Raw genomic sequence first — 277,931 nt, 5'->3', positions numbered from 1 at the left:
GTGATTACACCTTTGATCCTGTGCTGCCTGGGTTTTTGTGGTTTTCTTGCTCTTCCTTATACGTGATCATTCTATTACAGCTCATTGGTGAGTGAGGGTTTTCCAGGTACTACTACACTTATTCTCAGTGCAGTTTGTCATCCCCATTGCTGAGTGCCATAAGGTCCCTCAAAAACATTCTACTTTACACCTCTTTACATAGACACACCTGGACAGCTTTGCATTATCACTGCTCCTGCCTCACATTTTGATTTAGAATCTTAGGGTGAATATTTACACTGATTTAGAAAAAGCAGAAATAAGTATTTATTTATTTTTTTTTACCCAGAAGTGCACAGCTTCATCTATCACTGTGACACTGGCTTCTGCCTATTACCCATTCTGCATTCCCATTTTACCATCTGCCCAATGCTAAAGCTGGGCTAGCTATGTCTAATCTGTGCATCATCACCCCTCTCTCAGCTGAAAAATATAAAAGATTCACTTGAATTCACTCAATTAGGAGCTGCACCACTGAGGGAGCTGTACCAAAAATAACTTGATTTATGAGCTGGCAGTTTAAGTAGCCCCTTAGCAGCACTTAACAACTCCTGCTGATGTAAAAGATGTCTCTGTTGATTTAGGGCCATCCAGGTTTGAAGTGAGTCAGGTAGCTCCAGCTCACATGCATCAGAGCTGGCAGGTCACGTTTGGAGGAATAAATTTGAGACATATTTTTATGGGAAAAATCCAGTTCAGAGATCTAGCAAAAATTTACTGTGAAATCACTGTCTGGAAAAAACCAAACAACCCCACATCCACAGTTCTATTAGCATTTTTGCCTTAAATGCCAAGCAAGTATTGAAAAGTAAATATCCTTGCTCTGTACACATTTTACTTACTTCTTCCTGTTAATATATTCAATTATGAGACAGATGGAATATATTGTCTCTACTTCATTGTTTTAAACACAGCTTAGTCAGTTGGTAGCTGTTTTAAGGACAACCCAATGCAGTGGATGAAAGAAAGTCAGAAACAGTTTCAGATAATGCACATTCAACATGATTCTTTTTTATGATGGAAAACAAAAGGGACACATGAAAGTTGCCAGGTAGTGACTCAAAGAGCACAGAAGCAAACCCCACTTTCACTCTGGTGATCCCTTGACCAGTCTGTCAGGGTAACACTTAACCAAAGCACACCAGGAAAAGTCAAGCACTGCATCCTCATGTTCCCATACCTTTGTCTTCTGCACATCCTTCCCAATGCACATCACTATTTTCCATTTTGAACTCAGGCACTGATTGTTGCAGGTACAGATCAAAGCCTGAAATCAAAGCCTCACCACCCGTGGTCTGGGAGCAGAGGCAGAAGCAGGGTCTCTGGAGGAGTTACTAACATAAGAAGGGAATGGGCAACTATGGAAAGATTTCTTTTCATACCTGCAGAGGCTCAAGGCTGGGGGAGAAACCTTCTGCCAGTGCCATCCCTCTGAGCAGAGGTGGGAAGAAGCCAGTAATAGAAAGTACATTGTAACTGTTTACTCAGGAAAAAGCCGAGATTCCAACAGCTCCAGCACAAACCTGGAAGGACATAAGCCATTCTAAATGAATTCTGAAAAGTCTAAAAAAAAAAAAAAAACAACCTGTAATGAAACATTTACAGGCAAGATATACCCTATACAATGTCTGAAAATAGAAAGGCTTACATAAATTTTGGGATGGGGACTATTACCCTTGTAAAAGCAGGAACAATACCACCCCTATGCCCGATGGGCAATAAAACACATTATGGAGCAAGGCACCAAGAGGCTAGAGTGATTTGGCTGATCAGGGGATAAAAGAGATGAATGAAAAGGTCACTAGATATGAATAGAAACATCTGAGCACTCTGAGGACTTTATAATTTGTTAACCAAACAGAGATTCTGGAAGAATGGATCCTAGAGAAAACAGGAGTAGAGAAGAGTAGAAGAAAGGAAATGGGATACAGTGACTGAGTAATCTCCTTGCAAATAAAAGACTCTGGAGGCAGGGGAAGGGGGGAGTTGTATAGCTTTAAACTCACATAGTGGTAAGCATCAGCCTTGTGCAGCTACTCCAAAAACAAACACATCTGAGCGGGGACGGGCCCACGTGACTGGGACAGGCACGTGTGGTGTGCTGAAGGAGATGTCATGTAGATCACAAATAATTCATCTGATGTGGCATTTGCTCGGGTAACCATGCAATTTTCTGTGAACAGCAAACCAAGGAACCGTGCAAAATCTCTAGTTCATTGCTCTCTTCTTCCCTGAGGTTGAATCAACTTTCCTATTTTTTTTTAATGCAGTATTTAGCTGTTCGATCCATTCATATTTCTCCCTCTCTTTATTCAGCTAGTCTCCCATTTATGAATTTTTACTGTATATGGATGCTCACTGCAATTCATTCATACATTCTGCATTCATAGGGATGCAGAAAAGACAGACACGTTTATGGACAACACAGATCCAACACTGTGTCAGAGACAAACACAGCCTTAAGTCTCTTCAAAGGAATGCAGAGGCAGTCTTACAGAAAAACTTCCTGGGGGCTGCCATCCCATAAATCACCAAGGAATGCATCATAGACAGAGTCCACTGTTCCAGTCTAACCAGTTATCCAGTCTCAGTCCCTGGTTTTGAGCATGAAACTCATGTTCCCTGGCTGATCCCTTGTGTCTCACATATTGCCTGTGCTGTGTTGCATGTGCTCTGCCCATCACTCTCTTTGGGACTCCCCGTGTTAGACACAGGTTTTCAGCTGTGCTTCAGGGCACAGATGGGTGGTAGTTTTTTGGGGTTTGTTCCTGTGAACATTCTGTAATTCAGTGAGTGACTCAAGACCAAAAAAATTTATGGATTCATAACAGTGTGGTGATACCTTTCCATTTCTTTTCACATCACAGCATACTCTTATGGTTTCAAGTGCAAAAAACATACAGTGTCAGACTAACACCACAGCTGGATTTATGAAGTTTTCCTGACTTGAATGTCACTTTGTTTCTTATTTAAATATATACATACAGAGACCTATGTAGCTTTTAAAGGTTATTATCTATGACCACACACATACAGAGATGCTTAATTTAATGTTTTTTTAAAAGCTCGCTTACCAGGTGGTCTGATTTTCTCTCTCTCAAGAAACAAGGCACACGTGCATAAAAAATTCTCTCACATTATTTATAGTGAGGTTGGTTGTTGTGGTTTTTTTTTTTTTTTTTAATTTAAGTAATTAGGTAAAGGTGTGCACATGTCAAAGATTTTCAAGGCTAGTATCCTATAGGAAAACATTGCATCTGGAAAGCCGCAGGAAACAGATAGGACCAGACATCTGTTTGTTTTGCTCCTTTTTTTTTTTCCAGTTATGCATTTGGCTAAATTACTAATTCCAGCAGTTATGCATTTGGCTAAATTACTCACAAAACAACAGTTCTGCATCTTTACAGTAATTCACTGAATTCTAACTCCTTATCAGGGAAGGGTTGAATGTAATGGTATTCATGAAACCAGTGATCTACTGTTTTGAACCTTACCTGTGCATTGGGCACCACACAGTCTCATCATGCTCAAGATTTAGGGGTTCCTGTGAGAAAAGCAGCTCCACACATTGAGTCACACAAAACAGGAGCTCATTTCTTTGCCAGCACATTGGGTGATGGATTTAGTCTTTCACTAGGGAGCTAAACCCAAAGGAAGCCCATTCCACCCTACAGCTACAGTGTGCTGCACCTTCCCTGCCATTCCCAAATCTCAACACATCAGGTACCAGGAGCTGAGGATGCACTGCCATGAGACCACAAAAATAGTAAGGTGCCATTGCTTTAGTGAAAGAACAGGATATAAATGCACAAGAACCACAAAGCTGATAAGGGGACTGGAGCACCTCCCCTGTGAAGACAGTCAGAGAGAGTTGGGGCTGTTCAGCCTGGAGAAGAGAAGGTTGTGTGGACACCCCACAGCAACCTTCCAGGATCCGAAGGGGCCTACAAGGAAGCCAGAGAGGGACTCTTCATCAGGAGCTGTAGTGACAGAACAAGGGGCAGTGGGTTCAAACTGAAAGAGGGGAAATTTAGGTTAGACATACGAAATAAATCCTTCCCTGAGAAGGTGGTAAGGCCCCGGCACAGGTGGGCAGAGAAGCGCGATAGTTTTCACTCTAGGCCTTCCTGGAGACCAGCCTGTAACCAGGAAGGAACTAGGAAGGTGACCACGGAAGTATTCCATGCTATTCCTTGAGGTAACTTGAGGTATAAATAAAGCCAACGGGAGGGACCTCGCTCTCTTCCTTTCCGGCGAGGTTGGAGAACGGTGGGTCCCTGTCTCGGTCTGGCTTATCTGGAGCTGAGGCCTGCAGTGACTGCTGTGTCTGCCACGCGTGAGGGGAGAGCGCTGGGCCGTGTCCAGCCGTCCTGCTTGTTCAAAGGGAAGTGGTGAGATTTTGCCAGTTCTTCAGTTTGCTGCTTACCGAGTTTTTAGATTGTGTAGACTGGTTTTGGTTTTGTCCCTTTTTGTCCTATTTTGTCCTTTTTCCCTTCTCCCTTCCCCTCTTCCCTTTAGGAAGCCATTTAGGGTTTCTGGGGTTATAGGTATATAACATTCTCGCTGTATATATCTGTTTCATATGTAAAATATATATTTTTGCTATAGCTTTGGCTGCTTGGTTTTTTTCTTCCCTCTCTGGGAAGCAGACCCTGTTGTCAAGTTTCGGAAACTTGGCGAGAAGCCAGCTCAAAACTTGCACAAGAAGCTGTGGATGCCCCATCCCTGGCAGTGTTCAAGGCCAAGTGGGATGAAGCTTGGAACAACCTGGTCTAGTGAAAGGTGTCCTGGCCTATGGCAAGGGTTTGGAACTGGATGATCTTTAAGGTCTCTTCCAACCCAAACCATCCTATGATTCTAAGTGATCAGGAGCATTATTGTGAAGCAGTTTAAAACAATGGCCAGTGATGTCCACTGAACAATTCTGAACAAAGCTGCATGTAAAACCTTATACAAGACCTACATAACCACACAATCTGAATTCTGGTCAGTGTTTCATACACAGCAAAACTTGCTGAAATTTCACTTGCAGTGAAGTAACTCCACAGACTTCTACTCGTTCTAGGCCCTGTATTACCCAAGTAGCACTGGAAAACATTTTCCCTGCCTTGCTGCAATGTCAAGCCCTGATGGTGATAACACCAGGACATGCATTATGTGTGAAATCCCTATTGAAATCAAGCGGATCACAACTAGGCAAAGTCAGATCTCTCACAAAGTACCTCTACTCTTATCCACAAGGGCAAAGCCATTATTTGCAGAAGGAAGACAAAATTTCATTTGAAAACGTGAATGGTTTGTCTGCCAACAAGGAATCAGAATTTTCCAGCCACAATGATGCAATAAAAAGCAAACTTATGCCTTTTAGCAGAAGAATAGATCCTCAAGCATAAATAGGCCTCTGCAGTTACAAAAACTTCCTGTCTCTAGAACTTGATTTTGTTTGCTCTCATTTCCTAGCTACTGACTGGATGCCTTGACAACACAACAAATCTTTATTTCATTCTGAAAGTTTAGCATGTCATATAACAATAACCAGATCACTCCCCCTAACACACACAGAAAAGCTCAGAAAAATAAAATTGCTTGGAAGAAAAGTCCTATTTGTGCTCATGTTGTTTGGCACCAATTATTCATCATGTGAATTACTCTCAAAAGCCTTTAAGCTCATAAACCAGAATATTCATCAGTATCTGTGAAATTATTCCACATATATCAATTAGTTGTCTTGAGATACAAGTCTAACTAGTGATTTCCTCCCTCAGCAAAGGCCAGAAACTTTTTGTCATGAAATGTAACCTACACTTATAATGGAATGAAAGACAGGAAAACAAGGCAGACAACATGAAATTAGGCCATCAAGTTCAGTAGGGACAGAAGAGGAGGAGCATGGTATGCAAGAAGTTGAGCTACTGTAATCAGGTGATGATCCTGAAATTAGGGAGCTTCAGCTGTATACCTTTCCTGTGAAACAGGAATTTTGGCTGGATAAGCCACTTTCACAGGTTTTGCCCAAACCATCCCCACCGTGACATGTTTTTTTTTTCTTTTTTAAATTCTAAGTTTTCCCTGTCTGTGCTTGGAAGGGGCACCCTGATAGTCCTGTACTTACTGGTGGTCTGCCCACAGCTTCTCTTTCACTGGACTCAACAGTGGGCTTCAAAAATGCCACCCAGATCTGCCTGAAGATGAGGTTCCTCCTGCTTTTAAAAGCCTGCAGAATTAAATTTGATTGAAAATCTCAAGATTGTTATTAGGTGAAGAGTAACAGCTACTACAACTGTTTTAAACATGGAACCCAGCAGAAAGATGGACCTTTTCCATACACAGTCAAATAAGCAGAAGGTTAGATGCTATACAAGCTACAGCTTTGAAAAAAAAAAAAATTACCTCCTTTCTGGGACCTTTACAAAATAGAGCTAAATTCAATTTAACTACAATTATTTCTGTTACTGCAAGGTAGCCCTCTCCCATATAAATTGAAGGTCATAATTTTTTTCTTATTTAAGCATTTGAGAAAACACTAACCTTGCAAACTGTTCTTTTCCACTGCATATAGACGTGTGCACAACAAAAGGGATGAAACTCCTAAGGTTCCACTTCAATAGAATCATGCCAGCAGATACCAGCTTCTGTTGGGAATTCCCTCTAGAAGCAGTAGGGAAATGCATGAACATAAAAGCTCCAGCTGGGTAAAGTTTATTAAAGGACTGGGATCCTGAGCTGACCACGGATTGTTGCTGTACCCATTAATATTCTGCTTGCAATGTGTAGTATCAAACGATTCACAGATGTTTTAGTAATTGGCTTATAAGCCTATATAACAAACTATGTTTCCATAAACATCTAGAAAATACTGGACAACCACCTTTAACTGTTTTATAAATGAAAGCTTAGCAACAACTTTGACCTTTAATTTTTACCTACTAATAATAAACTACTAAAACTATGATAAATGCAGAAGCCTTTACAGTAGGTAAATGCTACAGAACCCATGATTTCGTATAAAACCCAAAGACAGAACTTCGGGGTTTGAGTTTCTATTTCCCAAATGCTAAGAATGAATTCTTTTCCATGTTGTCTGAAACAAGCAGATTTTTCCTGCCTTCAAACAAGACGGTTTGGGGGCTCAGAGGGGAAGAGATGGATTAAATGTTGACTGAAACACTCAAAGGCCTTCAGGAAGAAATACAAATGCCAGGTGCTGACCTAAGGTTCCAGAGGCCTGTAAGCAGTATACAATAAAATTGAAGTATTTCAAATAGTCTCCTACTCTGACAGATGTTGCAATGATGTTGTTTCATTTTTCTGTTTTCAACACTCACATACTTGTCCTTTGGACATTCCTCATATTAAGCTCATGCTTCTATCTGTTGTTTGCAACAAGTCTCTAAGGCAACCATGGGGTTGGGCAAATAGTTTCACTTTGTACAAGATAATAGGTAATTCAAAACATCCATTTTTTCAAAGCAAACTTAAGGCATCTCCACATCAAACGTTGCAGTTGATTAAGAGTCCAAGAAAAACCAATCAATGTGTCCAGCTAGACAATAACAACTCAATCCCAAAGTGCTGTAACTCCCACTAACTTACAGGGGTCAGGGCTGAAATGGAGGGGCGTGTAAAACACAGCCTGCTGCCAAACATCCACCCACTGGAACCACAGGGGGAGGAAAGGGCTGATTAACTGTGGGGTTTATTGCCAGAGAATACACATATCACGTAGTTTCACCCAAAGTGAAATTCCCTTCAGTCCAAAGAGTATTTCTGGCACCTACATACACAGCAGGTGCATCTCACTGAGACTCCAAGAGGGTCTGATCCAGAGCTGGAGCCAGTGGAGAGACCACTCAAATAAAGCACATGATAACAAACAACTATCATCCCCGCTGGTCTCAAGTGAAGCTCTATTTTCCCCTCATCAGAAAGCAAGGGCTTGATCCTGCTAAGACATGGGCACTTCTGAAGTGCCCAAGAGACATGGATGAGACGTGACAGGACATGCCAAGCCCCGAGCCTTACAGGATGGGGCTATTTCACCAACATGCAAAACAGATCTGTCTGCTGCCCTTTTGATGCAAGGAAACAGAGTTAATGACACTGATAAAACTAATCTTTGTGCACCCTTGTTTGTCATGAGAAGATGCAGTTCTTCTCCAATATTTCCAGTTGCTCTACAATTGCCAAAAGATCAGAGCAGAATTAGACTACAGGTCTAAGGACAGTAACAAATCAACCTTTTTAGGGTTTTTGCATTTGGGGCCCTGCAGACAGACCTGAAATAAGCAACATTGACCTGGGCCAGGCTCAGGTGGTTGAAAGCAGGAGTGTTCTATCAGGGCTGAGCTGTGGCCAACACCCATCTCCTCATACAGCCCCTCGAGGAGAGCAAAGGGGAGCTCATCACACCACACTGCCCAGGGCATCTACCAGGAGATTCCAGGGCTGTGGCAGAACCAGCCACGGGGTTTAGATCCATAGTCCTAACAAAGCTTCCTACTTACTACCTCCACTGTTCCCCAAACTTCAGTGAACATGTTGCTTCATGCCATGGCTTGTGCACTGTGTAGCCATAATGTCTCCAGCCAACGCTGCTGCTCTGAACTCCTGCATAGAAGGCTACGTGAAGAAAAGGGATTGTTTTATTTTCAAAAATGTTTAAACTGATTGACATGTTTTGCTTGGACAAAGGGGATGTTTGCTCTGCCTCACACACCGTAGGCCTAGGTACTCACCCCAAGTGCTGCAGGTAGTTTTATCCTTGTAATACACACTCCCATTGGAGCCTGGAGTACAATCACACAACATGTTGCTACCCTGGAACAGAACAGCCTGAAACAGTGCCCCTTCAAAGCTTTGCACATGCTCTTGGACAGCTCAGGACTTGATCCTGTAAGCACCTCTCTCGCCAAACAAGACCCCCATTGAAACTGGCTTACATCCTAGACTAAGAAGGATTGGGGCCTTGACATTTTCTTCCATTTCATGGTTTCCCTGCCTTCTGTGTACTCAGGTGTTACCAATTTCTAACTCAGCTGGTGACTATGCTTAATGCTAAGACAGTGATCCCAGAAATATCTGAGAAATAGGATAACAGCAGCTTTGCAAGCCAGTAGCAACAATCTCAGTAAATCCTATGGACCCCATAAAAGATACTATTGTCTCTGAACTCCAATACTCTGAAATCAAAATATGCATGATGCCCAAAGTGTTTGCAGAGTAAAGAAAGGTCACTTAGCTTAACACTGAGGAACCAGTCAGCATAGATCTCACCCCTGATGTTTGTCACTCTCAGAGGGGAAGTCCAAAATGTTGAAAATTCTTGTCCATTGTGTGGCAAATTCTGTCTCCGCCTCCCATGAAAGAGGCATCAAGGGTGCAAAATGACTCTTCCAGAAGTCCTTTAATTGAACTTCACAGTGCCCAGAAGTCCAAGAACAGAGTCAGGTTTTGGGTTCCACAGCAAAAACTTCTCCAACTGTCACCATTTACAACAAGGTAACTTGTTCCTCCTTCAGTGAGACATCAACACAGACCCCAAAGTTCCCCTCAGCATGAGGGGAACCTTGCACAGTTAAATGCAGATGGAGATGCAATAATCTAGATGTATTATCTGACACAGCAGCTCAGGTTGCTTAATTCCACAGAGCAGCTCAACACACCAGTCTACACATCTGATATCAGTCCTTCCCAGAAGTGCACCAAGAACACCATCTAAGCCTGATGGAGGGAGTTTCCCAAGTCGCCAAGAACATGAAGCTTCCAAACTATTTGGACAGTGTCCAGTGACAGTAGCCATAGTTTCAGTGGCTGCATACCAGAACTTGCTGAGGAACTGTACTTCAGTTGCATTAAACAAAAGACCAAAGTATTTTCACAGAAATACTCAAGAGCTTCAACAATGAACAAGCTTTCCAGTTGGTACCCCATAATGTTCTGAATGACATGGTCACAAAAGCCAGCTCCATTTTAGACACCAGCAGTGTTGAGGTGCCATATCCCGTGGCATCATTTAGTGCCACAAAGACCACCAGGTTGTCCTTATGCTAACTGATTAACAAGACTTTGGAAAACAATAATCAGGCTAAGTCCAAGCTCTACTACTTACAGATCCTGAAGTCTGAAAAGCAGGTGGATTAGTCAGCTTAGAAAAGACCAGATTGTTACAGTCACAGCTGATAGTACCATAGTACCACTTTAGATAATGGCTGTAATGGGAATAAACCATTGTTAATGATTATTTTTTTTTGGTTCCCATTTTAAGAAAAGAAAAATCGTGCAATTGCCTCACACCACAGAACACTTTCACACCACAGAACACGTATTAGCTCATTGCAGATTCCTGAGGACATTTCTAAACTGTGGTTTCAGCAAGGTGGTTCCTATTGCTCAGGTCTGTGCAAATTCTTACTGACTTTTGGAGAGTCAAGGTCCAAGTATGCATTATTTCCTCCCCACATAGAGGTTTCTTTTGGGAGGATGTCTGGTGAATGAACAGAGAAGAAGCTGTAAGAGGTGAGAGAAGTGTCTTCTCAGCTTAGACACCACTTAAGACATGAACAGGTGAGAACACAAATTCAGCTTATTTAGTTTCGTAGTGCTAACTACCTGCATCTGTGCAGATGGACATCTATGTGGTAATAATTTTGCTCTCTGATAAGTGTCAGCTGTGTCCTTGTAAAAGTATATGCATTTCCTGCAAGCTCAGAGTTAAAAAACAGTCCTGAGGATATGTGACACAAAGTTGTCCCTGTATCTTCAGTCAGACATACATGTATAAATTTAAGCATATATGTGCTTGCATGTTTATAATCTCCTCCTGTGGAATCTCTCTCTGAAATGAAGCAAAATAGCCAGTTTTAAGGATAACATCTTTAAAAAGCAGAGAGAATGGAATCAGACTCATCCAAAGCATGGAAAAAGAAGGTAGTTGGGTATAAATAGTAAAATTTCTTCTTATGTGAAGGAGAACAGGTAATGTTTCCAAGTCAGATCTGGCATGGGCTTCTCAAACATTCCACATTAAACATACTGCCTTTGGAAAGAGACTACTATACAGGGAGCAGAGAGAAGAGAAAGAAAGGATGAGTGGCCACTCCTCACCAGGGAAGTGAGAAGTAAAATACATTATTCTGTGTCCTCCTGAGGACCAACACCTGACAGCAGAGGCAATGCTTTCAGTACTGCCCTCAAGTTATCCAACTCATTCATCAGACTAGTAAGAGCTCTGTCCCTAGAAGAGTCCTCCTCCATCTTCAACTCTCTTTCTTCCTTTATAACCCTTCCCTTACAGCTCTAGATGTTATCAGGGGAGTATTTTAGGTGACAAAACTCATGTGTCTCTTGAAATTCCAGACACTGTAGCATGACCCACCTGGTTTTCAGTCATTGCTACAGAAGGAGCAGGGTTTCCCATAGGACATACACCATCTCTGTGCAAACACCCTATGGCTTAGAATGCACACCAAATGTCAATATTTAGGTGGGTGGTTGCTCTCCAGATGACTGCTATGGCCACACTTGGAGTCATCATTCATTGCAGCTCTTTTTGCAAATACTTGCCTTTTCTCTAGACACTGCACCAGCACAAACAGGAATATGAGACCCTTTTCTTCCAGCAGAGAACTAGTGTCCAAACTGCTGGGTAGCCTGGGAGGTGGTACATAGTGACTGTAAGGGTTTGGTTGAGGTTCTCTTCTGATCTTGCAAGAGCCTTGGTGGGATTGCTACCAGATACGTTGTATTGAGCCTTACAGCATAAATTTTTGGGTGCAGTTTAGTAACTAACCAGAGTGACTGCCTCTTACAGATGCTTCCTTTTCTGAGACAAGAGGGATGTCCTGTGACTAAGGTTATGACAACCTTTGCACAATTAATACAGTTTAAGTCGGGTGGACTTACACACACCCTACTAGTCACTAGGATATACAGTGCCTCATTCTCTGTGCCCCTCTCTTTTTCTGGAACAACTGAAATTTAGAAAACAAAACAAAACATAAGTTTAAGGATGCAACAAACAGCAGCAGCAGATGAGAGACTCTCCAGCTTGTTTTCAAGAGTGCTGGGGTCAAACTCAATAAAGGTCACGGATCCTGAACAGAAGCACGGGGAGACAAGGGACGTCACCATTCAGGAGACTACAATGCCTCTGCAGTTGGGGTTTCTGCACACCTACACTGACTTCTACTTCAATAACTACTTTTCTTGAAAAGTCTCTTTTGTGCATCTGAATAATGGAATTATTGGCATGCCCTGTTAGAATGTAACAGAGGTACCATTGTCACGGAGCCGCCTTAAAAAAAAATTCCTAGACTGAAAGAAAAATAACTGGAGTCACAGTTGGATCAAAAGCAAATGAAGCTCTTGGGCTTACATCCATTAGCTGGAGGTGAATTGAAATAAACTCCCCATTCCACAGAGCTTTGGCAATCTCCTGGGAACTATACTCACCTCCAACGCTATAAATAAATAAATAAATAAAAGCAGCAAGCCCAGACCTCCCACACCATCCTATCTGACATAACAGTGCACACTTGGGTGGTCCAATTTGTAAACCAGCCTCTCTTTTATGACAGTGGAAAGCACTAAAACATACTCGTGAAAACTGAGTGTAGTTCCCAAAAAGATAGGAAAAAGAAACAGAACATCAGCAAGTGAAGTACTCAAGAAGGAGGGGGCTGAATGAAAGAAGACATTTAAATTTAAACTTGCTTTGGGCAAGTGGGGCAATCCCTTTGCATTTTGATTCTGTTTGAAATATCCAAACCTACGATAATATTGGCCAGGACAGTCTCCTGTTCCCCACTAGAGAACCTCAATTGCTCCAGGTTTGCAAGTGTCAAACACCTGGTATACTCTGTAAAAGAAAAACAGAATTCCAAGAGACCCCTTCTTTCTCCTGCTGACACATGTTCCAGAAAAATGACTGTTGCTGAGGGGAAATGACAAAAGCTGCAGTGATCCCATTCTTTTACCTCACGCTCAGGCTGCAGGTTGTGCTTTCACATTTCCCCACCATCGTTACTTGAACAAGGGTTTGTAATTCTCTCTGGAATAACCCACACCTGCAATAGGACAGCACAAAGTCAGAGCATCCCTAAATCACATAAGAACAAACATTCACACCCTAAGAGCTTTGCCTAGGATTGCACATAATTCTTTTTGGAAGCTATACCACATCCTGTTCCCAAAGCCTAGAACATAACCAGAGTCTTAAATCCTCAGTTCTCCGCTGATGCCTCACCTATAACTGGCAATATATTCAAAAATAAACAGATCAGGAACAAAATTGGTAACATTCTTCTTTTAGTTCTCACTGGAGCATATTCACCTCTGTAGGGCTGGAGGCTCACCTCCCACTACCAGAGTGCACAGCTAAAAACTGTAACATCATAAAACAAACCCAAATCTCAGTGCTTTGCAGAAGAGGGATTAAGTTACTCAGATAAATCAGGAACAACAGATTTAATGTTCAGAGCCTGACTTGCAAATTTAGTCGGATTTTTAAGAGCAGCCCTCAGAGTTACATACAACTTATCTCTTACATTAACTCACCTGAGACAAAATGCCATGAGAACTGACAATTACACCTTTTCACCTGTGCCACTGGTCTGGAAGCAACCTTGCCTATTCATCATTACTATTTCTTTCAGATGCTTAATCTTATTATCTACCAGAGATAATTCTGGTGGACCTCACTTCCACATCCCCTTTGGCAGGTGCACTTCCATGCCTTCCACACCCCCACTGTCCTCAGAAGATCCTTGTTTTTGAGAGATGCTGGCCTGTCCAAAGGCCTCATTTCAGATCAAGTCTCAGGTGCCTATGAAAAAGCCTTTCTTCCACACAAATTCCCAAAAATATCTGGTTACAAGCATATCAGCTACAATTAATAAAATTTCATCGTTCAACAGCTTACATAAAACATCACCGATGAAGCTGAAGGAAATTTGGTCATTGGGACCCCTGTTCACATAAAGTTTACTACGGAAAGATCAGGACTTTCATTTCATGCTCTTTGATTTGGAGTTCATCTGCTCTCAATTAAGAAAAAAATAATCATATACATCAAACTTTTGGTACTCCCATCAGAAGAATAAGCACTTTCTATCCAAGACATCTCATTAAATTAAAAGCATTAATCTTGCTCCTTCTCATAGAACAAGGGCTTTACACTTTGGCACTGAAAACAGAGAAATCAGGGAAAACATGGACTCTAACCAGTAAGCATTACACCTAGGATGGAGTTGAGCAGCCTGACACAGAAATGCATCTTGTAGCTCTGCTAAAGCAACTAAGCAGACAGATGAAGAAAGAAAAACTTCATTAAATGAGGTTTTCATGCAAGAGACTTCACAACAAATTAGGCAGCTGTAGACCATCAATTCTGAAAACACCATTTTACACTGTTGCCTTTAATTTTATCATATTTAGGAACAGACCTGTCCCAACAGCACCAGCAGCATATAAGACATCTACACTAAACCACAGTCTTTAAAAAAAACAAAACAAAAAATTTAAAAACACCCAAACAAACAAAAAAACCGAACCAAAACCAATTCAACAACCAAAAAAGGCAAAGCAAACCAAACCCAAACCAAACCACATCAAAGAAGCCTCAAACCCATAATAAGGAATATGAAAAAAAGTCGAACATGCCAGATTTGTTTTTCCTTTGTAGCACAGCTGACTCTCCTACAGTGTGCAGTTTTTAACTGTACTTTTTTAATTTCTCATTGATTTGTCCTAATTTATCCATTTTATGACATACTTAGGATCCCATCAACCAAAAAGCTGAAACGACACCAATAAGCACAGTATATACATTGTGTATAGATAATAAATACATGTTTAGTATTATATGTGAATAAATACAGAATATATAGAATATCCTGTTCTCCAGTCTATCAACTATCTTATATTACACAATGAAGCTTAAGAGACCTGTACTCAACTTTATTTGTTAGCAGTTTTAAGGATTTGTGCTTGTTTTGGAAATCCCAATAGCATCCTACAGCACATCTGATAACCACTTTAAACAGTGAATAATATAATTTCCTTGGGGGATGATAAAACCCATCTACCTGAAAACACGCTCCTCAGTTTAGCTCTTGACTTCAAAGACATTGAAGTGACAGGTAACTACACCCAGTCTCATATTTTGTCCTTTTCATGTAGAATCCTGTACTAGGCCTTCATATTTTACCTATGACACAATGAGCAGTTAGAGCCTGATGTTTGCTGTAGGGTCAGGTGCACAAAAGATGAGTTAGCTGTATGAATTGTCTGTAGGCACGATTACTTTGCCTACATGTGCAAAACCCACTTACCCCTGACTCCAGAAATTTCTTTGAACCACACTAAAATAGGGAGAGAATCAGTTGAAAGGGCATAATAATTTTTGTTGAATACTCAATCTTTTAAATATGTGCACTGGACAAGTAGCCAAGGAGAAGGTAGTAAATGGAACGGCAAGTTGAGCTGTTTGAGGATATTCTGTAAGGAATTTCCATTAAGGACATGAAGTCTGACACTCTGTACCAACTCTGTGATCAGGTAGATATGCCATGAACACAAACACACCACCTGGCACGCACACAAGGTAAGCAGAACACGTTACTAATGTAGTTCTGCCAAGCACCAAACTCCTGGGTACAATGAAGACTGAAGCTCTATTTTGCAAACCAGCGAATCTTGAAATGGGAGGGGGAAAAAATAACCCAACATTTTCGCAACAGAACTTGGGCTCCAACACCAACAGAGACACCAAACCCCTGGTAACAGCTGAGCTCTCAGAAGTGGTTCTTAGCATCACTGACCCCTCAGAACACAAATCAGAAGGCAGCAAGCAGTAAGGCTGGGTTTGGTACTCAAACCAACTCACATAAGGACAGAAAACGAAACCTGGGGCCTTCTGATCTGCAGCTCGGGCACTGAGCATTGTACCACCTTGTAGGAACCTAGACACAAGAAAAGTCAAGTGTGCTGCTTGCATATAGGCTTTCAGTGCAAACAATAAGACAAGTGCCATTTGGAGGGAAAAAGGGAGGGACAATGATCACAGAACAGCATGTTAAAGTGTAGTTCTGTGCTAGCTCTTTTGCAATCTGGATTCAAATCTTATTTGACCTTTCTGTTTGGTCCTGTAATACAAGCAGACACAATTTCCAATGTCTCATATTTTATTGCTATGTTATAAGCAGGAGCAGTCTGCTGGTCATTACTTAATGTACCCTTACTCATGCATTAGATCCTGCTCTCTCTCATTCACATACACACTTCAGGCTAGGACTAGTTAATCTATCACCACCACAGGGTTGGAAAACAAAGCCTGCACTCAAAAAAAAAAAAAACCTTACAGAATTTTTTCCTTTCACGTAATCATCTCAAAGGCAGCTGCCTGATAAAACAGTATTAACACAGTGAATACTTTGTTAATTTAGAAATACTAGTACAGCTAACTCAAGCATCAGTCCTAGACATGCTGTACTCTCTGCTGCTAAAACAGGACTTTCCGATAACTTGTGTTTACTGAAAGACTCGCTTAATGCATCAGTCCCTGTATTTCTCATGGAACCTTGCTAATAATAGTGGACAGGTCCAGAAGACAGGAGTCATTTGGGGTCGTTTATCTAAGAGTGTTAAACAGACCAGGAATGTAGCAAAATGACCAATCATGCCAGAACCCAAAAGTTCATACAAAGGTAACCAAGAGTCCCCTGACCAGCAGGACAAACGAGATGCAGAATGAGGTATTATCAGCAGAACAGGCCGCCTTTAATGTGGTTTGTGGGCACTTTTTCTCCCTCAGTGATGATGAAGGGGAATTTCTTCAGTGATGAAGAAATCAGAAAGATTTCTTCAGGCTCTAGCCCTTTTCTGTTTCCTCCCTTAAATGTAAAAATGTCCTTTTTTTTTTAAAGAATTTACTGCATTAAGACTCACAGACATGAAATAGTGTATGATGAACTGTAAGTTGACTTTACAGTGGGAAAACAAGACTTTGTCTGTACAGAAGTTTTACCATTATGACACAACAAGTTGAACTCACCTACCAATGTAAGCACAAAGGCATCTCTATCCCAGTCACTTTCCAGCCTGGTGTGATGTCCTTTCTCACATACATCTGGCTGAAGAAAAGCCCTGGTGCCACTGTAGAAAAGTGACTACATGGAATTCACGTCTTTCATCAGTGTAAAATTCTGGCAAAATTCACTCTTTCAAATCCAGAGGCATCACTAGCAAAAGAGGTCCATCTTCAGAGACTACTGTTCCAACAAAATTCACCACAGAGCACTCAGATTACACGTTAATTCTCTTAGGTAGGACTAGGTTAACTTGAACAGTTAAGATAGTTTATATCATGTAACACAGAAAATACACCTTATATGTCTGTTTGAAAAACATATAAGTTTCTCTAGTCACTCCTTGATAAAACTCATTTCAAACAATAAACAAAAACTACCCTCTTCCTTGTGGAAGACTTAGATAAAATGGATTTTCCTTCATCAAAACATTTTAGACAACTAGAGGGGGAAAAGCTGTGTATGCCAATCAATAAAGATAAAAATTATCTGATGTAGACCATTTGAACAATATCAAAGTGTTGGGTCTCAATTTATTTTTGAAATAGATTTCTGAAGCAAATCGTGCATCAACACACAAAACCCCACATCACACTCTATTTCAACACCTCTAACTTTGTGTGGCTACTTTTCAGTAACACTTTTTAAAAGCAGTAGGGACCCTTTCTGATTATTAGAGTGTAAAACGTGTTGGAACAGAACAGCTGCTTCAAAACAGGTTTTAATATCCACTGTTAATCAGCAGAATTAAAGTTTCGAGCAGTTAGGGATATAAAGGAAGTTGTAAGCAGCATATTCCTTCACTCCTCCCCATCCTCATTCTTTTTTCATAATGCTGACCTCGGGACCAAATCTTCCTATCAACTTTGGCAAACGTCATGCTTAGGTGAGGTGTCCCTATGATTGCCAAACCAGGAAAAGGTAAGAAACCACTGCCAGTGAGTTTACTAAACTGTGCAGAAACAGAACACACAGGTCTGCTGCCTCCAAATCCTTTGTGGTCACTGGTGTCTTGGGAGGCTGTGGCACAGCTGCCCCAAAGAGGAAAGGAGTCTGAGATGGATAACCACAGTAGCAGTGAAACACATGGAAAAATGTGCAGTAGATGTTGGAATTATGACCTCCTATGAAGAAGAAACTGCCAGACTCCAATGGAGGGTGTATATTAAATGTTTTTACTCTATTCCATCACCAACCCAGATTTGTCCTGAAAAGCCTCCAGACAGGGACGATGCTTTTAACTTATGCACCTTTTATGCTTTTTCCCTGTGAACCATTTGCTCCTTTCCTGTGGGTGCCCCTTTTCTGTGAAAAAAACCCAGTACAGCTTCTTTTGTGGTATGACAGCAAAAAAGCCCCCAAACTGAAGCCAACTGATCTTCCAAGGAGGAAGGAGGAAGAAAGTGCACACAAGAACAGAAGGACATGTTGACTTTTGGATTTATACTTTTAAAATATACAATCAATCAAAACACACATCATCTCTACCACTGACAGCTAAAACTTTGTTCCTTGTTATAAAAGAAACTGATGAAGTGCAGATGGCAGCTTGTGTATTGAGTTGGCTGCTTCATAAACTGTAATTATGGTGGATGCAAAATGGATCACCTCATCCATCTGGAATAAAAATGGGATTATCACTTGGCAATTTTTTTGCTATACAGGACTGCAAAATATCTTACCCATCGCTACTCTTTGGCATGACTGGAGTTTAACAATGAAATATAAAAGAACGCAGAGTCCAGATTATCTTTTATTTACAGAAGTGATAAATTAACCACTGGAAAGATAAAACCTGCCCAATAAATCATTTCTCCTCACTGACCTCATGCTTAGGCACTGCTTGGAATGAAATCAGCTTTGGAAAAAGTTATCCCTAATTGAAAACAAATGGTGACTATGCACAAAAAAGATACACCAATAACTGACTTGTAATTTCAAGACAGCTTGCTAAGCTCCATGAAAGCCTGAACCTTTCCTAAATATGCAGCCAGAATTTAGTGACATATTCGCCACCACTTGCCAAACTGTCATGTGTACATCACACATCAACCAGGGGATTTATTAAAAGAAAAAAGTAATAGGAATAATGTGCTCCTTTTAGCTGTGCAAATTGTAACAAAACAGATCTCACCATAAAGTCCACAGTACATCATACAAAACATATGAAGGACCAGGGAAACATACATTATAATGACTCAAATCACCCCCTACATGAGAACACATTTGGCTTTATGAGACACATGCAAGCAATGACTTAGTTACTCAGCATTTACTTGTGTACTCCCATGGGAAGTAGTTCAGGGATAAACAAGAAGCAGCTACCTGAGTTATAAAACTAGTGTTTTAAAACCTAAAGATTATTTGGTGATGCCACTGCTGCTCAGGGCAGGGAGGGGAACCACGTGGAAAGTAAATGCCCCTATATGCTTTGGCAAAGATGCTGACTGGACAGTTTGCGGAAACAGCAAAAACAACTTGCACCATGGATTACAACTGAAAGACAATCTGATTTCTTCTGCAACTTCTGATGAGCACCTTGCTAATACAAAACAACCTGGATCATCAGAAAGCAGCTTTCTTTGCACAAACAAACACGGCCAAAAATAAAAATAAAAAATTGAATCACTGGGGAAAAAAATCCTCCCAAGCATTTCAATCCAATTTTCAACTGTGACTCATTTATTCCCATTATTATTTCTAGGTTCATAATCATCCGTTTCCTTTCACATCATGGCAGGACAAGTAAATAAATTCTATACTTCTGCTTTGGCAGTGTTTTGCACCCATTTTGGACGACTACCGAGCTGAACAGCAACACTGAATTTGGCTCAACAAATCCTTACACAGCTGAGACGTTTGCCAAAAAAACTCCGCAAACTCACGTTTACTCACCATCAAATCAGGAACTGGATCTGTAGGCAGAGAAAGGATGCTGTGTAAGAAACCTCCACCTTACCACCTTCTCCCTGCAAGTCCTTGCCTTAGAGATTTGAGTCTAGATCAAGGGATCACCTTTGCATCAGACCTACCTGCCATTAATCTATTTTCAGCCATCATCATTGAGTTTATAAACTGGAGAGTATATCCCAAGTGTGCACGAGGTACCCATCTACACCCAAACTGCAAAGAGCCCATGACTATAAATGTGGGTACATCAGAAGCCTGACAGTGACATTACCAGAATCCCTAGAGAGCCACAGAGAGGGTGAGAAGGTGGTCACTTCCCAGGTAACTACTGAATGAAGGAATGAGAACACCAGCCAAAGATCTGATATGAGACAAGGCTCGGGGTCTACAGTTCCTGGGCTGAGTGTGGGGCACAGCTCATCCACTGCCGTTTTCTTCCTCATCCAGCCATGCAAGACAGCTTTGAGATGTCAGCTTAAATCTCAGGCTTTAAGCATGAGCAGGAGAGATTCTGTATTTATGTCACAGAAATACAGAACAGCTAAGGTTGGAAAAGAGCTAGAAGATCACCAAGTCTATTAACCCAGCAGTGCCTTGTTCACCACGAAACCATGTCCCCATGTCCCCACATCCACACGTTTTTGGAACACTCCTAAGGATGGAGACTCACCCACTGCCCTGGGCATCTCAACAGCTCTGTTTTTACTGCACTATCTTGCACTACACGTGCACTGATGCAAACTAATTCCCTTTCTTACTGGGAACAGAATCATGTCTCATCCTCTTTGATTTACTGAAGGATAAAGGTTATGCAGGTGGTTACTACAAAACAGGAGATGTACAGCAAAGTTCTGGGGCACCAAAAGCCAGTAGACACCTCACACCATTGAAGAAATACAGTAGAAAGCAAAGCAACTAACATTATCTTTTGGAAAAAGGGTTTTCTTCAGAGAAGTTTTACAAATACCAGCAGAGGAGGTTTGGTACACCTTGCTGCCATCAGTTCAGTGCTGCTGCTCGACAATTCTGAGGGCAAATGCAGCTCTGAATTTAGGAAGTTTGCTTTAATCTTGCCTTGTGTGTGGCTACTCATTTTATAAACAAAAGTTTCACTGTCCTCTGAAAGGACTCATGGGATAGAAAAGAAAGCATGGTCCTTATTCTAGCAGCATATTTAGTTAATCTCCTAAAGTGAACAGTAAACTGAAAGGGTTTGCAATTCATAGGAACTTAAAAGTTCTTTGGTTTGGGTTAGTTTGTTTTTAAACCATCCTGAAACTGCCTGGTTTTTTACTTGGGGAAGGGAAAAAAAACACCAACACCAATAATTTGATTACCTAAACAATTAAATTTTATATGCAACTTACTTGGACCAAAAAATACAAAATTCCATAAACAAACTTCCTGTCATGCCCCTCTAGGAAAATGATCAGGTGGTCAAAAGTGTAATCTTGGGCATCACTGGCAAAGAAGAGGTAATTACAGAAGTGACCAGGCACCGTAATTACCCAGCCACATTTTACAAAATTTCATAATGTTCAACCTTTTCTGTAGTGGGATAACAAAACACTTCAAAGTATTTTTCCTCTCAGTAGTCAGTTTTATTAAAAGATGAGGCAGTTTCTATACTCCTCTGCAATACCTGAGGGATACAGACCAACCAGAGCTGTTAAAATGTTAATACTTTAATCCATCTTGTATCAACAAAGGCAACAAACTGCACATAAGGAGGCTGGTTTAGACAAGCAACTTAACACCTTAAGTAATATCACTACTGAGCAATACCTTAGATTTCTGCAGTCATAATGTGGTAGATTGCTGCCACCTTTTGGTTACAGATTGTTATGGAATTAAATTTGATCCTAAAACACACACAATGGAAATGTACCGTGACGTGTGGGATTGGAGCATCTTGGAGGACAATGGGGTGGGACAGGAACATCATCTGTACTTTCTGTAAACTGCACAGTGTGTGGCTGCATGTCTTGATATTTACTTACCATCTTCCAGCTTAAAATACCTTCATATCCTCTACTGCTGAAATCAGCTCCCAGTGGAATGCATGCAATGGTTACTCAATGAGGCAATACCTTCCAAGATTAAAATTTACAAATATATTAGCCAAGGAAAAAAAAAAAAAAGTAAGAGAAGTCCAAGGTGATAGATACACCAGTAGCTACTATGAGCAGTTTGTACAGCTTGCAGCAGATTACCCAGATGAGGCATTAGCCAAGCCAAAACTTTCGTTTGCACCTTTCCGCCACAATAATTCACTTCTGAACAACAAGAAATGCAGCTTAAGACAGAGGCCACCTTTTACCTCAAAACCAGCTCTTGGAAATTCCTTCCAGCATAAATTCAACATTTATCCTAATCTGTCCATTTCAAAAGCTATTAATAACTAGTCAGTGAGAAGTAAAACATGCAAAGAACTGTCACCACAGATGTGACCAATGCAGCCTATGTTACACCTTGAGAGACTGTGTGTGTAATGTGTCAGCAAGCAAATCCATACAGTTCTACCCCTGAGGAAGCTACGTCCAGACCCTCAGCTCTGACTGTAACAGAAACCTTCAGCCTTCAAATCACAGGCAAACTCTCAACAACTGCAGAGGGAACAGCTACAACAAAACTAACAGATAAGCACAAGATTATTAAAATATTAAAATAAATCCCTACGATCCTCCTTCCTTAAAGCCATACAACCCAACCAGATGTTACTGGAACGAGGCAGCACAGGTATCAGGTCAGTGAGGACACAAAATTCAGGGATGACTGCACAGCACGATGAAATGGCAGCACCACCATGTGATGGCTCCAAGTAGGGAGGCAGAGCAAGATTTTTAATAAATAATTACACATGAACTTACTCTCTGTCAGCAGAATGTCTCCTGACATCCTTTTATGTTTCCCCACCTCCCCACTTATTTAAAAAGAAAGAATCCAGCTGCAGGCAACTGCTAATTAAATACTTGGGCTTTCAGCTACAGTTGCTGTATGCACACATCTGCTCTGCAATAAACAGTTTTAAGTGTAATTGACTTATTTTCCATGCTCTAGGAGAGAATATTTATGACATGAAGAAAGAAAAAGTAAGCAGGGTCCAAGCCCCTGCCTCATATTCACCATAAAGTAAAAGCTGCAAAGCATTTAGAAGTGTTTAAAATGCCTTTTAGAACTTAAGGGTAGTTTTAATCTCACATTCCAAGGCTTTGCTCCCAAAACAACATATTTACTGATTTTTTGGCCTTGAAATTATGTAAATCCAAACATATATTTCAGTGCCTAAACAAGTTTAAGTGGCTCATGTTGAGCATTTTGGCTTAAATGAATCATGAACAATATCATGTTAGGTTCCCCCTGATTTCACAATCTGGGTTTCAGGCAACAGATTTGAACAGAGGTAGACAAGTCAAAGATCCATAATGGAGTCCTCCTGAAGTCAGACTCCATATGCCTGTACAAATCCTACTGAGAGATGTGACCTTAGACATGACATGAATGAAACCAGCCAAAAAACATGACTGAGCCATGACACTGAGAAAAAGGAGATCTCTGAGTCTGCACAGGGACATTAAACTTCTAATACGTCCTGGTTTTGTCTGGAATAGAGTTAGTTTTCTTCCTAGTAGCTGGTCCAGAGCTGGTTTGGATTTAGGATGACAATCATGCTGATAACACACTGATGTTTTGTTGTAGCTGAGCAGTGCTTACACTAAGTCAAGGACTTAGCTCCTCATGCTGCCAGGCCAGTGAGTGGGCTGGGGGTGCAAGAGATGTTGGGAGGGGACACAGACAGGACAGCTGACCCCAAGTGACCAAAAGGATGTCCCACATCACAGAAAGTCATGCTGACCACCAAAACTGGGGGAACCTGGGCAGGGGGTGGCAGCCCCATTGCTCAAGGACGGGTTGAGCATCGGTCAGTGGGTGGTGATCAGCTTCATTCTTATTTTTTATATTCTTTTACCTTTGTTACAATTTCCCCTCCCTTTTCTGTCCTATTTAACTGCCTTTTTCTCAAAGTCTTCCCTTTGTTGGTCAAAAGGCTACTGCTGTCTCAAATCAGAAGCAGTTCTTCACAGTAAATACAGGAGGGGATATCACATCCTCCCTCCACTGAGACTGCAAACACAGGCAAAATACCAAGAAAAAAAGATATTAAAATTAGACAATAGTTTTGAACAGCATCCAGTAGACAGTACTCAAATCTCCTGTATGCAAGCCAACCCCACGGGATGCTATCAGCAATTATCTCTCATTTGGGATGAATTAAACAGATTTATCATATTACTTAAGAGTATTTGTCACTTAACTACCGTGGAGGATTTTAAAGAGTTCAAAGGGCCATTTTTAGAATTAGTAAAAACAAACACTGTAGCATCAATCACAGCATAATTATCTTCAAGAACAACTGGAAGAGTTGAATATATCCATAGCTGGCTGTCAACTAAAAGCCCACTTTTGGTATAAAATCAACATAATTTTATTCTCTTCACACTTAGAACTACATTTCCTTACTTCACTGTAAGTTGTACTGTGACATCAAAGACATCTTGATTTTAACTCTTCTCTAGAAAAGAATTAGAGACTGAAGTGCACAGACACTCTCATCCCTGAAAAGGACAGTAAGCTGCTAGATACCAGAACTGGTAAATAGTCTTAAATCATTTAATAAATTACAAATAGAACTACTTTGAGGTTGCAACACAAGTTTTCAGGAATTAGGGCATGCAAGAAATGTGGGTACACCTGGAACTTTACTTTGGTCCACACTGACACTTGTATCACTGCATGGTATAACAGAGTGAAAATGGATTAGCACGGAAAGTACTGCACAGTTCACAGGCAAGTTGGCTGAATTTGAAGGATTACAAACCCTTAAGAGGCAACTACAAAAAAATACAAACTCTAATTACTGCACACAGTGCTGCATTCTTTAGTATAAAAATTAAGACACGTGGACACAGCCTGGGAGAATTTTTCACTGTAAAGACAGTTGCTGTAACACAGTAGGAAAATAAATACTCAGAAATGCCACTGCCAGTTAAAAGCCAAAAATACAGTTTGCAATGCTGGTCTAAGCTCATCACCAGCTTCTTATCTGGAAAAAGTAAATTCACAGCTCCTGTCTCCCAGAACCAGTGTTCTGCTTTAAATACAAAACATTAGCATGGTTTTTCTCCCCTCTGGGAGATAACCTGAGATTTGGCAGAAGATATAAATCTGCTTGGTTTTTCTAGTTTGTCAGCTATATTCAGGGAAATGTGACAGACTAGAGGGCTGAAGAATCTTAAATCTTCCAGGACTGAGGTTTTATTTTTGGTCAGATTTAGGATCATCCTTACTTAGGAAAAAAAAAGAAATTACACGAGAGACTACAATAGTGAAGCCCCTTAACACTGTAATAATTCTTCTCATAAATACACTTTTAGAGATTAATGTCTAGTATTTATACCTGATTATAATCACTAGGAGATTACAGTTGTAATATTATCAGAATTCATTTAGTTTCAATTTACATTATATAATTACAAGAACACATAATTTAAAAAAAAAAAAAAGATCCTTGTTAAAAATGTAGGAACAAATGGATATTTCTTGACATTTTACAGTATTTTTTTTTAATGTGTTGTTCAAAACAGTAGTGCTGGTGGGGTTCCCCCCCACTACCACATAATGCAGAAATTTTTACTGAAAGTTGAAGCAAGGGAATTTACCAGAGTATTCTCAGCTTGGAGTAGGCAAACAGTAGGATAACAGATCTTAAGGGTACCTTTACCTGACTGAGAAAATTCATGTGATGTTAAGACCGTCTCTGCTGTTGAAATGTTTTGTTAAGAATATCTTGTTTTAGGGATCAAACTGTCATTTTTCATTCATAGCCATGTGCATATGGGAGCCATTCACAGTGTCTATCTAACAACTTACAGAAAATGACTGAAAGAAGCCACAGATTTGGCTGCTTCTTTAAACTTTCCTGTTATATGATTTTCTTCTTCTGTTTTAGTCATCATACATTAGTGTGACAACAGAAGTACTTACGATAGGTTCATTCACAAGTTTAAAATGTCAAGGCAGGAAAGCATTAAGTGAGAATAAATTATCAATATCAGACTGAAGTACTACATAAGACCAGTTTTCTGGTCATATCAATTCATATGCTGCACTGAAAAGCTGAGAGGAACAGAAGTCCACCACTTGAATTTCTATTATTAAAAACAAAGCAGATTTGAACACAATTAACACATGTGTTCCCAAATGAAGCTAGTCCAGAATTAACATGTAATTTAAATTGGAAACTACTGATATAATTACTTAATGGACTACAGAAGTCAAGAAAAATATAGTGTGATCATTTGTCCAAATTCTGAAAAAAATCCACAGCAACTTGAGAAAATTATATGCAACGTAAGTATTACAAAAGAACTGATCTGTTTCTGCTCTACTAAAGTGTTTTAGTAAACAGAGTAAGATCCACTATCAAACAATCAGCTGTGTGCTGTGCCCAAATGTTAGGAAGTTTTCCCAGACAAGAATTTCCAACCACTTTAGCAAAAGGCAGAGATGGTCTTTGATCCCAAAACAGCACTCCTCATTCAAAAATCCTAATATTCAGCTTTAGAAAACTGTAAAATTCAAGCCAACACATTCCAAAAGGACTGATGATTTTAGAAGCCTGTATCTGTGTGCACTGCAACTCCTGAAAAGCAAGACTTTCAGAGAGCTGATATTTCTCTACAAAGCAAATAAACACTCCAGCTGGGAGGGAATGTAATCTGCAGATACTTGGAAAATCTATTGAAAAAAAAATGTTCTCGAGAAAGACAGGAAGAAAGCCCTGTATGTTACATCCCAAAACAAAGCAGATGGAATTACTTAAAAGGGGAGAGGCCAATTATATCATTAACACCTGCCAAGAGTAACAATGATAAGATCATTTTCAGAACAAAGTGATCAATGCCCCCCAGCACTCTGTGCTAGTTCCATGTACTGGGTATTCCAGCAACAGTGAAATCCTCCAGGGACACACACAAAAACTGCAGCAGAGCTTTCGAGAGACATAACTGTCATTTGAAACAAAACACCACCAGGTAATTCCATAATTTGTAGAACACAGACAACTGACAGGCATAAACAGTTTCAGCAACTCACGTTGGTAACTTCAAGGTGAAAAACAGTCTTAAGTCCACTCACCTTTTCACTGCTGTGGAAAGTTTAATTCCAGTGTATCCATTTCTTCACAGATGGTTTGAATTTAAATTGATTTTTCCTTCCAAACCAGAAACTGTACCATGAGAACACCAGATAACAGTTTTCTCAAACCCAAGAAAAGTCAAAGTTTACATGAACAACACATGACTTGGATCCACGAATTCCCCAATTTGTAAAGGTACATGTGTTACAACTTACAGAGGAAAGAGCGTTGTTTTTATATTTAAACTTCATTGAAATCTTACAATTTTGAAGCTAATGAGGTTTGTTTGTTTTGTTTTATTAGAAAAAATACTCAGGCAAGGTCTACAATCATCTGTCAATTATAAATGACTTACAAGAAACTCATGAAGCAATAAAATTAAAAAAATACAAATACAAACTATATCTGAAACACTTCTATTTGGCAATTTTATAACAAATTCAAAAAAAAGAAACAAAGATTACGGATTACTTTATAGGTACAGAAAAAGCAGTAGGTGAAGTGCTCAAGCAAAAAAATAAAAAACCAAAACACTGCATTTTTTTCAAAAATAAAGTCACATCACTACAGATTTTATGAATAATACCCTTGTTAAACAACCATTCCAGAACATCTTATATTAGTGGTGCTTTTAATCTGCACTTCATATCGTTTGATAAGATTATTTTTTTGTGTATATAAGTAACATTTTTAACCCACTGGAGCTAAGCAAGACTCGTGTCAGTACCAATGCAGAATGCATTTGTATTACATTAGGATATGCTCACTTCTGCAACCAAAGGGTTACTTTAAGTTTTAATCTATTTAATAAAAATTTAGTGTAAAAACTGCTGGTTAATAGTTTCACTGTAGTAAATTCCTCCCCAACAAGGAGGACTAACTCTGCAGTTTGACTGCATATATCCATACAAATTTTACATATTAGTTCCTTCCAACAGCAAGGAAAAAACTAATTTTGTGTTCACTATTAGAAAGGAGCGCCATGAATTAATTATGGGTACTATTCATCCCTCTAAGATTTCTGGGAAGGATGTTCAATGTATTTTTGTTCTTACAACAGATATTAACAGTAGTATATAGTCCCTTAGGTATGTAAAAGAAGGTTTATTTTACTGTTAAGGAAGGTGCTTTTTTTAAACAATTCTTCTGGCAGCACTAGTGAATTACAATATCCTTCAATATTATTTCTACCGTAATATATACATTTTAACTTTCATGCCTCTAGAAAAACATCTACAGTACATTTCATAATATAAAAATATATTACAAATCTGCTGAAATATTTACAAGCAATGTCCTATTATCTATATGCAACATTTTTGTCTCCATACAAAGACTAACAGGTTAGACGCATCTCTATTTGTCAGTTAAAAAAAATCCACGGCTTCTTGCTTATTAAGCAAGAAAATGATTTTACTTTCCTTTTCAAAGCCAACTTTGGTGCATAAAGGATTGAATTTCTAGATTATTTTTTTTTAAAAAATACCATTTTCTTTACATCTAGAAAACATTAGGCCAAATAAAGTATACTTTACAAGTGAATGGGGATCCTAAAGGGTCAGAAAAGCAAAATAAATCACCAGTAACACTATTTGCTTACGTAGAGGTTTCTCAAAACCCGTCCATTGATACGGATCACATAAAAGCAGATCTTATTAACATACTACACTACTCCTGAAAAGGGGGTCAGACATACTGCAACACTCTTAACATCTTTAAACCGTACTATATGTATTCAGAGTTGACTGGAAAAGACAAGCATTCCATCAACATTTGTTTAAACATCATAATCCAACATATTTTAGGGATCTGCAAAAGGACACAAGGTTACAAATGACAAATGATTACTATCCACCATACTCAGAGGGCAAGAGGATAATCCCTTGGTAGCTGTTCTATTGTCTGGCACGTGTTATATTCAGTTAACATGGACAAGAAGCCCAGTAGCCTGTTATCAGTTCTCCTGGGAATTGTGAGTAAATGGTGATGGTTACTTTTTCTTTTCATCAATATAGACTACTGTATCCACTAAAGAAAAAAGCAGCTTAAAGAAGCAAGCATGCAAAGCCTTTTAGTTGTTCCACTAAGTTGCCAGAAGAGTGTTTGCTCAGTCTCCCACTGTACCATTCCATGAAAATGTGGATATACAGTAATATATTAATATATATTCCACGGAAGCATCAACTTCATTCACAGAATGTTTACACTAAGCATAAATATTTATCTAAAAAAAAAAAAAAAAAAAGATGGGATTTGACTAATGTGCAACTTTATCTCTAAATCCATTGTCAGTGACTAAGACTGCAGGTGTCCCCACTTGCTTGGTTTTTACCTCTTCAATCTCTTCTGGGGCATTGTTCTGTAAAAGAAGATGGTATAGATTTACATTAAAACCCTGAGATGTGAATTTCAGCCAGCTAGAATATACTATGAAATCATGACTATATAAAATCTACTTTCATTTAATTTGATTAATACTGAAAGCCATTTCTGATGATCCCATAGCAGCGTACAATTTCAGGTATTTATTTCAAACTTTCTATTAAAGTCATCATTTTAGCATGATATGACTCTCTGTCACTGAATTCCTTTAACTACCTTTTTCCCTTGCAAAGTTTTGGTCTTCCAATTTTATGTCTTTCATCTCCCTCAGTTGGTCCCAAAATCTCATTTCACTAACACATTGATCCATACTGTTAAAAATCGAGCACAACACTTTGTGTGGGGATCTTAATTTTATGTGGGAGAGGTAGAAAGGTTTAGTCATTTTTCTTCAAGGACTTAATCCCAGAGATTACACTTTTAGTTTAAAAGATTATTTTTTTTCTTTTCAAGGTAAACTAATCTATTAAGTTCTGCAAAGGTAAACAATATAAAATTAACATCTCAATTAGATTATAAGACAGTCACTGTGTTAAGCAGTTTTAAAACAGACAATCCAATTTCCTCATAACATTTTTATGATCTACATCAATAATTCATGTACTAAGGTAAGTATTTTAAATACTTACATTTACAAAAGTAGCAGATACAGTATGATTTATTTTCATATTGTAAACCAAGATTTCATTAATTTGATTAGTGAAATACACTGAATATTAAAGGTGAACTGAAAGGCTTATTGCATTACAAGACCTCAGATTAGTGTTCTATTTACTGCTTTAGACACTCAGTCACTGGATGTTAAGGAAGAAACATCAGAACACTGAACTTCTGTTATGGTAGAAAAAGCTTTTTATTTTTCATGACCCATTTTCATGAACTTTTAACATAAGCCCTTAAATATGTATCTTTGGACATTCAAAATTTAAGAATGAATTAAGCATTTCAGATTACCTTTAAAAACTGTACACACACACAGAACTGTGGGTACTGACAATTATGTGAGTGCACTAATAAAGAGGGGGAGGGAAAAATCAGGAAATTATTAGAAACCAGATGGATTAGAAGCCAATCTGAAGGCCCAAAACCACAAACGTGAAAGTAGCTTAAAGGCAAGTAACATGTACTGTCCCCTTCTGTCCCCATATAAAGAATCTTGTATTAAAAAATAACAGTACTTGAATACAAGTACAGATTTCAAGGTAATACTGCATGTATTACAGTTGAATATAAAATATGGAAAGATAAATTTGGACTTTAAAAAAATTGGTATACAAACCAGTATGTGATCTTAACAGAAGGGATCTTTCAGGATTCCACTGTATGTACCTCCTTTACTAGAATTTCTGTACACCAAGCACAAAAAAGTAAAATACACTTGGTAAATACACACATTCCCCGTTTCTCAGTAACTAGAGTTCAGTTCAAGAAGTAATTCTGAAATAACTTAAGACCTCAGAACTTAACTCCTGGACGTTTACAGTATCAAGGCTCCCTGGTCGGTGTATAGTACATTAGGAATCCTGATTTTCCAACGTCAAAAAGTTAAGTGAGGCTTAAGATTACATCCAAGTAAAGAAAGTTTCAAAATTAAGATGTTACCTGTATATGTTTGGGTCCAGAAGCAAGGCAGTATCTTTTGGTAGTTTTGATAAATGAACTACTTTAGTTTTTAACTGATGTCGTTCACTTTCATTTACCCACACATCAGGCAGACTATGAATAAATAAATAAAATAAAAATATTCAAAAAAGATCAACTGTTTTTCTTACCATAAAATTATGTGGTAAACTAGTACATATGAAGTTTTTTTTAAGTAATCTCCACATTTCCCTGGTTAAAAACCATCTTCACTGGAATAAGGAAACACAGCCAATCTTTACACGTTACACTTCAAAGTTTTTTAAGTTCTCAGTGTGAAACAGAATTTAGATTATTCCAGAAGAATGCTAAACATACACACAATGATAATTCCACTATCTATTCCATTTTAACAACTTAATGTGAAAATGGGTAGCAGGAATAACAACTGCATCTTTGAAAATACTTTATTTTACTGGGCATAAAATTCTTTGATACTGTTAAAAAAAGTAAGTAAAGCACAGAATATAAAGCAGACACTAAGCTTTTCGTTACACTAATTTACTTGCTCCAAGTTCAAAGGTTTCAACCTCAAAATCCTCCAACTTTGTTGATCATTTTACTATCTTCTGAGGAAATCCAGGCAATCACCACAAAATCTTTTGGCTGTGTAACAGTTCTCATTGTGACATGAAATAAAACTTGGTCTTTACACATTAAAATGAACTGTTGCTTCAGTGCCACTTGCAGTGAAACTTGTGACGAGGGCTGGAGATAACACACACAATTATCTCCATTTTGCACTTGAAATACTTGAGACCAAACATGCCTAACTCAGAGTTATTGCATTGCTGCTTTATTAGAGGTACATTGGGCTCTTAAGGCCTTGCTGAGGTTTTCAGGTACATGTTATTAAGAGGAGCACTGGGCTTGCAGAGCTCATCACTGTCTTACTGAAAACCTGCTTTCTGGTCAGGGCTCTGCAGAACAAACAAGGCATCCCTTTTGTTTCCACTACTGGGGGAGGGGGAAACCAGACAAAAAGAAAAGAAAAGAAAAAAAGGCAACTCCCAAAAAAGCACAAAAAACCCACAAACAAAAAAAATCCCCACCCAAACCCCAACAACCCCCTGTGATTCTTTTTAGCCCACAAAGTCATTTGGGGTTTCCGGGGTTTTGTTTCCTTTGGTGTTTTGGTTTTTTGTGTTTGTTTGTTTGGGTTTATTATTTTTTACGTGTCCTAGAAGCCAAAGATTAATTTTAGGTTGGGGGAAAAGTTTACATTTGTAATTAAGATCTTACTCTTTGCAATAAATTTCAGACTGAGAAACCCAACACTTGAAACCAGCTAAATGTAACAGCCCTTTCTCTGACCAAAGATAAATGCAGTTCTACAGACTTTTGCAATTTATTTTCCTGAATCTTCATTTTGCAGCCATGAAAGTGAGCTGTAACTCAAATTCAATTTTCTGGTCAAGCTGTTCAAAACATGAAACGAAACCAAGAAATGGAGGAAATGGAGTTTCTCCAACAAAACTTTTCAGATAAAGGCAGAAGAAAAAAACAGAAAGAAAAAAAGTGGGGGAGGAACAACCCAGGAGGCAATCCATATATCCACTAAGGCTTATGGATCATAAAAGGTGGAAAACCATCATAAGACTTTTTCAAATAATGCCAAAATCAGTTTTTGGACAAACAACATTTGGGAGACGTTTTCAGTAGAAACTAGATGCTGAAGATGCAAAATTACACAAACAGCAAATAAAAAAACTTCTCACACGCAAAGACTACTTCAAATATACATAAAGACAGCAACTCAGTAAGCTAAGAAGTACTGGCACCAAGACTAAATTCCTGCTCTAAAAAAAATAGAAGAAATTAAAAGTTTTTCCCTCTTATATAGGAAACAGATTAAAGACTAGCTTTTATTTTTCCTGAAAAAATACTTAATGTACACGTGACCTTAAGCATTTTAACAGTTGCTCAGAAGAAGTGAAATCATTACTACCAGATCCATCTGAAATTCAGGCTGATGGAAAGTCATCCCCACGAGTGCACTGCACTCCTCTACAGTGTGAGTGCACGGATTGTACAAAAACAGACTGATGGCATGTGCCCAGACACCTTGGCATTTGCTGTTCTTAACTGTAATAATCAAGATGAAATTCAATCTACTGTACACTCAGTAATCCAACACTACACCATTTAGTGATGAAATACACCCTCTCCCTAACCCAACCAAGATGCAAGAAACAGCAATATGAAACAGTATTCCTTTGACCTGACCAACCAAATCTCCATTCTATCAGGGATGGCTTAACATTTCTGAACAACTTGTCTTCTCCAATGCAGAGATTCTTAATACTGAATTCATCTGCGTGAGCAAAAAATTCATCTGACTGTATAAAAATGTAAAACCTGCTATTTTTATTTATTTTTCACGTTCCCAGTGTTACTACACTTTTTAATGATTTTTATCTTAAAATGTCCTTATCTGTAACATTTTAAAAATAATAACTTCAGAATGCTGTTACACATAGTACTGCCAGCTGCCCTAAAGGTAATCAAAAATCTGGTTTTCTACTAGAATATTTTAGTTATCGTCTCCCAAGCTGAACTGAAACTTGCAGTCTACAAGTGCTGCAGGGAGCAGCAAAGATGCAGACACTTCAAAATTCCACCAAGATGTCAACCATTGCTGCAGATAATTTATCAGCAACTCCAGTCCTCTACAAATACAAGTTATAACAGACTCATGCTGCCAAATTCACACCACTGCACGTGACTGATTTGGGACACTACAAAGGTGAGTGATTTAAACCACCAAAGCAAAGGTAAATTTCTGTTATGCCGCAGCTTTATCACTATCCCACTCTATCACCTGAAAGCATCACCAAATCAAAAAGGTCTCTTTGTTCTGGAAGTGTTAAAAGAAAGATGAGAACTCAGCAATTTCAAGGTAGATAAATTATTTCTAGAGGATCTGTACTACTTCATACATCCCAAGACTACCCGAGGGCAGTACTTTCATCCTGCTACTCATTTGGAACAAAGCAAAACTTTGAAAAAAAAAAAAGGGAAAAAAAGCAGTCAAAACATGCTGGAAAAGCATTCCAAGCTTCAGTGGGAGAATCCAAAGAAGCAGCAATATGACAAGGACATCTTAAGGGGCCAGCTGTGGTTATTATACTGCTGAATTGTGGTACCCAGGTAAAGAGTCATGCAGTTCTACTGTGACAATGATAATTGCACATTTTTCAGTACCTGAAAGTATTTTTAGGATCATGAAAAATCAGTGGGTAAAACAAAGTTGCCTCAGTGTTAAGTTTTCTTATGTATATGGTTGCATAGTGCATAGTGACAAAATGCGTTAAAAATATAGACCCAAATTTACCTGAAATCATATTAGAGCCCAAAGACTTGAAAATTTAGTTAATCAGTTAAAAAAAATCAATTAAACATTGCTTATTAATTTTAAATTTTCTAAATTACTTTTTGAAAAGCATTTTAAAAATATTAACTTGAATTTAAATACTCAACAGCACAAGTGACAGGTAGTTCATTTACCCCGCTGTAAATCCTTCCCCATTTAAATCCTGTAGCACATCACTAGCAATATACTCACATGTCCTCAGGTGTCCAATGAAGCAAGAGTTTTATTTTTCCAGAGTCTTCTTTTCTTTTAGCTATTACCTATAATAATTACAAAAATCATAATTAAAACCAAATTCCCTATTTTTTGCTCAAAAACTGTTGTTCTTCATGTTCAACTGCACATTCATAAAAGGGAGACTGTTTTACTTGCTCCAAGTTGTATTAATTGTATATAAAGTGTACATATCACTAGGTCACAGACAAGAAGTAAGAACTCCTTTCTCAGGATTTCTCATACCAGTTCACAGTAGCCCAGTACATAAGGTACTCTCCAGAGAATTAAGTGTTTAAGTGTAGGAGCCTGAGGTTAAACTCCCACCTTTAGCCAGCATAAAACAGAAACACAGTTATGGTGCAAACAAATGCAAAATTGCAAAAATGTTTGCAAGCAAGAAATTAAAAAAATTATTTGCTATTTTGACGCTCGTAATTGGAGATTTATGGTCAAGTCTGCAAAAGTTACAGCAAAATGGGAGTAAAATCGTATGCCTGTAATAAATATGTTCTGAAGACTTGAAATTGTTCTGCAAAGAACTTATGTTCATTTAAATTTTTCACTTCAAACCACAATGCAGCCAGGCAGTGTATGCTCACTGCAGCTTTATTCGAAAACGTTCTCCCTACATTCCACACATTGCATGCACTGTCCCAGAAACAAAATGGAAATTTAAAGGAAATGTGCATCAGAGTTGTCTCAAATTAGAAATGGAGTTCTGCTGACCTCTTCTGGAAAAAGAAAACAATTTCACCCTATAAATTGCTGTGCGTCTCACTCCATTTACTGTGTTACAAAGTCTTAACATTTCAAAACACACGTTTCAATACATCAGTTCACTGGACTGAAATAGGTAAAAAAGCTAAAACCAGAGAACAGTTTAGTATCCAAATATTTTACAGAATTAATTCAAGCCATGTCAAAGGTGGGGGAGGCACAACAGGGTAACATATAAGCTGCGTTTTTTAATCAGTGTAATATCTGGTCTTTAGGTTAAATAGAAATGGTTGACTTTTTCTATCTAAAAATTCAAAGAATTAAAGCACAAAAATTTGACTCCAATTAAAAAAAAACAAGCAGAAAAAAAAATCATAATCAAGTCAAAGGAGAACTCTGGATGGCAAACACATTTCTTGAAAAAGGTTTTATTAATGACCGCTTTCTAAAGCTTTCTATATCTACAAAGAAAAGGATGGGTTAAAATAAGTATATATCAATAAAAGGATGTGCCTTTTCATAGGACATGAAGGGTATCTACAGCAGCTGCTTAGAAATTCTTTATATTATATCTGTCCTGTAAATACTGCATTGCGTTGGCATTATTTTTACGATACATAAAAAAAAAAAAACTTACATCATTCACGTCCCTTTTCAGACAACAACGCAATTTTATCTTCATATTTTTCACCTTTCAAATTAATGCCCATGATAGTTACATATTTCTTCTTCATCTTAAGGTGGGCCACACAAACTTATTATGCTATTTAGCCAGGCACCACTCAAATTTAACGCCCTAATGCCTTTAAGTGATGCAAAATGTGTTTGCACCCGAACTATCATCAGCTCACTGTAACAGTGCACATCCCCAGGACTGCTTCTAGCCTGCCTTTTCTTTTTAAAGCCAGTTTTAGGCTGTGTCTCATCAATAAAGCTGATGCCCAGCACAAGCCCACACAACTGCAGCAGCAAAAGAGGGCTGGGAGCTCGGAGCAGTTCCCCCACTGGTACAACCTCTCCCCAACTGAGGTCTGAGCCATTTCAGATCTAATCAACCTCCCACCATCTCGAGTGACGCACGCACGGATAAGCTAAAAGGATTTTCAGCACTTCCTTCAAGTTCATCTGAGGCAATTTTAGAGCACGTTCCTCCCTCTAATTCCACCTCCTTATGAATTATTCCAAAAGACAGAGCTGAGCTTTCACAACTGAGTAGTCTGTCTGGATAACCTTTCAGACTAAAGCATGCTGTGAATTGGAAGAGAATCTGCCTTTCTCACAGCATTTTAAGATCCACGTTTGCCCAGAACACTAGAATGAGATTTAAATACAGTAACAGCTAAACCACCTGCAAATCTCCACTTGCAGCTGCTGCTCAGTTGCACATCAAGTTCAGGAGTAATCATTTGGAAAAAATTTCTAATACAGGCCACAGATATTTATAACAATCATCAGTCTCGTCGAACAGTATGAAATAAGTTTCGAGCATACAAAATCATCTTTTATTTATGGAAAGAGACAGAGTTCCAGACTTTGAATCATGTTAAGATTAAACTGCAGCTGAGGACATGTCAGTCAGCATTCCTTCCTTGGACTGCAGTTCATCTTGCATTAGTCTGCCAATTCAAAAACTATCCCTTCTCATTTCGTCCCATCTCTTCTTTCCTTCAGCTGAGTCTCTACCTTTTACGTGCCCACATCTCTCAGTTTGGTTAACAAAACCTGAGGTTACACAGCTTTTTGAAATTCTGACCCCTATACTCCAACTCCCTACTTTTTCTCTGGAAAAAGGATGTCTTTCCTATCCGAATACAATTGAAATTCACAAAATAGGATATGGAAACAGGACTAAAGGCCAGTTCCCCACCTGGTACTTGCCTCCTTCTAGCAATTCACTGACATCCTGCTGTAAGTTTATTAAAAGAAAAAAAATGGGTACAAGAAGACATTTATTCAAGATTGTATCCTTTAAACTGGGGAAAAACAAGGAAATAAACACGAATTTCAGATCAGCATCTTTAAATATTCAATTACGGTCAAAATATTCCTTGTGATAAATTAGCACTGTCACTCACAACTAAGGAAATGCCATCTGAACTGCTTTCTTATTTAGAAGGCAGAACCACATTTTCCTGCAACACACACAGCAAGCCTTTCAGTTTGTGAGCTACAACTACCAACACTGCTTTTTAAAAGTTAATTTACTAACAGCAATGGACAAATTAACAATATAAAATACTCACTATTACTTGTTTCTGATTAAATGCCTACAGCAATAAGAGGAAACCAGAAATTTTCTGAAGGGTTAGATTTTTCAGACACATAGGTAAACAAATAGAATGCATAATATGTATACTTACAGTACTATGAAATACAACACTGTGGCCTTTTCCTAAACTTTCTATATGTGCTGAGAGATTAAAGCAGATGGCTCGATGTCTTATAGCATCCAGTGTTTGTGCATCGAAGAAGTCATGAGGTCTTGCTGGAAAAAAAGGAAGAGAGATCCTCAGTGTTCAACACATTCAAAGCACACAAACCAGAATCAAGCATGTAAACAAGTCTGAAGTGTCATTAGTAAATCATTTATCATTATGGCAGCGGCACTACCTTGTCAGAGAGTTGCAAACATCAACTGAGAGGAAGAAATTACTCCAAGAAAAGCACAATTCAGGTTTGGTCAAAACACACTCCCTGTGGATCAAACAGCTGTTTTGAAAAATGTAACTGTACTCGGCTTGTTTCATTTTGGTTTCAATAATGCTGAATAATCAGGTGAAAAACTCCCCACTACTACACATTTCTTTCCATGTACAAAGTGTCATTCCGTGTTCTTTGACAATCAGTAAACATTTTCTAGCCAAGAAGAACCAACTGCATCCCACACCACACTTCAATTTATAATGAGTAAAGCACAATTAACAGCCATACAATATTTTTACAACTAGTCTATAACCAGTAGAAACTAATAAGGACCTTTTCCTTTTAGAAAAGGACTTCTATAGTTAAGTTTGTCTCGAACACTGAAAAGAATTTTGATCTGGAGTGTAAAGAAGGTCTATCAACTCTACACTAAAAGTATTTTAACTAAAAAATAATTGCTACTGGGCACATATTTGCAAAGTGTTAAAAATAATTTGCAAAAAAAAAATTAAAATGTACCATACAATACAGTAATAAAGTTACATTAGTAGCATTCCCATTTTTAAGCCTTGAGACTAGTAGTTGCTAAATAACACACTGAAATTAAAACTACAAAAAGAGGAGTTGATATTACATTATCAAAAATGTATTACCCTGAAATGTGCACAGTGATTCAAAGTTCTGCTGCCTTAATTTAAAACAACTTCTATATTCATCTATCCATTATTTCAAAATGAACTACAAATTCCACTTAAAGCTAGCATTTGCATTAGTCCCACTCGTGGGACTAATTGTTGTTAAGCATTCATCTGTACATTATGTTCTGTCCCTACTCCATCTCAGTTGGATACTGCCAATTAGGCAATCATCTCACTGAAATGTTTTCTCACTCTAAGTGGTAATGTAGAACTGCAGCTCATGCTGCAGGTGGTCAGTGATGCAAGCATATAAATATTTTATAAATAAATATGAGGGAGGAAGGAAGGGAAGATGGAAAGAAGCTAAAAAAATAAAAAACAACCAAATTTTTTCTTTTCGTTTCATACAACAAATTTCTTCAGGATTTACCACATTCAACAGATGCAGAAGAAAGGGCACAATTTTTCCAAGGCACTTGAATAGTTTTATTTACCCCTTATATTGCTCCTTACTGAACGTTAGTGCTGTATCTTATATATATATATCTTTAATCTGAAAATAATTTTGAGGGAACAGATTTAAGTATCTCCCTTCCTGCCAATCCTGCTTGACTTACTTAAGTCAAATAAATTAACATCATCATACCAGGAACCTCCTAAATGAAAATGCAAGCATTATGTAACTAAGGTAGTTTTACTGTAAATTGTATGAACAGTAACTTTCCTTATCTCTCTTATATTCCTCCAGAGAACTGTATTACTCTTTTTATTAACCATAGTGTCACCTTTGCTAATGGAAAAGCAAGTGACAGTCCTGTATTCTTCAAGGTAGCTTCAGAATAGCAACACTGTGACCTATTTTAGATACACACTTTCAATATATTTGGTTCTATACCTCCAAATATCACCAGACAACACAGATCAGGGAACAGGTACAAGGTTATCCAGGTGAGAAAGCAATCTACTGACTGTAATCCTGAATTATTCTAAAAAAAAAATCAAAATTCCTAAGACAAATCACATCTCTACAGCACCACTAATGTATCCAGCTATAAGGGCGTCTCCAGTAAAACATACTTTTATCACAGAAGTGCTAATTTCCAAACTTATAAGAACATGTATTGTTTACAGACAGGACAAAAGAAATGCAAAAGAGTTTAAGAATGGCAAGATGCTAAAAAAAAAAAAAAAGTAAATCAAGTAACAGTAAGAATTCTCTTTATGGAACATATTTTCATCACATATAGCCACAGTAAAGTCTCCTTTTCTATTTATACATTGTCTCACAGAAGAGTGTTAACCTTCATATATAAACCAGAGGAAGCAAATGTATAAATCTGCTGTATTTAAACTATTAAGAATTTAAACATGAGGATGCTTCAATAGCAGCATATACTGGCAACTGATGGCCAATAAATATTTAGATAGCTGCTTACACCTTGTAAAAATCCAGGGTCTAATCAGATCATGAGGAGGTAGAAAGAACACGCTGACAGCATTTCTTCAGGACACAAATTGTTCTGTGGTGAAAAACCGCAATTTTCTCTCAATGATTATCTCCAAGTGATTGTAAAAGACTGTGCACTATCAAATGCACAGTCCTGGCATTAACTTCTTGCAACCCAACCTGCAGAGAACCTGTACTTACGTTAAACACCTCTGCTTTTAGGCACTTAAAAATATCTAAATATAAATCCATGTTCTTAGCTTTATATACTTCAGACTGAAAATACTCAATGCTGTTATTGTGTTACTTTGACTTCTTAGATAAGGGTGTCTGCTTTCCCTCATTCTTCTTGTAGAGACAGAACACACAAACCTGCACACTTCATTCTTGAACTAAAACTAAGAAACAAAAGGACGAGCAAAACTTCATCAGCCCTTTGTCTCATTCACCTCATCAACAATAATCCACACGAAGTTTTAAAGAAAAGCTGCCAATACTTTGCATTTTCAGAAAATGCCATCAACTTTGGATACATTTCTGGGTCACATACCCTCTGGAGAAATACATTACAGCAGTCAGTTCCCAACTGAGTTAGAGATGATTTCTGCCTTAAGGCAAAAGTCTACAGCCAGCATTGCATTTGTCTCCAGAGGCAGGAAGACAAGAAATTGCTCAAGCAGCTGTCATTTTTCTTCCTGTGCAACACTTGATCGAGAAAGCAGATCATTCAAATACTACAGTCCAGTCTTTAACAATCCCTACTAATATTTACTACTTCCATTTTTTGCCATAGATTCATTCAAGAATTCTGCACTAAGTTCTTATTACAACTACAGTATCTTAGCAGGTAATTTGAAGCTTTAATTACAAAGCTCCGATTTGAAACCTGTAAGTCGATAATGTTCATCAAGTACTAATAAAATGCCAACCTGAAAAACTACTTCTGCATATATTGGGGGGGGAAACAGAATTAAGATGCTTTAAATCAGCCACCTAACAAAATCAATACAGAGAAACAAGCCTAGATGCAACTCGAGAACCTCTGAAAGTGAAAATTTTGAAGTGACCAGTCTTAGATGTATATTTGATTTGAGTAACACAGTCAACAAATCACAATATTCCTTTAGGAACCTGTAACTGTCCCAAGTAGAGGTCTCTCTCATTACACATAAGATGTAAAAAGTGAGCCCATAATCCTTCACTGACCAGCCTTCCCTTCTTGAACCTTCTCATTTACACAGATTGTTAGAGTGAAAGGGAAAGCCTTTTAAAAACAGATTCTGAAAAGAACAGAAACAGTTTGTTAATTTCTTTGGATGTTAAATCAAAATTAGAGGAATTCTTGAAGTCTGTGCTTCTGAGATGTGTTTCACAATCCAATTTGCTCATATATATTTTAAGAATACCCAAGCATTCCCCCTTCAAAAAAAAAAGAAATTCAAAAGAGAAGTTAATAGTGACTCAGGAAATAAACTTTTCAGAACTCTAGGTGACACTAACTTTCCAGGACAGGCTTCTCTGCATTTAAGGCAGAAACATGACCACTGCTTCATAAGTTTCAGTTCCTTAAGACACAGGTGAGGTATTAAGATAAGAATAAATCCCAATCATGTGATAAAGAGTATCACTTAAGACCACTAGTATGTGTATCCATTGTTGCAGTACCACTTGAATAACTGGTAACTGTGTTTCTTCCCAGGAAGAGAAAGATGAATACAGTTAAGTGTTCTGCCACAGAAAAGCTCTGGCAAAGTAACACTGTGGACAGCATGAGATTTAACAGGTGCATAAAAAAAGGTATCTTGTGCTACTCTCCAATACTGTAAGATGGACTTTGCACCACAAGTAAAAAGTTTTTTCTTCAGCTGTTGACATAGCAGCAGAAAAAAAATCTAAATGTTTTTTACATCTCTAAGATGCAGGTGTCATAGTAACAGTTCAAAATCAGTTTGGTACTGGAGAGTTGCATCCAAAGCAATTATAAAACAAAGTGAAGTATTTTAACAGTTGCCTAGTCTTTCCTAACCATTCTTATACATTAGAACCTCTATATAAATGTGACATTGTTATTAGTCTAATACTAGGACAACTAAGGAATCAAACATCTAGATCTAAATGGACTAGAAAAGGTACTGGTTAAGTGATTACTACTTGCTATAGGTAACAGTTCTCACTTTAAATGACAAATTACACCACTCAGCACATTGGTTCATATAAAATTAATGAATATCAACTGTGTGGAGACAGATTAAAAAAACATAGCAAGTCAATTCTGCCCAAAATTAGATCTTGGTTATGCTCATAAAACTGTCATTAACATAATGAAATGTTGTGCTCAAAGAAGAGCTTATATAACATGCATTTATCTCTAATTTATATGAATCTGCAATCTCTGTCTGCAATACTGAACTTCAGATCTCATCAACACTAAACAGAACATTTTCCAACAGTAATAGTCAGTAAACAGAGAGTGACTCTGAAATGAAAAGGCTTTTTCAACTGTGAACTCCAACTGTTTCTCACAGGAAACTCTGATCTTTTCTCCTGAACGTGAAGATATTTACCCTGAAAAGGAACACAAACAGAATCTGGAACTGTTTTCTTCTCACCACAAGGAATGCCAATCCTACCACACCCGCATATGCAGAGAAAACACCACACTGGAGAGGAACTTCCAATCCCAGACGACACTTTCAAGAACTTCTGCGAAATACTTACGTAGTGATCGTCGTCTCTTGTTCTTTAATTTCCTTCTTTTATTCATTCCAGCTTTAGATGGAGATTCCTCTTTGGCCTTTGGCTGGCTGGCAACTTTTGAAGAGTTCTGCTGGCTGAAGTGTGTGGGCACGTGACGGGCAAGTCCTCCCTGAGATGCAAAGCTGGCATTGCACCCACCAACTACACACTAGTGAGAAAAAAAAACCAGGAAACTGCATCAGGTGCTTGTGCACAGGAGTTTGACAGATCTCTGTTTGACTTTTCTGGCTCAACTTTCAACATATTAAAGGGAAGATAAATTCTTATTGACCATGCAATTCTTAAAAACAAAAAACAAACATATTCTGAAGCAAATTTGTTTGAAGTTTTTAACTCCCAGTAATTATTCCACGGTATATTTTTCCATGCTATATCATATTCTGAAATATTGTATAGCATAAAACCAATCTCAAACAATGCACTGGCAAACTCTTTGTACAGAAAATAAATGCTTCTGAAGACCTTTGCTTTTCATAAGCCAGCATTCCCCTTATCTTTCAAAATACTACATTTGAACATCCTCCTTTCTTGTGACAAGGCAGAAGTAAAAAAAACCATCCCTACCCACATTAAATTGGAAACAGCTCAATGCTCTTTGTAAATGCTACACGAAGTCAATGAACAGCTGGCTTACACTTCTGTCTAAAACTTAAACTTCAGAGATTTAAAGTAGTACTAACAATTATTTATAAATTTATTTGGGGATTCTACTATTACTTCAGAAGCATTTAAGAAAGTTCTTATTTAAAGAGAATGTCCTCTCTTTCTCAAACAGAAAAATAAGGAAAGATCCACCAATAATTAAGCAAAACCACAGAAACTAGAAGATAGCTGCAACTAAGCTAGTACTGGCTACAGTTATTAATGGTATTTTTGTAAGGATTTAGTTTATATTTACAATTATTTCATTTGCAAAATAAGTATTCAAATTATACCGTTGGAGAGGGAGGGACAAACCTTTTTTTCTTGTGCTCTGAGCTTACAGGGGTAATAGCAAAGTGATTTTAAGATACACATTCCATCACTGGCTGCCATTAATTGTGTATCCATATGACTGATTTTCCTTCTGATCCAAACAACAGCAGTGGGGTAAATGACTTGATCAGCCACTAGCAAAAAACCTATCACCACTCCAAACCATTGGAAAGTTCTCCTCCTTCCACATCTGTTCTGCTCCTCCCCTCCCTTCCCTTCTTTCGCAGCTCTTTCACCTGTGTGTCCCTTCTCTAGCACTTCCCTGCACAGCAAACTGATGAGGCAGCTCCAACGGGAATTTGGGAATAAGTTATGCTGCAAATATGAACATACATAGTGCTAAGTCATCTCTGAAGACTAAGGACAAATCTGCAAGATTACAGTAACCTGCCCCAGTCCTGCACATTTGATTGAGAGACAAGAAAATGGCTGTAAAACTCCACATGTCCCATTTTTTGTCCCTAAAACCCCACTGTGTTGGTTTCCAACAAAATTCTGGCTGCAGAATTGAAAAGTCTTTTCTGCCTCAACCTAGAAAATGGTTCTCCATAATAATCATAAAACACAGTATCCATGAAAAGAAAGAACTGTGCTGTCCCCAGAAACTTAATACTTGCCACAGGACTAAAAATATGAACATAGATTGCAAGACAGTAAAGGACTTTTTTATTTTAAAGGGAAAAATACTTAGAAGGAAAGTTTTCTATACCTTTTTACCTTGCCCTATAATTTCCCATGATCAAACAACACTAATATTGTCTACTTATATTGCAGTGACTTACAATGTAAGAAATCCCAGTACATCCATGAAATTCAGAACACTCTGGAGCCTGATCTCATTTACACTACAGTAACCTCAACACAATTCTCATCACTTCAAAATTAATGCTGAAGATTTAAATTTACACTTATAGAATCATAGGATGGCTTGGGTTGGAAGGGACCCAACCCCTCTACTGTGGGTAAGGACATCATCTACTAGATTTGGTTGCTAAACTCCATCCAACCTGACCTTGAACCTGAACCACTTATTTGTATTAAAGGTGACTGAACTCATAGTCAACAGATACCTGTAAAATGCATGTGTGCATTAGTCTAAGAAATCTTTTGTTCTCTAGTTTTTATGTCCCTGGAATAACTGTTTTGCCCATAAAAGCAGCTTCATGAAACTAAACTCAGCCACTAAATCTAAATTTAGGATTAACTTTCACTAATGTGCTCCTGCCTTCAGATTCCAGGTCTTTCTGATCATACAAACATTTTCAGAAAAAAAAGAAAAATTGGGTCAAAAAAACCCCATACCCTGAAGTTCAGTCACACTGAGATATTAAAATATCAGCTTTACCAATGCCTGCTAGAGGTCAAAAATAACCTAAAGTCTTGGTACAGTGCATGCATTACTATACTCCATGTTTATTAAAGTACAGTATCAAAAGGTAGTACCTTCTGGAAAAAAGCACAAACTTTGTGTCAGGTCCATTTCTAAAACTTTTTAAAACACAACTGAACTTCTTGTCAGATGGGAAACATTGTTTTATGACAAACTGCAGTTTGAGTCATGATGTCACAACTTGCCTTTTTTCTAGTCATGTACAAAGAAAATAATCACAGATACTCTACATGGGTTATCTACAGAAGCTACCACTTACTTTTCTTGCTCTACCCAAATTTTACTTCCAAAATACCCAAACCAACATCCTTAAATCCTCAATATCTGCAACTTGCAACTAGAAATTATCTTTTTCCAGACAGCCTATTAATAGTCTACAACTACAAGACAAATATTTGCAGAAATGATTACATACAGATACTGCGTACTTTGAGACTACCTGACCATGTCATCAAATAATCAACAGCTGACAGATCAAAGATGACACAGAATGCCTTTGCAGTAGACAGGAAATAGTAGAAGAGGAGGAAAAAAAAAAATCTTACCTGCTTTTTTCTTTTTTTTCTCTAAAATAATATATCCAGCAATCCGTTACTAATGGGTAAAGTCTCTTCTCTCCAAAGATAAAGGAGCAGTTCAGGCTGTCACTTCAGGATCTCTGGACGGTAAGTCACACCAAATCAGCTTCCCACCAGATAATTATACAGCTCTAGAGGGCTTCTAATAAACCAAACTCAACTATTATGCACAACTTTAAACCAAATCTTTTCATTTTTCCCCCAAAACCTAAATTTCAAAATTTCACAGTCGATTTGAAATACGACAGATTGGGTCCGGATTGGAGGATATGTTACTTCAAGAGAAAATAAGTAAACACATAAGAAGTTTAATTTCTCCAGTGTACCCATACCCACCATTATTAATGGGCAGTAATGACCAGTGACTTTAACAAACAGGATGTAAAAAAGTCTAGCAATACAGGATTTTGTTCTAAATTCAAAATAACCAAATCTCCTACTTGGACCATTCAATGTGTAATTTTTCTAGTAAATCTAACAGCAATAGTTTAGACATCTGGATAAACTTTCTTATTGTCTCAACATCTGAGTGTTCAGGCAAAATGCCTTTACATTTTATATCTGCATCTGCAATGCTCTAATGGATGGAAGATATTCTGCCAAGAGAGTAACAGACATGAATTTCCAATGAGGACTGAAGATGCTCGGCTGTGTTTTCTACATTTCAGCAACTGTTGCTCTATTAAGTCATATCAAACACAGTCACCCCTTAATGAATTCCAGAAGTTACAGGTGGAAGAATGAGCACCAAACTTCATTTTTATTATTACTTTCTTCCCCCCTTTTAAGCAAAGGATGAAAGCCTCCAATGAAGCTGTGCTCTGCCATTTAATGTCACTGAAAGCAATTACCCCACGTGAGCAAACCTTGCATGACTGCTCTTAAACATGAAGAGCATATCCACTGGAATCCATATGTGAAAGCAGCTGGCAGCTTACCCACATGCAGCCTTGCAGAATCACAAACACATTTAGGTTGGGAAAGACTCTTAAGGTCATCGAGTCCAACCATAATGCTAACCAATATGGAATTATTTTGCATAAAATCTCCACTGTTTTGTGCTCATCTCCCATTTGTCCTTTCACTGTGCCTAACACCTTGTATTCGGTCACCTAGGTTAGGTTTTAAGGCTTTATTTGATGTGTCTTAAAGTAACTTTCAATGCTGAGTAATACTTCCATGAAGTATTTTTCCCCCTGAGTCCCAAAAACCATGCTGGAAAATGCAGGTTGTCACAACTCCTTAACTATTCAAATACTTATTATTTGTAACAGCGAAGTTTAGGACAAATAAGAGAAAATTTCTTCATTCACTGTTTCTCTGTTTGCCAGTCACTGGCATCAGTTTTCCAACTCAGATTATTCCTGTAAATCCACCTGTCTACATGGTCTGAAAGCCTGAAAGTCAAATTGCTGAACCCTCAACAGGACCACATGCTGATGATACTCCACAACATTCCACCAGCTTCTAAAAAGCTGCAAAATATTACGTAATAAGAAGTCTAAAAAAGAATAAGGTTGAGGTTTTCCTCTCTTAACTCTGTTTGTAAATCATAAACAAAAATGAACATACTGGAGGTCTCTGGAGGGAATACTCACATTAAATTAATGTCTATAATGACAAAAAAAATATTTAAGAAAAAAAGAAAAAAAAAAGAAAAAAGCTGGCTAAAATCACACTGTAATAAGCAAAGAGAAAATTTCTTGCAGTACAAGACCAATGAAGTTCAGGTATTTAGAGGAGCAGCATAACTTCAAAAATACTTAACAGTGGCCCAAAGAAGGCTGGTAAGTTCTCAATCAGAAACACATTCTGTGAGACAAGTTTGCTTGTCTGTTGCTCTTAACAAGAAAAACAAATCTAGGAAGTGGTTCTTAAGAAAATTAGGATTAAAAAGCACATGCTTTGTAGAAATCACATTTGACTACATCCTGAGAGCTAACTGCAATGTTAAGTCTCTCTCATTTAATGGACACTTTTTCTTTGGTGGAAGGACTGATGGGTGCCCTAGGAAAAGAACTTTATCAGTAACAAAACTTAGTAATGATGGTCTTAAAAAAATAGGCAAAAAGCCCATCCACTTGTTCTACATGAAACCCAAGACCATCAGCATTAAAAACTTAGAAAAAAATCGGAGGGAACAAACAGAAAAGCAATATGGCAACTAAAGGGGACGTGAGGTCCTAAATTCTGCCTAAAGATCCAGGGTACCTTTATTTTCTTTTCCCTTTAGTTCAGCAGATGACTCAAGAGATGAGCTGGACATACACTACTAGGATATTGCCCCACATAAAAATGGAGCTAGAATAACAAAGGTCTCAAATTTTACCTTTTCTGTGACACAGGTACTGCAAAACTGATGCTGAGGGGGATATACTAAACCACAGAAACAGAAAAAACCAGGATAAATTTCTGAAAATGTGAAACCTTTTGCCTTTGCAATTTAGAAGTGGGTTTATTTCTGTGACAAATGAACTCCACAGTCACCAGGTTTATAGGAATGCGTGGCAAGGGCATGTAAAGCCACAAGGGCATTTTAAGATGAAAGTGCTGCAGCTTGTTTACAGCTGAATGGAGCCAAAGGACAACACCATGTGGATCACAAAATTAGATAATTAAACTCAAAGTGTGCAACTACACAAAATGAGTCCGCTTGCAAGCAAAGGAGTGACAGGACAGGGATATATCCTTCAACAGATTAGGTCTACTGCCAAGGAGAGTGTTATGTCTCAGACAGTCCCCAATTGCTTTTCATCTTAAGAAAAGACTTTTGTCTCTTATTTTCATTAGAAATATAAGAATATATCAACCTGTCATATATTTATTATTCTCTTCTGGTCATTACATGATTATAGCGTACTTTTACCTTTACAAAATTAAATTTTCCATGTTATTAGTTGTCACTTTCCTAGCTAATATTCTGTACTTTTCTTTAAAACATCCTGAACATCAGGTCTTCAGATAAGAGCATCTAACTGTACTATCACCATCACTGCCTTTTACAGCTTTCCTCACAAATCCCAACATTCATTTATTTATTTTTTTAAACCAAACACTGAACAACTAGGTATTTTCTCCAAGTTTTCTAAAATGACACAGTACTTCCTTTTTATGCCAGGACTCAAGTATATTCTAATGAGGCAACTGAAGTTTCATTTGCAATTTAGGTTTTGGGAGATATTTTGTCTGCAATAATCATCAAGAACAAGAGGTCCTCAAACCAACTATTACTTGAAAAAATTTGGCTTCCCCTAAAAAGGTGAGTAATTAAGATTTGTGAGAACAGCTAAATGCAAACGGAAACATTTGCTCCATTTTTGATTGACTGCCACAAAACAATTAATAAAGGCTGTTCTTGGACTGATCAAGATTAATATCCGACACTTTGAGTGTTTTTTTGTATCAGAGAATAGATTTCAAAAGATAGTAAAAGAAAGAAGCAAGTGAGGAAAGGGGGCTTGTTAATTAATAGGTTGCCATCACAGACACTTACGTACTTGGCTACCTCATGTGAGCCCTGAAGCCTGTACTCAGCATAAGTGACAGGGGAACAAAAGATGTTACAAAATTCTACTGAGACCACAATTATCCTCCATTCAAAGCTCCCAGGAACAGATTGAGAAATACAGGGATAAAAAGAGGGACTCAAGACAACAGTAGGAAAAAAACCGCTGAAGTGACACACACTGAGCCACCATGATTAACTGCTGCAAGCCTGTTCTGTTCTCTCCCTTACTATGACCAGAAAGCACAGAAAATCAGCTGGTGAAACAACAGATATTATTAGAAGTAATTACTGTAAATTTTAGGGCTCTAGCTGCAACCAGCCTACCCAAAAACTAGGGTACCAACTTTGCCAGGTAACCTTGACAGAAAAAGTATTCCTGGTGTTTCTGAGCTACGCCCACTTCTTCAACCCAACATCTTTAAAATTGAGTTTCTTTGATCTAGACCAAATAACAATACAAATTAACCTATCAAAAGACTTTCATTCAAGACCAAAGCTTGCCATTACACTTTAAGGTATCTAAAATATTTAATCCCAAAAATGAGAAAACCTGAGGCTTCCCCTGGTAACTGGTGGTTGCTTTTTCTTTTTTTTCATTCCAGGATTAGCACTTAAGATTAGTTCCTGTAACAGCCATATCTGCAAACTTTCAGGGGTCTAAGAGCCTTGTGCTATGCTTCCAAGAGCATGCTAATCTCACTCCTTTGAACAAAGGGTATAACCACCTCAAAACCAATTTTCCTATTGTTATTCACTCTCTGGGTCAGAAATTTTCAGACTCAGCTACGTAGTTCAGCATGGAAAAAAAGTCTGACCTTTGTTAAAAAAAAGAAAACCTTTTTCATGTGCAATGAAATGCACTATTTTCACTTTCTAGGTTTTGAGTTTAGTTTTGTTTTCTGTCATAACTACCGTTAAAAGCTATACAGAACAAGTAACTTCTGGAAGACACCACTGTAACAGAAAAGTATTTTTAGTAATAGAGCTGCCTTAAAATAGAATTTTAAAAAACGCAGAAGATATTACCTGAGAGAAAAGAGAGGAAAGGAAGTGGAGAAACAACGACTAAAAGTTCATGGACTGGGGGTGGGGGAGAAGAAGGCAAAAAAAATGCTATCTAAACTTAAAAAAAACAAACCTAGTTCATTTTCATATCCTACATGGAAGGAGAACTTCAGTCTGAAGTAGTGTGGGTGGGACTTACCATCAAGTGATCCAGGATTGACAGCTATGAACTGCCCCAACTGTATCCATAAGAGGATGAAGCAACTCATTAATAACGGATTGGTGGATATGGGAATGAGAAACACTACTATACCTAGAATTGCAGGTACAGGTTAGGGGGAGAAAGAAAGAGAAAGTTAGAAAATACTATGCAGGAAATACAGTCAGCTCAACGGCCCTGCATTCCTGACTTCCTTCTTATTTTCAGAGAAGTTCACCATAAATAATCACTGACAGCATTTCAACTGAATTTAACAAAACCAGCTCTTACTCAAACACAGAATGGGCACCATCAGCCATGATCCAAAGTTTAATGTGGAAGTATGATACAAAACATCTCAGAGTGTAAGCAGCTCAACTGAAAAATGCACAAACCCCCTGAACTTAAGCACTATTCAGTTTTACACTCCCCTGCCATTTATAGATTAAAAGAAACAGGGATAGAGAAGCAATAACAGCATCTTCACCTGTTTCCAGGAAAGAACGAGACCTTTGGGCACTACTATTGCAAAGAGGAAGGCTCAGCTCATTGGATGCTTTTTAAGAAATCCTCCTGTGATGGTATTTTTCAATGACATATTGCATCAGGAAAATTAAATGGAATTTCTCTTAAAACAAGAGATGTTGTATCTCACAGTGAACCTTACCTTGAAAGGTTTGTCCCCACTGTGTGTCAGCATATGCCTCTGCAACCAGCTTTGACTTGTTGAAGGTGTATTATATACTTTGCAACCTTTCCACAAGCAAACAAACACCTAATAGAGTAAAAACGTGGTAAGTTTAGGAAAGTCAAAGAAAATAGTAAATAAAAAGACAGATTAGCAAAAAAGCCTGTTTTCACCACATTTCACAATACATCAAAGGATTTTGAGCAATAACCATTTCTTTTCAACATACTTCTCATATCTCACCAGAGAAAAATAATTACAACCACAAGTATTCCATAAAAACAGGTCACTGGAATAAAATATCAAAACACAGATGCTCCTGAAGATAAACACAACTGAAGCCACAGGATCTGCTGCGAAGAGTTTGTGTTTGCATTCAGTCTCTGTGTCCACCAGATACTGAGTCAAAACATTTTTAAATGAAAAGTCTACAGTTTTTGGGTAGTAGATACAGAAATAAAATTATTTACTCTTATAAACAACTAATAATTTCATTCTTTAAGCATGAAAACGTAAAAACTCTTAATTGCAATACAGTTCTTTATATACCAGAGTTGAGTTTTGTATTATGGAATAACAGATACCTCTAGTTAGGACCTTATATTCAATTCCTGATGAACAAAGTTACCATTTTTCATAGGATTCAAAATGTATGGGTGTTTTGTGATTCCAATGTACAGAGCAGTCACATGCACAATAGTGCATTAACAGGAGCAGAACTTACTCATGTTGCTTTTCTTTCTCCTCTCATTGTGTTTATCTATAACTGAGGGAATAAAAACGCTCAGTGAACTTGCCTTTTATTAGAATTTCCTCAACAGGTCTGTGTGTGAAGGGAGGTAAAGCCCTAATTTGTCACAGCAAAATACAGTCCCCAGAAACAGCACTGTCCACAATACACGTTTTCAGAACTGCAGGAAACTAATTGGATTTGAGTTTCTTGTTCTCGTTCGGAGAATAAAAACCTTCAATCTTCAAAAGATTGTATTTTCAAAACAAAAGAGCAGCCACAGGAGTGCTACGTACTTGCTGTATAATAGATAGATGGCCCAGCTTTACTAATACAAAGCTGGAAAACTCTGAATGTCTGTATGATTGAGCCAGACCTACTGACACAAGGCCCAGTCCCCTAAAGCTTTGATGGCTGCCACTCCTCAGTTCTGAGATTCCCCCAAAACAACAGAATTGGAATTTCCAAGATCCCTGCCTCTGCAACAGCTCCAGAACTGTCCCAATATTTCCATCAGCAACTGCAGGGCACTTGGCAAAGGTGTGAAGTTAGAGACTGTGGAAATGCAATCCCTCCAAAATACAAGGACTTGGTTTTACAACCACCCACCAGAAGTTCAGACAAGGCTTATTGGAAACTCCTGTCAAAAGGCTGAATCCAGCCCTTTTTTTTTTTTGGGAAAAAAAAAATCTTTTGGAAGTAAAACTATTCTGTCAAAAAGTTTTCATGGATGAACCTAATTTGGACTGGAGTCATTACCTCAGTATTAGCTAGAAAATATACATTTTACCATTCAAGGATGTTTATCACACTCCTTTCTGTTCTCAAATTCCTAATCCCCCCCTTTCTTTAAATTTAGAGTCACTGCAGTTAAGTAATACCTGAAATCCAACCAAAGCCACGAGAATACAATTTCTAACACACTTTAACACCTCACCGGCAGGTGGCAGACAAATCCCTGAAAAGAAACCACCAGGACCCATCCCTCTTCCACAGCACCCAGTTGGAACTTTTCAAAAAATAAACCATCTCCAGTAGGAGGATTAAAAAGTGTGAACTGAATGCAACAGTTATTAGACACTTCCTGCTTCCAACAGCCTCCTCTTTCAAAAAGACAAACACTGGCTAACCTTTTCTGTACCAAATTACCCACAAATCTTGTTACATGGAATGTGACCAGAAACACAATACACCCAAAAAAATCCCTCAAAAAAATCAAACCAAAACCTGCAAAATCTTCTAGTCCCTTTTCAAGAAACGTAAAGGGGTCATGGATGGGAAAACAAAGGTTCCCAGAGATGCAGCTACATGAAAGCCCACAGGATACCAATATATCTCATCCATTTAATGGTTTCATCCAAAATTCACATAAGACTTTTATAAACCTACAAACAGAACTCAGACATCATCTCATGAGTGCCTAAAAAGCCAATTCTGCTTAGAGCTTGAATTGAAAAAAGCCATCAAATATGAAGCTGAAAAGTTCAAACGTATCAAAAATCATTAGCTAAATACAACCAGAGTCCTGGCTGTCAGTGACACTTTTACAAGCAAATTATTTAAAGTAATGCAAATTACCATTTTATTTAAGTTTCTTATTCACTCAAGATAAAGTGGTGTAACAGCCTAACGTTTTCCTTCTGGAGAAGTGACAGGACAAAAAGTCAAAAGACAATGACTATTCTAGTTTAAGAACTAATATTGTCTCCCTCAAAAATTGAAGAGCTGCCACATATGGCACTTAAAGCAGGCAGATTGCTTGTGTTTGATGTAAAGGTAGTTTACATGATATATTCCAGGCATCAAAGGTAATTTGGGAGGTTGGGGAGGGGCAGGTAGTTAAGCACACAGTTGAAATTAAATTACTCTACTGGAAGATGTTTTGAAACATTAAAATTGAGACCAATTATCATTTGACCAGGGATTAGAATGAAACTTAGATGTTTATATATGCACCTCAATTTAAAAAAAAAAAACTAGATGTAATTATACTGAAGGTAAACTTGCCATCAATATTACGCACAGGGCTGTTTTGGTAAGGCTTTGCACTCTTGAGTCAGTCTTATGTCTTCCCTATTATACATTCTGGATGTGTTTTACCTCTAGTGAGACTCCATTTGTAACAGTAATTAAGATGTGACTTCACCTGAGTTCACAGGCAGCAACACGTACACTAATAGTTTTAAGAAAGTATAAGCACTTAAAGACACACCAGCAGCCTCAGGATGCTGAGAAGTTAACACACTATCAAAAACCTGACAGTCTCAAATAATTTATTCAAAAGAACTTACTATATCCTTAAAGTTAGGCATTCAGCTAAAAACATGAATAACAAATCAAGGAGAACAGCTGAATGCCAAATACAAGACTGAACAAGGCCCAGCCTTAGTTGCCACTAGTCAGAAAGTGGTATATTGAAACACAAAATTTGCTACCGTCATTCAAGAGCAAAACACTGGGAAACAAGAAAGAGGGAAAAGAAACACCAACCCCTCCTCGCTGCCCATCCACGTGTATGGAGCGAATGTGATCGGCCAGGTCCGGGCTGGAGCTGAAGCAGGCGTGGCAGTGATCCCAACAACAGTTATAGGCAATGCTTTTGGCAGAGGAGGCAGGAACTCCTTGGCCGTTCATCATCACCGGGGTGGAACGCCCGCTGGAAATTGTGCTGTCCACGTCCATGATAGTGCTGCTTATACTGCAGGACAAAACAAGAGCAAAAGGGAACCCAAGTTGGTATTTGTTGCACGTTAACAGAACAAATAAAAACTGTATCTCTTTTGTTTCGGATATATTTAGACAGGTTGAAAAAAAAAGCTTAAACAAACTTACTATTTATGTACAGTTAGGAAACAGCTACTATCATTTGACAGTGTAACTTCTGTACACTGGGAACAAAAGGGAGGGATGGAAACTTCTCCCCTTCACTGACTCGTCAGAAAATTAGCTCTTAGCTGATTAACAAAGTAATTTTTAAGCTACATCCGTTATATTTATTTCCCAGGAGAGAAGAAAAGGAAAAAGACCAGCATCCCCCACCAGCACTAGACGCTTAAAAAGAAGACAAAACTCAAGTTTTACAGGTTTAAGGTACTCCCACATTGTCCCGGCATAGTGTCTTTCACATGCATTGCCTAAACTAATGCTTTTTGTTTCGAGGTTTTTTTAAACTTTCCAGAGAAGTCAGAGGCAGCAGAGGGAATCCGTGGCCAGCAGGGGTCATTTTCATCAGCCCTCCAGCTCTCTACCTCGGCAGATACAGAGAAAACATCAAGGGATCAGAACAAGGTTGCAGAGAGTGTGCTCTTTCCACATATATAAGAAAAAAAAGCATGGAGACAAAATGTTCTTCCTCATTAAATAGCTACTGGTACACCTTTTTTTTTATCTTGGTAACCTGCTCACTGCCTTTTACTTTTAGGACCTTTATGTTTTGTCTTCTGCAAAGCCACAGCATTACAGAGCAGCTCATCTCTGGCAGGACCTCAAAAGACCAGGTGGTCAAATCTCCTTAAACAGCAGCAAGTGAGATCAGATCGCTTGTGCTCTTGTCCAGCGGAGTTGTTAATGGGTGTTTTCAAAGGCTGGAATTTCTGCTCCCTTTCTGAACAATTTTCTCGATGTCTGACTAACCTTGCTGCGCGGGAGGGAGAAAATTTCCCAGCATCTCATCAGAATTTCCAGTGTTGTAACTTCTGTCTGTGGCCTCTCATCCTTGGCAGCTGCAGGGTTGAGATGACTCTGCCTCCTCCACTGTTAAACCTCCCTACCAGACCACTGAACACAGCAACAACCCTGCCCTCCTTTATCCTAAAACTAAAGAAACCCACTGTCTCAGCCTCTCCATGTATTGCATTTGCTTCAGCATCCAAACCACCTTGGAGACTCTCCAGTATGTGAGTAACTGGGATAAGTCCCAGTAATCCACAGTCTTAATGGTGCCAAGTAGAGTTAAAAATCACTTCTCTTGACTATATACATACACTTTTGCTAATACAGCCCATTATGCAGCAGTAATTTTTGCATAAATATCTTTAAATATTCTTCTGAGCAAAGTGCAAGGAAAAAAAATCTAATTACGTTACTTTAAGAAAAAAGAAAATAGTCATTTCCTCTTCAGATCTACATAATATTTATGATTTTCTATCATTTATCACATCCCTTTTCTTCTCTAACTCTTGTAGATAATTTCTATGTTAAATCATTCTGCTTTTAAGGTGTAGGTGCTGTTCCATATTTTTGACCATCACTGTTTACATATCCAGTATTGTTTTATTACACATTCTGAGAGGGATGAAAGAAAAACTACACCTTTATTAAAAATCAGAAGATATAATTGGCACGTTTGTTCTTTTGCTCTCGGAGTCTCTACTAGTGACTTCTCAAATTATCTGTATCTTTTTTAATCACTACTGTGCTAGCAGCTTTTTTCTGTGATATATTTTGAAATTATAACAGATATTTGCCTTTTTTAGATTTCCCCTTCTCACCCACCATGTGGATTCCACTGCATTTTTCAATTAAAAAAAAATCCCACCTTAGTGAAAACACCAGATTCTCTTTAGCAATGGTTCCCAGTTAAGCTTTAGTTTTAACTACCCTGAGTAATTTGGTTTCATAAGCAAACTCTTATCAGAGGCACCAGCAAGGTACCATTTATGAAAATGCCAAATACCACATCCCAAACACAGACCCCTTAAAAATCTTCTTCCAATCCATTAGTCTCCACCTATTATTAAAACTGACCAATTATTCTTAGGCCTTTATTTTCCAAGTTAAAAAGAAAGCTTTAGAGACCTTTTCAACAGGCTTTTTGCTTTAACAAAGGTATATCAAATACATACTTCCTAAATGCTACACGAACACCACCTGCCTTTTTCTGCCCCCCACCCTCCCAATTTCAAAAAACACCTAACAATTTAGAAGGCACAGCTTCTACCCATGAAAGTCATATGGGCTACTTGCTGTACACATGTGCCCATTATTTTTATTTTCTTTCTTTTTCTACACCCTGAATACACACAGCTTTCCATGATTCCTCCCCCCAGGTAGGTGACTCCCTACCTAGTGCTCTTGATTCCTTTTGTGACATACAATCTTCCAATCTGTGATTAGCAAGTAAAGAAATGGCAGCCAACCAGAGATACAGTTTTGGGTGGTTTTTATATTACTGCCTTTCCCAAATACCTTACTTTATATTCAATGGAAGCTTAAAAAAAAATTCAACTAGCCCTGAGCTGAACCTACCAGCCCCAAGAGCATTAACAGCCACTAACTACAGCTACTGGCAAAAGCATTTTAGGAACCCTGCAGGAAATTGTCAGAAGCTTTAAATACAAAACGTGTTGCAAGCAATCCCAATTTTTCCACCATGCCAGGCTCACAATAACTATGGGACTGACATCTCCTCAGCTGATGCCTAGGCCAAAAATTATCCCCAAAAATAAAATCTGTAAAACTGCACCGCGAAAGCAAAGTTTACCTACAGGATGATAGACAAACTGAATAATTAGTTATTAAATAGTTAATTTTCACACACAGGCACACACCTCTACCCTCAGTTTAAGCTATCCCAATACAGTTCTCTCAAAATCAGCACTTGGAAGTAGGTTTGGGCACACACAAAACAGCACCCAGCCACTTCTGTCACAGACAGTGATGTTCCACGGATCAGTGCTCCCCACAGGAAGCTGCTCAGCCAAGGATGGCAAAGCACTGCAGCAGCACTCCTGCAGCAGCTGCCTCAGACCAGTTCAGGTGGGTGAGTGACCCTGCCTTTCTCACGGCTCAAGGTACCCAAGAACAGCTTCATAAACACTCTTATCAGTAGGAGTTCAAACTTCCAGGCTGTTTATAGTCAGCACGAGTTTCCACATCCACGGACAGCATCAGTACCTTTCCCACACCCCCCCAGACTTCCTACTGAGAGGATGAACAGTGCTGGTGACCACAAGGACAGACTGCAAGGTTTTTCAGCACAGCCCTGGTTTTACAGTCTGGTTTTAAGCAGGGAAGCGGTAAGAGAACGTAACGCTGAACAGGTTCCAGGAAAAAATCTGGGGCTGGGGGGAGAAGGTGTGTGTGGTTTGTGTGTGGTTTCTCCAGTTCACAGGCATGAAATCTGCTTAATTCCTCTGAGATGAAAAAACCTCAAATTGATAAACCCGTGTGAGAGTTTATTTCACATTGCAAATACAATGCAACATATTTTGATGTAAAATCACAGCTCTCTAATTTTACAGCCTAAGAAATGCAAATATTAAGATTTTGGGGTTTCTTTTTTATATTCTGTCCTAGCTGTAGAAAATTCCTCTTGTTTTTGGATAAAAATATGTAAGTCAACTAATAATACTGACCCAGAAAAAGCTATCCTGATAAGTAGGGTTATTAATGACATGAGAAACCAATAACACTTAGAAAGCTGATTTATTTCTAGTAGTTTAAATGTTTGCTGGGTTTGGTTCTAATAGCCTAAGTGTTTGCTGAGGGCTAACAGATTAGAGCTGCATACACAGCATCAAAATTTTGTACCAGAGAAACTGGAATTAAAAAAAGGTTGGTTGTAACACTTAAACCAAGCAGTAGCACGCGGAATTTCTTGGAAATTGAGGATGAAGTGCTACACTGGACTATGATTCTATAACCTATTCAAGATTCTGTCTAAAAAGGGGGGGAAATAGAACTCAAATACAGTTGAGCAGAAACAGTTCAGTATTTTATTTAATACAAAATGCTCTCCTTTCTTCTAGTTTGAAAACCTCTGTGTAGGGCATCAAAAAGCACAGATGAATATTGCTGTAACAGGATCTACTAGAGAAACAGCTAAACTGCTTATGAAACAAAATAGCCAGGAGTCACACCAAAACAGACCACTGTTTTCAGAGGGTTCTCTAGACAGACCCTGCCAAAATGCAAGAAACTCACTGCCCTGGCACATTCCTTCTCTAGAAACAACCCGTTAAATAAAAATATAAAATATATTTTTTGTTTCCTCCTCTGTGCTTCCAGAGCCAGCATATTTCAGGTGATCAGGCACCTCACAGTGCTGAGAACCTAGAATTAATTTCTGTCTGTCTCACTCGGTGAGTTCTGTCCCCCTGAAGAGGCAAAGGCTGCAAAGACAATCTGTGAAACTCGAGTACCTTGCCCAGCTCAAGCGTGTGCAGTTTTCTCTCGTCTCTCATACAGTGAGAAAATACCAGGAAGCTTTTCAGAGAAAAGTTTGCAGTATATATAGCATCAAAGACACTGCCTTGGGAGGTCTCTTGACCTGCCATTTCGAGATGAAGCAGAAAGATAAGTTTTACAGTCAGAGCTGTGGCTGCTGCTGAGTGTCTGAAGACTGAACTGCAACACTGTGTGTGTCAGAGCTGCCGATTCACCCACTTCTTTGTTTCTCCTCATTTCAGAAAGGGTGTGAGGGTAGGACACACGGGGTGTGCACGTACTCCACCATATTAACTAGTCCACTTGAGACTTTCCCTCACTGAAAGCATCGACTCAGCCCAAGAAGGGCTGGACAGAAACAGTGTCTGTATCTTCCTATCTATGAATGGGGCTTTTCAGTCCAATCTTGGGATGATACAACACATGGAAAAATTCCTTTAAAAAGGGAAGGTAGTAATGGAAATTATGTCCTCCTGCTTTCTCATCTGAAATCCACTAAGCCTACAAGTGGGAAAGTAATAATGTGCATCAAAGAGGAGAAAACAAAACACAGTAAGACAAACACAGACATCCCGGCAAACTACTGGCAAATGAAACAAAGACAAAAAAACCCCCCCGAATGCTGGTAATAAAACAAAGAAATAAAACAAACTGAAACAGATTTTTATCTAGGTAAGTTAAAGCAAGTTTTTCTGCCTTTTTCTAAGCCCTTTTCTGGCAGCCAGGAGATCTGTTTAAATCCTGACGGCCGCTATCAAAGCAGAATGACACGAGCAGAACTTAAGCGCTTGTGGCATTCCCCTATTGCCAGTGACAGACAGGTCTGGGTTTGCTCCCAAGCTGTAAGCAGGCTCCAGCTCCATTGTAATGGATCTATAGACCATAGCCTGATGAAGAACATTAGACATTTGAGTTTCAGAGAGTTCAGCTCAGGGGTCATCCCAAACAATAGAGCATCAAAAACAGTCACTGCTGGAGAGAGCCTGCACACACAATAGCAGTTTTTAAGAAGCACCATTCAAAAGACTGACTAATTACTAAAATTTAAAACTGTTACAGCAAGCACAACATAGTCTTCGAGCTTATGTTGTCCCTATTTTCATCCTAATGTGAGCACCTGAATCAACTTGAAGTAAAAATCACAGCTCTAGAGGCAAGAACTGACTGCCTTTCTGAAACACCTTCCTAAACCCACACCTCATTTTACCAAGTCTGCAAACACTGGCAGTGTCTGCCAAACGCAGCAAGGTAGAACTGAAAACACAGAATCTTCTCAGAAGGGTCAGACTTTTTTCCCCTCCTTCTACAAATTTTCCCTCTACCACGAGATCAACAGCTTTGAAACGTTACTGACATTTAAAGTGTGTTCACTAAGCAAAAACATGCAAGCTTTAAAGAGAGGAATCACTACCTCAGAGGCACTCTTTCAGGTCTTATTTTTACCTGTACTTATTTTACCTGCGGCTAGAAATAACACATCTTCATTATCAAGCTGATTAAGATTTTTTTTAGCACCACCTTCATGTTGAAAGACTAGTACCTACACAAAGCTACATGTGCATGTGAAGCGAATGCGTCTAGCCAGCTAAATTTAGTTCGAACTCTATTTAAAAAACAATCCTGAAACAAAAAATAACAGCCAGTCATTTTCACTTTATAGAAAATGTACATTTTTCAAGCACTTTAAATTCTGGATTATTTTTTTTCTTTTCAGAATCTGAACAAAACTAAGCCACTGTTGGAATTGCATAAATATGGATATTTTCTACAAGGAATAAAAGAAAATCGAAATTATTCCAAATTTAAAATGCACAAATTTTAAACTACATAATTTTTGTGTACAGTCAAATATGAATGAAAATATAACGAGCCTGTGACTTAATGCATTAAATAAAATGGTATTTTGCACATCGTTCCTGACACACGCTTGGCTCTCCGAGGAGATCATTTTCCTCACTGCTGCAAGTAATCCCTTCTATTGAATTTAATGAATGGAATCACCAAAATTTTTTCTTTCCCTTTTTATTGTTATCTTTCAGAACAACAGACAGTAAGAGTCTAGAAGGAATATCAACAAAAAACCAAAAGAACAGCAACATGATTTCATTTTTATTTTCCATGAATTCCCATTAGCAACTGTCCAGTTGAAGCAATAGTGGAGCCAGGCACCGAACACATGCACAAAAGCCCAATCAATTTGCTATTATACTTTTAATGTCTGCTAAACATACTCCCTGTAGACCTTAACTGAAGTAACCTTCCCTCAGGCAAAATTCAGCCCTAACAGATGGGCCTTATACCGTGCCCTTGAGGGTCAACAAGCACCACTCCAGTCTGATCAACAGGAGCTCATTTCAGGGTTACAGCACCTCCACCCAGAGTGCCGAGCTCCCAGTCCCCAGATGTTCAGCTCAGGAGGTAACCAAAGGACCCGGCTGAATTCAGCCAACACCAAGGGAAATGATTGTGACACATCCTATAAGGAATAACCTCATCTTACAAAGCATCGAATTAAAAACGAGCAGAAATTTCAGGGAACGCGCCTTGCAGGGTGGCTGAAACCAACGCCCAACCCCGCTGCACACCACACCACTCCGAGCCTGAAGAACCGTTTCTTCTGAAATACACAACGATAATCCAGTCATAAAACATCACATCGGCAGATTGTCCCCGAATCCAAACACTACAAACCTCACTGGAAGTAAGTAAACATCGTAGGGATTGAAAACAGACAAATAAACAAACAAACCAAACAAAAATAAATACCCTGCTAGTTTCTTTCCCTTTTAGTGGTCAGTGACCACATGGAGCTTCAGCTACAGTGATTCAATACACGAGGGAAACTTAGGAGAGAAAACTGAACCGTAACACTCACATAAAACAACCTCAGAATAGCAGGAACACTACAAATGACAGTCACATCTTACAGCAACTTCAAGGGTTTAAGCCTAGAAATCAACAGAAAAGCTTTTTCCACCTGGAAAACTAAATCTCAACTAGGTACTAATCCCAAAAGAAAACAAACAGCACCAAATGCAATCATTCAAATACCAAGTCAGAACAGAAGCACTGAAAGAAAATAATAATAATAGTAATAATAATAATAATTATGATGATGATGACATGCCTCGTGACATCCCCCAGCACTTCATTATTTCATTTCACTAAGAAAATTCTGGAGTGAAAACAAAAACTTCACAAGCTTCCCATTACTCTACTCCTTTCTAAAACAAGGAGTAGAAAAGTGTGGTGTACAGCTCTGGTCAATGTACAAGTTCCACAAAAACAACAGTTCACTTGTGGTTTTACAGCTCTTTGATGCCACCAAATTAAAAAATTTACAATCACTACTTCTAATGCAATCAATGGTCAAGCAAAGATAAAGCTTGAAAATGATCAAATTATCAGCCCTGAGCTCCCATCGTTGACAGGAAGCTCCTCCACCTGTCCTAGGGATTTGATTTCTCTCTCTTATACTGTCTCCATCACTTCTAAACATGGGAGCTACAGACACAACAGATTAGTAACAGAAACTGCTCTACTGGCTCCTAAATGAAAACAGAATGAATTCCTATGTTTTTTGGACTAAGGTTTAACTTCTGCTGCCCTTCAATGAGTATTGAGCAAACTTTAATGCCAATCTCTTCATGAAGTTACTCTCAGAACACCTGCACTGGGGTACCAGGATGCAATGAAATGCAGTGCTCAAGTACACCGGTGTCCAAGCAGATTTAAATTAATATTTGCTTCATGCTCTCCAAATGATCATGCCAATTTAAAAGTGAGATTAAAATAGATCCTAAGGAAAAGAGAGTTAATAAAACATGAGCAACCACCATGAGTCAACAACAGAACAGAAAAGTTTGACATTTGCCCGATCTTATTCTGTTCCTCTGCCCATATTTGGTAAATCTGGTATTTTATCATGCATCTAGACTGGTAACAGATAAACTCCTGCTACTAAATTTCAATGATTTATCAATTTAATTCCCCAAACCAAACATTTTTGTTTCACAAGCAAAATAGTTTGTCTTATTTTAATGGATGTAGTTCTGACTGTGGTATGGAAATGCCATAATGCTTTAAAGCTCTTACTGTTTCTTTTCATCTAACTAGCAACCAACCCAGAGAGAATCTTCAAAGCAGACAGAAAGTAACTTCAACAACCTGTATTTCTAAGGCTTCTTTTTTTATGATTTTGCTGAAAAAAAATTTGCCTTTAATTTAAATAGAAAGCATCCAAAATAATGACTGATAACAATCAGTTTCTGAATTCAGGAAAACCTACAACCAGTAAGAGAAAAAACAGTGTATACAGGTAAACCACCATCAAAACGAACCCAGAACAAAAACAGATTGCAGAACACTAAATGGCTGCCAAGCAGAAAGATAATTCACATGGCAACAAGAAATTAGAATACCTGGATCAAAAGAATAAGCCAGAACTACGTGAAGTGAAAGTCCACCACTGTGTTTTGAAGGCAGTACCTTCTGTTCACATCTGCTCTTGCCCATCACACCCACAAAGACCCCAAAAGCAGACAGACCACACAACTGACTGTGGCTCTTCAGAGGAAAGGGAGGCAAAATAGGACAGGAAAAAACTGACTATGTCAGACAATTTATTTAATGAACACGAGGGAGAATCAACCTCAGAAGGAAGAGACGGAATACTAAAATGTCCAGAGGGATAGAAAAGGAAAACAGCCATGTTTGGTGCTCTAACATTTTCCAGAAGCACCTTTAAGCTTTTGATACCTTTAGGTAAATAAAAGCTACATTAAAGCAACTTTCTACATCAAAAAAAAAGACCATGATTTCCAGGACTGCGTGACTGAAGAAAGCACCCACTCACTTGGAAGCAGTTGTGCTTCTGAATCACTTATGCTTTTTTTTTTTTTTTGAAATCAAACCTATCAAATCTATGCTTTACACATATTAAGTTGTTCATTTTGAGAAGTTTCTGTTAGAATAAGGCTAAAAAAGTATTTATAAATCAATCTTAAAAACAAAACTGCAAAATTCTATTGAATATACATATTGTTATATGACTACTAAGAAATCAACACAGTGGAAAATAAAGCAGTCAAGGGACAGAACTTCATACAGCGTGACAAGTGGTAACATTACAAACTTGTTTTGAAATTCTTTTTGAAGCAGCAACTTATTTTAGAGTAGAGCTATGTGTAGATAAGTATGAATACCTAGAAAAGGGAACAACACTGCACTCAGACTGATAATATTAAACCAAGGAAGATAGGAAGGCTCTTTGAGATAGAGAAATCGAAGGAACTTAAAATAACAAACATGCACAGGAAACAAAACAAGACTGAGAAAGTGTGTTATGATTCACCACCTCTAGAGCTTTTTCCACTCTTCTGGATCGCTTACTTTGATTATTTAGATTGCCAGCCCTAGAATATCTGGGCTCATCACACTTACATAACACAAACTCAGGTTATCACAGAATTTGTGGCACACAGAGGAACAGGCAATGCAATAAAAAAACTTGGAATGCCAAAATACCCACTGAGAAGTGAGAAAATAGAGCAGGTTAAACATACGTGCCTTGTGATATGACAGCACAAAGACTACATGTGAAAAAGGATTACACAAATCAAGAAACCGTAAGCAATTCTGCCTTAAAGATACAAATAAAACTGACTCTCATTTCTGGGAACCACATTACCTTCATCATCTCCCTGAAAAGCCAGGGAACAGCAACAAGTGGTTCATAACTGAAAATGATAAAAGACAATGTTTACTAGCACAGCTTAAGAAAAGGAGAGAAGAAACACATTCACTCAAAGAGCCACCAGAAATAATTTGGTTTTTTAACAGTGCTTCCTTCCCATCCCAAGAACTCTAATCAGTCTGAAGGAGCCTAATCAGCACTGGAAGGTAACAGCCTCCAGGTGTGGGGGAAATTTCCTTGACACTGCTGGAACTATTACCCTCCCATTCTCCCAACCTCAGGATACCTTCCCTTACCCCCAGCACACACAACACAGAAAACTAGCAGAAGATAAAAGAACCACAGAGAAAACACACAGAGGAGACCTAAAAAACCCCTCCAGTGTTAGTCATCACATGTTAGGCTCAATTTAATACAGAATAAAACGACTAGGGTAGCAGCTAGGAAAATACTAGGAAAACAGCTAGGATAGCATTGTATAAAGTAGCAGCTTTGCCTATTTATACCCCAGTGAATAGTTGCTACTTCAAGTATTAACCAGGCATCAAAAGCAGAGAAGCCCACAAAGTAAAACTCCACTAATTGGCTCAATTCATAATAGAAAGGTCATAAATTAAGGTCTGATTCCTGTTCTGCTGGACACTGAATTACCATCCATTTCTATCAATTGTCTTATCTATAACTTAGTATGCAAGTTAGCCTAGGAAAGTCTACTTAAAGACAGGCCAAAAGTAGTTTTACTTCAAAGGAAAACAAAAATTTACATTTCTCTCTTGGCTCTGCATATATCGAAAATATTTTCTTTGCACCTCTAAGATTTTTTTTCATTTGGAATCTAAGTTACAGCACACAATAAACTATAACAACCAAAATAAGGGTTTTACAGCAATTTTATAGGGGAACTAGTAATTTGTATAAGATGCTGCGTGGAACAACATTAATGAAGATTCTTTATATTATTATTTAGGCATATTTAATAAATTATAATACCATGATACATGCCAATAATCTTGGTTTTTTGCAAGTCTCTCAATGCAAACAACTTAGTTGCATTTTTCTTCCTCTGACCCCACATAAGCTATTTGAATTACACCACTCCCCTACAGTGCAGCAGGATGACAACAGGACTTTCTAGATTATACCAAATCTTTTGCTTTTCTGTCACTATCAAATATCTTGGCATACACCTTAAGTAAGCCTCTATTAAAGAAAGTATCCATTAAGCATTAGCAACTGAAGTTCAGCAAAATTTATTTAAGAACTTAAATTCTAGTAGAGAGAAGAAAATTAGGTATGGGAAAAGAAATCCCAGTTCTTTTTTCTTTTGCATGTTACCATCGTTAAGGGAAAAAAGTACATCAGTAATGCAAGTGAGAGGCTTCATATTTTTTCCCCAATTATATGTTGTTTTTTAGCGCTGCAAAACCACAACGTGAGAATTGTAATCACTATCTTAGCATATCACAAAACCAGTGATAAATAGCAAACAGAACATGGAATATTTGTATTTCATTTTCTAATGCAAATTTATTTGAACACGTTCATATTCTAAGTGAACTCTGTATACAATACATATAAAGCTATAAAAAGTAACCAGTTGCACAGATAGGTAACCAAAGAAACCTCTACCTCAAAGAAAAAAAAATCTTACAAAACTACCACTTTTGTGTTTCTGCAGGTTATGCCACTGTATTTTTTTAACAGCAGCTGGAAGAGTGGATAAAACTCACTGTTCACACAAAGAAGTTCCTTACCCTCTTCTGTTCCCTTCTCCTGAACAACTGGAGATTACATTCCCACCTGTTTCAAGGATTCCCTGCAATTACTTGGCTCCTTTACAGGAGGGACCAATTTTTCACTTCCTTTGGGTCAAGTTCTCGTTTTCTCCTCAGGCTATCAGACATATCTCATTCCCTATCACAGCAAAAGTTTTCTGTGTGTACCTCACATCATCCCCTTGCCAGAAACCTCTATTCCCATCTCAACAGCTCCATCTGCTCCCTTCTAATCCATGTACTCACTTTCCCACCCAAACAGCAGACAGCTCTACAACTCCCTCAGTGCAATGGGTCCTACTTCCATACTTCTTCCATGCTGCTCATTCCCCTGCTGTTACTCTCCAAATGGGCAGGGGTTTCCAAAAAATACCTAAATATCTTAAAGGTACTGGAAAGCTGTGGAAAGAGTGGTATGGTAGAACATTTCCACTGCATCATCCAAGAGATTTAGTTTTATCTGTGACCAGCTCCACAAATGCATGATGTCACATCTCTGCCCAAAAGCTGCCCGGGCTGTACGTAACACCCTGTTTAACTCCTCCAAAAAGTAAAAAAGGGAAAAAGAAAAAATACCCAGACAGGTTTTTTCCACTACAGCCTAGGAAATTCCCTGAAAAAGCCCACCAATCAAACCTTGTATTTAGAAGTTACCAGGCTTGATGATGTCACAAACTTACACAAAATGCACACAGACCTGAGTGGATGTACAAACCCAACATAAAAGCAAAACCATTTCTCTCTTCCACTGAATAGGAAAATATTTTTCTCGAATTCTATGAAGTATATTTACATCTTACTACAATAACTATAACAGCTCATTATACCAAGCTCTTTCATCTAGTTCACAAAAAGACCTCATGTTAACCACTCAATTATACCAACCAACAGCTTTAGCAATAAAGATACTCGCCATACAAAATATCTGGGCTGTTTTGTCTTCCCATCAAAAGCTATTTTCTCCAGTGCCAGAAAGGCCTGAACATAACCATTACAGAAACAAGGGGTTTATTTTGCAATTTGAAAGCAAACAACTACAGCAATACATACAGTTAGAAATGCTGAAAATATCATTTTTCAGCAGAATTTTGGAAACTCGGGTGAACTTCTATATGGCTCACTCTGACATGGCAATATTACACACAGTCTAAAAAAAAAAAATCTAACGACTTAACCACCTTGCCACAAGTGCTAATGAATGATTCTTCACTTCCTGGATAGGAACAAGTGAGACTGTGCAGCACAGAGAGGCCTGAAGCACTTTTTAATCTGGTCACATGGATACATGAAGCACACCTATTAGCACCACATGCCTTCCTGATTATATTACGAATTTACTATTCTGCCTTCATATAAACATCACTCATGCAACTCACATGCCACTGCTGAGTCAGTCTCGAAAATTCTTCACTTTTAAGACTTCAAAAGCTAGATAAAGACTGTAATTAAAACTTGAAACAACTAACATTTTAAAATCAGCATACATCTTAAAGGTTGAGAAGGCCTCCATTTTAAACCAGATTAAAAAGATTCAGACCAGATCCTGCATTTTTTACGTCTGGATTTCTTATTTTTCAAGTTGTTAGTTACACACAGCCCCATTTCACTCAGTAAAGTTAACAAACTTGACAATCTGAAGCATAAAAAGGTTTATTACTGAAAAACCTTTCTGAAATGTCTGGTTTCAAAACTATCCTTCTATTAAATAGGAACAGAATAATAACATTTCTAGAAGTATTTTACAAGTCTAATGTGGTTAAGATAACTCTAATTTTCCTTGAGTATTACTGAGTATTCCTTGAGTCAGTCCCCCACAATAAGTGGTTGTGTTGCTGAATAACAAATATTAAAAAAGCCCCCCCCAAAAAAAAAAACCAAAACAAAACCACAAACAAAAAAAGAAAATAAAGCCTTACAAGTTACATGAAAATTGCCCACTCTGTGACAAAGATGGACATTAATTAGTGCTGTATCTGAGGGAAAGATCACTACATAAGATCCAAAGACAACCTGTTACACTTGGCCTACCTAATCAGCACTCAGGTATCAGTCAGGAAAACAGCCGACACCTGCAGCTAAAACGTTCTTTTCCAGTGCTCCTTGCCCAGTCAGAAGAGGAGGGAGCAAAGGATAAACTGCTAAGGAGGGTAAAGACGATGCAAGAACAAAAAACCAGGGACAACTTCCAGGTGAGAGTACAAAGACATAAGACAAACGTACAAGGGTGAACAAAACCCCTTCATAAAGCTTTACTACTTATATTTCTGATCAACAACTTCTTAAAATTGCAAGATCTACCACTGTTCTCTAAATCAAACAAAATCTGATTATATTATTTCAGATTTAAATATACTTCCATAATAAACCTTCCAGGAAACAAGAATTCAATTATTTCAGTAATCTAACACTAAAGTGTTTGTAAGAAAATATCCCAGTTCAGCAATAACACGTCAGTGAGCTGCAGATGCATCTCCACTGCATTCACCTCAGCTGATTTATACCCAAATCCTGCATCTGCTCAGGTCCAGCTTCAGTACCTGTGGCCCAATGCAAAACTCAAGTACCGTGTTTATAAGTTAACTGATCCATTATTTCTTCTTTTAAAAGTCCTATCAAATGTTTCTCAGCATTCCAGCAAGACTAGCAGCTCCAAAGGACCCTGGAGGGACACATCCATCCTTTTCAGCACATGTCTCAAATTAGGCAAAGGCACAAGTAAATGACCAGCATTCACATGCTGATAATAGTCTTTGTTCTAACTGTAAATCCAGAGGATAACTAGACTTGAATGCAGACTATTATTACTCAGCCAGCTTGCTCAGAAAGTCCTACACAAACTTCTGTACGGTAGTGGGAACTTAGCACAATTCCCAGGGAAAAAAAAAGGAATGGCTACAGCTCAACGAGGTACCTACAAGTCCTGGAGTTACTGCACTGAACTCTCCCGCTGAGCTGAAAATCCCACCTGGTTATTTATCCCAGGTATTGCTCTGGGGTTTGCTTTTTTGTTTCTGGGGTTTTTTTGAGAGGGAAGATAAGCATGTTTTTAAAAAGTACAAAGTCTGTGTGCATGGAAATGGAATGTTAAAATTCACTCTAAATTTCAGGGTGTTGTCGTTCACCATTATATTTGTTTTTCATGTTCTTATAAATACTTACAAATTTCCTACAGTAATGCCTCAAAATATTTATTCTATTAGCAGATACTCTTAAAATACATTAAAATGTTAATAATAGAAGTTGCTGAACAGAAGTTAGATTTTGATCATATGCAAGATTTTCCCCTTCAGCTGTTTTATTCGTATTTTCTACTTGATACCACTAAGCCAAAAATCAGAGATAACACATTGTGGAGAATGACAAAGATCATACATAGGGAAATGGGAATTTGATCACTCATGGAATTCAGGCCCTCTTACCACACCCACTTATTCATTCAAATTTTCTAAAGAGGAAACAAGAAAAAAAATCCCAAGCCCAGGGGCATGATCTCAGTGCTACCAAACCTGCCTACAACAGGAGAGTCTTTACCAAGTACACCCTTCCACCAGCTTCCTCCTGCTAAACCCACAGACTGCAAAGTCAAGCCTGTCAGTTCCATCTCTTCCCTCTTCTCTCTCTTCCCTCCTCCAGGTCATCTTACTACACAACACTCTGAGATTCACGACACCAAGTTCCTCGGGACTTCAGAGACACAGGTAGTCAGCAAAGGCAATGAAGTACTGGACAATAAATGATTTCATATAAAACATCACTTAACAGATAGAATATCATTCTCTTAATAGTTACAGAACTTCCATTTTAATGCAGAGGTGACCAAATCAATGAATGATGAATTGTTTCAGGATTTCAATATCTACTATCATAAACCTGTACCTCCAGCTTTGAGACTAAACTGTTCCCAGATCTTCTCTGATATTTCACCATCCCAACTCACTCTTAAGCTCTTCAGCACATCCCTTACCTTTTACAACACTCTGTCTGATCATCTGAAAGGCACAGGATTATGCTGTGGCTGCCTTCCAAGCAGCAGCAATCATTTGGATTACTATGTCAAGCAAGACACTTGCTGGACTACATGTGACAAAAATAATAAAGCATTCTAACACACTGCAGCAAAGAGTGCACACCAAAGGAAATTTTCCATCCCCAGGAATAACAAATGGCACTCTTGGTAGCATTGCTCTTTTCCTAACCAACTTAACAAGCAGGCTTTGAAATTACAGCGCAAAATGCCCTCTCAGCACCCCAAGTTCAAGACAAAACTTTGCAAAGATTAAAAACAAGGCACAGTCCTCATTTAAACCACTAAACACGAGTCCCACTCCTGCAACTGAGTCCCTGTCGATGGGGCAGGGAAGGAGGAACGAAGGGCACACACGTGGATTTAACGGTGTGACTACAGCAAGAGAACCACGAGAACAATGACAGAGAAAGAAAGTAGCACAGCAGCTCTGAGTGCACAAGGCACAGTGACACTACTTCCAGAAAACCCCTGCGAGTTATTTCCGTTATTTCCTCAACCCACAAACTGACACACGGTTGGATAAGATCAGGGTGAGAGCCAGACTTTAATTCCACAAAAAATGAGAAACTACTATCTTAAAATGCCTTTATGTACCTGTTGTTTTTCCAGAAGTCTACATAAAATCTCAGCTTCTGAACAACAAACAAACCCCAACATCCACACCCCCTTTCCATCTTGCACAAGTTTGGAAGAAAGAAAACGTGACTTCAACGAGTCTCAAAAGTCAGATGGAAACCAAAGAACCGAAATTTTTCTGTCTTCTTCACACTTTTAGGTCAATTACACGATTTTGGGGAACTGACTCACACGGGGTTTTGTTTGGTTGGTTTTAAGCCTCGAGGTCAGATCTAGTCATGCCCACTTCTGAAATAGGGGTATTTGTGTAGTTACATAGATTTTGATCTGACATATATTCAAAGTACGTTTCTGGACCAAACCACATAATTCTTCACACTTAACAATGAAATTATCTTAAGAAAGTACAAACAAAACTGTAATTGTTACTTAAATGTTACTCTAGCAGGGAAGTCTGATACTTTTTTTGCTAAACAAACAGAAAAATTGTACAAGTTTCTTAAACTATTTGAAAGGACTAATTAGTAAAGGGATGTACAGCACTGTAAGGCTGTTCTTATGTCTATTTTCCATCCTATTTTCAGCTTTTCAATTAAACTGTTGCATACAGCATCCAAGAAAGCTATTACACAAGCCATGTTCTTTGAAATGCTTGACTTAGGAGGCTGAAACAGACCTGAAAGGTGGAATATCCGACCATGTGTGAGAATTTGGTGGTGTCTTTCCACAGGAACCCAAGCTAAAATCTGGGTAATATGAGACGTGCAGCTTTAACACAAAAAACCCTCAAGAACTAATCTTTACATTTACTATTTCAGAACTCGCCCAAAGACGACTTTGAGCCTCCAAAGCCTCGCTTAGTGCTGTGCGTGACTATTACTTGTGCACACGTAACACAGAAGGGCTGGTCTCCTTTTTATTTTAGCAAACTAGATTTTTTTTTTCCCCCCTTACGCTTTAAGATGTGACCATCGGCTTTCTGCCTCTAGAGCAGAGCCCCTGTTGCGGGCACAGGTAGAACCGCATCCACAGAAAGCATTTCCCATTCCGAAGCCTCTGTACACCCCACCTACGCCAGGACACAGCCCTGAGGAACCCCGAAAGCACCGTCTGAAAAAGACCCGCAGGGAAGAGGCGGCGGGAGGAGGCAGCGCCCGGCGGGGCCGCTCGGGGCTCTCGGGGCCGGGGGAGCGCCCCCTCCTCCCCGGGCAGGGCCGGGCTGTGCCGGGGGGGGCCCGGGGAGCAGGGGCGGGGGCCCGGCACAACTTGGCCGGAGAAACCTGTGGCTGCCGCGACACCCCCGCGGGAGGGGAAGGGCGCCGGGCACTGACCTGTCCTCCGAGTCCATGCGGCTGAGGGGCTCCCCGTCCGAGGACATCTCCAGGCTGCCCCGCCGCCCGCCCGACGTGGCGCTGCCGCAGCTGCTGCCGCCGCCCGTGCCGGGGCCGGTGCCGTACCCCTCGTCGCCGCCGCTGGACACGCTGCTGGAGGAGCTGGAGCCGCCGCCGCCGCGGCCCGGCCCGTCCCCCTGGCTGCCCCGGGGGCCCTTGGGCTCCTCCTTGGCGTCGGCCTCGCTGCCGCCGCCGGGGCTCGGCGAGCGGGTCTCGTCGCTGCAGCAGCCGCTGCTCGTGCTGCTGCTGCTGCTGCCCACCAGGCTGCTCTCCTCCTCCTCGCCGCCCTCCTCCTCCTCCTCCTCCTCCTCCTCTTCCTCCTCCTCCTCCTCGTCCTCGTCCTCCCCGTCCCCGGCCTGGCTGGCGCTCTCCGGGCTGGGCTCCGACATGCTCTCCGCCTCGCCGTTCAGCAGCAGCAGCGGCTCCGGCTCCGCCGCGGCCGACGACGAGGGCGGCGGCGAGGACGAGGACCCAGCCGCGCCGGCGGCGGCGGCGGCCGCAGCCACCTCCACCGGCACCTCCACGGCCGTCTCCGCCTCCTCCTCCCCGGCGCCGGGCGCCGCCTGCCCGGGAAAGCGCCGCGGCGGCTCCGCCATGTCGCTGCAGCGAGCGGCCGCCATGGCGCCTGCGAGTCGCTCCGCGCGCGGCGGGGGCGTGCGCGCGCGAGAGCCCCGTGTGCGCGTGCGCGCGCGAGAGCCCCGTGTGCGCGCCCGCGCGCGGCCCCCGGTGCGCGCTCCCGCGCCCTCCCTCGCGCACCCGCAACGACCGGGGAGGGGCGGGGCGGGGCAGGGAGGGGGCGGGGCCCGGCTCGTGCCGCCGCTGCCGCACGCGCTACGGAGCGCACCCGGGGACAAACAACGCGCGGAGGGCGGAGCGGCGGCCGCCGCCCCCGGCACGGGGAAGGGGGGGGGCAGAGTGGCGGAGGGAACAGACGGGGCTGGAATCCTCAGGGATCCCGGCTGGAATCGCCAGGGATCTCGGCTTGAGTAGCCCAAGGATCCCGGCTGGAATCCCCCGGGGATCCCAGCCTGATACCCCCGGGCATCCCGGCCTGAATCCTCAGGGATCTTGGCTTGAATCCCCTAGGGATCCCAGCCTCAATCTCCGGGGGATCCCGGAGCGAACCCTCAGGGACCCCGGCGACCCGCTGGAATCGCGTCATCCCCATTGACCGCCCCAGGGGGAAGCGGGAATCCCGCGGGACGAGGCGTTCCCGGTCCCACTTCAGGACAAACCCCATAGCGTCCCACAGCAGGGCATGAGCATTCCCGACTGCAGTTCCCGGGAGCTGGGCGGGCTCAGGCTGCCGGAGGGAGGGGGCAGAGGGTCCGGGAGAAGCCCCGTGGAAGTGCCGGCCCCGCCATTGCAGTGAGGGGGGAAAAGGGAACAGGGAGCTCTCCGGAAACCGAGAACCGGAGCTGCAGGCTCACGGTGGGAAACTACTGGGGGAATGGCCACGGGGAATGCGCTGGCTGAGGCACAGAGGAGCCAGGAAAAGGGTTTCCGTGATACTGATGAAAACAGGAATGGGGAGAGCGGCCGCGCTGCGCCGTGAGGGGAGAGAATAAACTCGGACACGCCGGCCGTAAACATCCCCTGGCAGAGCAGGGGCTCGCTGGGTACCGGGCACAGGCTGTGTGACCAAAGGGAAGGCGAAACATCACAGAGTCGTGGAATTCCAGCCGCCCTGCCATGGGCACGGACACCTTCCACTAGACCAGGTCGCTCCAAGCCCCGTTCAACCTGGCCTTGAACACTTCCAGGGATGGGGCATCCACAGCTTCTCTGGGCAACCTGTGCCTCACCACCCTCACAGTAAAGAATTTCTTCTTAATATCCAATCTAAGTGATTGAATTACTTCATTTAAACAAAATTAAAGCCATAGAGTTTAATGTACTAAAGCTGTGGAAATTTGTTAATTTTTTTTCCTCTCGAACCTAAACTCACTTCTGGAGATACTGGGTTAGTTAAGTTGTTGAGTTGGGAATTGTGCCATGTGAAAAGGAAGAAACCATCAGTGTATGTGTAGAAGGGGAAAGGTGAAGGATAGCTCAACAGAATGCCTGTCAGTCACATACAAGGCTTCAGGACAGAGTTTGAAAATTAATTTTAATAATAATAATGTAAAACAGGATAAAGTTTACAAAAGATAGATCATGCCAGACTAATGTGACAGGCCTTTTGACAAGAGCCTTGTGTACCCAGGCATCAAGAAAGCGTTTGATAAAGTGTCATGTGGAAGTGATTAGAAGAAGTTTATAGGATGGGGATTTGCAATAGAACAGGAAGATGAGTAGAATCTGATCACAGAGATAAAATCAAGTAATTTGACAAATTATTGGAGAGACGAAGAGGGCAATTGAAAGCATAAAATGCTATTCCACGTGAATTGTAAATGTCATTCATCTGTCAGTCTTTACCCAACTCTTACAGAGCTTGCTGCATTTAAAACCAAAATCATGAAGCTGTGGTAGTTTAGTTTAAAAACAAACTACAAAACACAGAACCACAACTCAGTCCAGAAAAACATCGTGCCTTCTGCACACTGGGAAGAACATGACCAATTCAAGTTCCAGCAGGCATCTCTGGCTTATCCCCAGAGATCCTAGATTCCAGGAGAAGTTAACCGTGTGGGATTAAGATCTGGAAAAGGTGCTCCTACGACCTGGATTTGCATAGCTGGAGATGGCTCCCAGCCCATCAGCACACGTAGTAGTTGTTTTCAGCAACGAGAACAACCCGTGGTGTAGCAGCATCAAAATAGATGCCACAGCACTCTGAAAGAGCAACAAAGGGACACGATTGGGTTGATCTTCTAAATCAAACCAATGACATCTTTAACCTGCAGAGGAGCATAAACAAACTTTGGAAACCGACAACAGCAAAAAAATGTTAAGTTTCTCAGGTTTCTAGAAGCCACCCTCAACTAGAAAGTGGAAGTGGTAAGAATGCTTTTAAAAAAAAATAGAGGGGAAAAAAAGGGCAAGAACAGCTGTAATGCTGTTTCATCTGTGTAAGATATGGAAAGCAGATCTACTAACTGCACCAAAATAGTCACTAAATCCTGAGCTTCTACATTCTGGCTTGCCTTTCCTCCCGGGAACAGTGTGTGCTGTTCCGCCGAGGAAGGTGCGGGGCTCCCGGAGGGTGTTGCTGTCACTGCTCTAATCGAACACGAAGCGTCACGTTTCGAAAACAAACGACCCCCTTTGATTCAGTCAGAAAACGGCAGTAGCTGAAAAAAATTCCTATGTCTCTTCTACCCACTGATGCCCTTCTGGAGTTCTCTGCTGTAGCGAGGGGCAGAATCAGAGAGGTATCAAGTAATGAGAAACCAAAAATACATAAAGGACTTGGGTAAAAGACGCCTTCCACAAACTGTGAAAGGGGGGGAAGTTATCACAAAGAACTCAATGTACCCTAGTGTAACTTGCCCAGATTCACTGCGCTGTGTGCTCACAAGCCGATCATTGCCCTTTCCCACCCCCCACCGCCCTCCCACGTCTCTCTCGGTTTTTAAGGCGGTGTGAGCTCGCAAAGGCTCCCCGTGTTCGCGGAGCGAGAGGCGAGCAGGGCGATTCGGACCTCCCACTTCCCGCTCTCCTAAGCAGGGCGGTAGGGACGCCAGCTCATTAGGTAATTTGTGTATTCAGAGAGGGTCAGGCAAGGAAACCTCAGGACATTTCCACTGCCTAATGGAAATCCCTTGGCATTTAAGCAAGAGATCAGTACCAAAGGGGTCACTGCTGCAGCAGGCAGTCAGCTAACAAATACTCTATGATAATATCTTGATGTCCTGCTCTCAGGTTTTCAAAATCACAAAATTTTGTGTCCAGGCTTGGTCCTTGAGTGCTGTAAAGTCCTACAAGCAGCAATGATTACTGGTTACTGAGCTTTCTCTGAACAAACCTACCAAAGCTAAACCTTCTTTTTTTTGCCAAGGTTTTTTTTTCACTTTTCAAAACTCTCCTCAAATGAGGAGATCTGTCAGAGAACAGGTGAGTCTAGAACTTGCAAAAGCATCTATATCGTTTGCATTTGAATGATCTGATAAAAGCTCAAAGCAGGAGACCTGCTGTTAGGAAACCCTTTGGAAAAAAACCCCAAACGTCCACCTGAGCTTTGTGGATGAATGTTACTCTGTTGTTCACACAAAGAGTTTCTGATATACTCAGTCTAGCTTGGTATGATCATCTTACAACAGCAACGATGCTTTAAAACTCAGATATTTGTGTTGAGGAATCAACAAAGTACAAAATTAAAAAAAAAGTCAGTAGATAAACCAGAAGAAAACCGTTCACAGGAAAAGATTCCAAACAGAACCACTACCCACCAGTGCAAGAACAACCAACCTGCAGACACAGCAAGCAGGGAGAAGAAATTGAGATTTTATTCTCTTACCTCAGGAACACCAGGGTGCAGGACATTCACACTGACAGCAGAATCAATAACAAACTCCAAGGAAGTAGTTTTGTCTTTTCTTAAGTCACAACAATTTTGCTGTTTTGTGGGGTTTTCTTCAAGGACAGTTAGGTGAGATCACCAGAAGATTTTGTATGTGTAAGGCAGTTTTCTTGAGGTTTTTGCCCTAACTTTGATTGGCACACTACTATGATGTATAGTATGCAAGTAAAACACTTCAAAACAGCAAGAAAGTCCTATAAAGAGAGAAGAAAAAATAAACAGGCCTAAGGTACAGTAGAGGTGACATCCTGTCCTGCACTTGCTTGGATACCAGGGGAGATTCTGTAAAACTAAGCCTTTGGTCACTGAGCTCCCTTCTCCAGCCCCTGCCTCCGCATGCATGTCTTAAGCACTGCAGGAAATTCCTGCTGCCTGAACCTTATGACTCACCTTGCTCACAGTATTCTGCCTGCTCAGCAGCCTCTGTAAACTGCACCCTTCCCTTCTTTCTGCCCCACCCTTCCCCATCCAAATTCGAGGTCTGGAGGAAGAGGCTGCACTCTCTCATTGCTTCAAGTAGGCGCCCAGCGCTGGGTTCTCACCCTTCCCTTCAGACCGGACTGAAACTGCCTCACGCTGCAATTCTGACCCCACCCTCTCCTGGAGCACCCAGTTAATTCCCCCTTTAAACTCAGCTTCCACGCTCTTTTCAAGGCTGCCTTTAATCTTGCCCTATACTGTTTGCTTGGGTACCACGACTGTAAGAAGCCTAAGCCATGCTTAGGTTGGGTCAAACCAAAAGAAGGGAATGAATGTTGGGCTCGGTCCCTCTTCTCTCCCGGTGAGGCGAGGAGCCCTCGCTGGGGCTGTGCACTGGCTTTGCGAAGCACTTAGCAGCAAAGTGAATTCTGGATGCTGCTCGGGACCTTCTTCCCCCTCTGCCCTGCTCCTGCTTTGTTACAGCTCTCACAGTGACACGCTGCCTCTTCTGTTGTGCCAGCACAGCTGTCTCTGAAATTCATGCCATGAGCTAGACCAAGGAACTGCTTTTTATGGTAACTAGGAGGGAAGAGAAATCAAATGGCATTCTGTTGCTGTTAGGTCATGAAACTTCAGGAAACTCCAGACAGCTCAGTTAAATGTCACTGTGCCCACTCTGGGGATGAGGAAAAAAAGAACATAAAAATTAAAAAAATTATTAAGGTGACACAAAGGACCAGGACTTAGTTCAGGAATGCAAACCTCCATGCTGTCATTCTGGAGCTTATCCAAAAGCACATCCTAACATTCATTATGTTTGCATTTGTATTTTGGTAACAACGTGCCAGCCCAGTGGAGATGAGGGCATCTCTGCTTAAAGCCATCTACAAACACAAACGGGGAGAGGAAGCCCATGTTCCATAGATGCTCTGATGTAATTGAAAGGAATCAAATACCTTACAAGTGCATAAAACCTCTTCTCTAAAACGCACGCTAATTGATGTTCAATTTGCTGTCAAATTATATTGAAGGAAAACACGAAAAGCAAAACAAGCATGAAGATCTCTTGTAAGTGGAAGATACAGAGCTGTGAGTTCAAGGCGTGAGAAGGCCTCGTGATATGGCTCATTGATGTGCTCCACAGCTTGTTGCAAAAACTGAAACTTAAGCACAGAATTTCAAGTAGGGACTATTTAGCTGTGATAAGCTATTAGTTATTATGGATACCACTGAGAACAAACTCAGAATTTGCTTCAGAAGCAAAAGCTACTTGCAGTACTTCTGCACTTGTGTATCTGAATATTAATCCTGTCACCCCGTGTCTCTCAATTTTTGTGAGTCCCAGGGACTTGCATAAGTATATGCTAAAAATGGGTTGTGCTTTTCTTTGAAACTATTCAGAAAGTTTTCCAAATGCCACATTGAAAAATTTAAATAATTGATGCAATACATCGTACAAACAGATAATATATGCAGTAGTGTACAAGAAAATAGAGCATATTTTCTGTCATTAATATTCCCAATATTTTATATTATGATTAAAAAACTATATAAATTATCTTTTCCTTGCAAAGTATCCTATACCTCCTTGTGTACATTTTTTATTTGGCAGAGTTTCCTCCTTTTCAATAAAAGGCAGCCAAAATTCCCAAGTCTCAGAAAAATCAGCGTTCTTAAATGGTGTAATTTAGATTAGTTTTAACCAGAGATAATTAACATATTTTCTTCAAGCTTATAGAGTCTTTACATGCTGTTAATTTGGAGAATTTGTATTTTCAACATTCTTGTGCAAAACAGAGCTGGATTCCAGCCTTAAATGAAGGTGTGTGCCCGAGCACATACACAGGGTTGCCTCCAGTATGTCCATATATTTTCTGCAGGTCAGTTGCCACAGAGCCTTACAATAAAACCAGGGGGACGTCATCCCAACGGAGGGAGGGGGGGATTCTGCACAAGCACACTAGGCAGTAAGTCCCTTTTTTTTTTCCTAAAAACGTAGATGTGAAGTCAGGAGCAGAGGCTTTCTTTGCACACATGGAGACTCTTTTCTTAACCATAAAAGTAATCAAGATCTCGCATGTTGCAAAACCGGTGTGTAACCTTTACAACCAAATAGAAATGCATCATTAATTGAATGCTAATTAAATACAAACGACAGCTTGGAAAGAGTACAAGTTTACAACAGCTTTTCCACGTTCTAGGATTACTTTAAAACTCCCCTTCTTCAATTTGTGGTCATAACTAGAATATGAGTTTTCCATAGAACAATTTTAGGTTTTTTAAAAGTAATGTTTCATAAAATGTAAATGAAATTTCCCCTTGAAGAAATCTAGCTATAAAGTTTGTGCTTTTTTTTCACGCCTGCCTTTTTTCTTTTTCTTGAAAGAATCACTTGTCTTTTCCAAGATCAAGCTCTTATGAACACGTGTCCTTCCAACCACAGCTCTCAGCTTCTCAGAACATGCTGTGGTGGACCCAGCAAGGGGCCCTGGAGATAATTAAGGGAGTGGAGCATGTCAGATGAGGAGAGGCTGAGAGAGCTGGGACTGTTCAACCCGGAGAAGTGAAGGCTCAGGGGGATCTTATCAAGGTATAAATACCTGAGAGGGGAAGTGAAGAAGATGGAGCCAAACTCAGTGGTACGTGGTGAAGGGCAACAGTCAATGGACACAAACTGAGACAGAGAAAATTCTATTGAAAAAATTTTAAAAACCCTTTTTCACTCTCAAGCAGTGGAAGAGGTTGCCCAGAGAGGTTGTGGCATCACTATTCCTTAAGATATTCAAAACACACCTGGACGTGGTCCTGGACAGCCTGCTCTAGCTGACGCTGCTTTGAGCAGGGGAGTTGGACTCGATCTCCAGAGGTATCTTCCAACCCCAACTATTCTGTGACTCTGTAGAGTTGAGATATTATTCCCACATTACACAAAGACACAGGCATTGCCGAATCTGCAAAACCAGTCAGCATTTTTCTGGGTTCCCAGATTTAACCATATACCCTGGCTTTGCCCCAGCTCCACATGAGGATAAAAACCATGTTCACACCACTTGTGTCTTGCACCATGATTAGTAAAGATGGGAAGGGAGCCCTGGGTGGAAGCCACAGCACCTCAGCTGAGCTGTGTGACTGGGACCAAGCACTGAGTCACTGCAGGCAGGTTTAGATGCAGCCTGAAAGACTGAGGACTGCATTCAGAAATGCCATGGTAGCCTGTATGACAAATTTAGGGTCCTGCTACATCCTGTGAGGTTAGAAATGACAAGCAAGAGAGATTATATATTTCCCATGATTGCCAGATCTTGGCACGCTACAGACTTAAGGGAGAGAGGTTATCCTTAAGAGAAGCATTTATCACACAGTCTGGCCAGCCTTGGGCAAGATACTGTCATGGAACAGTGTCAAAGTCCAGATTTCCCAAAACCCTAACAGCTGGACAATTCATCTTCTCTCTCCACTGCTCTGCTTAAGTTACAAGAAAAATCCAGGTCATGGGAAGTTTATCAAACAGCTAGAGATATACAGAATTAGTTTATTTAAATGGAAGTTATTATTAGGTAGGCATGAGCACAAGCAAACGTGTGAATTTCATAAAAGTTCAGATTTGCAGCCAAAAACTAGATTTGCATCCAAAAACTTGAATTGCCATTATTAGGGTATTCACTGAACAGCAGAAGTCATGCTCAGAGTAATCAAAACTAATTTAACAATTACAAAACCAGCAGGATAACCTCATTGTCATTTGCCATTAACGAGAAATGTTTATTACAGATAGTGTATTTGTCTTCTGAGCTATTAAAACAGTTTGCCATTCATAACTCTTCAAACCTCTCCCTTAGGATGAAGGATCCATCATGTTCGTGGAAAATAAGCCAAGCTTGTAGAAGTACAGTGCCCCTCCCTATTCTCAATCAATCAAATCAGAGAGAGAGAGAGGGAGACTGATGAGAACAACCTACTTTTCTGTGCCTGGCATTCACTGAATGTGAAAGGGGGTTTCAGCAGGACCGGGAAAGTAGCTGTTGTCATGACAGCACTGGGAAGCCCTGGGACTGAAAAGATCTTCATCAGCTCACTGCAGCAATTCTGTGCCAAAGGAACTGTGCTGCCTGTCTGCATGCTGACAACAGAGCCAGGGGAATGCCTGCTTGTCAAATCTCCGTGGCTTCACTCTGCAAACTTCCCTGCTCTTGCCCTCTGAAGCTGGAATAGTTGCAATCTGGCAAAAATGGATCTCTCCTGACCCCCTCCTCCCCCTTCAATGCTCCGGATACCTTCTGTTTATCCCCTTGGTTTAACAATAACAAGGGCAGCACCCAGCCTTCTTGTACTCTCTCTCTTCTGCAGAGTCACGCAGAAGAAACAGTAACCTATGGAAAACCTAATCAATTAAAAACTAATTTTGCAGTCCAACTCCTTGGATGTAACAACTGCCATTCCTTTGACCTCAGTTACGGGCCAGCGTGTCTGACTGTGATGTTTGGGATGATGGCCCACGCTGTGAAGTTTTCATGGCAGCTTTGGGGCAAGAGGCTGAGAGAATTTCTGTGGCAGCATCAGCTCCTTGGGGTCACACTCTTGACAAAGGTGGGATCTTACCTGTTTATCTCTGGCAATTCCAATCCAAGTAAATGCATCATCCTTCACACTGCAGTCAGGCAACCTGCCATCTGTGCCAACTGCCCCACTGGAATCACCACAAGCACCAGTTCTGGGAGACCTACAAGACTATTCCATTCACAGTGAAGTTTTATTTTACAGAAATGACTGAAAATGATTGCTGCATAGGTGAAATCCTCATGATGTAAACAAGGAAAGGGAAAGCGAGGTCTTTTTGGCTGTGCACATATTGATGGAGTTTCGATGCTGTTTATTTGAGGCAGCTGGAAATATGGACAATTGGAAACTTGCATTATGCTCCCACTGGTTATCACTACTGGAATGAAAACCGTGACTGAGTGCTTTACACCCAATCTCACAACAGCCACCTTTTTTGCAAATTAAATAATCAGATGTGTGCTCTCAGGTGAATTCTACGAGCCTTGTCCGAAAGTTCAGCCTCTCTGGTATTGATTGCAAAATTCACATTGACCTCGGTGGGGCCTGACTGTCAAACTCAGCCTGAGAGCTGGAGAACTAAGGAGTTCTGAGGAACTCAGAGCAAATCCTGAGATCGCTGGCTTATGGTGGATGGCTGCTGGGAGGTGGGGACCTGGCACGTACCACACAGGAGAGTCCAAGTTGCACTGTGACCTCTCCATAATTCAGAATTTAAGTAGTTCAGAGGTTCACTCTCTCAGGAAGCCAAGAATACATTGCAGATCTGGGAGATGTAAAACCTAAATTAGCTTAATGCCCCGATGATGTGCCCTACAGACATACTGCATGTCTTCTAATAGGCAAAGCAGCGATTCCCCTCTCATGAATTCCAGTCCCAGCTCAGTTGCTCCCTGATTCTCTGAACAGCAGACTGGATAGGAGTGAGCAAAGCATTTTATCATGTTGTTCAGCAGCAATTTATCCATGGTCAGGATATGCATAATAGACTCTCTTTCCCAGGATTGCTCTGAGGTAGAGTTATCTTCCAGTGAAAGCTGTTGTAATACATACACATGGAATGTTCTCAATAGAGGTGGGCCTGGCTTTTAGTGACATAATGCTTTTGAGTCTATTCAGTCTTTTAAAACTGCTTTTTTCAGTCAAGATGAACATTAAGTGCTTAATGATTTTTGCCTAGTGACACATGTAAACTGTATTCAAGAAACAAATACTATCCACTAGTTTCTCTAGGCAGTTCACTGCCCCAAAACCACCAACTACAGTATTTAAATTACAGTAGGGAAGTGGGGTACTATATATTCTTAGCAGCAGTTTGCTTTATATTGCATTTAACTGGATAATTTATCAGAACCATCATCTTTACAGCTGAATTTCTGTCTGTGTTTGGCAATGATAAGTATTTGTTTTATCTTGGTGAAAAGTTGGATTCAGCTATTTAAAGCCTGGAAAACATAGGAAACTTTTTACAGCAAGGTCAAAAAGACCTAATTTTAAATGTGGTGAATCTTATAATTCATGCCTATGTATCTTCACATAAAACTGGGGACTCTTTAAGTTGAGAAAAGTATTTGATTTAGGTTGTGCTAGTGCATAAGAGGTACAACAAAGAGGTATGTATTATAGAAGTGTAACTCAGGCACTGAAAAGCATTAAGGTAGCAGCCCAGTAGAGAGAGATGACCTACTTCTGCCTTGTTTCTTCCAAGGAAAATCCTTTGGCACCACTTCAGGCCATGGTTTCTGTTCTCCCTGCTATCTTGAGGACCTGATCTTACACAAAGGTGCCTCAGCCACATTCACATCCCAGTTTCTCAAGCACAAGTTTCACGTAGAGAGATAGCAAAGCAGCCAATTAAAAATGGGACTTTACAGGAAAAAAACCCCCAAACATTCCCCTCACCATCCTTGATAAAACATAAATTAAGGGTAGGACCAATGTCTGTGAACCACTCGTCTTTCAGATTTTTTTATAACAGTGCACATTTTGGAGGCCTTTCGCATACTAATACAGATTTTGGGAGTTTTTTTAATTGTCCTAGGATCTCAGTCCACCACCTGCACTGTACTGTGCTAATTCTTTTGGCATATTGCAGGTATATTCATTTCCATTACATGCAAGATACTCTCATCAGCTTATGCTCTGTAGTAAAAACTCAACAACCCAGTTTACATCATGCTTAACAAAGTATGACAAAATAAATGCTGGTTTAAAAGCTACACAAATATTAAAACATGAAGTACTTGAAAGTTACTCCCCTCCTCCTGTATCTAATTAGACTATTAATAAGCAACACACAGAATTTCAGCTGAGATGTAGTAACCACAAGAGATCAGATTCTTGCACAAATTCTCTCCTGCATCATAATGTTTGCAGGATGAGCATGTTTAACTTTAAATCATTCAATCTGTCCACCTGAAACCAAAAGGGCTGTTCCCATCTGTGCTCAGGTTTGCTGTGTGAACACAAATTCTGTTGCCCTGGTTGTCTGCAACTGTGGATTAGGACAAGAGCATATTTTCTCCGTTTTGCAGTAATTTGTCCTGTAGTTCCAATGTAATATGATTGTCCCCTTTTTATCTTTAATTGCTGCTGTGCACGATTAACTGGCAGTATGATGACGCTTAAAGTCACTTTATGGTTGGTGAAGCAACCTCATTTTATGGGCAAAGGAAGATGTGGTTACAACCTTGCAAAGAAACCTGTTTATGCAAAGTCACATCAAGAACTTCTTTCATTTAGGTTAAAGGATCAAGTCCTTAACATTTGAAAATACACAATAAATACACAACAGTGCATCACTGAATATGAAGGTTAATAAAAATACAGCCTGGCATTTACATTAAAAAGGCTCTAATTTTTTTTCTTCACAGGTAATTAGTTCACACAATGAAATAACCTCCTTTCTTATCCTGGAAACACATGCATAAACCAGCTCAGATAACGTCATTTACATACAGGCTGCTGCATCCGCATGTTAATGTCTGGCAGTGAAAAGTTCAGACAAGTTTGTAATCCCCGATTTCCTGCGCGTGCTCAGCACCCAGATTCCCAGAAAGTCAGAAGAGAAAGGGATACTAAAAATTACTAAGATGACAGGTCAGCTGCAGTTCGGCCACATCCGCACAGCTTGCAAGTTACAGAGTTTCTCAGCCCACAGGACCTTTGACAGCTCTGGACTTTTTTTTAAAACTCGTGTTGCTATTTGTTTCTTTTGTCAGCCCCCCACGGCCATGGCGATCATCCCGAGCCCATTGTGCCGCCACCACTTGCTTTGTCCTCGTTACTCTATCGGGCGGCACTGGGACCGATCTGCATTCCCATTTAAAGCACTATCATGTCACCCATCAGCAATCCTTCGCTTTCATCCCTTAAAAACCGCCACACAATGGCAGCCACGCCGTGAGGACAAAGGCACAGGCAGAGAGGGAAAAGGAGGAAAGCTGCAGTGGGAAGGCAGCAGCAGCAGCTGCAGCCGGGCTAACTTTGTTCTCCCGGGGTCCTTCTGGGTGAGCACTTGAACTTGGACCGATAACATACGTGCCCTTCATCTCCTGCTTCCCCTCCTAACACAACTTATCTCCCCAGTGCAGATACTGGAAGGAAGCTTAGCTTGGTTGCTTCTGCATCAAGGCCAACAGGTAATAACGCTGTTTTTACAGCACAAGCCAGCGAGTCCGTGCCTACCGACAGCTGCAGGAGAAAGGGAGGGCTGTGGGAGGGAAAGCCTCCTCTTGCAGTAATATTGATTGCCAGTAGCACTTTTCAGAACACAAATCCTGCTTGCTGGGCATCCTTAAAATCAACAGCTCCTCAACAGCTGTTGGAGAAGGCCATCTAATCAAATTAATAGAAATCTGTTTTGCTGCATTCAAACATGCAGCTACAGCATCCGAGGGTCTGGGAATTACCCAGGGAGCCTGGAGTGCTTACGTTTTAACTAGGATTCACTCCTGGATACTGTCATCCTCCTAACAGTTCGGAGCCATCAGCTGTAAAGAGATCTTAGACTTCACAGGCTGCCTATGATTAATTGCCTGAAAATGCTGTAAAAGTTAGGGATTCTGTTCAAAGGTGAAATAACTGAAGTGCTGTAGCCTGGAACCAGCCAGCCAGGGAAGGATGTACAGGGTAATTCGTGCAGAGCACTTCTGTGAAACAAGCATGGCTCAAAGCAAGGCTTTAGAGTCCTACCTTTTACAAACATGACCCAGCTGTGCTCCTTGGGGTCCATAAGATTTTAATGAGGCAAAAATGATCAAAATGTCATGACCTCTGTTCTTCCTTGTCCTAAATTCGGGATGCTGGAAATGAAGCAGAGCTTAGCTAGGTTATATTTAACTGATCACACAGAATGGAATAGCTTTAGGAGCACAAAATAAAAGTTTTAAAATAAAACACTGTGAGTTCAGAGTTGTTATCCCCCCAATATTGCAAAGAATCAGCTTATAAAAGCAAATGTGGTTCTCTCAGTGTTGCAATCCATGAGTATTAACCAATTCCTCTTCATTAAGACAATCTCCTAAATGGCTGAGAGGCTGGTTTTCTTTAATTTGTAGCTGCTACCTTGTAAATAGCAATCACATTATCCAGGCACTTTGTCTTTATTCAAAATACTTATTATTTGTAGGCACAATATACTAGAAACAGTAGCTACAAAATATTATAGGTATGTTGGCACAGGCTAAGAAAACAGCCCAGAAATGTTATTCAAAGGTGATTTATGGTTCCAGGCAATTTCCCTGCTCACAAAACGACACCTTCATCTAGTCTTCACTCCTACACAAGCTGGCTTCCGTGCAGTACCAGCCCTTGCATGTGCAAACCCTCTGAGGCAGTCTCCAGGTAGCCAGAAACCAAACACAAAACAGCAGCAGCCACAAACATCAGAAAACATTCATCAGAAAGTTCAGTTGTCTTTTTTCCCCCGCTGTCTGGATGTGACCATTTCAGTGCATAAAAAGAATAAACCCGACAGCCGCTAACAGCTGCTTCCTAGACTGCTGGATGAGCATGAAAATACCAAAAAAAAAAGAAAATAAAAATCATTCATCTTTAAAGCTAAAACATCTGAAACAGCCTCCATGTTCTGGCTGACTTGGGAATTTACCAAGAAAGTTGCACAATACAGAGCAGTCGACTACATGTGTAATCAGTGTCAAGACCCACAAGAACTTCATACTGTAAAGATGTGATTTATGAGTTGAGTTGCTGAATTTTGCAGCTTTTTTTTCTCCTCAATTGCTTTGAAATGTACTCCTGTCAATTAATGACAATTTTATCAAATAAATTCTTATATATTTGTTTGTACTTCCTACCTATTTTTTGATTTCTAGCAACGTGACTAGTACTTGGAAAAAATGTTTTTTTTTTTTTCTAAATAGCAGCTATTGCTGAAAATAAGAGAGATTCACAAGCAAGTTACTAGGAAATGTTGGGTGCCTCACCTGATATGCTTTGAGCTTGATCTTTCAAGATGATAAGCACCTCCAGTTTTTAGCAATTCCAAGCAAGAAACTGATGGCCTGGATTCAGCTGCTTATGTAGGGGACAGACAGCTGTGGTATGGAAAAGGCAATTTTTTCCTCCACGATAAGGAATGCAGAGCATTTTACAAATTGGGCTGAAATGGGTTTAAAGTTGCAGAAGAGAGACCTGCACAGTACCAGTCACTTTACACTGAGACTCAGGAAAGCTACCAGATGACAACTGATGAGGATGTTTTTCTGAAAGTTTTCACTGATCAAATCTCTAGGCCATAAGTAAATCCCACTTGTTCTACACATAAAGTTAAACCTGCAGGCTCTGCTGTTTTTCTTTTTTTTTTTTTGTACTCATTTCACCTTCAAAAGAGCAAGAGCGTGTTTCCATTTTTAGTCTGAAATTCTTTGAAGTATTCCCCGTTCCATAGAACAGGGATCTGGATAGAATTTGACAAAAACAAAAAATTAATTCCTTATTTTAGGTTTGGTTTCAGTAATAAAGAAGTTAATGATATCACATCTGGTTTTGTCCAGATATACTCTTACCTCAGTCCACTGGAAACAGCACCATTTGCTTATGGCTTTTCTTTTATCCCAAACAGAACCTAATCCAGCCTAAGTAAGTGTTCTAAACACATCCATAGCCAGGCTGCCACATGAGCCAATTAGCAACCACTGTGCTGATGTCACTTACCCATAGCTACAATTAAAAGAGTTTCTTGCAGTTTTACCACAGCAGCCAAATAATATTTAGACAGACCTTAAAAACATTTTCTTTGGCATACCACAGAATGTAGAAACAGCACAAAAAAAGAAAATAAAAATACCAAAACCTTAATTCCACAAGTAACATTTGAATGCTGACACATCTGGAACAGCTGGGTAACAAGTTGTGCGTGTCAAGTTCAGAAAGCAGCTGCTTTTAGCCTTCATTTTGGGCCAGGCATTTGTTTTCAGCCACCAGTATATTCCATTTTATTTTGTGGCAGCTTCTTCAGTGTTCCCATATGGACAAGCTAAACAGCTCCTAGGATATAATAGCAAGCATATATAATGTTCTTTAGAAGAAATGAAGGCCAGATGTTGCTTTGTTATCTCCACGTGCATCCTTAAAAAAGTTAAATTAAGTTGTTTCAAATATATTATTAATGCCAGGTATAGGCAATTTGTTTATCAGCCATTTAAATGTCAACTGTCTAAAGGATGGAAAAGAACATTTTAACTGAGGAATCAAAGTGAAATAAGGTAGAATAACTTCAGAAAATAAGTATAGCAAAATCCAGGGATCAAATAGCGTTGTGCAGAAAAGACATGATGACTCACTTCTGAGATCTGAATGAGTACTACTTATGGTTTATTAGAAAAGGAAAAAAAAAAAACCCTCCACCTTATTGTTACAATATAATGAAAAGTTTAAGGTAAGACTTATCCAACAGCACCATTGATTAAAGATCTTTTATTCTGCTGCTTTACTTGACCAGGATAAAACTTAACCCACCAGCCCTAGTTCTAAAGAATTTAGTAGATCTACCACTAACATTGTAATTCATTAATATTTTTCATGTATGTATTCCTGGTACATTTAGTGAATCCAAGAGGGTGGGCAGTAATTCTGTCACAGTCTGTCCAATTACTGCGATTTAGACAGAAACGTTTATTTCCCCCCCCCAATTTCCTGAAAATAGAACCTTATTGGATTAATTTTATTACAGATTATTTATGAGGAAATATGAACTGAAGACTACTTTTTCCCCCCTCAGTAATAACATAAACAGGGTTTGGGTTTCAACTGCCAAGTGAGGTCTTTCTCTTTGAGCCAGCCCACAACATACAAAAACTGCCAAGACACCAACTATAACTGTTGAGTAATGTCACTTTATTAAGGGACTTAAAAGAATCACATTCTCTAGTAGCCTTGGAACAATGCAAATGGTGAACAAAAGACAAAAATAGATGTAATTGGTTCTGAAAAGCATGAACATCTGTAGAGAATGTGTTGCATTATTCCTAAGGACTCCTGCTTTTGAAAAAAAGCACGTTCCATATATACAAGTGTCAGTGCAATAGCCAATAAAGCAATCAGTCAGAAATATAAAAATATCCTAGATACAAACTTAAAATAGATGTTTGAAAGCTGACCATATCAGAATTCTGATATTTCTATATCTCAGGAGTATGATCATTGGGATGAGTTATTCTGATGAGGTAAGAAACAGTAGATGCTCTGTGATAACACAAAGCCATATTTTCTTTTTCTATAAGACAAAAAATAAAGCACCCAATGAAACTCCAAGTCTTTGCTGAAAGTGCCCACAGGAAGTGAAATTGTAGTCTATGAGCATTACTACATTCCTGCATCATTTACCTTTGCTATCTTTGCCAACAATTATACCAGCAAAACTTGCTAATTCTTCCACGCAGCTTCAGTACAAACTGCACATTCTTTGCAGATACACCAAACCTTTAATGCTTTAAACACAGCCAACATCTATAAATGTCCAAAAATCACTTAGTCATTCTTTCCTTTGTTGGTTGCAATTCTTGGCAGCAAGGGCAGAAAGATTGCAAAATTTGACAGCAAACAGATCTCACCAGAAGGGTTAGGGAGAGAACAGGGTGTGTCCTATTTGCTTTGCCTCAGGTGTTCCAGTGATGCCACTGAACTTAAACCTCAGCTGGTTGAGCAAAAGAAAAAAACTATCACATTCCTCTCCTTCACTCTATTTCTTGGAAGGAAGGATGCACTAATTTAGGGCTACTGCTCAAAAAAAAAAAAAGATGGCTATTTGGACAAACTTTCAGATGGATGCTGTCTGCCTGCATCATGATTCATTTTCTTTCCTTTAGCCACCTCTTTCAAAACCTGTGACTTTCCAAGCTCTGCTGCTAAATTCTGATTCCTGTTTTTTCACTTTTCTAAGAAAATGGCAGAAGAACAGGTAGCCAAGCAGTGTACTCTGTGTCTTTGTAGCCAAGAGCCCCAGGAACACAAACTCCTACTTGGGGAGGGGGGGCAACGATAGAGTTATTTCAAACTGTGTATTAATCTCAGGCATTCCTCTATGGAAAAACACAATGAATTATACAGTCTCTAGAACAGCAATATTAACTTGATCAGGATATGATTTGTACGATAAAAAAAGCGCAACAGGAGCTGGCAGTTGTCTTCTTGTGAAACTTGCCTTACCACTTATGGCACACACATGCACCGAAGCACAGAGCAGTTGCCTGAACCTGTGAAAGATTCCTCAGCTTTAATTCCTAGATTCAAAAGCTTTCCTTTAAATCGTTTTGTTTTTCATCACTCTCTTCTAAACCTCTTTTTGTCTCAGGCAAATTCAGACAGCTGTGCAAGGTGGGAAGGCGAAGCTACAATAACATCTGCAGCGTGACAACACCAGACAAATTATTTCAGGTTTTCTTTCAGTTTCTGGAAGATGCCTTGCAGATGCCAAAGCCTCAAGGAATCATCACACTTCTCTCCTTAACCCCAAGTGAACTTGACAATCAACGTTTGCAAATATTGAATTACTGCTCACCACACCCCACTAAGACAGGCTGTTACCTCTCACGTAAACAGGCAGGGAATGGAGGCACAGAATGACTAAGTGATTATTCCAATATCACAATACAAGTCTGGGAGAGTCAGGAGCTGAACCTGTATTTCTTGTGTCTCAGTCTCAGGTTGTCTTTTTTGTTCTGTGTTGCAGCCTTATTCTTTCCCGTTGAGGAAGACTGGGATCTCTTAAGAGTCTGTCACTGCTACTCTGGTTGACAGGTGATGTTGCCAATGAGATAGGAATTGTTGCATTCCCCACATCAAAAGGTGGAACACAGTGTGACATCTGTTTGCTGGAAGAAACACTAACCATACAAGTCCTTAAGAACATCAACATTTATTTAATATGATATAAAAGAAATGGGATATGAACATTCGTATTTTTGAACAATAATAAGTGGCTTCTTATACTTACATCATATGTGCTCATTGTATAATATATACACAATGAACATAATTACATTTGTACACAAACTAAGTACTGGATTGAAAACCTGCTTATTGCTGTACACACCCTAACCCCATGAAGGAAAAGCCCAGTACCTCAAAATACCTACACTCCATTTTATTCAAGAAAAAGTAACCACTAACATTAATGTCTATGTTGACAGAAGTGTGGCAGTAACTGCTGACATTGCAACCTGACCAAGAAATAATTACAGCAGAAACAGGACATATTTTACTAAGCAATAATAAAAATGGCACATTTTAAATATATCTATATGCATATATATATAAAAATTTTACAAATAAAATGTCAAAACAATAAATTGTAATGTTTAAAAAGTGTAAAACAAGTTTTAGTGGTGATATGTAAAATTAACCGAGTTACGCATCTAAAAGAGGCAAAAAAGTAAACTTATATGATCCATAATTAAAAGAACATTAAATTCTGGAGAATAGCAAATAAGGTTCTGACTGTAGGCTGCACATTAAAAAGAGCCTTTGTTTTATGTGCACAGAAATCATAGCAGCAAGCTGGTATCAGGAGAACAATCTGAAGGTTGTTGAGTGTACACGTGGGCCAGTTAAAGCTCTCTTGGAATAAACATTTTCCAGGAAGTGATAAAACGATGCTCTGTGGCCAAAAGCATCAGAACTATGAATTTCATAGATTTAAAATATACTGTACAATATCTTCTCATATTTTCATAGGTCAGGTCCATACATCTCAGGCATGAATTGTTTCAACAGAAGCCGTCAGTGCTGAAAGACAGACGTAGATTAAGTTACTCTATTTTAGCAAGAGAATATTGTATAAAGCAACTCATGGGACTAAACACAGCAAAGAATTTCTGACCTCATCCTAGCAATGTAGGTGCAGAACATAACAAAGTATCTTAGGAATCAGTTGTTTCCAAAATCTGTTTTCCTGATGAATAACAGCGATGCCAAGGTATTTCGACAGCAAGAAGCTTTTTTTTTTTTTTCAAATTTACACAACTTCAAATAAAAGTGTGCTTATTCTTAGAGTTTTATCCTGTAATGCATGGTCATCCCCAAATGTTCTTCATAAAAAACCAGCAATAGTAACAAAGATCCTAATTGCTCTAATAAATGACAGGCACAATTTGAAGAGGGATGCAGAATTATTTAGATGCTACACCGTAATGGCAGCGTAGCTGTAAAGGTGTTCTGAAGTTCAAGTGCTCCACCCACAGCTTGCTTAATATTGATAATTGATGCTAGGACTTCTATAAATACTTTTTAACAGTTCATTACTAAGAATGTTTCTGAGCTTTGAATCCAGGTGCTGTATAAAATGTCATTATCCCTCCACTGTGCAGAGAAAACGTCGTGCTTAAAATCCAACAGTGTTTGTGATAAACATACAGATTTGTCTCTGCAAAGCAAGGACTGTGAAATAGAAAGTAGCCTTGTGTTAACTGGTTTCTCCTTAGTCCTACAGTATCCTTTGCCACCAATTTCCTATGCCAAATTCCCCTGGTAGCAGGCCAAGAGTATTGTTTTACTAATTGACTGTAAAAGCCAAATATAGGTATTACCTCTTTATTCTCTGAAATCTACTATGCATTTTCCAGATGCTGCCTGAAAAATTTGGTTGCGTGTGAACAGGGCTGATCCCGCAGCTTTGAAGTTGCCTTTGGCACCCAGGGCTCCTTTGCATCTGAGAGACACCGAGTTCCTGCACGTTAAAAGAAGTGCGAGGTCTCTCAGCAAAGCACGAAGCACCTGGAATACTGGAACCAGAGCCCCAGGAGGTGAGGGGCAGTAAACACTGCAGGCAAGCACTGTGCTTCATACATCTATGTATGCTAAGCCCAGCTCATGGCATGAATTTGGTTTGGAACTCCTGGGAAACAATCAACAGAGGCATCAAATGCAGCAGCGTGGAATGTATATGCACATAGTTGAAAGCTTTTTTCCCAACTCAAATCAAATACTAAACAGCCACAAAGGATGCATTTGAAGTTCTGGAATGCTTTCTTCATCATGGACAGGCATGTGTAAGCAGAGTGTTAGTTTTCCAAGTGCCATCCCAGATGTACCATTTTGCTGTAACAATTAAGGCCTCTTTGCAGAACTGTCCTTGACACGGAAACGCTGCAGTGCTGGCCACTGGGATACACCTTGCTGAGGGTGCCAAGGCTTGGGCAGTAAGTTACAAGGCAGACCACTAAATGAGGGCTTTGCTTTTGCTCGTCTCATATTTAGCACAAATCCTGAAGAAAATGGATTTGCTGATCTGATCATCTGAGCTGATGACAAGAACTGAAAGCAACTCAATGCAATTGGTGACAAATTTCTGGTTGCTTCCCCTCTCAAGACAGGCGTGCTGTGGCCACCGACAGAATCCAGCAGTGCAGTTTCAGTTTCACCAATGACCCAAAATTGAGTTGCTGGGGGAATGTTTGCCCTATTTAAAAAGGAGATTGATGACAAATGTGTGTCTGTCCATATAGTGAAATTGAAATGCATGAACACAAATCAGCATTTCCAGGAAAAAAGTCCTACTTGTCTTTTTTAAATAGATCTGTAACAAAAAATTGAATAAAAGCACAAAGGTTCAAGCTAAATCTAACCATGACGGGCCACACCCATCAGGAAGGCAGCAACTGTCAGGACTGAATGGGAAGATGGCATTTTCCACTCTCTCAAAAGGAAAAAAGATTAAAATAATTTTCCTTTTGTTTTTTTTTGAAGAGTATAAATAGTTTCCTGTTCTTAGTTCCTATAATAAAGGTGCCCGGGATGACTAATAAGTCTAATATTGTTAAAATGAAAGCTTGGCAATGGAGGTTGGGAGGGTAAATTAAGAATATGCATTTTCAGATCTCCTCACGCTAAATGACTGAAAATGTCTCAGTTTTAAAACTTTCTTGATTTTAAAGCTTTTTTTAAGTTACATTAGCTATGGCATTTGACACTGCCATTGAAACAAAGCTCATTCTTTTAGCAGAAAGCTTATTTAAACAGGTACTTCCTGACAACAAAGAAATGTGGATTGATTTAAACGCTGGTAAAGTGCTGAGGCATTCACACTGGTATCCTACTAATTTCGTTAAACCCTCGTATAAACAGACACACATACTTGGATTTTCATTGCCATTCATTAAGCAGGTAACACTACAGGTAGGAACATGTAAATCTAGCCCAACTCATGCATTCTAACTTGACTCCTGGAAGCAATCACCCACTGTGACAAGGGCTTCCTCTACAGAAAGAAAAAAAAAAAAAGTTTTGTAATTGTTATGCTTCTTTCACCCCCGTTTTTTCCCTTCTGCTTGTCACGTCTCAGTCACCCCTGTCTTAAGCTATAACCTCTCCAGGCTGTTAGACCATTCCCTGCAGCATTGAGAGCCCAAGCTGTAGTTGCCTATTACCAGGACTGAAGCATCAAGATTCATTTGCACCTCTGCAGTGATGCTCATACCTTAACTATCAGCTTTGGAACAGCTCAGGTCTCTCATGTAATTCAAAGGGCCATTATCTTGCCAGTTGTGGAGAACTCAGCTTGATAAACCAATTAGCCCTTTCTCTTTGTACTTGGAGAGAGAATACACTCCTTGCAAGCAAATCAATACATGAATTTGTTTGTTTTCTGGTTAGTTTATATTCAACATCGCAGGTAACTTTGTCTTGCTGAGTACTGCCTACAGATGTTTCTCAGGAAAATAACCAGAGTACATGTACTTAGAAAAATATTAGGAACAGGAGGGGTGGGGGAAAAAAAAGGACGTACTTCTCTGTAACTATACACACATGAAATGTGATCCTTCTGTGAGCTGTGTCTGTGTAGATGGAGCTGGTGACAATGACGATTCTGGTGAAGAAGGCAAACTTTTCACTGCGAGTCATACAGCAAAAGAAATAAGATAAATACAAAAAAATACCAGTTACAGAAGCCACAACAAATACAAGCTTGAAAATCGCCATTTCAAGCCGTTGTAAACATAAGCAGGAGCTTAGTACACAAGCTACACAAGTAAAGACTTAAAATCTGATCAGCACAAAAAGCACAACATCAGGGGAGAGAATACTTGTTCTCAAGAAAGATAATTTATCAGACTTAAAAATAACTAGTAGAACAAACACATGAATGCTGATGTGTTATTTATGTTGCAAAGAGAGAGAGAGAGGAAAAAAAAAAAGTAAAATTTAAGTAGTTGGGATACTTTCCCAAACCCACCCTTATATCCCAACTCAGATTAACTAAGATGTTTTATTCTGCTGAGCGCTACAAAATGTACACACGAGTTCTGGTTTTGATTATCAAGTCACAGAAAGGATTGCTGACTGTACTACAAAGGTCCAGATCACCTCTTATATCCATAAATTGAACCATTTGGCTTATTTAACCATTCCCATCAGCAAATAATCCTAATACTGTCTTAAATTCTATCTTCTTCCTGCCTCCTCCCCCATTCACTCCTCTCTTTCTCCCCCTCTTTGAATACATTTTGCTTTATTCCAGCCTTTTCTTCTTGCAAAGTAGTACACCACCAGTCATTGTACCACTGTTTTCTGTTTCTTCATCTTTTCTTACTCCTCAAAATGTGACCAAACTGGGGTCTTTTACTTGCTAGTTCAAAGTCTGCTAGATATACTGGAAACTCTTGAGGATTCCACAATCTTGGGTGTATCTGAGGCCACTCAGTAGGCAAGGAGCAATGGTAAAAAAATCTATGCATATCCAGATTGAGATGCTGTTCTACAAGATGAATAAGGAAGTGTTTGTTCCAACCAACAACTACAGTATGACTTAATTTCTGGCAACAGTTATTTAAATCCCTAAAATTAAATGCAACTGTAAGATCTACATTAAAACCTCAGAAAAATGGAATTTCTGTAGCTGTCCAGTGGGAAACTATTTTTTTCTACATTATAAAACTCTGCACTTGACATGTAGGCTAGCTCAGCACTATCAATTCACAAGGGTTTCAGAGCATCAAAAGACATAACCAAAATGAAATAAAGTTTTACATATGTACTGTGTAAGCTGTGCTTCAGTCCAAACTCTTTTTCCATACCTGCTGTTGCCTGATTTCCTTTTGAAGACTGTGCTGCTAATTCAAATGAAGACATAATCCCTTCTTGATCTCGAACGCTAACTACTTCACTTTCTTCTGAGCTGGTTTTGGGTTTGTGGTTTGTAACTGTGGTCACACTCTGCAAGCTGGTTAAAAAAAAGCACAGCGTTTAGAACTCGCTCCAACTTAATTTCAGGTGTTAACCACTAAGTACAGGAGTTATCATTTAATTTTCTCCCGTTAACACAGGAAAAAGTTGCAACTTGCAAGTCCGCGTAGAATAAATCGAGCACTCATTTTGAAAGCCTTCTACTTCGTGTAGCTACACTTAAAAAAAAAAAAGGGCACTCGAAATTTAATTCCTCTCCTTACATCCTCCTGCAGTTTTCTACTGCTGAAGGGTCCTGTGAGAAAGTTATGACCTAATGTAAGAACTCATTTAGGACCTGCAGTGCAACTCACACAGAAGTTATGGATCCTTAGAGAGAAATATCCAAGATGTAATATCCCTCTAATTCTGCAATGCTTCAAAATAGTGAAGTAAAAATTAAAGCAGGAGATGTGAAATCAGTTGTTTAGTTTGCTCCTAAATACCAGCAGTAAAGAGCTTGCTATGGAAGCCCTGGCTGAAGTGTTCACAATTAACTGATACAAAGCCTGAACTGATATTATGAAATACATAACAAGGCCAAACAAGGATTATGAACATATTCTGTTTATCACTGGGGCAATACTTGAAAATAAACATTGTTTCACCCACCAACTCATCACCTCTTACTGACCCCCTGCAGCAGTTAAGCTTCTCACCAGATTTCCCTATATGTAAACCACTCAGAAACATATAAATCTACCTTTTCAGTATTTATGGCAGTTGCCTGGTCCGTTCAGCTAATAAATAAAATGTGCAAGTTTAAAATAGCCTCTGAACATCTTGTTTTATTTTTACCTTATATCACCATCATGTGTTTCTTCCAATTTATTTTTCTTTTCTGCTTTCTCTTCATTACTCACTTCTTTTGAGTCAGATGCAACATGTGCATCTGATAAAAGATCATCAGTTTTTGACAGCTATAAAAAAATTGAAATCATGAAACAAAAAGCTGTAACACACACTAAGTGGCAGATAAGAAATACAGTACCAGGAAACAGTTTTATTAACAGACAAATTTTGCCATCATGTATACTTAGTAACTCAGAATTACATAACTTAAGAAATTTTTATCAATACCACTCAGGTTAATAGAGTTATCCTGAAACTTATACCAGAGCCAATGGGCAGGGCTTGACTAAATAACTTCCAGAACTTATCTGAACTCTTTGGATTGCAGCCTGCCTATTTTTCATGCTATGCATCTATTTACAGTGCCAACAGAGATTCCAGATACTGGAATATATTGCTGATAGGGCTGAATGCTGCCCTTAAAGGTCTGATTAGATATAGTCAATATAAGTGTATGACAATTTTCCTTTAAAAGATTTACATGTTTAACAAAGGAACAGACTCTCAAGAGAAAGTGGGTTTGAAGAATAACAACAGAAGTTAGTTATTTGATTTTTACCATTCTCCATCAGAGATATGTTTATAAAAACTAAATATAAAATAGGAAAACGAAAGGAAAAGTGAGTGAGGAAAAGGAAAAGCAAAGGATGATTGAGGAATACAGGTATAGATGAAGAAAAAAACCTCTACACAATATTTTAAAAAATATTAAACTATAAGCAGGATGTGATTATGCAAAAACAACTCCAGTAATCTATTTCTCATAATCAGCCTGGTTTTGCTGAGTGTTTAACACCAGAAACACCAAGGTAATTCACTGCCAAGTGAGGTTGAAACTACTTCAAGACAGAAATCAAATCAGTGGCCAAACAGCACAAAGTACAGTTATTGCCTACTTCCATGTGTAAATTGTTGTGTCACCTTTATTCTGCTTTCTATAAACTATTTGATGCACTACAGCCAACCAAACAAAAATTCAGGTGTATTAAATGATTGTCAAGAACTGGGACAGTCTAAGCAATGAACAGAAATTTAAAAGCCATACACAAGAGAACTCAATGTCTCAGCTGTAGGCAGATCTGCCAAAATCTTGTGATTCTCTATAGAATACTGTATATACAAAAAGAAATCTTTATTTTCCAAGCAGAAGGAACTGGCTCAATTTCCCACACTCTGCTGTCTGTGGCTAAAAATATTTTTCTACTGCAAGACAGGGTGATGAACAGTTCAATAAGGGACAGTTCAGTACCTCTTTAGTAAAACCTGAATTATGTTCTTGTTCTCCATCGTGCTTTAGTTGCGCTATTTCTTCTCCAGGACTTCCATTATTTTGTTTCAAATTATTTTCTCTACTGGTGCTCTCTAATTCCTTCATGTTACTATATACAGTATCATCCTTTTTTCGATTCTGTGGAACAAAATTGATATATAGACGTATTCTTACAAAAATTGTCACTGTCTCAGTTCTGAGTCTGGTGGTGTTCTATGACTGTGTTAAAATAAAACACTTAAAAAACCTTCTGTGCACCACATTGCAATAAGGAAAATGGAAATTGTTAAGGACTAAGAATTTTCTCATTTTTGTACCATTTAAAACAGTTCAGCCTGACACTCCTTTGTCTGTAAGACTATTGTACTTCCTGTGCCCCCCCTTCATCCCCAGCATTTCAATGTCACCTTTATCTTCTGAAATTTTATTCATATTTAGCTCAGTCACACACAAGCTTAGTAGCATTCTTACTTGCATTCATAACCACTGTTCTTTTTATAAAACAGCTTTTCTTGGCTAAAAAAAAGAAAAAGGATAAAAATCTGCTTTCAGCACAAAATTCACGGTGTACCCGTGTGCACTTTCTCCAATAATCTTGGGTATCCTCCAAGCCTATGCTGTGAACTGATTTAATAAAGGACAACATAGCATTTGATAACGGTAGAGGATATTACTTATTCCTTCAAAAAAATCCATTGCACAGAGAAGAAGTTGATATAAAATTTTTGTGGGAGGATGGTAGAGGTGGCTTAAGATTGTGAACTGTGAACATTATCTTGTCAGAGTAGCAAACTGAACTGAAGTGAGGTTCATCTTATCAAAGAACTGGGGCTGAGAAAAATGGGAGCCATAAAAGCAGTAAATCTTGAGGCTGAATTCCTGTGATTTAACACATGCACACTATTAAGAGGAAATCATGTAAGTCAGTCCATAAATCAATCTCTTTACTCTCCTAAATTAAAGTCTGCATCCTTATCATATGCTGTTCCCAATAACAATTGTGAAGCAACTTCCTTTTGTATTATGGTAATCACTTAAAAATTACACAGCAGGCCATTTATAAAATCCATTTTTTTCCTACAATTCTTAAATAACCAAACCACAGACGAAAAGACTTCCAGCAGTTAATGCCGTTGCACCACTTTTCTAAAAATCAATAGACATAGAAACTATGCTTTTAAAAATAAAAACTATTACTACAGCATAATACCTCATCTTAGGGCTTTTTGCCAAATAGCATTGTAGAAGAATTAAAGCTGTGGTAGAAGAAGTGATTTCATAGCACAGACTACTAGCTTAATATTCAATTCAGACATCTTCTCACGTATTCTGTAAAGTTCTTATCATCCACAGAGCCCTGATTTCACACAGAAGGCTGAAGGACATGCTGACATGAACAATATTCTTTTGAGTTCTGGCACAGAGGATTTGGCCCCTTCCCCCACTGTGCTGGCTACCCATGTATGACAGACGTGGCTGCAGCTTCCTCACCCTGAGGTAGGAAATGATACCACAGGAGGGTGGTAAAGCTTGAACACCTCCGTAAAAACTACCAAAGCAAGGTCTGCAGAGGTTTGCTTTGCACATCCTCTTCTCGAGAAAGGCAGTGTTCATCACAGAAGTATTTCTAGGAACTCCCTTCATATATAGCATTCATGATGTCAGCCCAGATACTGAGTGTCTTCTGGGGATCCAGTGTTCTTGAAGGAAAAGGCACTTTTGTGTAGCTCTGAAGGCAGCTTAGCATGCTCAGAGGGGAAAAAAAACCCACTCAATCTAAAACTTATTTGGAAACATGTGACTGTTTAACACTGCAACGCATTTAATCTGGTTTTGGAAAACTGGATGTTTAAATGCCTACAAAACAAAAAAGAAGGCATTTCCCTACCAGTGTAAAAAAAAAAATAAATAAAAAACCTCAAATCAATAAACAGTGTGGTCTGAATTAAAAAATATGCCAGAAGATTAAAACCTCAAATAAACAAAAAACCCCAACCCCATTAAGCTATTGAAAAAGAAAACTACTTCTCGGCAGTTAGAAAGCAGTAGGCTGCCTAACATCCACTATCCTGAATCTGGATTTAGTTGGGCTCTTGCTTTTTGTTTGTTTGTTAGGGATTTTTTTTTTTAGATAAATATTCAGGATAGTATTTCCTGGTTAATGACAAGCACTCATAGCTTCCTTCTCTCTCCCTACCCTCTACCTTTGAATAAACTGTTAAGTAAAAGACGCGAGTTTAAGAATGAGTGAAAACAAAAGTGCAAGTTCTATTTTTATGTATAATTTATGAGCTCAAAAACCACAGCAAAAGAGTACCAGTTAGAAGCCATGACCATAAATATACATTCCTACCTAAAAATGTTACAGATGTTTGAATATATTACTTTCAACATCAACTGAACCATGATTCTCCTTGATACTGCTTTTAGTCACGAACCCTGCAATTTCATGTTGTTTGCTAAACTTAAAAAAGAAAAAAACCCGACAAAACCCTGTTGACAAATATCACAAGGTATGTAGATTTGAACTATTTGTTTTCCAAAAAGACAAAGAAGTGTAAGCATGAAGACTGTGCTCTCCCTTTCTCTTGGGTCTGGCAGAGATCTGTGACTCTATACAAGCAGTCTCAAATAGACACCTCTGGTTTTTAACTGGACACATTAAAGCTTTTGATCAACATGGGACCCACCTGTGCCAATCTGAATGGATTATCTCTGACACACGACAAACTCTGTGAAGGAGACTGGTCTGAAACGCCAATAATATTGAGTCCTTTCCTCTTTTCTCTCAGGCAAGCTTGCTGGTGTCTTTTTATTCTTTCCATCTGTTCCTCCACAGTCATTCGAGGCCGTGAGCTTTCTGCAAGACACAGCTGCTCCACTGCACTTCTTGGTCTTTCCTTAAATGGAAGAACATGTATATATGTGATTTAAAAACACCACGGTTTCCAACTTCAGAAGACATCACCTAATGACTTACTAAAAAACAGAAAAATAGTGAGCAAATAAAGATCTCCTATATATGTGAAAAAAAGTACAAGAACCGATTATTATTAAATGAACACCAAATTTGAAAATAAAAGGAAGGAATGATTTGCTTTTTTAAGCAATAACATTGCCATCATCAATGATAAACATTAAAAGAATGGGTAGATGCTCTCTCAAAGCCATCCTCTCGAGCTAAAACAATTTACCAGACATTATACAAACTGGCAAACACGAGTTATTTGACTGAGACAGAAACATAATTGAAATTTAACGATCCAGGACATTTATACCAGTTGATCTAATAGTGATTTCTGCCTTTTTATTTCAAGAAAAACTACAGCTGGGCATCATTTAACAGCAAGTGCAGGCTGAAACTAAGTGAATTTATCAACACTTAAAAATCTGTAATTCTAAGCATTATATTTTTCCCAAAATAACAACCGTCACTTTACCTACTTTCTTCTTGAAATTCACTGATTTACAGGTAGATCTGTACTTTGTATGACAAATAAAAATTGACTTCAGGCTAATCAGCTGCATTTGGTACATTCACAGTAACTGATTTCACTGACGAAAACTGAAAAGTCCTTTCTCCAGTTAACATCCTGTGAGTTTCTCTCTCCTCTCCCCTTCTTCCTACAACTTCTCCTCTTTTATCTGTGCTGCAACTATGGTAAGTTTTTCCTTTTACTACATATAAATGTCTGTCTTTAACCCACAGACTACAGAACTCTCTAATCTGAAATTTCAGGCCTATTACCTGCACGCTGCTTACTGTATCCTTATTTTTTGCCGCTTTAGGTGTTTCCCAAATCACTTTAGTAATGAAATAAATAAAAGTCAGCCCCAGAAGGCAAATACAAGTCCTTCAAAGTTTTAATCTAAGATCTTTATGTCTCAACTTCAGCAGCTTAGTGGATTTATCATTATCCTTTAATTGTTGCCAAGCCCGAGTGTTTCCGTGCAGTTTAACAAACACAACATCTATAATATTATCATCCTTTCTACAGATGTCTCCATTAATTTAGTATATGATGCTTTAATAACAGTGATTTTTTTTTTTGGCTAAGAAAATTAAAAAGATAACTTCAGCTTTTGGAGTAACTACAGAACTTAAACTTGGAAAGGTTGTATCACTGTCCATCAATGCTGGAAAGTTATTTTAAAGTACCGTTCTTAGATCTATCTTCTTGTTCTTCCTCAAAGTGACATAGGATGCTATTGTTGAAGACTCTGGTGTTGGTGATTTGGTTCTGGGTGGTACAACTCCCACAGGAAAATGTGAGCCTGCAAAACAGCAAAGCAAAATATACTAAGTGTTGTGCAAAACACCGCCGAAACTGTTGATTTGTTTTCTAGGACATACATGTTGGGAACTCTTCCTCAAAAGCCAGCAAGGATCTCAGAGGTCTCAAACCACGACACTAACCTACACGTGTTTTAAGGAAAAATAGCCCCTGGCCTGAGGTTGCATGAACGGAACAAAACATGGGGAACAACTGCATGTGGCACAAGAGGCTGCTGGTCATAAAAATAACAGTGAGAAACAGATAAATATTAGACAGCCCTCTGGGCAACTTCACAGATGGCTCAGGGAGAATTCCAGGGAAGATGGCTGAGCTTCCCAACTCATGGATGGCCATACTGGGACTTTTTATGGAGCAGAGTTTGCAAAGCCAGCAAGATGCCCAGGTAACCCTACCAGTGCTGTCACTTAAGGCCAGGCTTACAAGATTGCAAAGCGTCCAGATACAGAATTTAGCCAAAAGTGGGACCACAGACAAAAAGTAATTAAGTGTGGGTTGCTTACTTGGGAAGAAACAAAGGCTGTGAAAGGGAGGGGGCAAGGCAGTTGAGAAAGAACAGGCATAGAATAAGGGAGAGGAATAAAAAGGGGGCCAGCTTTGCATAAGGGGAATAAAAGGGGCCAGCTTTGCGTAAGCAAGCTGCTTGTCAAGGTGCTTGTCTGGTCAAGGCCCATGCTTTAGCACTGCATAGTGTCCTATCTTCTTATTAGATTATATTCTGTAAAGTAGTTTCCATTTTCTATGTGGGTATGCTTTCCCTTCCACGCATGAGAGATGCCAGGGATCTTCAAGCCAGGTGAGCTTGTGAGTAGGAGACAGCTACAGAAGATCAGAGGTCTGGGAGACAAAAATGGGAATATCTCTGGGGCTGGGCTACCACAGAGACCCTATGTCTGGACCTGCCAGCAGGGTGAAGCTTTTGTCTGTAAGATCCTAAAGAACTTAAGGCCAGAGTAGATGGTAAGCAGAACACACGGTGTGGGAGCCAGCTGCCCAAGATACCTCAGCTACAGGATGTGGAAACTGGAGAGGCCAGAGGTACTGAGAGTTAAATGAAGATGCCATAAATCCAGCAGCTCCTGGGTGGACTCACTTGTGTGTGTGCACACATGTGCTCATGTCTATATGGGTATGAGATCAGCTGGTGAGCTCTGAGCATGGTCAGCTGGTGAGACAGAACTGTGTTCTGTGCCCTGATGCCTGCTGCATTCAGCTTCTCCTAACCATCTTCACCATCAGTTTTGCTACCTAGAGAAGCCCTGCCAAAATGTAATTAGGCTGGTGGAAAACTGGAGTATGTTAAAACTTACAAAATATACAGGTTTAAGTAACTCTTCCTTTTTGCTTCTTTATACACGCAGGAAATAAAACTATGAAAAATATTGTTTCCTTGACGATTTTGCCTGAAAAACTAGGTATGACTTCTTTAACAATCAAATTATTTCTACTTGCTTTTCCTGACGTTTCACAGATTTTAGAGGATATATTGATTCAGTGAAGGCTCATCTCTTTCTCCAAATAGTTTGGGTCTCCTTTAGACATAAAAAGGATAAAACATAGCAGAAGTTCATTTTGGTTTTGTGTCATGTTTATGTAGTACACAGGCCATAAGTACTCCTCTGGTCTCAGAGAGATGTGTAAGGATTACTTCACATAGTCCCATTAAAACATTTTTCCTTATTTGCTGATGTTCAAAAAGAGAGGAAAGACTGACATGAGAATTGTTTAGTACAGTAATGTGCACAATGAGCTAGAAAAACATTTTTAAATTTTCTCTGAAATTTATTAGTTTTTAGAACCACTTTCAAAAAGCAACTACATCATTTAGGTGTAACTTCTTAAAACAGCAAGAAAGAAAAAATGCAGAAGTTGAGCTACCTTTGAGTTTGTTTCCTTTTCAGTTTAAAAACTGCTAAGACAGAAAGGCATAAAAATGTTTGTTGAAATGGCATATACACTTTAAAAACAGACAAACAATCAGAAATGGTTAGATTTTTTCCTGCTGCAAGGGGACTGTTATTGTGAGTAAATGCCCAGAACAAGAAATATCTGTTAGAAAATTCATATGCTCAAGTGTGTGCACTGGATGATAAAACAGATATGATAAAGAACAGAATGAAGTGAGTTTAAGAATATAGAAAGCCTCTCACTGCAGTTATTCTGTTCCCTACCCCTAAATATTATTTATGTTAGAGGAATTTGTATTATTACTTTCCCTGCCTGTTTTTCCACAAATGGACATAATAACATTATTTCTGTCTTTAGGACAGAAAGCAGATTGGGGTGCTCAAAAAGTACTGGGTTTCTTTACATGGTCAGTGTAGGCTTTGTTATTTTATCTTGATCATTACTTTACCTCTTGTCATAAATTACTATGAGTAATCTGGTACATCACGGGACAATAAAACCTAGGCATGTTTTCAGAAAGGCAAGCTCCTCAACTTAAGTGGTTGATGATTAGCAAATCTCAGGCTAAACCTTGCATTTTTTTTCCACCAAGTTAACAGAAATTTAATATATATCTTAACGTTATATCTCAGCAAATACCACAGTGAATCTGAACTGACTAATTGTCTGGTAAGTGCAAGCTTAAATTATGTCATAGGGCCACTCACACTGTTTATACCCAAACTATGCTAACCTTAGTTTTAGAAGCCTCCATTTACCATTCTGATGAAAACAATATCCCTGTATGATCATAACTCTCGAGAAAATTCTGGTACCATTGCACCAGCCTGCTCTGTTAACGCTGAGTCAAACTACCAAAACAAGAGGCAGTGATCCTGCTGGCACTGGAAACATCAATCCTCACAGTAAGAAAACCCCTAAATTTAGTTACTTTCTCTCAAAGCTCTTAATATGGTTTTTGGGAGGTGCTAAAGCTGAGCATTTTGCTGAAGTCACCTTTAACAAACTATTCTGTGTGTTTTAACAAACAGAATTGAGAAGCACTTCCTGGTAAAAGACTCTACCAAGCAATTAGTAGCTTTTATGGAGGCTAGATGAAGAGAAGAATCTAAAGCATTTAGCAATTGCAAAGACCTTTATTGTCTGTACACTCCAAGGTCATGATCATTATTCCTATTATATCAGAGGACAGAAGGCAATTCAACAATTACAAGATTAAAAAAAAGAAAAAGACATTGTTTCCCTGCCTTATGAGAGCCTGAAAATTCTGTGGTGCTGCCTTTTTGGACGTTCCAGCGACATAACATCGGGAGCTTGATTCAAAAACTGAGTAATTGTTCAAGGGCAAGAACATAAAATGGGTAATTGTTCAAGGGAATGGTGTGTGGGGAATGTGAGTGATGTGATTAGACATGGTGTCAATAAGGATTTCAGGGTTGTTGGTGAGTGTAATGTTTGATTTTTCTGCGGTGTAATTGACTGAAATCTTTCTCGTCATATAATTAAATCATTATTTTATTGTGGAAGCTGTTTCATCAAACTGGGAAACGGACAGGCTGCAAAGATCCAAACCATGATGCAGCTTCTGTAACACACTTAAGCTCTGTATTCCTTGTGGAAAAAACTGAAAGGTTGTAAACACCGCACCCGGGGACAAACCTTTAGCAGTAGATTCTGATTCTGACATTTGTTCTGTTTTTTCTTCACCATTAGACTCATCTACTTCTGCTACTGTAGTTAACTCCGGTTCGCTCTTATAAAGCCTATAATCAGGACCCTGAGGAACATCAAGTTATGAGGTAAATAAACAGGCATTTTTGTACAAGCATTCATGTCTTAAGACTCAAACCAGTTGTTCTGTGGTGACTCTGCTCTCACTTTAAGACAGTGTTCCATTGTTCAAGTGCTATTACAGAAGTATTTCTTTGTCGTCAATTTGAGTAACATTTGCAGACGTTCAGAAATCACAGAAAAAAACTGCCATGAGAATGCAGAGTTGTGGGGTTTTTTAATGATCTTCCTGAAATAAACTGGTGTAAGCTTCAAAAACCGAGCCCACGGGTTTTTTAAGAACTAGTGAGGAGAAGAATCTAATTTTCTGAAATGTACTCAGGTGCAAAAATTTAAGTCTTAAGACATTTTATATATGCACAGAACATATGGCAGGAAAATGTGAAAAGCAAATGATGGGGCCGTAAATAAAACTAAGTAAACAAAAGTTGAACCATAACACAAAAGTAGAACCATAACACAAAAATAAAACCATAACACGAAAGTAGCTGGATGAGTAAATAAAAACTGTGACAGCGCAGAGGAAGGAGGAGGCTTCAAGAACAACGTGGCAGTTTAAGCCACTTACACAGTAAGATCCATTTCTCTGATATCCTTGAACTTGGTAAATCTTCTTTTCTTCTGTCAGATGTACTGGGCCCCTGCTATAACAGAGCAAGGAGCTGCTATCACTGGGCAGAGGGGGGATTATGGGAGGATGCTCTGTAAAGTCATAGGACCGAGGGAGTGGAGGACGAGGTGGGACTACTTCCTCTTCCTAAAGATTGTAGAATAGTCACCTTATTTAGATGTGCACACCTGTTACAATTGTTTATAACTTAAAAAGAAAAATATATTACCATGGCTACACCAGCTATAAATTTTGGAATTAAAGGGACAATGTCACATTTAAAAAAAAAAAAAAAAAAAGAAATTCTAACACCTGCACTTTCTGTTGGACATGAACTCTCAAGAACTCTCTAAATCATCCTTTTAAAAATTAGATTAATTATATTTTTAAAGATTTTTACATGAAGAGACTTTCGGAAGGTTCTGTAAGTCAAATGTATTTTGCATATACTTTAGATAACCATGACAATGTCCCTTTAAAACGGTAACTTCCAGCCAGATTTTCAGAGGACTTGAACATTTGGGAGCTCCCACAGTTTCAGCTCTTCTTGTGGGTGCTCTGGCCACCTGAGAACCCGGCTCAATATTTGAACAGACATATAAAGCAATCTATTTTTTCCCATGAGAAATGTGGTGGGTAGAAAACAAATCCATAAATCGGGGTTTATATTTCTACAGTAACAGCCTAAGGAGAGGAAAAGGTGAGAAATGGAAAAGAGAAACACAGCAGTGAGAATATAAAGACAGAACAAATGAAAGTGTTAGAATTACTAGTGGAGCTATCAGTTTTTAAAATTAGTTCATAAAGCAATATTTTCACAGAAACATACTGAATACATAGTTCAGCCATCCTTAAAATATTTAAGATGTTTATTTTTGTCATAGCTATGTTACAAATTCAGTGATGCTAAAATAGTAAATATGCTAAAACCATACCTCATTTTTATATTTAATGGATGAAAATGTTCTTGAAACCATGATGCCTGTTTGAGGGAAGGGGGAAAGGTGTAGAAAAACAAAGAGAAAAAATGTTTTCAATACACAGCTTTTAAAATAGGAACTACAACCTGTTGCTATCAAATTACCAAAAGCATCAAATTAAAACAGATGATTTCTTTTCCTTTTTTTCTCAGTAACTGTACAACATTTTCAAACATACAAAAACAACGACGGAGCTTTAGTTTAAAAATGTACGTGATCCAATTTCATTTCCTGTGAGATAAAAATAATCAGTTTACCTGCCTCTGAAGAGCTTCTTTGCTGTTTATGTTTAAGTAAACCCTCCATGACATCTTGAATTCTCCACAGTTCCTTCTGAATCTGAGCACGCTGTATCCCTGCTGACTCAGTCTGTGAGTAAACAGCATACATGGGCAATACATTAGAATACCTTGCAAGTGGAAAAAAAAAGGGAAAACCTTCTTCTTTCTTTGGACTACACTGCATAGCCTGTCATGATGAAGGAAAATAAAATACAGTAATAAAGTCCCATAAAAGTGCCACATGCAAATATTGCCCAGAATAAAAAGTATGATTAACTAATTTCAAAATGCACTGGTTAATCTGACAGCAATCTGCTAGTTCAAATTTCACTTAAAGAACTGAATAGTATTGACTGTGTCCAAAGAAAATCCAAGCAAACTTTGCACAGGAGACCTATGTACAACAATAGAAAAGGAACCATCAGTTGCAATCTCAAAACAGGTGGAGATGAACATCACTGAAACAGAAAGAGGAAGCTTCCAGACACAGGAAAAGCAGTGCTATAGCTTCAAAAAAATGGGAAAAGCTGAAGAGTTCTTCAGAACTTACAAGGTATAAAAATAAATTACAAGTTTGTAAGTAAATGCACCACATGTCCACCTTTTTTCATAGACAGAGTTTTTAAACAAACTCATAGAAAATCCAAGTGAATTAAGTGTACTTTAAGATCTATGCCACACCTGAATTTCTCCAAGCCGATCAAGTTGCTCCTGCATATGGTTCCTTGTTACAGTTACATCATACTCCAATTTATCATATTCTCTCCAAGCTCTTTCCAGTTCCTAAGTATGTACAAAAGTAAAGAATTACAGATGCATATTTAAGTTACAAAAAATAAACTAACAAAAAAACCCAAATAAACCCCAAACAAACAATTTTTTTTTTCTTTTTCCAGTGGCATGAGACTTCAAGAAGCAATGCATAAATAGATAGCAGCAATAAATAAAGATGTAATTTAGAGAATGCGATGTTTAAACAGCTTTTTGATTTTTCTAATGATACCAAATGGAATTCAAACAAACAGCATTTTGTCTTTTCACAAACAAAAAGGATAAGCAAGGGGAAATTCTTCAGAACACGTCTTTCTAGTCAGCAGGCAATGTGGGTCTTAAGCTGTCTCTCCACTGAGGCAGAAAACTCACAAAAATGGATGCAAATTTGTGTCTTTTATCACACAGAATACACATGTGTGAGTGCACAGCATGTGTGTGCATATGCAATGCATTATGCAGGACAAATGTAAGTCATCCAACCCTGCCTGTAAAGCTGCCTGTGAGTGCCCCAGGCCGACTAATACACCGCTGTTTTACGTGAGTGAAACTATAATCACCAGAAGGAAAAGGTGGAATAAAAAAAATTAAAAAAAAAAATTCTTCTTTGAGGTCAGCTCTACCATCTCGCTTTTGCAGCCTACATCAAGCAATTTACTCAATTTAGCATAAATTAAAAAGTTAATGAGGGAAAGCGTATCTTGAGGATTTCCTTTCCCCTGGTTCCCCTTCTCCTTGTCCAACCAATTCCTTTTAGAAGACAGTCTAACATTCAGATTAAAACCAACCTACATCGTATCAATTTCACCACAGCTCACCACTGGAATTTGACACTGAAATATCTTACTGGATATATATGTCAGTAGAGAAAAAATGACTCTTTGCCCTGTCATTTCAGTGTAGAAACCATCACAAAGTGGAAAAGGACAGCAGACGGCATTTTCCTTCCTTTCTTTTTTTTTTTTTTTTAAAGTTTTTGAAAGTGCATAGCTTGAAAAATCTTTTAAATACAACGGCCCACTATTAAGAGAGACCATGATAGTATAATCTTTTCTTCTTTTCATCCAGCAGCTGCTTTTGCTTAAAATAAGTCACCCGTCTGCTTGAATAAAGTTTGTTTGCCACTATACGAAGTAGTTTATTTGCATTATTTACTTCATCAAATTTTCGTATTACAAAGATAATTACCACACCAATAAAAAAAATTACCATCCAAAAAAAAAAAAGCAAGGAGAAAAAAAAAAGACTACTCGATGAATGCAGGGAAAAGATCACTTTCCATCTGCCTTTGGCAAAAACACAGACGAGTAAAAGACAACTGATTTTTGCTGGAATGCGATAAAAACTAAGCACAGACAAGCCAATTAAGGATATGAACGTAATCATTTCACACTTGGAAGGTGTTACTTACTGCAGTAGCTCGTGATACTTCTCGACAAGTGCTAAGGAGTCCGTTCTGCAAGTCATCTCTCTGCAAGACTACATTTTGTATGGCTGCGGGATTATCTGCATTCATTTCTATCTCCTGACTTGCTGATAGCAAAGCTTGCTCAAGCGTGTACTATTGTAATAAAAAGAATTATTTTTAATGTTCTGCATCATTGGGCTGATTTTCGTTTTATTTCAGTTATCAATGTTCTGATAATAAGCATGTAAAATAACATCCACTTTAGGTAATAAATACAATTGTCCTACTTTCTCCTTGTGTAGCTGTTGAAGCTTCTCCTCCAGTGCTTGCACAACTTTATCCTGTTCACATAAACGGCTAAGCTTAGCCTAGTATAGAACACAAAATTATCACAATTAGAATTTTGTTATTTACATCTTCAGTAATCAAAATGTAACTTGACTGAATCATTACATGAATCTATATAAAATGTTATTAAAACAAAATATGAATTCTAAAATTACGAAGGCATCAGTCTCACATTTTCAAATTACTTAAGAAACCCTCTCAAGAAACTATGAAATAAGTGTTATTATAACTTAAGAGACAGCACAGCTTAAAACATGCAATTTATGATTCTACAGCTAAATCTTTACAACTTAATAACAGGTATTAAATACCACTTTAATTTATATATTACTTAGTATTATAAAGACTATTGTATACGTTCACAGCCTGTCCCATGGTTTTTCAGGTGATAGTTTCCCATAGTTTCCATACTCATATCCTTTGATTTAGCTCCCATCGAGGCTTGGCTATGACTAAAACTGTTGCACTCCAGCTCCACTTTGAGCAAGTAACTGCTCAGTGCACTCTAACCAATTTAAAACAGCTTACTTTTCTATCTGAACAACCTTTTTGGTTCAGTTTGTGCTACTTTGCCTTTTCTTTTTTACTCTTAAAATAACGTCTCTTAAATCATTATGTCTACTCTTAGTTGCACTGTGCAAGAATGACTAGATGTGCACCTATGTATGCATACAGAGTATGACTATGCGTGTATTTTTCACCACCAATTTTACACCAGTCCCCTTTTCTTTAGTAACTAACAACCCAATACTCTGAATGGTAACTACCTGTGCCAAATTTCAGTTTTTGTGTCTTCATCATATTTCCAGAGAAATTACATTTCTCATGTTTATAACTGAACTACTACTACTACAGTTTTTCACTGGTAAAGTCATTAATTCCTTTCTAGAAGATATTCACCTTTGAACAGCTGTAATACTTGAAATTTCAGCCTACAATGTAATGTTTCCTGCAGTTAGAAGCTTATTACAAAAAGATTCTCATGTCCCTCAAATTAACAATGCGAATTCTGTTGACAATCACCTATATGAAATGGGTTTCAAACACAGAAGCCAAGGGGGGAATTATTATCAAAATAAAGAGACAAATACCAACATTTCCAAGGAAGAAGAAACACAAATGACTTACATCAATATCCAGCTCTTCAGTTCTATATTTGTATAGTGTACCCCTACATTCTTCTTGTGTTAACTATAAGGAAGAATAATATTGCCATAAAACAACTTAATCGGACTATGAAAATGAAACAACTGTTCAGCTTAAGAGTTTTAACACAGAAATCAGCTTTTGCTTAAAAGTCAAACATACCACATTGAACAATATATTTTTAGCCAATATATATTAATGAAGGTAAGTAAATGGAATGTCAAGCAGACTATCAGTAGAAAGTTGCACTAACTTAACAGGCTACATTTCTAATGCAAACTGGAGTTTTAAAGGTGTGCAACTGCCTCAAACAAACATGGATAATGTGGGAAGATGAAACTGCCAGAGTAAACCTAGGCACAGTTATACATCATCATTTAAGTTTTGTTCTGTGAATTCTAAATACAGGGGCTTATTCTACTTGGAATTAATCATTCTAGGCCCACTAAGGTCAGGTGTTTCCACAAGGAGCATATTCTGATGTGACTATGAAACCAGAACAGAATGACCTAAGTTTACAACATATATGTAAAATATCTTGCTATAGATATGCCAACTAAGTGCCAATGAACACCTTCTGACTACTGTTTCATAGGGATTCTCTCCCATCCAACGAGAGTATTACCAGAAATGCCATAAATAGAAGGCCTTCTACTTTATCTTTGGACTTAGGCAAACTTGCCTTCTCCTGCCAGTTAGGATGCAAAGTATCCTCAAACTACTTTCATACAGCTCCTCACATGAAGTTCTAAACTCTTTCAAGTCTGTTACTTGACAAGTAACGAGATTTTAAAACATTTTACAAGAAAAAAAGGTAGCTCCCCATTTTAGAATGGACTGACACACACACAGTCACTACTTAATATCCTATACAGCAAGCATGGACATAACACTATCAACTTTCATATCAATTTAATTAAAAACACTGAGTCCCAACATAGATGCTTTCCTTCCATGTGTCTGTCATAATTAGGTCATAATGAGTTAACAGTACAAAAAAGACTATAACAACACAAGCCCATGTTAGGGGACACTAATAAATAAAAGGACTAGGGAAGGGTTAATGAGACAAGCATTCCAAACATAAAATAAATCTTCAACACACTAAAGTGTTTCATTTCAAGATATTATGTCCACATACCTCATGCAAATGCACCTGGTGACAATTTAAAAGTATGTATAGTGTATTAAAACCACACAATAACTTTCTTTGAAATGGACATTTTATGAAAATGAATGTTGGACTATGAAAAAAGCCACAGCACTTTTGCACCTCATGAATGTCACACAAATTAAGATATCTATTTAAACTCCTACTGTGGTAGAGTTTTGTTGTTTTACTGTCGATTTTAATCACAATGAGAGAAAAATGAGGAATGGAAATATTCAAATAAAACTCATAAACATGGCCAAATGTCTTTAACTTACAGAGAAAACCTAGTTATATTTCACAACAAAAAGATTTTCACAAAAGAAAGATTATCCCCTATTAGATAAATACCGCTTCCCAACTCACTGCTCAGCATTTTATGTGGCCGGGCTGGAAAAATGTAATACTGTTTTTTCGAGTCAGTATTTTTATACTTTCTTTAAAAAGAGAGACATTTATTTTTTTTTGGCATTTCAACCTTAATTATAACTGAGTTTAAAACAGTTTGCCAATTCAGCATCCTTATCCCTATGTACCTCCTGAAAGGGACGTATCTTAAGTACTCAGAAAACGAAAGCACATTTCCAAAGAACACTATACACGTGCTAATTCTTCTTATTAAAATCCTATGACACTTTTTAAAATTGCTGCCGACTTCTTGCTTTTGTCAGCAGTACCAGTTCCCCACAAGAGGCACTGCTGGAGAGCCACTTCATTTCAACATTTCTACTGCAACATTTTACATAGACTTAGGGTAAAAACTCCAAAAATAATATGAATAACTTAATCCATCTCTGACAGAACAGCAGCTTCACTTTTCACGGCACATCAATAAATCCACTCAAGGCAAAAAGTGCAGAATGCTATCACATCCTACTGGAATTACAGGAGGAACTGCAGCAGACAAAACGCAATTACACATCTCAAGCGAGGTTAACAACCTCATAACCCTGGAAAACGCATTATAAGAGCTCCAATGACCAAGTTATCAAAATGTACTTTCTGTCACGTTCCACAAACGCCTTTTCTTCGCCAAATCGCTCCTACAAATCCTGTGCCGGGACGGTAATTTCAGAGCAAGAGTGCCACCTACTGAACCAGCGACGTGACTTGCTGCTGACTTCGCTTTCCCTCGACATTTGCCTGCTTAAACCACACCAAAGTCCATTCCTCTCACTGCACAATTCCCAAACACTAGGGAGCAGCACCCTGACTCCTACAAATAGAACTTACCATTTTTGGGAGGTAAACTGCTCACGCAGAGTTTGGCCAAACGTGGACCTTGCACATGAAAAAGTGACATGACCTTAACTGAACCTTCATCTTAGGTTAGAAACAATTTGTTTTAAACTGTACAGTCCCACTGTACAGTTCCCCATCTCCATCAGACACCAACACCAGATGAATCACAGGAGCGGATAATTCATGTGCTTCAGAAATGAGGGGTTAAACCTATTTAAGTTGTCAATATTAAAAACATTTCAGTGACAGTGTTATTTCATTACCTTATGAGCTATTTTCAGATTCCACTAATGGTTTTGATTCAATAAATACATGGCAGGTAATTTCACACCCCAAAACTACACTACACAGCTCTGCACTTAGGAAATTAAAACAGGACAGTCTGGGGCATTTTTTAAATTAAAGTCAAGACTTCCAAGAGGATTTTTTTTTTTTTTTTTTGCTTTTTAAAATACTTCTTGCTACCAGGAAGCAGGGCAAATGGATACTTAGCCCCCAGTAAGCAAGGTTCTCCTCTAATTTTGAATAATGTTGTCATATAACATGTTCAAATTGGAAAAAGAAGATTTTTAGCTCAAACACGATCATCTCCTGTTCGTAACGAAACCTGAAAAATATTTCTGCCTACAAATCTCAAAATCTAACAAGTGTGACAGTTTAAATGTATGCAGCTGTGACAACGATAATAATATGCCATAAACAACATCTCCCCATCCTTATAGGAGCAAAAAAATCACAGGCTACTTTTCTCTGGTTTTAATGTATTAGGAACAATTATCCATGGAAAGACCCGGATGTTAGCTTGTTGCACTCAAGATTTTAACTTTTCTCCCTTCAGGGAACTCACACATGTAAGAATAACTGAGGAAAATTTTACTTTTCTAAATCAGCCTATGCTGCTTTAGAAAACAAGATTAACACTCCTCACCTAGTATTAGAAATAAAAGCAAACAAGGCAGAAATGGGTCCAGTCTGTAAAAAGTGTCTTTTTTTTTCTTGTCTGTACACATGGAATCATCTTCCTGGCTTGTACTTGTGAATTTGCAGTACAGTCTGTAGAGCAGACTGATGTAAGTCAAAGTGATTTAAATAACTGTGAAGATGTAACAAATCACAAACAAAAATGCCTTATAAATAACACATTTGAAATAGCAGATATTTTTGCTATTTTACTAAAGAACCATTAATCATTACAAACAAACAAGAAGCAAGGCATTTTAATTTTTTAGTTAAGTACAAGCTTTACTTGCTTTCCTTTGCTTAATTCTAAATAAGCTCAGTCATAAAACTGAACTGAACAAACTGAAGCTAATAAAGATCCTTTTCTTTATCAGCAGGAATGGTTACAGTCATCAGAAACTAGTTTATCATCTTGACAACAGAACAGGTTTCAGTCACTTGCACAGAGGCTTCTCCCAACTGTTTAACAACTCGTTAAAACTGCAGCAGGAAAGGTGTATAAAATGTATTTTATTTGAATAAAAAACCTGCACATCTGTTTAGACTTTAAATAAGCTGCCAGAATTTTAAACAGGTTAGTTTTGCATTACAGAAGTTCAGAACACTACTTAGGCAGTGAAATTTTGAGTGTGTTTTTTATCCTTTCCTGGAAGTAAGTTAATGTAGTATCTCATGGAGGAGATTTCATCCATGAAAGCAAACGATCTTGTCACTCTACAGTTTAGGCAACACGTGGGTTCCTTCCACACAAGGCTGCAAACACCCTGACCTGAAGAGACCACATCTCTAGTGACAACAGGTTATTCAGTCTTCACGACCTGTTAGTCAGTGTTTCTTTGACAAGAACGTCAAAAAAGGTGTTTATTCAGTGTCAAAGACAAAGCAGCAGCTGTGCTGATAAGGTGAAGGCAGTGCTGTGCAGCACAGCTTCCTTAGGGCAGCACTTGGAAATTTACTGGTATCCCTAAATACCTGAGCAGATTAGCCCAGGCACAGCTATACCTCAAACCTGTCTATATGAATATCAGAAGCCTGAGCCAGTTTATCCTGACACAATCTAAACCACCTCTGTTTGTTATACGTACGTCGACTTGTCTTACATACTCTATCAGAGAAAACTGATCCACTTTAAAAAAACTGCAACCCCTAGGCTTCTTCAAAATAATACAACAGAAACTCCAAAGTTTAATTTAGGGCTTGAGGGCACCTTACTTCTCCCATTCCTCTCCAAGCAGTTCCTTCAGGTTCCATGTTAAAGATCCCGTTTTGCACAGAGAAGCACAACGTGGACGATGATGAAATCAGTCACTCACAACTCAACTTCCTCTGGAAAGCTGAGATTTTTTTTTTTTTTTGCAACTTTTCTGGATCAGAAGCAAATTTATAATGTGGAGTTGATTTTTAAAAAAAATGAAACGCAGTTAAGCTGCGGAAATTTTTAGAAACGTGGCAGAGCCTTAATCACTAATAAGTGACAGTTTAACGTGGCAGAACATCTCCTTTTCTTCAAGTTACACAACCTTTATATGCAATTCTGGCTCATGAGAGCATAAATGTAAATGCAATGCAACTGGTCAGATATCCCTTGTAAGAAAAACATCTTTGTTGTATTTGAGGCAAGAAACTTCTTAAACATCCCCTGATGTGACAGGGACTATTCAGTTAAGCCCCAGCATCCCTAAGACACTGCAGTGCCAACAGATATGATTGGCCATGCTCATAAGTTAATGCAGGTCTCAACTCACAGACAATATTTCCATTCACATTTCTGGTTCTTCTTCCATCTTACCATTTACAACCATCACTAGTTACTCAGTAAGTGTGCACAGTTAAGTCTGCTGTGACTTTATGAACAGACACTGCCTTTTGGATTTACAGTCCCCAGATCAAAGTAATTTTGATCCTTCCTTTCTTCAGTGGCTAAAGGCTGGGTAGGTGCAAACAAAAACTTGTAAATCCACTTCCTAGAACGAAACAAAATTGCCAGAGATGACCAGGTAAACACCACTCACATGCTTTTGTAGTGGTCAAAAAGAAAGAAGCACCTTTGAACACTAATTGCAGAGAATCATGCTAAGACAAATGTTGGAAGCTTATTGGAAGGTTTATGAATTTACTGGACACCTGCATAAAGCATCAACTAATTAAATCGTCTAGACAGAAAAAAGTAGTTCAAAAGTGTACATTTAATACTAAACAACAAAAACGCAGCAGAAGCCATGCTAACAATATTGCAGCATTGTATAAAGCATGGATGACTTGTGGTTTTCCAAAGCAAAGAAGAGAAACACCAATGTCATGAATAAATCTGAGGAACAACCAAAACTGTCACTAAGGAAAATTTTCGCAGATGATAAAGCAAATTTCATTCACTATCCAAGACCTTACTTGCTGGTACAGTTGCGGTCTTAGCGCCGAGTTCTCAATCATAGTGTGAACCAAGGTGATTAAAGGTTCATTCTCTTTCATCTATTTCAAATCAGGAGGAGCATACAGCAAACATCAGTTTACAGCATGGCTAGATTTGAAAGACGACACTGTAAAATATAGCCTCTACTTTAATTTTTTTCTAATAATGCAGCAGATTACATTTTAACCCATGCTTTTTATATATTCCATCATTCAGTAATAGCAACATCTGGAAAGTTTAATAATATCAAACAAATATATCAAAATCACAGAAATGATCAGAACCAATGCAATATTTATTCACCAAGGCTCTCCCTTTTTAAAAATAAAAATGCTTAAGATAAGTTTGGCTTCGCACGATATTGAAATGAAAAGTATTATCAGATTTTGCAATAGGAACACTCAAACCTTTATCAAAAACCTTTTAAATTATAGATTTAATAACTCAATGTACATTAAAAAGATATAAGCATCCCCAGCCTGTGAATACTGAAGTGAGGTTCAGGCTCATGTTCACGTATCAAACAATGCCTTTATATACTGCACTGATTTATATCCTTAGGGACTTTGAACCATTGCTTGTTGCATTTATCCACCCCCATACACAGGTGTGAAATCATTTTGGAACTGGTCAGACAGTTTCTATAGTGATTAGTATTTTTGATATGGGTGCAAATGCCCAAACCAGATGCTTTATTACACATTGCATACATTTAGGAATTCAGAAAAGTGTGCAACAGAAAACAGTATGGGCCTCTTGGTTTTAGAAAGGAGGCTTTCCTAACAGTAAGGGAGAAATTATGAGAACAGGTGGTTTTCTTCTCCAAAAGAAACTCAAAAGTCACTTAATGCATAATCCTATTTTTGTTGGAAACTTTAGGACCTGTTGGAAACTCGAGGAATACCTGTTTCGAGTACGGTTGGTTACACAGGAAGTGTGTGAAGGAATATTTATGATCCTTCACTCCGTATGTGTATATATACACACTCCCCATGAAATTACAAAGCAAGGTTTTGTTTCACGGACTGAAATGCCACAGAATGAGTTTTTAATGCCTTTTGAAACTTCTTGCTCCTATTTATTTAGGGAAAAAACCTAACTTGTACGTTTGGAGAAGTAGGTTTTTTTTCACCTCACAGGAAACATATTTTCTTGTCATAGATAGAGGACCTTTTTGTTGTTGTTGTTGTTGTTTTTTACACATAGTAAAGTCTGATCAGCTGATGAGTTAATCAGCCAATGCAGAATACCTTAAGAAGGCAAGCTTATGATGATGCTCTGTTTGTTCAAGGCAGGAAAAACACTAAACAAGCAACCCCTGCCATTTGCTCCATCATCTATAGCACACATAAACAGAAAACTAGAACTGACCCAAGAAGTTGTTCTCCCCTTATATTAAAATTTTGTCCAGAGATTGGGTGCAACAGGTGATCTCAAAAGAGATCTGAACAGTAAGATTAACAGCAGGGTCCAAAGCTGAGCAATCAAACTACAGCCAACTTAAATAACTGTAAAATAAAAATTACTCTGAGGCTCAGATATTTTATTAGGAGATACAGGTTTGGATGCATTTTTATTAGGAGGATTTCAACAGCTTCAATACTCTCTAGCTAATATTTTTTTACAATATTTCAAATTTTTTCTTTCTGATCAATAACAGACAAGGCCAGAATTAATTTCTGTTGAACTGTTCAAAGACTGTTTACATCCAGATTAGAAAATAAGCAAAGTGGATTTGCTCAAAGGACATTTTGAAGTAATGTTCTGTCCTCCAGACAGCTCCAACTTTGATTTATAGCACTTCTTCCAATATCTTTACTACCTGCTTAACTATTCTTATCTAACACTATTTGCAAAGGCCACTTATATCCAAAAAACCGCAGTTCCCTGAGCCCTTGTGGAACAAAAACCAAAAACCAGGTAATGGGTGAAGTAGTGCCAACTAAAGAGCCTTTGTAACAGTCAAATACAGCAAGTGTTTTTCCCCTTTAGGAAATAATGTTTCCAAAAAATACTGACAATCAACTGTTGAGAAATTCAGACCTTGAGGAAGAAACACAGAGGCAGGGCGTGCTCAAGAACTGGTAAAGTAAACCAGAGTTACGTGGGACACAATGGCAAGTCCCATGCTCTAAAAGGTAAGGAGAATACCTATTTTGTGTTCTTCAAGCATTATCATAAACCTACTCCCAAACTGAAGTTGGACACTATTCACACTGAATAAATAGCTCAAAGTAAAATAATTGCTTGTTCGTAACAGAAGCAAGCCTTGATTCTCATTCATTTCAGAAAAAAAATATTATTTTTTTTTTGTACAACAAAGGACAGATTTTAGATCCTACATGTAATATTATTATACTCATAGAGTCTCTCCAATTAAAGAAGTCACAAAAATTGGAATTAATAGATTTCCATAAGCAAACCAAAGTGTCACACAGCAACGCAGCAATAAATCCAAATAAAATCCACCAGCCTTGCATTTGTAATTTTCTACTTCTAGTGAATAACTCCTTTCTCCCCAGAAGTAATGCTTCATCTTTGCTTTTTTCTCTACTGATGTACTATATAAAAGCATTTTCCTGCTGGAAACAATAAAACCCCACCTCCTTGACATAGGAACTATATGAACAGCTACTTTATTTACGAGTGAACATCTCAGTGGGTATTTTGTGTTTTAAACTGTCAAGTCAAGCTATTGACAACTTCTCCTCTTCCTTCCTTTTCCTGAATTCTCTTCTGTGTTTGGTAACACCCTACCCAGATGACATTTCAGGATGTGCTGGTCTGGTGGCAGCGATCAGCTGGAACAGTGGCTGCCTACCAGGACAGTGGCAATAGGACCTGACCAAGCTTTTCTCCCACCTTCCCTCTGCTATTTAATACTCTGTCCAAAAAAAAAAAATGAAGGAAAAAGCAGTTTTCCTTCCTCTCTTCTTTTTACAGCACTTCTGCCTCCACGCAGTCTTTTTTTTTTCACCCTAGAGAGTCCCTGTCCTCGAGTCTCCCTTCTTCCTCTGGGGAGTGAAAAGGAAAAAAAAAAAAAAGGCAGTCAAAAGAACAGTGGTGGCTGTGTCAGCCACTGTACCTTTTCCAGATGAAAAATACATGTAAGAGTAGTATCCTATATGCTGCTAACACAGGACATAAAATTTTAGGCTGAAAGATACCAGATATAATAGAGGATTATCTGTCAACTCTATCCAAACCTCCTTGTACTGTTCCAGCCTTCCTTAATTTATTGCCTTTTCCCAGAACCACCTTCAGCATGTCAGAAAGAAGGTGCTGAAGAGGAGAAAACAGAAGCAAATGACCAAGACAGTAAGGATGTTGGCTGTGGGACCTTGACTCCTTTATTTGACAACTTCTTGTTCAAGTTCTGTTTATTTTTTAGGCACCCTTTGAAAACTGAAGGAAATGAAAAATGAAAGTACCAGCAGAATTATTTTAACTACTTAACACCTAAACTATTTACGTGAATAGCTATTTCAAAAAATTGGGGGGAAAAAAAGGCTAATTGAAATGAAATTTAGTAAAACTTCTACTGTGACAAACCTTCATGGGAAATGCTGAGATCAATCAGACAACATACATGGAGAGTTTTACATAGATAGCATGAGCTCAGTGGAAAAGGGTTTTTCAGCCCAAGAAAAGTTTTACTACCAACATAACATTCAGAAGCTTACTAAAAGACTGGTGTGCTGGAATTCTTGATAATAACAGAAAGATTCAAGTGGGACCTCCTGCCAGGGCTTTATTTACAAAGGAGAAAAAAGCATGTCTAGCCTGTATTTAAAAAAAAAAAAGAAAAACACCCTTATGTTCCTGTTTTTCATTACTGTTATTGTAATTACTGGGTACAAATAAATTATGGAGATGGCAGGCTTGGATTTAATAATACACAATAAGTGATCCTTTAAAATTTGCTAATATGTACTCATAACATCCCACACTGGCAAACAAATCATCATTGTTTGCCTGGGGTTGCTAGCTATGTCCACAGAACTTCCTAAATAGCAGATGAATCCCTCTCCCAACTCTCTACAAACCCTGAGCCAGCAGAGTGGTTTCAAAAGAAAAGGGTGCTGGACAATCATTCTTTTGGCCATAAGACATCAAAGAAATCATATGGCTGGATATATGTGTGCCAGTCTCTTTGATCTTTTTTTTTTTTCCTCCATCTCTGAACTCCAACAACAACAACAAAAATTCTGAAAGCATAATACCAAAACATCAGAAAGTGTAACATGAGAATTTTGAAGCATCTCCAAAGGAAACAGCAGCACAAAAATGAAGCATGATTTCAAAAAGGTGATGGAATATTCTTGATTCCTGATAAGAAAACCACCTAACCAGCAGACAACAACTTACTGCAACAATATAAAAGTAACCCTCCCTACACATGAACTTGAGTGTGCCTGAAAATTCACCTGTGCAACCTCAGTACACACTTACTATTTATTGTCATGTACAGCACTGAATTCTTTGTGACCAAGAAAGTGAGAGCTGAAGATAACTGGAGTCCCACCACATGTTTTAGGCAAATCAGGTTTTGACACTATTTTCAGAGATTAAATACAAGTGAAAATACCAAATTTAATTACAGTGGACACTTAAAATTCAGAGAGGGAAAGTGATTATGCACGCTGGTTAAAGATGCAGCTGACAAGGAGGAAAGGCCTTTTGATTTTTTTGATTTTTTTTTTCTCTCCAACATAAAGGAAAATTGACATTGGACAAAGCAATGAAAAGATATAAATGTGATACCACCCTAGAAGCAGTGATACACAAAGTAAAAAGACTCTCAAGGAGATTAATTTGCTACAGGTAGATGACAGTATTATAAAACCGGAGAAGAAAAGAAAAACTGATCAGAAACTGGGACAAGTATTCCAACCTGCTCTTCCATGATTTTGTGTTTAATATATTTTAGACTCGATAATGATTTCTTGTGTTAAGAAGTGCAGTGATTTCTTGCATCTCTGGTATGGGTAATTATTTAGACACTTCCCTAAATGAATGCTTACCACACCACATTTCTAAATTTTATCTGATACGAGTAAAAGGAAAATAATTTTTACCACTTTGCATGTTGCACAAAGGCAATTCCCTCCATTTAATCCTGCCCATTATACTCACAAGCTTGGCTAATTAAGCAACAGCATGGTACAGGGTTTTACACTTCACATTGACTGTTAACCTTTCTTGGCAACGAATTACATAGAAGACAGAATCAACCCCCTTATTCCAAATCATTATAAACTGGAAATATTTGAGTTGGATGAAATATTTTGGTCTAATATAGCAAGCAGTTTTCCCCTACTGTTTTGGACCTCCTGCAACCCCTTAAGTAAAACAAGACAGAGGTGTTTAAAAATGCGTTGCAATCAAATTAAATTGATCATAATTCACACCTTGTTTTCAAGAAATAGTAGGAAAATAAAGCCACTGGGTGAGCCAAGTCCACGTGAGAGTGTGTATGTCTCTGTACAGGTGGGGCTTTTAATAACTCACTGAAATCCCATTAGAGGAACATGCAGGATATAAATGTTCTAACAGTTGGTTTTTTAAGTGTAAAGCTCAAAAGTTTCATTCAAAGACAGATTATTAGAAAAAGAAAAAGCCACAGTGATTTTTACATTTTTAACCAATGGTCACCTAGCTGCTTCTTTTTCCTCTAAGCACTTATGACTGTCTTTTATAAATGCTAGTAAAAAGAAATGCCATTTAAAAACTTCTCACACGTAAGTTGTACTGAAATCTCATTTGATCATGCAACAAAGCCATAAAGAGAGGCTTGTGATATCACAATTCTTCACTTGGCAATCAATTATGTTAGTGAAGACATAATTGTACCCTCGCTTTGTAAGTTATGAGAAATTGTAAAGAAGTAAAATCTTATTCTTATATAAATCTTCAAGAATTAACTGAGAAAAATATGAGAAAATGAGCCATGTTATGATCTGATTAAAACATTTCTTCATGTTTGACCTCTCTTTAATTTAATGTCCTGCAGAAACATCTAACTCTCCTTAATTTGGAAAACAGAAATTTTCAGAAGTATAATTTTTCTATAAGTTGCATGTGTGTCATATGAGCTTGGAGATAAATTATGACTTTGGTTAAAGAAGGTAAAACACTACAGTTAGTGTTATTGTAAGAAGGAAATGAAGAACAGAGAAATTAATTGGCAAGTTGCTGCTGTATTCTGACAAATTTTAATTTTTTTGGCCTTATAACATGTCAGATTCGTAACTGATTAAGATATTCCATGCTATGGGCATCCTCCAACTTCATAAAAAGCACTGAAAATCCTTCTCCCCAAATATTTCCAGCTTTGATAGAAGCAGGTAAAAAGCATTAAGAAACTCAAACGCACAAGAAAAATGCAAATCCCACCTGGTGATCCAAATATATAGCATTCCTTTGAAGGTGATGTGAAAGAATCTCATTCTAGTAGGCAGCAGTCAGAGGGCAAAAGGAAAGGGACAGAAGGTGCAGAATGCATGAAAAGAGCTTTAAAAGATGTAAACTAGACAGTGATCTGTTTTATGCAGAAATATAATGATGTTTTTAAACTGCTTTTTTTTGGTGAACTGTTACAAGTCTTGATCCCGAAACAGAAGTGATGGAAGTTTACCACAAATTAGGCTATGAAGCACATTTTCTATTTACATCTAAAATACAGTAAGCTCATATAAATGCCCACTACACAGACAACTATAAACCCTTTGATAAATCTGTGTTTTAAGCCAGTCCTGCTGTTCGCAGACATATTATGAATAAGAAAATATCTGAAATGAGGCAGTATAAACAATAAATTAATCTCACAATCTATCACTACTGATTTTTGTGATACCAATAGATTAAAAAACCTTTAACTACAAGATATTTTAAAATATCCCCCTGCAATTTTGAACTTGGCTCATTTCAGAAAGCCCCAAAGTAAAACCTCAAAGGGTTAATAGCAGAACATCACATACACAAAGAATCAAAGTTACTCTATTCTACTCGCGCACGACAGTCGGAAAATTTTTCACCGACAAAAGTACAAAGCAAACTTTTGATTAATGGATGACTACAGGTTAGTGAGAATGGTACATGACACACATTGCTTTATAGCTGACCTTTGGGCTGCTGGCCTCAAGTTTTAGTTGCATGAGCTGTGCTAGTGTGTGTTCCCGGATACTACTCAGTTCAGCTTGCTGCCGTCTCAGCTTTATTAGCAGCAGCGTGAGCTCCTCTGGCTGAAGGAGTGCAGTGTGAGAAGCCAAAGAGTAGAAAAAAGGTTAATTGGAATCCCAAACAACACTTAAATAAAATAAGGCTTCTGAGTATCTTTCTTACAAAAAAAAAAAACAAACAACTTTCTACAGCGATACAACAGAAGAAACACCATTTCCACCCCCTCCCCAAACTGACCGCTTTCAAATATATAATGAAAGGTTAACTTTTAACTGCTCAAAACAATTTGATGCTGCAAATGCTGTAGGAGTAAAACATTCTGCATAAAGGACAAAAATAAGGGAGGATTTTGCAGGATAAAGTCTGTGCAGTCCTCACACTTCCTCTGACGTGCACATCAAATTGACGATACTGGCTTAAGAGGAGGGGGAGATAATTCTGGTTCTTAGGTTATCACTACTTGCACATGGAAAGCCACTTGAGCTTGGTGAAAGAATCAAAATATGCCCTCAAGGAAGTTTAGTTTTTAATACAATTCTTCAAATGTATGCCTCAAAATTGAGAGTAAAAATAATGAAAAATCCATCTTAACTGAACTGCCTCAGAAACCATCACCTTTCACAAAATAAAACTGAACAAGCATGAAGAATATAATTTTCCATCACACCTTTCACAGGTCTGAGGCTATCAGTTATTTTATTGCTTTATGACTAAGCTGTACAATAAAGTTTAGTCATCGCTTGGGAAGTGATGAGGACCAGCATTTGAACCCTAAGATTATATATATTATGGAAATAAAGTCACACTCAAATGGGTATTTGTCAGGTAATTCCACACAGATCAGTTTAGCTCAGTTTGGGAAACTTTATCTGAACCATTCTGAACCGTTTTGTATTAGCAATACTTCAAAGAAAACAAACCACTTAACGAGTATTTTTTGTTATGTTTGTGTTTGCTTCTGTTTCTTACACTTCTCCAGAAGTCAATCTTACAAGAGGTTAAATATTCACCCAGCATTTTGATTTTCTCACAAGTTCTGCGAGTTAAATAAAACCCAAACACAAAAACCTCCTAAAACCCAGCTTGCTGTCTCCCAAAGTCACAGAATTTCCCCAAAGCAAAGAAGTAAAGAAAAAAGCTCCAGAGAACCACATATTGAAACACTGAAAAATGAATACCAGTTTCTTAGAATAAAGAGGAAACATCCCTGAGAATAAGCATGGCACTGGCACCGTTGTGAGTTGGGGCAAGAGTAGCCCACAAGAGGGAGCAAGGGATTTCCACATAGCTTCAGTTGGCAAAACCATTTGCTTTCAGGGAAAACCAACACCAAACCCAAGTTTTCTAATGGCAGTTTTTCTTCTTACAGTACTCTTTCAATACCTGGATTTAAAATATTTAATTTCAGAGAGTAAATGTAAGAATCTAGACTGCTATACAAGGCATTTTCAAGCTCTCTCCAAAAATAAGTGACAGTGCTTTCAGTCTGAAAATTAACATCAATTCAAAGCACAAGACATCTTATTTTTAGGAATATGAGAACTGAAAGTAGCATCTTCAAGCAAAAGAAACATTGATCCACTTTTTCAAGGTCAAAACTCCTCTCAGTATGTTCTGCAAAAGCCCAGTTTGAGTGCATTAGGAATAAAATATTTAATGGCACTTAAATCCAATGTTTGCAAGTAAACCTTTTTCCAAAGAGGAGCCCATCAAACCATAATTCCCACTCGTCTCTAGACATTCCTAACGTTGCAAACACGTTTGATGCTGCTGCAAGTGCTGTGATACAGCATTTGATACAGCTCTTGGGACTCTGGCAACAACCACAGCACAAAATTTTCTCCAGAGCTACCTACGGGTTCCCTCCTCTGGCCCCTGCAACGCTCATGCTGTGGGGGCAGGACTTCTGGTTTCCACAGGCAGAAGCTTGGACCTTCTTTTGCCCCTTACCCCCCTCATCAGCCCATGAACCCAAAGAAATGTCTGTAAGGCACCAGCTGCCCAAGGACAACCCGCAAATTCCTGAAGGTGCCAGAGATTCATGCTGGGAAGTGCAAGAAACAGGGATTGAAGCAGTGGAAGGACTGACTGCGAGTTGCTGCCCACAGTGTGAATCAAAAAAAAAAAATCTGTGTTCTTAATTTGTAACTCTTGAAATCAGTAATTTCAGATGGACAGAGAAAGATTATGGAATGGAGGCAAAAACTGGTAAAGAAAATATATAAACCGAGGACAATATCGTAAGATTTAGGATGAGTCATGTTTCAGTAAGGAAGGCGAACCGTATTCACCAATATTACTTTGATGAAATACTTTCAGTGAGAATTTCAGCTCTACCACACTAAAATGGGGGATGTCAGAAAGGCCAATTATACAAAATGCAGTTTTAGTATCTTTCAGATTTCCAAAAAAAGCCAAACTTTATTTCTAGGTTCTCCTAAATAATTAATGGAGAAATAAGTGTTCCGTGATGTATTCTACCCTCTCCCAGGAAGTTCAGCAATGTATCAACGATGATTAAAAAAATAATAAATCTATATTTCTCAAAGAAAATCTTGACTCAGCAGCTACATGATATTCTCAGCATTCAGAGGAACCACAGAGTATTTCTTTACTTGCTATAAAAATCTCCGATAATTAAAATAAAGGCTAAATTTAATGCAAGCTTTGAATACAATAAGATTTCAGTGTTGCCTCTTCCTATTTAAAGAATTATTCTTAAAAGCCCCTGATGAACAAAATAAAAAAACCAACTCACTGTTTTGCCTTGGAGGCTCTGAGGAGTAACAGGCTGTAAACTCAGGCCTGCTGGCATCGACCTTCTGTCGGGTACAAAGACATGCTGTACAAAAAAAAAATAGCACAGTATGATCCAAAGTTATTTCTAAAGACCCCAAAACTTTTAATTGCTAAAAAAAAACACAAAAGAAAAATCAAGCCAACTTCACAGTCATGAACATTTGCTATGATTTGTGCCAGTCATGCTCCCTGCTGATCTACTATGTAGGACACTCAAGCAGTCTACCTCTAAATTTTAGAAATACCCCAACTTTCATCATTTATTTAATTAATGTTCCCTGACTGATAGCCTTTGCAAACAATAATTTTAGTTTTCACCTCCCATTGAAAAGCCTAAGATCTCTATGAAGATGGGGTCTAAATCTTTAATTTAACCCTACTGATTTCAAATAATCAGTCTCCTAATTACCCAATCTTCAAAACAGGTCTGTGTTTTTAAGTTAATAGCAAAAGCTGGTTGTGTAACTAATGAAATACAAACCAAACAGCTTGAAAAACCAAAGGGAAACATTAGTATTGCGTAAAAGATACTAAATATGCAATGAAATACTAGCATAAAGTGTTTGAGAAGGAAAAAATATCAGGAAGCAAAACATGGCTGAAAGAACAAGTAAGCACATGCTCTGCTGCACTGACATGGTGATATTTGTCACATGTGTGAGAGGCACTGATTACTAAATTTTCAAAGCAGTTGAGACACAAAGGATGTCAAAACAAAATGACTCTGTTGACAGAGACCTGAAAACTTTGAAACCCAAGACTTAATAATCAACTCTAAATTGTTTAAATAGTTTTAAGATGTAGTTACAGATTTTTTTAGCCTGCATTAAGAAACAAAGACACCGAGATAAAGTTTTTGGAAAAAATGTTCAGGAGCATTTTGCATCAACTGAAGGAGTAATTTTTATGTAATTATTTCCAATCTATTAAAAAACCATGATAGCACAAGCATGACAAATATAGCAGAGCCATATACAGCACCCAAGTTTACAATTCTCCACGTCTCCCACTCACTGGTGAAGACCAGCAGAGTTAACACTAGTCAGGCACTAAAGGTGTGTGTATTTAGACTCCGATCTTTAGGGATCACCTTAACAACTCAAAGGCATAAAAAGAAACAATATTTTGTCTTCTGCTGGAACCTGAGGCAGCCAAACTTGTGGCTGAAGAACAGAAAACAGCATGTGGAAAGAAATCTGGGATTTCGAGTCCTCTTGGAGCTAGAAAGGGGAAATATTTCTGTATATATAACAAACTATTCTGAATAATTTGCCTATTGACTCCTTTTTATTTTCTTTAGAGAAATGTTAATACCATGGGCAGTAATATTAGGACAGCACATTTTCACCTAGTGCATTATAAAAATGCCTTTTTACTACCTTTAGATTTTTAAGTGCTTTTTAAAATCAAACCTTTCTCCATGAAAACCGTGATGCCAATTAAACTTCGTTATATTAAAACATACTACAGTGCAACACGAGTTTTACAGTAACCATATCCTTCCTACTAAACATCCTTGTAAACAAGGGGGTTTAGCTATGAAATGAAGTATTTTTACCTTGTTATGGTGTGCCCTGTGCCTGCGATCAATGGTCACATCCCCCCTTTGCACCGGCGACGACACTTCCGACCGGTAGGTCCGCTGGGGGGAATATCCCTGGAAACCAGCGATGGAACCGTGAGAGGGCGAGGTGGGAATCGAATGCATGGTCTGATCGGAAATGTTAATCATAGTTTTCGGGCTGCTTATGGTACTGTGCCTAGTCAGAGTCGTCTGCTTGTTGTAGAACTGGCGCTGCTGCCACTCGTAGAGCTGCCACATCGTGTCGTCGCGCATCGACCTCCGCTTCTCCTCGGCGCTGACGGGTCCCATGGCCCTGTCGTAGGCCGAGGGTGCCACGCTGCAGAGGCTCTCTGGACGTGCCTTGCTGTTCCTTGGCAGTGTTCTGTAGCCCTCTGGGTACCGGGGTAAGGCTTGAGGGCGATGGCTCGGCATGTTCCTTGGTAACGTCTGATAAGAGATTACGCTGAAACGCAAATTTTCTTTTTGTCAGTGCACAGCATTAATGTCACGGCAAGGCTAAGTTTTTCAACATGGGTTAGGTTTATCTAGCTGACTCTGACCTTTTTTAATACTTCAAACACCATTTAAAAAAATGGAAGACAAGACAACAATTAAAGAATCAATTGTACTGACAGTGCACTGTAGCAGCTGAAACTGGATCCCCCTCTCTCCTATTAGCTCTTGATATAATCTGTATTTCATTTTTTCACCAGTCTAGTATATCAAGTTTATATCATATTGTCCAACTTATCTATATGCTGGATAGGTCAAAGTTTTTAAAGCTTTAATTTTACATCCACCGAAGGAGTAATTTTTATGTAATTATTTCCAATCTATTAAAAAACAGGTGTATCTGTTTTGATTTTATTGAATTATGTAAAACAAGGCTTAACACTGAGGGGATTGGGCTTTTTACAGTTTTCATGGTTTAACAATTGAAGATGGATTCTGTTATCTTTCTCAATGTCCTAGAATATAAGTAATTGCATGCAGACTTTAAATTGCATGGTGCACCATACCAAGTTTTAACAGTTCTATGCTGTTTCCATATAAGCCCATTTGAAATGTTCTCTTTTCCAAAAGTGAAAAAATATCCTGTTGTTTCCCTAAGAAAATCTTGAGCAGTTACTATGGACATTAAAAAAATAGTGATTCTTCTACCAGCAGACCAAGGAAAAACTGCACCAATTGCCTAAAGAAATCATGTATTGTAATTGTCAAGATTAAGCCATTCCGCATCAGCTATTCAAGCAAAACAAACAGCAAAATATTTCTTTGTGTGATAATAACATTGTATTGCTTTTCGACTCAGATATGAATTCAAAGGCTTATTCTTTAACTTGTTGCCACATTAAAATTCTGGAGTGCTACAGTCATTTAGCAACTTTCAGCACTAGTTGAAATGCAGAATTTTCCATACTGAGTATCGACGCGTGCCTAAGTGTGACAAAGCACTCCTTGGGTTTTTTTCCCAGAGGTCAAAATCTGGGTCATAAACATTGATTCATTCATCCCTTATCTAAAACGCAAATGAGGTGCTCTTAAAACCTTGTGCTACTTATCATGAATATGACAGATGCTTGCTGGGAGACAACTCAAACTGGGCAGGATTCAGCCATCAGAGGGCAGCAGCTTCCAGCTACACCCCACACTAACTCCAACTAAAATCCCTGCCACCACCAGGCACCAGGACCTGAAGATGGCTTTGAATTGCTCCAGTGCCAAAAAAAAAAACATTAAAGAAATGGCGCAGAGCAAATGGAAAGGTAAACCAGCATAAAGCATATTCGATCCTTATGGAATAACTATCGAGGTAATTGATGATGGCAAAACCCATTTTTCACTGAAAATAGTTAAGCTGAGTATTTATGGTCACCTGTTACATTTTGGGGATGAAAACTGCTATAAAGAGCTTTATATACAAAATCTGCTACAGTTTCTCAAGTTTTTCAAGAATTAATGAAGTATTATCCCCATTTTGTAGATTGGGCAGCTTTCCATTCTCCCAGGAAAATAAAAAGGGGGAAAGATATTCTAAGTCCTAATCTTTTGCTGCAAAATCTGCTTAAATACCTCTAAATTTCTGTAGTAACATACCATTAATTAGAAGGCTTTTTTCCATCTCCATATTTAAAAATAAACAAACCAGATGCTTCTGAGCTCCACTTCTAACTTTCAAAATATAAGTGTAGCTATACCCCATAACAGGTATAGTGAAACTTGACATTTTCATGAAAATATTTGGCAGTTACACCCACCTCACTCACTAAAGCTCCTCTCTGTTTTAATTATTAAATGAGCATTGTAACCCTGTTGGCTCCCTTAGATATCCTGAACCACTTGAAGAACAGCTATCTGAAATTCTTACTATGTTAAAGATAGCAATTTAAAGTCTGCATGCAATTACTTATATTCTAGAACATTTAGAAAGATAACAGAATCCATCTTCAATTGTTAAACCATGAAAACTGTAAAAAGCCCAATCCCCTCAGTGTTAAGCCTTGTTTTACATAATTCAATAAAATCAAAACAGATACACCAATGTACTGTTGATACTTGCAGAAATACCACTCCAGTCAAATCCAAAAACTAACTCCAGACAGTACTGCCTTGCACACAAGGGGAGACTACAGCAGCTGGGTTTGAGGTTGCAAAATATTTCTGCATCTGTCATCATAAATAGCTCCTTATAAGTGCTCTCATATGGAAAAAAGGCTTCCATGTTTTTTCATAGACTCCTTATAGGCATCTTCAGGGGCTGTCTCTAGGCTTACTGTTGGGTAGCAATAGTGGTTCTGGTGTCCAGGTTGGACTATCTGGGAAAGCAACTTTGCTGCTAAACCTTTAGGGGCTCAGTTCTGCGATGATTGGAACCTCAGACCTTCATCCTGAAGAACAGAGCTACCTCCTGGCCCAGAACACAGAACTTCCACGTGTGAATTAAGCAAAGGGTGGCACAGACTGAAGACAGAAATCTGGTGTATTATTTAGGATGAGGCTTATATGGGCAAGGTGAGAGACAGTCTCACATCCTGGGTTAACAGCAACATAATACCTCAGTACCATGCAACTCTTCTGTATTTTTTCTGTATTTTCACATTTGAAAGACCACTTAAGTGAACTGCTTTTGATGAAAACATTTATTCAAAAGTGACTTGTGCAAAATTGATACTGAAGTGGAATGTTTTTATTTTTTTATTTAAAACACATTTCTTTTTGGTTTTAAAAAAGGTTTGTCTTCCCCAAGGCAGCAATTGTCTTTATTCCTGTGGCTCTTAAAAACTAGATGTCTTGATCCATGGAAATGGCAAATAACTGCTTCAAGAACTAAAACCTACATTGTCATCATTCTCATTTTTTGAGGAATCAAACTACTACAAGCTCAGCCTATTCCTCTAAAAAATTAGTAGTTGTATAGTGAACCTTTTTCATTCCACATTGAGGACAGCTAAGAGCTCCTATTTTATATATAGTTATTTAATTGTACCTATTTGTTGACATTTAAGCATTCTTAAAGTGCTGATTTTTTTCAGTCTGACACCAGAGATACTCAGTTTGGTCCTCCATGATTTCTCTAACACATGAGAGAGATAGATGAAATGGAAAGCAGCTTTGTTAAAAGTCAGCAACTTTTCCCCTTTAAATAAAGACTACTTTATTCAAAAATTCAAGTTATGAGTGGAACAGGTCTTACTACAAGCAGCCTTATTAACCTCTCACCCCAACCTTAGGCTTTAACATAAGCTGGTGCTTATTTCTACTCTAATTCTTTAACTTCAATTCTACTTAAATTTCTGGCAATCTGAACAAAAATAAAATTTTAAATTTAAATGAAACCACATTTAAATGACATCACTATATACATTAGAAAATATGGATCATTATTCAAGGCCACTTCCACACAAAGTAAAAATGGTAGCTCAAGGCCAATTCTTTTTCAGTTTGCAACTTTTATGTAGAACTGCATTTGAATGCACAACCTTTAATGCTATCAATGCCACCCTTATTTAGGCAACAAGTGTTCCCTGTAGTCAAGAATAAAATATTGTTAATTAGTAACATATTGGTAATGGCACTTGCTTGTATTTGATTCCCACAATGAAATCAGTTTTAGGGGTTTTATACTTGTTCACAATTGAAAAATAGCCAAGCTATTCTAATTTCTACTGTTTGGTTGCAAGCTTTACAGTCCAATAAAAAAAATTAACTGCATCAGAGAGCCTTCTTGGTTCTCATTATGCAAACATGCATAATAAAATAAATGTCAGGGTGTGCAAGGCACTGTCTGCACTGCCAGTTCAAACTCGATCAAACTACTCATGTTGGGTATTTCATGAAACAACACATTTAACAGTTCCTAATTTTATCTAATGAAGGACTAAAGGCAACAAGGAAATTTTCAACCAACTTGGGCAAGCAGAAGTCAAGCTAATGGAAATTTTTCAAGATTTTGCAAGAACTGAAAAGCCCCCAACCCGTATTTTGAAATTTGCGGAAAACACGTTTTCTGAACTTTGTTCTATCTTAAACTCTGCTCTGCCATCTATCTCATATACTCACTCCCTAATTTCCAGCTCTTCAAAATTTCTCCAGTGATAGCATCTCCATACTTCCTATCAAATGTAATATTAAAACCTTTTATATTTTACTGCTAGAGCTGCTTGTCTGTAAGACAGCCTGGAAGCAATGTCCCTACACTTCTGTCAGACAGAGAAATTGCTATCAGCATGACATTCAATAGTGTCAATCATTCACAGATAATTTTATAGCTTCAGGAATAAGCACTAGAACTGAATATTATAACTGGGAGATACTTAATTTCATAAGAAGAGGAGCTTTAAGCATCAAGTTAGTTAGATTTCTGTCTTACTGTTAGGTAAGGCTTCTGCCTCTCTTCAATTAAAGCTTGTTTAAAGTTTAAAAGCTCTCTGGAATATTTTCTAAGAATTTTAAATAAAATATTATTACAAGAATTTGTGAATAAAAATGCCAGAAGACAGGGCAATTTCAAGAACACATTTTAAGAGGAAAAGGAATTGCTACGATTGATGATATCTCTCTGCTAGGACAGAGAAATGTCTAACACCCAAAAATGGTTTCTGGCCCTTTTTAGTTATTGAGCTATTATTATACTTTAATTAATAATATTCACTCAAATGGTAATAAAAGAAAAACTTCAATAAAATTGTTCCAAGCAGTAACCCAGGCACTTCTTACAATGAATAATGTATTTATGTCATACAGACCTTAAACCAAAGAACCTAACCAGGATACAAGTGTTAAGTATTATTCGCTAGAAAGCCTAGCAGAAAAAAAAGTAATAAAAAAAAAGTAATAAAATTACTTCACAGTAATTACCCTCTTGTTTCCTCTTCTTGTCCTTTTCCTCTCTGTATTTTAATCCACTGTTCCAGCTGCAGCATCGAGTTAGTTCTCTGCATGACCCGCTCGGACTCCACGTGTGACGGCAGCGCGTTGTGATGAGCTCCATCTCCAGCATCCGCCAGCACAGCTCCACCTTTGCCCTCAGACCCATTCAAATGGACTGGCCTGAAGTGCCCAGCCTGGATGGTGCTTATGGGCAAAGTCCTGTACTCGGATCCCAAAGGATTTAGCTTCACACTGTTGATTTTTGTTAATGGTTTATCTTGCCCGACTTTCTGGAACCCGTACTTTTCGGCTTCCAAAGCTTTCTTCTCCTCGTTTTTGTTCACTTCTTTGTTTTTCTGGTTATTTTGTGCCTCTGGCTTAATTAGCACCCGGTGGTTTGAAATATTGTTTGCCTCTCGAGGTGATGTATTTTCAATGGTTAGCTTCTCTATTCTGGAAGGGAACATATGACAAGCTATAATACCAACAGAACATTTCCTAAAAATAGTAACAAAAAATTAAAAGTGAATATACTGGTATTTATCAGGGTTATTTCAGTGAATCCCTGTCCAGACATTTTATAACAATGTATTGACTCTGAGAGAAAAAAATCAGGACATATTTTCACAATAATCAAGGATAGGTTGTGGGTTTTTGTTGCTTCTGCCTATTCTGTTGTTGTTGTTGTTGTTATTGCTGAATTTTTGTTTGTTTGTTTTCTTTTGTTTTTAACTTTGTTTTGGGGTTGGTGGTAGTGTTTGGTTGGTTTGTTTTTTTGTTGGTTCCTTTGTGGTTTTTCTGGTTGGGAGAGTGTGTGTATTTTTTCTTCTACACTTCTCTCTTTCTTTGCTATTTTAAAGGCAATTGTTACATGACGTAAATTTTTTAAGTCGCCCTTCAATTAACCCCTTAGAGAAAATGTGCACAACAGGAAATAAAGGCAGAGTCTGAAAAAGTGGATGTACAGTTCCTGGAGGGCTGGACATTCAAGGAGTGAAAATATTCAGTGGCTCTCCAAGAGCTGCAGCTTCCAAATGTCAACAGACTGAAATTCAGATGATTTTGACAGTCAGCTTGTGATTCACAATACTGCTGAATTTAACATATAATGAGCTCCTTTAAAGAAAGCAAATGACTTTTCATGGTCACTGGTATCAATTAGGTTTCTCTGGTATGTTATCGCTTTGGCTGGCATACACTTTGTGGGAAATGACTGTGGCTTTTCTAAATTTAAGGGGGAAAATAGCTGCTGACTTAAGGAACTGTACCACAAAATAATGATATTTTTAGAACCCTTAGTGCTTTACAGTATTTACATAAGCACTCAATATGTGCAGTTTTATTAATGTTCTTCTTTTTAAAATTTGAAAATGTCAAGAAGCTGTGTCTTTTTCCATACTGGGACCTGAACTTCAATTCCAGGTCAAAGAGTGACTTTTTCAGTTCACTAGAAAAAAAACCCTCACCACCTTAAAATGTTTTGATCAACATTTTTTGGTATGGGAGGAAAGAAGGGGAAGAGATATAATTTTTTAAGATTACATCTCTGTATAAAACCAAACTAGGAGCAACAGTTTATTTTTAGGATGACGTCAAATTAACCTTTCATAGTTTTGCATCCTTTTTGCAAATGCATTATTCATCTTTATAACTGTCCCCAGTTCAAGTGTCTGTAAAAAGGCCATCACATACCCAGCTGACCAAGAGCACTCCTCTGAAAAGGGCTCTAATTCCAGGCAGAGTAACTACATACATGGCTGTAAACATTATTGTTTACCCCATCTTGAACAAGAGGCTTAAATATGTTCAACAAGTCTACACTTCCCCAACAGATCATTTAAGTTGAGAATTCCCAAAAGGCCACCTAACTTGGGACAGAACCTCTGCAAATACCTAAAGGACTGAAAAACGTACGGTCCTAATAAAATACTTCCCACTGCTAATAATATTGGACACTTAATTTTAAATGCACCTCCCATTACCACCCTACTCTTGCTATGAAGGCTCTGTGATGTGGAAGGAATCCAGAGACTCCTGCCTTGACAAATACACCATTTCAAACACATCGCTCAAACATCAAGACATCGATGTCCTCTGGATACTGTACCTGAGTTAAACCAAAATGCTTGTTCACTTTGCCCATGCTAACAAGGGTGTGACTTTTTTTCCCCCTATGCCTCTTCCTCACATGGCTGTGACGACCCCAATCTCTGCTTGATACTTCATGATGCTATAGAAGTCCCCCAAAATTCACTTTATAAGTGAGTATAAGTAGGTCAAAACAGTCCTCGTCTTTCAGTGATCATTCCTGAGCTGCCAACATGGAAGTGTACACACATGTCAAATGTACTGCAAATGAAAACATTCCTACCCATAATCTAACATGAACATCTCTTTGGCTCTATGTGTTGGCATTACTTTTAGACACGGTGTTTTTTTCTCATACATCACTATTCAATGCAGATGTTAGATACATCTGATGTTTTCTGCTAGAAGAAAGGAGTGTGCAATGTTTCTGCCAACCATAATTTCTAGAGAAAAAAATATCTCGATGCTGAAACAGTTTTTACGTAGACTTTTCTGAGGGAGGTGGAACTACCACACCTGCATCACCTTTCCTACAATTTCCAAGTATCAGCAAAGAAATGCTACGCTAAACTCCCACTGAAATTTAAAAGTGAGAGGTTTTTAAATTTACTTTTTTTTTGTCCCCAAGACTTCAAATTGTTCCAAAACTGAAATACTTCTGCCTAGGTTCCTTCTCAAGATTATAGAAAAAAAAAAATTACCTCCTCCCTCCCACCTCAAAACTCTGCTACCTAGGCTTCTACCAAAAACTAAAGGAATTCCCCAAACAGGAATCTGAATGAAAAACTCGGTTTCCCACAATTATCAAGTCAAAAAAGGGCATTAAGATTTCAGCTTTCAGCCAGAACTCAAGAGTTTACAAATAAACGTATGGACTAGCTCGCAAATAATCCTAAACGTGGGCATTAATATATGCAGCATGCCTTAATAGCACCACCTACCCCTTTATATAACACTTCCTATAAATTTTTCTCAGGCTTTACAGCAGAGAAACAGCTGCCATTTTACAGATGGAAAATCCACAGTGCAGAGGGAGAGTGGCATCTCTAAGGACATTCATCATATATGTGGTCAAGACTCAGAACAGTGTTTGATTCCCAGTCTCACACTGCTTTCCACTGTCTATCTTAACTAAAAAAAAACAAAACAAGAAACCCCCAAATGACAGAATTGTTTTTCCATGTAATCTCAGTGCTGTATCACTGGTTACTATGGTTATACACAGCAGAGCCAAACATTTATATTTGACATTCTTTGTAATGGTGTAGAGCCTGAATGACTGATGTTCAAACAGACTTCTGGGCTCTCCTTTAACTTGGTGCACCAAATCAGTCAACTCTGTGAGCAAGGGATATCTTTCCACAGTGAAGGATCCAGAAGGGAAAAAAAAATATCAGAAACTAACAGGCAAATGTAAGAAACATAAATCCATATGTATATTTGGCTCCATATTTATAGCTAGCTCTCAAAGACTTGCAGGCTATTTGAGGACGGGACAGGGAGAAGAGGAAGAGAATGAGCATTGAACACGTGTCCTTCAGCATATGCTGGATGCAATTTATAGACTTCTACAACCAAAAAGGAATAATATGTACAGAACTGTAACACAAAAAAAGTACCATTTTATGCTGGTTTATAGAAATAAGTAATTCTGAAAGGGCTGGGGGGGGAAACATGTAATTAATTATCAGATGGATGTGAGGACTGTGATTTAACAAAGCCAGGCAGAGGCATTTGAAAAGAAAAAGCCACATTTTTCAAGCACAGTGACGTCAGTAAGCCCCCACTGTGGATGTCACTATGCTAACAAGTGCTTTTTTGGCAGCCTAGCTTCTGCTGTTTAGGAAAAGTAACTACACTAGGAGGAAAAAAAAAGAAATCTTTTCTTAGTACATCCTGCATCCCTGAGAAGAAACAAAGGCTCCAACACACAAGCTGACAGTGAAAGGCTAGAAAAATGACACTCAAACAGGGGAGAGCAGAGAAATTGGCATTTAGGGTACAAATGTTAAATCAGTATGTTGGTGGACATTACCATCTACAAACACATGCAAGTACTCAGATACAATTCAACTGTGGCCCACAGTGACACAACACGGAATAAGCAAGATGTTTTGCTGATGCAGAGAGGTTGTTTGAGATCATATTTTGAGTCATAACATCCTCACTGACTACATTATTTGTGTTTAATTATTTTGATAAGTCTCTCAGTACACTATTAAACTTGAATTTACTATCTAGGTAAATTAAAAACGTTTAGAAAGGAGTAATTACAATTAAGTCAATAGGACCAAATAGTATTTGTCCTTCCCTGCAGCGATACATCAGAAGGGAGTTTTTCTGCTGTTAATGCAGATTAGTTTTGAGAGAAACGGTCCCATTTTTATTTTCTCACCTTGGTATCTTGTTTCTGTTTTATATGGCTAACTCTAAGTGGAAAGTAATAGTTTGTGGGAAACAGGCAACCCTCCCTCCCCCACCTTAACGTTTTAAATATTCTTTTTATCTTTTTTTTCTCTCCAAGGAACTCACATCCCCAGAAAAACAAAACACAAATTAAAACTCTAAAATTATTTAAAGCTAAAACATTTGGTTTAACAGACTGTTGGGTTTGATTTCTGAAGTACCATAAGCAGTGAAGTACCTGGATTTCTAGATTTAAAGAACTATACTGTAAAAACTCTTGATTTATCATTGGGTATTTTATATTAACAAGCACTTAAGAGTGGCTCAACATCAGCTTGCATGAATATTTAAGGAAGCAATTCTTAATAACTCATCTATTGTACTGCAAGTATCCAGTCTGTTAGAAAACTGTATTCAGTACAATGCTAGAACTTCTAGAAAAAAAACAAAATTGAGAAACAAAAGCCCTGGCTAAATTTGACTAAACCAAAACCACTTATGCTTAGAACTGCATGCATGCCAAACTTTAGGTTACTTAGAGATGAGGTAATAAAACACTTAATACTCAACAGATTTTTACAGGGAAGGAACAGTATTTCTTCTGCTTAAGATCATATCCTGCTACATTTCATTTTAAGAACTGGTTTGATAGCCAAAAGATGGATTCCTTAGAAAACAGATGTCTGAAGGATTTTCTTCCTTATTATAGCTAACAGACATGAAAGTCTTCGAGACCTGGTCTTGAAATGTATTTTCTCTGAAGTAATTATTTCAAGGTTACTAAGCAAGTTTTCAAAGAGGTCACATCTAATTCTGTTTCATTCTAAGGTTTCTTGCCCGAATTTAAACAACAAGATAGTGTTACATAAGTTGCTTTTCTGACACTTGTTTGGCTGTTGGCAAGCCTGTTCAGCCTGTGACACCCAGGCAGAGATTCACAGTATTGCAAATACCAAATGAAGGTTATTTCAGCAGTTCAAAAAAAGATTCAGAATGACCTCCTTCAGTGTTATTCCCTCTAAAAAGTGCTTATACAATTGATATATGATTTCTGTTTGAAGTTATGTGGGTTTGATTTGGTTTAATAATTTCTCCATATGTAAGTTACCACTGTATCTGCAATACAAGACTGATTTTTCAGATTAATTTTATTATTCACTAAGCTTCTCTGGTGCTGTGTCTATGTGATTTTTTTTTTTTTAAACTTAAAATTTCTCAGCATCTCTGACATTCATTTAGCTCCAGGGTAGCAGGAACTAACAGAGTGGAGAATAGATCAAGTGACAGCAGCCATCAGCAATAACTTCTGTGCCATCAATAACGAGGAGCTTTTAAACTTCCAATTGATGAGGTTTCCATTAGAGATGTCATGGAGCCGACCCAAGGGACCACATTCCGAGAGAAAACGATTCCCACTGGATAGACAGCAGCAGACAATATTCTGTTTCTGAGAGCACCAGGCTCCCGGTGAGAACTTGGCTTTTCATTGTCAACACACGGATACATGAAGATAAGGCTCCAGATAGGGGAGTATAAATTTGATGACAGCTTAATGATGAACAAGAATGGCTCCCCACAGGTTGCCCACAGGTACAACCATTTAATTTAGCCAGAAAATCCAGTTGTGAATTTGAGACTTATGACAGGTTTCAGCCAAGGGCTACCACCAGTTGAGCTGCTATTGCAATTCAGTCGGGAGGGCAGGGGAAGTCAAACATGCCTACACATACTATTTGTCATTGCACTTCTTTTGATGCCACTGGCTAAAGGATAAGTCAGGGGTTTTTTCTAGCTCCTTACAATTAATATTCAGAACAGAACTTAGGTTATTTTTACTTCTCCAAAATTTTATCCAGCATTGTTACATTAGTAAGGGCTCTTCAATACAAGGAGAAATTACTTCAGTCAATTTACATTCTGCTTTCAGGAACACCTTTTCATTACATAAATCAAACTAAATAAGAGAAAGCAATACACTGTTCCACTCTTTTGTCAATCCACATTACCTTTTCACAGGCTCTGTCTGCACAAGTGCTGCATCTATCATGGCTTTCATCCACAGCTCCATTTCCTTCCCTGTATCTGTGCAGAAATAATAGGTCCTCATGTTTGGATGAGCTGCCTGATTGGAAATGACATGGTCATTGCAATAAAAATATAAGATTCTGTAAAAGAAAAGAGGCAAATATTGTTACTGCATACTCCCTCTAATGCTTTATATAATAAAATTTCTGCAAATAATATTATCAGAAAAAAAATATGAAAAAGAATACTACAATGTTTCTCGGTCACTGCACTCATATTTTCAAAATAATTGCCAGTAATTTTCAATCATAGCTGTTTTTCATTAATAGGCTAAATAAAAGGCCCTTACATTTCTTCAATCTATTAAAAACTATATTGATCATTCATTAATGTAAATTGATATAATTATTATAAATAAGATTTTGGAATAGGTTTTGGCAGCCTGAATGATACAGTAAGTTTTCAGTTGTACTTACCATTGTAAATAAATGATGTGCTGGTTAGGAGACCAAACCAAGTGCCAAAAGAAGCTCATAAAACAATAAAAAAAGTCAGGAGAAAATATTTAGTGAAGTCATTTATATAATGATTTAAAAGATCAGCTGTGAAACACTCCTAACAATGCTTCATGTAATATTGTGATTTAAGTGATAATAAATCCTTATTTTTATTTATGTGTGAAGATACTTTGTATCTGAATAACTAAAGAACATTCATTAATAAAGTAAGTTCAGATGCAGACACTGGTCTAAAATACCGTGTGGTGCTTTAAAGATCTAAGATACTACTAGTGAGTGATATCCATCCACTTTCCCATTCTAGTAATTCTGTACTGACATCAGGCTAAATACTTGAAGCTTCTTGCTACTGTATTATGCAAAAATCAGCCTCAGAAGCTGTTTGTCAATCCTGTTGTACATAATAACTCTGTAAAATGAGTTCTTATCACCAGGCTATTGTGCTTTCAGATACAAAATCAAGTGGAAAAATTGATTCCCTTACCTTAAAGGCATATTTGCGGTTAATGTGGTCCTCAGCAGACAGCATAGATATCTGAAAACTAGGCAGAAGTATGCTACCCAGTATTCCCTCTTCTTTCTCATCTGTGAATGCACAGTCTTTGATCAGAGAAACAGTGTTTTGACATGATGTTTGTATTCAGACACTTCAGTCAAACTCTTGTGTTCAATCACACAAGACCAGTAACCAGACATTCACCTCAGAGGAAAAGGCATCAGAGAACCAGAGAGCCAGACTGAGTTGTGTTGCAGGTATCTGTGTGCAGTCTAAAGGGCAACTGTGCAGCCCCTCTCTGCCAACGTGTGCCACAGAACGTGTGGTGCCCCCCAAAACCTGCCAGGCACCGTGAAACCTCGTCCACCTTTGACTTTCTCCCCCAGATGGACGAGCGCAAAGACCCCTCCTGAGCGCGCGGTTCCGTACACGTGTAAGCACGTCAGCTCCCTCATGGAACCTGCCTGATGGAAAACACCACAAATAGCTACGTCCACAGCTTTCCTGGGGATCAGTGCTTACCTGCCTGTGACTTCAAAACTGAAGAGCAGATGGAAGCCAAGCCTCTAATTCAGCGACAAGAACAGTAACCGCCTGCTATCTATTGTTCTAAAAACCGCAAATACCTGTGACACCACAAGTACTCTAAAGCTCTCATTATTGTTGGCTTTTGAGAAAATTTGCACATTCTTCTTCTGATCTCAAGCATATTGTGCCACATAATTCCCATTACAGTACTTAATTATAATTCCCTTTGTAATTCCTACAGAGTTTACACTTGATTACATTCTGTTTGTAAGAATGCATATGTTTCAGATAATTCGTAAGAAACAAATTCTCCCCCCAAACAAACACCCTTTTCCCAGAGCCCTGTTTTATGTACAATTTTAGAACAATACGTTATACTAATAAATTGACATTTTAATTGAAAGCCACAACCAGCTTTTAAATCCAATTACACTTTAATAAAGGAATAATTGAATGCAATTCACAAAGTCAGTCTTAATTTTATTTCATGTAGAGAACTTCTATTCACAGCTGTATCTTAGAGACTGTCCCCTATAACACTTCTCATAGATGAACACGGTGCCCAAAATGAATGACTGTGTATCTATGAAATTAGGATGAAAACACAGATATTCCAAAATTTCAAGCATGAAAAATTAACACTGTCACAATTAAAATGCATTTAAACAGCACAAAAGGGCTATTGCTTATGCGTGGATTTAAAAATACTTCCTTGGTTCTCCTTCAATCACTAAATTTTGAAAAGCCACAACCTTCATTTAGGTTATTTATATGGAGAAAGCTCTGCCCAGCCATTTTAGTATTACATGACAGGTTAGATGTAAAAATTATGCTTTCTAGGACAGTTATTTAATTGGAGAGCTGAGCATAAAATTATTCTGATTAAAAGGCAGAGATGGAGTGGATCTACTTTCAGGTACTCAACTGTACTCATAAGTATGTCTGAAACCATCTCACCTTCCCCTCTCAAATATTTATTCCCTGTGAGCCACAAAACTGCCTTTTTCCCCCCTCTGTCCTCAAACACATGGCAAATGCTGGGGTTTACTTTATTTGGATTGCTGTTTGGGGGAAAAATTCTTCCCTTCTGCTAGATTATATTTTGAGTTATTACTGAGTCAGTCACACCCACTAGTGCCATACAAAAGCACAAGGCATTTTTTGTTCCACTGAACAGCTGCAGGTCTGGAGGACTTTGGTCTCTGTTAAAGACATTCCACTTCCAGATTTTCAAAATCTGTTCCCAATCAGACTTGCTTTTATCTACACATTGCACCACTCCATACCCATCTTTACTTGTGTGCTCTGTATGAACAGTACAAGAGAAAAATAGCAGATCTTCAGTCTAATTCTAAGAATTTTTACTTGTGGCAACAATAAAATTGTTATATTCCAATATGACAGTGGACAGTCTTTCATCCCTCCGTGAAACAAAGTATTCTCTTAGCTCTGAAAAAATACAGTGACATGATTTTCTTTTCACCTGCAGATTGTATTTGAGCTGTTAACATTGGAACACAATTGCAGACGTTCAGCAACACTTACTAATAAAACCAAAAAAAGCCCTGAACAACCAGAATCACGATTTGCAATCTGGGGGCAAGTACACAGCTCTCTCATTTCTATTTTTCAATGTCTGAGATAGAATTAACAGAAATATAAAAGTACAGGGCATAGAGTGAAAGTTTTTGGACTATCACTACACCTTTAATCACAGTTTAACAGCTTTAACTACTTTCTAGTACCTAAAAGCTAAATTCATCATGTAAACGATTTAGGCTGTTCTGTCTGAATTTCAACTTATTGGGTAGATTAACATATAGAAATTAAAAAGTAAGATAATAGAGCTGTTTGGATTTATTTGTTGTTTCTTTTGCTTATTGCTTTTTTAAAATTTATTTTTAGATACTTCCTGTGCTGTGCTTTTAAGCAATTTAACCTGTTCTTACAGCAGCCAAAAAGTAGAACTGTCTTTAGAACCTTTGGAAGAGAAAACCTAAAGACTTGTTAAAAAGAAGAAAACCCTGTCAGAAAGCACAGATAATGACCATTTAAGTAAACACAGTGTAACTCTATCAGTTGATGCCTCCATGACTGAAATTACAGCCTAATTTTGACTCTGCAGTGGTTTATCAAACTAAGTATATTTCTTAGGGTAGAGAAATGAAGCCTAATGATTACAGTTCAATACCTCAGAATTTGTTAACTTTGCAGTTACAAGTTGCAAACAGTTACAAAGAGTTGCAGTTTCAGAGCTTTCATGTTTCATGACCTGATTTGTCTTTGATTAGATCCATGCTGCACTTTAACAGAACACCATTTTAAATTTATCTGTCACTGCTTTCAGCATCACCAGCATCAGCACCACTCCCACCAATTCTAAAGTCTCATCCTACAGCTGAAACCCTTTCTTACCCTCCACCTTCAATTAAGGCTGCAGATGGCCCTAACTGCTCATGTTCCTCTATTTTGCTTTACAACCCTCTTCGCTCTTGATTTCAGGATTTAATATGTTTCCATGTGCACAAATCCCATTTGTTTATCTCCTCAGGAGCACTACAGTTAATAATCTGTAATGGGGAAGGAATCAGTTTTTTAACACACATAACTCCAGACTAGAATTACAAGCAGCTAATTTTTCCCATGTAAAATAAGTCTGATGTAGCTACATAAGGTTACTAACAGATTCCTTTGTTCTAAATACAGCAGAGACTTCTACTCTTATGGAACTGGACAACATTTCACTTCATAAGTATTCATGAACACTGATTAGAGTTCCCAAAGGTATATATATCCTCTTATCATTCCAAAGGCAGAGTTTCAGCTCCCCTGTACTATCCCTTCCCTATCCCCATCCCTTTCAGTTACTTAAATTGCATGAAAAATCAGATTTAAACTGACATACTTAGTTTCTAGCAACAGAAGCAGTGAGAAAACTACAATCCAGAATTTAATAACAGAGGTGGCTGTGAATGGGTTTGCCCTTTGAGCATACCCTGACAGGCAGGAAGCAATTACGTGAAATTGGTAATTAAGGAAGAAAGAAAAAAAAAAAAGATAAAAGTAGCAGGCCTGGATATTGACGGCTATACAACCTTGTTAATCCAGTAAGTTAAGCAGCAGCTTCTTACTTCTTACATTTGAGTGGTGTGTCAAAATTTATCTGCTTCCAGTAAAATTAGCAAACGAAGGTGTCAGGAGTGGAACTCACCTCTGTAATAGAAGAGACAGAGATCGGAGAGCACAAACCACCGCTTCTTCCACAGCTTCATTCCAGTGCTATCCTGTATTAACCAAAGGGATCAGGTAAGAGCTCTCAGACTGTTGACAGCAGTCGTTCATAAGGTAAACCAGGTACTACATAACTGTGGTGGTGTGCCAGTAGCTCATTTTCTTGGCTATTTTAAGTAACTTTGACTTTTCATCACGACTTGTCACTGCATACAAGTGACACGGGAAGTCTGAAGGTAACAGAGAATCATGGAGTTGTTTAGGTTGGAAAAGACCATTTAGATCATCAGGTCCAACTGTTACCCAGTACTGCCAGTCCACCACTAAACCATGTTCCCAAGTGCCACATCAACACATCTAATTATACCTTCAGGGCTGGTGACCTAACCACTTCCCTAGGCAGCCTGTTCCAGTGCTTGACAACCCCTGTGGTGAAGAATTTTTTTTCCTAATATCCAAACTAAAACTCCCCTGGCATAACTGGAGGCTGTTTCTTCTTGTCCCATCATTTGTTACCTGAGAGAAGAGGCCAGCCTCCACCTCACTACAATCTCCTCTCAGGTAGCTGTAGAGAGCAAGAAGGCCCTCCCTGAGCCTCCTTTTCTCCAGGCATGCTAGAGGCTACAATATACAATTAACAAAAAAAAAAGTGTATATGCATATATATATATATATATATAATTTTTTTTTTTTTTACTAAAAGAACAAGGTAATACTTGGGGTACATCCTCCTTTGTTTTCTGAAGAAACTCTGCTGAACTTCATCTTCTACTACCACTCACATTTAGAGCAAATTTCTTTCCCAAATAAAGTTTATTCCTAAAGCAATTTCATTTTCTTTTATGTTTATAACCAATTTACACTGCACAACTCAGAATGAAAGACTACCACCACTACTGCAGTGTAAATAAGCCTGAGCATTGCAGCACACACATCCTGGCTGAATCGGATTTAATAAATATGTTAATCTGTTCCAAGAAGAGAAGTATGTGTGAATTATCAATATTCTTGTAGTAAATAAGGTTTTTTGTGGCAACCAAGAGGGATTCTATAATGAAAAACTGTAGGGTGGAGTGGGTTTGGTTTTGGGGTTGGTCTCCTCCCCCCTCCCAAACACACACCCCTGGCAAAAGTTAGCATAATTTTTAGCCTCATATTTCAAGCTCTTCTCCTTTTGGGGTAGGGGAAATGAGCTAAAAGAAGAAAAGGTAAACCAAGCATTAGCTAAGAAACATTATTCAGAAAAAGTATGTTCACTGTAAACATCTTCCAAAAAAAGAGTTGGCCCTGGACTTAAAAATCAGTAGAAAAATGGAAGAAGGGTATCATCACATGCATTGAGACAGAACACCCTGAGTTAAACAAAAATTGCCATTCTCTGTGATTACACAAACATGTTGCACTATCAAAAAGAAACCTGCACAAGCTTTCACTATAAATTTCTGAAGATCGTATCTGTTGATAAAACCCTGGACTGAACTGGCTTTCAATTACTACTATGACATGGAAATATCGAGCAGCCCCTTTCCCTACAGACACCAACCAAACATCACACTGTTTAAATCATTTTACACAGTAAGCAGTATGACAGGGAGGTGGATTAAAAACTGGTTTTACTGCCAGGCCCATGAGTGGGTGGCCAGTTCCTTGTGATCCGCCCCAGGGGTTGATACTGCGGCCAAGACTATACAACAACTTCATTAATGAGCTGCACACCCCCAGCAAGTCTGCAGATAACACAAGTTATGAGGGGTGGCTCATACACCAGATGGTTGTGCTGTCATTCAGAGGGACCACAACAGGCTGGGAAACTGGGCAGAGAAGAATCTCTTGAAGTTCAACGAAGTTAATGCTCAGTCCCCCATCTGGAGAGCAATAACCTCGTGCACCACCACGAGCCAGCAATGAGCCCTCACAGCAAAGAAGGCCAACAGCATCCCAGACTGCATTAGCAGAGCTGCCAGGAGGACATCCTTCCTCTCTACTCAGCACCAGGGAGGTCTAGCTGGAGTGCTGGGTTTAGTGCTGGGCTCACTGGTATAAGAGAAACATGAACACACTGCAGTGAATCCAGCAAAGGGTCACAAAGTTGATGAAGGGATTGGAGCATCCTCCATATGAAAAGAAGCTGAGGGAGTTGGGACTGTTCAGTCCATATATCAGTGTGTAGAAATACCTGATGTAAGAGTGTATAAAGAAGGTGGAGCCAAACTCTTGCCAGTGACAAGAAAAGAAACAACGGGCACAAATTAAGAAACACAGAATTCCACTTGAGCAGAGGTCAACTTGTTTGCTCTGAGAGTGGTCACACACTGGCACAAATTTCCCAGAGAGGCTGTGGTGCAGTGTCCATCCCTGAGGATACAGTCCTGGACAACCTGCTCTAGTTGAGCCTGCTTTGAGCAGGGGAGGTTGTGCTACATGATCATGAGGTGTCTTCTAACCATGACAACTGTGTGATTCTGTGATCTTAAAATATACCCAGAAAACACTGCTTTAGGAATAGAGCTCCTTTTTTTCAAGCTAAAAAGTTTAATAGCCCCATAACAAAGCAACAAAATCTCTCACCTTTGTGAGAGTTTTTCACACTCAACACTGAATCAGAGTAGAGGCCACAGGATTGTCTAAACATGGAAAAGTCTTTAACTTAAACAGATACTTCTAGATCTTATTATCTGGGGAGTAATTTTTAAAACCTGACTCATCAACAGCATTCAGAAAGCTATGCAGGTCATTCCAGTCTATCTGAGTAGGCACAGTAAATGACAATTTACATCAAAATTACATACACACATGTCTCAGCTGAGTTAAAATTACAAGTTCTTACAGGGTTGTTGGTGGATTTTAAAAATATAGTCCTAATATGGCCTAATCAGTTTTGTTGTTCATTTTTTTTGATCATGCTACTCTACTCTGAATTCCTGCAAACCAATACAGTGCAGGTGGTCTGGTATTGCAGAACAGCAAATCTACTGCAGGTTAGGAACACTGTCACTAAATACTAGGAATATTTTCAATAATGCCTATTTTCAATAGGAAAACCTAAAATCATCTCTGGTTTTAAGATGATTATCTTTAGGAAAACAGGCACACCTATGCAAAATATATGAAAAAATGGCTCCACTTCCAATTTTTTATTGAAAATATTTGCTTACTTTTAGAAAAAAAAATTAAGGATATAGCAAAACAAACAAAAAAAAACCCCAACCCCCCCACAACAAACCAACCAACCAACCAACCAACCAACCAACAACAACAACAAACCACAAAAAACCCCACCAATATTCTGGGCCATAAATCCTTGTGCCATCATCTCGACATGCCGGAAATTAAATCAGCTATTTGCTGCCAACATCTGCCTAGATTTTTCAAGTCCTCCACGTATTTTAGAGAGAATTATGTACATGTAATCCATCAATGTTCTTTACCTGTCTGATGTCCTTATTTGTATCAGAATGACATCCAATAAGTAGATAATTAATTGAAAACCACAAGTCAGTTCCTCTCAGTTTGTAGCTTCACTCTGCTATCACTGTATTTTATATAAATGATTGTCTTTTGCACATTACACACATGACAGAAAAAAAAGAAGGGGGTGAATTAGGTAAGAGTACCTGTTTGTAGAGCCAGCCACGTCTGACAACTGGTGCATTAGGATTTCTCTTTATGGAGTTCGATCTCTTTCCGAAATTATGAACCTTCTTTGAAGATCGTGATGTCTAAATTGAATTGAACAGGTTAAAGAAACCATGACATCAATATCTGCTGAAAAATCATAACACATTTCCTTTGCTTTAAGAACTTTTTCTCATACGTGTTCCTCTAGGGGACTGCAGAACACAAACTGCATTCCTTTTTCAGATGAATAATTATTGTGATGGTTCTGCTGGTTTAAGCATTTCTTTCATTTCTTCTGCAGAAAATATAAAGACAAATCCCAAGACAAGTACTTGAACATTTTTTTTTTTTAAACAAGAGAAATCTCAAACAAATAGATATCTGACCTTCTTATAAGGAAGGTAGAATGCCTACAGAGCTGTAGAAAGAGAAGTAAACTCTCAGAACTATTATTAATTACGAAAAATTACATCACCTGGGCAGAAAAATCTGCTCTTCCTTGCTTCCAACACTAACCTATGACCTAATATATGACAACTTGTCCAGATTTCAATAGGATATAACTCCCCCTTTCCTAATTTTTTTATTCTTTCTTTCTTTCTTCTCAAGAATCTTTTGCTCTGTGATCTCTTGGTTCGTTTGAATATTTACTATTTTACCTGCTTGCACTAAGGTCTAGTTTGAAACTTTTCTCCTGAAACTCCAGTGCTTTTATTTGCTGTTGCTTGTACCTTTTAAAACCTTGCAATGATCACGTATGACTAAGAGAAGCAGGAAAACCAACCCATTTTAGATTTTATCCTTCTACTTGAATAACCAAAAGAAATTGGGAAAGGCATAAAGAAACGTGCAGTGCTTTGCCAATTCACACTTCCATTCTTCTCAGCCTACATTAAGAAGTCTGTGCTGTAACTAAATGAGCTGAACATTTACTTGTGTTTTAAATCCTGTAAGAACTGGTGCCTCAGAGACCATGCCATGTGATAGAGCACAAGAAGTAAAATTCAAGTAAAGTTTTTTAAGCTGTATTCATGGCTCTGCTTCAAATCCACCATTTGAACTGAGACAACATAATCCTGGTGTCTCAGCTTCCCTATCTCTGCTGCTGAGACTAATCATGAGTGTATGTAAAATTCCCGAAGGAGGAATGCTAAACACACACTCAGGTTTTGTTGCAAATTAGGGTATGGAGGGGGTTCTCTGTGGAAATTCTCTCAACACGTATCGCAGAACTGAGTTGGGTTTTATACATGTTTCAGAGAGAACTCCACAGTAGGTTAAAAATCATAAACCGGAAGCTTAATTCAAAATTCTGTGCAGCTTTTGTCAACGATGCCAGTTGACAAAAGGATACAATCCCTTGGCTAAAAAAGAATAACATTACACAAACTACGTGTGTTTGCCTAAAGTCTACAACACAATGAAACAAGGACGTTTTGTCTCTCTTTCCTTGCAAGAATCATGAGGGAATATAAAAATAAGCAGAGTGCTTGTAATTTCCCTTGAAGATACAGCAATTTGGCTCAGCTCCGGGAAGCACAACAGAGCAGGCAACTCAAAAGCAAATTAAGAATAAAAGTAAAAAACATCCACATTTTCATCTGAAAAATTCTACCACTGCAAAATGGAGAAAGGGTTGTAAGAAGCCAAGAGAATTATGACATCCAGCTGTGAAAAAGCAATATACAGAGAACCTATAACAATCCAGTTATAAAGTGAACTACATCTCTCTCAGTTAACCTGCATGACTTGATATTGGAATATCACACACAAGCTCTGCCAACACTTTGATCAGAAATAATTTATAACACTCATAGCTGCTCTAATATTAGGTATTAAAGGTTCAAAACCTCTTGAGAGTGTTCTAGAATTCCTATACTTGTAAAAATAGCTAATGTATTAAAGATGCTTCTGAAAACACAACGAACCACAAGTACTACTAATGTCAAGTCTACCAACAAATTCAGATAATTTAGACAGCTCTCTCTAAGGTAGGTCTGATAAAAAACCATATTGACTCCAATTTCCCTGAGCTAACAGCAAAGTTTTAATGGGTTACATCCTACCAACTGTGAATACAAACTTCCTTTAATTAAATGCAGCATCACAAGTGCTTTCTAATTTTAGTTAATACAGAGAACACTTTAGATGACTCGTGATTATTTTACCTCACACTGCATAAAGAGAATAACTGTTCACAACAAACTCTGAGCCTTGAGACAATAAGTACTGAAATACTGAAGGTGCATATATAAACTAATTATGAGTGCTCAGACTTTTTACATCACCTCCTCCTCTTGTTATGCCTGGAATCCCTGCCCATTCCACATTCTCCCACACATATCTAGTTATCTCAAACTGTGGACACAGGAAGATGGGGAAAAAAAAAAAAGAATTGAAGGGTTCAAGTACTTTTTACCCCATAGCACTAAAAATACAGGACATATTGCACAGCTCCAGCTTCTGGAGAAGGAAAAGAGAAAAGGAGGATAGTGAATAAATAATCCAGCTACTAAGTACTTGCTGGAGGTGTAGAAGTTAACAGAGCAAGCAAACATAGTCACATCTGGTACCATCTGATCCCTTCTAAGGCATGGTCCTGGCAACTGTGATGCCTCCAAAACCAGAACCTAAGTGAGGGACCCTGTATGGTTCCAGGACTGAGAAAGAAGCCAGGAAGTCCAGCCAGTGATATTCACTCTTTCCCCAAACTGAAAAAACAAACACCAGCAGGGTTTTGAACTCTGGGCAACAGAGCAGTCAGCAGCTGGGGCTGCACACTTCATCACTCTGCAAGATGCTTTTCTCCCTGCTTAGCTGGTAGAGGACACAGGATTTATGTGAGGCTTCTTCCCCAGTTTCGGAACTAGCACAAAAGTAATTCATTAACCTTAAACTTATTGCATATATATTTGAAAAAAATAGGTTGAAGTCCTTGCTAAAATGGAAATTTTCTGCACGTAAACTCAGAGAATAGAAATCTATATCTTTGTTACTTTCCAATTCTGTTTAAAAATATGTTTCCAGTCTTCAAGGCTTACATTATCTTCCAAACCACAAAGCAACATGATGCTGCCTTCTGGATTTTGTAGGCAATTTCAGTGCCTTCCAATGTTGCAGTTTTCCATGAGCTCAGTGGGTTTCTGCCTCAGCATTTTAGCTTGGACTCGGAGGCTGCTCTTGAAGCAAATCTCCCAATCATTCATGCTTTACTGTGCTTTGGTTTGCATAACAAAGCAAACTGGATTTAATTTAGGGTAAGACTAAAATGGAAGATGCACAAGGAGCACTACTGGACGAGTCTGACTATGGAAACACAATATAGATATTCAGCCTGAGCACCAATACTGCCCTTCACACTGCTCCTGTTTACTGTGCTGTTTGCTAATGAACCTCATGACTATCAATCCAAAATTTCCAGCCTAGGTAAGGCTATACCTAAACTAACCATTTAAAGCTGGACTCGCTTGAGCACTGTATGAAATATATATAAACAAACTGATAAACATTTATAAACATGGTGATACATCACAGTGACTTTAACAGAGTCACCAGGAGCTCTGCAGCATCTGTCCTGGGCTAACACTTCACTCTACCTGCTGTGAGAAAATTGTTCCCTTTATTCTGCTGATAATCAGGACAGCAATGAAGAGCAGCAGAGATGAACTGTGGAGGGTGACTGGTAATATGACTTTACACATTAAAAAAACTGATTCCCTGAATGCATTTCATAATTGTATTTGTCTGGGTAGTGATTTTAACAGCAGGGAAAAAATAAAATAAAATAGACAACTACAAAATCGATTTCTTAATTTTACAAAGAGAGGTGAAAATATGTACTTCTGTAGCAATTTCAGGCCTATGCAGATCTTTTTCACAGTCAGAGGTCTGTCCTAGGGGCTTCAAGTTTAGAAATACACTTCAAGCTAACAAGGGAAGAAGCAGCACTTAACAGAGCTGTAGTGTGTTATTTGGCCAGTATCATGTATACAGTGGGAAAGGAGGATTAGAATTAAGACTTTTACTGGGGCAAGACTGACCTTTGCCTCACCTCATATTAGCCTCTGGGCAGCAGAGAGTCTTTCTGCCACAAAACAGAAACTTCTCCAAGTTCCATATCTATTTGGGATCAATTAACATCAATGAAAGGAAGAACTTATTTCTGTACCCCTCATCTGTCTGAAACTTTAGTTGTACCACAAACTTTTGTTCTATTCCTCATTACCTTCCAACATCAGGTGTGTTCATGAGTTATCTCTGAAAACAGAAACACCTAAAAAATACATGAAGCAATCACACAAGGCACCCTTCTGCTCTGTAATTTACTTTCCTCAACAACATTGTGCTGCAATACATGGAACCTCTCTATATTATATTCAAAAGTTGGTAAGACAGCTAAGAATTTCAGGCCCTACTGCTGGAAGACATGAATAAAAACATACAAGAAAATCAGTTTTGTATCCATGTACAACCCATGGGCCCTTTCTACAGAGTTATCTTTAAAAGTGTTTGCCAGAAAATGCTGACTGGTATCAGCTGTGGTTCTACTTAACAAGTATTCACCTCCTAAACACAACAATTTTAAAATGGTGTGGCAATAATTCAGACAAATTCACATTTAAAAAGTGATTTACAGTAATTACACATACAGCCACAAGAACCATATTAATATTTTAAGTCCATTTAAATAACTGGAACAGGAAGAATGAAAAGTACAAGAATCTGTTTTTTTTAAATATTATTTTCACAGAAAGCTAAAGTGTCATTAATCAATGAAAGTAAAGAAATCACAGTAACTGGGCCATAGAAATCTCAATTTCCTTCTAGAACGTTATGAAACAAACATTAGGCTGAAGGGCATTTTCAACTTCTCCTTTGAAAGAGGAGTGTGAAAAATATGCTTGTAAAACACATGCTCCTAAATTGTAATAATTTCCTACATTTAACTTAAGATTGCTTCCTAGAAAATTAATTTCAACAGAACTAGCTCTGTAACTATTGCATTCTACATCACTATTATGACTATAGCAATAAGTTATCTTGGGTTTTTTGCTTGCTTGGTTGTTTTAGGGCTTAGCTGGTTCTGAGTTCATTTTTTGCTGTTGTTGTTTGGGGGGTTTCTAGTTTGTTTTGTTTTAAACTGGTTTTCCTGCATGGACTTAAACATGATCATATGAAAGTTGAAATGGATTTTGTTACTGTTTATAATACATCTGTGACTATTTTTCCCCCCAGCAACAGTAACAGATTAAGACACTTTTTTCATTAAATAATTTTTCTGATGTAGGTCAAGGATTCTGTCTGTCTCATTAGACATCTAAAACAATAAATATTTCCAAAATGCACTTAAAGAAACCTTACAATATTTTCTCCCACATGGAAAATAAATTATTTCAGTCCAAGTTTCTGAAATTAAGGAATTTGTTCAGTTAAAACACATTCCAAAGTTTATTTTTCTCTTGCAGGTTGGATTAACCTGCCAAAAAAGCACTTCTCAGGGTTAAAATTTTCATTGACTAGCAAAAGTATAGGGTTTTTTCCCCTTGTTTAAATGTTAACTACTAGTAGAAGAGATGACAGGGCTCTTGTTTGTCATCACTGACCAAAGCAGTTATCTTGGTGTCTTAGCAAACTTAAGGGACTTCTTAATTTTGTATCAAGCACACTCTCCTTTCAGGAAGGCTGCCCAGAAAACTAAAGAAAACAATGCATGCACACAATAGGCTCATAAGCTTTATCCGGTAAACTCAGAAGTTGATAAAAACATCTGGGCATTTACCTTAAACCCCTGAGAAGCTGGGCAAATGGAGAAGTAAGACACAAATTCAGGAGACCTTGGGAACCTCCAGAATTTTCTCCAGGAATTTTCCTAGGAAAGGAGGACTTCTCGTCCAATGCCACCAAATCATGTCAGCTGCTGTTTACCACAGGGTCACCCTCCACCTCTCTTATAACTACTTCTTATACACAATTGTAACTGTTTTACTGGAGAAATCCAGCCAATTATCTGTGATTGAGCAATTTCTGTAACAATGGTTGCCCAGATGCCTCATCAGTCACTCAAGATTCTGCTGTTCACACAGATTAGAAAGGTCAGATTCTGTGAACAATTTAAGTATGTGCAAGTCATAAGATCGGAGTTATCTGATAAAAATTACAGTTACAGTGATAATTTGTTTCAGACACTTCAGTTTCCAAATTAAACATGAAAGGGCTGAAGTGCCCTGAAGAAGAGATATATCCTCTGTTTCTCTTTTTCAGTGGAATACTAATATATAGCACTGTCTAGTACCTTGTGGAATAACTGAATAATTTTAATTTTAATTTTATTCGGACATAAAGACTTACTCTGCCCACAGGGCTCATTGGATGAGCAGCATAATCTGATGTCAGATTATAGTTAGTTGCTTCACATATCATGCTTACTGGTCGCTCCTTCTTTTCTTCAGATGTCATTGCTGCAGCAGTCCTGAAAATAGAATATGTAATAGCACTAGAACATGCTGTGTGTGCAGACTGCTAATAAAAAGCACCCCTAGATGTAGCCTAGTACAGCCTGTGTCCTACTTTTCCAATCTGAAAGCAATTCACATGTCAATGCAAAGTTACCTGCACTGTGTTTTAAACTCAAATCTATAACAGATGTATTTTAAGGCGTTGCTCTAAACCAGGATTTCTCTATTAGTGTAAGGTGTTGGTGGGAGGGAAAAAGACAGGTATGAGCATGAGATGGAAATGGGAAGAAATGCCCTCCAAAGAGCCCTTCTGGCTTTGCCCCACTTGGTGAGAACGGGCAGGTTTTGAAACTGCAGTTCTCATGGTTTTCGCTCTTGTACAACGTGTTTCAGCAATGCTGGTGAGCAGGACACCCAAAAACCAACCACACACAAAATCCTGAGGTCAGGTATGAGTTCCATGCGTATCTCCTTGCACTGCTGTGTATTCTACAAAACTAATGCAGACACAGCAAATCCAAGCAGTTATCCAGTGATTCAGAAAGTGTCCCAGCTGGCCAAAACCATAACCAGCTGAGGAGAAACTATCAGGGAAAACATTATAGATTAACAGCATGTGACTGTCCCCAAGTGATCATAAAATTTATTGCTTCTTGGAGGTTTATTTGGTTATGATATAATATACAGGTCGTTTGCTAAACCTACAGAATAAGTAAAGTGACAAGTGGAAACTCACACACTGCATAAACATGGTGCATTTCTATCATACAACTAATTTGGGCTATGGTTTTGATCTTAAAAATTAGCATTAAATATTTAATACTACTTTCAAGTAATTTAATCAAGTAAAACTATACACATGCTGATCTGACTTGGGGAAAATAAATATTGCAATTAGTAATTCACCGAATCTTGCTTCAATATTAACAGGTTCTAAAACATATATTTTATGGAGTGAAACATATGGCACTTACTGTTCGTTCACAACAAAAATACAGTTGTCCTGCGATGGCTGTCCCGTTACTGGATGTTTGCAGGTTACTTTTCGTTCATTATGACTGTGAAAGAGAGATAAAGAAAACTATTAGGCAATGATGTTTTGATTTTCCAACTCAAATACGTAAATCCGGTACAACGAATATATCGGTACAATGAAAACAATTATGAATATTTCACTATGGCATATGACAACATCTGTGTACACACACACAATGCATATATATATATATTAATAAAAAGGATGAGAACGACTGTTAAAGAATCTTCATTAATACCTTGGAAAGAGATAGGAAACATTGGCACTGGGTTGGTAATTATTTTGCATTTTAAAAACTAAAGCCAGTAAAAGAGTTATTAGTTCATATATGAACATAGATAATTCACTTCAGCTATGTCTTTATGTGTTCATAAACAAGATTTCAGCTAGACAGGGACAAGTTAAACCTGAGACACACATAATTGCTCTGTAAGGATAAAATATCACTACTGTAAAGCAACTGTCTTCTACCTTAGAACATGAAGATACCAGTTTAAAATTTCTGATACTACAAATATCCAACAATTGGAACAAGACTGATGAATTACAATCATGGTTCTACTTTTGCAGGTGACTTTTAAATTCAGAGTACTGCTCCCCTGCAGTGATCCCAGGAGTACCTTCAAGTGTCAGGGAGCCTGACAGCCCAGAGCTTCACCCTCAGCAGCACAAAAACACCCACTTTGCAGTATCTCCTTCCCCTGAACTGCAGGTACTGTTAGGCCACAGCGGCTCCCACAGTTTGGAAGAAATTGCTAAAATTCAACAACTATCAGATGCTGCCTGAACTCAAAGAAATATCTGGACTTGAGTCCTCCAGCCTCGAGGGGAAGGAAGAGAAGGGGAGGAATTCTGTGGTTCTGGGCTCCTCAGTTCAAAAAAGACAAGGAATTACTGGAGGGGGTTCAGCACCGGGCTACAGACATGATGAGGGGACTTATGAGGAAAGGCTGGGAGAGCTGGGCCTGTTCAGCCTGGAGAAGAGATGACTGAGAGGGGATGTTATCAATGCACCCATGTATCTGAAGGGCAGGTGTTAAGAGGATGGGGCCAGACTCTCTTCAGTGGTGCCCAGTGACAGGCACACACTGAAACACAGGGAGTTCCATTTGAATATTAGGAAAAACTTCTTTTACTGTGATGGTGACAAAGCACTGAACAGGCTGCTCAGAGAGGTTGTGGAGTCTCCTCTGGAAAGATTTAAAAGCTGCCTGGACGCAATGCTGTGCAACCCGCTCTATGTGACCCTGATCTCCAGAGGTCTCTTCCAACCCTAAGCAATCTGTCATTCTGTCATTTACTGCCTACCAGATATGTCAATCAGCTGGCTGTTACAACCTGTGCCTGCTGCAGACGGGGGCTTTTCCACCCCCTCCATGCAAGCGGCAGGATCCCAGCCCAGTGACGCCAGGAGCACACCTGAGAGCACAGAGCTGCCAGCTGGCACAGCGACAAGGCTAGGAGAGGCAAGGATGGCTGGATTGCAACAAACCCCTCCGAACTCTCCTGCCCCAAAACGTAGGAAAGAGAGCAGGGGGAGGTATGCTGACAAAATTTAAACCTGGTTCAGCGTTTAAAAAGCATGTGAGCAGAAATCAGACTAAGAAAAGGCAGTGAGGATATAATGCAGGTGTGCTATTTGGATGTCATCCACATGTTTCAAAACTAACTTCTTTTATTTTTAACACTTCAAAAAGTATTTATAAACAAAAAAGTATACAATACAAACCCACCAGTATCTGAAATCAACACTGTAAATCATGAAAAAAGTAATTCCATTTGACAGTATTTACTTTTGCAAAGAATATGTGGTGATACTGTTCCTCATGTAAGGTACCTTACATAATACTATGCTTTTCTTATAAGAAGTTCAGCTCTTAAAAATATTCTTGGACAGAGAATGAGCCTGGACCAAAAAGAAGTGCTTTAGTTGCAAGATGGCAGAAGGGGTGTAGAACAACAAAACCTTTGAATGGCACTTTACCTCTAATACCTACTTCTTTTATTGTCTATTCATTTAACCATCTTGGCTTTCGAAATCGTGAAGCACAGTCATCTCACAAATGTTATGCTCTCTACCTTTCCTGCTTCTTAAAACAACCTCAACTTAACAAGACTATCTTTACAGTCCCCACTTTTTAAAAAAAACTCCTTTGAATCATAACATTTTGCAATTATGGAGCATTATTAATTAAAAGTTGCCTCCAAACCAAAGCCTAATAAAAAATTCACGCTACTTTCATGGTGAATGAATGGATAAATCTAGATAAACCTAGAGTGCAAGATTAGAAAGATAGCCCAATTCTTTGCACTTCCTCTACTGGGATTTTAAAAACCTACTAATACCTAAATGGACAGAATGTGTTACAGAGCGTAACTAATGAGCTAGCAAATGCTGGTACTTTATCTTTGTACTAAATTCAGCAGAATTCTAAGTTTAGCTTCTAAAAAAGCTGCTGTTGCAGAAATGTATCAATTACAATGAGAGGACAAGAAAGAGTTGATATGAGGACATTCTGTGCCATTCCTAATTGCCATGGTCATACAATGCCTTTTGAGCAAAAATGACCCAGATTGAAGAGGATTCGATTTCAAAACCCTCCTGAGGAAGTATCCGGCCTTGTTTTATTTTGGGGTCATTCCTTTTTTTCTTCACTTCCAAAAAATCTTCTTTTTGTTCCCTCTGACATTTCAGAAACTCTCACACCAAACTGAAAAAAACCCAAAAGAACCCTGTGGAGACGAGCTGGTGCTCTGCAAGCTTTGCCAAAATGTTGCTGTCTTGTTCACAATTAAACCTTGGCAGGGGGGCTATCAGCTGACATCCAGAAATGTAGAAATAAATGGATCAGGACTTCTGCTCAGGGACCACCAATACTTGGGATTGCTACAGAGGAGACACATCCCAAGTTTTGTGTGAGTGCACCTGGCTCACACTGACACAGGAAGAGCCCACATTCCAAGACTGTACAGGGGAGGCCAAATAAAACCAGGAGTGAAAGCAGGGAGGAGGTGGAAAACAAGAGTGAGAGGAGAGGAAGCATTGACACAAACCTGTTCAAGAATATTTTGTTTCAGGTTTGAGTCACATACCAAGTTGGTATTCCAAAAACATCAGAATGTTCTTGGACAAAATACTGGTTTCCTTACTACTCACACTGATGTTGAGATGGGGTTGTTTAGCCTGGAGAAGAGGAGGCTCAGAGGTGACCTCATCACCGTCTATAACTACCTGAAGGGAAGTACTAGCCAGGTGGGGGTTGGTCTCTTCTCTCAGGCACTCAGCAATAGGACAAGGGGGCACGGGCTTAATTTCCGCCAGGGGAAATTTAAGTTGGATATCAGGAGAAAATTCTTTACAGAGAGAGTGATCAGGCATTGGAATGGGCTGCCCAGAGAGGTGGTGGATTCACCATCCCTGAAGATTTTTAAACGCAGATTGGACGTGGCACTGAGTGCCATGATCTAGTAAATGGACTGGATTTGGACCAAGGGTTGGACTCGATGATCTCTGAGGTCTTTTCCAACCCAATCGATTCTATGATTCTATGATTCTATGTATAGGGGGGTAGCTGCCATTACATAAAAAAAGGTAAAAAAAACGTATCACAGACATGATATGCAGTACCTTCTTTCTAGACTTGCACAGTCAGTTCTTCCTAAAAAGTCAATGCAAAGGAAAAACAACCTGTTCTTTCTCTTCGGCTCAGACGCAAGTGAAATCTCAGGAGTGAACACTGGAAATTCAGCTTGTGCAACTCAGTGTGACGACTGTAAATATGTCTAACTGGATGAATAGATTTTAAATACTTCCATTTGAAAACTTTTTCATTACTCACCTAATTATGGCATTTTTGGCAGTAATTCAGCTGATATTTTGACAAGACTCCTCAAAATACTTGCGCAAGGTGTAGAGAAGCTTGATAATTATTGTCATAAGCCTCCCACATAACAGTAGGTTAAGGCATTTGTTTTAAACTCCATCTTGCAGAGTGCAGAGAGTTTTATCAGAACCGAGCTACAATTTGATATTCACAATCTTCAACATCCAATTTAGACAGTTGTTCAGTTATCTATAAATTTCTGGGTCCATATACAAACTTAGAATTTCACATTGCACTATAATAATATATATCTCATCGATAAATCTCAGGGGAAATAAAGCAATAAACTGGATTTTTTTACTGAGAACTCTAATTTCAATTTTATACAAACTCCAACGTGTAACTCAGAGTTTCAACTCTGCATATTTATGTGTCTGTACTTTTATTATGTGGAAAGAGAGTGATTCACTTTGACACAGGCAGCTAGAAGCCAGTGTGTTCCTTTTTACTTATTCAGAGATACAGCCTCCAACAGGTATATGGAAACAACACTCAGGAGTGTTTCCTTCTCTCTCCAATTTTTCCTACCAACATGTTTTGAGAACAGAGGATAACTATACATACACTCTGCTACACTTATACAGAGGGACATAACTGATCCTTACTATTTTAGGATCCACACTAATGGCATGCTAAACACTAGAGACAAAGACAGGAAAAAATTCCCAGTGTATTTCATTACTATTCATCAGCATATTCTCCAGACTTGGTATGTGGCACAAACTATTCCTCATTAATATCTGCTACCAGGATGTGTCAGGCCTCAAAAATCGACACAGACTGAGTAAGATGACATGAGATAAGCACTTCACTGCAAAATAAAGCATGTATCGAGATATGTTCTTGCATGTACCAAGACAATTGATTCCAGTTGTGGTTTGGTACCTGCGACAGAAGAATCAAAATCAAACTAAACCAAACCAACAATAAAGAAATAAGAAAACCCACAACACAAAACCCTAACCACACCAAAATAGCTTCACACGGGGACAGGTTCCATTTTTAGCTGTCTCAGTGCAAGACACCAACTTAACACGCACCTACTTCACTTGACCTCTTTTCTCCAGAAATTTCAAACTTCTCCTTCCCAATCCTTTCCTCTGAAAACTGTAAGCTTTGGCATCAGTTTAGCACATAGCTTAGTTCTGGCATATGGACAAGCCCTCAGAGCAAAAGGATTTATCTTGTTCAGGTTAGAAGCTGACAGTAACCTTGAATTTGACTTATGTTATTTGCCTTCTTATCGACTCTTTCTCCTTTCCATTACTTGAGCCCCTAATCTCTTTAGAAGACAGGATTATTTTACTTATTTTCTCGACATGTTCAAAAAACCTTGTTGTGTAGTTTTAATCTACTCACTACATGTACAGTCAACAGCAATCTTTTTGTTGGCTTAATATGATCCAAAGGCTACTTAAAAAAAAAAAAAAAGCCCTCAAATATATCATTCAGAGATATTATTCTATTTGTAAGTAGCAACTGAGTGCATCATTCCAGGAGCAGCACTTGCCAACAGAAGCCCTACACAAGCAGGTTTCTTTGTTTTCATTCTCTCTTGTGTTTACAGGACTGCTGACCCAAAATACTGTGTACCAGTATTTTGTTCTAAAACACATTACCTCAAAAAGTCAGCAAAATCCAAATTCTGACCAGTGTTGCTGTTTTGAAGCACTATCATCTTTATATATTGCATAGGAAATGAACTCAGATAACTGCAGTTGGAACTGCAAAAAGAGAGATACATAATCCAGTTGTAACAGGACGATGTAAGTCAATTAGAAATGAAGGGTTAGACCATCTTTCCTCTGAACAGAGCAGTTCACTCAGAAGCAGCAACAAAGATCAAAGTACCAGGGTGGGGACAGTTGGTTTGGGGTCTCTCCATTGTATGATTTGGTTGAGCTCCCTGTCCTCTTAAAAGAAAAACAAAAGAAAAAAAAAAAAGAAAGAGCTGGGCCAGAACTCCCAAAGACACATCTGGTTTTCTCCCACTAGAATTAAAACTAGACACCACTTCAAAGCTCCTCTCATGCCCTTTCTTTGTAGCCTTTATTTATGTGTTCCTAAATGCTAAGACCTTCTCATTTGCTCATTCTCAATATGGCCATCAAAGCAAAGGCTGAACACAAACCAAATCATAAACCAGGACACAACTTTTAACAGGCCTCCATACCTTTAATTTGGAAACCCTCTTCCTTTTGACAAATGAACACTGAAGAACACATTTCAGAAGAATGCTACACCAAATATTTGCTTCCTAACATTTAATCTACACCTTAGGTAAGATTTACAGGCTAACAATTTAATCTCTATTATGGAAATATATCACAAATGTACTCAGAGATATTTCTTATGAGAAGCAGTTTTATGCATTTTTCGTATTTGCTTCATGACAAAATACTTTAAAAGATTACAGATAAGGCAAACAGACCAAAATTACCTGAGCAATGAAGTAATCCTCTCTGTATTAATGCTAAATTTTTGCACTGATATTTAAAGGTAAAGCTCAACTGGAAATAAACATAAGACAAGTCTAGGCCAGCTTTATTATGCTTCTGTGAAGCCCTTCATTCCTCAACTGGGCAAGGGGGGTGGAGGGTGAATCAAATCAGCAATTTTTACCATGTCTGCTTGCTTTCTAGCATAAGAAATTGAAATAAATGCAGCCACTTAGAGTTATCTAACAAAGAGGGGAAAAAATTTAAGTAAATGCAGTCCCTACACAACTGTTAGCAAGGATGTGGTCTGTGGCTGTACTAACTCTTCTATTTTACTAAATCTGTAATGCCACACTGCACAGTAAACAGCAAATGCAAGCACTTTTTTGCCAGTGCTATCATACCCTAGAATTACGAGCCTTTTTTCAATTAAGCTTTTTAAACAGCAAGTTTGGAAACCAGGCTGCATTGGCTCCACCACAAAACATCTGAGTTTGGTAACTTAACATCAGGGAGCCCGAACGAGAGAGGGTATAAAGAGACAGCCAGTTGCAAAGTGCTGACAGACCTGTAACACTTCACATGTGCTGCTAAAGAACAAAGTGTTTCTAACCCTTTGTGTGTGCACACGCCTGGGAAGGTGCAGACAAAATCCCACAAATTTTCTTGGCAGACAGTGTAACACCTAAACTGTAGTTGCTGCTGCCACCGTTCTGGTCTATGAGTTTATTTTTTCAAGCAACGTGTCAATTCTGTAGACTTTCCTTTTGAGCCCTCCTTATCATACCCATGGAAGCCTTTTCAACCTAAGGCGACTGAAGGCCCACACTAAGACCTTAAACCATCTTGTCCAGGAGCTGCTCTATGCTGATGATGCCGCCCTTGTTGCCCACACAGAAGCAGCTCTGCAGCGTTTAACATCCTGCTTTGCAGACGCTGCTGAGCTCTTTGGGCTGGAAGTCAGCTTGAAGAAGACAGAAGTTCTCCATCAAACCGGCACCTCAGGAAGTCCCCCATCATCCCCATATCACCATTGGCCAATCAGAACTCAAATCAGTCCAGCAGTTTAATTACCTAGGCAGCCTCATCTCCTCGGATGGTAAGATTGACGGGGAGATAGACAACAGGCATATAGTGCCTTTGGAAAGCTTCATAAAAGAGTTTGGTGAAATAAACACTTGAAGAAAAGTACAAAGATCAGTGTTTACAGAGCCATAGTGCTGTCTACTCTTCTATATGGATCCGAATCATGGGTCTTCTACCCATACGCCACCACCTGCGTCTCCTAGAACGCTCCCATCAACGCTGTCTCCATTCAGTCCTAAACATCCACTGGTCAGATTATGTGACCAATACATCTCTTCTAGAACAAGCAGCAGTCACAAATATTGAGGCCATGTTACTGAGAACACAGCTGTGCTGGGCAGGGCACGTCTCCAGGATGAAGGACCACCGCCTCCCTAAGATCCTGCTCTATGGTGAACTTGCCACCAGCTGCCGCATGGGAGGAGCCCCACAGAAAAGATACAAGGACTCCCTGAAACAACATCTCAGCCTTGGCCATATTGATCACCATAACTGGTCTACTCTGGCCTCCAGTCGGGAGGTCTGGAGACACACTATCCTTAATGCTGATGATGCTTTTGAGAATGCACGCAGGATCACTCTCGAGGAGAAAAGACAACGCAGAAAGAATCGTGTCTTGCAGAACATTCCACATAAGGAGTCTTTCTGCTGTGCCTTTTGCAACTGGACTTGTCTACCTCATATTGGCCTTTTTAGCCACCAGCATGCCTGTAACAAACGTGGGTAGAGCCCTTCCCAAATCTCTGTTCGAAGCCCAGCCATGATGATGACAGTTACAGTTAGAGTCGTTTTGGTATCCTTGCTGCTGCCACAATGAGAAAGCACCTGGACATTTCCATACAACTCACTGTACTCCAGCTTTTCATTTATTATTGATTTTTATTTTCCAGAAGAATAAGCAGTACTGCCCCAAAACTATAAACCTTCCTTTCAACGGGACCATCGTAAACCCACATTTGTATACCAAGGGAAATATTCATGCAAAAAACAAAGCTTTTTCTCGCTTGAGCAGATATGATTAATATGCTTTCATGCCATATTTCCAATGTAAAACTAAGTTTATGTAAGCAAGGGCAAATATTTAAAAACTCTTTCAAAATGCTAGGATGAAATACTTGCTATTTCTGTATTACAGATTGAGAAGCTTTTAATAAGAGACTGTTTTTCTAATCAAACACTCTATTGTCAGAAAAAGTTACTGTTTTCAGGCTTCCCAAAACTTTGTGGGAGGTGTCCTTCACTCTGCAGGTAACATATTTGGGAATTTATAAAATACTGGGAATAAAATATTTGGGAATTTATAAAGTACTCGGTAAAGGCCCCAAAAGCCAAACACCTTTAACTAGAAGTGTGGTAATTTGTGAAATGCACCTGTCATGTGTCATCAATTTATGTAACACTTCATTACACACATTTTAAGCCCTGGGCACAGAATCTAATATAGTACCTTGATAATAGCACTGCAGATGAAGAAAATTTTCAATTCTCTAAGTATTACTCTGCAGTAAAAATGACTACCTGGAAAGCTTCCAATGACTACAGTAACATAACAGCTCTGAAGTGAAAACCCACAATATTTTTCTAAGGAGGAAGGGGATCTGGAGTAGCATGGCTCAGCAGGTGGCTTGTGGACCAGAAGCACCACTGGGTTTTTCCAGTCTGACTGCTACTGCCTCTTCCTGCTTGATCAGGGAGGTTGTACCAGACAACCCACTGTGCTCCCTTCCAACCTGACCCACTCTGTGATTCCAGGGAGACTGACAGCAGGTGTCTGATCAGCTGATGCTGCATGGAATGTCACTTCACTGAGTTAGACCACTCAGATTATCACACTAATAAACTGGTACGTTTCACTAAGAGGAGTTAATTAAAAACTACTAATTCACATTTTCTTACACATACTACATTACAGGTTTTCAGAATGAGAAATACACTTGGCTTGAATTTACAAGGGACAAACGAACTTTGGCTGCATGATCACAGCTGTACCACACTATGAGGAGCAATTCATCACACCAAGAAAATTAGAGAGAATTCAGTTGTCTTAGTCACCCTCCACAACTATAAGCATCAAATTCAATAAAAACTTTCAGCAAACGCTTTTATAGCTACACACCAACTTTTTAATGTTTTCAAAGCTCACTAGACAGAAAATTATCTCAACCACATATCCCTAAGCTCAGTTATGCAAGCCTTGGCCTTCATGATTTATTAGGAGCGTAAGTGAAACGTACAGTTAGTTGAGCAAGTGTTAGACAACACAAGTAGGAACTCAAAAAGCAATTTTGACTTATGGTTCCATTTCACTGCATGAAATTTAGAGACATTTCACATGAGAAAGTTGCTTTAATAATAGTTGCTCTTCCCAATTTTAACATGCTTTTCAAGAATTCTGTTTTGAAACAAAAATGCTAAAGATACCTACAAGAAAAGTGAATGCGGACAATCTAAGCAGTTTAATACCCATATATGTGTATTTATATTTTAAAATACATTAATATAAGGCCTATGCAAAAAGCAAATCTTTCTGTCAAAAAGTATTCCCAGACAAAGTCTGATTTGGGTCAGGCTTCTCTGCAAGCTCCGTGGCTTAAAGAATTCAAGATGTCTCCAGTTAGTACACCCTGAGAAAAGCTGCTCTGCCATGTCTAAACTTCCACTTGGCTTGGACAACCTGCATCCCTGTCACTTCTCTATCCTCTCAAGCACTCACAACTTTGACTGTCCTGTCACTCAGCCCAGGCCCTTCTCCACTTAAAGTTCAAAAGGGATCTCAATGGATCTCTCTTATTAATGATCTGTTCCCTACACATCAATTTTTTAATCCCAGTTTTTATTATATTGTGTGAGGTTTCGGTGTTGGGCTTGGGTTTTTTGCTTAAGGAGTAGACAAAAAAATGTACGTCCATCATCTACTGCATGACTCTTCCATTTTCAGTATTTAGCACTCTAAAGCCTTGTCTCTGCCTTTCCCTTTTTCCCAGTTAACAAACCAGAGGACCACAAAATGATTAGCTGTGCATGTAGTTCCTTCCTCAACTTCACTCTTTCTGTGCAGCGACTTCAATTCTTTCACCATCATGCCTTCTCCCTCTCCCTACTTTCCACTCTTCTGTAACAGTATACAATTACCTGCTAGTCAAAAGCCCCCAATTTTGTGCATTCTAGTAAAACTCAGATTCCACTTTGCTTCCATTGTTGGTCTCCTTCGATCTCAGCTGCCAATCACCTCCACTCAAGACTGCTGGCTTATTTGTTAAAAGGTATGAGATGTCTAGTAGTTTTTTTATTCTTGTATAATATAACTCAGAACCTTGTTTAGTTTAGTCTCAAACTACTTGCAGAAGTGACAGCCTTTAAAGAATGACTGCAGAAGTTACAGTACAGTTGTTCAATAAACTCCTGCTACAGAACTGCAAAAAAAGTAAAGCTCCTTAATTTATTGAATTACAGATTCAATATATATATAATATATATATAAAAATAGTAAACCCCCCATAATTTCAGTCAATTACTACCTCAAATTCAACAGCGGAATTTCAAGAGGTATTTGGTAAAACCACACTGTGTTGCTTTGCAAATCCAGATAAGCAAATCAGGATCAAAATCTGATATTCATTAACTGAAGTAGTTATATACCTTATTTATCTTAAAAATTTTCTACCTTTGGGGAGATTTCTACAGATATGTTTCCCTTATCATTACTCTGGTTTGTTTGTTTTGTGTATGTTGAGGTTGTTTTGGGGGTTTTTTTGTTTGTTTAAGATTATGTGAATCACATCATTATCTGTCTATGTAGCAAAGCCCTTATTCATCTAAGCCAAGGTTACACAGAAGTCAAACATTACACTGTCTTCAGATAGCTACATGACTTCCATGATTTCTTGATCACTTATCCAATACTTGGGAGTTGCCATAGTTACACAATTACATCTCTAGTAAACAGCCATTTTTACTAAATAAAACCACATTTCTATTAATAACCCAGTAAAACTTTTAAAAGAAAGCCATGCTTATCAAGCACTTATATCAGAAAATACTAGGACATAACTAGACACCTCCTAAGTCTCCTGAGATAGGAAAACTGTCAGGCAAACTTCTGCAAAGTAAATACATTCATCTGAGAAATGATTAGAAATCTTCCTTTTAAAAATCTGACAGAAGGAAGCAGCTCAAATGTTGGAGCATCCCCTTGTATATCAGTTTTAATTGTGGTACTGATTCAGGCACATCCTATATTTCGAGCTGTCTCTCACAATGGATCCTATTTTGCAAGAAATAAGGGTAGCGATTGAAATTTATAAAAATAATTATTTTATAAATGAACAGACATCACTAAGGCTTTAATCACTGGCCTTTTAAAAGCCATTGTGAGGATTTAATTGAATAATCTTGGTGGTCCACTGATAGAGCATATGCAAATATGTGCACCAGACCCCAGAGGATAATTAATTGAAGCTTACACCATGTGTGGGCCTGCATTCATCTCAGACAAAAGAGTACAAACTCTATTAAAAAATATTCATTGCTTGTGACGTAAAGTTCAAGTGCAGAGACACATGGGGTATAAAGTGTGGCACTGAACTGGAACACTGAACGTGTCAGCTGTCATCTCCCAGGTCCGAGGGCACAGCTGAGCCTTGCTCAGCTTTCTCGTTTCCCTCAGCCCATTTGGGTACAGCTTCAGGAGCTGATCACTTCAGAAAAATAATAATATTATTGCCTTAGAAGAACAGCAGCAAGTTGTTTTAGAAGGCTCCAAAAGACTGAAATAAATAAAGGAACAAATAAAATTGTTTTGGGATTTGTCTGACATCACAAGTAGATGAGAAATTATCTCAGGATTTTCTCTGCATACTCACAACCTTTAAAAAAGCACCTACATTGTTTTCTTCAAACATTCACACCTAATGTTCGTTTTGCTTATATTTCAGACTTCAGATCCTGGTGGAGATATATTTTAATCTAGGGGTGTGGAAGCCAATCAGGCTTGTGGGGAAACCTTGAGAACTGATCTGACTGCCAAGAGGCCACATTTCCCCTCTTTTATTTGGTTTTAAATTAATTGTTCCCTACTATTCATCTTATTAGCTTCAAGTATTTCTAAAAATTAGGCAGGCCTCAAGACTTCAGCAAACACTGCTTTTCAGAAAAAAACAACTGTATTAGCCACAAAAAACCACTGAAGAGTATCACACTTTGACGTGGTGCTGATTCCTCTCACAATTTCATCTTAAACATCGACACAAGTCCCTCCCAAGGAGGGAATGCCAGGCCAGATGGACCCACCGTCTGATCCATCTCTGCCTCGTTGCTGCTGTACTGAGTTTAACTCTGATTGTCAGAGTTAAGTGGCTGTCTACACCTAATTGTTGGTGCTAAGAATACCTGCCAGTAATTAGCAAAACCAGCCCTTTGCAGCACTGAATCCATCCTTCTGTGCTGTTTATTAAACTACGGCATTAATTCCTTGGTTTGATACGTACGATCAAAAAGCAATGGAAACTCACAGTTTTATGCAACAAGAAAAGGGCTGAGAAATACGCCATGGAAACAGGCAGAGCCAAATTACAGCTGGGAACTGGAGACTGGTGCCCTCCCTCTATTACCAGGCACAAAATGGAGCAGTGGGAGCATCTATTCAGTTACATTCCGGGCTGCATCCAAAGCAGTGTGGGTAGCAGGGTGAGAGAGGGGATTCTGCTCCTCTGCTCCTCTGGTGAGACCCCACCTGCAGTGCTGCCTCTAGCCCTGGGGTCCCCAGCACAGGAAGGACATGGACTTGTTGAAGCAAGTCCAAAGGAGGCCACCAAGTTGATTAGAGGAGCGGAGCACTTCCCCTATTGAGGAAAGGCTGAGAGAATTGGCATTGTTCAGCCTTGAAAAGAGAAGGCCCCAGGGTGACCAAATTGCAGCCTTTCAGTACCTGAAGGGAGCCTAAAAAACATGGAGAGAGACTATTTACGAGGACATGCAGTGACAGTACAAAGGGGAATGGCTTCAAGCTGAAAGAGAGCATGTTTAGATCAGGTATCAGGAAGAAATTCTTTACTGTGAGAGTGGTGAGGCGCTGGAACAGGTTGCCCAGAGAAGTTGTGGATGCCCCAATCCTGGAAATGCTCTAGGCCAGGTTGGATGGGGCTTTGAGCAACCTGATCTAGTGAAAGGTGTCCCTGTCCATGACAGGGGGGAACTGGATGACCCTTGAGGTCTCTTCCAACCACTCTGTGATTCTATAGTTCTACAATTTAGATGACTGGTCTAAAAAGAAAATGTCCAAGGTTAGGTAACAGATTCATGTAACACACCCCCCAACCTGAAACCCCAAGTAACAAACCCTCTTTCAAACACAGTTTTAATTTGCTTTTTCTCATCTCTTATTATACACATCATCATAACTGGCAGGACCCCAGATACTGGAATATCTTTCTGTTAGTTCAAAATACACAGAGAAAAAGCTAGTACCATTATGGTAATGTTAATCAAATGTTGTTGTCTAATACTTAAGAAGATTCCTAACTGTGTAGAGCTTTTTTACATCATTCAAACATCTTCCCCAAAATTATCCCAAAAATGCCAGCTTAGTTTAAAAAAAGAAAATTAAAAATTAAAAGCAGTTAAAAGGATACTTCCATATAAAGAAGTATGGGATGCAAGAAAATCCACTGATTTTTAGAACCAGCCTACCTAAGAAATAGCAAAAAAAGCAAGTCAACTTGAATACAAGACTAAATATTATTTCATTTACGTAATGTTTTTGCTACTTTTCCCCATCTCAATGCCAAGTTTCTTATAAAATAGACAAAAACCACAATTTAGACAGGCTGCTGAAGAGGTAGCGACAATTCACGACAACTTCAGCAACACCATGTTTATTAGGGAAGTGGAACAGATGAAGAGTAACACTTTCTCTCTAATTAAAGCAATTTGGCCTTTTTAAATAAATTTTTAAAAATTTTGTAATTGGTAAACACAAATGAATTATTTGAAGTGTTATCTTTTAGGAAATGACTGCACTACACTGAAAAAGACTTGCTTTTTAGAATGTGCTTCATGCACACAGTTAGGTATTTTAAAAGGTGAATTGGCCAAAATAAGTACCACAAGAACAAGGACGTTTAGGGAGCTGGATATATTATTATTTAATTTACTTGTTGAAATTTTAGTACCCCATCTCATCAAGAGTTTACATCTACCACCCACTGCTTCTATGCAGACTGTCAATCACTTTGATGTCTGTTGGTCTCATCTAATCAAACCATTGGCTCTAGAAAGCTTAGAGATTTTCATTTGACAAAAGTATTTCTTGGCTGCCTCCCCTTGTATTTTCACATCTTCGGTTTCAACACCTACACAGATTGTTCTGCATTATCCTTTTACCTCATAAATGCAAAGGAACAACTGCAGTTTATTTACAAAATGAACTGTCAGCACATTTGACAGTTATGCAGGAAACATATCCAGCAAAAAGAATTATAATTCAGTAGTCCCTCAGTTTTACATCCTGACTCTCACAACTGTATCCTTATCCCACGATCCAATGGAAATAACACTTAATTTTTATTAAAGGCTATTGCTGACCCAGCAACACATTCCACTCCAGAAAATGGCACACCAGGTTGTCTTTTCCAAGGTTAAACCACAGGTTAACTGCAGCAGAAAAAGCTACAGGACAACACCTCCTGTTGAACAGACATAATGCCTTCATGACCTTGCCAGCATTTTCTTGCATTAAATTCATACCTCAGTGAGAGCCAGAATCTGGGAGCTGTTTTCTTTCACAGGTGGCTTTTTCAAGCTGTTGGGAGGCTCCAAGCTGCTGGAATTGTGGCATGCCATTCAAAGCCTCCATGCAAGCCATCTTTGGCCAGCTCTGGGAGGCTGCTCTCTCACATACTGAGAAATACAATCTTAACAGCATCAGTGAAGACTTCTTGAGCTTTCATGCCAACAGCTGAATTTTCTGATGGGAAGGACACACACACTCACACACCTCCCAGAGACCATTGAAACGAACATAATGCAGGGACAGCTGTAATCCGAAGTATTTTGATGCTATATACAAAATATAGCCCACAATGTGCAGCTGGGATAGAGGCAGCAGAGGCTTCAGGTTCAGTGCCACATACTCCTTGCACTGGAATTCCATATGCCTGGCCCCTCCAAAGCAACTGAGACTGCTGTCACAACCTGAGCAGGCTGGATCTGTTTGCAGGTCCACCTCTTCTGCTTAAAGCCAGGACTTGGAGCTCCACTCTCACAACTGCTTTGAGAAAATGGCCAGCTCCACCAGAATGACCAGCTCACTTCACCCTTTGCTCCTGTGCTGGCACCAGGGCTCAGGCAGCCACAGGGTGATCCAGTTCACACAACTTGAAAATGAACCGTTTTCCATGGCAATACCTTCCTTGCAGGACCACAGGAGAGGGTACAGCCAGGGGAGAGAAAAACAGCTTTTCTGACAACAGCTGACTATTGCTTTGGTGTAACTACATCTTCAGCCTCAAGCTGGCAAAAGTGCAAAAGTGATGTTTTCAGTATCAGAGCAGTTCATCTGTACTAGACATTTCTAAGGGTAGTGAAAAAACATCCTGATCAAGAGTAATTTCATTAAGAAACACTTTATGTAAAAGTGCCAAATCAGTTTGTTTCATTTGTGTCAGAGTAAGAGGCCAGGGACAGAGGGACACTTGGATGGCAGACATGATCACACTCAATGTCAGTCACTTCACATAATTTTTAAAGGGCAAAGAAAATCCAATACCACCATCTGTGTTGGGTGGAAACACCATCTTTTATAAACTTCTTTAGAAACTTAGATGCCTTAAGTTTTTCTTCTGTTGAATCTGGCTTTGGAAACAATACTAAAGGACTAGTAAAATCATATCCAAACAAGTGAAATTAACTGCAGTTTACCATATGGAGTATTACTCATTTCTCCTCTTACCAGTACAAAACATGAACATAAGGAAGAGATTTGCAAGGCAGGGAATATTCATCTGAAACCCAGAAGTGAAAACTCCTTCCCTCATTTTTTTTTTTCTTTCTGGATTACACATTGTATCAAAAAAAATCAGATTTTAGGCTACATTTCAAGAGTATAAAACAGAGGATTTGTAAAGAAATATATTTTTACAGTATCTGTTACTTTATAGACTGTTTGCAGAATCAGCAATTCCAGGGGTATTCCAGATCTATAAACTAACTATGCGATGCAAAATTTTTACAGCTCTGCAGCTACTCAATACAGTTCCACATGTTCTGTACCTTCTGACATTAAATTGTTTCAGAATGGTTTCCTCCTGGTAACCCCAATTTTCTAGCACTTTCTATGGGCATCCAACCTCTACATGGGTTTATTCCCTTTCCTAGCTACAAAGTGTGGCAAGTTCTGAAACGTGTTTCTGGCCAGCAGGTTTATAGTAGCACAATTCTTTATCACTGGTACTATAAAAGAGGGAAAAAACCAACACCCTGGATGTGGCACTGGTTGTTCCTGGCTGAAAATACCAATATTTATTTGTTTGTTTGCTCTAGGCCCAGATTCCTGGTGCCCACTAAAGCTCCAGGCACTGTATAGCTCACAGAATAGGTATCACAGACCAGTTCTAACCCCTTTTCAGCCTTTTATTGTGCATGCCTGCTCTGATCAGTGTGGCAATGAAATCTCTAACACAGGCTACTGGCTAGAGGTGTATTTACAACTATGCTACTCTTTAATGGCAGACATTACAATAAAAAAGACACCTGAAGGCAGAGCCTTTGAAGCTGTTAATGAATATTAATTCTCCTCCTATCCCATTTGAATCTCATAAAGAGAAGAATTTTAACGGTGGAAGGTTGAGTTTAAAAAAGGAAGACAACAATTCACCAGCAATTTCTCATTCTACATGAAAAATGGGGACTAAGGTCAGTTTTGAAAGTTGAAAACAAAAGTGTCACTTGAATAACTCTTCCATGGAGCATGAATGTAGGGAGTTTGACTGTATTCTTGCCTTGGGCTGGGAAGTTTCCCAATGACTGCTGACTATATGATGTGCTAACACAACGTGCTCCTGATCCCTGGCTGCCTCAGGCAGGGAGAATGGGGATGCTCTGCCAATGACAAGTCAGCAAAACAAGCCTGCCATGGTTTCCTCCCTCCCCAAGCCCTTTTCCTGGTGATAATTAAGCCAAAACCATCCAAACCAAACAATTCAGCCTACTTTATGCATTTTAAAGGAACAGTAAATGCACCAGCCAAAATATATACTGGTAGAACAACTTCAGATAAAATGTATTTTCTTCTTTACTTGGTGAGTTTTGACCCTGAAAATGACTGGCATTGCTACATAACTAAATTTTTAATGATTTAATGCCAAGCTAGAAGCTTGATCCCACAGTATGTATTTTACAGAAGTAAACATGGTCTTCACAAAATATGTGTTTTCAGTGTTTTGCAAAAAAGAACATTCTAAATGATGAAAACAGATCAATGTATGAGGCAAATAAAAATGTTAAGGACAAGCAGTAAATTCATCAGCTTCCCCAAAAGCAAGTGTGAACAAGCTTTAATGCCTCACCATGAATGTTGTTCATAGTTTTCCTCATTAGGTAGGAGGTATTTTGAGGTGAAGAATTTGTTGAACGATCATTGTTCCAAACTATTTCAATGCTCAAATGAAATCAGAAATTGGCCCCTTCTTCTTTCCACCCCTCTAAGAAAACACTGTACTTTAAGCTTTAGAAAATTTCTGGCAGAGTGGCGGATTTCACTCTTTTAATTAAGAAAATTTATTCCTAAAGCTGGATAAGGGAAAATACAGATCACACTGAATGTTCACAGTCTGTGTTCCTTTGGGGATTGTATTATTCAGATAAAATAAGAGTTCCAATACTAGAAGGAACACGTAACCCCCTTCCCCCAGTAAAACAGGCAGACTGATATAGGTGGCTCAGTTTAGAAACAAAACCAGGAGCTTCTTTCAATCACCTGGCGTGGTGACAAAAAGCTTTAAATACATCAGTATACTCCTCCTGCAGATTGTATTAGGTACCCACACATTTAAATCAAGAAATACTTTAAGGTTTAAACTGTATCCTTTTCTCCTCTAAAAAAACCCCCAACCTAATCCTGCAAGAGAACAGGAAACTTAAGAGCAAGAATGTTCCTCCTATACTTGGAAAAAGTAACTGGGAAAGTCCAGCCATCACCACACTAAAACTATGGTTCTAGTTACTTAACCAATGAAACCAGAAAGTTTCAAAGCAGCAATCATGATAAAGCTAACACATATAATAAGCATCCTTAGACCCATATTTAAGAAAGGCCTCTCATTCCACTCCCTGTTCGGTTTTTTTTCTGGAAAGGATTTAAGCACTTCATCCTGATTAACTTATAAGTATAGCTGGATGGGTTCTTTTGTTGAAGAAAAGCAGCAAATTAGAAGTTTATGCACAATCCTAAACTTCAGTCAACAGAACAGCAAAATGATTCCAAACCTAAAATGCTACCAGCACCTCATTTTTATGCATAGCTTCTCAATTTTTTCCCATTTACTAGCACATTCAATAGGGTTTATATATATCAAAAAGCACAATGCACTTTAAACATCTTTGAAGACAGTCTGATGTAACTGCCCCATTTTGGCCAAGCTCAAATTACATTTAAAACAAACAAACAAACACACACAAAAACAAACAAAAAACCACCCAAATGAAAACAAAAACAACAAAAAAATCTCTGTGATAAAACTGGTAATAAAATTTAACTTACCAAGCTTTAAGGAAAAAGAAGTCAAGCAGGTACAATAAACGTCTCAGTAAAATGAAACATTAAAATTTATCTAACTTCAACATTAGAATTTATTTGCCAACTGCAATGACACAGAAAGTAGTTCTTCTATTCATGACAAGAGAATTTAAAGAGCATTTCCCACAGCTCATTGCTTTTAGTTCTGGGTTGGGAGCCAAACCACCTACATGAAGAGTCAGAGCTACAAAGGAACTTCTATGCTAATAGTCATCTTCCAAATCACGTAAATCATAAATATTATATCAATTCTGCATCTGCAGTATATCATCACCACACTACTGTATCACAGAAATTGCCAGTTGATGCATTAATGAAATTATCCTAAGCACAGGTTTCTGCAAGCTAATGTATTACATCCACGTAGGCACCTACAGCTCTGATTCAGACCATCTAAATTCAGTCTGGGAATTATTTCCTGATGAAAATCAATATCTAACTTTTACTGAGATGAGTTGCACTATTCCCCAGAATCGTCAAACAGATGAATAAGATATTTTTGCATGTATTCATCCATCAAGACTTGTCATCCTTAAAAGAAAAACACCAAGAGAAACAAAACCCAAAGTGACACAGCAAAACCCTGGGCTTCCCCTGCTAAATACCTCTGTGTAGGTAAGTGTGATGTAATTTTCTAACTTTAATATGGAAGATTATCAGCATATTAAAATAAAAACCTTTTCAAAACTGGAATCTGCCAAGATTTCCAAATGTCACAGTGCTGCAGCACTTTTACAATTTAGACCTTTAAGTGCAAGCAAGGAGAAAAAAAGACTTGTATTTTATACTTTTTTCTGTGATGAGAAAACAGTTACCATGAAGTGGAAACTGAAGTGTTTTTCAGTTATTTAAAACCTAATACACAACCAGATACAGTTTTGTGGGTTGGTTGGTGGTTTTTTCCCTAAATAATTTTTATGCTGACAGATTTTGCAGCTCAAGATATGACATTCATACAGAAATAACCATCCAGCTTGGCAGATGATATACATACAGATACATATAACTGATTGGAAATGCACCTGGTTTTCCATTTGGTGTCCTCCACAAGCATATACAACCCCCAAAATAACATCTGAAACATGGTCATCTACTACCATTGCTGTGTGAGCTGTATGTTAAACTCAGGTAACTCACACGTGTCTATTTGGAAAGTACTTCCCATTTCAGCATTGCAAGCTAATTAAAAAAGCTCAAATTCTTGCTACATTCAGTCTCTTAGACACGTGTTTTAGCAGACAAGCATGTCTCAATAAAAATCTTGGAAGTTAGACACAGTTACAGTAAGTAATAACTCGGTAAACTCTTCTACCTACAGTTAGGTTTCTATTTAAAATCTTAACCTCAATGCTATAAATGTTGTGTTCTACTTTGCACATATTGTGAATTACTGAATGATGGATTAGAAAAAAAAAATCATTTAAAAAAGACATTTTCCAAAGAGGTTTATGTCTAAAGAAAAACAGTCGTTAAAATGTATAAGAATTACTCACCAGTCTCCGGAGAAGTTAATTCTTTACCACAAGCTTGACACACATAAAACAAAAAATACATAAGGATGTGAGGCACAACCCTTTTCTCTTGGAAGCTGCTCCCCAGTGAGTACTGCACAACCCTGACCCAGAGGAAGAGCAACTTAGCTGTCAGGATTGCTAGTCTCCGAGAAAGCTGATACCAGAGTGATGTCACATTCTTCTGAAATGTTACTGCAGCTCCAAGTTATTGACTCTCTCCTACCAATAAAATCCCTACCTCTAGATGATGGAAGGCAAAAACATTTAACAACAGGATTAAGTTTCACCAGGAGCCAATAGTAAAGATTTTCAACAGCACATGAGACAAAGCGCTACAGGTCAGAGGAAGTGAAAAAGGACAGACGCTGGCTACGTTACCTAAGTACTCTCTTCTAATTACCTTCAACCTGCAAAGTTTTTATTTGTGACAGCAATATTCAGAAAACACTTCCTGAGATGGAAGGGAAGAGCAAAGACCGGCACCACAGCACCAGGCATCTCTCAAGGCTCCAGCTAATTCAGCCAAGATCTCAACTCAGCATGGTGGCCCTCAGACAGGCCACTTTTCTCCCTTTCTTGACCTTTTTCTGCCCCAACATTTGCTCCACAACCCTTTCTCTCATCCTGCATGCCTCATGCCAGTTGCAGGAAGCACCTGGAAGCCCAATCCTCAGAAAATATTTGCCTAATTCCATTGAGAAGCAAAGGCTAGGAAACTGGATGAAAAGAAAAAAAAAAAATAATAATCAGCAAAACCAGTAATCCTTGTGTGCTAAGATCAGGAACTTTAATACCAGAATAGATGCATCCAAACCACTAATGCAGGATGTGAAGTTATACACACTGTTAACACCTCAGAAAAGAATGATCACAACAGGTACTGCAGGAAATTTCTATATAGGAAAGAAAAACGAGGGACTAACATTTCACTTTAAAAATATAAAGCAAAACGGAGATGAAGAACATGAATAAGTTATGTGGCACATTAAATCCACTTTTGCAAAAGTAAAAATTAAGAGTTGCAGGGACAGCTGGGGTCTTCCACAAATCTCAAAATTTAGATTAGAGCACAGAGACCTTCCATATTAAAATCATAAACATCAAAGATTATCTTCATGAATATTTTCAAATTTAACGTCACACATCTCTAAATATGACAGCCCACAGATTTCCAGCAGTCCTGAACCAACAGCATGCTAATTTAGAGCTGGTTAGTAATCAATGTGGGCACTGTGTGGGCAAGGACTGCCTTCAGTCAACTACTCTGAGGGCAGTGCAAGCTTTTCGGTACAGAGAGGACTGAATTTTTGTACATTTATTAGTGAAATCATCTGTGACCTATAAAGAGAAGAATCTTGCAGCAAAAGGATCCAAGGATTGATTGATTCACAATGATCAATCACTGCTTTTTAAAAAATGATCCCACATGGTGTAAAACAAGAAATTCTAAGGAATGCATAAAGCAACAAGCCAGAAAGAACACAGAGGCCTTCAAAGTAAAGATATGGCCACATTAAAAACATTCTTCTGATAGAAGGAATAAGAACTTGGAAAATACCCTGAAAGTGGTTAAAGGGAAGCAGCCAAGGGCAAAACCAGGAATCAATTGATGCATGGAAGTCTATTGCCAAAATTCAAGCCTGTTCAGAGGCTGGTCTTGCTAATGGGTGAGATCACAAAACTTTTCTGTGTCAGAAAGAGGTTGGCTTCAAAAACCACAAGCGCCAACCCTCAAGGCAAGTGACCTATTTTGAAACAATTTCACCTGTCACACTTAGAATAGCAGGAGTCTGGAGTGCAAAACCTGAGAAATGTTGTTTCCAAAAAGCTATGTGATACGAGACTTGAAGCAAAGATTAACAATCCAGAAATCAGTTGGAAAATTGAGGAGTTTTATTGTAAGTCATGAGTTCAGTGGTCAATATTAGAGACTATGCTTCCTTTTCTCACTCATTTGCACATTTAATTTACCAAACTGATCCACTGCTTGAAATTAAGTTAGCAATCTTTTCCTCCTTTTTTTTTTGATAGCATACGATAAGCTTTATAGATGTAATTAATCTCTTGATAGTTCCATGGCATTAAAACCTCTCTTTGTAAGAGCTGTGCTATTTCCAGAAGAATCTAAATTTCATTAATAGCCTCCAGCACTGATTTCAGCATTAAGATTTGATAAAGCATTAGCACATGACGTTTGAAGACAAAGACCCAAGCAGCTGGAAGAGAGAAGAACTACCAGTTTTGAGACATGGCAGCTTATCAGAAGGTAAGGGTTAATTTGAATGAGAGAAAAACTTAGTATTTAATTACACCATCTTTCTGCTATTTTCCAGTTTTCAATTTCAGTTAAAAAAAAAAAAAAAAAAAAAAATAGTAACTTCATAGGAAAAAAACCCCACATTTCTGAATGGCCTGCAAACTGAGATTTCACCCAGCACTGAAGCTCACCATTTTAATGAGTTTAATTTCATAAAAATGTGAGATAGGTGAGACTAATCCTGAAAGTCTAAATCAGAGTAAGACAACAGGTCCTTGCTACTGTTGAACATACTATCCCAGAGAGTTATGGACTGTTCCACTAAATGTGATTTGCTATTTTCAAGTAAGAAGAAAAATTTTGGTTTTTTCAGCCAAACCAATGCAAAGACAAAACAACATAACTAGGCTGAAGGAGCAGGGGAAAATAAAATTGTTCTGGGTACACATGTACAGATGACCACACGGCAATCTTACCACTATTTCCCACAGAACTTAGGGTTTTATGTTCATGTTATTACTAAAGTCTTTGGACATCTGGTTTAGGGAATGTGCTTCTGATTAGTGCAACAGGCTGCCTTATGGACAGTCAGTATAAATGCTACAATATATAAAAACCTTAAGTCAAAAAGATTTTACACAGAAGTGAGACTCATACAAAAATGTAAGATGAACAAGACTTTTGGTGGTCATGAAGTTCCACCCCATGCTCAGAGATAAATTCAATACCAGATCAGGTTGCAAAGGCCCTTGTCCAGTTGAGTTCCAAAAATCTTCAAGAGTGATGCCATAGCCTTTTTGTGATCAACAGATTTGGGGTTTTTACTACTATTATTTTAACCTGCTAAAATGTACTTTATTGCAATTTATGACCATTGCCTCTTGAGCTTTGTGCAGTTCTGAAGAGAGTTGTCTTCTCTATAAAGCCCATGCAGTTAATGAAAGACTACAATTATGTCCTTGCTTTTGTCTTCTCTTAAGGCTAAACATATCAAACCCCTTAAGCCTCTTCTAGTACATCCTATCTTTTAGCCCTGTCCTGGACTCACTCATGTTTGTCTCTCTCTTATATTGATGTGACCCACACTAGACACATTATTCCAGAGATAATCTCCAAAGTGATAAATTAATGGGAATAATCACCATTCTAGCTAAGGCACCTCTATACATGGTTAGCCTTCATCACCATTCCAGCAAATAATTCAGCCTGCTGCCCACCAGGACCCACAGGCTGTTTTCCAGGATGCTGCTCCTCCAATTTGTACATTTGCCTTTGCTGAACTCCAGCACATCCCACTTGGCTCAGGGCTCCAATCCCTGCCAGGACCGCCCTGCCCTCCGGCCCAACCCTCCTCCCAAGGGTGGTGTCCTCCAGGAACTTGCTGATGGTGCATTCTGTCTCACTGCCTGACCTGCTGACTGAGGAGTGTTAAAATAGTTTCACCCCAGCATCAACTCCCAGAAAGACTCCTTGTAAACAAGGAGATTTAAAACTTCGAACTATTGATTCCTACTCCTTAAGCCTGACGGTGCAATCAATTTTTCACCTATCGTGTAGTCCATTCATCCAATCCATACCCCCCCCCCATTTAGATACAAAGGAAAATACATCAAAGGCCTTGCTGAAGGTAAATGGGACTGTTTTCCCCCTCAAATGAAGAGGTAACTATTGTAGGAGGTAGTCAGGTTGGTCAGGCAAGATTTTTCCTTTTTACACCCAAGCTGGCTGTTCCCAATTAATTACCTTCCAGTCCTTCAAAAGCCGAGAAACAGTGTCTATGAGAATTTGCTCCATAATATTCTCAGGGAAAGAGGTGAAGCTGAAAGTGTTTAGTCCCCTGGACTCTCTTTCTTGCTTTCCTTTTGAATACAGTAATGTTTGCCCTTTTCCAGTCACCAGGGTTATCCATGTTGATAAAAAAACACTCTCACGGTGACATCTGTCAGCTCACTCAGCACCCTCAGCTGTTTATGTTCCTATAATAATAAGAATCCATGGCTGCTTCAAACACCAGTCAGAAAATAACTCGCAACTGAATGTCATATTAAAAAATAACAACATAGGAGGAGTAAGGGCCTTGAGCCAGCTTATCTCTGTCAAAACAAAAAAGAAGAGTTGGAACAACAAATGACCCCATAGGAATCACATCACTGGTCCTGGCTGCCACCTAGCCCAAGTTGCTGGTATGATCCAGGACCTACTGGGACACATCTTCTGATATTTCTGCTAAATCCACAAACTTGCTGTAAACCTATGACTGAAAGCACTGAAGTGTTACCCTAGCATTCCTTTAAGTTTGCTCTGCTTAGTTTAAGCTCTATACATCATGAACAAAAATGTTAATGAATTTTGAAGTAGGAATTTTGACTGTTTGTTGTCGACAAAACAGACAGAACAAATCTTCCCAGAGGGAAAGCCCAACCTTGGCTTGCAACTGGAATGTCTTGTTCTGTCCTAAACATCAAATAAGTTAAAGACACGTAACAGAAACTGCATGCAGCATGAACATTACCAGTCCAGCAGCCTTAGCAGGGAAGGCAAGGCCCCACAACAGCCTGTGGGACACTTTTTCCCAATTACAGTGACATACAAAGACACTAACAGAGAACCTTAAATAAGCTTGGGAATAAACAGTCAGTAATTTAGAGCTGCTAGCCTTTCCAGAATAACACGTTTATAGCTTATATACAGCCTTTGATTCTATGCATTTAAAAGAAAAAGAAACTCCTTTCCTTCTTTCCAATGCTTTTAGAGGAAGGAAACAGTATTTTTAGATTTATTTCTGGAAGATCAGGATTAAAGCAAATGTCTGGTTAAAGCATAGATTAAATTAAAAAAAAAAATATTTCTCAGCTACAGCATCTTCTGTTAAAGCAAACTGCACCTCAATCCAAGTGATGTAGTCACATCTCACTCTCATGCTGAGAGAGAGCTTGCCATCAGGCCCAGCTGTAACATTTCAGAGAATTTTAGCACACTACTTAAGCCAACATCAGTCACAATCTACTCTTCCCACTAATAATAATCACAGAATCACAGAATGGTTTGGGTTGGAAGGGACCTTCAAGATCATCTAGTTCCAATTCCCCTGCCATGGTCAGAGCCCCATCCAACCCGGCCTTGAACACTTCCAGGAACGGGGCATCCAAAGCTTCTCTGGGCAACTTGTGCCAGTGCATAACCACCCTGTGAGCAAAGGATTTCTTCCTAATACCTAATCTAAATCTACTTTTAGTTTAAAATCATTGTCCCTTGCCCTGTCACTGTCTGCCTGTATAAAAAGTCCCTCTCCCTCCGTTTTATAACCCCCCTCAATTACTTCCCTTGCTTTTCTAATGCACGCTTCATGTTTAATCCAGTCTAAATTCAGAAAGCAACTCTTCAGAAAAGAGCAGTCATGAAACCTGATTATCTAGGAATTTTATTCACTGTAAAACAGATTTTCAAGCATGTGCCAGACATGAAGGACCCACAGTCTCCCACAGCTCAGCACTAAAGCCTGAATCTTCTGAGATGGAAGACAGACACTCTTATTCCATTCCCTGAAGCCTGTGACAGTCTTCTGCTCCCCCCAGTGGCAAAAACTCAAATATAATCCACAAGGACGCCACTAAAGCAGCATCACTTGCTCATACAACACTGTTCTTGGAGGTTCTTCAAACCAAAAATTTCCAATATGTAAAGGATGTTTGTTCTACAAAATACAAACAAATGGTCTAAATCAGCATTCATCTTGAACCCATAGTTGAGAAAAAAAATATTAAGAACTGGTAAATACATTAAATAGTTCATAATGAAAACAGACTTTAAATTAATCTATAATCCTAAACTTGACTGTCACTTTCTCAGGTTATGACAAAGGGAAAAAAGGCCACCTTTAAAAGTAAAAACATTTTTATAGAAGTATTAGTATCAATCTTCTGTTTAAGAAAAAGTCATAAAAAGCTGCTGCCATGCAGATACAGATATTATTTCCCTGCTCTTATCAGCCTTCTGATGTCTCCCTTCTCTTCAGCTTCAAAAAGTTTTTTTAAAAAATGACCATAGTAAGAATAGTATTTTCTGAAAGGTGAACCAAATGAGTATTTAAAAAAATAATTCTGACATTTACTGTAACTTTGAGGATATATCTTAGACACAGTAAACACTTATGTAAGTAGCAGTTTTCTATATTCAAAGAATACCACAAAATTATGTTATTTCAAATATCTTTTTGCTTGTATTAGTGGCATCTAACATGTAATTTAGCCTCATCTAAGAACTAACTGACCTATATTTAAAATTTGCACACCACTTATGAAAAACGACTTTTAATCTTAGAGAGTCTTAGAAATCTGAATTCAATGGGAGACAGCCAACAGCCATGGAAAAGCATAACACGTGTGAGGTGACATCTAGAAACTGCTTAACAAAACAACAAAATTTAGCAACTGGGTACCAGGGAGTGCAACTAAAACAACAACATTGTAAGACTTCAGCACTTCTGACAGGGATATTGACTTATCACTGAAACACTTCAAGAAAAGTGTAATTTCTATTTAAGCAAATGCTTGATTTTTAGCAGTTGTTAATGAGCAACACTGTGGCAGCCCTTTGACAAACCTGTCTTCAGTTTAGTAACAAAAATATCGAAGGACTGTCCTTTTGGTCAGGATAGGGTATTGTTCAAACTACACACTCCAGAGAAGGCTCAGCAGCAGGCAGGCAGATGGCACAAACCCAGAAAAAGCCCTGGGAATGGCACTGAAGCCAACAGCAGAGGGACACCACAATGGGCTGGAGCACCTGCTCTGCAAAGAGACGCAGAGGGAGCCGCGCTGGCTTAGCCTGGAGATGTGATGGCTTCAGGGGTCCTGACAGCAGCCTGCTTGTTCCTACAAGGAAATGAAGCCAAACTCTTCACAACAGAGCTGGGCAGAGGTTGAGAGACAATAGACACGAGTGAAAGCCAGAGAGGTTCACACTGGACATGAGGAAAAATGACTTTGTGTACAACAGTCAGGTTGCCCAGAGAGGCTGTGGCATCCCCATCCTTGGGGTCTCTCAGGACCATACAAGACAAAACCCTCAGCAGCCTGGGCTGAGCCCAGAGCTGACCCTGCTTTGGGCAGGAGGTTGGACAAATGATGTCCTGTGTCACTTTTGGACTGAATAATCCTGTGTTTCCTTACCAGCAACCTTCAGTAAGGAATGGTAAGAAAAGAACCCAAGGGCTTTTTTGCTTCATGCGCTGAATGAGGTGAGATAATGAACCCACATCTGAAGGCCCAAAACATTAACACGAGAGTTTAAATACCATATTTAAGAAAACCAATTACCAAATCTCACTGGTCAAAACCGAACTCAGTGCTTTATTAAGTTAACTTAATAGTTAACTTAAAGCTTAATTCTTATATTTACCCCAGGTTTTATGCAGCCCAAAAACTTTCCAACATAGGTATTGAAAATCACCTGTATGCTGTGCTGCTTTTAAATATATTTAAGTGTGCAGTGTTTCAACAAACTTGAAGCCATCTAGTAGGTTAGAGTATCCCCAAACAATGTTGCAACAAATACGGTTCAAACTGCACCTGAAGAACTTCTACGCTGGAGTTTTCCCTCTTATTGTCAAGGATTCCTGCACCAACCCTTTACTTCTAAATCAGAGCATAACAACTTTCATTATTTTTGCATACTTCAAGTTTCTTAAGTGCTTTTGAAGTCAAAGCCCTTGAACTGTCACAAAGTGGTTCTAGCCAACCTTCCCGTCTCTCATTTGTTCTGAGGAACAAAATGATGAACTCCAACAGCCGGTGAAATAAATGCTACCCACATGGAGCAATCATGTCACATCTTGATATTAGCACTACTACAAGCAGCACTGAAACCAGTGAGGCAAGGTTTACACAACGATCTTTCACTGCATCTCCTGACAACCCTGGAAATGAGTTACAAGCCCGTAAAGCAAGAGCCCATCGCTCAAACTTGAAGTAAAAGCAGCAGTGCTCATCGATTCAGGAAAGCAGAAAACCAACATGCTCAGTTGAAACAAGGTGTGTTCATCAGATCAAGGAGAAGAAAAGGAGTTAAGAGTCCAGTAGAGGGGGAGTAAGATTTGATAATTTCATTTTATATTATTATTCCATTTTTTTTTTCTCTCCCAAAAGACGAAGGTGATAAAACTGGGGGATTGGCTGAAACAGTCATTTATGTGGTTTAAAAGCAGTGAATTCATGAGTTTTAAGATCTAACAGATTTCTGAATTTCATTTCCATGCTTGTCTTTCCGACGTATTCTGCAGATTTTCCTTGAGGATTAAGATGACAGTGTGAGAAGCAGCTCTGTAAGAATTTTCCTCCCGCTCTCTTTTAATGATTTTGCAAGTGTTCGTACCAGTGCACAGCAGCTATTTGGCTTCACTGGCATGGTTTCCCTGAGTGCATTCCACTGAGGTACATCAAATGAAATACTGTTAGGCCGGTCCTTTTGATATCTCAAAAATAATCTGGATTTCAAACATTTCCCCCAATAATTATAGGAAGATTCACATTAAAAACAGTTCAGCTCTTTGCAGAATGAATTCTGATCTACATCTACTGGATACTGCCTGTCAGGAAACATGAACAGAATTACTGGTAACCATCTCCAGTGTCATAAAGGATTTGACACACTCTGAAAAACCATCAAGTTAGAACTTACAAGCTTCTTTAATCTACATATTTGGTATTTGTTTCTAACACAGATAACACGCTAGAGGCATTTGTCAATAACTTTAAACCAACTGCAAATCATCCATAAATTATAATTTCTGCCTCTAGAGTAAGGACTGCCATGACAACAGAATCAGCTGAGGAATCTACTGTCTTCAACTACTTTATTTTCTAGATAAAGAGCAGTAAGGTCTTATTGATTATTACTACTTGTTACTGTAATTCTTCAATTAAGTCTTCAATTATGTTCATTTCATATGAGAAAGCTGTAGAGAACTGGAAATACAGTCACCAGCCACAGTGTCTACATTTTTAGCAGTAAGAATGCTATTGGTGTGTGCAAAAGGTCCCACAAGTTAAAAGTAGAAACAGTGTGCACTACTTGCAGACACTGAAATGCCTTTCAATGAAAAAGGGTCCTGTGTTCTAAATGGTAAGCTCTTCCTGAACGCCACAGAGATATCAGAGCTTTGCAGAGAATCAGTTGGAAACATTTTAAAACTATTAAGAATATTTTCTTCTAATGTCTTTCAAGGAAATGGATCTACCATTTTAATTTAATCTTTTAAATAAACCGTGGAGGTAACAAGAAACAAAAAATTCAGTCTGGGAAGCTAAAGTGCTTTCTGGACCAGAAAGTCTAGAAGTGCTTGAGAAACTACAACCTGGTTGTAGTTAGTGTAAAGTACAGGCCAGACTTACACATGCAGGTGTGTACACCCCCCATGCACTCACACTGCAGCGACTCTTGACATTTCTTAGCTTCTATTCCCTTGAGTGCTGTGTTATTACTCTTCCACACAGTTCTCTGTCTTTGTTCCAGCTTTACAGAGGTGCAGTTTTCAGAAATTTTTACATGAGAATGAAGGAGGGGACTGCAGTCAGAATCTCTCAATATCACTTCAACACAGTTGTCAGAAAATGACACACTGCTACTCTAATAGATGTGTCACTATAACATTAAACAAAGAAATCAAATAAATCTAATTTTGTTGAAGTCTCACACTGATTAATATATTCACTAGTCCTATTTAAACAAAATCTAAACTGTTCTTACTTGATTTCAACACAGACAAGCTAATGAAATAAAAAACTGCATTCAATGGATCAAATTATCAACTTGAATCTAACCTGTGAATGAGAATCATTACAGGACAGAACAAAGACAAGAACACCTTAGTGCTCAGGGCCCCGAGTTGATGAATTAAGGACCCTAAACATACCTTCAGAGGGCAGTGCCACGTGAAGATACCAGAACGGACTGGACTGTGGGTCAGCTGGAATTTCTAAATGGGATAACACAGAGCTGCCAGTGAAGATCTCAAAAACAGTCCAGCCACGTGAGCAAGAAGCTTCTCTAGGGCTATTTGGCTTTTCTTCCTGTGGGGCCAGGTGCAGCTTTGCACTGACATGCATTTCAGTGCCTGAGGTATTTGACTGACAGTCATTCAGGGATCACAGCATCAAGCTAATTGAATCAAGGATATGCCCTTTGGCTTCACTTTCTGCTTCACTAGACTTTCTCTGTGATCCTGGTTAAGTAAACCTCTGTTTCCATTTCCTATTTGTGCTATCATGATACAAAACACTCCCCATCATTAAAGCAAGTAAATACAACAGTGAGATACTAAGGCTGTAATGGAAGATTGTGGGGAATGTTCTCATCCCATTCTGATCACTGATGCAGTTAGAAATTAAATTCAGCCTAAACCTGTCAAGTACCATTTTTAAAAATCAAACTCACTAGGTCTAGGAAACATTCAAGTTCAAGTAAGCCCTTCAGTAGCTGGTTTTCCTCTTCCCCTTGACCAGTGCCCATCTGTAACCAGCAACATCTTACAGATGTTTCTGTAAGATACATTTTCAGATAAAATTTTGAGGATCTGGTGAAATCCCATCACTCGTAATGTCACATCACTGCCTCAGTCCCTCATCTTCCGTGCAAATCCTGCCTCCCACTGGCACTGCCATGATCCATGGAGCAGCAGCCAGAACCACACAGTACCTGGAGATACTTCCAGGGGCAGCACTGAAGTACTTATTTTGACAGTCTCAATGTGAGAGCTACTAAAGATATCTGTCTTTCCTTTGCTCGTAGAGAAAACAAACGCGCCGGGCAGTGTGGGATGAGACAGATGGCATTACTGAAAATTGCATTGTTCAAGTCGTGCCTTTTCCTTCTCTGCTATGATATGACAACCTTGATGTCTCAGGGTATTTTCTCCAGGAGGAAAATAAAATATTTCACCCTATTTTTCAGAACAGTGAAAAAGAAAGAAAAAGTCTAACTTAGTTTTCCCAGGTAAGATACAGTCTCTAGTATCAGATAAATTTCTATTTAGTAAAATTGTTCAAAATTGTATTGATCTCCTGCTTTTTAAAGACAGTTCTGAAAACTTTTTTGTATTTCTTGTTTCTCAATACATTTTCCCCCTCAAAAACCTTCATCATATTCTGAATATATTTAAAATAATGCAATACAGCCATTTTCCTCTTTCGTTTTTAACTTAATCATGGATCACACGTAAAGGCACCTCCGTAAAAAGACTCCATAACAAATACTGTTCAGTGAAAACCCTGAAGGGTCATTCCACTAAAGATGTTACTCAGTTTTTGTCACCAAACACTATGTTTTCACAGATTAAAAGGTCTTTATTTAATTGCCAATATGCTAATTTTCATGTAAATGACAGATTATCTACTAATTTGATTATGTTATGATACCTATACAATTCCCTGGGGAAAAAAAACCTGTACACATTATTATACATATCATGGCAGAATATGCAAAAGGACCATCAGAAATATAAAACCAGACAAATTTAGGAATAAACTTTAAAGACTGAAAATACTAAACTGATCATTAAAGTAATCATTTATACATAAACAGGAAAGTACAGAACATGAAAACCTTTTGGTGTTTGATGTTTTTGGACAAGATATGAATTGCACACAAGTCCCTTCAAATGGCCTGAAGTACGTAATAATTAACTTTTTTATCCCCTCAATGGTTGTGCTTTGGAAGAGCATAAATTTTTGACTGGCTTAAATACAAAAAAGTCACTGTATGGCACATACTCCCATTAAATTCAGATTTGTTTAAAGAACACACAATTCAATTGCCACTTTCCTAAAGCCACTGAGATGTTTAAAATACAAAGCTATTGTCTCCCTACTGCAATACTGAAATGTGCATAGGACTGAATATCCTAAAAATATTTTAAATACTGATGCTCTCTGAACCATAAAATAGTATTCCATATTCTCTTAAAAAATAAATATGTATAAACATAAGGATAGTGATGCTCTTTTGCACTAAAAACACACTGGAAAAATTTTAACACTTATGTATCATTTTGAGAAATATTCCCATACTTTTTTCTGGAGAAGAGGTAAGGCTGGAAATTCTGACCTACAAAAAGGAACATTTTACTCTTGGGAATCTTTTCAGAAATTTTAAGTTCCAAACACTCACGTTACACAAAATCATTTGCTAAATGTTTATCAACGGACATTCCCACTAAATACTTTTCCATTATTGAATTGCAATGATCTGGCATATACCTGGCTAAAATCTGCCCAAAATCACAGCACTATCTAACACTCATTTTAAACCTCAATGTACTGAAAATGTAGACACAATTCTCAGCTCATTCAGCAAGGACTTAGCCAACTCCTTACCATTCCCACTCTCTTGGTACAAAAAAAGCTGAAGTTTTTTAAAAACCAAACCAATTCCAAACATTTTAGGTCTTCACATTAACAAGCCCGTTTCTCAACTTATAATAGATACATACAGAAAGAACTAATAATGCCTTCTTTATTTTTCCATAAAGTCTCAGACTGAATGCTGACATTACAGCCAATTATTTTAAATGAGTACTGGTGTGCAGTTTCTTTTTCATTTAGCAAAGTAAATTTAGCTCATGCTTGTGAAACAGAGTTCCACTCCTTCCTCCACTCTACAAAAAAAGGAAACTAAAAAATGGCATTCTTCTCTTGAAAGTATCAGACTGTAGCACACTGTCTAAAATGGGTCAAGATCTGATGCAGAATGCTGACAAGGTTTTTAGACACAACCTTCAGCCTAAAAATTGTCACAGGCTCTCTCCATCTGGCCCATCAACTGAGTATGTGCAATTGTCAGCAGTAGTAAAATCTTTCATTTAGAACACAACGTGAATGGAAAAAGACTGAGCCTTCACTGTCCAAAAGATTTTAATCATTCAGAAAACAGTTGGCAGGCAGCCTAAGTGATACATATACAAGAGGTTCCCCTTCACCCCACATCCTCTTCTGATTTTCTTTTCCCTGTGCAAACATTTACATTTAAAAAAAATAAACAAATTCAAGCGCAAAGTTTATTTAAACATTATTTCAGCAGTGGCGCTTCCTCGAAGTGACTAAGGCCACTACACCACATTCTTATTGCTCTCCTAGTGAAGAAGTGCCACACAAGTCAGTAACTCTTTATTCATGTGAAAAACAGAATACATTTTTTCATCCTCTTAAAAAAAAACAAATAACTGAACCAGTTGAAATACAGGCCTTATATTGCCAGTCACAAAGAGGTCCACAAAGATCCTTCCAGAGACCTACAGCTTCTGAAAATCTGAGAGGGAAGTCTACATAGTGGAGTTGTAAAAACTCAAACCTTACACTCTGGTATTTTATTGTGAGTTACAATATATTAATCTACAATAAAATAAAATCCTACTGATGGCTGGCATGTCTAAAAGAGATTATATAGTTCCTTAAAATCAAGAAGGGTACTTTTATTCAATTTCAGTTCTCAATTCAGTGCAATTTAAATGCACTCTGAATAAAGCTGCACAACCAGCAGCCCTTACACACATTCATCCTTCTCTGCATATTCTGGGTGTGTAAATATATATGTGCAACACATCTAGAAATAAAAGGAAATCAACAAAATTAACACAGTTGTTGTCAGGTTCTCTGAGATCTCAAAGTAATTGTTTATGCACAATCACCATAAAGATCATAAAATACAAGGCAATTATTTTCTACATGCTACCCATGACCAAAAGTGGACTTATATGTTAAATAAAATGGGTATAGACAAGAGTAGCACTGCGGAGTAGGCAGTATCTTGTCTATAAAATCTCAGTTAACCTCTATAACTATAATGTAAGAATTCCTCTTTTTGGAAAACTAACCAGAGTCAGCACTTACTTCAAAGGCAAGAACAAATATTATTCTGAAGAGTAAAATAGACGAGATCAAGGTTATAAAAATAACTTGAGATGTTCGACGCTTGCAAGTTTCTGCTTTCCCTGAGACTAAAAACTGTTCCCTTATAAAACCTGTGAAATACGACTTTTTACAATTTAAATATCCCATTTCAAAGGGATATCTCAGTAGAATCATACTAAGACCAAACTTATTCAGCAACCCAAATCAGTAATCTCACATGTTTGCATGCTCACAGTGATAAAGGAATGAAGCCAAAACAGCTAAATGCTACTTTTTTTTTTGCACGTATTTATCTTTTATAAGTGTTTTTTTTTATACTGCCACTCCAATTGCCTGCTCTGCAGTCACTAATGCAAGTCTTTTCCTTTCTTATCTCTTCGTTACCTTTCTAAAGGGGCTTAAGTTTTCTAGGTTTGCTGTTTATCCAGAAATTGTCCTATGGCAAATCTGTGCAGCTTCACAGCATTTTCCACATCTCTGTGAGACACAGCTCAGGGCACCTGAAGGCAGCACCATCATGAAACGACATACTGCAGTTATAAGAGTGAAAACTTAGTATCAGAAACAGCATGCTTTGAAGATAACAAGCCACTACAGTGATATATTTTGCACAACACAGGTTTGCAGTTACCCCTGGCTGTCTCTCATCATTTCTCAGTGGCACAACCCTGTTCTGGCAGCCAAAGTGCCGGTTTTCTGATGGGTTATGACAGCCCTTTGCCACCACAAGGCCTCAATTAAACGCATTATCCTCAGGCTTTAACAAAAATCTTAACCACTACGTCCATTCAGACCCGTTTTTCCCCAGAACTCTGCACCAGGGGGTCAAGCAAACTCACGCTCAAGCACTCAAGATTCACACACTCCACTCTCCACCCTTCCAGCCGGGACTGTCACAGCGCTGATGAAGCTTGTGGGTTTATTGATTTTACTCCTCCGCACCAGGTCAATTGGAATCATAACAGGGGTTATGCTTGGCACAGATCTCTTTTGTCAGGCTCAGTGAATTCACTGACAAGCAGTTTTTCCCACTGTAATTCAACTCTCTTATCCAGAAGTATATGCGTGCAATCCCAACAGGATAAAGAGCATCCGCTCCTAAAAACAAACTGCCTTCCCAACCCCAAAATGCATGTGAATGCATCACAGTTAACACCTCCAATCTCAATCTAGTGATAAACTCCAGCATGTCACTACTGAAACCTTAAAACACTCATGAAGTTCTATCATGATATTAAATCATCTTCACTCACTCACAGGTAAGTGCAACCAGGAAACAACTTTTTCTAAGGGTGGGTGGTGGGAGTGGGTGGTGTCAGAGTTTATCAATTCACTCACTGCTTTTTACAACCCTAGTTTAGATGTTTTAAAAATATGTTGCTAACTGGCTTTGCTACAAGTTAAATGCCTTGCATTAAAGAATTTAGAAGTCATATTTTGCAGAGGCTGTTGGAGGAAAGCAAAATTTTAAATCAAGTGCAAGAACTAAGCTTTGATAGTACTTTGAATCATAAATCCTGCCTTCTCCTTATTTAGAAGTTAATTAAATGTTAAGCTGCATCAAACAATCACATCTATGACAAAGACTATAAATTTGTTAAAAAATTCCTATTATAGAAGTGCAGAGTTTCAGTCATAACAAAGAACTGGGAGATACCTTTTTCTATTCCTTTGCTGGTTAAAGAAGGAAATACATGCATATCAGCAAAACTAATGATGACAACAGCTAAGTCACCCCATTAAGCAATTTGTGTTGAAACCAAGTACTGTAAATATCCTTCAGCATTGTCTTACAGAAATAAAATTCTCTTTTGCAAGACTAGTCTAACTCCCCTTAAGATATGAGATACACAAAATAAGCTCAGTTTTAAACCAAAATTGGCTTAAAAGAACATAATGAAAAATGACTGAGAAGTGGCGGTTGAAGAACTGTTGCTATATTTAGAATAGTTAGCTAATTTGAAGTCAGAACAAAAAAGATATATGCCCATTTTTTTGCACAGCCCAGCACTCCTGCTAAAAAAGCAATTCTTCTCCAGTAAAGAAATTAATACATATGTACCAGAATTATTTTACTGAAGTGAGCAATGGCAGAGACATTTCAAACAGACACCGTCTATAAGAGAGTAGAGACAAGCACGAAGCTGAGTTTTATCTGAGATATCTAAAGGCATTAGAAAGGGAAGAGATGAATATCAACTCACCAAAACCACCGGCGATCTAACAGCAAGGCTCGTCTCACATCTCAAGTTCCCAGTTCCAAGAGAAATCACATGTGCACTGATAGAAAGATGACAAAAGGGCATGCTGTGCTCTCCTCTACTTCAGCTGAGTGACAGCTCCACTAACAGGGAACCCAGACACGCCGCAAAATCTGAAACAGGGGGGACCTGAGATGAGCATGCTCAGTGCCTAATTTAAAATGGCCTGATGCTTCATCCCAGCGTGAGATGGCCTACTTCCAAACAATTTCAGAACTTTAAGTCAAATCTAAAATCATTAACTGGAATACTCAAAAAAACTCAGCTACCAAGCAGTATTGATTTTTTTTTTTTTTTTTTTTTTTAAATCTCTGCTGATGCACAGATAATTATTTGCACTACTTCCCTGCAGGGCATCCTAAGGCTTAAACACTATCATCATGTGCTTCACTGTAATTACACGATGCCACTGTAACGGATTGAAAGACCTTTTCAGGACACCATATAATATGAATGCTCAGCAGCAGAGTTCATAAATCAGACCAAGACAACAAATCTGCTGAATATCCTCCAAATTGATTTAAAAATTGTACTACCTGGTGATTTCTGGGCAGCTTTTTTATTATTATTATTTTATTTTTTTTAGGGTAGGGAAGGCAAGAAGGAAGACTTGAGAACTGTCTAACAAGTGATGGCTTGAGAACTGTATAACAAGTGATTCATGTTCCAGAGCAGTTTACCTCCACTTAAAATCTCTTTATACATAAGGAAATCATTTAGCTTCTTAATGAAACCATTTACTTTGATATCAAAACTCAGGTTATTCACATGCAAAAATCCTCTGTCAAAGAAGCAGATATTCAAACCTCTTCCCTTTAGAGATTAATATCTCTTAATACACCCACAGACAGACACAAGTAGTACAGAAGTCTTCTGTGTTTTGGTTTTCTCTATCTCACAGGCCTCTTTCCATATTTATTGTATATTCATTTTTACAAATGAACACAAAAAGTCTTTCTCCTCTTTTAAGAAGACAAAAAGCTGCACCCCAGGCACTTTTTTTTTTTTTTTTTTAAAACGCTTTCCTGTTTATCATTGAAGCTGAAAGCGCAGCCAGGCAGGCTCCTCTATAAATGCTATATTTTAAAAGATACTGTATAAAACCCAGCACCACCCATCTCCTGGTCTGTACCACACCTGGGCATAGCAAAACTACTTGGAATAAACTCTACCATCCTCTATTGACTCTCTATTTTTAGTATGGTGGATATTGGTTAATACAACGTTTGGAAGAAAAGCAAGACATTATTCTTAAGCTTCACTAATATCTACAAGTAATTTAAAAACGAGGTTTTTCTATCCATACAAAAATGCTCATTTTTACTCTGAGAATCTGCAACTTCAGACATAGAGATCTGAAGTCTAACACTTACACACTGCACTCCTATGCTTTAAAAATCCTCTTGGCATGGAAACGAAATATTTACTAAGCTAATTATTTTAACATTAATCCATGCCCTTTGCCTTTGAGCTCACCCAAAATTATAGGATGTATTTTCACTTCAGAAATTTCTTCCAGGCATAAACCCAGAAGTCAAGATGCACAGCAGAGCTATAGCACAGTTGAACTTGATTTCATGAACAAACTAAACATTCACTTTAATATTCCAGAGATAATATTACAGCACTATAAAAAGAATTTTATTGATAATCATGTAACACTAACTGCATTCAATTGATTTTTAATCCCATAATATCTTGGGATAGTTGCTTTTCTTACACCAATACATACAAACCCCAACCCTTGTTAAGATCTGTCCCGGTTGGAAAACTCAAATGAATTTCTTAGTCTACCACTAGGAGATGAAAAGTCTGCTTTTTGATAAGAATTTCAATATTTCTTCACCAGCTAATGAACACTTTAAAGAAAAAGGAAATGAGTATTAAATCACATATCACATTTTTATCTAATCTTCTCTCATCACTTAACTCTTCATCATTTACTTTGTTATTGCTCTCTGAACTGAATAGATTCAGACTGGTGAATTACAACATATTTTTAAAATGTAAGATGTCGATAACATAAAAGTTGCCTCCTGAGTGAGAAATGTTTTCATCCAGGCAAGTTTGCTCTAGCTTCATTCTAAAATCAAAATAAATGAATGTCATGGAAGAAAGATTAATTGTACAAATCTGTAGCTACCTAACCAGTAGTTTGCAGATTCCACATAGAGAAGATGAAGTGGAAAAAGAAGCCACTAACAAAATCCCTTAAAACTGAAGTAAACATTGTTCTCGTTTCAAGTTCATTCTCCTTCGCTTCCCAAAATCCCATCGAGCTGAGTATAAATTACAAGAATTTTCTTCAAGCTAGATAGCAATTTGCAAGTTCAAAAGGTCTGTTCTGAAGTTAAATTTTCGTGGGTATGTTCTCCCCCAGAAGACAAATTTTAATGGAGAAAAACCCTCTCTGCATTTCTTGGACAAGTGCTCAACTTTAGAGAAGCTTAAGGAAATTTCAGGACAATTTTGTTCTTTCTTTTGACAAATCTGTATTTTAGTCTCTTAATGACCTACAAATTGTAGCTGCAATAATGAAATGCAAAGGGGCTATGAATAGCACATAAAACCAAAATACTCTGATCCCACAACTACTTGCAAAGAAGTCTCTTGCTGAACTTGAAAGGGTTCCTTTACAATGACATAAATTTGAGTTTCGAGATCTGTATACTTGATAAGAAAGTTTTACAGTAAATTAGTATAAATTTGCTAACTTAATCTAATAAACATCTCTTGAAAGAAAAAAGTAATTGAATTAATACATAAGTATGAAAATGTACCCTGTACACAGGACTTCTGGAAGACAATTCTTCTTCTGAACATGACAAAGCTGGTATTAAAATCAAACACCAGCTCTGGAAGCTGAAACATTCCTCTAGAGTTTCTCCACTGATATTTAAACCAAAGTCTTGTTGTCACACAACACACTAAAACTGTGCCAGGCTCCTGTGTTAAAAAGGCTGAGTTCAGTGAGCCCTCCCAGAGTGTGACAGGAATACAACTCATTTCAGTAAACTCAGCACACACATGGAAGATGAGACAGAACATGTCCAATGACTGAGGTGGTGGTGGTGGTGGTGGTGCTTCGTGGTTTTTTAAATTTAATATATTTACCAAGAAATCAGGTGGTAAATACTTTAGACATCTTTCTTATTAACAGCTTCTTGGCAACAGTTCACACACGAACAGCTCTGATCACCTTTCTGACAGGAGAGCAGCTCATTTTACTAAGGTGGGTATTCAGTATTATATTTGGGTTTGGTTTAAGTCTCAGTATCAAACTCACCACTATTTCAGAATGAAGTATGATGCACTTTTAAGCTTATAACTAGGCTTTGTACGGATTTTATTAAAAGCAATGACTTATGTAATGGATGTTTTTAACTAAACATGATGAATTCTTCAGTAAATTATATACAGCTGAGTTTCACAAGACTTTCTGGCATCCTAAAAAAAAATTCCACAATTATATCTCTTATACATGAGCTCTTTCAGGTCTCTTCCCAGTTTTGGCATGATGACACAAGCAGCTTTCCTGGATTTGGTCTACTAGAAGTAATATCTCAAGATGTCCCTCTCAAACACCACATCACAGCTACATAAGAATTCCTCCTTTTCAATAAAAAGTTACATTCTCCAGAAATGTGTAGCAATTTAAAATCTGTTTGCCATTATGGTTTTACATCTTATCTATCAGCTGACCCATTCAAGTGGAAAGAACATTTTTCAAACAGAATGAAGAAAAAGCATGTACCTGGATCTAGACAACCACAAGAGAAAAAACTACGTATGCAAAGTTCAAATGATGAGTAATTTTTCTCTTATTTACATAATATCATTCAGATTCTTGTTTCTTCTATTCATAGTTTTGTCTGTGCTACATATTTTCAGTGCGTCTACTGTGTAATGTCTTACTCTTCCTATACCAAGCAGCATACTTCTCTGCTTTTTGTTCTTTTCTAGTTATTCTTGCATCTCACTTGAAAATTTTACCTTGGTTTACAGCTTTTCTTTCCATCCCACGTGTTATTTTTGCCTTCTTAACTGTCTTCTTTAATATTTTCCTTAGTAACCCATGTCCTAGTGTCCTCAACACTGAGATCACATTAAACAGATGCTGAATATTTCCCATGAATAGCAACCTTGAACAATCAGGAACGAAACCAGAAAAGGAACTTCTGAACTTATTATTACGCGTAATATGGCTAAAGGCATCAGGAACTGATTTAATACCAAAATCAGGACTAGGACATAAAGATTCCATAGAAAGACAGTATTTATTATCTGCAGTGTTTGTTTTACCTCTGCCACAACCTCAGTTTTCACAGTTCATCTGAGTAGTTGTGTTTCTGAACGTCTGGAGATTAGAAGTCTCCTCCTTCACATGAGTTGGCCTCTGTCAGTGCACCTGCAGCAAACTTGGAAAGAACCCAAAGAAAGGGGCACATCCCACCCAAAATTACCACTACTGACTCAAAGAACCTTCTCCAGCAGATGTGTCCTCCTCACCTCATCTCTTCATTTGAAGGCTTCGTGACAGAAAATTTTACAACTAAACAACGACATGGCATGAAAGAGCAGACAGAACTAAAGGATCCACATTTACTACATCAGCTGATAAGAGACTCCTTATTAAGTTATTGCAATCTCCTGGTAAGTCTGTCTTTTGACAGTCTTTCACTCTTCAAATGCCACAATAAGTTTGAATAGCCACCTCTGAGTTTGTGCTGAGTTCCCATACATATTATCATTTCCTTACTAAACATAGGGACCCTAAATGTTCAAGATACAATAGTTTGTGCTCGTGTTCTTGAATAAGTAAAATGAAAAAACAAGGTTTATGTCTGCTGTTCACAGCTTATAAAAGCAGACTGTCTGTTGGTCTTTAATACATGACCATAAATGATTCATCTGGAAAATTGTATCAGACAATGTGCCAGAACATATAAAACTGCCACTGCTGCCCAGAATGTTAGTGTTGTTTCACAAGTTTATATATATATTTATATTATAGGGTGTCTGAGACTAAGACCAGGTCTGAACCAACCACCTTTCAATAAATACAAGCTACAGATGTGCCTGATGACAAACTCTACCTACATGGATACTGCCAACTCTCTACCCATCCTCAGAGCAGACTGAATGCCCCTTCAGCCATTATTCTCTTAATAAATTTGCTTGTCTTCTAAAAATAGTCATTAGCTCTAGAAACACATTCAATATGGGCAAGAGAACAACAGTTTGACAAAGGAACTGTACTTGGTAAGGCAAATTTTTGACTGTTTCTAAAATTCAACCTATTAGTGTCATTCCTTTTTATTTTATGTTTATTGCCATTAAAAGAAATCTAGTAAGTGATTACATACATGAAAATGTTTACTTCTGCTACAAAACTGACCATGTCAGGAATCCAATCTGAACACTTATTCTTCATATTCAATTCCATTGATTTTTCTACAATTTTTTTATACTGTAAAAATTGTACAAGTCAACATCACTGCAGACCTGGTCAGCTGATAACCCATTCTTCAACTCTATTTAGCATCAACAAAAGCAGCATAAAATATTTTTCAGTTTTTGATGCAACACAGAAGACAAGTGAAACAACCCATCAAATACAAGTTTCTGTGTAAGAAACACTGAAGCTCAGCAGCTCTTTTGTGCTGCAAGACCTATAGACACTTTCAAATCCTTATTCAATAACTGTCACAAAGCACAAATCCCTTTTATTAACTGATAAAGCCAGAGTTAAAACTGCTGAGATCCCATCTGGAAAATATCTCAATTCTCCTCTCAAACTAACTTTCCAGTCAGCCAAAGTGCTTTGCAACACAAACTCATTCTGAATCGCAGTTACACATGTGCTCATTAAGCTGCTTCTTTATATTAATGGGAGGAATTGTAGTAAAAATATCTTCTCTGGAGTTGTCACTTTATAAAACAAATATAATGAATTTAAAATTAACCACTTAGAAAAACGTGCTACTCTGACAACTTGCTGACTGTGTACCCAATGCAGAGCTACAGACTGGTTGAACGAAGCTAAACAAGCACTAAGATCTCTGCCCACCTCCCAGGTCTCTCCACATGCAAAAATTAGAGTCCATGAAATATCTGCAGGGACAGATTGGAGGACAAACACAAAATACAGATTGGCATCACTAAATTGTAAGGTAAGAGAAGCTTACTGAAAGAATGAAAAATTCTGGAAGTGTTCAAATGGGAAAAGGAATACTAGGTTCAATGAAAACTCATGAACAGGCCAGTCAAAAAATAAATAAACTGCAGGCTCTGAGGAACTACTTGCAAAGGTGTAGAGGGTGAAAAGGGGAGAGAAAGATGCTGTAACTCAAGCCTAAGATAGCTCATCTTTCAAACTTCAGAATTAGGAAGCTTTTCAATCAAAAGAAAATTTTAAAATAAATAAAAAGAAAAAAATCAGAATCACAGAATGACTTGGGCTGAAAGAAACCTTAAATATCATCTCATTCCAACCCCCTTGCCACGGACAGGGACACCTTTCACCAAACCAGGTTGCTCAGAGCCCCATCCAACCTGGCCTTGAAACATTTCCAGGGATGGGGCATCCACAACCTCTCTGGGCAACCTGTGCCAGTGTCTCACCACCCTCACAGTAAAGAAGGTAATTTTTTTGTACTTGTTCTCACAGTTGGGGAAGTCCTTATGACACCCTTGTTCAACTAACTAACTCAAGGCAGACTGTCCAATGAATTAAAGTACTGGTGGAACAGGGTGATACAGCTAGATAGTGGTTTTGTAACCACAGAGCTCATCTATTGTCCAAGGTATCCAAACTGCCTCAGTTCCACAGAATTAGAAGGTCCCTGACTCTATGTCAAGTTTTACAGAGCTTCTGGGGTCACCTAGAGGACTACAGACAGGTAAGACCCATGGTTTGTATCAGGAAAAGCAGTAAGAATTACTCTAAATAACTGAATTAACAGGTATGAAATATGTTGCAACAGAGAAGAGTCACTACAGCTTTTGCAAACCAACACTGTAGCTCAGAGAACTATTAGACTTACAGTAGTAAAACAAACCAACAACAACAGAAAAACCCCACAAACCAAACAAGTGAGCAAAACAAACGAACAAAAAAACCCCACAATAAAGGTCACTCATCAAAGCTGTTGAAATGAACTAAGCTGCCAGAGGGTAGGAGGGAAGGCTGTCACACAGATGGTGATGGGTTCGCAAGAAGGAAAGGACACAAATTAGTGAGATCTGCAGGGCCTGAGCTCACATTAACTCTTCATCCTGATTTCAATGAGGGAATGAATACAGAAGCTAAACTTTACCAGTATTCTCAGGACCAAGGATGCTGTTCAGGATGACAACGAGGGCCCAGTTGAAGAATGACAGAGGAACTGTACAAGATTTGGAACACAAGCAGTAAAACAGCAAGAGAGATTAAATAGTGGTAATGTAACATGATACAAAATGAAAAACATCCCCTGTCTTTTACACAAGAGCATGTAGTGACAGGGCAAGGGGGAATGGCTTCAAACTGAAAGAGAGTAGGTTTAGATTAGATATTGGGAAAAAAAATTCTTTACAATGAGGGTGGTGAGGCACTGGAACAGGTTGCCCAGAGGAGCTGTGGATGTCCCATCCCAGAAGTGTTCAAGGCCAGGTTGGATGGGGCTCTGAGCAACCTGGTCTAGTGAAAGGTGTCCCTGTCCACAGCAGGGGGATTGGAATAAGATGATTTTTAAGGCCCCTTCCAACCCAAACCATTCTATGATTCTACAATATTCAATAATGAGCTTTGAGATCCCTACTTCTACCATGGAATAAAAGCTTAGTATTCCAACAGACACCTTTTCATGGACTGGTCATCTCACAGAGAACTGACGGAAAGTTTTGTGTGCAGAATAGTCCTTACACATGTACAAAACAGCACAGAGCTCTGCTTAGCTTTGGAATCAGAGCTTTGAAATCAACTCACGGAGAGTTTGCACGGGTTCAGGGATGGATACAGAAACCCCTCAGGTGCAGTTCAGTGCATAGATATAAGCTCTGCCTCTGGAAGTCGCTGAACCACAGACTGCTGTTGGCCAGGAATTCCTGTGTGGGTTCTCAAAAGAAAAACAAAACACAAATCCTCACCTCTGGCTAGCTCAGTTTCTGGCAAATGCTGTGAAAAGCAGCAAATACACTCTTCAAGGGTCCTTGAAGACAGGACTTATCAAACTACTAGAGACAATTTCTCCTACATATGGCTGCATTTCTCAGCTAAAGCAAAGTTCAGTAGGAATGATATTATAGTCCCAGTTTATCAGAAATCCAAGGGGCTTTTTTCAAACTTACAAATGTTTTCAAACAGTTTTTTCTATTCCCCTGGCTTCTTCACCTTTTCAACAAGATAGGGAATGATCCACCAACTTGTGGCACGGAGCTGACATCCACTTCAAATTACACTAGCTTGTCAAATATGAACATCTCCATCCAGCAGAGCTTACTGACTGTTCCCTATTTCCCTGGAAATTGATGCAGCATGGATTGTGGAAGAGAGAGTACAGTAATTCTCAAGCCACAGACACTGAAAGATTATTAAACCAGTGAACAGGATAATTAAACTCTGAATGATCCACAGCTAATTTGCAGTTGAACTTTCCTACACGACACAGGTCTGTAATTATAATTTTCAATCAGATACTTGATATAAGAGTCCTTGTTAGGGGGGTTTCACAGACAGATGCCTGAAACAGGTATACTATTTATTATACTTGGTCAACAAAATTCGCAAGCTAGAGTGTAGCTGTTTAATTTTATTCTCAACTGAATCACCAGATCCAGCACTGTGCTGGATTAGCTGTTAATATCCCAGGCTTTCCTCCTGTACAAGCTGCCCCCAGTTCAGCAGAGTTCTTCTCACCCAGAACTCCACTGTCACATGGCAACCACCAAACCCTGCTGAAAGCAAATCTAATCAGAGTGACAGTTAAAATAAAACCAGCGCAGAATGAAAATCATCATATTACAGCTTTCCCTGTTTGCTAAAGTAGATTTAACTGATCTAATTGGCTTTATATTCCTCAATATGAAAAAGCCTACATACATCAATAAAAACTAGAGGGAGCAACACTTGAAATGCTTTTTTAATTGACTTTTGTTTTCGGGACAATAGCCCAGGGATAAAGTTTCATTATTACTCCAATATTTCAAGTCCTTCAAAAACTGTAGAGTTTATACTCAGGATACCATTCAAACATGATTCACAGGAAATGAACTAAAAACAAAAACACAAGAAAAAGCAACAATTAAATTGAATTTACATGACTAATAAAAATTCCTTCAGTTTTGAATCCTCCAGTCATATTGTAGTTAAGATAGCATACACCAAGAATATCTTGCAAGCTATTATTTTCCTAAAACACCCATCTTAATTTTAAAGATGCACTCACACTGACACGCAAAAAACGTGTATTTACAGTATCTTTTAGAAGAGGAGGGTAAACACTGCAGATTTCACTTCTATAAGACTCATTATCAGCCAAAATACTTGGGAAAAAAAAAAATCACAGGAAATTTGAGAGGTGAAGTGTATGGTATATTACACACTGAAACCAAACTACAAAACCACAATTAGTCCAAAAAGAAAAGACAAAAAATTAATTAGAAAGATAACCAGTATGTGTGGCTTCAATGCAAGCCAGAGGCAATTCATTCACAGCTTTGCTTCTAAGCAGCCTCTGAAGGGCTTTTTTTTTTTTTAAGTCTAAAGCATTATTTAGAAATATACACACACACACACTGAAATACAAACAGTCATAAAGCAGTACTGAAAGTGAAAATTAAAAAAAAAAATTGTTTTGACATCCTACTTGAAAAACAGAAAAATAAAAGAATAAATGCTTTATTCTTCACTGATTATTACATGAGAACATGACGACTTTAATCCTCTGCTGAGGAGATGAGAAGAACAAATAAAAATTTGCCTGTGTTTCAACACTGCTGCTGATTTTGCACCTTTTAAGCCATGTGCGACTCAAGATTTCAAAGCAAACTTCTAAAACAATTGCATAACTTCAAACAAAAGAAGAAAAGATGACAAACTGTTGTCGGTCTTAATGTTGAAACGAAGAAAAATATAAAAAAAGACTGAATTACCTGCAGTAATGCTTGAGAAAACAGAATCTTGGCACAGTGCAGTGCAAGCCCAGAGTACACAAACAGCATAAATGGACATATCCTGAAAATGTGTTTATTCCAAGCTGTCTACAAGTTTCTCTGCCCAAGAGCAGCTCTGTCTACTACAAGGCATTATACACAAAGAAGTTTACAACAGCAACGTGCAGTTTTAAAGTAAGGGATTTTGTAGACAACTCACTACATTTGTTTGACATACAGAACTCAAACACACACAGAGCAAACCCTCCTGTGGACCCTCCCTATGTCACATCCAGCTACAAAATATTGAGGAAACCATCTGCGGACAAACAGAAGTTTAACATTTTTATCACACGATTTCCTCCATCTAAAAAAACCAACAAAACCAACTTAGTGATATTAAGCGCTTTTAAACAATTTATGTAGAGCTACAGATTTCCGTGCAATATCCTATGCTGCACTTCAGACAAAGTAAATTATATTTGAAAACCCCTGAAAGAATGATCTAATTTACTCGGTACATAAACATGTAGTATTGTAGAGTAATTACGAAATAACCTTAATTATGGATTAATATTCCTTACTGGTAAAGTCTTAGCTGCTAAGAGTCTAATGCTGAGATATTACAGCATGACCAAGATGCATTAGTGGGCTCTCAGCTGTAGAGTCACCTCAGCCACACTGCAATAGGCTGGCAGCATTCTGCCACTAGAGAAAAATAAGACTTTGTTATATTTCCTTAGCAAAGACTTTGTTATATTTCCTTCCTTATTTCTTACAGGTGTTCACATCTGGCAAGTCTTGAACTTGCAAGAACTAATGAGACGGCAGCATGAAATAACCCCCAACTATTAATCGAGGATTATTAATTGAGTATTAATGGATTTTTAATTTGCCCGCCTACAGGAGGGCAGCTCCTGAGGCACATACTTGCAGCTCTTGTCTCACTGGAAGTCACAGCATAGCCCAGCAAGAAGTTCTGGGATATACATGGTTGCACAGCACTGCCTAAAGATTCACTGTCATCTCTCCCCTATTCTGAATAAGCCACTCACAAGCAAAACAAAACCTGCATTCAAAACCCCCACAACCAAAAAACCAGGGTCTGAAATTCAGTTACTTGTTTAGAAGTGGAAGTTTGATAGACAAAGAAAAAACTGCTTTTCAAAAAGTGAGTTTCAATGAAGTGCTCATACACTAAAATACTGATCCCTCTCTCTGATGCAAGGTGTGTTCAGAGTTGTGTTGTTTCTTTCTTTAAGATCAAATTAGCTCAAATAAGACACTGCTCAAATAAGACACAGACTGAAACATCAAAATATCCTATGAGCAATATTAAAAAAGTAAATTCTGCTGTATGTTTTAAAATATTTGTTGTTAAATAAATGTATTTAACACAGACACACATAGTATCAATTACTGAGTGTATTACTAAAGGCTTCCTGTTAACAAACATAGAAGTTGTATGGTTTGTTTGTGGGGGGCTTTTGATGGTTTAGTTTTTGTTGGTTGGTTTTGTTTGGTTAGGTTTCTTTTAGTAACTTGTTATAGGATAATATTCGGACAAATCCTTCACCCACCTACCCCCAGATTTTAGAACTGCTATTTCCTTTAAGCTTTATAATGGGAGGTAAAAAAAAAAATAATAAAAAAAATCGATCTCCATAAGCAATAATCCAGTACTCCACTGCCAACCAATGTACATAAGAATCATCCAGAGAGCTCACACTGAAAAAAAAAATGCTATCAAAAACTTGACAGAAATACAAGTATCTGAATTATATGCATATGGATATTTTGGTGCCATTATTGTACAATCAATCAAAACTATAACACTACATTTCAAACGTGATGTACAAAAGTACATCAAGCTGGCTTGTTTTTCTTAGATACAGGGGCATTTTGATTCTTTAATGTTACATTGTGGCATATTAGTTTTTTCCTTTTCTTTTTAATCTCTTTAGACAAACTGGTTCAGGTTTTTGTGTGCTTGAGAAATGACTTGTGTAAGCTGACTGACAGGCATTTGAATTTCCTGTTGAGTGTGAAGACAGAAGTTACCTTTGATGATTATCAAATTTATTCCTTCTGGATGTGAATTTTAAACCCTACATTTTTATTTTAAAGACAGGATCTAGTATTTCTGCTCTTTTAAGCCTTGGTAAGAGACACTCAAAAGTAAAGCGTCAGCATTTATGTTTGCCTGTAATGTGCATTTTCTCCAAAGCTTTCAATTTTATTAACACAAAAGCAACATTAACCCTCAGATATTTCACCCGGGTTTTAAAGTTCAGAAGCAAATTTAGAAAGATGAACTGACTAATACACTGGTGTCCTCTCAGCAACTTTCTGCTTACAAACAATGCACTGATTGTTTGCATCTCTTCAAGGTTAGTGTGGCAAAAGGTCTATTCTGAAAATCATCCCCTAACTCCTCTTCACACTTGAAAACACCAAGAAGTTCTACTCAGATGTCAACTCCCTTCCCCAGAATCCTAACCAGTACCCCAGAACAATTCATATTTAAATAATTCATATAAGCATAACCTAAAGAGTTGGAAAAACTGACTCTTACAGGTTTATCCATAATGGTAAGTACAATGTAATAGTTAATTGTATGAAGCACATCTGAGAATAATTACACATAAGCTTGTCTTCTTTGGCACTGCAGTACTTGGCAGGGCTTTTGCAACCTCAAGTCACATCACCTGGAAAAATCTTATTCCTGTGCCAAGGAGTCAAATATATCCTCCATTAATATTTTAATGTGGAACATACATAACTTATTCACAGAAGTATGTCAAAGGAGTAACTTGATCTGCAGTGTAAGCTAATAAACACATGGAACTTAAAAAAAGAATAACATTCCCCCACCAAACAAAAACTAAATCCCGTCCAAACATTTAGCTCCTCCTGAAAAGACAAAGTTCATAATGTAAGACAGTCTGCATTTATTAAAATGAGCCTCATATATTCCTTCTGGCTTGAACAGCCAGAGTAGGAGGGTTGACACAGGGATAGGTCTTACCCCAACAACGTGTTTTTTAAGTAGAATGGGCACAAGGCACATGTACTCAGAAAAAAACCCCAAACATTCTCACATTTGTTTGTCCAAGACTTCATCTAAAGGTTCAAATATACTGAAAAAGGACTGTTGTGGTATATCCCCAAAAATCCTTTACATAATTTTTTATACAAAGAACAGAATTTGCCTTCAGAATGTGGAAAATAAAAATATTAAGTTTCCCGGAGAAAAATACTTCTTTCTTTCTTTCCTCCAGGCCATCTACTCAGGATTGGGACAGAGAGGAGGGAGAAGGAAAAAGAGAGCAAGAATGGATTATACAGTCACAAATTTCTAGCAATAACAGAATTATGCTACATATGAAATCTTTTATCATTACAAAAGTCACTCTCTTTCCTCTTCTGATTCAATTATTTGATTTAGTCATATTGAGATACTCCTAAACCATCAGTGACCTTTGCCTTCAGGACACATAAGGATTTGGTCGGTTCCAGTAGATCTGTAGCCAAAAAAAGTGAGTTAAGAGATGTTCATTAGGAAAGGGACACATTATTTACCACCTGCAGCACAGGTATTATACATCTCTTCTATAAAGGCTGATGCTTTTACCAGGTAGTTAATTACAAATTCTTTAGGAGACTTCCCATCTACGTTCTGATGATTTTAAAGTGTCTTTGATATGATTGGCAAAAAATACTCCAATGCATCTGTTAACAGAAAGAACATTATAAAGACATTTTAACTGCATTTTCATTACTTTCTTTGAATTGATTTGGACACAAAAGTCAGTACTTCCACAATGCAATGAACTACTTGAATTCCTCCCCCCCAACATTCAATCATTTCAAGGACATAAAAAGCAACAGTCAAAAATATTTTGCCACTTTCCTCCTCCTCTCATATACTAACTTGTTTAAAGCACAGCCACCCAATGAAGCCAAGCATCCCTGTTTTCACAGGAAGAATGGAAACAACCAATATTGCAACTCTCTTCACCCTTGATGTACCTGCTTTTCCCACGCCACCCTCATTTGTATCCCATTAAATTTTACTCCACATCCTATTCCAACATTGCTTTTTTAACCTCACAGTCCACTTCTAAACCCATTCCAAAGTAAAATGTTAGACTGGACATCGACTGTGTTCTTGTAGCAAGTTATAAAGAGGAAAAAATACTGAGAGCTTGAAATAAAGATTGAAAACACCACCTGCTTTAAACAGCCTGAATAATCTCTGCTATTAAAGCAAGACAATATTAATGAGAGATTTCTTTCTAGAATAATCCTAGTCTTTATGTGCAAATTCAAAGCCTTGCTTCAGTTTAATTAATCTTCCACATATGCTCTTTCTACGTCCTGTATTTAGAGTATGTGCATACTGCACCCAGTATTCAGACTTGTGCAACAGAGCAGCATCACCTCTTACTACAAGCATCTGAAAAAGAAAAATCCCTCCTCAGCCGAGGTGCTCAGCATAAGCCAAGTTAATGCTTCCAAAAAGACAAATGCGCATCGGCACAGCCAGCACTGCGCCCCTGGCTCGCTCCAAGTCGGAAAAAAAGCTGGCAAAGATCTCCCCCTCCTCCCCCTGCCTTGGCTTGAACGTGTTAGTCCTATATGAGCACGTATTCACTGAATCCAGCCATCCAGCTCCTCCAGTGAGCACTGGGATGGGCAGGAGAACAGGCAGTAAATGCTGCCATCTACCAGAAAGTCAAGAATTTTCCATTTCAGCTGGCAGTAAGCAAGCCGGGAACTGGGGGGCGGGGGGAGGCAGAGGAGCTGCTGGGTAAACACAGCAGTCTGTTCTTATCCAGTTGTAATCTCCAAAACATAAAAGCCACCAATTAAAACCCTCAAGAAAAAAAAGACCTTTTGAAAAGCGGAACTCGGTCCAAGTGTGAAAAGCAAAAACGTAAAGCCGCAATACAGTAGGCCAATAAAACTGCCTCTGGCATATGGCACAAAAATCGAACAGAGGCTTTCTCCAAAGACATAAAGTTCTCTCAGAATCGAAGAAGAGGTTTGATCTGAAGATGCAGAATGAGCGCTCAAGACAGACAAAACCACAGCAAAACAGCCAGCCACATTTTTCTCATTGGAGAAACCAAAGTCGTGTTAGAAGTGCTTAAGTGTTTCTTTAGAGGCAAGAGAATTTTATCAAGTGTCTCAAAGCAATGTCAGTACAGGAGCTTTATTTTACAGGCCTGGTAAGTGAACTGCAATAAAACCACCTGGCTGAATTAGTATTTATTTAATTACTGTAAGGAAATAAGGAAAAAAAAATAGCAGTATGACATACTGGCATACCTCACATATAAACTGACTTTTGTATCAGAAGAATGAAGATGCCAAATGGTGATCCTGTCTGCTATTAAGTGCTCTACTTTTTCAAGTTTAGTTTCTGTGTTGGGTGGTTATCAGGTATTACGATGAACAATAATCAAGAGATATTTTAATGTATAAAGTATACTGAAAAAAATCAACATCACCTCCAGAGGGGAAAGCCTCACCTTGCACATTTACTGCAATGGAAACATACTAAACAGATCTCTACAGCTTTCTGTAAAAATGGGATTTTTTTTTTTAAAGTCCTCCATCAGACCTCTTAAAGAAGCATAATTGTAATGAAACAAAACCTGAGCCCTCTGTATGTACAGGCAGGAAGATGCAGAATACAAGACCCATTACACTCAAGATATTCATAAGTCATCTGAAAAGGCAAGTGAAGAGCACAGGAATAATTTGCAATTGATAAAAAATTATTCAGGACAGGCGAAACTAGATTGAACAGAGCTGTTGAGAATAACAGCCTGTGCCTGAGACACAAGGGAAATATAATCCATTAATTGAGAAGGGATTCTTACAGGAAAGAGAAGTACAGACAAAGATCAGGCTTGATCTCTTTCCTGCCTCTCAGGAAAGGTCTGGACAGGTACCTGCTGGTTTCAAAAAGCATCAGCTCAGTGGTAGACAAAAAGGCAAACATGTTAGAGAAACTGAAACAGCAGCTAACCATGCCATTGAACTCAGTGGGGCATGGAGATCCAGCCTTGTCCCCACTCCAAACATGTACTGAAGGACTCCTAAAGGGACCATCAGAAACATGGAACGGTCTAAAAGAGCCGAGGTCCAACTGAGCAGGACTCAAGCTTAGAGGGCGAGGAAGAGACACACATGAGAAGTGGTGCAGAAAGCCAAACAGGCAAGCAATACTGAAAAGTGATACTGAAAATCACTTCTACTCATGAAGCATTCATCACTGCTCAAGATGTAAGAAGTGGTAATGACAACAGTAACTTTACTGAAAAGCAAGTTTTGTTTAACAGAAGACACAAATGGAATAAGTTCTGGATCTCCTGATCACAAAGCATTCTGGAGAGCAAAAAACCCACACACATATGCAACATAAAGTACTAAGATACCACAACATGCTTTGGTGCAGTTTTTAGCTGCACCCACACTCTTCATAGTTATCCTATTTTTGTTGTATTCTTTCCTTAAGGTCTTAACATTCATCACACACAGGTCTCTTTGGTCTGCCCAGTACAACCATTTTGAGGTTACACTCTGGATGACCATTCATTAAAACAAAAAACAACCCTCCATTTACTAGACAATTAAAATTGAGCTATAAAATAATACCACTTGGACAAAACATCCCTAGGGCAGCCTTAATGTTTTTTCCACAGGAACATGGGTATTAGTGTAATAATAAAATAGAACACTTAAGATTACAATAAAATCCTACCCCTAAATATGCATTTAGGGAATGCACTAGCATTTTGAAATGAGTATATAATCCTTTATGAGAGAATAAACTGATGCTTGCGGGGTTTTTCTCCCCTCCACTTACTAAAAAATATGTTAAATCAATATTAATGTCAGAGCATAGAACCTGCACTCCCAGTTAACCAGTTTATTAACAAATAAAAGAATCTATTATTCCCAACATGAATATTTTCACACTCTATCACAAAGTTTAATTACGAAGGGCACTTCAGACGTCAAACCAAATTTCAGAAACAACCCTGATACGTTATATCACAGCGAGATCAACATTGTAACTCAGGTGAACTGACTGTGCTTTCCCTCAGGAACTTTGCCAGCAATCACAGAAAGCAACACTTGGGTACTAAAGCACTAAAAGACTCTACTTGTTTCACAGGCAGTGTGAAATAAGTCATTGCTAAAGTCATTGCTACACACGTATGTATTTACAGGAAAACAGCATTAACTCCCAAAAGGCAAAAATTAATTTCCCCACAGAAAAGAGCATTTACATATAAAAACTGTGTAACCAGATGAACAGAGGAAAACAAAAAATTCAGCTCCCCGAAGAATGCTGAAAACACTTGCTGCAGCAGGCAAAGTGGATTCCTAAATAATCCAGACAGTAAGTTACATTATACTAGTTCCAGTCTTTAATAACCACTGAGTAGGGGGCACTTAACACAGCTACCACATAAAACAGCTGCTTTGATACTCTGATATCATTACAAATGTATAGAGGCTACCAGCTGTCTGACAGCTTTGACTTAGATCTCTTTCTTGTCCCAGAAACCAAGTGGTGTTTTGATTTGTACACCACTGTACACAGCAAAACTTAAGGGAAGGACTAGTACCTTACCTTACATATAAGCATAGAATAAAACCTCTTCATCAAAGAGGTTTACATTCAGATACAGAAAGAGGAAAGATAGACCCAAAACCACAGACAATAAGCAACAGAACGCAACGGATGAATTATTTATGGAGAACAAACAAATCCATCCTGAAAGTAATACGTATTTATAAAGTCTTCCAAAATGCAGAGTGCCACATCAAAAAACAACCAAACAAAAACCCCAAAACCAAACAAAAATCAGCTCAACAATCAACGCAAAAGTTTAACGCGTGCCTAAAGTGACACATTAATCTGAGCGTAGGAACAAAAATGCTCATGCACAGCCAATAAATCTAGGCTATAGTTAGTTATTTTAATGTTTTCATCACATGTTTAATAAACAAAACAACAATTTGCAGGTGTTTTAGCATCATGAATGTATACAAGCACAGGCTGTCGTTGTAGTCTGTCCCATCAAGGCTTACGGGCATTCTTCCTTTTTGACTGTTTTTCCCCAGCTGCAGCTTAACTACCAGAGACACAGCAAACCAAGTGCTCTCACTCTGCTGTAGCTGGTAATGTATTTCTGAAGTTACATTCCCTTTCAGCTTTCTCTTCTGTAGGCTACGTAATCTCTCCTTGCAGGTTGTGTTTCCCTGACTCTCCAATTGCCTGGCACTGGTTTTGGTATCTCAAAGTCTGCACTTGCTGCCTGCGTTTTCACGTGTGCACCAGATTATTCTTGCTTAAATACAGCTCACCCACGAACTTAAAACTGTTTCGCAATTTTCTACAGTACATTTGATGTGACTGGTGAAGAAAGCAGAAATCTGCATATTCTGAAGTCCACTACTGCCTTTAACAAGGGTTTAATTCACCCTAATCATGTTATGCAGGTTCCCATTCTAATAAACAGAATTAGGGACAACTGGCTTTCGCAATCCAAGATTCCCAGCATGGATGAAATCACTGGCACTTTTCATCCTCCAGAGGTACATTTCATATTTTCAATATTAGGGGTTTTTTTTTGATCTCCTTCCCTACCAGGAAATTTTATAAGCCAAGAAAAAGTTAAGCAGTTACGACCCTCGGATATTACACAACAAACACACAATCACAGACAGAGATACAAACACAGGTATCCAATAAATTCTGGAAAGAGAGGTTGACTAGCACTCAGGATTAGCTACAAACCACAGGACTTACAACATACTTCAACCAACAATCCAATAGTGGAAACTTCCATCACACCTTACTAAATGTAAAGCAATTCTGCTCTATTTTTAGTTCAACTCTACAGCTGAAGATGCATCTATGCAGCACTCTCACAATAAGACAAATCAATTGTACAGCCAACAACCTCCAATTCAATTATAAATTCTATCCAGGATGATCAAATCCTGGCAAGAAAGAACACTAACAAGATTGTCCTCCAGCAAAGACATAAGAATTAGAAAACTATTATTATAAAACTACTGCACTGCTGACAGGGAAATCAAGATGCTTTTGAAAGTCAATTAATTACAGATAAGCCTGAAAGTGATCTTGCAACAAGGAAAGCTTACTGAACAGCATAATGCACAAAAATCTCCTGTTGAACTTAGAATAATACCAACACTTTCTTTTAAACAAAGCAAACATATCATTGAAGCACATACAACTTGTGGAGAAAAATGCTTACTCTATCCTACAAGCCCCAAAACTCTGCTTCAGAGTTTCCTTCCAAAGCAAAAATCACTGCATGAACATTCAAACCAGTTTCCAGATCTGCACCACTTATGTCACTGCTCTAATTCTTCCCTGAATGAGGCAAATAGAGCGATTTTTGAGGTTCCTTCCTTGCTGTTTTCTGAGCATGAAAAAACCTGCAGCAGTAGGAGAACTGCAAACAAGCCACCATGATGCAGTGAGCACTATGGACTGGGAATGGCCCACACACAAATGTGCTTTCAGCTTCTAGATAGAAGTATTGGTTCATCACTATGGCATCAAAACCCATAACTGTCTAATACACAACAATACCTATTTCTTTATTCCTGTGTATTTTCTTAATAAAAAAAAACTTAAGTTGATTGAATATTTTAATACCAAATATTCCCCCCCATAACTACTGATAATCCTAGACCAAGTAACTGTAATGAGCACTGAATGAATCAAGCTTTTTCAAGATTAATTTGCAGAAACAGAATTTTTGTAAAGGAGCAACAGTAGTACTGATCCAACTTGTTCATTTTACCAATACATCAGTATTGCAAAAAATATATATGTTTTGGAACAAAAGGAGAAAGTGATAGTACAGAATCAATGTATACATTAATAAATAAATTATTCCTAACAAAATATTGCAATTTCCCTAAATGATGAGTTATTTCCCCTTTATTATATAATAATATTATATAAAGTTACCTATTATACTTGCATATTTATGTGAGTGCTTCATCATTCCAGAATACAGGACAAAAGCAGACATGGAAATCTCACTGGCAGTACCTGCCCCTGCAGCACTCACGGAGCCTCTGCTGCCAAAACCACTTCAGACAGGATGGGTTTTAATGGGCCTTGAGCATCAGTGGACTAGGTATCGACTTCTACCAAGGTTGAACAGAGAAGTCAATCTCCAAGATGCTCCTAAGAATGAGAGAGGAGTGGCTTCAGCAAGGAAGTAGACTCAAAAGTCTTCCAAAAGCACAAGAGCATGGCCCTAGTGAAATTTAGGCAATCCACCTTTACTGCTTTTCCCCTGTCTGAGATGTGAGTGAGTGAGAATACAAAAAAACAACAGGTTATGTGCAAGACTATACCAGCAGCAAACCTGGTTTTGCCACTAATTCCAAGTTGAGGAACCAAATCTCACAACAAGAATACACAGAGATCAAAGGAGGAAATCAAGTAGGAAGACACAAAAGAAATGATCCAGTATTTCCAAAGAAATAAGCTGAAAGTAACCTTGGGGAAACCCCAACAAGCCATAGAGGCACTAAACACAATTCAGTCAATGCCAGTCCTTCCTCTCAAATCCCTGTAGTGGATCCTTTAGCTCAGGCTTACAAAGCTAACTAGAAACTCTGGATCAGAAATCAAGTTCATAAGCTACCAATTAGTTCAGCCTACAGTAGATTTTTGAAACACTTTGGGGCTACTCTAGCCAAACTAATCAATTATTTGAGTCTTCAAAGACCTTTCCCAGACTTATAGACTTTCTTGTCCAGGTTTCCTTTACCGATACTAGATATTAAGTACTTATCATATTAAATACTTATCATATGTGCTGTAAGAACTACCTCAAGAAAAGAATGTGTATTCTAGTTTTCTCCACTCTCCTCATATTCTGACTTCTCACTTCCCATTTCACACATGCACAATTGTCTTAACTTCTCCAAGTTAAGACATCCTCTTTTTGTGTCAGACTTAAAATCTTGAGTCGATTTGTCTCTTCTTATTTTACTTCCTTTTAGGACAGATTCAGTCCTCTTGATACCATCCTAATATAAAAAATTTAAGACTCCAGACAATCTCTACAGGTTTCCTGCAAGGGAAATGAAGATTAGAACTAAATACTGCATTTTTAAGGTAGTTTCTTTCTTGGAGTACATCCAAAAACTGCCTTATATTTCACACAGATTAAAACCATTACTCCTCATACACTACTTAAGAGATCATGATCTGATTTTAGAAATAAATTTTAATTTCCTTCCTAAACACCACCCCTACCCCTTCCCTGACATTAAGGAAGCTTTGGCATCTTTTTTGTGGGATGTCAAAAAACCCCAAACAAACAAAATTAATTTTAAGTCAGTTACAAGGTCTTTCTTCGTATGGAACGAATCCAAGATGACAGCCTGAAGGCTCTGGTAGCAACCATCAAGGCATCATTTTTATTTCAAAAGCCAGTTTGAACACACTTATGAACTGTGGAAATGGGCTTCTTTTTATACAGAGTTACACAAGAGGGCCACAGGGATCCAAAGAGCAGATGCAAACAGAAGCCTGAAGCTGATGATGACTCTGATGCTGATGTGAAGAGATTCCTCACCTCCTGAACTAAAAGTTCTGTGCATTTTTAAAGCAGCAACACAATCACAAACTGCACTTAACACTGCAGATCAGTCTAGTAAAGAATATTCAACTGATGAGGGTATCACACACTCAGCTGTTAAGACAATGAGATCCACAGTTTCCAGACACCATCCAAAGTGAACTCCAAGGACTTAACATCCTAGATGACATTTCTTTAAATAAGTCTGCTGCATAAGATGGTGTCACTCTGGTAGCAACTCAAAGTTTCACAGTTTCAGGTTATGCTTCTCATCACTGACACCTGATGGTGAGCAGGAACAAGAGAAAAAATTCTCATCACGAGAAGCAACTTGAGCAACAGTAACAGCACCTTTTGGAAGCATCTGGTATCCATCTAGAGAAGCTACGAGAGTGAGACGATTAAATTTACAATTCTGCTTTGCAAAACACAAAGCAATCTTGTTAAAAACTACAGAAGCACTTAAAATTGAGCAGGAAGTAATATACAATTACAGATTGGGAATGAAGGAGCTGCTAAATGTGCTTAAAATGATGAACTTCACCATAACAGCAGCAGCAGCACAGAAGAGCCACATATGCCCTTTCTGAAAGCTGGCACAATAGAAGGTGCTTGAAACACCCACAGCTATAAAAACATAGGAATTACCGGGTGAGGAATGGTAGAGGGAGTTTTGAGGTGAAAGAACAGCTGAGGCATTGTGAAGAAAACTTCAAAAATATGTCAAGTTCTGTTTTTCACTACGGTGTAACCTCTTTTGGTGTGTAACTCTTTAAAAAAAAAGCCAGCCCAGGAATCGCTACACTGCAGTGTGTCAGCACAGGCATCCCTTCTGAAATAATTTTTGAGGTGCCTGGAGCTACAGGATTAAACCCCTCAGGAATTCTAACTCAAAACACTATCCCATCTACAATAACGACTTGAGTGTTGTTGATGTGGAGGCTCCAGCAGAATTTGCTGGCAGGCAAACCCATCCCACGTTTAACCGCTCAGCTCCGGCCACCGGACTGCTCCGTCACGTCCCCTTAATGGAGCGAAAAGCAACTTGAGTTGTGCTGACTGCTGACAGACAGCAAGACTAATCCGAAGGCACGTTTCAAAAACTGACCTGCTGTCTGAAGTGATGTGATTTATTTTTGCCTCTGAAATGAGGACAGAGCTCCTGAGCCGGTGGAGCATTAGACTGAGAAGCAGAACGTAAACATTCTGGTTCTCGTCACAACCGACTGCAGCAACGTGACAGGGGCAGAAAGGCATCCTTTAGAAGGCAGTTTCCACTACTGCTTTTCTGAATGTTTCCCAAATAATTTCCCAGTTAAACAACCCAACTTGGAGGTGTCCAAATGCACACTTTTTATCACCATGTTTTCACCTAATGCAAGACATTCACTCAGACAGTGGCATACAGCCCTACTGCATTCCAGCCACGTGAGCAGTGTGCTGGAGGTTTAGAGAGGAAACTGTGTAAAATCTTGCTGGAACACACAGGGCTTTCCAGAAAGAGTAAATAATCACCCATTGCTCCACTGAACAGGGAAGCAGGGATAAAGCTGCAACTTAATTTCAGCTTTGCCCCTTTGGTAGCTTTTGAACAGTTGCAAGATGCTGCTTCAAAGAGGTCATCTTTTAGTGTTCTGAAGATGAATGTCCTGTTATGCCTTAGCCAGAAGCCTGAAATAATGGCATTGAAAACATCTATATGCTGTATTTAGTAGTAGATTGTTATATTTTCAGTGATTAAGTAGAAAAGAAAGATGAATGTTGCTTTCAAGCCAAGAAAAAAAACACCCAAGGCAACTTTTTTTCAATCCTAGAAATATAAGTAACTTCACTTCTCTACTGATGGTTCCCTAATACTCAGAGTGAACCCTAACTGAACACAGGGGTAAGACTTTTAACTTACAAGCTGCAGTATTTTTTTTTTTCTGCAGACACCTTGAGTTTCAGAGCTATGTAGCAACAGCCAAAGTATGGAGGTACAAATTAACTCTGAACCTGGGCACTCTGAATTAACTGCTCTGTTTGGTTCACGTGGTATTGATCATTTGAATAAACATGATGCAAGCTCTTTAAAGAAGCTAGTGCTGCAATCTGAAGTTTATATTATGCAACTTGAATTAATTAGCCTGTTCACTTCACAGAATGACTCCACCAGCTGCAAACTTTGTGTGACTACAGTAAAGGAGGAGATCTTATCTCCAGATTTTAAAAATTAAATGTTATGGCTTTAAAATAGAAACTACTTTATGGAAAAAACCCCACAACTTCCTGAAGTTATTTACTGAGACATTTTTTGCTGATTTTTATACATGACAAAGCTGAAGCGTCAGAGAGAAATGCTCTGTATCAGAATCCTTTAAATGAAACTTGATACAAATTCATTTACAGCCAGTTTCTAGACTACCATTTGAGGGTTATTACTACTTATGTATCAAAGTCATGCACCACTTCAGAGGCTTTTGCAAGCCTGTGCCATATCCAAGAACAAGATAAAATGGTTAGTAACTGATAGAATTCTTTATTATTTTTATTTTGTTAGAAACCAAAGGTCTCATTTCAGAAGAACATATGGAAGGTGCCCATTTGAAACAAACAAACAAACAAAAGCCAATAAGACCAGGCAAAAGAAAGAGTAAATAACAGCAGTGGGGCTGGGAAGGCAGGGAGCCATAGTGCAGCTCATAGAATCATAGAATCAGCCGTGTTGGAAAGGACCTCTGAGATCATCAAGTCTAATCCTTAATTTTTTTTTTTTAAGTCCAGTCCAGGTTTTTCCCCCCATTCTGTGCTCCAGATGAAATCCAGTCTGGGTTTTCCCCCATTCTGTACTCCTGAAAAATCTAGTCTAGGTTTCCCCCCATCCCCCCAAAGCAGCACCAGGACCCCCGACAGAGGCACCACAAGGTGTGACCCCCCCAAAGTGACACCGGAACAGTGTCTTATTTATTGTAACAAACACAGAGGATCACGATGCAATGAATTACTTCCAAAAAATCAGCCATAACCCTTGTAACTATGCAAGCATAGAAGGAGTAAATGCAGTATAGCAGCGTGTCCATCTCAGACTGGTGTGAATATTGAGAAATGTGAGAAGGACAAACACACAGGAGCTGACTTACACCCCGGGATAGGATACAGGGGAGACTGATCCAGTTCACAGACTCCATACTTTGACAAACTCCACTGCATATTTGCTTCTTGAAGAACTGACTCAATTACACAGGGCTGGGGGGTGGAACTGCAATAACCCACTATTCTCCTGTGTTTTGAAGCTGTGCCATAAAGGCCTACATTGCCAAAATAACCAGGCCCCAAACAGATTCTAGAATACTTCGGAATTTGCTTGACACTTCTTCATTGGTTGTCACATTAGATATTCCAAAATAGTTTCTCATCACATCTCCCCAGGGCCATTTCCTTCTTGAATAGTGACTACTTAAAAGCAAAGACGATACCCCAAAAGCATTTTAATACTGAAGAAAATTACTTCAAGTTGAAGCACCATGGCAACTGGAAGTTGCTATGCATTTTAAGTTTATCACTTCTTCTGCATTTCCATTTATAACAAACCGGAGTTGTTTAACACCCAAACACACTGACAGTCCAACCCTTCAAACAATGACATTTTCAAAATGTGATTCTCCATCAGTCAACAAACAAAGCAAGAAGAAAGTTAACAAAAAGTGTTTTACTGGCAAGAATAAATACTGAAATAATGGGGGGTGGGGGTGACCCTCATAAATTGCTTATTGCCATAACAACTATTAACATTCTTGCCAGTCTTTTCATATGGAAACATGGGGGGCCATAAAGGAGAGACTCTGCTCACACAAGGAAAGGAAATAGGAGAAATGCTTAGAATGTGAATGGGACACAGAGTAGGATAATGGAGGATATAAAGTAGAGATGAACACCTGGCACAAATAACCAAGCTTAAAAAAAAAAAAGTATATACATGTGGTTCCAGAATGTCTTCACACCTCCATTTACAACTATCTTCCATGAATAAAATGCTAAAATCTGCACGTGCAGTACATCTGAAGATGAAGATCAAAAGCACAAACCAAATGTTTTGGTGGGGTTTTTTATAAACAAATAATTTTTTAGGAAAACTGAAAATTTTCTAAAAATTACAATATCCATAGTGATGGATATTTTTCAAAATACTCTGCATGTTTTAGGTAAAAAGAGACCTCCATGAGTGATTAACTATGCTAACAAACTCTTCTCATTTAAGCAGTTTAAGACTTGCCCTAATTCCTGTGTAGAAAAAAAATAAAGACAAGTACCCCCAGTTAATAATGAAGCTTTAGATTCAGTTCTTATGATTATGTATCTCAACTAAATCTTTAGCAAAACACACTTTTTTTTTTTTTAATGCACTTTTTTTTCAGCTTTCTTATGTTCTGGGCTTCTGATGAGCTCAAAATACTGCTCATATCAGAACAGTTCAGTCCAGTTTCCATGTTGAGAAAGTTAAAACTAGAATCATTTTCCCATTTACAAAACTGAAAGGTTCAAATAAATACGTTCTGCTGCGAAACACGCTCCATGTTCATGTTGCAAAATACAACTGTGTATTCCTCTTGCTTAGATCAGTCTCCCAGTAATATGTAACTGGCCAGGGAGTCTGTGTCCAGGGTCCAAAACACGTTTCAGTTCAGTGATTCTGCTTACTCTGGCACAAAACAGGCACTGCAAACTCACATCAACACCTCACTCTGTGGAAGCTACAACTTATGCCAGGGGCCCATTTCATACCTAAGGGCCCCCTTTTTCTACACAGTTCTGCCAGTACACTGTACTCTGGGGCTCAGATCACAATCTTTTAAGGAACTGAGTTGCCAGAGTTTGTGTTTGCATCTCTTTTTAAATACAGCTCCTTCGTTTGAACTAAGTTCTTTGAAGAAAAGTCAGTTTGCTCTGTGAAAATGGTCCATATTTAAAACATCACATATCTCTGCAATTTGTTCTATAATGACACAAGGGAAAATATGACATATTTCATCTTTTTGTTCTCTATTTTTACAGCTGAGTGTGCTACAATAGTTCCTTTTGCTATAAAAGTCACAGTTAAAACTAATGTTGTCCGTCTTCACGCACTTAAATAAAAATAGATAATGGATTAGTTTTCCATTTCTACATCAAGTATTTAAACGAAGCACATACATCCAGTTATAGGCTATGTAAAATTTATAGATTCTAGGCAGTAAGTGTTTATATAATTTATAGATTCTGGACAGTAAGTGCATTACACTGTAATGCATCCTGTGTGACCATCTTGCCTGAAAAGGTCACTACCATTCACTAAGCAAAGCCAGGGAAGAGAAAAAAGGAGGCCTGAATGGAAATTCACCAAGTCAAAATATTTAACAAATTAAGAATTATTACTTTGCTGCCTTAATTGGCACTGGCATTTCAAAACTAGATTTCTGAACAGAAAGCAGCAGCAATCAATCACATCTTACAAGACCAAAGACTATTGGATTTTGCAAAAGGAAGGAAGTGTAAAAAGTATGAAAAGTATGCTAAATTAGAAAGGTTCACTAGTTGAAAGAGGGCACATCACTTCACAAAATGTTTAAAATCCTGAGCAGTGGCAACACATGAAAACTTTTGAACAGACAGGAAAATAAGCAGGGAAATGCATCAGAAACTGATTATATTATTTGGACTATTCTATATTTCCTGCTGATAAATAAGGGACAGGGATATTTTAAAACCTCGTGTGAGATTTAAAGATCATAACAGGCACGTTTAACAGTAATTGGCTACAGTAGCAAGTAGAGGAAAGAAACAAGAGCAGAACTTTAAAGCAAAACCTTTGGTGCCAAGGACACTGCACATTTCAGTTAAGTCTGGTTTTGTTTTCCAATACTTCTGAGTAGCTACAAATTGCTTCCATAGGTTGAACACCTCCAACAGAGTACAGGACAAGGAAAATTTAAATTACTAACTACTTTTTTCAATGGCCCCTCTTGGCTGACTGTGAAGAGCTGAAGGTTTCGTTTCCTGGAGGGACAATCTGAGCAGGAAACACAGCAGGATAACAGTGCTCCAGCTCCCAGAGATGCTCAGCCCACCGCAGGACAGAAATCCCACCAGTTTCCAACAGAGGGAGCTGGCCAAACTCGCACGGTAGTTTTGCTGGTCTCAAAATAAAACCAAGAGGTAAACTGACCACACAGAATAACTCGTTCACACTCTGGCAGGAAGCAGAATTTAAACATGCCAGCAGTCAGGCTATTTAAAAACGGGGAAACGTTGCATTATTTCACACACACACACACACACAAAAAGATTTGAAGGAAAACAAGATGTAATTTTATTTGAGATATTTTAGTTGAATATGGTTGCTTAAAAAAAAAAAAAAGTTTTCTTTTTTGCCTGCATCCTCCCTTTCACTGTTTTTGCCTACAAACCACTCTCTGGTAGTGAGCATCTCAAACAGCCTTGCAGAGGGCTGGGTTTTGTTCTAGCACACAAATGGTACGGAAGTTTTACAGGGTTTGCAATTCCAATTCTGAAATCTTTTCCAATTAGCAGCTCCGCTTCCAGGCCATGAACGGGCCATCAAACGGGGCAGAGAAGGAAACACTGCAAATCATCTGACAACGATCCCAATGATCTAAAAACTAGTCTTTATTAAAAGGGATTCTTAAGATATAACCATGACTGCAAGACGAAAAGAAAAAATTAACTAAAGTAGATTTTTTTTTGGTGTTAAAAGCCACTAAAAATCCACAGGACTGCTGTATCCTATCTTTTCCTGTAATTCCAAACCTTGATAACAAATTATTCATTGTCCTAAGTGTGAATGTCAAGCTGTGCCCATCCTGATTCCGGACAATTTGTGAAAGAACAATCTCTGTGGGCAACCTGTCCTAATATGTCCTTACCCTCATAGTAGTTTTTTTTTCTTAATATTTAACTTTCACTCTCTACAACTTGTGTCTGTGGGGTTCCATCCTATCCTCATGTACCTACAAGAAGATTATGCTTACCAGCAACTCAGATATCAATTTCCAAGGTAATTTGTGAACTGCAAGCCATGGAATTCCTTTATGACGTGCTATAAGTAACAGGCACATCTCTTGTGTTGTTTTTCCTAAGAGGATGACACAAAAGTGTCTTTGGTAGAAGAATGGGGAAGTAACCTCTTGAATTTAAGTGAGGAAATCTCTTAAACCACCATGAAAGGCTGAAGTCTATAAAAAAATAGACTCACTAAGGCATCAACTCAGCTTTTTCAAGTTTCCAATCATTATTACCCTACATTGGTTCTTTACACTTATTTCTGCCATACTAAGAGCAGAGACTTCCTACAGGAAACCACCGAGTGTTTCAGGTTGCACCTGCCCCTTTCAGCACCTTCTCATCCTAAAGTTGACTTAAAGTAGTTCTGAACTACCTACCACTTTTGATAACTATTCCACTTCATTATTTCAGAAGTTCAAATGTTAAATAATTTCACTGTTACTGGTGAATTCTAACCTCTACAGGTAAAATCCCTATAGATGGGGACTGTGGGCAGGACACAAAAAGGACTAACACCAAACATTAAAAATGCCAAAAAACTGTACCCAATTGATTTCATATTTATCATACCTTGCTGTAAATAATTTTTGAATTCTTAATTCCCAACATTTTATCTTTATCTCCTCCGTCACCCAACAAATAACTTCCTAAATAAAATAAAGACTTGAATTTTACAGCTTGGTGGGAGTTTCGTTTGGGTGGAGGGTTTTGGGAGTTTAAGGTTTTTGAGAGGCTTGTTTTTTAGTTTTTTAAGAATAGTCTAATTAACATGTGTACATCTAGATACTTAAGAGAGCTAAAGCAGACTGATACATGCAAACTATCCTTTCTGGTACGTGGTGGAAAATAAAGCTTTGCATCACCAACATTTTTACTAACATAAGCCAATGCAAAGACATGCATCTTCCAGGAGTCATATTCCTGCTTGAAAAAGCTCAACCCTCCCACCTCCAAAATCTCAAAATCCTTAAGGATGAACAACTTTTAAATGCACTATATCGAGTCAAACATTCCTTCTGCACTTGCTCTTTTCTGGTTTTAATTTTGTTGTCGCTGTTTTTATTTATTTTAACTTATGAGCTGTCATGTCATAAATCAAATTTACCCTTATTTTTCGGCAGGTACCAAAGTGATACACCATTTTCCATGTTAAAAATCAATACACGCTGACATTCATGAAACTACTTCCTGCCTTGAGGGATTTTTGCTATCTCTTACTGTTGAATCTTCTTCCAAAAAGATTAAACTTTGATATAACCTAAACCAAATTTATTGAAGTATTTTGGTCTGAAAAGTTACAAATCCCAGTTATACAAAGCTGTGTTTATGAATCTGTACAGTTTTCACTCGTTCCTTCTTTCACACTGGAACAATTTCTCAACAAAGTAAAAAAACATCAGCACTGAAGTTTGTGTCATCCCAAATGATTTAAAAAGGGAGAAGAAATTAAAAAAAAAAAAGGAAGAAAAAAAGAAAACCCACAAGAGCTTCTCAGCAGTCATCAGGTACTCGCCCCTGAGGCATAAAACAAGTTTTTCCTGTTGACCACACCAACCATAGAGTTCATAGTTTAGCACAGAAGAACACACTCCAATTAAGCAGTGGTGTACAAAAAGGATGTTTACTTTTTCCTTCTGTGCTAGTCCTCGTTCATTTATAGATGGAGGTAAGATAATTCATTGCCAAGACTCCTCCACCCCAGCATTACTCATGTGTTTTAAGTGAGAAGTGGAACAAAACAGTGAAAAGCTTAAGAGACACTGTGTTTAAATCAAAGCAACACAAACAGCAAAGCCAGCATTTTATTGCTACTACCTGTTTAACTACACTTGAAAGACAAGGTCCTAAACTGGTTGTAAATTGTTGTAAACTGTAAGGTCATCACCTGCATTAGGAAAGCTAAAATCACCTGCACACGGTGTTGTGCAATACACTAATAATCCTAAAACAAATCCCACGTTCATCACAGCTTCACTGGGTGATTTCTAATAGTGACAAGATTGTCTTACAGCAATAAATCTGACTTGGCTGATGAATGTCCTCCATTGTCCCACATGGTTCTGCTAAAACGAATCACACAAAAGCAACCGACTATTTTTCTCGCTTCCAAAGATGAGGTTCTTGTGTTTGGGCAAATACTCATCAAAAGGGATGCTAAGCACCTGTGGAAGAAGTTCCACAAGCATTTGCTATTTCATGATGCCAGATGAAATTTTGGACACAGGATAGTCAGTCTTTGAGAGGTGTCAAAGAAAAACATTTGATGGATTTTTTCTTAATTTAGAGAAGTGATTAAACATCCAGATGACATTAAAAAAAAAAGTAAAGAGAGGAAAATACTAGAAGATAGCTCTTTGAAGCGCAAAAAATAGGCATTTTCATACATTGCCACAGACATAATAACAGGACTCCCTCTCCCACAGATGAAAACAAGCAAGTTTTGCTTCATGCTTTGAAACATATTATTAGTCTAAAATACAAGTGCTTACTTCACTTTGTCCTAACTTATGTTGTGCCTTGTGAGAGAAAAGATGAGGGCAACAGTTTAATATTTGTGTCACTTCAACAAGAAGCTTAAGCTCTGTTTCTCCTCTGCTTCCACTTGTCAAAAACCAATCCATGTCTTAAGTTCTCAAATAAATGTTTCTCAGACTTCCGAGCTACTATCCTGGCAATGATTATCTTCTTAAGCAATCAAGTTGTAAAGGTAAGACTAATTTCTAGGTAAGCAAACCCAAACTTATGCAATCAGAAGTAGATCACTCCTTCTGAACAGAGATAGCACTCCCCCCAGATACAGATGTGTGCAATCTCATTTTACAAGCTCTGTTTCTAGGAGGAAGGTCCCAAGCCCATTAAGCCTCAATGTATCATTTCTAGCCTCTAAGTACAGCATTTGTAGTCCCTTGCCCTCTGCTAAACTCCTGCAGCTTTTTTTCTAAATAACAACATTTCTACTAGAACAGCACTATTTGAATACTCAAAAATAACCCACCACAAAAAACACACACCCCCAAATCCCACAACAAATGTACACTGATTTTACTTCAAGAACCACTGTCAAATAAATTAGCATGAGTTAGATAAATGATCAAAGCTTTTCATATAATGTGACACAACTGTAGCCATGACTCACATTCATTCCTGAAAGAAACAGGTTTGACAAAGTGAAATAGTTGCAGACTCAACAGGTAAGGTGTTCTCAATATCCTGGTCCATAAGTGAGCTGCTTATAGTATCTTTGCAATTCTTACAAGTAGTTTGCCTTGTCCCCATGAAACTACAGCGTTCAAAAAGAATCATCCAAATGTCTTTTTTTCCCCACTTATTTCCCCCCACACTATTCAGAACAGATGCTGCTACCATGGCACAGGCAGCTGGGGTTGCTTGCACAAAAATGACAAACTTCACTCCATGCACCCTGAAAGTGAGCTGGAATTTCCTCCTGACTATTCCTCACTGTACCATTTCTCCATCTATGCTTCCAACTTTTTTCCAGACGCACGAACTAAAATTAACTGCAGTGATGATCTCACCAGCACAGATTCTCTCTAGGAGGTGCCCAGAAGTTCATGTTTGCTCTATTTTCTGAATGCTGGAAAACACCACACTTTGTAGACATCTGGTTAGGCAGCTTTCACTCTGCTTTACTAAGGAATGTCAAAAAATTTAGGACATGTTAAAGCTGTGAAAGCACAGTGGAAATCTCTAACAGCAACCAAACTGGAAATACCAGCACACAGCACAGAGCTATGCAGCAATGCAGCTTTGGTCTGGAACTACCACAGAAGTGTGCCACAGATGAAAAACAATCAGAAAACCTCTTTGGGCTCCAGAAAATTCACTCAGGAAAGACTTCTCAATTAAGTAGTGGATTCTCTAGCACCTCACACAGAAATCAATTTTTTGAGGCTCTCAATATTTTTCCCATACAGAATAAACGCTTCTTCCTCTTTCCACAAAACTCCACAGAGATTAATCATCTTTGAGCTCTAACTCACACCGGGCATGCTTGAAATTACTTACTGTAGTGAAGTGCCATTATATACGTGTAGCAATTCATCTCTTCACGGTCACTTTTGACCTCTAATAATCTCTTAGCGTGGCCTCCTTGGCTGACAATCAAGATAGAGGGCAACAACATGTAAGTCAACAGTCCTTTAGTAAGTCTCACAGAGCTCTCAAGCTGACACAGATGGCCTTGTCCAGGTGACAAGAGCTCCAAGACAAAGTGAATATACACTGGCATGGGGGAAGACTCAGAGAGAGAAGAATGAGACAACAAAGATGCCAGAGAGCAGCTGTACCTACACTTGTTGCCTTTCTCCCACATAAAGAGGCAAAACTACTTTGCCCTGAAGTGATCTGCATTTGACACAGGAAAGATACACTCCCTGAAATCTGCAGAGAGAGTATAAAACCCAGGCAACTCAAAAAAAGTGATCTCAACTGAGTTACAGGTCTGCATGTACATCAGCAGGACCACAATTACAATCCCCAAACTTCTCCCCCCAGTTTATTTCCTCAAGAAATACATACTCATGAATTAAGATTAGAAAATGAATCTACTGGCATGAAAAAAATTAAACTTCCCAAAAGAAGTGCATGTTACCAAACTCCTAAAAAAGATTCTCTAGAACAAACAAAAGAAATAAAGATGAGTATATCAGCATACACATTTTCTACAAAAGTCCACGTTCCTCTCTTCCCACATCACAGAGGCAACTTGTTTAATTTTTAAATAATATTTGAAACATATATTAAACCACGTTTACTGCTAACACACACTGCAACAGACATATTCAAGAAGTAACAACAGGATCCCCAAATTTATGGAAGTTCTGACTCTTTTTACCATATTTACAGGTAACATTCACAGCTACATTATATAAATTTAAACTGAGGGAAACACAAAAAAAAACGTTCTACTGGTTTCCACCTTACTTCCAGGTCTTTTTGAAAGAGCAAAAAGAAAGTGTCATATCAATAAATAGATATAATACATATACTATGGAGAGAGATGTTTAGTACCTAAAGAAACCATATAAACCTGAGATTTCATAACAGTGTGTTTCAATGCACTGCATCAACAAATAGCCAACTTCAATAATAAATATATAATGGTAGCTTACATCTGCATGTTAACACATACTTGGAGCAATACTCTTATTAGCATTGTTTAATGCAATCGATTTCACACAGAAAACCAGAAACATTTAGGCAAGCGTCTTCCTTGCAAAAATTGTAAGCAAATATTCAACTATTACTGAATTCAAAACAAAAAACCCAAACAACCAAACAAGAACAACAACAACAAAGTCAAACAGACAAAACACACACCACAAAACAGACCATATTTTGGCTTACAGCATCCACAAGTACTGTCACACTCAGTCATCCTCCAATTCAATTTTAAGTGATTTAGCATCAAATGCTTAATGGACATGCCATATAAAAGTATGGAAACAGATTAAAAGTAAAAAAATTTGCGTAAAATAACAAATTTTAACATTTAACATAAACTGAAAAGTTCTACGTTCCAAATTCAATGTAGTGTGGAGAGGATTTCTATTAGTAGTTATTGTAGCAATTACCACTTTGATACAAAATATACAAACTGATATGAAGTATACATAATCCTTGCTACAAAAAAAAAAAAAATCTATAAATATAATAAAAAAAAATCACTAAAAATACTACACAAAGAAAAAGTAACATAAGTTCCTCCTCCTCAGCTCACCACGTTCAGGAGTTGGTGCCTTAACCCACTTCCATTAACTTTTATTCTATATTTCAACTACTGACCTTTCCTCATATCCACTCAGATATGAAGGGGCCTTCTCCCCCTAAACACATTTTAAGGATTCTCTTTGCATCACACAGAGCTCCAACACTGCAAAACAACTCAAACCACAGCTCTGGCGAGAAGCCTGGGGAGGGGGATTGCTCCCAGTATCCATCCCAACCCAGACTGCACCACATCAGTCTACTCTGAGTCAACCACCTCAGTTTAGGCTTCAGTTCCCTCCCAGGTACACACAGCCAAGATTCTACATTCAAGTGTTTCTTGATTTCTTTTAGCTCAAGAGAACTAAACTGAAAATCTCCTCTCATTGGCACCGAGATCCACGAAGGTGCCCAGTTTGCATCATTACTGAAAAAACTGCAATTTCAGAGACATTTACAACTCTCTGTAAGCTACAACTCTATTGGTAAACACAAAAGCAGCAAAAAACCAATCTCCACTCAATGTGATATCAAGCACTGCCCAGAAAACAGACCAGTAGATCGGTGTTTGTAGTTACATTTTTGCTTAGCATTCATCCTTCCACGTCTCAGCCAAAAGCTGATGTCCATGGGAAAAAAAGTCACTACAGTATTATCATCTTAGGGAATATCCAGTGTTTCACTCACAAAACATCACCCAACGATTTAGTCTGGGAAATACCTCTGGAGCTCATTTAGTCCAACCCTGAGCTCCACGAAGGGCCAGCTTCAAACCCAGTTCAGGTTAATTAGAACCTTGTGCAGTCAAGTTTCAACAGAGACCCCACGGCCTCTCTGGTCAAGAACTGAGATGAAGCAGTTCACAGATTATACACTTCTCAAGGATAATTACATTTCCTTATCATCAGAAGCTGGCAAAAGCCCCTACCATTGCTGACAAAATTATATTGCTATGGCAAATAGCACTGACAGAGTCAGCAGCAGCAGCAACATCTGTCAATTCCCAATAACACTTTTCTGCACAGAAAACTGTTTCTGACAGTATTTTTCAAAGCAGAACCATTTCCTTAAGTCATCTTGCCAAAACTGACAAAACTCCTGGTATTCAGTCAGAAATCCTCCTATATTTCTCTGCATAGAGGTCCATGTATTTAAGGCTATACTGTGATAACAGCTGGATCAAATACAGCATATCTTCTCTGCCTTTAAAACCAACAGACACATCAAATAATCCAAGGAGAAAAAACACTGCTTACAAACTAGTAAGATAAATAAATGGTCTTTTCCCTTATTTTACCAATGTGATGAATGACTTGCTGAACCACTCACTGCTGAAGTCATCTTCTTTTTTCTTTGGGTTTTTGATTGTTTTTAGTTTTATTATAGTAATGAGCCAAAGACAACCTAAAGATTCACATTCCTCAGAGGTAAACATTCATTTTGCCATTATTTTATATTTGGTGCTTCTCTCCTGCTCTTCTATGCTACCTTCATTGCCTGCTTTACCACAAAGACATTAGCAATCTTAAGTCAATTCTTCTCTGGTTTTGCTGGAATTTTACAGATCTCAAACATAAATCATTTTACCTAAATACACCTCTACCTTTTCTCACAGTTATTAACTAGAGATTGGTGATTAAAAGTGTTATCCTGGAGTTTGAGAAAAAAATCTTTACCTGCTCTGTCAGCTTGGCATTCATTTCCTTATGTCAACCTCAGCAGTCCTCTAGCTGTGATCTAGAAGTCCAAGAGAGGACCTGAATTTTTAACACAGAAACTGGAGGAAAAACATCAAACCTTGTTGTGTGATGTATGCACATCCTGGTGCACACACATGATAAGTCAGGAGAAAACATGCAGAGGAAGTAGACTTCCCTTACTCCCAAAGTCACTTTTAAAAGTTCATAAAAGTTTAGACTTGCACCTACAAGTGTAATCCACAAGCTTTAAATTCATCTCGAATAGTTCTAGCTGTTAAAGATCTTAACACACACTGCCAAACAGAACAGCTAATTCTACTATTCTGACCAATTCCTGTTACACAGTTACTTTTAAACTTGACCCATCTTCCATTTCAGCTATACAGGACAGCATTCTTTTTCAAACTTCTGTGAACAGACAGGCAAATCAATAAATAGTATTAACAATGTTGCTGGATACTAAATTTCTGCTGATTTTGGAGGCAACCATAAAAGTTGACTTCAAAGAATATTTTTACATCTCTATTTCAATATGCCTCCTATGCTAGAAATAGTACCTACTTTCTGTTTTAGCTAATCAAAGAAAACTAAGTATAAATAGAAACATGAGTGAGTTGCAGGGAAATACTGAGCTGGCATTACTTAAGTATGCACATAAAAACACTGTATAAAAACTACAAGCAAATCTACCTGGCAGGTTTTTCCCCATACAGCAGTACCAGGGAGCATGAAACTTAGTGAGAAACATTTCAGCATTAGCAAATCCTCTTAAGGCAGATGGAGCCTATGCCAGCAAAGGTCTTTTCTCTGAATAGCTGATACTGTCTGATGAGCTGGTATTTGCAGAAGCTCTTCTTAAAAGTGATACAGGTTCAAGTCAGCTCACATCTGACTAAAAACTATTCCTACAACAGACATTTTCAGTTTGATTAGACTTGCACTATGACTGCATGATTGCAAAAGCCATCATAAGAGAGGAAGCACTGCAGGACTACAGGGAAAGGAATCTGTGGGACTGGTAACTTTTATAGATAGTTTCAAGTCAATTTAAGCTAAGATGAACCAATCCTGGAAAAGAGAGCTAAAGGTACAATAAAAAAATTAAGTAAATAAAGAACACCTTTCTCCTTGGAGTGAGCCATTAACTTTGAACTTGGCAAACCCACATCCATGCTATATAATTCTTTGACCACAGTTGGGATTGTTTAGCTTGGAGAAGAGAAGGCTCCAGGGTGACCTAATTGCAGCCTTTCAGTACCTGAAGGGAGCCTACAAGGAAGATGGAGACAGATTATTTACAAGGGCCTGGAGTGACAGGACAGGGGGAATGGCTTCAAACTGACAGAGTAGGTTTAGATTGGATATTAGGAAAAAATTCTTTACTGTGAGGGTGGTGAGGGAGTGGCACAGGTTGCCCAGAGAAGCTGTGGCTGCCCCATCCCTGGAAGTGTTCAAGGTCAGGCTGGATGGAGCTCTGAGTAACCTGGTCTAGTGGAAGGTATCCCTGCCCACAGCAGGGGGTTTGGAAAGAGATGATCTTAAGGTCCCTTCCAACCCAAACCATTCTATGATGATTCTATCCATGACTGCACAGCAGCGACCAAAGAAAACTCATTGTCATCTTTTCCCTATTTTGATTACATACTTTATAGTGTCAGCACTTGAAGCAGCTTCAATTCACCACTGCTTCAAGCCTGCTCAAAAATTATACACCAACAGTGGCAGAAAGCAAATGCTACTTGGACAAATGCAGACTTTGACATAATTTCTAAGATAATTCCTCGTATTGTCTTCTGTACTCTAATTTCTTCAGCTATTACAAAGTGTTCTGCAAGAATTAGGTCCTAGTATTTTTGGTAGGGAATGAAAATTAGAAAGCTGCATCCCAATAGTTTCTCATTTTTGATGCGGACGTGCCATCACACAGATTGAAGATCAGGCACAAGGAATTATAAGAACTAATAAACCTGTAAAGAAAGCAGAACCTATTTTTAAATAAAAATAATTTTCAAATGTTATTATTTTATACAGAAGAATTTCAAAGTAACTGCATAGAAAGACGTAGTCTCTCTAGAGCGGACTCCATTTTCCATTTAGATTTACTTCTGGAAGACTGGAGATTTATTTTCCCCCCCGACAAAGTTCTGTTCGTGCTTTTGCTGTCAGCAACCTGGCTTAGAAAGCTGAAGACAGTGCCAAGACACTAGTTGCTGACTTCTCTGCCAAAAAATTCTTCCATTGTTTTTCAGGATTTAAACTGACTTCTTTTTGGATAAAGTAGTAGTCACAAAACAGTCCAAACTGAAGAGCCTGAAAACTGGGAAAGGATGGCAAGATCTCACAAAACAGTCCAAACTGAAGAGCCTGAAAACTGGGAAAGGATGGCAAGATCTTTCTCAACAGCTGGAAACTCAAGTTATTCTTCAGTTTCGTTATTTTCTCATTCTTTCCTCAGAAATGGAGAATCCATGCAAAAAAGTCATCAAATGCCTTTAAAAGCTTCGCTGAATACCTGGTAGGAATAAAGTCAGACACCATTGGTAGAAGTGTGTTGGCTTTACAACCTAATTCCTGGTGATGAGCAGCTAAATGAACAAATTTGATCTAAAAATTATCAGTTTCCAATATTCTTGTTCTCTGTTATTTGTTTACTAGATAATATGAGAAGCCAGGTTACTGGTATTACTATATACTTATTCCTAATCTTGTTCCTCCCAATCCAAATGAGAAATTAAATGCACATAAATACTAGACTACGAATCCAGCTGGTGTTACACTAAGCAGTTTTTACCAGCTAAATTCTCTTTATATATTTTTCTTCATACTTCAAAGATATTTCAGAGGCACATCCAGCAAATTTAGGAATTGATTTCTACCCTTTGAGATAGTTTACAAGTCTATCCCCACAAATGCAGTTTAACAGCAAAAGAACATCATTTGTGTCAGAGAGGAAGTCTGTATTTCCATTTTTCCAAACACCTGAAAAGGAACAACAGCACAGGTTTTCTCTTTTCTTTAAAAACATGAGATACTACTGAGCCCAAAAAACTAAACCTTTCACAAAGCCTTCTAGTAGAGAGTTCTTGCACTCCAAACCCTTTTGGAGTTGTGTATACAGCCTACAGTGATTTAGTATAAGCAATAATAAGTCATTGTCTTTTAGATTTTACAGATATGCCTGTTACTTTGCAACTCTAAATCCTGACATCAATTATAGGCTGCATGTTAGGAAAACGAAAATTAACTTTCAGAGTTGACCAATGTTGAGACATGTATGTAAGAAAGCTTCCAGATTTATTGCTCAAATAAATTCGTACAGCTTCACTAATTAAAAAGGAAAAAAAAATCAAATCTGTAACTTTAGAGAAAAAAGTTGTATAAATTATGATTAAAGGTCTACTACATTTGTATCCCGCTTGTTATATTTTCCAAAGAATGTATTTCTTGAAAGAGTAATATAGAAAAGGTAGTTATTTCCCAATAATCCATACTGATTTAGAGTTGAAGAAAACTCATTCTTCAGATGCCCATGTGCTTAGATAAAACAGCTGTTGTCTTTTGGGAAGAAAGGGAGAAGAAAGAGAAGATTTTTTTTTTTCCAAGTAAGTAAACATTTAGTCATTGAGACTGTTGAAAGCATCTCACTCCACCCTCCCCAAGCTTGTATCATCTAAATTAATCTCCAGCTCTCTCTAAAATGATCTCATAAGATTTCTGAAAGCAGGTACAAGTTTAATACTTCAAATCTATTTATAATCTGAAAAACAATTCAGCTTCAAAAATCTCTTTGCCAGGTACCACCTCACACAAACCTCTTTGTGCAAAAAGCCAGTTCCAGCAGTCTAAATCAATACTGAGCCAGCAGACAGTATCTACTGATTTCATAACTTTTATGTTCCTCTCATTAAATCTCTGCGTGTAGTAAAGCTTAAGTAGGAAGATCAGTAGCATTTTCATGTTTACATAGTTTATTTTCAAAACAAGTCAAAACCAAAACATTACTATAAGCAAACTATTAAGCCTTCCCATCCAGCAATGTTTTGTGCACACACAGCATCCATCAAAGCTTCAGTGATAAGATACCAGCCAGAGATACTCTGCAAGACCATTCCTAATAATCTGCATCACCTTAATTAAAACAACATTCCTCTCACTTACTACTAGTAAATTACTATTTAAAACTTGGTGATTAAGAGTTGTTCTTAAGAGCTGCTGAACTGGGTTAGGTCCACATAACAAAGTGCCCTGTTCCCAGCTGTGATTAGCAGCAAACACCTTGGAGAGCCCATCAGAAGCACAGGGATGCACAGGGATACCTTGCTCTGGCTGTTACAAGCCTCCAAAGTGGGATACTAAAGGAAAGAGGTGACCACATTTCTTCTTCCATGACTGCAACTTAAAGCCTATGCCATCCTGAGCTATACTTTCTACATGTTTTCAGTCCTTTTCCTAAATGACATGGATGTTTCTTTCAGACCTTCTGAACATCAGGCACAAGGGTCAACTGTTCTTGATCTGTAATTCCTCCTGTTAGTTCTTTAATTGGAATATAAACCAAATGCCTTCTCTACTCTTTCCTTCTACCATTTATAATTTTTTAAGACTTGCACTTTCCACATCAGCCCTCAGTGAGGCATCACGGATGTTCTTCAAATGAAGATCTTCCATCTTCAATCATCCTTCTCAAACTTCTCTGTATCTTCTCTATTTCTATTATATCATTTTTCCTGTTAAACCAGTACTATTTGAGCATAAAACTATGCTCATATTTCCAGACGTGCTTAACTGAAACAATATTTTTTCAGATGTCAAGCCTTTAGAGTCATGTGACTTTTCCAACTGGAGTCTCATTTTAAGAAGCCTGGCTCTGCACTGTGGATGAAGGCCACAGCTTTCACTTTTTTTTCCCAAATGAAAGTGATAAAATACAACCTAGATATCAATAGATTATACTTTTTCCTATCCCGAGGGCATGCAATTCTTTCAGTTCATAAGCTTAACATCACAGAGATGTCAATTGAATTTGAGCAAGTAGTGCTGCCTTTCAAACAGGAAATCTTGTTAAAAGGAGCCAGAAATCCTTGCATGAAAAGGTCAGTGAAAAGCAGTGGCAATGTGTCAAAAAAAAACCAAAAACAAAAAAACCCCCCCGAACATCTAAGAATCAAAAAGAATTATCTCCTTTTTACTTTCCAAATGAAATTATTAAAAAAAAAACCCAAAACAAAAAAGCAAAACTTTCTTGAAAGGCTTAGGAACTTCAAGCACTGCTAGGAGATTGTGGCAAGTGGTACAATGTGGGAACAACTCCTGTTCCCCTCCAATAAACAAGCCATCGTTGCTAATTCTGGACAGCACTGGCCATGCAGCTCATGCCAACAAAATGTTAGTTATGTATAGATGCTCCATTTCCACTCAGCTGTCCCTGCAGTGGGAATGCTGATCATCTGTTGGTGAGTTCCCACCACTTTCTGGAAATACCAGCTAGGTGATAAATTCATATAGTTGCATGTGAAGTTTTTTTTAAATGCATGTAAGAGTTTCCTCGCTGAAACTGCAAGAATATTCATTCTATGAAGAGACATTTGGTCTAAGTTTATTTTTACAAAGGAGAAATAAAAGATTCAGTTAAGACACTGGCTCAAAAGGAGATATGAAGAGGAAAAATACAAACCAACCAACTTATCCAGATTTGGAAAGACATCACTAAAATTTAGGACCTGGTGGCTCCATAAACTGAACTGATAAAACAGCATCTATCATCTGCAGATTGCCTGAGGAGATGTTCAAATCACATCAGGGAACAAAAAAACCCAACCAAACAAACAGCACAAAATTCGTATTACTATTCACAACAATTGGGATATATTTGAAAACCTTTCAAAGACAGTCTGAAAGAATATGGAGCTTATAGTCTCCCCTGTACTGTGTGTTAGTGCTGAATTCAGTATTCACCATGGCACATTTAAAGTGAGAAGGTAATTTTGTTCCAAGTTCCCTTAAATAAGAAACAGATTATTATGCCATTTTTTAAAATTTATTTTTTAAAGAAACCAGCGGTAGAATCTGCAAAGAAAGGGATTTCAATTTTCAAGTCACTACCTGAAGAACGAACACTACATGTCAGCTAAAAAACACCAAAAAAACCAAAACCAACAAACCAGTATTAACACCAGATGTGCTTTTTTTGGTTATTATTTTAGTTTGGGAAAGTCTCTCTCTCCAGGCAATTAAAAAAAAAAAAAACAAAACAAAAACCAGAAAAATCAATTAACTAATCATAACTAACAAGTTTATAAAGAGGAAAAAACATTCACCAAAATAAATTATCTACAGAACGCCATTAGAGAACTTTTTTTTTTAATACTGACTACTTCTACAGGGTAAACAAGCAAATATTTTAATTGGCCTCTAACTTCATATTCTTCCACCTATTAATCTTGTACCACAAAGAAAACCTTTAACCTGTTTTTGTGGCAAAAATATCTCCTACAAGCAGATGCTTAACTTTGGTTAGGTAAAAAAAATTCTTCAAAAGGGAGAGCTGAGCCATGTAAAATATTTAACATGAACCACTTCGGCTGCCTCAAAACAGGTTACAAAGATACATCAACTTTTGATGAATTCACACTATTCAGTTCATCTACTGCCAAGATAGGTCATATCTTGAAAACATTGCTGTTCTCCTCAGCTTAAAGGAAGCAGCTGTTGTATGTAAATTCCTGCCCTAACTTCATGTAGGGTATTAATCATTCCCTCCTCAGCTGCCAGGACTGTGCATCAATTCTATTCCCAGGTAGCTGGAGAGGCACAAAGCAGTCTTTCTTCCCCGTGGATATTTCTTTTTTCCTCCATTAAAAGTTTTATTCTGAAGAAATGTGGCCACTCAGAAGGATGCTGCCTCTCCCCACGCAGCTCCCTGTTTACTGGTGTTACTCACAGAACATTCCCATCGCTACAGCTGCTGATGCACATCAGCCATTATCCTGACACCATTATCTTTTTTTTTTTAGGACTTGTACCTTCTCAGCTTTCTGTGAGTCAGTTTTTTTCCAAATTATCACCCTGGCCATTACTGCACCACCAGGTGAATCATAACAGCATAAAGTAGGAACACTGGAGGATGACTACACGTAATTACTGAAAATAAAATCACGGCTTCAAAGATTGTTCCACATGCAATATTTATACACTCTTCCCTATTACACCTTGGGCAAGTAAATATATATTAGTTTATTAAATATCTAAGTATAGCTTACAAACTAGTAGTGGTCTCGTACACCTTTCAGTGGTCCAAAGAATTATCAGAACACCAATCAGAAATAGCTCAAAGCAGTATCACCAGAGAACTCGAGAACAAACATTTCCAAGATATTTTGTGCAGTACAAAACACAGTCTAAAAGTATGAAAAGCTGAGCTGCTTTGAGAAATTAAGAAACATAAGCAGTGGTTTTGGATGAAAATTAAAAAAAAAAATAAAAAAATCACGTATTTAAACCCATAGTTGAAACCCAAGTTGGAAATGTATTATGAAATTATGTTTTTTTTCCCTTCTCATCTCTTCAGTGTTGAGTGCTAAGAATGGACCATTATGTGGAATTTAGTCGAGCAACTTTTTTTTGGTTTTACCATTTCAATACATAATTTGGAAAGCAACCAGTGAAATAGCACAATTTATCTCTAAAATAAAGACCAGAGATTTTAGTGGCTCTTGATTATGTTTTCCTTACAAGGATCCTTTGCAGAAAAGTACATGTTTCAGTTTAGAACACTGATAATTAGTGCCTGTGGGAATAAAGCAAACGAATTTTTCCACAGCAATATAATTTCCTGTAACTTTAATTTTTACATGATGATACTCCAGTAGTTGCTCAGATATAAGATTTTATTGTCTAGGGTGTGATCAGGATGTGAAACAATTAGCTGTGTTCAGTTTAATCTCCCCCATTTAAGACAAATAAGTTAGGTTTAGAGTTGCTATTAAAAGCTGTATATGAAGAATTTACCAACAAGCTCCACATAATTTTAAGGATGCTAACAAATTCCTCTAATTTTGGATTAAATTATTTAAAATAACAAAATGTAATAGATGCAACTTTTAAGTGCACCTGGAATACAGGCATTGCAGCCATATTCTTCTCAGTATTCCAATGGAACTCATCCTGAGAGCTCCAAGAATCCATCTCCACTGACTAGAAAGAGCAAGACTTAATCTGCAGAAAAGGGGGAACAGCCAAATTGATTAAATACAGATATAAGAGCTTCCAGTGGTTTGCAGAGAGACAACACTCTCCTAATGTCCCAAAGTTCTCAGTGGACACGCAGAGGAAACTATGGTTGTTCTTAGAGCTCTTGACCAGTTATTTTTGATTCAGCAACGGGAAGAAACAGCATTTTAATGGGAATGTAGCTGTACAAAAGGCAGCAAATGCAACCAAATTTGGAAGAACAGACCTCCACACTTTCCTACTGAAATGCAAAACAAATATCAGCACTTTTTTTTTTTAAAAAGTTTTAATGATGCACAGGGAAACTACATTTAATCATCACACCTCATGAAGAGGATTCATTAAATACTTCAAAAGAAGCTTCTAAAAAGACCAATGTTCTACTCGATAGAAAAAAAAAAAAAAAGCCCTACATTCCCTTGTAGACATCTCAGCCAACAGTACTGGATCTTTCCCAAAATAAATCCTGGGGTTACAGAATTAGACCAAGGAAAGCACTGCTGCAGTGATGAGCTGAACCGACTTGGTGTCAATCACTCAGGCAGCTCCAGAAGCCAAAACCCAGTCAATCCACATGGGGAAGGCACCCACATATTAGTATTTACAACATCCTTATTCCCTGACTTTAGAAATTAAACAGCACTGCTGCAAAGTGTTGTAAAAACCAAAAAACCAAACCAGCCTCACAAATCACAGCTAGTCACGTGCCAGGCTACTTGTAATTCTGCTGATGAAATTCCCATCATTTTCAAATGGACTTCAGAAATTACTATTACATCATTTCATTTCAACTACAGGAAACCCACGCACACATTCTTTTGATTAAGTAACAAAAATAGCTTTTCATTTTGTTTTAAAAGCAAGCACAGAATTGACAGATGAACTGTTCCTACTACTGCACAGCCAACAACCTCAATTTTTACTTGAGTATTTAAAGCAGTGACCTACCAGCACACAGGTGTTTATGCTTTTCATTTTTAGAGAGAAATGGTATGTAATGTTGATCTCCCAAGTAAATAATTTCAAGTATAGTAAAAACTGCTGTACAATGGCACAAAACTAAGTATTAATGAAACTGTTCAAGAACTGTATTTTAGTACCATTCTTGAAGGACAGATTATACACTCCATAATGCATTTATCTTTGCTTCAGAATGAGCCATTTCATAATGTATTCATTTAAACTTAACAGTTTGCTTACATGACAGCTACAAGTGCTTTCCACTTTAAAATCTGTTTTATTCTCAGTTCAACATTGTAGTTTTTCATCAACACCTCTATCAGCTATTTTCAAGACCCACCATTAAGAAAATCAAAGCACAGCATTCAATAATCAAATATTTCTTCATCTGAGTATCATGAAGTCTCCCAAACAAAACCACAGATACGTTGGTGAAACTTTACCAGTAACATAACAAAAACACTGTAGAGCAGTTTGGACTTATCTCACAACCACAACACTATTTATCTCCTCACAAAAATAAAACATCTTTGATAAAAAGAAAGCAAAAAATTCTCCAACCACAAGTCATATTTCGCTGCTGTCATTTCACAGTGACATTATCATGACATCTTGGAGACCTGGAGATAAATGGCCAATGAATCAGTCTTGTCATGGCACGGCCAATGGAAAACACCAAAAAACAACTCAACCCCCAACTTGCCTATTAACATTCAGAGATTATTTTTTTTAATGTCATCAATTAGATGGATTCCTTTGCCAAAACTAACAGCAGCCAGTCTTTCACAGACAAGAGTCTGAAAGACAAATAGGCCTAAAGTGTGTCAATCTACTGGCAGCAGCACTACAGAGCAAAAACCCCTCAGTTCAATTCTTAATCTATACTTTCACTCCTCGTAAAACGAGAAGTACTAGTCCCTGGCAGTACAGAGATGCAAGTCACTCAAACTATGGTATGGCCAATTAAAGAGCATCACTGATCTAAAGGAAACACAGTGAGCAATCCTCCCTCAAAACAATGGCCAGCAGGTTTTTGTCAAGTACAGGAGAAAGTCATAAATGGCAATTTGTTTTTGCTCTGCCCTGGGAGTTTACTGCAGTCCTTTCTCCCCACCATTCTTTACCAGGGAGAAAGGGAGAAGTGAAGGACAAACACGGAGAAATAGATGGGCTAAAAATTGTATTTGCTGTGAAAAGCACACTAGTTCAATGCTTAAGTGTTACTGTATTAAATATGTTGCAGGTGAGCATGCACACACATATACCCCTTCATCATTTTTAGAAGTAAATCAAGTAACCTAATCCATCAATATATAGGAAGAGGTTTTTAAACATATCTGTTAATTACCACAATTACAGTGACTTCTCCCTAGTGCACACTCTTTTACTGCAGGGTAAGAAAAGTAAGCTTAATTAAAGCTAAAAAAAACCCCAAAATATATGTAAAGCTTAATATATAATTTAAAGCCTTGACTTTTTACTATTTAGCAGTGTATCCTGAGCAGGTCTTAATTTTGACTGAATAGCAGAAAATCCTGCCGAGTTCATTTCAGGCTGCAGGCATTTGATACTGAACTGACCTCACAGTATTTACATTCCCCTTAGGAAAATCTGGCATGCAGTCCAACTGGGGAAGATCATGTCTAACACTGCTTGAGCTACCAGTGCTAGAAGCAAGCAGAGTAACAGTGAAAATAGTAGGGTGAACAATAAGGGCACATATACAGAGATAAAATAAAAAGGAAGAGAAAGAGAAGGTCAAACAGCAGAAGAACAGAACTCAAGAGACAGAGTTGGAGACAGTTGTTTCTCTGATATAAATAAATCCCTAATTTTTTTTGCTTTCAAACCAGTGGTGCAGACAGGCTTTTTGACTATTATAAAACCAAATTACTTCAGCTCAAGGAAAATAAACTGATCAGAAGACTTGAAATATTTGTCTCTGATCAAAACAAATTAACAGCTGCCAACTACAGCTTAGTCTGCATTGAGCTTGATTTTTTGTTGTGGTAAACATAACTATGTCAAATTTGGACAGAAAAAAACCCAAACCATAAAATCCCCCGTAAGCTCTGCTTTTGACCATTCCCACTACAGTTCTAACAGAGACAGTTGATGAATTCAGCAGTTAAATCCAAAACCTATTCACCTCCATTCATTACAATTTAGGTCCCTACTGCTGCAAAGAAATTACATAGGAATACAAGAGCCAGTCAGCAAACCCTATTCCAATTTTTCCTAGAAGGGCTTAACACATCTTCAAACAAGTGAGAAATTATGTTTTCTCTTTACAGATTCACTCTGCCAGCAACACAATCTCCTATATACCAGGCTGGTGAATCTACGAGACACAGGTTCTGAACCAATGCCAGATTATTTTTTTCACCTCCTTGAAAAAAAATAAATAAAAACCTTAAGTTACCAGAATGTCTCTGAAAACCCTATCTCCAATTGCACAAGGCAGTATTTTAAGCAAAGTAACAAAACAATGGAAGTGCAAGGGCTGTTGTACAAGTTAATGATTGCAACACCTGTCAAAAATGACAGCGCCTTCAATCCCCATTAAAAGTTTGAGAAGTCTCTGCCTGCTCTAATGACTTACAAACAGCATCACTAAAAGTCAAAAAGAAAAAAAAAACAACTCAATTATTGAGCAACGACTGCAAAAGACTTCCTCCCCCTCTTATTTAAAACCAAGATGCTGGTATTTCCAACTCCTCAGCCTGATGAAGCCTTTGCTTAAAGCATCGAGAGCTGTGAAACACAACAAACCCCACTTAGAGGCTAATAGGACACCACTGCTTTTATCAACAGATTGTTTTCTACTTATGTCTCACTTCTAGTTCTTTTTCAGCTACAAAATGGTAAGATTTTCAAATAACTTACCTATCTGAGCTCAGAAATGTTTTGAAGCAGCAGGCACCCAAACAAAAGATTATAATGAAGAGGATAAAGCACTGGCATTTGAATTGACTGCTGAATTTGATAGCACTTTTTGTTGTTTTAAACCACAAAGTGAGCAATCAGAGGCAACAGAAATCCCGAATTTCTTGTTAGACAGGTTTGGCACTCTCACCTGAAGCTGAACAAAAACCACAGAGTGAGCTAGCTCTATTCTGAAGCACATTGCAAAATGTTTAGCTTAGAATACAAAAAGAGCACTTCAGGAAAAGGCTCAGATTTTTCCTGATTATATTTAGAAAGTGAAGAAAAATGCAAACGTTCCAGGTAAGAGACTTGGAATGGTGGTCCTTCAAAGAACAATGTGTCCTATATATATATATATATATATATGTATATGTCAGATATATAAGCATTACTCACAACATGAGGGCCAAAAGGATACTCTGTCATTAAATTTATATTTAAACAGAAGTCACTTTACCACACTACTAGGCATGACTCATATAAATAATTCTAAAACATCACCTTTTATGCTGTTTACTGTGTACTGTGCAATGTATTCAGCTAGAAAATTAGGCAAATTTAATGGTTTGGTTGTCAGTTTATCTGCTCTTAAGAACAAAAAACTTTCCTTAAACCCTATTTGTGGCATCACTACAGAGGAAGTTTTAACCTGGGAAAGTTTTAAATTCAATTTCCAGAAAAAAAAATCCCCTTTCATTCAGTAATTGAATTGTCAGACAGACAGGAGTTGCAGATAAAGAAATACAAAGCTCAGTACAAAAGGAAATACAAGCCAAAACACCTTTTCCAACAGTGTTAGCACAATTTGCACTCAGCTTCCTTCTAGTCTCATCTCCACACCACTTCAAGGCAAGATTTATGAAGAGGTCTTGCTGATTGCAGAAATGTCAGCTCATTTTTATGTGAAGCTGAGAAAAAGGAGGGACACAAACAGCAGACAGAGATCAGAACACACCACTACTGTCTCAAGGTCCATCAGCCTGGGGCAGTCTCTAGGTGTACTTGTGGAAAGAGATGAGAAATCCTGAGCCAGTATTTTTTACTGACCACAAACTGCAGACAGATGGCCCAAGACTCCCACCGATGATGAGCAGAACTGTTTAGGCTCCCAAACTCTTCAAATTCATTGTAGGACAATTTTAACAACTACCCCCTGGGTAACTTTAGTGACCCACTCCAGTATAATTCATCGTATTAGAGATATTTTTAGGTTTCAATTCAACCAAGTAAAAATGTATTGGTTCAAAGGTAAAATTCTTTTAACTCTGCAGATACAACAGAGGACGAATCAATCAATAAAAGCTAAAATGTTATTGATTACAAAAAAACTTTAGTATCATTTGTGTTACTTCACTGTTTCAGACCAGGTAAGCAACTGATACCCACATTAAGCAGAGAAGATAAGAGTTTGTACCATAAGAGATTTAAGATTAGAACAGATTATATGAATTTCTAATGAGGTTTAACTTGCATCATTCCTCTCATTAAAATTCATCATTAAAATAAACACTTGATGTTATGACACTGATTGCTCAAACACATATCCTTGTTTGCAATTTTCTTTTTCAACCCTCTGTACCAAACCTTATGAAAGATTTCAAACCAAGAGTTTTATATTCATCTGGAGGATTTTCCTTGTATGTGGAATAATACAAAATAAAGTAACCTTACAAAATGCTGTGGTCAACATGTAATATCAACCAAAGAAAAAACCCACCCAGCAGTCTTAGCCATCCAGAAACCAAGTTACCCTTTCAGACATTCAATCAGATTAAAAGGTTTTCTTCTTCATCACAGGCATTTGAGAGCACCATGTGTTTACTCCTGTTGCTTACAAAATTTTATTTCAAAGTGAGATTTCTGTCCTTATAAACCAAGCTCATGGAAAACCTTTAAAGATCATGTAACCTATTTTTACTCATCCCACAGTACATTCTCAAAAATGATGTTAGAGACATTGGTCAGCAGCTGCATAATGTGCAAGAATCAACACAAAATTAGAGAATAAAAGAAATACAAATGGACAGAATTTTGCAGGTAGTACAGCTCAGGGGGGAAAAAAAAAATCAAAAGCAGTACTTTTGCAGGCCTTATGCACTTTCAGTAGTTCTAATTACTCAGCGAGTAGTAAAGCTGATAAAAGTTTCCAGGAAATCCTGGAATTCAAAGATGGCATTTGAAGTCAAAACCTTCACCAGGTATTTTGCTTTCAAACACCTTTGCTTTCTAGGACCTCTCTTACCTGGTTTGACACACTGAAACGTTTCCAGTTGATAAAGCACAAAATTAGTTTAAAGTATTTGTTTCCATTAAACATTATTTATAACAGATTCCTGAAGAAGAAGAAACAGGGAGCTGATTTTAAAGGTTAGGTTGCTTGGCAGTACACCCTTCCTTGCAAATAATTGTTCTTACTAAATCACAGTGGAGAAAGCCAGGAAGAACTAAGTTTCTGGAGTCTCCTGAATAACCAAGTATCTTTTTAATAGCTTATATAAAGCTCCAAGACCATCACAGGCCACACAGGCGTTCTAAAAGACTTCTTTTCCCCATTTCACAGATTTCAAATGAGTATTCAACTTAATTTTCATAGGTTTGGAGCAGAAAGACGAAACTTCTCAACCAACTATTTAAGCAGATCTTCATGTCCTACCCAGTACTGGGAAGGAGGAATCTTTCCCAGAGAGTTTTACTGGAGTGCTTATGTGCTATTAAGTTCCCATCCCCAAACTTCTACTTCTGACAGCGGCTGCGACGTTTTCCCCCCCCTCGACATCACCTTCCCTTCAACCAAAGGCAAGGGCAAGTGAAGCGAGCAGAAAGGTTATCTTCCACATTCCAAAGAAAGAAGGCAAGGGAAAGAGGAGAGTTTAAATTTAGGTACTTACTTACTGAAACACAGGAAAAAACCACATATACAGGCACCAGGCTGGCAGAAATCCCAGCAGTCAGGGCTGGGGAGCTTTGCTTCCAGCCAGCATTTGCCTCCAGCTTCGCAGGAGCTCTCTTCCCCTCTCACACAGAAGCGAACTGAGGAGTGCTCTGAACTGCCAGCCCGAGTGTATCTCAGGTCTAATGAAAGTGTAACTCATTGTAATAAGAGCCAGTGTAACATAAACACATGCAGGAAAAACAGGCTTGGCGCAACCACCACAACAGACACCGGTTTTGATCCAGCACAACCAAACACCTTCAGACCACAGAGGGGGGGAAAAAAAAAAAAGTGGGTGCAATTCCTTTAAAGCAAAAGCAGAACGTAACAGGCACCAGGTGAAATTTGGACCTGTAAAAGTTCTACCAAATAGGAGTTACAGCATGTGGACTTCCCTGCTGGTAAAGTTCACAAGGTTCACCTGCCTGCCAGTTCAGGAGTGTTTGGAAGTGTCCCTCAGTTCCAAGTGCTGCAGGACATGGGAACCAAGATGAGGAAAAGTAAAAGAACCCATGCAACACCCCGACACAACTGGAAGATGAAACACTGGTACATGCCCCAAAATCATTCGTGAGAAGGCACATCAGTTATCTTTTTTTAGCAAAGGAACGGAAGGTTTGGGGGAAAAAATGCATTTATTCATTTTATATTTATTGCAGCAACCACCTACACAAAATTTTGATTGATCAGCATTTCCTGTGCTTTTTACCATCTTCCACACATAGTGGATAGCAAAAATGAAAGACAATGTAACAATTCACTGCAATGTGGTAAAAGTATAGTATATATGCTTTATCTGCTATTATTACTATGTCACCAATAAAGACCCAGGTCAGGGAAGAAATATTAGCACTTTGGAAACAAGGATCTAAAACTAGAGACTAATTTACTAATTTGTTACCAAGTATCAAAAGGTTTGAGTATCTTCCGTGTCTTTCTCACAGATTTCAGCATTTCATGTAACAACTTACATGTAGGTATTTTTGTGTTTTTAAATAATCATACATTAATTCTTACAAGTGTTTAAAAACTTGGTAATGGTTTAAAAAAACCCAACAAAACAAACAGTAAGTTTCCTCATGCTTTCAAGTCTATCTTAGTGAAAGTTTTCTCATGCTTTCAAGTCTATCCTAGAGAAACTGAAGCATTGAAGGTATTGCCCAATTTAGAAACACACTTCAGGAAAGCGACAGCTCAAAATATCAACCACAGACGTCACAGTCAAAAAGAGACTTTATAGGCACAGTAATTCCTAAGGTTCACATTTGATATTCTACCTCCCAGACTCACTCTGAAACAGGTTCCTAAGCCAGGGATAATGGGCCCTGCCAGACCTGCACACGAGTCAGACAAGTTGTTTTTGCAGGGTGAACTTTTGCCACCCTTCCCTCTGGGAGAAATTCCATTAAGTTTGCTCCTAGGAAATCAGCTCCCACTCCTACTCCTTTTACTGACTTTCCACTGTCACTGCTCCTTTCAGCCTGGTTGTCTCCACTCCTTCCCCTTCTGCAACTACTCCCACCCTTTTACACTACTACCTACAACCTCATCCTTCCACATCCAACCTGTAAGCTGCTTTCTGGATGCTGTCCCACCTCTCCTCTGACCCACACCCATTTCTTCCTGTGTCTAGAATCCCTCCACCTCCACACCCAGCTGCAGCACTGCACTGTTTTTGGTTCTTGAAATATTTCAGGGGAATAAAGAAGCAAATGTTAAAATAGATAATAAATTTGCAGGCATTCCCCAAAACTTCTTATCTGAACAGCTTTGCTCACTATAAAAGGCACAGGATAGCTTGTTGTTATGTCCCAGCTCACCCATCTAAGCATATGCCATTATTTGACCTAGAGGCCTCACCATGTAAGAAAAAGAATAAACTTAAGCCTTTATTTTAGTAAAATAAAGGTTAGAGGCAACAAAAAAAGAACTGAATTTCTGGGAGGAACACTGTGATTCTCAGCCTTGGAGGAAAACAGTTTGATCTGTTCTTACTTTTTTCAAATTACATTTTTCCTTTCAAAAAAGGGCTTCTCTGCAAACAGGGCTAGTTGTTCTTTAATTTTTTTGGAGAAAGTCTCAGCTGAATGGGAAAGGATCTTTAGAATGCACATAACAGACAAAGGTTCAAACGAAAGCTGAATTCTCAATGAGCACAGGTTTATTTTAGTAAACAATAGAAGCTCAAAGCTGAAAGAGATCTTATCCCTTTTAATCACTTAATAAATTTTTCTTGCCTTCCCAATTTTCAAGCTACGTGTCTACAATAAACAAACCTGCATTGATAAAAAGTCTCTATAAAAGCACACAAAACCTCTATTTGACACAACAGTGAATTCACCTCGGCTTTGGACAGGGTTTGTAATGTCTTGCTTCAGCAAGCAACAGGCAAAAATTGTTCTGATAAACACAGAAAAAAAGGTAAACTTCAACACAAAACCCTAAAAATTAAACTCTAACCTTCTTATTTCTTTAAGTTATAAAAATGTCTTCAGTCAGCTTTTGTACTGCCCAAAAAGTATCAGTCCTACAACAAAGTTAAGAAATATCAAGTTCTAGCACCCACAAAACACTTATTTAAGAGTACTTCTGTAGAAGCCAAACTAGGCAGACTGATGCAAAATTCCACAAATATCATCTTTGGATCGATTTTTAGGACAACTTTATTTGGTAAATTAATAACCTATATAATATAACTCTGCTTTGAAAAGAACCAAAAAAAAATCCTAAAGGTATGTTCAGAACCACTACAGTGGAAAAAGAAAAAAGGCAAGAAAAGTAAGCAAATGCCTGATAGTTTTGTGGTTCTAACCAGAGAAAAGGGTTTCTTAAACACATGCATATGAATAAACACACACAGAGAGAGAGAGAGAAAGATATATTGATGTCATTTTATGGTGCTCAAAACCAGTGCTCTGGTGCCCAATGACTATGAAGTCATCACAAGGTACTAAAAACATCAAGTTGAAAATTCTCATTGATCTTAATAGGTGAGGAGTCTGAAGCCCATGACCAGGTACTTTTTGTCTGTTGACAAGTATCATAATGGGATTGTCCCATGGGTCCATTTCCTTGTGCACTTAAAAATAATATAAGTAACTTAAGCTTCCCATATAGCTTAGATGTGTTTTGGGGATAGCTTTTCAGAGCTCAATGAGTGCTCAAGACACTCAGCATAAATAACTAGTTCAGTGAAGGATTCTAAGCAGGGCAAAAGAAAAATCTCAAATTTGCTGTGCTGTAATTTTCCAACTCAGGAGTTTTACCATACCTTGCTTTACTTCATAACACAAAAGACTCAACAGTTAACTGATAATAAAGTATTAAAGGTTATAGTTGAATGTATCAATTCTACAGTCATACAGCTCTATGTTCCAGGTAAAAGTTCAGTAGGAGTTACTGTATAAATACTAAACCAAGCATTACTCCAGCAAAGTTTAATGGCAGAGTTCCCACCAAAAGGCAAGGAAGGGCCTTCTGTGCACATGTCTAATGTTAAGTAAACAAAATCCGACTTTCTCACTCCCAGAGAGACAAAACACCTCAATAGTGGAACTACATCGCATGAGAACACATACAGTGTATCATCACGTTACACTTTTTAAAACTCCAAACAACAAATAACCTCTTTTGTCATTTGCATTTAGAAGGGATGAGAAGGACGTTGGGAAAGGATTCTGCCACTAGCAAGAATAGAATTCTACTAATAAAAAAAACAAAACAAAACAAAACACCCCCGCAAAAAAAGGTCAAAGTACTAGCCAGCATCAACTTACTAATACAACCCTATGCCAAAAGAAAACCACGTTATGCAATGGAAACAACTCCTTATCTATCCCTGTTTCAGTGTATTTTTCCATCTTAAAGCTAGAACAAATTCAATGTCATGGAAGCAGAAGAAAAAAATGTGTAAACCAGTCACCATTTAGTATTTCCTTATTCTGAAAATGAGCATACACATCCCAAGAAAAATTCAGTGTCCTTTAAAATAATCACATGTCAATGCAGTCTCTATACTGAGTCATTTGTTTGAAATTCCAGTCCAAGGAATGTTAAGATTTAGCTGACGATTATCTCCTCGACATTATCCCAATTTGATTATACAGTGTTTACTACATCAAAGCCAAAAAAAGCACAGTAATAGATTCAGCAACACACCCACTTGGAACACTGAAGACCTATTATTAAAGAACCAGAAGAATAATTTTCAAAAGGTTTTTATTTTCAAACACAGTCTAGCATAAGATCTTACCATAAAGCAAGGTTGTTAAACATTTCTATTCAACCCACATATTTGAAGCTGTGCCTCAGAAGTTAGGTCAAATTATTTATGTGATCATGAAACTTGACTATCCTTCTTGTCTAACTCTCTTAGCGGACACATCACAGAAATCCAACAGCCAAGTTTCACGTGGCTGAACCCATCAATAGCAGGTTATTAACATTCATTTCCCCGCAACTTACAAACAAGCTTTCAATATATTTACTTATAACACAGTTTTTGTTACGCTGCAATCAACATTATAAACATTAATATTTAGCAAACCAGCACACACAAATGAGCAGGGTGTAGTTAGAAATCCGCATGTGGGGGTGCTTGTATAGCAGGTGGTCACAACAGCCCACACTGTTTGCCCCTCATGAGGGAGCCCCAGAGTAATTTAAATTCAGACAACTAGAATTATTATAATCAACATATCACCCAGAGTTACATTGCCTAGGATTATAAGGCAGCGATTATAATGCTGTCACCCTGTCTACGTTAGCTCTCACATCTTCTCTAGCACCAGCAGGGCTGAATGCTAGACAGCTTTACAAGGAGAAGCTATCATTGGGCAGAAATTCAAATTCAGCCTGGGAGGCTGCACAACAAACACGTATTTAGCTAAGGATGCCAAACTGGTCAGACCACGTGAACCTTTCAGCAGGCCTGACAGCACCATCCCTGCCATCCTCCTACGTCTATCAAATCACAGAGAAGATGCAGCACAACTTTCAAATACAAACTGAGCTACTTAGCGCTCACTATCAGCAAAACAATCAGCTCAATGTACATCCTAACAGTTATGGTAACACCTTGAACACCAGAACTTGGTAAGTTTGTCCATAAGTGCATCACTTGCTCTACAATAGCTGTTCACACAGTTTTTTTTTATTCCAAGAAAACTCAAGTCGCTATTTTCCAGTTACTACAGCCAGCCAACATTGTCTATAGGCTTATTCTATGAGAACAAGTTCCATCTCAAAGTCTACAAGAATTTTTTTTTATATTGCATGCACACACAAACATAGCTTTCTTTTTCACTTGTCTTCATTTAATAATCTGCAGAGAAGTCTGGAGGTGAATCCCTGTCCTCAGTCAGGTGCATTTCTTGCCAGTTGCAACAAGGCAGAATAGAACACTAAAACAAACCCATCACCTATTAACAAGCAGTCCCCTGCTAGAAAGGACAGCACCCATTCCGATCAGATTTTTGGGAGCATTTTCCTTCAGTACATCTTTTTAAATTTTGTTTAGGATCAAATCAAGCATGTTCTTATATGAAATAAACCATGCAACACATACATAATGTCCATCTCACAATGTCTACAATGCATCTTACACAGAGCAGCAACCTTTTGCTCAACACTAAGACACAGAAAAAAACCTATAAGCTGTAGCTTATAACCTCCATGACTAATAGCAGCTTTCACTCCTAAGTTATCCCACTGATGACACTATTCATTTAAACACAGCAAAACAAACACACAGTACAGTGAGTAAAAACTCCTGACTGCATTGAGAAAAGCCTGTGAATTCTTAAATAATAGAAAAGGAAGCATATTAATCTGACAAATATACATAGGTGCTGCTTTAAAATTGTCCAGAGAAGGATGGTCTAACTATCTGGAGAGGAAAAGCTTGTAAGACGTTTGTACAGATCCAATCAATACGCCCTCTAGACTTCTGTATAAGAGCTGTATTTCCATGTCTCTCATTCAAAAGACAATACATACAGCAATTCTACCATAGTGAACATACTCCTCAAAACATACTAAAGCAGGAACAAAAGAAATAATGAAAAATCGATGCTAGAAGCAGAAGCAGGAGGTCCACAAAGAAAATGGCCAAATTAAACCTTCAGCGTGGCTTTAAACAATGTAATTAGAGAACAGGGCTGAAACCAAGACTCTTCTCCCTGTGATGAAGTAAGAGCTTGCCTTTGTGAAAGCATTTACAGCAGGACAGTGCACACACACAAATGTCAAACAAACCAATTCAAGGCATTCTTGACTCACAAGGACATTTCTTGCTAGATGGTTACACTCACAGCAAAAATTGCATTTGAATCTGCATCCTTAAACAGCTTTAATTAGAAGTGTTAACACAAAAACTCAAAAAATTGTTTTAGTTGTGCAGAATTCAGTAAACAAAGGGCTACACACACTATTACAAGCTTGAATACAAGCCTTTTAGATTTACGGCGTAACATTTAAGTTCAGTTTGGAACACATTCAAAATTACAGCAACATTTAGACAAAGTAATTGAAAATTATAGTATTGTGACAAACATTTAACTTACTTTACATAATATCTTGCACCTTCAAAAGTATATGCTTCCTCCCAACCTGTGGGTAAGTCTGGAAAACAAGCAGCAAAACATCCCAATTACCTTTTGAAATGATGCTGGACATACTGGTCTACTCCCTAACACCAAGGTAGTTAAAATACTGTGTGTCTGATTCCACATGCTGAAACCTTTAGTCCAATGAACAAATATTTCAGACTTGACTCACAATACTGTCTCAGTTTTAATTCTGCAAGCCAAGAGAAGCTACAGGAATGAAAATCTGATTTGGATTTCTCCTTCTCCAGTAATAACAACGAGGGTCTAAGTGTGCCCTTATTTAACAACGTTCCTTCCTCTGACCAGTAGAACTCGTGGTCGTCTCCAGATCTTTCTGCCTTGAACTTCAGCAGCATCAAATTACCTGAAAGGCAGAGATCCAAACAAAAATCCATCTACTGAGTTACATGCAAGTCACAAGCACCTTAACAGGCATCCTACCAACTACACCACAGAGCATCAGCATTGTATTAGCATAATTCCACCACTTGTTGTGACTAACAAGTGTTCCTGCAGTGTTTACAACTCTATCCCATTTTACATGAAAATCATTTTCCATGCAAATCTAGTGGAGGAAGTGGGTACATCTCTTCCTTTCTATTATCACTCCTAGGAGTACACATATAAAAAAAAACCCCACACCACTAATAGCCAATTTCTCAAGTAACAGCTTCCTGATGTAATGGAAGCTCTGAGGATGTTGGGTACATTTATGCACCTCTAGATGCATCATTACCCTTAAAAGTTTGCCCCAGTTAATAAAAATAATGATTGAGACATAGCACTCTCTCATTGAATTATAAAAGCAAGAATGCATTTCCTAAAAAAAAGAAAAAAATCAGTCTGGGTTATGTGTTGTTCCCCCCCCCCATTGCTTATTTGCTCTGTCTGGCATTTTTCTTCACTCTTGTCTTCTCTAGAAGAAAAATCAAGGCATCTTTTGATAATGGCACAGGGCAAAGTACAGCAAACAGGAAGTCCCTCTAGTAGAAGTATTTATGGCTGCTATAGAATTTTGCAAAAAAATACCTTTTCAGCGCTGAATATCTCAAGGAATAAAAAGCACTTCAATTCATAATGGAGGACAAAGCTTTCCTCATCGTCTAGTACATGCCTTACAGCATTATTTAATAGGCAGCTTTACAATAACATACATCTCCAAAAGAAGTGTTATTCACTCAAAAATTGTTTAAAAGAAGACATCATTTGAACATATTCTGACTAGGTTCCAAAAAGACGGTCAGAGCAAAACAAGATACAAACCCCAGAATTAATCTGTTTGATTATATCTCTGTATGGAAAGATTCATTAACATACACATGAAGGAGGGAAACTACAGAAACAGATTTGGTTTGCGGACACCTTGGTATCTGATTAATAAATCATGGTCAATGTATCCAAGGTCACGCCTCACTCTCGTGTTCAGAAATAAGTTTAATTTACCCCATGATAACTTTGCTATGTTACATACAACACCCCAGATACTCAAAAGCAAACTGCATTTCTTTTAGAAGGCACTTAACGGCAGAAACAAGTGAGACACCTGGAAAATTACTGGGAAATCACCATCAGCCAAAAGAGACAGTGGGAATAGTTTAAAAAAAGAATTAATACTCAGCTAATGCTAGTGTTGAACGAGCAAAGCACATCTGCCCCCATGCATATTGCTGTAGATGAAGGCCAGTTTTTTAATCTGAGCACTGAAAGCAGGAGCAAAAGGAGCCTGATAGCAATCAGTAGTTCCATTTCCCAGCATTAAATGACTTCTTACAAACAACAGACCTTCACAGCAAATCAAACTGCAGAGTTCTAATAGCCAGAAGCCTGAGGTTTTTAAACTATTCTCAACTCAAAAAAAAAAAAAAAAGGAAAAAAGAAAAGAAAGGTTGCCTGCAGTTTTCTAAGAGGCTGTTTCTGATTTCTTAATGCATGAGTATTAACCAAACATAAAAAGCAAATAATCTGATATAGACCAATTCACTTGCAGATTTCCCTGCGATTATCCAAGTGATTACATACATAAAAACAACTGCACTTATTACTACACTCCACCACCTCCCAGTGGCATATGTAGCCTGTGTGCAATTCCAGCAGTCGGAGTTTGGCTCCTGGTCTCCAGAGTGTCTGCTGTAAATCCTCCTCCTCCAGCACCTCCTGCTGCTACTTCTCCAGAGTGGAACAAAACAGCAGAAGCAAAGACTGGTTCCACCCTCCTCCCTCCAAGTTATTTCTAATGTTTCAAGTCCCTTTTCCTCCTACCTATTCCACCTCTCTCAGTCACTTAGAAACCACACAGACTCAGCCTAGATGGAAGTGAAGGGGGAAAAAAAAAAAGGGTGTCTGGGTGACCAGTGAAATCAGACTCTACATTTTAGTACACTTATCGTGGTTAAATCTAGGTACTGCCGGAAACGGGATTCAGATGAGTGGTTTCGTGCTAAACTGAGAAAGGATGCTACGCAGGTGAATAGACGGGATAGGCAGCGAGAAGCACGAGAGGAACACGGCGGTCTCTAATGGTAACTATACAGCGTTATAGGGGTGATGCGAGGCAACGCAGAGAGAGCGAAGACAGACACACTGCACAGGCACAGAGGGACAACTCGTGGGCAGGGGAAGGCGCTTTAAGGAACTGCCGAGCGGAGCCGGACACGCGGGGCTGGTCGGCGATGTGAGCCCCGCTCAGCCCGGGGCGAACAACTGCGCGGAGTGCGGGGAGAGCGGGACCAGGAGTTGTCCCGGGGGGCTGCGGCGGCTCCGAGGGACCGGGGGACGGGGCGCTGAGCCCGCCCGGGGCTCGGCGAGACCCCCGAGCGGAGCGGGGCAGGGCCGGGGGCTCGGGCAGGGCTGCGGGCAGGGCTCGTACCTGCGCTGCGGCGGTGCCCGGTGATCACGGCCTCTCCGGTGAGCGGGTGCAGCCAGGTCGTGCTCTTCGCCTCCTCGCTGCGGGGACGGACACACGGACCGAGTCAGGCAGGCGCAGCCCCGCCGCCCCCTTCTCCCACCTCCCCCTCCCCTCCGCTCCCCGCACGCCCCTCCCGGCCCGGCCCCGCTCCCCTCCGCGCCGGCCCCGCGCTCACTTGATGAAGAAGACGCGGCCGCCCTGGCTGATCCCGTAACTCCAGCTGCCGGGCAGCGCCCGCAGCCGCTCGGCGCTCAGCTCCGCCATGGCCGAGGCGCCGCAGCCGGGAAGAGCCGCGGGGAGCGGGCGCGGGCGCGGGCGCGGGGGGGCGGCGCGGGCACGAGCGAGCGAGCGCGTCCCCGCCGCAGCCGCCGCCAACACCTTGGGGAGGGGAGGGAAAGGAGGGGAGAGGAGGGGATGGGAAGGGAGGGAGAGAAGGGAGGGCACAGCGCCCGCCCCGCCCCGCGCGTCCCCGCCCCGCCCCTCCCCTCCCCTCCCGCCGCGGGGGCGCGCGGGGCGCGGGGGCGCGCCCGGGCGGGGCGGGAACCGCGGGCACGGAGGGAGAGCCGGGAGGGGTCGGGGCCGTCCCGCAGGGAGGGGAGGGAAGGAAGGTGGGATTCGGGATGCGGGGAGCGGAGGCCGCGTCCGGACGTGGCTGTGCCCGGCCGGTGCGCGGCTCCGGCCCCGCGCTCGGGTCCCATCGCACGGGGGGGCCCCGCTCCTCCGCATCCCAGCGCTGCCCGCTCCGAGCGCGGGGCTCCGCCGCTCTCAGACCCGCGTCGGGACCCGGACGGCACAGGAAATTAAAAGTTTTGTCGAATGTCCTCCCTCTTCTCACACTCTCGGGCTTCAGGCTTTTTTTTTTTTATTATTATTTTTTTACATAAAGGCTCAGTCCTCATAAGCGAGCGTAAAGAGATGCCATCTTTTTCCTTCGTGTAAACTGTGCCATCTTTTTCCTTCATGTAAATCGTACCATCTGCGCTGCGTGCCCGTCTTCCGAAAGAGGTCTTGGATACGGCGTGGATTTCAGCGTTTTAGGTATTTTCAGTGTTTTCAGTGTTTTAGGGAGGTGGTGATAATGCAGGTAAAACTTGCGCCTGCAAAAATGAATCTCTGTACCTGCGTGTATACTTTTATTCACGCGAATAATCCAATTGCATGTGCATTTATGCGTTGCCACACACCCCTTCGGTTTAAGTTACACATGGCAAATGTAAATGACTAAAAGTGTGTCGTGGCCGTGGTGTTTCTAAGAGAATCTTCATTTGCAAAACCACTTTCTGAATAAGCAGTAAAGCTGGGATGTCTGAAGGCATTCCTCTGTCCACAAAACATGTGAAATGCGCAGCTGAGAGTATTCTGTGTAGCAGCTTTGTCCTCTCTACCATTCTCAACACCTTGGGAAAAATAAAATTTGACAGACAAGTTGCTGTGTGGTTTGGTCCCCACCATGCCATGTGGTCAAAGCCTTAAATTCCAGTTGCCCCACACAAGGTATTCCAGACATAATGAGCAGTGCACATGTGAGAAGACTTGGAGTCACTTTTAAGTAACTGGATACAAGATAAGAATTCCTCCCTATCCAGCAATACCCTTCATTTCCACTCACCACTGACAGCACCTGAGATTTATAGACTACCAGAGGAAAGATACGCTGGGGAAAACAATTTATTCTGTAAACAGTTCCCTTCTGTCCTAGGAGCAAGAGCCCTTAGATGATGAGTAAAGTGAGTAATGACTCTTCCTGTGAAGGGCTGCAAAAAGCTGCCTGACAACAGCAAGGGGGGAATCACATGCATTATGGGCTCCTGGGGTGGTAATGCTCATGTCCTGATACTTCTCCATGCAGCCTTACTAGAGCGTAGAGCAAGTGCTCTTGATTTCCAGAACAGTGGATACCTTCCACTATGCAGAATCATTTTCTTTCTCTCTAGCAGACAAGTGCATGCAGCACGGCTAGACTTACATTGGCCTAGATCCATAAATTAGGTATTTAGGCAGGATTTAGGTGCATAAATCCCGCCGGATCCCAGCACGTGCTTTGCCAAACGGCTTCCTTAGGCAACTAAGTTCTGCCAGTCCCTTGCCTTGCAGCCTCCTTCCTGCTTTGCACGTGCTTAGAATTGCTGCCATCTTGGTAAAACCTAGAGTGTGGTACCTGAAATATGTCCCAGCCTGGCTGAATTCTCAGGCAAGGCATTATTCCCCCAGGTGCCACAGAGGCCGGATAAATTGGCCACATTCAGGCCACACCTAAGAAGGACTTACAAGTTTAGTTTCTGTATAACTCATAGCAAACAGGTTGGCAGCACAGTCATCACAGGAAACCTCTTCAGCCTCAAGGATGAAGGGCATTTAAAACCATGTCAGTCTATTCCCAGGAAAATGCTTTTGCTCCAAGGTATAAGCCATTCTGAAGCTGAGACTATTCTAGGAGGATACTGAAGGTGTTCCTCCTCCTCCTTTGAAGTCACATTATTTTGCAAATATAATTATTGGGCTATAGGGTGGTGGCATGACTTGCTGGTCTCATGAATAGGAAGCTCATCCAGGGAGTGATGGAAGATCTTGTTTCTACTTCGTTGTTCAATGACTCTTAAGTATTCTATGTAAAATAGTCATCAAATAAAATGTATTTGCAGATGCTAATCCTGCAAGTGAATGCTAATCCAGCCATGTGCCCTGAACTCACAGTGATTTCTGGGAGCCCAGAGTTTTACCATTTTGTGGATCAGAGCTCATGAACTCCAAAGGATGTGAGGGACACCACACCTGCATCATTTGTGCAGGCTGGTGCCAGCAGTTTGTCTTTCTGAAAGGTGCTCTTGGTTCCATAGTTAAAACTTTTGCTTCAAAGTTAGTCTAAAAGTTTGATCAAAACAAATTACACATGGAGTTTTTTGCAAAGTTCAGTAATGGTACAAATTTCCTACAGTCAGATAAGTGCTTGAATGCTCTTACAAGACAGACTTGAGAACAACATTTAAGAAAAAAAGAAGCCACATCACTAAGGGGAGCAAAACTCTCCTTTGAAAGCAGTTTATATCACTGTAAAAGCTGCATGCATAATTTAAGATGCTACACGTGTACCTTTCACTTCATTCTTTTTTACTATAAAAATGAACTAATGATTCCAAATGTGAAATCAGTCAATCTCATTTATAAGACTCTGAGAAATCTATCGGGGTACTCCCATCTGGCCAACACTTTTTTTTCCCAAAAGAGCTGAAGACAAGCTGTTGAAGAGGTGACCACTGACACGACTATTCTCTGCGTTCTGCATGTATGGCCTGAGCTATCTGCTGCTCCTGTCACTGGTGGGAAGTGGACAGAGGATGTGGAGCAAGTTCTTAATCTGTGTGGCCAGAGCTCTCCCTCAGTATATTGGCTTGGGAACTTGGGATAAAGACCCACATCCACTGAGATTTTTCCCATGTTTATCCATTCTGACCCAGCCTTTTTTCCTTCCTCTTTCACCTCCCTATGACAGTAGCTTTCCTAGCAACTCTCTCAGTGTCAGAAAGTACTAAGGGAGTAGTAAGAATATTGATGTTTTAAGAAAATAATTTCAGCTCAGTAATGTATTCATAATCAAAATATTTAAAATTCCTGGGGCAAAGGAACCCTACCCACAAAACAATGAATCCCTTTAAACGGGATTAATTAAAAACAGCGTTGAGAGAACATTCATTGAATAAGACTCAGAGAATTCCATCCACACCTTTCCCGACAGGTATGAGGTGACAACAAACATGATGAGCCAAGTAAAAGGGACTACACATGAGCATAGCAGCTGATGAAGCCTCTGAAGCAGGGAGTGGACTGCAGTCCATAGAATATCCTGAGTTGGAAGGGACCCACAAGGATCACCAAAATCCAACTTCTGGTCCTGAACAGGACAGTCCCAAGAAGCACTCCATGTGGCTGAGAACACTTCTTGAACTCTGTTAGGCTTGGTGCTGTGACTGCTGCCCTGGGGAGCCTGTTCCAGTGTCCAAGCACCCTCTGGGGGAAGAACCTTTTTCTGATATCCAACCTAAACCTCCCCTGACAGAACTTCAGGCCATTCCCTTGGGTCCTGTCACTGGTCACCGCAGGGAAGAGATCAGTGTCTGCCCCTCCCCTTCCCCTCCTGAGGAAGTTGTAACTGCACTGAGGTCTCCCCTCAGTCTCCTCTTCTCCACGCTGAACACACCAAGTGACCTCAGCTGCTCCTCACAAGTCTTCCCCTCAAGGCCTTTCACCATCTTTGTTGCCCACCTTTGGATGCTGTCTAGAAGCTTAATGTTTTTCTTACATTGTGGTGCCAAAAACTACCCCAATATTCCAGGTGAGGCCGCCCCAGTGCAGAGCAGAGTGGGACAATCCCCTCCCTCAGCTGGCGATGCTTTGCCTGATGCCCCCAGGGCACAGTTGGCCCTCCTGGCTGCCAGGGCACTGCTGACTCTTATTGAATTTGCCATCAACCAGGACCCCCAGGTCCCTTTCCATGGCGCTATTTTCCAGCATCTCACTCCCCAGTCTGTACTAACATCCAGGATTGCCCCAATTCCAGGTGCAGACACTCCAACTAAAACCTCTTCACGAGATTGCGTTCGCCAGGATTGATTGATTCTGTGTGTTCTGTCAATATGAATCAAATTGGATGAGGTTATTTCATGGAGTCTGTGTCTTTACATCTTTATGTTGTTTAACTAATGAGACAATATAACATTTAATATTGCAGAAAAAGACCATTGCTGGAGGTGCAGTTTTATGTTACGAGTTCTCATGAGGGAGCCACTTCTGAAGGCTGGGTTCCTTTTTGCCCCATCCCTAAACATTAGTTTTTCTTGCCTTTGCACTGACACTGCAGTCCATGGTGAATTACATCAGTTTGCTGATCTGGTAGAAAAGAAATCACAGATTCTCTCAAATAATTAGTTTCTCATGAGGTCAAGAAGCTGATCCAACACATCCTGAGGTCACTTGATAACTAGATCCAACATGGGGTGAGAAGAGGGGAACCACTCCTTTAGGCTACATTCCTCAGTGACGGGGAGGGGGGGAGAAAAATCAACAAATCCACTAATTGACGTTCTCTGGAGTCAGGATATCTCTGTGCAGATGAAAGAAGCAATTAGCCTAGGTCAGAGGAAATAAGAAAGAGGAAAAAAGCTGTTGAACACAGCCTCTGCAGACAGCTCTGTTGGTAGAATGGAGCCTCTCCTTTGCTCTAAATAAAAAGCCTGATAACAGTTCAGGGCTCCTGTCTGGTAGCTCTGGAGGCTGGATGTTTTTCTGGGGGTCATTGGTACAAGTGGCACAGGAGTCCTCTTCTGGGTCAGTGTAAAGCATCAATCTGACTGAATAAGCATTGGGTCATTAGCCTCCCTGCCTTCAGCACAAGATACCCTCACAGACTGTTCTCACAGTATGTGAGATTCAGAACCAAGGCCTGTGCACACTCAGGCAGTAGAAACAAAGCGGTATTTTACAGTTTAATAAGTTTTGCAATCTGTGCTTGACAGAAGAACCAGTTGTTCACATTTAGCAACTATTTTTTTTTTTTTTTAGCTGCAATTAATGATTTCCAGGTATAACTCTGTTGTGTACAAATTTTGTTACCTTGAGGACAGTGAATCCTTATATGATGCCAATTTCTGTTAAAGATCCTGTCACATTAATACAAAACAGACTCCAAAGCCAGAATGTAAGATTTGCCTTTCCCTGGCAGGCAACACCAGAAAAGCAAAAGGGCTTGTTGCTCCCCAAACCAGCATCATCTTGTCCGAATCTTATTGACTCTTCAGTGCAATTTTGAACAGAGAACACTTTTGGTTACAAGTCTCTTTTCAGAGACTCGTTTGCTCTATGGTCCATGTCATGTACACCATGATGAGCTTCTTGCAAAGTCTTCCAGCCTGAAATGATGGATGCCATAGTTGGAATCTTCAGATTTCTATTGCAGATCCTATCATATTCAATATCTCAACTAATATTGAGGCCTCAAGATCAAAAACTACTTTGCTGGAACCTTCTTTCATACCTTTCCACACCATTTCACAGCCTTCTTGCTTAGGAAGCACTCAAGCCTACCACGACAATGATTGTCTGTGTCTTTCACACTACAGTAAAATGATATTTTAAAATCATGTTTTTTACTAGGATTAGTTTAAAATAATGCTAAGAAGGAAAGAATTTGTGAGGGAAATTCAGTGATCTCAATATCCCACTTTTCCTCTCACTAGCTGCTGTCTCTAGCTGCACCTGACTGAAAGTAGGGGATTTCATCTTTCAAATAACCCTCTCATTTGAATCATCCAGAAGAAAATCATATACAGTAGAACACAAACAAATTCTCTGTCTGTCTCTCAGCTGGCTTCTCTGTTTCATAAATCTCTGCAGTATCTGGTAGACTTCAGCATCTGCTTTTCTTCACACAATTCTCTTCATTGCTGCTGTCCTATTGCTCAAAAACCTGCTCTGTTTCAAATCATAGGAGATGCAGAAGCTCTCTCTGTTCTGAAAGAAGCAGAAGATGAGTTTCTCCTAGGAATTGTCTTTGTTCAGTTATTGCTTGAACGAATAAGGAGGAACTTCATGTGGAATATGTGGAAGAGCTTCACCTGTGGCTTGGATTATGTGAGATACAGGGCCCTGTGGCTGCAAGGGCCACCACTTAGGTGGTCTTTTCTCATACCTTTTCTCATGTGCATTTCCCTCTCCCCTTTTTTTTTTTTTTTTGTATTGGGACTGGTAAGAATTTGCAGCATATTTGTATTTAATACCAATTATATAACGAATTTTAAGCTATTTCCATTAAACTTTCAGCAACTACAGTCTGTTTTCAGAGTAAGGTGAAATAATAGCGTTTCACCCTTGAGATTTTTGTAGACACCCTTGTTGCAACCTTGATGACATTTTCCATAAAACCATTATGTTGTGGATGTCTTGGCTGTGAAGTGCTTTAAGTGATAGTATTTTTGCGAGACATTTAGCATCGTAATCAAATCCTGGTCCATCTTCTGTAATTACTACGGTTGGTGTAATATGTGTGTCAGTCTCTGTGGATTAGACATAAGATTACCAGGGTTGCAGTGATATTCTGTAATAGTGTTACAGCAAAATAAAAAGAAAAGTGATCTATTTTTAGCCTGTAATTTTCCCAGCATGATAGGCAAATCCAAGCCACATCTTAACTTGTTGATCTGAAATTTCCTTGAGTATATTTAGATATGAGGTAGTATCAATTTCAACACTTGTATTGTTGTTAACAGCACTCACCTTTTATCATGTTAGCATGTTCTTTCTGGTCTGGACTGTTTACTAGAAATTCTGTTCTTATTTTGCTGTATTTTTGTGTACTTCAGCTTTCCTGTGCACACCTCTTTCATTTTATCATCATGAACTCCTGTTTTTCCATAGTTTCATCTCTCCCAATGGGAGGTAAGACAGAGTTTTGTTCTTTCACATTTGTTTCCTTTACATCTGATTTACATTTTACTCACAGTAAGAATATTTTGTTCACTGCATGACAAGATTTTTACCTACTTGTGCTGAATAATTACATAGCTGAACAAAATGTTATTGGAACTTGGCTTGCAAAACTGTGTCCAAACTCATACTCATTGCATTTCAAGTATTAGCATTGGATTTTTCTGACAAAATGAAGGTGTCTTCCAAGGCCTCTTTTTACAGCAGCAGTGGGCTCATCAATATAGTCAATATAGTCTAGGGTGCAGTTCTTATTCTGGTGTGGGGACCTGTCTCTGCTCAGTTGAATCACACCTTATGCTGTTCTGACTACATTGACTAGCACTCTGTTAACTACGATGGGATTCTTTCCCAGGCAGAAGGAGAGAACTCTGTTGCAAACTGCTGCAGTCAGAGGAGACAAATCCCACCTGAAACACAACTGCCATTTGAACAATTCCCATGAAGAACCTCCCATATAGAGCACTTCTTTTAAAGACGACTGTAGCCAATGATGGGAAGCTTTTGCAAAATGTTTTTACTTCTTATGAATTTAATTGTGCGTTTTCTTCCAGTTTCTTCCATTACTTGAAAATTCACCCTGGCTGATTGCATCTTTTACACTTCACCTCTGACTATTCAGACCTGTTCTGCTTCTTTATGTTGAGATGAGGTTCTGTAGCATCAGCTGGCTTCCCTTTCAAAACTTGTTATCATATCTAGCTCTGTTCTGCAGCCAACTTAATTTTCACAGTCTTTAATAAGCTGAAACTGTGTACTTCTAGCAGCCTTTTTTTGAAGGTCTCTTGATCCCTATAGTATTCTGGTCTCAGATCTGATTTTGAAAATTACATGATCAACAGTACTTTCAAACACTGTAAGTATCTTGAAAGATTTCCTTTTTAGTTTGAGTTCTACAATGGCCATGTCTCAAATATTTCAGTCTTTCCAAGAGCGCAATATTTTCTCAAATCTCTATAGCACAGGATTTCTCATTTGCAATCTGGTGCTTCTGGTCTTTCAGTACTCAGAGTTACCTTAATTCATCTTCCTTTTCATCAGTTCTGTCTCCTTTTTAAAGAAAAATGGTGTTATTTGATTGAATCTACTCCAACTATCCTCCATTTCTGGAGAATTTAATCTGCTTTGAACTTTTTTAGTTTCTACTCCATAGTGTTCTCTACTTACCACTTCTTCTGGTCTTTTTTTTCTCTGTTGCATCTGTTGTTTTCACTCTGATAGTGCTTACACGTATGGCTTTTAAGTTGCATCGAAGAAAATGCTAGATTAGTGATAAAAGGGTACCTTTAATACGAAGAAAAGGGTAACATGCATACGTGTAAAAGTGATAAAGATAAAAGAGAGGAAGAAATTTGTGAAACACAAATGAAAAATGCTCCGCTAATCCAGTTTCTGGCACCAAATATCCCTGACAACAGTTGCTGAACTGGGGAGCATTCCAGCCTCTAAGGCAATGGGTCACTTGGTTACAGCCAGAAACCCACTGTCTCAGTTGCTCATCTGTGCATTGTTTTATGCTTGTGTAATTCTGTCATACTCTGAATATTCTCATATACTCTTGTCATTCTAATGGTTTCCAATTTCTTCTTTTTTTTTTTTTTTTTTTTTTTTTTTTTTTTTGTGGATCATTCTTTTCCAGGGGAGGCAGAAGCCCCATGTAGCAGGATTGTATTAGCTGAAAACAGGGTTACCTTTCATTAAACACTTAGTGGTTCACAGATCACACACAGTCTGTAGCTCCCTTGTTAAATATTGCTGTTAATACATCTCTTTTTTCCCCCAGCTATTTCCATTTGTCCCAGCTTGTAGCAAAGGTTAACCCAGCTTGATTTGCAGTAGTTTTTTTTTTATCCTTATACTTTTGGTTTTCCAAAATTACATTCTCTGCATTGAGGAATTTTCATCTTAAATTTTTTTACAGATTTTTGCATATTTAAAATATCTTGTCTTTTCCAATCTAAAGAGTTGTATGATTTTGTGATTCTATTTGCTTTCTGCCTTGGTGCTCCACTAGCTTTTACTTTCTCATTTTGCCTCCCTTTCTCAACTGCCTTTTATTTCCTGTGAAATTGCTGGTTCCCATTCTGTCTTGAACCCTACGTCCTCCTCATCATCTTTGCCTTTGCCAGCATTCCCCTTTAACTCAACTGCTCTCCCCCTCCATTTACACTTCTGCTCCTTCTCCAGGCGACAGAAACAGTAAAAGCTGTGACAGGATGACCTGTCCTCTGCTCTTCTTTTTCCCCCAAGGCTGCATCTTCTCTCCAACGCTGGCTGTGCACCTGTCCTCTCTTGTGATAATTTCTGCAAAACTCTGCTCCTCCAGCTGGTCCCCAGAGGACCCAGTTTCGTGCTGTGAATAATGAGGCTCCCCTCCCTCCTGTCTGTTCTGACTATCACTTCTTTTTTTTTCTACCTGCCCACTCATTTTCTGTGTTTAATGTCCATGTGACACCGTTCTTCTCTCTCTTGTACTGAGCCTTCCGTTACAACTGACTTCTGGCTTTCCATTTTGCTTTCTGTAGTTGATGATTTTATTTTCCACACTGAAATCTGTGCTCCTCTGTAAATCTAGATCAGCTGCTTTATTTTTCCAGATAAGCTCTGTTTGTTTTGCTTTCCCCATGACATTTCAGCATGCTTATGTTAATTCCATCGGCCAAGCCACTGAGAACATTAAACATGTACCTTTTAATATTTCAGGTTTCAGAGAGGACAAGAAGGCACATGGTAGACTTGCAGGTTGTAGAGATTAACTTCTTGAAGCTTTGCCACTGTGCATTATTATTCCTAAAAACGTCATGAGAAAAAAGAATGGATACTATTCTCAAATTAGAAAGAACGTAAGAAAATCTCAGTGAGATCAGGCTGCTGGGAAAAGCTTGAAAGAAAAACAGGAGCACTCCGAAACCGAAAGAAATTAAGTAATCCTGAATCTGTGGAAATGACAGCAAAAGAAAACCAGAATTCCTCAGTAAGAGGAGGGGGGAAGGGCATTTAAATAGAGCCTATAATAAAGACAACTGCAGAGGGGATTGCAAAAGCGCTGAAAAATGAAGCAACCCTGCTCAATAGAAAACAGGAGCAATTAGAGCATGCCAGAGGCCCAAGGACTGCTGGTGTTTCCCGGCGAGCTGCAGCAGCAGAGCTCTCTGCCACAGGGCCACCATGCTAGAGGAGTTGTGTAAACCCCTCGTGGGTGTATTAAACTGCATTTAAAGAAGCCACGAGAGTATCAGATAAATGTCCTGATGTGTGTGGTAGGAGATGGGACAATGCAGTTGTTATCTTCTGCGTGTCCCTTTATTCATGCCGAAAGGAAAGGAGAAAGTTTGCAGGGAAAAGGACGTGCTTGATTCCTGCTTGATGATAGACAGATTTTGTTTCTAGCACCACTTATGAAGATTGCCTGATGCAACAAAAAAACAAGCAGAAGAAAGGATTTTTTTTTTAACAAGAGTTGTTCAGCGCTGTTTATGTGATTGTGAAAGAAAATGGTTTACTAGTCCAGCTATCCCAGGGAACAATTTCTTCAGTGCTGTTGACCACTAGTGAAAAGATCATGTAAACCAGCAGCACTGTTTATGCCACCAGCAGAATATACAACATTTCCAGTAATGCTATTTCCAGTAATGCTATCAAGTCAACAAAAAAAAAATAAAATTGAAAGAAATGAGAAAGCTATCTGTCCAGCATAATAGCATTAGTGCAATAGAAATGCTCACAGCAGAGAAGGTAACAATAAACTGTAGAAGAGGCTGGGGTTATAGGCTACATCCAGCACAGGTGACAAGAAGAAAGAAAGGCAACAGTGTATAACCACATTGGAGTGACATGCAAATAACTAAAAATATTAGAAGCTACCCAAAGGGGGCTGAGATCAGAAGATGCTTCCATGTTGCCACAGGAGATAACGGAATGGGTTAGAGAGCACCATAATGCACAAAAGATAAATCTAAATGGTTGAAAATTCAAATTGACTCTGGAATGGTTGTGCAAGAGACAGTTGTGCCAAAAGAGCACAACTGTTTCAGTCATATATCTGAAAATACGTTCACCCAGTAAATGTCAGCCTGTGTTCCCCCAGCAAAGCTATGTTAGATGTTGACTGGCAGTTCCTAGGGAAGTGCTAGAATCACAATACTGAATATGAGTGGAAAAAAGATAAAATTGGTTTTAAAGTAGCTGTCACTGGGAAAAAAATACAACCAACCAACCAACCACCAATAACAACAACAAAAAGGCAAAATCACCCCTCAAAGCAAAACAAACAAACCCCATACCCACAAAAAGACCCAACCCAAGCCTGTTCAGTTGCAGACCTGACAGAGACCTGATTCAGTTCTGGACATGTGCTGTATTATTATACTTCATATATAAGTTGTTTATAGCCAGTTCCTAAGGAAACTAGAAAAAGGAAAGAAATTGTTCCAAGAAAAATATGAGAAATTATCATCTACTTTTACTGTGATTACCAGAAATGAAGGAGTTAGATGTAGAAAGATAGCTTGGTTACACTGATGATAGAGCGGAATCTATAAATAAATGGATTTCACAGGTCTACACAGGATTGGAAAAAAAGGAACAAAATAAGATTGAAATAATTTGCCACTTCTTTTGGTGTCACAGCTCTTCATTGCTTTTCACTATCAAGGCACTGTAGTTCTTTCCAAGACAGGAAGTACTGGATAAGTACTTCTTAAGTAAAAAACCAGTTACTTCCATAGGCATCACAGAACTTAATACAGGTATGTTTTTGGAATAATGTTGCTTAATTCAGCACGTCAGATATTTGTTGGGTTATCCAAAGCCAAAATCCTATCAGAAATAATTGACACAAGAAACTTCTGGCAAATGCTTTCCTGCAAAAACATCAGTGCTAACTACAATCCCTGTGTTTACAGTCACATCCCTTAAACATTTCTTCAGGGCTCTGTTAGTCTTCAGAAAGGATCAGCCTTATGGGGACCAGATTACGAGTGTAATATCTGACTAGTAAAGCTGACAGAGAACAAAAAGCTTAACAAAATGTATACCACATGTAGGTCTAACAAGACAACCTTGCCTTACTTAGAAGGAAACATAAAACTAGAAAATCTGAAGCAGAAATGAGAAGTCTTTCAAGCCTTAAAATATATGACTTATAAGCAGAATCATAAGAATTACTTCTTATTTATTTATTTATTTATTTCATTTATTTGTAACAGATTCTGTATGCACCAAAAGCTTTGGGGAATCTCAAATGAAGGTAATGCGTCATTGGTTCGCCAAAAAGGTCTATTCACTGTGTGCTTCAGCAACTGTAGAAAACAGGGCGTCTTTGTAACATTTAACAACTGTGTTTAAGAAGAACAAATGAAGAGGAAAACCAGAAGCCTGTCACGTATTTCAAGCGTTGCAAACACACAAACAAACCCAACCCGGCGCTACGTCCCAGTGGAAATGAAAGTCTTAGTAATGACACAAACTTTTGAACAGCTTGCTGAGTGTTCGGTATGGGGTTTTTTTTCTGCTGTAAAAAGGGCCTCTTTAAGCTTTTAGCAGCACGGTGGAGTCCAAAATAATTTCAGGAATTTTTACCCGGAATACAAACGCTGTTACTGCAGCTTGGCAACTTCCTCCTCGAGCCCGGCACTTCCCAGAGAGCGCAGTCTCAGGGACACGTGTTTTGTCGAGGGCTCCAGTTACGCAATAACACGTCAGGAAAGAGCTCAGAATCAAGGAAAAAAAAAAAAAACCAACCAACAAAACCCGAGGCCTTTGCTGACCTTACAAGAACAACAACAACAACGGCAATTTCAGCATCAGGCAGCAGACTGGAACCAGTTAGGGATGCACGGCTAAAAAGCCGGCTGGAAGCTTGCGCAAGGCTGGGTGGAGCTGGAGGAGCGAGTCTCTGCCAGGTTTGTTCTCATCTTGGCAATGACCTCCCTATCACTGACAAAGTGTTTCTGAAAGAACAGCGTATTTTTACGATTTCAGTGCTCTGAGAGTAAGTGCTTTGTGCTTTCCACAAGGGATGCAGATATAAACAAACGTAAGACAAAAATACAACAGCCAGGTGGAAGGCCTTGACCACACAGGAAGACTCAGACTCTATCACAGAGCCATGAAATACAAGCTAAAGAGAAAAAGCAACCTCTTTTTCCACCCTGCAGAGTCACTTAATGGATTTCAGCAGACAGTAGGCCACAAAGCTGTTTTTCTGAAATGGAAATGTTGTAGTTATTTCCTTCTCTAAATATACAAAGCAGGCAACAATGTTGAAAGAATCTCATCCATAAAGAAATTGAAATCAATATTGCAATACATGATACTCGTGAAGTCCTGATTTGGCTAAAAGCTCTTCATTTCCAGCATGGCATTTGTGCTGCTGGCAGGATGCTGCCCAGCAGTGATTTATCAGCAAGGAAAATGAATATCTGAATCTGGGCTCCTATGTCCATACCTAGTTACCAAAATAAATTGCCTGATTTTCAAGCTTGCCAGGAACCAGAAGGTCCCAGAAGCACACGTGTGATAGAGAGTGAACAATTACATAGCACATCAAAGCTAGAGCAGACTAACCACAGTCCCCTAAAGTACAAAGGAAACCAAGTCTGTAGTGCCAATTGGAACATATTTTATTTCTTTTTGCTTTTCAGTTCCAGGTCTCTCGTCTGTGATCCACTGAGAAAGCTACTACTCCAAAATTGCCTGCTGGTGACCAAATTCGACAAACTGGAGACCCAAATCAAGGAGTTTTCACCTGACATTTTAGACCAGTTTTCTAAAGCTATACCAGATCACTTACATATCCAAATATCTTCTAATTCAGGATAATGTAATGGTTTAAATCACTCTATCTGGATCTCTAACACAGACCAGTTTAAGAGACCTTAAACTCATTTAGATCAGCCTTCTGTGGAAAAAAGCATAACATTTTGATATTCATGCATTATCTGCAATGTTTCCTGTGCAATGCAAACATAAAATTGAAGGTCTGTCTTCAGAAAGTGTCTGATGTTAAGTTTTATAGCACCAAGTGGCCAGAAGTGAAATCAAACTACCTTGGGCAGATGCTATTAACTCTAACTGGTGTCACTCCAGGCAGAAACATGTGGCCCCAAAACACTACAATAAATCAGGATATTACAAATAATTTATTTTTAAAATAAAAGTAAAATAAAAAATTTGTAAAATAAAAGTAAAGCCTCAGGCTCCTGTGGGCTAAAAACATTCATTTTTCAAGACATAAATGTGAAAAAAGTGGCTCATAAATGCAGGCCTGTTTGTTGCAAAGTAAGTTTTTCACTTTGGTTCAAACAAATCGAGTTGGAAATGACTTAGTGAACATCCAGAAAACAAAACCCAAATGTTTCATCTTTATCACACATCACCACCCACATAAATGGACCCAAATGCTAACCATATTGGGATCAGCAAATGCCCAGTGTCATTAGAGACTATGCATGCCACTAGAATAAAAATCATCTGAGTAATATTTACCACACTGGAATCAAAAGGCAATTTAACCTCAGAATAATAAATCCAGTGTTCTATGTTTATTCTGACATACTAGAAAAAAATACTTTTGCCAGTTTCAGCTACATCTGATCCAACATTGCTTTAGTATAGTGTTAGGAGCACGTGTGTAGCTTTTTAGAGCAAACTGTGCTAGTTAAATAGAGTCATAGAAGATTATTCATAACAAAATTATGTAGAAAATCTGTTTTGGTAGAAGAGCAAAAAAGAAAAGTCTCCTAATTATGTCCCATTTTTGTTATGTATTAAACTTAGCTTGCCTTTTCCACTGTAATTTTTCATCCTGACACAAGTATGATGAATTTTGGGAAGACAAGAAGTTAAAAATGCTCAGTGTCAAATGGACCTACACTAACTTACAGCATACAAGGTGAGTGCAATTCCACTCATATTACAGGAAAGTGGATTAGACCTGCAGATCTTGTAATACTGACTATATCTGGCATGATGACTATATTTTTGGTTTAATTTAGTCATGAGGAGCAGGCAAGGTTCCTTCAGTGAGAGATTTGCTCCTGTAGAAGAGTGACCTAGAATTTTTACATGTAAATCCATGTCTTTATTACCATAAGCTTATGACTTTTTTGGGTGGTTCTCTTTAAATTTGCATATCTGTATGTAAGGCTCAGGCATAGTCTCATCCATCTGCTTTCCCATTCCTTGCACACTGTTGACACTGTAAGGTTCTCAGCTCTTGCAAGAGCATGACTCATATGGAAAAAAGTTTCCTTTTGGGAAGCTCCGCTTCATTAGGTCTGGTATGAGCCAGCCTCTTCTGACCATTCCAGCTCAAATATTAGGTCGCCTTTACTGAGAGAGTTCAGCTCTCTAATTCTCTGCCAACTCCTGCTCATGAAGGAAACTCATAGCTTCTCCAGGGAGCCTCGGCCACAGCCTTTGGCTTCCCTCTCTAATTCCTAGACTCACAACTTTTATTTTGTTGAGGGACTCTGCTGCCATCCCCTTTCATTAGCTTCTTCAGAGCACAGTGTTCTTAAAGCTCATCAGTGCCCAACTCCTTGTCCGTGTCCCCACAGACAGAGTGGATCCACCCGAGCCCCATCTGAAGACCCTTTTCCTTGCCCTGGCCCTATCATGGACTAACAACACAACACCCATTCTCATCTTGTCCAACCATTAAAAGAATCTCTGGTCAAATCCTACGGCAAAGGTCCGTATTTCACTAACGCTCAGGTGCTGACCTAATTACTCGAGAATGTTGGCATTTGTACATCACAGATTTTGGTGTGAAACTTGCAGGCTGGCAGTGAAAGTCCTCAGATCTATTCTGCACATTTTTTTATTCTTACAAATCTGTGCTGAACATGCAAACCAAGTCTTCTAACGTACTTGGAAAAATACACAATGAAACAACCCATTTGAGTGTAAAACCTGATCATGGAATTACCACTTGTTTTATTTTAACAAATAACTGAATGTTAAACATGCTGAAAAATAGTCATCTCCAATTTATGTTGCTGTTTGTGCAGCCTCAGTATTTGTTATCCCAATATCTGTGAGCCAAGGTTGAATATTCTTGAAAATAATTACATATCTTAAGGTTCTTATTTTTTTCTTCCTAATTCTTCTTTGTTATCAGGCTGGATGGAGTTCTGAACAACCTGGTCTAGTGAAAGGTGTCCCTGTCTGTGGCAGAGGGGAACTGGATGATATTTAAGGTCCCTTTGAACCCAGGCCATTCTATGATTTTTTGATTTCTTTAATAGATAAAATCCTTTATCTGCTCTTGTGCCATCCAGTGTTTGTGTGGAAAAAAAAAAATAGAGTTGCCCTATGTGTAAACTTCTGTGTTTCCAGAAAATCCAAATGCTTAAAATAAGTCTCACAAATGAGCTGAAAAACATTTATATTGATTTTAATATTAACCTAGAGATGCCCAAATAAACACTCCAGTGCTTACTGAGGAATAATTTAAGAGACCACAACTGAAAAAAACCACCACCAGAAACACAGAAATATACAGACAGGAACCCCAGCAACCTTACAGTATAATATTTTGTTATAATAAGACAGCAGAGAGAGATGGGTCAGATTTCCCATTTCTTGTGCACATAACTCATAACGATATTTGCTCCTTGGCAATGCTGCTTCACAGATATAGCCTGTAGCATATCAACAAGTGTACTTGAAGAAATCAGGATGTTAAGAAATGATTCATGAGCAGGAAGAAGGGCTGCATTTGTAACAAATGTTCAACCATCTCTTCACGTTTACTGTTCTCACCTCCTGCTTACCAAGTAGCTTCTGTTTGGGAGTTTGCAGTATTCCCTGTGCAATTGGAAGTGCTATTCCAGTTGCCAACCACACCTTTTTAGTTTTAAATACATATATTTTCACCAGGTGACTAAGGCTTTTCTTTCACAGTCAAACAAAATATTTTCCTACCCCGTATTTTTGTTTCCCACTTTATAGCATCATGGAGGCAGCAAATTCTTATTTTACTGTGAAACATGGCAGGTGGAGTCACTTACAGGCATGTGATGAAGTGTTGACCTCACTTTTCTACCTCTCAGGGGAAGTATAAGGGTTTCTCACCGCCGGGATTTTAAAGGGAGATAACCACTGTGACACACTTATCTCCCTGTAAAAGATGCAGCAGTGGAGAATAATCTTGGAGTGTGAATTAATTTCTTACTCATCAGCAGGTCCGTGGAGCCTCTAAACCTCGTCACACACGGTTGCTGAGCACGTTGCGCAGCAGAGCCGCAGGAACTCAGACACCCACCGTGGGGGAGTCTCGACTCCCCAGGCGTTTCCACAATGTCATCAGTGTCATAGCTGAAGAGGAGGTGTTGGAAAAGAAGATTTGAATTTTTCTGTAACAAAACCAACGAGGGGAGGCGCATCATAGACCACGGTAGGAAGTGTGGCTGTGACTTGCTGAGAAGATCAGATCCTTGGAGTGTATTAAGCCCCGTGATACAGTAACACTTTATTTCAACAGCAGAAAGAACCCTCAAGTTATAATCTAATTAGAGACATTAAGATTCATTTGCATGTTATGGGGCATATTTTAGGGCCAAGCTTCTTTGATCTTTAAAAAAGCAGCCGATAAATGGCTGTCCTTTACCGTATCTAAATCAGGTAACTCGAAGTTAATATGAACTAAGTTTCAGTGTGTTAGAATTTACATAGAGATGATTAACATTTCAAACGGAACAGAGCAAACATTAAATGCAGGCATGTTATGTGTTTATGACTGGCAGGAGGGATAGCTTAATGCTGTCCTAGGAGATGAGTCCTAGGTGACTTCATCATCTTTCAGACAATATTCAATTGTATTCAAGTACCCCAAAAATGGGTTATAAAAAGCATTGCATGCTGCATATAAATACTTGAGAGAGAGGGAGAGAGATTTTACTCTCTAATGGAGGCTATTTCACTGAAATACGATCATGGTTTTTTATTCAACTCTTTCCCCAGGTTAATATAATCAGGTAATTCTTCTAATCTGTATTCAGGATGTTTGAGTCAGTAATAACTTAGGAATCAGAAAAAATATTCAGGTCTCACTTCACCTTTGCAGAGTCTGGAAATTGACTGCAGACTGTGGGCCCAAAAGCTTCATGTTTTATCTGGGAGCACGTTACAATCAATCCTCTGGTTTAGTGCACATGTTTATGTGAGTGAGATTATTAAAGTTCATATATAACAGGGCAACCTGTTTGTGGCTCCCAGTAAAAATAAGAGGGGTGTATGGCATACAGCTCTCGGCTCTACAGCTGCATTTAAGAGGGGGGAAATTCCCCTTTTTCTGTTTATCTTGCTGAACAATTGTCACAGTAAGCTCTGCCTCTGAGTGCACTGGTATTTCTTTTTTCTATTTCTATGCACCTCTCTTTTCTGTACCCCATCGCTAGTCTGGGGTTCTCACTCTTGACGTCTGAGGTTATTTTCATATTAGTCATTTGTTTTGGAACTGTGCTGTCTGCCTGTTTCTGAGGCCATTAGCTGTCACAGCACCCACAGTACACCTAGCAGGCTTTTCATGTACAAGCCAGTTGCTGCACTAACATAGAAACTGTGCTGTGCTGGAGATACAAGTGCTCTGGGGTAAATATGGGCTCTTCTATGAAAAACTCACCCCTAGCTGTCATTCACTGCTGCTCACATTTTGTACTTGCATTCAGAAATCTGGATGAGATAGTGCAAAATAACGCCAGCATCTTTCCTCATGCATGTTTACCTTCTCCAAAGAAGATTTAATAGATTCTTTGTGTGTTGAGAAAGGCTCTGCCTAGAAGCATGTAAGGGCATTGGGTAGACAAACTACAAAAATAGAGAGAAAGGAAAGCTTACAGTAGAAAATATAAGTAAAGTAAAATCTACTAGTAGAATTTTTTTAGTACTGTATTATCTCCAAAGTCCAATGTCACTTACAATTGCTTTGTAAGATTATCATGGTTGAGAAAGACTTTGACATTCTACTGCACCAGTGGCCTTCTCTATTTTTATAACAGGCAACAAGCCCTTTGAGCCTCTCTAGCTCTTTTGTATTCCTACTGCTATTAATAATGATGGACAAATTACATGGGCCATAACAAGTGAAAGGCCAACTGCCTAGATGATGAAGAGGTGAAAACCAGGTCACTTCTGAGCTTACACTTTTCTTGAGAATCCACAGATTCAGGTTGTGTTTCGTGTCTTTGAAAAGGTTTAGTTGTGTCTTATTTCAACTTGTATCTGTAAACACAATAATAATTAATAACAATACTACTATTGCAAATACTTAATGCTTTGGGAGCCTCAGAGTAAGGACAAAACATTACTATTTACTATGATAAATATTGCCTGTAGCACTGAGTATGTATTCATACATTCATTCATTCCATTTGCATCCAAAGAACACACTGGGCCAAAGCCTGAGGTCTCTGTCCAGGTTTTAACCTAAGTTTTACTCAGATTAGCCCTAGGTGAAAAACAAGGTAAGCAAAATTTTCTAATAATGCTAAATGAATGATTCAAGAGATGCTTCTTGGCTGTGCTAGCCTTTTCTCTACAAAGATTGCCAGAAAAGGAAAATAAATAATATCCCTCTCACCCTGGTTTGTTTCTTGATGAAAAGTAAGGAGGGTCTGAAACACCCGTTTTTGTTGTTGTTGTTTCTTTTTCTGCTGTGCTTTTTACATCAGAAATTCACACTCTTTTTACACTGCCAGACCAATGAAAAAAAATTACAAGGCAAGTAATAAAAGAACTGAATGCAAAGATTTTTAGTCGATATTATATAAAAATCTTTTTGCCACAGGAGGTGGTTAGATACCCCATCTCTGGAAACATTCAAGGTCAGATGGGACAGGGCTCTGAGCAACCTGACCTCATAGAAGAGGTCTCTGCTTACTGCAGGGGGGTTGGATTAGGTGACCTTTTAATGTCCCTTCCAACCCAAACTATTCTATGACACCCTTGAGTATTCCAGACTTTATGCTGTGTAAATTATCCAAAGGAGCTAAAAAAGTACCTGGCTCTGGCAAGTTGGCAACTGATTTCATCAGTCAGAGCATTCCTGTGCCCTGCACCATTTTCCCTCTTGGCTCCCAAAGGAGGAGGTCCGAGGCTGGCCCCTGGAGCACATATGGCTCCCCCCAGCCGGTGTATTCCCTCTGGGATCACTGCCAGTTGGTGTAGGTTAGAATAGCCCTCGGGCTTCGTATCACCCGCTCTCCCTTCGCTGAACTGACTGAACAATCTGCCAGCGAGTGGTTCCATTTTGAGAACTGTGTGTGTGACAAGTGTGGGGGTGATCCTGGGTGATTTGTAATAGTTTGGGAAAGGCTGTCACTCGCCTGGTGTGTTTGTATTATGAGCAGGATAAATATTTCACTCTGAGAGGTCTGTCTAGTTAGCAGAATTACACATCGAGGCAGTAGCAAATTGTGCTTCTATCTGAATAAAAGAAGGGTCTTTAAGATGCTGAGACAGAGCAAGTAGCGAAGGGAACACAAGGGAGGGAGCTGCAGCAGGCAGGTGCAATCAGGCTGGTTCATGGGACATGTGCTTGGGTCCCTCCCTGTGCTTTGCTGGCCAAGCCAGGTGGAGAGAGTTTGCAGGCAAGGAAAAGACTGGATGACCTTTAACATGCTTGAAATGTGTATGCTAATTTTGGATCTTTCTTGCTGCAGAGCATTATTCCAGCTACTAAAAGTATTCATTATAATAATGTGTTGGTCATTATGCATATGCCTGCATCACATTATACATCCTCCAATGTCGACTTGAGTTTCGGGAGCCCAGCAATGGGATCCAATTACACCTGTACAGACAGCGAGGAGGAGCATGAACATGAGCTGGTGCCTGTGCCTTCCATGGCAGGACAGTAAAAAGTAACACACAGAACTGTGTCCTGTCCCTGAGAACAAAGAAAGGTCCCTTTCTGGGGAAGGAGTGGATTATCAAGTGTGAAAGGTAAGGGCCAAGGCAAAACTTTCAGGATAAGACTGGAAGAATGACAGGATTATACCCAGGGAGAAGTGCATGGGTGTCAACAGCCTAAGAAAAGGCAGAAGCAGAGCAGAGTAGTTCTGCCTGTTACCATGACAATAGGCAACAGAATATCTGTGTGCAGAATGAAAAGATTAGCAGTCATCCAGGAAAGATTCTCATCAAAACCCTACCTTTCCTACAGTTTAATGAGCAGAAATTTAACCTTTTATTTGAAAGATTGTGAACTCATTGGGGTCTCACCCTCCCATCCCGCCGGCAACTAATACATCCTGCAGCAACTACAAATTTTGTGTATTGCAACATTTTTCACATCCATCTGAAGGCATAGTGGAATTTGATGAGAGTCCTAAAAGTGATGTGAATGTGAGGAAGAACTTTTCTAGGGAAAAGAGTCTCTCTGTAGTTTAAAATTTTGCTCTATAACTCCAGTGAGCCCTAAATAAATCTGTATTTTTACTCTTGATGCGACTACTTGGCTCATCCATTAATTCATTATTGCCTGTCATATATGCAATCCTTTGCATAAGCATGAAATGGTTGTAAAATATTGTGACACTGAAGAGGTGATATTTTACCTCCACTTTGCATTGTTACGGTAATGACTTCTGGTTCAGGGGCTTGGTTTATAAAATTTAAAGGCTTTTTCTGCTGGAGCTGTTTTTGTGATCTTTCAGCTACCTCTGCTCTCATGTGGTGAAGAGAATGATATATCCAAGACTGGCATGTTCTAAGGCCTCAAACTGTCTGCCATATTCTTAATGGGAAATGTGAGCCTAAAGTTAATCAAATGGTAGAGTAACCAGGTTGATGGGTTGAGCTTGATAAAGGCACAGCTAATTAAAAAAATCTGAAGATGAACAAATTGCTCTCAAAGTATAATGTTTTAGTGGATGT

The 277,931-nt window shown here is 38.7% G+C and overlaps 2 protein-coding genes across 16 annotated transcripts; both read right to left on the bottom strand.

Annotated features, from left to right (window-relative positions):
* Window positions 1-27,507: 27,507 nt before the first annotated feature.
* On the bottom strand, window positions 27,508-73,410 carry AEBP2 (AE binding protein 2). Of its 3 annotated transcripts, XM_027747483.2 has the most exons (9): window positions 72,690-73,410; window positions 54,609-54,816; window positions 51,368-51,475; window positions 43,007-43,193; window positions 37,921-38,045; window positions 34,820-34,887; window positions 31,216-31,329; window positions 30,893-30,959; window positions 27,508-29,590 (listed from the first exon to the last, which is right to left on the bottom strand). In XM_027747483.2, the coding sequence occupies exons 1-8, from the start codon at window positions 73,367-73,369 to the stop codon at window positions 30,905-30,907; spliced, it is 1,545 nt and encodes a 514-aa protein (XP_027603284.1). In that variant the 5' UTR covers window positions 73,370-73,410; the 3' UTR covers window positions 27,508-29,590; window positions 30,893-30,904. The 3 variants fall into 3 exon arrangements, with proteins under 3 accessions (XP_027603284.1, XP_027603286.1, XP_027603285.1); XM_027747485.2 differs by lacking the exon at window positions 31,216-31,329; XM_027747484.2 differs by lacking the exon at window positions 30,893-30,959 and having other exon boundaries at window positions 72,690-73,408.
* Window positions 73,411-89,529: 16,119 nt separating this feature from the next.
* PLEKHA5 (pleckstrin homology domain containing A5) lies at window positions 89,530-255,909 on the bottom strand. Of its 13 annotated transcripts, XM_027747461.2 has the most exons (30): window positions 255,748-255,898; window positions 255,534-255,610; window positions 252,623-252,680; window positions 157,550-157,633; window positions 156,469-156,589; window positions 150,117-150,221; window positions 146,483-146,555; window positions 142,732-142,832; window positions 141,711-141,826; window positions 135,199-135,663; window positions 129,835-130,303; window positions 128,236-128,319; window positions 125,420-125,539; window positions 124,692-124,745; window positions 118,274-118,354; window positions 112,516-112,578; window positions 111,327-111,407; window positions 111,043-111,192; window positions 109,542-109,643; window positions 108,837-108,948; window positions 108,535-108,581; window positions 107,558-107,746; window positions 106,858-106,975; window positions 103,155-103,270; window positions 101,686-101,895; window positions 98,975-99,133; window positions 97,672-97,793; window positions 96,726-96,871; window positions 95,438-95,542; window positions 89,530-92,439 (listed from the first exon to the last, which is right to left on the bottom strand). In XM_027747461.2, the coding sequence occupies exons 1-29, from the start codon at window positions 255,834-255,836 to the stop codon at window positions 95,448-95,450; spliced, it is 3,807 nt and encodes a 1,268-aa protein (XP_027603262.2). In that variant the 5' UTR covers window positions 255,837-255,898; the 3' UTR covers window positions 89,530-92,439; window positions 95,438-95,447. The 13 variants fall into 13 exon arrangements, with proteins under 13 accessions (XP_027603262.2, XP_027603264.2, XP_027603266.2 ...); XM_027747463.2 differs by lacking the exon at window positions 95,438-95,542 and having other exon boundaries at window positions 255,748-255,899; XM_027747465.2 differs by lacking the exon at window positions 107,558-107,746 and having other exon boundaries at window positions 255,748-255,899.
* Window positions 255,910-277,931: the final 22,022 nt, after the last annotated feature.

The sequence above is a fragment of the Pipra filicauda genome, unplaced genomic scaffold, assembly GCF_003945595.2.
Source record: "Pipra filicauda isolate LSUMZ 115617 unplaced genomic scaffold, ASM394559v2 scaffold104_size2351352_pilon, whole genome shotgun sequence".
Taxonomy (NCBI): Eukaryota; Metazoa; Chordata; class Aves; order Passeriformes; family Pipridae; genus Pipra; species Pipra filicauda.
This window is presented reverse-complemented; position numbering and strand designations above follow the sequence as displayed.

Excerpts from the sequence above, each read along its gene's own strand:
- AEBP2 (XM_027747483.2), bottom strand. The coding sequence starts at position 73,369 with ATGGCGGCCGCTCGCTGCAGCGACATGGCGGAGCCGCCGCGGCGCTTT. Across the intron at positions 51,476-54,608 it reads TGGATGGGCAGCGAGGAGGG|GTGTTTGTTTGCTTGTGGAA; the intron begins GTTGGTGTTTCT and ends TTACTCTATTAG. Across the intron at positions 31,330-34,819 it reads CATTGGACACCTGAGGACAT|TCTGCCTGATGTGTGGGTAA; the intron begins GTGAGTATATTG and ends ATTTATTCATAG.
- PLEKHA5 (XM_027747461.2), bottom strand. The coding sequence starts at position 255,836 with ATGGCGGAGCTGAGCGCCGAGCGGCTGCGGGCGCTGCCCGGCAGCTGG. Across the intron at positions 130,304-135,198 it reads CAAGAAGAGGAAACAAGAGG|CGTAATCTCTTATCAGACGT; the intron begins GTAATTACTGTG and ends TTTGCGTTTCAG. Across the intron at positions 106,976-107,557 it reads AGAGAAATGGATCTTACTGT|GGTCCTGATTATAGGCTTTA; the intron begins GTAAGTGGCTTA and ends GATGTTCCTCAG.